Genomic DNA, 280,454 nt, shown 5'->3' on the forward strand with positions numbered 1-280,454 from the left:
AAAACTGAAATATTAATCATATTTCACCTACCATTAGCCGTCTTTCACACGGCTTCTAAATGTATTTGATTTTTTTGTTACTCTAATGTAGAAATGCTAAGCTTAAAGCATTCCTTTAGTTTCATTTCCAGCCCATGCTCACTGGGAAAACAACTGCTGCCGCTTGCTGCTTCCTTGCACTCTGCTCTCCAGGCCTTCCGACATCAGACACCACAGAGAGAGTAAAGCCCATACAGAGATCACACAGCTTCTCCTGCAGCTCATATAGGTCTTCTTTTCTTTCACATTAAACTGGTTTTAAGAATTTCAAAGGGTCAAAATCTGATTAAGTCTGAGAAAAAAGAGCTGAACTTAGCATGGAGCTGGGCTTCCTCATAACCATCAAAAAATCCTAAATTCACAGTTTGGATCCACAGTTCAGCATCTTTCTAACTTTGCACTACTCAGCCTCAGCTTTGTATTGAATGATGATTCAATATTCCTGTTTGCCCACTCCTCCAGTTGGCACTCTGTGTGGGGGAGAGATTTTATAAGTAATGTGCATGCATTATACTCTATCCTGTGTGGGAGAGAAGCCATGCTGGCATTATCATTATTTAACCTACAGAAAAGCATAGAAAGGTGCATGAGAGACTCACATATCCAGCCTCCTTCTGTAATGTGCTGCTTGTTTGCCACCGGTGTTATTTCAAGGCGTGCGTCCAGAGATTTGTCATCAGGTTGCTCTGTTTGCCTTTCCACTCCACCAAAGCAGTTTGCAGGAACCCCAAGCACCTGCTATTGAGCACTCAGGATGTTTGCCTGGTGCTTGTTTATCTGTGTTTGTGCAATGAGGTAGTAAAAAAAAAAAAAAAACGTTCAAAGGCAGAGGAACATTGAGAAGCTTGTTCAGTGGGGAAAGGAAGCTAAAAGTAAGAGTGAAGGAGGCACATGAGGCAAAGCTAAAAAAGATCATGTTTAAATAAGCCTTTCTGGGCACACTGGAGTGTTGTTGTGTGTTTCCTGTTGAGCGCGGCAGATAAAGTTATACAGTATATATTTAAAAGAGTCTGGAGGACGTTTGTTTGGGTGTTGTGGTCAGTGAGCAGGATGTTGTGGACCTCAGGAAGCCCACATGTGCATGAAGGCATAGGGGAATGGCCGCTTTGGGCTCACAGCACTGTCGGGTCTCCACCTTGTGGCTTGGACCCCATCTTGCAGTGTCCACACCCACTGACTGACTGACTGAGAGCCAAAAACAAAGATGTAGGCCAGAGGATTTCAACATCTGACTCCATGAGCCCCTCCTCTGATTAAACTGTCGCCTTTCAGCCCAGAAAATGACTTATGAGTGCTTATATAGCTGTTTTAGGTCCTTTTTTAATAAAATAAATGTTGATTCTCAGGGCTCTGAAGTCTCCTTTCTACACTACACTGCACCTATAAAACAGGCTATCCAAAGGTGATACAAGAGCTGTTAATAAAGCTCAGTGAGCCAGTGGTATGGGGAGGAGTACAGTCGTCCTGTGCGGGGAGTTATTAGCTCAGGGGTCACAGGTCAGTGGTGAAACCTGACATCACGGCTTGAGTATGCAGAGCAAAAACACATGTCCACAAAGCCCCGGCAATAGACGGGTAATTTATAGGTGTTACAGTGGACTTAACCTCTGTGTGTCTTCAATAAAAACTATCACTTTGAGATATGGAGGCTCTTGCTGCCTGTAGGCCCGGAAACCTCCCAGGAGAGAATGCAGCAGGAATGTAATCTGAAGTGGACACCTATAGGATCTTAGGGTTAAAAAAAAGATAATTTTGTCTGTCTATTTGCACACAGTTGTGAATACTCACACCACAGGTTTTGAGCAATTAGAACCAGAGCCACAGAGTGCTCCCACTCTCTGTACTGTAACAGCTTTGAAAAACCAGGTGAAGAATCATGAGGAATAATGGGTCAAGCCCATCATAATATAATTAAAAGGAGTGAGTTACAAACAAAAAACGCTTCATGCAGTTGTCATAAAAAGGGAATCTAAAACCATATTTTGTCGCAGGCTATACAAAAATACGTCTGCTTTAAGGGTGACCATTTGAACTGTGCCCCTAGAGGCTGTGGGGTGAACTGCAACACTCCAACACTTCTGCATGGGCCTCATTTCTCAGCCTGAGAGCTTGTTGCTTGGTCATGCTACACTTGATATTCCACCCTGGGTGCAAATAGCATTATTTATTTATTTATTTTACAGGAATGGCCCTTTAATCAATAAAAAGAGTCCACTCTTTAAGTGTGTCACAATAGGACAGCAGTGGCTTTTAGTGTCATTTAAAAGTTTCTTTTTCATCCTTGTAGTGTTTTGAAGAGAAGGGCCCCAGAGAAGCCCGGGCCCCCCCACAGTCTAGGCATGGCTCTGTTAAGAGAGCTGACATGCTCTAAATAAATAATCAACTGATTTACTACTATAAAGTAGTGTGTTTACATACTGGTGTAGCCTCTAGGTGAAGCTATTTTGGAACATGTCATTTCAAGCCCTCCTTCAGCCGCTTTAATAACATGGTTCAACACTGTGGGCCGCATGAGCCTGACTGAGAAGAAGAAGCAGAAGGAGAAGAAAAAAAGCCGTCCAACCCCTCTGAAGATTTCCTGTTTCAAGAAAAGCGCACATACTGTGAGTCATATAGCCAGTCCAGCCCGGTGGAGTGTTTACTGCTGCTGCTGCTTCTGCTGTGTGAAGGCATTTAGAGGAGCAACAGGCGGACCGAGGGAAAGTCCGCGGACTCTGGATATCAGCCCGGTGTCAAGGCTTCGGTAAATTCATGAGAAGAAGGGCAGCGGACAGTCCGGTTCTAAATGGAGTTACTTCGGTTTTCCGCTTTTTGGTGTGGAACGATACTCTTTGGTAACATTGTGATCGTGGACGCGGGTGAGTCAAACTTTGAGAAAACTTTTAATGTTACGTTACGCAGGTGTTTACGCAATAAATTACTTTGAATTTAAACTCGCGAGAGAGAAGTGCGCAGTTTATTGCACTTATATATGCGTCTGTTGCTGATTGAATTCATTAAAAATGACACTGTAGCTGATCAGCTGTAGGTCACAGCTCTCTTGGTGTGTTTACATGCGCATCGGAATCAGTTGTGTTTCACATTCATCCCAAAAAACCCACTGGATTTGGAGAAACCTGAATGCACCATGTGGACAGGCTGTTTCCTCCTGTTGAAGGGGAGTTTGCCTTCATGTGCTTGCTGGGGGGGTCAGGTGAATGAAATTGATTAATGTTTGAATGTAAACCACTTTATTTATCACTATACACACAGAGGTGTGGATAACCAGGTCCTGAATATGATCAAACCCAGAATAAAGACTTTAAATACTTGGTGTTTTACTTTCATCTGTGTCAGACTGAGTCCCAGTGGCACCAAGTGGCTTTGGCTGCTCTTAATCCTTCTTCCCGTCCCATCTCTGCAATTATATGTAGCCCTGGGTGACAATTACTGGCATTCATCCCTTCCATAGGCCGCCTCCTGGGTTTAAATGACATGCTCTTTCAGAGGAGTTGCTCTAATGATATAATTACTTGGGCTCAGCCACCTTTCTGCTCAGGCATGGCACTATACCCCCCCCCCCCCTCAGTGTTGATTTACAGACACCCACTGGGGAAGAGTTTTAAAATTGCCCTGTCATGTTTAGTTTTGGGTTCGGGTGTAATATTTGGGATGTTTTGGCGTCTGAAGGTTAAAACAAGACTCCAGAAAGTAATATCTGACTGCAATTTCCTGCTAGCCTCCCTCTGGCTGCAGACACAGGATGCCTTCGAATTGTAGTGCTCTAGATTTGGTGCTCTGTACGTTTTTCTGTTGCTGCGAGCCGCAGGTCTGCCTCCACCCTGCAGCCTGAGGTGAACTGACACAGTAGGATTCTTGTGTGCAGTTATAACACACACTCTTCTCTCGGGTTGGTGTGAAGTCAAACATTTTCTGACGTTTTCCTGTTTGAAACATGTCATGTGCCTTCGTTCACATGAGCATCCAGAAACACCACAGTGGGTTACACGTGTGTGTGTGTGTGGGATGTAAACACCAGTGTGTCGGTGGGAATATAACTGACACACTTTCTCTCTCATTTCTGTCACGTGCTGCACACACTGATGCAACACATGGGTTCAACTTCCGCATTACTTGGGCATACGTCTGAAGTGTGGTTATGTGGTTTTACTGTAGCTAACGTGCTATCTTTCACCCCCTCCTTTTTAACTGCTCATGTTGTCACATCTCACATTGTTTTGTTTCCCGATGATGCTTCACCCCACCGGTGCTCAGTTGATCCTGGAAAATTTGGAATATCCTCTTTTAGGATCCTTAAAGCCACAAGATCCACGTTCCACACGTGGATGGGAGCACTTCTTTGCCGTGTTTCTCCATCCACTCTCTCTCTCTCTCTCTCTGTGCCTATGGAGTTGTGTTCTGGCAATTATTGTAGAAATAATAATGCGCTCACATCACACATTTCTCCTCTCCCCAGTGATTCATAGACATTGATACGAAACGTCGTTCTCCCTTTTTTTAAAAATAATGTTGGCACAACACCTCTCTGACTCATTGTGATGACAAATTAGAGACTCCTCAGCTTCTTCTAAGATGCATCCATGTTTTCCTTTGTTTGTTGTTCATGCCTGTCTGGCAGTTGTCTCCTTAGATGATTATCAAACCCACAGGCACTCATCGCACAATCCTGTCTGTCTCACTGACATGGGTCTGCCTGCTGGCAAAGTCAAGTCCGAACAAGACCAAACGAGGAGGAGGTGGTGGTGGAGGAGGATGAGGAGGGAGAGGGAGGTGGTGGAAGCCACTGCTGTTGTTGTTAAGACTTCACAGAGAAGAAAAAAACTGTGCCCGCCTCTCTCTGGGACGAAATTCTTTAAATTTACATGCTGCTACGTTGGATATCTGCTTCTACTTACAGGCCCAGATTCCCAAAGATTCCCACCTCATATATCTTTCTGGTATTGACGATCCTGGTTGTGTTTCAGACATCTTGTGTTGGATGCCAGTAAGAGTAAAACCGTCTTCCCTTCTGTCTCAGTAGAGGTGATGAAGCTGAGAACGCTGTGTAAGTTCTGTGATGTGGAGGCAACCAGCTGCACAGGTAAAGGCAGCTGCACGGTGGAGTGTGACCGAACATCCATCTGCGCCAACGATGAGGAAGTGTGTGTCAGTATTTGGTGAGTGTCCACCTTAAACCTTCTCCATACAATGATATTTGTGCATAAGCAAAGAACTGCAGTGGTGACTGTTTTATTAATCAAACCAGGCATCATTTCCTTTATGAAAATCTACATTTCTCCTCTTTTGAACACTTCTTCAATCAGCATTCTGCTGAATTAGATTATGACAGTGCAGGTGTGTCCGACCGCCCTTCAGCATCAAATCTGACTCTGAACATGAGAAACAGCAGGAAGCGTTTGGTTTGGTGTTAAAAGCTTAAGGCTACGCTGCTGTTTCTCATTATATTAGCAGTGTACCGGGCCCGTTATGAGCTGAGGTTAGCAGAAAGCTAATGGCACGTGGACTGCAGCACCTCTTTAAAATGTCTCTCATAACCACCAGCCCGCTCTGCTCAGCAGGAAATCAGAATGTAAATATGTAGATTTGTGCAGGTTCAGGTTTTCCTCCTTTTTTCCTGCTTATAATGATGTTTCACAACCTTGTTGTTTGTAACTTTGACCTCAGTGTTGTAGCGATTTACATAATACTTACATTGCTGAAAGAGACAAATAAGCACTTTATTACTGTACTACTGAAATAATGCATTATTATTTGTACAGTGTGGCCCTGCCATCGTCTCTTTGTTATGTGCCAACACACAGATCTCCTATGAGCAGCATGTTCTCTCTGTTTTCTCTCTGCAAGGAGGAAGAAGGATGACAATGTCACCTTGGAAACAGTGTGTCACCACCCAGCTCAGAAGCTGTACGGCCTGGTCCTAGAGGATTACAACAACAGCAAGTGTGAAATGAAAGAGAAATGGGGCATGGGTTCACAGTTCTTCATCTGCTCCTGCACTGAGGAAGAGTGCAACGCCAACATCTTCTTCAACTCCAGTAAGTTTGGGCAGCATTTATAAATTAATCTGAGTTACAACAGCGAGTGACATGCGAAGAAAACCATGATCAACAAAGCATGAACAGCGAGGGGCAAACAGCAACTGACAGCTGTAGCTCTGGCTGTTTACATACATTTTTGAAACTTCCTTCCTGTCAGCTGTTTGAAGTTCAATCTATTGACTACTGAGCACAATCATGCACTAAGAAGAGTGAGAACACACTAGGAGATTTGGCACTTTGCTTGAGTTCAGCTCCTCAGAGCTGCAGCATCTGGTAACAGTCTCTTAAACATTACATTATCAGATCGATTACTTGATCGATTTTTTTTTCATGTCATAATATCAATTGTCAAAGTTTTTAGTTATTCAATGCAAATAGTGCAGTAAAATATAAGCAAGTGGAATCTTACAGGATGTCATGCTAACATTACAGCCTTAGGTGAGCCGATACATTATGCTGTATATTATTCCTCTCGGCTTGTCATGTAGAACGTTATGCATGAATGCTAGCACATGTGCACCGTGACACTCTCCAAATACATGATTACAAACAGGTTTCGGAGACATTGGCTTGTAGACTCCAGTTACAACACTATCCCTGGAATCAGATGTGTTTTGACTACAGGATTGTGGCAATAATAACACTGAGGTACATTTCCGAGACCTGGTTTTGCACTCAGAGCCAAATTGAAAGCATCTGCACAGCGAGAACCACGTCATGGAAATACATTCGCTCACTCTCCAGAATGTCTGTGCACTCTCTGTAACTTCTCCCTGACTCGAGTCAGACTCAGTGTTGTAATAAAGAGGGCTCCAGCTGAAGCAACACTTTAAATTAAATTGAATCTACCTCTTGCTATCAGCCAGTGTGCCAATGAACAAATTATTCTTAAAGATGTAGCTTCGGTTCATCGTAATATTTTTCATATAAAGACTACTTTTAGGGCACTGAAAAAAGAAAGTGGCCACATTTTAGTTTCAACGGCAGATTGAATTGAATACCACTCATAATATGAAGCTGGAGCCAATGTGCTTAGCACAAAGCTATTTGCAGTTTCTAGCCTGGGTAAACAGTCTTACAATCACCACTAAAGCTCTCTACTGCGTGATGCTTGTGAGCTTTTATTTGTCTGAAACACTTAGAGTGACAACAAAACTTTAAAGCTACAGTGTAGAACCTTTGTCTCCCCCTATTGACAGTGAGAGTTATTAACCAACACTCGACACATCTGTATAAAATCTGTATTTATGTTTACAATGTGATGATGTTAACCATCACCTAATAACTCATAACACAAATGTGTAATATAGAATTTCTGGCAACAATGCACTATATTTCACATTATTAACATTTGAACAGCATTCAGTTTGTACACAGCATCCCTTACATTCAATGTTTTTTTACAAGTGAGGCTTTTTGGGTGTAAAGTTTGTCTGAGGCAGTCCAGGAGGCACAGCGACAGGTTTGTTGTGAGAAATGGCTTCTCACTCTACAAAAATGAAAACAAACTGTCTGGCTGGGGCCCTGCAGAGGATTTCAGACATGTGGTTTCCTGTTTAGAAAAAAAAATATGGAGAAGCAGAGGGCTTTACTAGCCAGTGAGCAAGATGCCTTCTCCATTTGTCACCCTCCCTTATTTCAACCTGACACTGCTCACTGTATCTACACTCACAAATCATTTCTTCATCAGCTGGTAATTTGGAAAAAGTCAGCATATTTATGCATTCAAAGTAAAATTCAAATTACATGAATAAAGATTTAAAATGGTGATGGTTAAGAATAATTTGACAAGACACATAAATGGTTAAATTTAGACCTCATGAAACCCAGTTTGGGTTTCCTTGTTAAGTTTGTTGTGTCTAGAGATACACATTTTATTGCTCGTCCTTTATGACTGCAGCTTCAAAAAAGGCACCATAAACACACAGCATAAACACAAACTTTCACTGTTTGCCGAAACCGGAGCAGCTCCCAGACACACACAGCACCTCCTAAATTATAAGAATCAGATGTACACTATAAAGAGACACAATATGTGGTCGGCTGGCTCACTGTTTGGAGCAGTTTGTGGCCCAGACGCTAACTTTAGCTCTCTGATGCTTATAGACATTCCCCAGGGAAGGGCCAGGTTCCTCTGTTGTTGTGAGAATATTGCTTTTATTGTTTTTTATATATTGTGACAGACACAGTGTGTGTTTATGGTTATATGAAATACCATTTCATCCACCATATTCTGTCTGAATTCAATGTTGTAGCTGTTGAGAAGCTTCTGATTGTATCAAGCTGTTTTTATTAGCACACCGGGTTTGCAGAGAGGTCACGAAATACTACAGTTTCTAATGTTTTGTGCTTTTAAATAAAGTGCATCATGGAACCTTCACTTCTAAACTATTTCTTTTCTCAATTCAATTCAAAATACAGATTTTTTCTTTCATTTCTCAGATTGTTAATTTTATTTTTCGCAGAAGTGAAAGCTTTTTTTCACTATTTAAAAATAAATTCCGACTAGAACTGTGTAAAATCATTAAAAAAACAAATTTAGGAAAATAATAGAAGAATTTTTTATTTTCTATATTAAAATCAGCTGCAGATTTAGACATCTGTGTTCTGTTTCTTCCTCAGATATGGACTCCCAGGTGGTGGCTGTTATCTTAGTCAGTCTGGTGCCTCTTCTGGTCATGGCTGTCATTGTCATCACTGCCTTTTACTTCTACCGGGTCTACCGCCAGCGCCAAGCCCACTCCAAGGGCAAGAAAGGTCCCTCGCTGGACTTCAGTGATGGTTGTGCCATGATTATAGATGATGAAGGTTCAGACAGCAGCTCCACACACGCCAATAACCTCAACCACAACACTGAGCTGTTGCCTATTGAGCTGGATGTCCAGGTGGGAAAAGGACGCTTCGCAGAAGTGTACAAAGCCAAGCTGAAGCAGGGCTCCTCTGTCAGCAAGGAGCAGGGCTTCGAGACAGTAGCAATTAAGATTTTTCCATATGAGGAATATGCCTCCTGGAAGAATGAGAAGGAGGTTTTCTCAGATGCGGATCTGAGACACGAAAATGTGCTTCACTTCCTGACAGCAGAGGAAAGGAAAGTGCAGAGACAATACTGGCTGATCACAGCCTACCACCCGCTGGGGAATCTGCAAGAGTACCTGACTCATCACATCGTCAGCTGGCTCGACCTGTGGCAGCTGGGGAGTTCACTTGCTAGAGGAGTGGCACACCTTCACAGTGACCACACCTCCTGCGGCCGCTACAAGGTGCCCATCACACACAGAGACATCAAGAGCCCCAATATACTTGTGAAAAGCGACTTGACCTGCTGCCTGTGTGACTTCGGCCTGGCGATGCGGCTGGACAACTCTCTGTCTGTGGATGAGCTGGCCAACAGCGGGCAGGTGAGGCTTCCTAATACCTACATTTTGAGTCATTTTACAGCTTCACTTACAGGCTGCTAATCCTTTCAGAGATTAAAGATAATCCCATTTTGTTATGAACTGTGGCACTCACCATTCTAAGCCACATATTTCTGTGAAGATTTTTATCACAAATCCAAAAAAAAGAGCCACTTTTGATCCTCATCACTCGGCGACCGCACCTCTGAATGTCTGACCCCAGATAGTAAAAGCTGCTAGAGATGGCGCTCTGAGTGTTCTTGGGTTGTTGTTTTATGACAGTCACAAGACAAACAGGCTTGATTGATTCTTAATGGACTCATTACACTGATGTAATAGGCCAGAGCCACATTACACTCTGTTATGAAAATGACTCATTATGAAAAAGGCCTCAGCCTTTGCTGTGCAGCACACCTAATGCATTGTAATGCCCTTAATGCATTTGCAGGAGGCTCCAGTGAACACATTTTCCAGGGCGGCAATTATATGGAGACAAGCAACGTGTTGATGAGCTCAGATCTACCTTTGTTTTTCCAATTATTTTGTACATGTTTTGATTCAGATAAAAGTGATGTGACATCTCACTACACAAAATTACCACCTGCCTTAATGCAGGCGAATTACTACCTCTGCTTAACCAGGGTTTACCAGAGTGTAAAAAAAGTGTAGCTGTTTATTTAGGCCAGGGAAACCGTGTTACCTACCGTTTACATAACCAGCTGCATCAGTAACATCCATCTTTGTTTTTTCTCAGGTGGGCACAGCCAGGTACATGGCCCCAGAGGTGCTGGAGTCCAGAATCAACCTTGAAAACATTGAGTCTTTCAAACAAGCTGATGTTTATTCCATGGCTCTCGTGCTGTGGGAGATCATCTCCAGGTGCAGTGCGATTGGAGGTAAGATGATGAAGTGCTGCTAAGTATAAAAATGAGCAGTAGCTGCTGTAAAAATATGAATATTTAGGTTTGAAGGCTACCGCGGCGGCTGATAGTTATTCATTTTATGCCAAATACATTCATGCAAAAGAGCAATCCAGCCATGAGTTATTAAAACCTCCACTGACTTTATCAAAATATTTGCCCTTTCAGGTTGAGCAACTTTAACTGAGCTGTTAATTTAAGCTGCAAATGAATTATTAATTAAAATAGAACCTCTGTGAGTGATTATATAAGTAAATGTTCGGCTGTAAAGTGTGCCAAAGTGAGTTTAGCCTATCACAGAGGAAATTATTTATGCTGCATATCTATTTAAAGATGTAAAAAAAAAATTATTCCCTGAAGTCAGTCTCATTCACTCATTTACTCTGATAGTAAAATATTTGTTTTCTTAAAGGATTTTTAAACAGTTTACTCCCAGTGCGTGCTATAAATACGATGGTAAATTCTGTCCAACCACTCTAAATCTCACTAATAATCAGACAGAGAGACTCTAATAAAAGAGAAGCACCTGCTTTTGGATTTTACCATGATGCTATAAACATGGTATTCTTTCTGCCTTACTGGTAACTTTGCACACACATTCCCTTTGACCTTTGTAAATAATAAAGATAACAACAATTTCCTTGGTAAATTAGAGATTAGCTCAGGTCCCTGATTGTATAGGAAATCAATAGAAGCACTGATTGATGGAACTCCCTGTGGAGCTGGTGTAAATATCCTCATAAATACTGTAAAACAATTGGCTTGACCTCTATGGAACACGTGCGCATTGACTTCTACCAATTAGGAGCACATTGACAGCCTCCACCTTGGCGCGATGTGTGACAGGACTTATGTGTGAGTTGCCAACAACCCATTAGTCATAGAGGGAACACAATCTAAAAGTGTCCAACACTCAATCCATCTTGTAGACGTCTCAAGTTTCAGCCTTCACTTTACTAATGTACCATTACTTGTGTTTGTCATTCTGTAAAAAACAAGGTCAGGATATGTGCAAATAATAGAAATGGGTGATTATCTCAAGACAAGCCACAGTGCAGTATTTCATGTCAACAGTCAGTCATTTGTTTTCACTTCCCCTAAGTGTCTCTGTGGTCCCGTTTGCTCCTCTGACTGCTCCTGTCTCCATTGTGTCAGGCCGGTGATTGAACGCCAGCTTTGGGCATGAACACTCCTACTTTGGTATTTTCCTGTTTTGCCCCCATGATCCGCCCTCAGGGGAGCTTCCTTGATCGTACGGTTACACCGGTCAGGAGTCGCCTGAGAAACATGCCCAAGTGACCCACAATGCTGTTTTGCTTTTCCTTCCCCACTGTAAGAATATGTGTGCCCTCTGGGTAGAGAGAAAATAGACCATTTCCTGTTTTTAGTGTGAAGTGAACTGTGTCAGTTTTGGGATGTCTATTTAAATGGCCAAGGATACATGTTAGTATAAATGCACTAAACAAATCCAGGTTTACGCTTCATGGACAGCAGCCTCATTCATCCTCCCACATCTGCCATTTTATTTATCATGGCTTTCCTTAGTTAGATTTCACCAACCTCACACACTCTTTATGTAAGATTTGCAGGATGCCTGTCACCATAGCAACCAAGAAAAGGGTGGAGAAGTTTGTTTGCCTTTTAATATGTGTTTTAATTAACCATATCCTCTTTGAGCCTAACCTTGATCCACAGTCTTTACATAGTGTCATTCTTTCTCTCTAATGTATACTGAGTCACTGTGAGTGGATACTGAGAAGTATTGATGTAATGTACTAAACCCTGCCGTACACCATTCTTGATTTTAATCCTGATACTTTAAACTTTACAGTTTATTGCCTGTCTTTTATTTTCTACCCCTGAGGCAGGTGAGACTGCACTTAACTATTGTCCCACTGCTGTGCATCACTGTGAACAGCCGTTCAGCTGTACTCATGCTAGACAGACAGACAGGCAGACAGGACCAGCTGAGTGTTGATTTACAAGAGAAGGGAAGTAAAGATGTCTGGACTGAACGTAGAAGCCACTGGGGCAGTTCATGTATTTTTCCTGCGTGTCCCCATTTTTTAGACTTGGCATCTCCTTGAGACAAGCAGCAGGGTGAAATCTGTACTTCATTAAAGCCCAAACTTAAGGAGACGTTCTCATACTGAAAGGTTAAATCTTTCAACAAACACAGCCAGGCCCACATCTCAATGGACCCAGAAATCAGATGCAATGATTTTGGTTTCACTGACAGCTAAAATATCTATATCTCCACACACATACTATGCTGGCAGAGGTCTGGTATTGATTCTGAAATCAGAGCAGCATGAGTAAAGCTGATGTGTTTACAGACTGCACTTAAAAGAGTGGCATGCTTTCACGCTGCTGTTCCAAGCTGTCCCCGGAGGTCGGTGAGTCACTCATGACTCCCTGAGAACTCACTTCACTTGAGACAAAATATGAGCATAAAGTCAACACAGATCCAGGGTGACACATCCCAGGGCATCATTATAATGACTGGGGGTGAAGAAGGTTTCCTCTTAAATCTCTTGTCTCTGATTCCACCTGCCTGTTCTGTATTTGTGTGTCTGAGAAGACATGTCTGATCAGGCAGCTGCTCTGCCACAGTTCCATGAGACCATGGTTTGATCTGATCTGCCAGGCAAGAGGAACACAGCAGATTATAGTCAGCCAGCTATGAGATATGACTTTGCTTCTTTATCTCTGAAAACTACAGAAGAAGAGTTCTGGATTCAAGGCATTTTTATCTATGCCTCTGTTCCTTAAAATGTCTCTCCTGTATAATTTAGCTCGTCCTGATTTAGGGCTTGGAAAGTCTACGAGGGCGTTCCCTGGGTGGGTGGGGCGAAGTAAGAGGATAATAGTGGAGTGGTGTTGAATGTGGAACTGCAGAAGAAATGCTTTCATTCCCTAGAGGGAGAGGTTGGGCTAGACCGGGTTAGGGCAGCTGCTCTCCAGATGTCAGACCATCAAGCCCTTCAAGGACTGGTGGGCCTAATGGTGTGGTGTGTGTGTGTGGGAAAAGTGAGTTTGCCAAGTACTCATTTGGGGACAAATTCTTGACTTCAAACCACTTGATTGGGGATAATATGGGGACAAAATGTGCCCACCCAGTTTGGTTTTTCTGCATTCAGAGGGAGCAAAATATAGTTCTTTTGGTCACCTTTAATGGGGTTAGATGATGGTTAGGGCATGTATAAATAGTAGGGTAAGCTTCCAGGGTAAGTCAGCACCATATGTCCAAAAGTAAGCTCTGCTAATGTGTCATGTACATGCATACATCTGTAATGCATGACTTTAACAACACAAAACAAGTGTCAAAGCCACCGCAGCCTAATGAAATCCAGCAGGGGCAGCTGGGAGTGGATTAGTCAAGCCGTTGTTCCAGACTCAGACAGACTTTTGGGAAACAGACACTGTTATTGTGAAGACATTACTAATTTATTTCCAAGTCCATGTTAGAGCTCAATTCGGGTCTGTTTTCCTGCATTATTTATGTGTTTGAGTGGCAGTATTTCTGTGGTTATGCTCCGGCATACATCATAAACAGAAACGTTAACATGAAGTTAATACAGTGACTGAACGGCAGCACCTGAAAGACAAAACTGAGGCCAGACAATACAAAAAACAAATGAACTGTTATAGATTTGTATCACAAAGCTGGTAAGGTTGCCATTTATTGAGAAGTTTCACCATTTTCCAGTAGATAAATTTAACAAAATTTCTCCTGGCTGCACATTCCCAGACGCTTTCTACAGGCGTGCCTGCCAAGAGGCATGGAAAATAGACATTAAGGCTGAAATATGTGCCAGCATTGCAAAATTCACATCACTATGTGTCAGCTGTCGCAAGTTTCTCATTGTTACTGTGCTGAACTTGTTATATGGCTTTGCAGAAATCTTGTCAATATGCAGTGTGTGACTTCTGCAAACCCCAGCATTCCTCACTGGCCCTCTGTTGTATTTTTCAATAGCTTTTTTTGCTAGATCAGAGTTTAATTTAAGAATTTAAGGTTTGATTAAAAAAACATGTTTTCCTTTTAGCAGGAGTGGGCAGTCTTTTGCTCTGGCATACACACTTTTGTTTACACTGCTTGTTTGTATGATTTTTGCTTAGGGATGAACACATAAGCATGTTTGCCGACAGTTTACAAAGAAAATTTGCAGTCTGGGACGCAGATGTAGACTTTCTGGACCTGTCAAAACAAACCACAAAACATCCTGGCTGTTGGTTGGGTGTGGCTAAGTTTTAGCTTTAATACTTAATCAGAAAAACTTTGCTTACAAAAAAAATAAGAAGTTTCAGACTCTGAAAATAGTCCTCTGTTGCCTTAGTCTGTGTCCCAGAAAGCTTTGATTCCTGTCTGAGGATTTCCCAACTTCCTGTGAGCTTCTTTCAAACATGTTTTAAAAGAAATGAAACCGTCATGTGGTTCATCCACCACAAACTGCATACTAAGGAGTAAATGTTTTTCAGCAGTTTATCCCCCAATCAGCTGTAAAGAGACCAACTCTGCTTTCTGTACCAGGCAGTAAACATGACTGTTTCTAGCACTGACTTACTTTTACTCCTCAAGTGGCCAATAGAGAACCTGCACATTTCTGCATCTGTCATTTCTGACATGTCTGTGTGCATCATTGAGGACGTGTTGGTTTACTTGCAGAGACAACATGTTGGCCTTATGACTGGACAGGCTTCCTTCACTGGGTTTGCTCTGCACTGTTATGTAAACTTAATGAGACAGATGTACACAGATGAAAAAGCAGGACAAATCTGCTCTGTGTGTGTGTGTATGTAGGCGGTGGCCGTGAATTATATGACAATGACGGTCCTGTAGGTGTATTGTTTGAGAGCATTAGGTTTGTTTAATAAATTGTTACAATACAACAATGGAGTTAAAATAACTCTGCTGGAAGCTCAGCTGCAGTAAAAGCTTCATGACTTTGAATAGCATCATTGACAGAACTGTCGCACTGCATTTGCTAACAGATTATGACAGACTCACTGTATGTGATGCAATGCACTCAGGTTACAGCATGTAGATGAAGTTGCAATATGTTTTATGTGCTTTACAAGTATGTGAAGAAATGAGAACTGTGTCCTGCATAATGAGTGTGCAACACTGTAAAGAGTCCTTGGTTCAGAGTGGGCTTTCTTCTGTCCATCTTTATTTTGTGAAGTGCTTTGGGATAAAAAAGGATTATTGATGTCAACATTTACTCAGTCTTGCACCCCATCAGTTTTTTCTTATCTCACTGGCTGTTTCTGCACACAAGACCTCCCTGATTCAAAGCCAAGTGGAATTTGTTGTTCTTATTCCAAGAATACATTAATTTCACACAAACATAAATCTTCTTTGGAAACTTGTTGACCCACAGTTTCCAGATTCCAAATGCTTTGAAATCTGGCCTGAGTAAACTTGTAAATTTCCTTTGATGAGGACTTGTTGTGTTAGAAAGTTGAGACAAAGCGAGAGCTGTGTTTGGTGAGATACTTTAAACACACTGACGCTAAAGGGAAGAAAATGTGATAATAACGTTTCTCTTCAGCAGATCTCCCCCTCGGCCCCTCTATCAGCAGCTCAGGATCCTTTTAGTTGTTTGGGCTGTTTTGGTGCTATTTAAAGTTTGCAACCTGCAGTTTTAATTTAGAGCACACAGTGAATCCTTTGGGAGGTGTTGTTGGGGTGTGCGCTAAGGGGCACTGCCATCTGATCTCACCACCATCTGACATTAGAGTTTCAAAGTTTATAAAAGAGCCAAAACACATCGGAACACTGGCTAATTATGCGTACCTGTCTGTTGTTTGTGCAGAGGTAAAGGAGTATGAGCCGCCGTTCGGGAACCTGAGGGAACACCCGTGTGTGGAGAGCATGAAGGACAGCGTTGTCCGAGACAGAGGACGACCTGAGATCCCCAACAGCTGGATCAACCACACAGTAAGTGCACCGCACTAAAATAACTCATTTCAGGTACTTTTCTGCCTTTGCTTTATCAAGTGGAGCTGATAAATATGGAAGAAATAGTTACCCTCACATTTTCACCTCCATTGGTGACTTCTGTAGCTGTGTTTCGGTTAGAGTGCACTCACTTGGACAAAGTATGCACTAACACCAGATATTCCAAGCACGATTGTGGCATTGTTCTCTGAAATGAACTTGTAATATTGTGATTTTTGTCCAAAATATGTACCTTTTTCCATATTTAAATGAAGCTACACACAAAGAAGCAGCTGCTACATCAACCTTCACCCAATCAGTGACAATCTGTGTTGCAGACCTTTTAGGGGCTTCATCCATTTATCTCTATTTTATCCCTAAATATAACTGTTGAAGCAAAAGTAACATGTGCCTCAGAAACCACCCTGATACAGATGCATAGACATAGATGGAAATATTTCATGTGGATTGATTGTTTCAGCTTGAGGCAATGATACAGACTTACCAAAGTCAATGTTATTGACTGACTAACTGTGGTCCACTGCTCCAGGGCATCCAGATTGTGTGCGCTTCCATTGAGGAGTGCTGGGACTCCGACCCAGAGGCCCGTCTCACAGCCCAGTGTGTTGCCGAGCGCTTCGATGACATGGAGTACCTGGACAAGCTGTCAGACCGCTCTGACTCAGAGGAGAAGATCCCTGAAGAAATCTTTGTGGTGGATGAGAAGTAGTTGCTCCACAGAAAACACTGCCCCCAGCAGGGTGGCTGGAGCACTTACAACCAAGCCACTAGCAGAGAGAAAATGGATTGTTGGTTCGGCAGAGAAGTGTTACCATGGAGCCGCAGCTTACATAAACTGTCAGAGTCAACTCAAGAACAAACAGGGAGATGGTATTATAAAGCTATTTAATCAAATACTTTTTGCACTTTATAAACATCTATGCACAGCAAATTATGTATATTCAGTGTCTTTTAAAACACAGTTCAGGTAAAGGAAAATAAAGGGACTGCTCGTACTTTAAAAAAAAGGAGGCCAAAGGGACCAGTGTAAAATATTAAGATACTTAATGACACTAATATCTCCCTGTATTCTATTCAGCCACATATTTTGTTTTCCAAATGTGGCCTTGGATGAATGTCAAAGGAACTGGATGATAGAAGATTCAAGATGCAAGTAAAGTCAGGAAATGGAAAGGAAAACCCATTGGAGATGGTAATCTGCAGGGAAAGCTGATTTCATTCATATCTCAAGGACTATGAACTGTAATAAAGTCAGCAAAGTCAGCCTGAAAAGGATATATAATTGTGTGTGTCTGTGTGTGCGTGTGTGTGTGTGTGTGTGTTGTACTCAGAGGATCTGTAAAGGAAGTCTGTTGAATCAGGCCAAGAGAATGGAGATCCACAGTCTGAATGAAATATTTTTTTTGTATAAAAGTATAAAGACTTAATTAAAAGCATTACTATACTTTCAAGTTGCTGTTTTCATGCTCACATATTGCTTCATACTGCTGATGTGTGGCGCCAACTTTGAATACAAGGCACGTTACATTAAATGATCAGCAAGTGAGAATTTACTAATTTACAAAAATAATGCTTCACAGCGGTTTGCAGTTGTAGCTAGTTATACTGGAGTTTAGAAATGTCCACCTGCTCTTTGTGTACTAAAAATGTGTTTTACTGTGAAAAGATATATCATCTAATTTATCACCAGAGAACTCTGCTGCTGCCGGATGACAAGCTCACTAAAATCATCATCACTTTAGCCCATCAGCTGCTCTCAGGCTTGGAACGGGGAGTTTATGTCCTGGCACGCTGCTACACAAACTTAAATCATGTCAGTTCTAGCCATGCATGCATACCCACATGCATAATTCTGGCATGCAAACCTGCTTATTCTATCATGTGCACTCACTCGGCGCTGAAAAATGACAAATCTTTGCTTTGTTTCACAGCTTAATAGTCTGACTTTTTGCAGGATAAGATGAAGGTAAGAGGTTCAGCCGGTGCACACAGTGCTTGGCAGAGTGTGTGTTAGCGGTGTTTGACAGACCTTTCATCCTGAGCCCATTGCTGACTCGGACTGGAACATGTGTCTACCCCTGTCTGTGCCACTGTGTGCTTCTTCTTCTGCCCATCTGTCTGTCTGCAGGCAGCTGCTTGTGATTCATACACAGGATCCCTGAATTTATTCTGCTATGCTACTATGTAACAAAAACTGAGCACTGTAAATCACTGCAAACAGTGCCAGCAAAGCCAGGCCATGTGTTGTTGTATGTACCATTGAAAGCTATTCTAATATGCCAAAATTGCCTTTGTTCCATTCACAATGCATTAACCACGGCTGCAGATGTGCAGCCACAGAGTTTTTTGTTGTCCTTCCTACAGTTTACATGCTCTATTTACACGAACTATGCCCACAGGCACTCTTGGTGTGGTTTGCACTGCACAGCTTTATTGGACACTGCTGATGGGGGACGATATTATATATATGGTGATGATAAATTATTTATAATTTTCATCACAAATAGATTACCACACAGGTATTAACAACAATTACTGTTTTATTGTTATTTTACTGGCACAACATTTGTTAGCATCAGTAAAAGATTAATGTCTTCATTTGAGGAGCAAATTTAAATGAGCTTTTACTCAAAACGCTGAAATCTTTTTTGAGGGAAAACTTAAGAAACCAACAAATGTAGTCCTGTCACAGTCTATATTACTGTACATTACAAATTATGTAACAATTTTGGCCTTAGCAGCAGTATAATATTTGTTTTTCTTTTTTTATGCAGTTTTCTCTGGCTGTTTAGCATTAATAGCAAATATAACTTCAATTAGTACACATCCTCTAGTCTGTGATATCCTCCCAGTGTTTGTTTTAATTATGGCAACATGGGAGCTTGTGTACACTTATTTACTTCAATGCCAGCCACATAACAGATTAATGTGTGCCAAACACGTGCATTTCTCCTTTTCACCAGTAGAGGGAGTGGTAGCTCTACAGGAAACTGCACACAAAGACAGCATTTGTGCTTTCTGCAGCAGACTGCTGGAGTGAGGCAACATTTGTGCTTTGAGGGTTAAAAAATGGAAGCCCCGCAATTCAAGATGTAACAGGTCTTTCCATTACCAGTGGAACTTAGCAGTCACCAGACACTGGAGTCATTTTGTATCCAAACAGAGTTTGAACTGTTGCTGTTGGAAAACACTGCTTAACAAATTTTTCTCTGTCTGATTCACTCTCTCCACAGCATTTTCCCTGTCGCCCATCCAAATGCCTCAGAAAGTATCAACTACTGGCTACAGTTTACACCCCTTCATACCTGCTGCACTGAACGGAGCCTTGTCAGTTGCTCTATCATGATAACCTGATTAACCCTTCAAGTGGGCGGCGGAGTGGTTGGCCAAGAACAGTTCATCCCTGCTCACACATTAAGTGTCACGTGTATGTACACAAAGAGGCAACTGCTCACACAACCCTTAGGTGATCCTAATAATCCAGAAGGAGATATTCTCCTGCCAAAGTCACTTATCATTCCCACATGCTGGTTGCCATGGTGACACCTCATACATCAATCAAAGCTGCTGGGGAGTGCGTTGGTTGGTGAGAGCTATAAACAATATTTTAAGCTCCAGTAAAGAGATGACAAGGAAGACAAATTACCCCATACTCCCATGTCACCTCCTCTTACATCTCTGAGGGTCCAGTATCAGGGGCCATTTTCCATACCAGCCCAGTCGTTTACTGATCCCTTCTGTTTTTTGTTACCCATATGATTTAGATGCTCACTTGACATATTACAAAGCAGTTCTGGGGGCGTGCGGCTTTAGAATTGGCAGCAATCGTGGCGGCAGCGGGAGTCACATTCTTGAAAAAACTTTTCAGGCCCTGAGCTACAATTGTATGCAGCAATTGTCCAGGGGGATGATGTGCCCACTAAGATAAGAGCAGCAGGCAGCCCAGGCACAGAGATGAGGAGATGAGACTGCTGGTGTATTAGGAGCCATTACCCCTGCTGTCCTCTTGGATATTTCTGTCTCATGGCAGCGGACTTCTGATATTACTTTAATTTCCTTATGCCTGAATGAACTATTGTGTCATTATATACTCAGCTACAACCCCCTATCAGAGTGCTGCAGCATATCAAGGACAAACACAGCTGTGTCACAAATGGCAGTATGTTTGATATGGAGGTGTTGCTCTCGGGAGGATGCATTAAGAGTGCTGTTTGCTTACATATGACTATAGCAGTGCTTGGCAGCTCTCATCTAGTGGGTCCTTCCCCATCAAAAATGAGGCTTCAAGGACAATCCCAGTTCATCTAATTTCCGTCATTTATCACCTTCGCATTGATAGGATGATGATTTGGGAGTGATTTAGTTCAGTATATCTGTGTGCAGTATATATTTATATATTTATACATGGTTTTCTCAAGGCTGTCTTATTCCAGTTATCTTTCACATCTTAGTTATTAAAAAAAATCCTGCCGTCATGCTGACCTAAGCATCTTCTGGCTTCGTTGTCATTACATGGAGATGAGCTTTAATAACCCATCTGTCTTATTTCTATCTCTCTTATCTGTCCACCTCCTATTTCCTCCATATTACTCTCCTTATCCCATCTCTCCCATATTCATTGAAAAGGCCAGCTAGTTTTAACGTTATCTGAAAGGCATGAATTGCGTTCTGTCAGATGACCGATCGAGGGCAACCAGGAGGGGAATTGATTGGACACGGCTCAGCACAGAGATGGCTACTCCTAAACCAAGGGTCCACTTGATATTGAACTGCTGTTACAGGACTCTCTTTGGTCAGACAATACACCAGAGTATGACTTTAATCTAAACATGGGTGCAAATTAAACTAAAGGACTTTGCAGCAAAACACCTCAATGATAATTCTCTACTTTGCATGTTATTCAGTATTATTCAACATGCCAGGCAGCCTCTGTCATTACATGCATGCTGTTGGAACTTTAATGCTTTGTGACCATGGTGTAAAAATGTCAGTGAGGTGGCTCACACTGCTGCTGTAATTTTTCCACATGAGGTTTCAGGCCTGTCACTGAAGTAACATCACATGAATCGGTTGTCTTCTGAATTGAGACAGCACGTGTTGACCAGGAAAGAAAAAGGAAGGGTCAAGCAGAGGAAGTGGGAGGCAGGCAGTTTTCAACACCAGTCATATATTTTCTCTCTCTCTCTCTCTCTCTCTCTCCTGCAGGAATATTGTCAAATCAGCTTCTTTCTATGCATTATCTTCCTGGTGTCTGAATGGCGGGTCCCCTCAAAAGACATCACACAGAGGCTTGAACTGTACCAAAGTCAGGGAAATGTTGATAAGGTGCCTGTTACTCTGAGGCCAAATACTTCAGAGTCTGACATTCTGTCTGCAGGCTGTTGATGTGTCTCTTGAGCTCGGGCTAGTACCTCACTCCTGATTATTTCCCACCTATCTGTCTCTCTCTCTCTCTCATTCTTTTTCATGTAGTTTTATGCAGCATGCCAATAACCTTTGAAGCATCACCGGAGGCACTTCCAGCTGTGTTGACAGGTCAGAATCAATCTTGATGAATGTGGTGAACTGTGAATTTTTTCATGCAATTTCCTGTTAAGATGTCTTATCAGAGAAAAATTGACTTTCTGTGCTTTTATTTGCACATTTGTATGTAAGTTACATCGAAGGCTTGTTTTATAATTTTAGGAGTTAATTGGTGTTATTTAAAAAAAAACTGTTTAAAATTATGACTGTAAAATCACATGAATTGCTCATGTTTCCTGTATTGGTGGATTTCCACCTGTGATCACATGCCAACATGGATAATTCATGTGTTTTCTCTATGAGGTGCATTACAATAATTGATCCTTTGGTTATATCCTATTTTAAAATTATGATTTGATAACCTAAAATGTATACAGACATTTATGTTCTATATGAACTGTCAAAACTAAAGTTTTTATTGTATTGTTTATTGCATTGATTGCTTTATTCCCTTTGTGGATAGCTGGTAGAGGAATGTGTTGCTGTTGTTGTTACCAAATAGAAAAAAAAATTCAATCATTGTCTCTGCAGCTCACAGCCTCTTAGGGAGAAATAACTTTTCATATGCTTGGGAAAATGACAGATGAATGCAATAGCATCTTGAGGCAGATGCAGCTTTATAAATTGAGCAAAAGCTCTCTGATCTCTGGGATGATAGATCGGACCATTTTCTGTTGTGAAATATAGAAGCTTATCACACTATTACATATTTTATCACAACAAGCAATTTTCTTTAAAGAAGTCGTCTAGGCTTGACTGTGCATGCAGCATGCATAGCTAATGCAGTGCTATAGATAATCACAGTGGATCAAGATTAACAGTCCTATCACACAAGGTGAACCGCGTGTCTGATCCTGTGCCAGCACACCTTCCATCAAAGTCAAGATTAAGATGTTGAGAGGTTGTGGAGTACCATCTAAATGCATTGCTGAGGACCGAGTGTCCACATCTAGTAGTTTTAACTACCCTCTCTGTGCCCCATTGAGTGTTGGAGAAATGAGGCATGATTCGGGTGAAATGATGTGTCACTGATGAGGCCACACAGGTAACCCTCTGCACTTAGTGACATACCCCACGTCATCATGATGAAGTTAACTCGGGTCATGGCTATTATTTCATCCCCTTATTCATCACTGAGACATGCACTCAAGACGTTGTGTTGTCATAGAATCCTCTCCAACCCTGTATACAGACATTTCAAATATTAACCAGGCATCATTTCAGCCACACAGAAAAACTTGACCTGGACCCAATTATTGTGGTGTTTTTAGAGAAAACAAACCGCCTTACTCACTGTGGGTTACAGGTAAATAAATAGTTCATAACAACTGGATGCTGCACCTTGTTGGGGTGCTAAGTGGTTTTCTTTAAGTGCTCTCATTTCTGTTAATGATTGTGGCGCAGTCATGATAGCAGAGTCCCCACACGCCAGTTAATCCAGTACCACAGTATGAATGGAATTTTTAAAGCTTGGTTGGAATTTTTGAAGCTTACTATAGTCCCAGTGCATGTTCAACCCTGTTTTCTGATAGAATATACATTTGAGGATAACGACAAACCAAACACAGCAGTATGGTCCCAGTCTTTTGCTTCCAATCTGTGTAACCAGGAAGCTTGTGAATTGAGGACTCCACATAGGTGTATGAATGTGTTTGAACCTGTGTGTTATCACCGTGATGGATTGGTAATCAATGAAGTTGTTTTTTTTTGCTTTTCAACTATTGCATGCTGGGAATAGATCCAGCCCCCAGTGGTGACCTTCTATAGAAAAAAGGTGTCTATAGATAGACCCTCAATCTATAGCTTGTGAATTTTTCCAGCTTCTGTTGCAGAGTGGATGCATGTTGCAAGGATGTCAAGAATAATGGAACAGGGTGTTCCTATTTTTCAGGCATCTTTCACCCAGCAGTCTGTGGATAAAAAACAAACCAGGTCTGTCTGTGAGTGTAATTCATGCATGCATTAAAGCAAGGCTGTCTTTAAAAGTGTGCAGCAAGTTAGCTCTCATTAGATCAGCCTGATACAAGGAGGATTCTTCACTTTGCCCCAAATGGTTACATAATACCACTGAGAGATTTGGAGATTATTATGCATTTTTAGACAAATTGCTGAAGGTAGTCAATATTGCACCTACATGATACTGTAGATATTACCAGGATTTTCTGTTTTAAATCGCATCCGTTGATCAGTTATGACACCACTGTCTCTCACTTGCTTTGTAACTCAAAGCACAGAGAATGACAGAGAGAAAAGTGCTTCATGCCAGGCATCTTAAGCTTTTTTTTTGCAAAGTTGGCCTTTGGCAAAATAAAAAGTGCAGACACCTATGAATGCCAAGCACAAACTCTGTAAGCTGTAATGTTCTTGGGAGAAAAGACAAAGAAAACACAAACATTCAGGACTGCCTCTAAAGATGGAGGAAAGCAAAGCTGCCCTGCCTGGCAACAGCCCTCATTTTGGTTGGCTTTCATCTGGACTTGGCCTTTTGACAATAGATGCGATTGAAGCAATCTTCATAGCCTGCATTTCTATTTGCTTCAAAGGTCATCTGTACAGAATCTGGAGGTAGAATGAAAATGGTGAAGGGGTCTGTCCTGGCATTAGGCCTTGATGACTGATTGAGAAAGCAGATACAGGTTTATCAGTGTGGATGTGCTTATATATGTGTGGGATTGTGTGTATGTACATGCATGTGTCACATTCTGCCACCTATTCTTTCCATCTGAAGCACATGCCTGTAACACTGCCTGGCTTTACTATCTACCCTCTATGATGACCCCCCTCAATTTTCATAATCATCATTCTACTCTCCTTTATTATCAGCTTTTCCATCTCCCTGTCTTGCCAGAGCTGTGTTTTCATCTCCTGCTTATCTCCTCCTTGTCTCTCCAGAAGACAGCCTCAATCCATGGCCATGTTAATCTGGCTAAACCTCTGTCCAATTGTTTTACATAAATATTTTGTTTGCTTTTTTTTTAAATGTGAACTAATGTGTGACAGGGTAGATTGTGTTGGTGAAAAGTAAGGATGGGTAAAAGTAAAGTTCAGGATGTTCAACTGGGTTCAACTGGACCAGTGTCAATAATTGAAGATTATAAGTTAGCACTGTGTGAAAAATGGGCAACATCAGCCATCCTGCAGTCATCTGCTATCTTAAGGGCTTAGCAGTCTCATCTTGTGTCATAAGAAGGGTGCTACTTCTTATGACACAAGAAGAATGAGGCTGCTAAATTGTAACATGGAAGATAGAGCCGTGAAAATGGTCCTTGTCAGGAACGGCACCTTCACTTTACAGGAGACCTTAGTGGAAAGATCCATGACATGATAAAGACAAGCTGACAACTACCCAACAGCACCCTGCTATAGAGCTAGGTATGTTATCCACAACAAACTCCAAATGACTGAGCTGACTTTCCTGGCCATGATAAAAAGCACATTGACGTATTGGTATCAGAAGACGAGTGTTTATAAACATAGATGTGACTTAGGAACACCACTTCTGATTAACTGGCAAGAAAGCAAAGAGGAAACTCAGTGGTTGTCATGTTTACCATGGTTTCTATGTGAACCACCTTCTGAAGATCTAATATACAAATGTTGACTGCTGTTGAAATATGCAGTATTTGTTCAAAAAGTCCCCACAGCAGTGGGTTTTGAAAATCAACTGAACTGCATAAACACAACAAAATTGTTATTTTAAATTTTTTTTCATGTTTTGGAGGTTAGTGATTAAATTACATTTCCTCTTCTTAAGAAATAGCCTCTTTTGATTGCACAATGTTTCATATTTAACCTCAGAGCAAGATGAAGCACTGTGCAGCAGTTATATTTACATAAAGCTACATTAGATGCAACAAATGTTACAAAAGATGGCTTTAAATATATTGTCCACATTGACTTTAGAACAAAGTTATTTCTCTCTATCTCACTGAACAGGACTGTTGGACTATTGTTCATTTTCCTTTGAGACTGGATCACACCTCAGATAAATCGATAATGCTTTCTCCCTCTGTCTCTTGGTTATATGAACCAGTACAAGTACAAAATAAATGTCCACAATCAATCAAAAAACTTGAAAAGTTTTTTTAAAAGGTGTTTTTTTTTCAATGTAGAGTTTGAAAGCTTTGGGGCCAGTTGAGGTGAAAGTACATGATATTAAGAGAATGATGAATGCTGTGTTCTTGTCTTTGCTGGGGGACATGGTAATGATGAAGCACATCAATCTTTATTACCACTCGGTCTAGAACATCCAAGGGCAAAAGAAATATTGCACTCACAAAGAACATTTGTCTCCACACACCTGCCTACAGCTTCCAGCTACAGGAAAATGTGTTTCTTCAGACACATCTTACTCTCTTTAAATAACTTTCTTTCTGTAAAAATGTCGGATTTAACCGTTCAGATCCAACTTTAATTGGGTGATAAGGATTTTAGTTATAGCTGAAAACAGAATGGCTCAATTTTATGTATAACAAGGGCTTATCCTTATTTCAGTAAGTCGCTGCTATAAGTATTTTGATTTGTGGAGTTTTGTGTCAATCTTGTCCAAGGTACGCTCTGATTGGGTAAAATAAATCCGACTCCGCCCACTCGTACCTGTCGGCATGTGAGAGGCCACCAGAGCTTTCAGTCGCCCCGCCCCCCCGCATCCCTCCCGCCCCTTTCCACCGGCGTTCAATCGTGAAGCGGATTGACTGTTGCAGCCTCGGTATGTGGCGCATGAGTGTGCGGTGTAACGTCCGTCTCCCGGAGAAGTGATACTGAATTAAAACAATATATTTATACACACGCCAGGAGGAGTCAGAAGACAGGATAGCCAGGCAGCACGGACACTATCCGGGGGACTTTACGGCAGCACGGAGCGGAGGGAAACACGGGAGCGTGGCAGGAGGGACGCTCTAGAAAATCTTACCGACAACGCACGCAGAAATGGCGGAGCACCACGCAGCCAGCGACGGCAAGCACAAAGCGTCCACCAATGCCGGCGGCTCGGTGCACGGGAACAGCCGACCCGGCGCCTCGGGTGGAGGAGGGGGCAAAGGAGGCCTGTCTGGCGGACTGACACAGCCAGCTGGGTGGCAGTCTTTACTCTCGTTTAGCATTCTTTTCCTGGCCTGCCTGGCAGGATTCAGCTCCAGACTTTTCGCGGTGATCCGGTTCGAGAGCATCATCCACGAGTTTGATCCATGGTAAGCTAGCTGACTGTCAGGTCAGGTTCATTATGTATTTGTAACTGGACAAACACTATGGCTTTGTTTATTGATTTTAAAAAATGACGTACATGGGTTTATTTGTATTATTTGAGTGTTTAGAAGTCAGTAGCAGCCATGTTAAGTTTTGAACGCAGCTTTAACTTTCCTTAGATGATAAATATTAGCATCTCTTCCTCACAGTAAACAGTTGTTTTCCTCTGATGTCCTTGGGTCTAACACTTGAAGTATTGGGGGGTCAGTGGCCTGATGTGCAGTCTGTCCTTGACATTTAAATGTGACACGTCTGGCTACTCGTTTAATGGTGATTTAGCAGATAATGGGTGCAGCGAGGAGCCTTCAGCTGCAGTGACAACTTTCTTTACATCGAAGAAAAAAACTGTTGCGGATTTCAATTCATTGAAAAGACAGTGAGTGTTGAACTGCTTCATATTTGGATCCTTATGTGTGCGGTCGATATGATTGATTCAGTTTTGCTGCAGGAATAGACCCTTGTCTTTGAGTTGAACACAAACTTGCAGTTTAAATGTATATAAAAAAATGCATGATTACCTTATCAGGCTTTCATCACGACTGTTTATGCCCCGGAAGCCAGCTGATCCGGTCTGGTGTGTCTGTCATCACAATGCAGGATTATTCCGCTTTGTAACGATGTCACATGGACTCACAAGTGGCCGCTTGGTAGCACGGTCATTACCTCATACACACTGTGGCAGTACGACTGATGCATTCATGTATTAATTTTGAAGGAAAGGTGCTCCATTTTGCTCAGGGTGACACTTGTCTTTTCAATTATGTTGATAACTTTATTGCATTTTTTAGTCAAGGGCCCGAGCTTAGGGGCTTCCACATGGTTCGGATGATCCTGCTTTGAGACTGGAATTTGCAGTGACCTCAATGCTGTAATGAGTGCTCCCATATTTCACACACCCATTAGAATATGCAATCCTTCTTTTGCAGCCCTCAAAGAGTTGGTGCATAGATCACCTGTGGTATTTTGCTCCACTTCACAGTAGCAGTGGGAGCTCCTTCGCCTCATTGTTAAGGCTATAAAGTGGCAGCAGTTTCTACAGTAGAAAAGTGAGAACTGTGCAGCTCTTTGGCAACATGTCACAGAAAAGAAAACAAAGGCATTCTTTGATATTCAAAAGTTTAAAACCCCTTGCAGCGACGAGTAGTCTGCATCTGTTGTTGTCAATTTTTTTTTCTCTTGGACCCCAAAAACAAAGCAGGCTTCAATGGAACCTTCTGTTTCAGGCTTAAATGTGAAAAATGGTAACTTCACAACAATGTAATGTGTGTTTGTTTTGAAGTGGTGCCTGAAGAAGTGGGTTTACTGTTAATTTATGTTCCTATTTTTTAAGTGGCACATTCAGGCATGAATAAACACCCCATGGAAGCAGTGCCATATATGTGCATGTTGTCACTTAACTCCTGCTGCTTCACTGCAGGGATGTTGATGAAATTAACTCAAATGAAGTGCCGATTTTTGATCAGTACTGTTCCATAGACCATAAAGTGAGACAACTGCATAATTATGCAGGCAGTATGTTCGTATAGAGCTTTGTGAGCATATCCTCATTACATGTCTAAATAGATTCATTAATACACATTAATTTACAGTCAAAATGTTTTGACTATTCATAAATCTACCTCCTTTTGAGTTGACTCTTGACCTCGTGTAATGATCCGCTTGCTGAGAAGCACTGCCCTACATCTAGAGAACAGTTAGCACTCTGAATAGTTCTCTGGTGTATATATCAGGCGTAGTGCGTAGTTTTTTGTATAGATTAAGAAGAGACCTGACCTCACTGAGCTCTGTTTTGTGCCAAGAATTTTGAAAAGAGAAATATTCAAGTATGTGTTTTTGTTGACTCTGAAATTTGATTTCCCTTTCAAAAAGAGCTTTTCAATATGATGTTCCACCATCTATCATTACCTCCTAACCTGTTTGACAGTGAAGAAAGAAGATTTGTATTTTACTACTGCATGTGCGTTGGATGCTGATTGGAATTTGCTGTCACTCAAAGACTGTTGTCTTCTTCCTGTTATTATTTTTTTTCTCTGTGCATAGCATCAAATTATTTGTAGCTAACCGTTACATTGAACAAAATGACAATTTAAAGAATTGAGATGGAATTTACAAACAGAAATGTCAAGCTTTTTTTGCAATATGCAAACAACTCCACCTATGCTGGGTCCCTTGTTTTCCTTTTATTTTTTAAATGTTAGTTATCTTATCAACCAGAGGGATTAGGACATGGTTTGGGTAAAACTCGTTGACCCTGCTGGTACAATGTTTGCCAATGTACCGTTCCCTTTTCTCACTTGACCATTAGTTGACTTTTTACATGGATGTCTGTTCAGCCTGAGTTGGTGAAAGGAAACCAGTCTGGGAGCTGTGTAGTGAGACATGTACATGTGTGGAAGTGGTGAGTTTTCTGTGGAACCGAGAGTGAGGCAAAAAGAAGCATCTCTGTCAGGCAAATAATGAGGTCGATACTCGAGTACAGCAGCACGGACACACACATGTGCTCACTCTCTGACCGGTTGGCACTGGAAGTGCTGCTGCTTCACATGGCTGAAGCTTTGGTTCGGGCCAAATGGATGCTGACCAAGTGTAAATACAGGATGGGAACTTTTTTTAGTTTATTCCACTAAAATGATTCAATGACACTAAAAAAATGAAATGGTGTAAACCATCTCAACTTGAGCACCCCCTCACTCCAAGCAGATTAAATGCCATGCTTTCTTTTTTGATGTTACAGAAAGTGGATTAAAGCTGTAGCTCTAATTTGAGCCATAAGGTGTAGATTTAGTAACTTATATCACAACTAGGAAGTCATTGATGCAAATGACTAAAATAGCTGCAGGCAAAGTTGAGTGTTGTGTGTAGTTGGCCTAACAAAAAGAAATGTTTAGTTGTATTAGTCTAAGTCTTGAAATTGTTTAGTCAAGTTGAAAAGGTTATGTTCAGGTTAACAGACAATTGGGATTGTAGTATTTGTGCCATCTGCTGCTGCGGTGTTTGTGTGCCATCTGCACACACGCACATCAGCAGTGTTACCAGGTTAAGAGAAGATTTTAAGCTGAGCCATTGGAAAACTGCCTAAGATGCTCTAAAGCTATCAAAGCGCATCGTCTTTCTGCTTCTTCTCGCAGCTTATCCTGTTTGTCTGCATGCTCCCTTTCACCTGCCTCTCGCATAAAATTCAGGTGCAATCGCACTGATTTTTTTTTTGTTGTAACAACTACTTTCGCTAATACCTGGGTTGAAAACCTGTAAACCTGGCAACCATAAAGCTGACAAGTTGAAAACCTTTGTGAATTTAGTGACATAAAACATCTAATTATTCACCTGTTTTTGAATGTTAATTTCCAAAAACCTGGGAAGTGTGGTTTATCACCATCTTCCACTGTCTTAAACAGCACTTTGATATCAGTTAACACCTCAGCAAGGATGTTTTAGTGTTTCTGACTGCTTTAACAATGCAGCCTTTGCTGCTGAAAGGTAAGTGCTGTGAAAATGAAATCTCCGCACAAGTGTTGTTGCCACCTCAGCTTTCTCTCAAAAGGCAGCAAAATTAGTTGGGGGAAGCAGCTTTTTGTGTGTGTTCTCTCTCTTACATCCTTTTCACTCTCAAAAAAAACATGACTTCTATCTCAAAGTAGATTAGGCCATTGGCTGCTGGCACAGCAACATGGGAGCTAGTGCTGTAGTGTGGGAAAATGGAGAATAACTCGTGATTGATCTTCCTAGCAGACACTTGGCTGGAGTTGCTTAAACCCCTGACTGAGTGTCTAACATCTTATGAAATATTCACCATGGATATGGTGTCCAGTTACCTGCAGTAGAAAAAAGTGCCCATCCTTAGTCATTATAGGTCACTTAATTAGACTTACATTAGTTCTTGATTAATAGATCGGAGTTAACACAGCAACTCACTAGTCATTTCACAGTGCCAAAGATAATGACAGTTTTGGCTCCAGCTCTTTTGTTTTTGTTCCAGCCCTGCCGGCTAGACCTCCTTGCCCTCAAGCACTTAGGACACCAGAAAAAACTAACATGTCCCCTCACAAAACTTCAGTCATCAGCTGCTTTCTCCTTAGTCAGGACAGTTGATGTCAAGCCCCTCATGATTAAGTGCTCCTTCCTTGGCAGGGCCTACCAACAGACTATCGTCAGGCATAGCAGAAAGGTCTGTGAATAGGAGGTGCGCTCATGTGAGACGAAGAGCGACAGATCTGTTCCAGGGCACCTGGGGCATGTGTAGATGAGCTGCCTCTGGCAGGAAGCAGTATCAGGCACGGGGAAGCCACCGGCTAGTGCAATGAAAGGCATACAAAGCAGCCCAGATTTAGCTTTAATTATATTCTACTTTGTGATTTATTTATTTTTAGAGGTTTACAGTGTCATTTATAATAAATGAGTGCTAACAATTGAAACACCAGTAAGAGGATTTTTAAGTGACATAACAGTTTAGATGTTTTTCCCGTTTGGAGGTTATCCTCCTGGTCAGTGTTTTAGCCTTAGGCTGCGGTTGAAGGCAGTGACAAAGAGCAGTGTACAATGTAAAGGTGGAAAGCAGTGGTCCATTAATTCACGCTGAACTAAGATGGCTGATGCCCTAGTTTTTAGCCCTGGATTTTTTTGTCAGCCAAAGTAGCTGGTGGGGCTGTTCTGAAAGCGTTTGCAAGATTGCCACCTAACAAGAGGTGCTTGTCAGCAGCCTGGAGGCCACGCAAGTTACAGATGCCACGATGAAGGATAACTGCACAGTGCGGTAGCCCAGTTAGTTAGCGTGATAAATTGCCTCATCTACAAATTCAGTGCAGCGTCTATGTGCTCGCATGCACATTATAAGCTTCACAGCATGTGTGGAGCCAGCTAAGTGTTTGTTTAACTTTACATTTAATTACATGATGGTGGGAGAAGTTTCAGCATAGTGTGCAGCTCGCAGGAGCCATGGCACAATTCAGCCTTGGCTATTATTCATTACGTATTACCTTGAGGCAGTCCTCGTCTCCACCTCTCTGATCTGCTGTTCTCTTGCAAATTTTGGCAGCCGTTTTGCTAATGAGATTTTAAGAGCATTGTCCTCTGTAAGGTTCTAACACTGTGTTCCACCTCATCACTTTATTTAAGCCTGAAAAGAGTGATTTTTGTAGTCCTCCAACTCTCCACATTCAAGATGTAGATGACAGTGTTTCTAGTGTTTATACTAGTAGTTAGTCTCCACTGTTATAATGTAGATAACCTTTTGAGCCTTAAGTTTTAGTTTTTGTTGTCTTACTCCCCTAAGGAAACAACACAGTCACAGTAACAACTACACAGAACTCGAACATGTGTTTTGTGCAGTATAACACCAATAACAAATGTGTAATTTCTTTGATTGTTAGCAAAGTTAAAAATAATGGTACAACATTTTTCCAAGTGCGCACAGGTGTTTGTATGTTATAATTCATATGTTTACACCATTCACAAAGATGTTTTCACTCTACTCTGCAAATCAGCTGTAGCCAGAAGAAACTGTTTTTTTATGTGTTGCTGATTGTCGGTGAGTAAGTCATGATGTGCTAGATGGGCTGGGACTTGCCAAAATATTACACCTAGATCTGGATACATTTTGCTACAGAATTGCATGCTTCTTTCAGGTTTTTACAAGTTCTTTATTTTTTACTTCTGACAGTTTCACTAATTACTAGTAATGTGTGTATTCTCCTCATTGCTGCTGATACTGCACCTGCAGTGAGTGGCTTTCTTTGAGAATTGTTACTTCAAAGGTTTCATTGATGTTGATGAAAGGTGAAAGAGTTTTTCTAATAATGGGATTTTCTCTCCTAAATTTTTATTGATATCTTTGTCATAAAGATGACTTTCAAAGTATGCTCCAGCAAGTTATCATCACAGACTGTGTTGCTTCTCTTCGTTCAGACCTGATATGTTGTGATATAAATGTCCAAACAGCATCGTGTCTAATACTGCATTCGTCACTGGAACAAATCTTGGAGAGAGCCCAGAAACAAACCTAGACAGCAGAACCAAATTCATCCCCTGTGTTCTCATCTAGAGAAAAATGCTACAGGAAACACTTCACATTGGGGTTTGTCATGCAGAGTGGAAGTGCGTGGTTGATGCAGCTTTTGTCAAGCTGTTCGGTCTGTGTTGTCATGGGCGCTTTGATGTGATTGTTGTTCCGTGACCACCCAGCCTGCAGAACCCATCCGCCTAGGGAAAAACAGAAGGAGCGACATGTCCGCATGACAAATGCAAGGATGTAATTGACGGGACTACTTTTGAATGTGTGTGCGAGCGTGCTCTAGTTCGTCTTTCCATGTAAGTGATCATTCTAAACATTAGTAGTGGAAGTGTATAGCTGGTCAGCAGCAAGCCGTCATGCTTTGAAATTCCTCTGCACCACTGAGACATCCCTTCACTCCATCTCAGTGAACTGAGACGTGTTGGACAAGCAACTGTACATGGTGTCAATTTCATACTTTCTGTTGGCAAGTCAAACTTTGCAAAATAACCTGTGAAAGACAAAACAATGTGAGGACAAAAGGTATGCCTAGGTTGAAAGAGTCAAACTAAGATCCACATCAGTTTCAGGACCTGAAAATTTTCTTAGCAGAACCAGAGACACACCCCATGGCCGTCCATAAGCCTGTTCAGATGTTGCAGTATAACGCCACCCATGTTACAAACAAAGGTGGCACAATCCCACCTTAGATCATGACTGCTTTGGTGTTCATGGGGCTGATGAGCTGCTTTAGTCAACATTGGCACTCTGCTATAGTAGCACAGTGCTACTGCAATCACACCCCTTAACACGTGGCATTGTGAGGTTTTCACTTTAATTAACATCTTGTTGTTGTCGTTGTAATAAGTGATGCAAAGCCAACCCTGAAAAGCTCTTTCCAAGAGAAAACAAGCTGTAAATTAGTCATATTTCATATCACAATGTTGTGACTTTGTGGTAACTGTCGATCAGTTTCGGTCAAACAGTTCTTGAATTTTGGCTCTCCTTTTCTCCTTCATGTTGGCTTTTAAATGATCCTTGATGCCCTCTGAATGGTGCAGGGCGGAAGCTGGGTGGAGGGAACAGAAAGGATCTGTGCTTATCATACAACCCGGTCCTCTTACTGACAGGAGTCAGCATGCAGCTCTGTGGGTGAGCGCACCTGCATACAGAAAAGAGAAGAAAGGAGGAGTGAGAGAAGCAGTGGTAGGACGATAGGAGGCGGAGAGGGAGAGAAGAAATTAATGCCTGCCAGGCATTCTAACTGAGGGAGGATTGGTGGTGAAGCCAAAGATTTCATTGTTCTAAAAACTGCTTCATCACTCTGTGCATGTACATGTGTAATATCTATGGTTTATGGAGGACTGATTCATGTTTTTTTTTTGTCGACCTCTGCCTCAGGTTAAATTGAATGTCTTGTGTAGCTGATAGACTACTTACAGCAGAGCCCATTTAATAAGATCAGCTGCTTAAAGCATCTCTGAAGCATTACTGAATAGTTCAAATAGCTCAACTCAGCTTATTCTTTAGTAATTTTTCTCCTTTCAATTTAATCCCTCCAACATTTTGCAGAAACTCCCTAGAAATGAATTCTTTAGCACAGCAGTGAAGCTAGGTAGTTGGCTAAGAGCTGGCTAAATCAAATAATTCCCAAAATAGAGGTTATTGTGAATGTCAAGTAGGTTTAGCTGTGATTGGTGTAAAAAATGTTTGGGTTCTCTACCCAATGCGTTATCTGTTATATTTAGTGGTGGCTGCATGGTATCCCTGCTTAATTCTGTGTGTGTTGTGATGCCCATTGGCTGAATCCCTGGTTAGATGATTGGCTTGCTGTCACTTTGGCACCTTTTAAAAGCCGTGTGTTGTGTGTCATTTTAAATCTGTTTTGTCTTTATTGAAGTCTTTTATTTCTTCTCCTTGTTTCTTAGTTTTGATTTCTGTAAGCCTCTTGCATGTTTTTGTATCTCATGTGTATGAATTAGTTATTTATTTTTCAAATTGTTTTCAGCACGGTCTGTTTCTGTCTTTTATCACTATGCAAATAAACTAAAGCCCTGACTGAAGCTAATCTCAGATGATGGTAATTTCCTAGAATGGGTTGCATGCTGCCTGCCTCTTCTTCCTCCACTGCGGTCTTGTAGATGCCACATCCTCTCTGTTTTGAATGTTAATCTACTCTGGTGGTCCAATTGTTTTTATCATTGCATGTTGCCCTAGGGTGTACAGGAGTTTGTTCCGGGTGCTTTGGTTTCCTTCTCATTGACAAGGAGGTTGTGGAATTAAAAACAATCCTGCTGTTGCCCTTAACTACAGCACTGGCCTTAGAATTTAAGTTGATCCCTGAGGGCTCATGTAGTGGCTTCCTGTAGTGCTTAAGAAATTAGGATGTTCTAATGAGAATCATGTAACTAAGGCTTGTACTTTTAGGGATTGCTGTGACTGTAACAAAGGATCCTTATGGCAGTGTTTCCCAACCTTTATTGAGCCACGGCCCATATTTTACTTAAAAAAATCCCATGGCTTCTGGACTTCAGGCAACAGGCAAGTTTTAGGTGTGGTGACAAGTCTATAGTGACAGCAGCAAGAAATAATCAGATTGATTGAAGTAAGCTTATGATAGACAGATGGTTCCTTTTTTGAAAGTGGCTGACCTTCAGCTGTTTTCCAAGGACAACTTCTTCAACACGTCCAATGCAGGCATGGCAGCTTAATCAAATGAAACCATTTTTGAGTGTTTTTTTATGTCATGAAGGTAACTAGTCCACAGTCAAATTTCCTCCACCCCATTGTATGTCTGCCAGTGGGCAACTTTCCATTTGGGCAGCATCCTGTCTTCTGATTTTCTGGTGCAGATGTGTCCATTGTTCAGCTGCTATGTTTGTGTTCTCATTGGCCCGTCAAGAGGAGATGTCTTTATTATCACAACCTAGCCATGGGCAAGCCCACCTGGTGTGACGTTATGGATCATTTCGGTCCAAGACCACAGCTTTGTTTCAGGCTGCAAAAATAGCTGACAGTCAGGGAAAGGACTCAATCGTTTTCTTTCTCGTGTGGTCGGGCACAGACGAATGGAGTTGAAGAGATGAGTGGGTGGAGGAGTGCTCAGGGCACAGGATGAGAAATGACAAGTGGACGAATGAAGGGGTGTTGAGCAGGGCAGAGTGACAGCTGGAATAGGTTGTCAATTGGTGACTGGCCACAGAAAACGAGCCAGTCAGGCAGCTGTCATATCATCATTGGGTTATCAAATCGAACAGTTGGTGACTGGTCGTCTGGTCGTCATGCGTTCCATTGTCTGTGCAAGAGGCAGTGCAGTGCATTCCAGGAAAGCCACAGTGCCTGCTCCTCATTCACATCCAATGGAGGTCATGGTTACTTCTGCTGACTTTTAAATTGATGACTGTTCTGGATCTCTGCATGGCAGGTAAAATTTCTGCTGAACAGGAAAAGGGAGGAAAGTTAAGATTGAAATTAACCACCTGAAACAAATTAATCAAGAAAGTTAAAAGCCCTTAAAAATCCATTAGAGACACTGAATACCTAACGTGAGACAGTTTGCATGGAGAGTAAAATGCTGACTCTTTAGGCTGTCATTGTAGATAGAAGTTTTCTCTTTTTTAAAAAAATTAATACATGTCAAGTGATTGTTTGGTCAGTTCAACAGTATATTTGCTTATGTACAACAAGAGACTCAACAAGTCCTCCAGATACCACGACTTCTTCTGAAAACTTTTTGGTCAGCGTCATTATTCAAGCACCTGCCTTCCGCCATCATTTCAGTGCCAGTCAGAGTGACAGTAGGCACAATGTAATGTGAGTGCTTGCTGAGAGCTGGTTTCCCTCATGGAAACTGTGGGCATTGCTGGCATGCAGCTAACCTGCTGCTATAAAAAGTCTAAGAAGGGCTTTGAGCATCGCATGACTCATTGTGGCTCCAGGCAAACCACAGCAGGCATCTGTGCACTTGCAGGCCGTTAAATAAACAGTTTGTTTCAGCCTTAAGACATCTTTGATTTAAAATCCCTTTTATCTATTGAAAGGTTATGGAATAATCTGTGGTTTTCTTTAATTGTATTTGACAGATTAATCAAACGTAAACTGCCACTTTTTGGACAAAAACATGTTATAACTATGGTCGTCCACTGGTCAGTGTTGGGCATGTGTGTCTCAAGACATTTAATACATCCATTACCGTTGACACTAGTTTTTTATGTCAGGTTGTTATGTGTGGGTTTTTAGAGAAAGGGCTAGCTGTGATCAGAAGGGGACAACAGCTCACAATCTTAAACGGTCTGAGCTATGGATTGCAGACAGTAGAGGTGGGTTTAAATCCTGCTCATTGTCTGCTCCACACACCTGGTCACTTGCTGACTTGGCTTTCCAACAGGATAATGTTCGAAAGCCACCCTAGTGAGGTGTGCTTTCTTGCTTATCTGGGCTCCTTTTTCACAAATCTGGTTGATACCGTTACATTATTCGGTATGTGGGAATGTCATAACAGAGATACTGTATGCCATTGCCATTGCTGTACAATTTAAAGCTGTATTTCTTCCACATTTATATATTAACCAAGATGTAGTCAGTTTATAATGTTTTCTCATTCCACTGACAGTCTCATCTTGCAGCATTTCAGTCTGCAGAGACACAACTCTGCCTACTCATTTTGCCTTTTTAGAATGCTTCCTCCTGATGTAGCCAAGTCTTCAGAACAGTTTTTCTGAAATTAATAAATAAAAAGACTTTCCCTCCAGTCAGCTCTATAACTTAATGTGTCCTTGAGACATGTAGCACCCCGGGAGTAGAGGAGCTTTTCCTTTCAAATTCTAGTCATCCAGTCCCCAGAAGCATACTCCCTCATGGCTGCCGCAGTCCTGTTACATTTCCCCATCCTGGGGGAATGGGAGGTTATTCTTTGCATCCTGCTGATATCACTAAAAATTAATGCCATCTTTTGAAGCTCTCCCTTCACTGCATTGGCTTGATATGAGAGGAAAGACAATGATTGATGGACTCATTGTTATTGAGTGACCACATGTATTTGAAAACACCTCTGTTCCTGTTGAAGTATAGCTGTTGTTAATTGACTGGATTGGTCTTGACCCCCAACTAAACTCAGGCTAGTTATAGTACTGCTTTGAGGGTAATAAATTCCCAGCTCAATGTAAATGTTTTAGGAACAGATCTTCAGTAGGTATATTATTCATGCCAGTTAGTTTACTTTTATCCTTTTGCTGCTTTTTTGTGTGACAGCCGCTGCCTTCCTGCTTTTCTTTTACTGATTCTTTGCTTTTGGCACTAAACTCAAAGACTGTGAAGTTAATGTAGGTCTCTGATGGTGTCTTTTTCATCTCAACCTGTGACCTTCAAACTTGTTTCCTTTTTAAGCAAATGCACTCTAGTTAGTGAGATCAAAGGGGATATTTTCAACACTTAAGGAATGACTTCAGTTTTGATGATTGCACCTCTCCATTAAAAATGCTCCCAAAGCTTCTTCAGAATATATGAAGAAGATCATTAGGCACTTGATATGATTTCACTCAGGAGAGATAAGTGACTCCAGACATAGACATTTCCCTTTCAATGTAGTTCCAGCCGTTTGGCAATTACCACAGTCATTAGAATATCATTTAGCACGGCTGCTTATTTTGACCTTGAAACATTCTTTTTTAGTCCAAGTTGCAAGATAACGGAAGTGCTCAATTTCTTGTCATTCTTAGTTTGCCAGTTTTGTTTTTTTGTTTAATCAGAATAAGAATAAGAATCAGAAATACTTTATTGATCCCAGGGAGAAATTTCTTAGATTCTATGTGCTGAGTGCTCCATGCCTGATCACAAATAACAGGTTAAAAATCTAAACTAAGGTAAGGTAAAATAACAGTGAAATGTGGAAATAAAATTCTAAAAAGAAAAGAATAATAAAAACATCACAGAATGGTAGTCATGTATAACTGGAATATCGCAAGCAAGTAAAACATAACAGCATTAAAAAACATCTAATCTGGATGTAATTAATACGACAATGTGTCGGCTCAGCTTATCTGATCTCAGAGGGAGGAGTTGTACAGTTTGATGGCCACAGGAAGGAATGACCTCCTGTGGCGCTCAGTGCTGCATATTAGAGGGATCAGTCTAGCACTAAAAGTACTCCTTCAGCAGCACGTTGTGGAGAGGATGGAAGCTGTACTCCTGTATCCCCTGCAGCTTAGACAGCATCCTTCTGTCTGACACTGCTGTCAAGGAGTCCAGCTCCACCCCCACAACATCACCGGCCCTTCTGATGAGTTTGAGTCTGTGTCCACTGCTCTCAGTCTGCTGCCCCAGCACACGACGGCAAACAAAATGGCACTGGCAACCACAGACTCATAAAACATCCTCAGCATGGCTGACAGATGTTAAAGTACCTAAGCCTCCCCAAAAAATAGAAGTGGCTCTAGCCTTCTCGTAGAGCGCTTCAGTGTTCTTAGTCCAGTCAAGTTTATTGTCCAAAAACACTCCCAGGTATTTATAATTCTCCACAATGTCCACACTCTGACCACAGATGGAGACAGGAGCCATGTGTGTCTTGGCCCTTCTTAGGTCCACAATCAGCTCCTTTGTATTTGCCACATTAAGCAGCAGATGTTTTGCTCACAACACGTGACAAAGCTTTCCACCACAGTCCTGTACTCAGACTCATCACCCTTGCTGATATATCCCACTATGGCAGTCATCAGAAAACGTCTGAAGGTGACAAAACTCTGTCTTGTAGCTAAGGATAGTGGTGTAAAGGGGTGAAGAGGAAAGAAGAGGACTGTCCCTCGGGGGCACCGGTGCTGCTCACCGCGGTGTGTGTCAGACACAGTGGTCCATAATCCACAACACAATGGGGGGATCTGCCTGCATCGCTGTCAGATTCTCACCTAGAAGAGCTGGCTTGTGTTGAAGGCACTGGAGAAGTCAAAAAACATGTCCCCTCACAGTGCTTGTCCAGACGTTATGTGCGTCTGTTCTCTTCCTGTGAGCATGTTTTTGTAACTTAGCAAGCAAGTCTGGTTCTCAGACTGTGATCTAACTCCCATCTGGCCCTTTCAGCTATCCGGAGTTTCATTTCAAAGCAAGATGAACTTGTTGAGGACCTGTGCAGGTCTGTTAATCCCCGTCACTTCAGAAGTCACAAATACGTAGATCTGTTTTGGTGTATTAAAGCTGTTATAACAAGTCCAGGCATGTCATGCTTTTAGATATTTTATGCTTGCTGTAATTGCGTATAACACATTCAGGTCAAAGTGTTGGGAAGAATATTAAGAATATTGTATTTTATTATGTTCTTCGTGTCCCCATCTAAAATATCCCAGTTAAGTTACCAGGCAAATGTGTCTGCTAAGATTAAACGATTATCATCTTCAGAAGTGTTGGGTCATAAAATGATATTCGCAGTGTTTTCGAATATGCGTTTTGAAAGAGAGTTCTTGTTGTATGCTAAAGGTTGAACTGCACCTAAATTACAATGTTGTAGTAGACATTACAACTGGTCTACATGGACGTGTTATTTTAATGTCATAGTTTGGACCGTTAGCCAGATGTTTAGCGGATTCCTCAGTGGGAATTGTTAGGGATGGTTGGTTCAACCTGCTTAGCATTTTGTTCCGGCTGAGACATGTCCGACTGCCAGTGTACAGCTGAGCTTTTAATGAGTTCATCCCATTTAAAAATAAAAGTAAATGAACCTTTAACCTAAGCTAATGCTGCTTGTTGCTATAGGCACAGTCTGCAATTGTGGTAGTACCTCTTTACTTTGGCATTTCTGCAAATGCAAGGAATTTTAATAAAAGATGGAAAAAAAGTACTCTGTAATCTCTAAACAAAGAGGTCTCTCTTTGACTTAAGGTGCATTCTGACACTGGCACATGACTTGCCTCATTGTAGAGGTGCTGGCGGTACAGCTTGTGACATTAGTCCTGCTGTCTGCATCAGCATCATTTACTGGCAGAGAGAAATCAGAGGGACGATTCCCCTTTTGCATTTCTGGGCTTCAGTTCAATCAGGAGTCTTAGGCTGAGAGAGTCATCTGTCTTTTTCTCCTTCATCACCCTCTCTTCATCCTACATGCACGCAGTCACATAAACACCTATGTAGACACACACACTGTCTGCAGTTGCTGCAGCCAGAGCTCCCTTAATGTCATTATAACACTCCCAGGGAAGGTTGCGTCCTGTTTGATGGGGCCTGCTAGACAAAAGCTTGAGGTTGGCTGCGAATGAACTTTACTCCCATCTCTCAGGCTCACTGTAATGGGGTGCTGGATCTGTTTCTGCCTCTGGCTGGGATTTGGAGATTTGCTACCCAGACAAGAGAGTGAACGAGTGAACGGAAGCCTTTGCTCTCATTCACCACTCCAAATCTATCGTGTATGGGGGAGAGACTGTGGAGTTTTCATCCAGGATGAGCTCATTGTTGCCTTTTATGTATTCTCTTTGCCCGGAGCCCAGTTTTCTACTAAGATGCTATCACTGTGCATTTCACACAGATACATTATCTGTGAGTGCTTCTGCTGCTTGATTTTTATCTTTGTAGAAGTTTCAAAGTCGGATTAGGGCAACAATGTGTTTTCAGTGCAGTTGAGTGATAACACTTTTGCTCACTGGGAATTTGTAGACACCATGTTTTTATCATAACAGTGCTGACTGCTTGCCTATCATAGATGTGACATGCTTTCTAAATAATCTTTCATTGTTGACCGTCGTTTTCATATGCGTTGTTGGTTCACAATAACCTGAGGCAGTAGGGCATCTGCTTAAGTTAAGATTAATGGACAGTAATGAAGCACTAATGGGAGCACATGTATCCACTTTACATCAACATTGCAAAATGCATATGCTTGATTTGTTGTTCATAGAAGCAGATATAAAACTGTTCTCACACTTCTTTTAATGCTGTCAGACTGAAATAGGTCACACTTCTGTATCAGCAGGCAACACATGTCAAGAGGTGTATAAAACTGTGGTAACTCTGATGACAGTGACTCAGTTTAGGCATTAAGAACTCTCCCTGCATGGCCTCAGACGCTGAACAAGCTCATCCCTGTGCAGAGATGCCTTTGGAATGCCTTGGCCTGAATTATGAGCAGCAATACATTCAGTGCTCTCTGTTTAGCCACAAACCATCCTTCATCCTTGGCACTGAAGCCCTGAAGTGTGAAAGCTTCACCATGTCTGGGGTGACATTTAATTGAAGGAACAACAAAGGCTCATTGTCTTTCTTCTACTGGAACTTATCACCGCCCCCCCCCCCCCCCCCCCCCCCCCCCGCCCCCGGAACCACACAAATCAGTGTCCTCTTCCACTAGTGCAATTATGCATGTAAAGTCACAGTTATGATGAAGTAGCCTTTTCTGTGTTTTACAAAGTCGTAAAGCCCCCCCATGGTTATATCTGTATTCACCATGGTAGCTCATTAGACTGTGTGGATCATTAGGGGCTGCTACATCAAACAAGCACTCTTTGGGTTGCAGGCATTGGACTTATGTTGTCTGTGTTCATCTCCTGTCTCTACAAGAGACCTCATCTGACAATAGATCTTTGGAAGCAACCTTTATTATAATGATTTTTTTTCACCAAATAGTACACCAGCAATTATAGGTGATGCTGACAGTAATGCTATCTGATTTATTTATTTTTTTGTTAAAATATCTGCAAGTGCCTCAGCCATTCAGGCAACAAACATTTTAATTGCTGAAGCGGTCTACACTCAATAAATTACTAGATTTTTGTTGATCATGAGCAATTTATTCTATCAAGCTATTCAGTTTGGGGTAAACAAAACTTAAACAGAACAGAATGGCCATTAAAGAAGTTTAGTATGCACAGTTAACTCTTATATCCACCGCAGCTCAGTCAGCTGCAGTCAGCTCAATCAGTGGCATTTGATGCACAAGTCAGACTGTACCCCCATTTGTTAGCATTAGCTCCTACAGCTTTAGGATAGTCTTTAATAAATTGTTTGGATGTCTCTCTCTCTCTTTTGGAGGGCACAGTACACCTCATTAGTTGAAACTGCAGCAGCTCGCTGGTTGAGTAGCTTCTAGGTATACTACCTGGGGAACAGAAAAACTTTGATAGATACAGTTGTGTGTCTATAAAGACTTCATTGTGTGCATAAAGAACTCACTTGTTGATTTTATAGTGAGGCACTGCAGAGCACTGGTTATTAGTTAGGCATGTTCAAGTCTCAGAGGCTGACATGTTTTTGCTATTCAAACGGCAGAGTGGCTTTCCCTGAAAAGTTAATTCTGAATTAACCTGCTACATTTAGTACCGAGACAGGATCTTTGCTTTCATGCATGCAGGGGGGAGAAGCTTGAACCTAAGGCTAGTTACTTGGTTAGACTTACAGACTTCATATGTGTGAATTCTCTATGCACCGAAGAGCCTCAAAAATTAGAGAATTTGTAACTTCCTCAAAGGAATGAAAGATTGCACTATCACCAGTGGAAAAAAATAGAGGATGAGTGGAGAAGGAAAGAGAGGCTCTACCCTCTGTTCTCTACCATTATCTCATAGCCATAGAATATGAAACAGCAGAGGCAGCCATGTGTTAGAAAATAATGATGAAGGGACTGCAGTGGTACAGAAGACGGTGTATAATTACTCAGCCCTGGCATTAAATTTTGACCCCTCAGGATTTCGGAAACACAGTGGCAAGCCCGTTCATGCAGATATGGCAGCTTTGGGGCAGCAGTAACTTGTGTTGTGATGTGGGCACACTGTCTTAATGATTGTCTAGTTTGTGGAGAGCCATTGTGTAGTATTCTATATCTTCTTTACTTGGGAGTGCGTTTTTTAGCACCTTGCGCTGATATTTAAGCCAATGAAGAGTAAATGTCTTACCGGCTTTTTCTACTGTCTCTTAGTGACTCTACAGCTTATAGCGATGCCATTATGCTCAAAGGCAGAGCAATAACCATGTTTTATCCAGGGGAATCAATTGTATGTAGACCAGGTAATTGCCCACAACTGTGTTTTTTTAACATCTAGGTTTATGGTTTCAGTTATTGCATTTGTGCAATAGTATCTTAATTGAGATTTTTCTCCCTGTGCCCTCCTTTCCAGCAGTAGGTGGATGTTCGGATGAAGCAAAGATGATTTTAAGCTGCATGGCTGTGGGCAGCTGCCCTCAGTTTACCCTCACTGCAGGATTTTCAGCCTTACAGCCTCACAGTGGGGGATATAGTAAATGTTTGTGTGAAGCTCTAAAATGTACTGGTCTTTCCCAGCTTTACAACCTTTACACATTTAAAATGAGGATATCTTGAGGGATAGTTGTACATTATCAGGGTTTGTTTTAGTATGTTAATTGCCTACCTCATTACACCTTGCAAATAGCTGGACTTGAAATTTTCGATCTGCTGTATATTCTAAAACATGATGCGTTCAGAAACGAGAATGCCTCTTTTGAGAATAGAGATCTCAGCCTGTGATGATTAGGCCTGTAATTATTGCTGCTGTTTGTCCTTGCTGTTTGTGTTTGTGATATCCAATTGATTAGCCACCCGTTATGACAGCAAACCTCTTTCTGCGCCAGTAAATACTCCCTATCTCTGGAATTCACTGCTGCCTGCTGTTCCTGCCTGGCTCTCCCGGTGCCTTCCCTATTTTTGGTCGATGGTAACACTGGGTTTTGATAAAAGAGAAGCCTTTGCCCCAGTGGACTGCTTGGCTAAATGTGGAATTGGCAAGCCTTTCATCCATTTCCTTTGCTTCGTACTGCTCAGTAGACATTTAGTGGCTTTGTGCTTTTGGGAACATCACATTACTTATCCCCCCTCATTACCTTTTAAAATGGACTCATCTGTAGTTGCCTTTGAATCACACTTCTTCCACACAGTCCCCTCCAAAGGTATTGGAACAGCAAGGCAAATTTCTTTGTTTTCGTTGCCCTGAAGACATTTCTGTTTATGATCAAAAGATGATTATGAGACAAGAGTTCTGAATGTCAGCTTTGATAAATATATAAATAAATCCAGTTCTATTTTGTATAGTTTGACTGACTTGCTTTGCAGCCTTAGATAATTTGAGACCTGAAAGGCTGGTTTGGTAAATGTGACCATTAATTCACATAAAGCTGTTGCCAAAGCTCTAATCTGAGGTATGAAACTGACCCAGATCAGTAAAGATGTGAGCAACCAGTGTGCTTATAATGAGTACAGTGCTTTGCAAAGGACTGCACTGCCATTGATACATTATTATAAATAGCCTTCAAAGAATGTTGGTGATTAACAAAAACTGCAAAAGGAAGCAGTTTTAATCAGTCTCTCCACCAGGCTTTATTGGCAAAAGTGTGATTATACACCTCAGAACACTGGAGTCACTAATTTACAAGTGCTTCAATAAGTTGGTTTGTTTTAGTTGCTATTCCTTCAATATAAAGACTTTCACCTTCAGTTCTTTTTTTAAAGACTTGCTAATTACATGTTTTATGCCACTGCTGTACAGTGTATAAAATTTCTGTGTGATAGAATCTATAATACGTTGATATTATAATTTGGTCGCCACCCAGTATGTCAACACTATAGTTAGTGACACACATTTGTGCACGCTTTTAATCTCCAGTGCTAAGAACCACGCTTCTAATTTCCCATCTGGCGTCTATGTGGTGTGCAATAGCTGTCACAGAAACATCTGTTGCAATTGAAGTCCACTCATCAGTTGTCAACCCAACATATTCATCGGACAGGATTTTTGAGAGCTTTCCTTTAGAGGAGTCATAAGCGATTATGGATGCTACATATTTCTCAAAACTGGTATTTTGGCCCAAGATCATGGACTAACCCCAGAAATGTTAGTGCCTGTGAAATTTTAATGGGTTTTTATTGATGAAATACATCAGTTAGTCAGTTTGTAAACAGCTGACTTTTTTTTCATAGCAGTATGAAAGTATTGCGATGTGTGCTCATTTACATACTAAAAGCTGGGTTATATTATTTGCTGTAGAATGAGCTCATTATCGGTATACACCAGCATCCTTCTGCTGAATCCTTCCTTTTAGGAGAATGCAAAAAATGACCCAAATCTGTTCACTTAAATAATTGCTTTTGATAAGTTTATTCTTGACCATTCATTGAGTGGATTAACAGTGGTTAATGCTTTTTACCTGATGATATGTTGAATTTTTTTATCCTTGCTATGTTCAGTCAATGCTATCAGTAGGTGAAGAGCTAAGCTGTGGGGAATTTGTGATGATCATACAGCTTACTTGGGAGAAGTTTAATCTTTTAAAATACAACCAGTTTGCTTTGAACTCTTGACAGATTGAGCTGCATTTCTTCAGTCAGAGATATTCAAACCTTTGATTTACATTTTGCACACTGTCCTCTTTGTAGAGGTATAGGTAAGGCTGCCTCATTTTGATATAACCCTATCTTACCTTCCTTCTGAACCAATACATGTTAGGATTCAGATTGTTCATATGTCTTCAGTTGGTTAATTGGGTGCTATATAGCCACTTCTGTATAATGTTATGAGCACACAAGGCATAGTTACCTTATGGTTTTGTCATTGATGGATTTCCTGCATATCAGCCTAGTGTTTTGCAAGTGCTGATAGTCTCAACCTTGCCTATTGCTACTGAGTCTCTTGTCCAAGTTTCTTTTTGTTAATCCAATCTCTTTCGAAATCCTTTCTTATAATTAAAACCCACTATATGCTCAGAAACGTTTCTCTCCATTTACCTCCACCCACTGAATGGACCAAAAGTAGAACGTCCTGTTCATTGAAACTTCAGTGCCTGTACTGTTGGGGTTTTATGCAGATAGAATTGCATATTTTCAGGTTGACAAGTGTTTTTATTTTATTGTATTCTCGGTGACCCATTCACATGTGTAGTGGATGAAAAATATAGGCATAAAAAGTTTTTATTTCCACAGCTGCCTACAACTGTGTGCCTATCCATCTACTGTATATTGAGATATGAAAAGAAAAATGAGATATAAGTGAACACTCCCTCAGGTCACCAACTGCATTCGATTACAATAAATTCTATTGCTTGGTTTTGCAGGGGTGATCATAAATGTGTCTAGTAGTTAAATCAAAGCAGAGGCAGTGTGATTGTGTTACCTCAGGCAAGTGTGCACAACAAACGACAAAACAGCCCATTTAAATGTCTTACATGGAACCAAAAATCTTCTGGGCTGTTTCTGTTGATCTGTTGGCCTCATTGGACCCAGCTGACCTGCCACATTCTTCTTTATAAAGCAGTTAGGTCACACTTTCTTTAGATGTGTCTTTGTTGTTGGTTTGTTCTGAATACAGGAAGCTGTGAAGTGTGAAGAAGATTCTATGGACCAACTGAGTGTTTACTCCTCCTGAAATTTCTTTTCTTATCTATTACGAGACCTCAGTGGTCCTTTGTCCTCCACAGGCAGCAGTCCTTCACTGGAAGGTTAAATACTCATCATTGTCTGTTTGTTCACATTTGTTCAGTTTTGAAATTTGCTGCTGAACAACCAAAAGTAGACCTGTTCCTAGTGAAGGTTGCCCAGTCAGAGTACGTAACGTTTTCATATCATTATAAAAATCAACTCTTTTGGCTGAAACATTTAATTTTCCATTAGTAGCTAACCCAGATCCATAATTTTATATACTGTAATTCAGGTGACTAAGATTAGGTTACTCACTAGTGTTTCAAGCGTTTTGCTTTCAGAACTCTTATCAATAACAAATGTTTTCTCCTTCATTAATTATGAACTTTCTAGTAATTGTTGTACCTTCTTTATCCTTTCAGCAATGTTAACTCAGCCTCAATCTAGACAGAAAACCAATGTGTTGTATTCTTGCTTCAGACTGTTTTAGAACCATTGATGCTACATCAACCATTGTGCATTTTTGACCCTGTTTGTATAATTTACTATTCAGTGCCTCTCATTGTCTGCTTATAGCTTGTGTAAGCATCTTGTCTAGCTTGGCAAAGAAAATGGCCTAATTTAAGATCGATTGTTCTATTAGACCCACAAGGCATTATAAGTCTGTGTCTCTGTGATAGGCGATGGCAAGCTGTTTTTGCCCAGGTGTGAATGTGAACCTGTGTGTGTGTGTGCAAAGATAATTAGGATGTCAATAGCAGGGACTCTGCGCTCCATAAATCAGGAAAATGTACAGCTCATTGGCTAGCTGCCTTCAAATAACTCAGACCTAGTATTTTACACAAAAAGTAGCATCTCGCAAGACTGAACAAATTTAAAACCACAAGCTTTCTCTGCCGCATTTGTGCCGTTAGAAGAGACACTATGTCAAAACATTCACAGAACACCATCTAAACAGTTCTCATTAAATTAATGTGTGTGGGAAGTTTTATCCTGATTGTCAAAATATAGAGGAAGATTAGCAAAGAAACACTAGTTTACATGTGTTTTAACATTATTTACCCAGGCATGTCAATATTAATGTTGCCTTTAAAATGCAAATTTTACAGTTTTGATTCATTAGACTGAACAGGCAGCAGTTTGCCATGCTGACACCATGGTCTTACATCCCACCTAGGCACAAAAACAGAAACCATCTGGTTTTGCTACAAATGCCAGCTGGTTCATCAAGAAAAATTTAGATGAGAGGGATTTTTGTATCTAATTACTAGCAAAATACATATTTAATTAGTCCATTTTCCTTTTGAAATTTCAATGTTGATGGCTTTTTGGCATTTTCTTGCAAGGTCCTTTGTATTTTCTACACTGTAGTTATTTTATGTGAAGGTTGCACCCAATTCTGTCTGATTAGGAGCACCAAATCATATACACAGTTGTTTTTGTAAGAATGCACTAGGATGAGTTATAATAATGATTTGGTGTTTATCTCCTAATGATACTGTTCACGTGTGTTTGCTGCTCCAGTTTGTGTAAACAACCCTACATCAACTGAGACAGTGGCTCAGTGAACCTACTGTATATGCTCACAGGCTGGTAGTTACAAACAGTATTTCATTTCCGATTGACTCGTCTTTACATGTGCACTATATTACCATCACATATCTATAGAATGCAGTTACCTTAGTGGGTCATTGAACAAACAGCACACACAAACAAATATTTGTCTCTCCATCTTGGAGTACACTCATTGATAAAATGTCCTCAGCACGACGTTTCGAAACTAAAATCTCTACACACAAACTTTGAATGACCTGCACACCAGCCTTCTGATGAAGTAGTACTGTCCTTAAGATTGGTTGCCCATCTTGTCAGGTGATGGCAGGCCTGCTGGACACTCCGTTAAAGCTTTGACAGCTTTTCACTTAATGTGACCCTCCCGAGCAGCATTGAAGTATTAGGTCTGTGACAGGAGGAGAAGATGTGCAATGTGACTGATAATTAATCTTACATTTCTCAGGTAATTCAACCATATAATGTATGAACAACTAGGGTTTTGGAAGCTTCAAAAGCCTTAAATTTATAGTATGAACGTCAGACATCTGTATAGTTATACCTTCTCAGTGAGCCTGCATTTTGGTTTAAGTGTGTATTCCATTAGCCAGACTTTGAATCTACTTCCCACAGGTTTTCTATTACCACAGTAATCATGTAATCTTTCAGTGGGAGAATTGCCATTGGTTTCTCAGTTGCTTCCAGCCCAGCCAGAAGCAAATAAGAATCACCTGGGTTGGCCCTTGTGGCTCCATCTAGCTGACCCCTACAGGAAGGCCCCCAGGGTATCCTTATAAAGTGCCCAAACTATCATCTGGCTTCTTTTGATTTGATTATGCTTTAAGCCTGATGACTGCCCATTGGGTGCTTCTGTAAGGTTTATGCTATATGTGCCCACTTCATGGTCCTAAAGCATTCATTCACAGAGTTTACTCAGAGGTGGCTAATTATTCAAGGTGGTGATTACACCCCTTGAACCAAAAGTCTATTCAGACATTCACAATAATGTGAACCAGTGGCGAAAAGGCAATGATGCATCTGATTATGTAGTCAATACTGAATGAGGCATTACTCGCTTGTAAACAGCAATGGAGACCACTTAGTCATGCTGATGATGGTGGCGCTCTCTCAACAGAAAACTGCTAATCAGTGAAACAGACCTTGATTTAAATGAATTATGATGCCTGCAGGGAGCCCCGAGTGATGTGAAGTGCACAATATGCCACTCTTGATTTTCCTTTTTTACTTTCAGATATTATCTGAGAAGTTGAGACATTTTTCCTTAATTTTCCGGTAGCAGTCCAGAAGTGTTTTTATGGTGGTTTATGGTGTGTTACTCAGTTTGAAGCTCACTTACATGATGTCAGAGGTGCTGCAGTGGTATCTGTAGTCATCATGTGCTCTGTGGCCTGAGACCATATTGGCAGCAATGCATTTACTTGCTAATGTGGCCATCACAGCTACATTATCCGCCCCATCAAAGTGACAAGGGCAAAGATAAAGCACTCTGTTCGGCTGTCCATGAGATCATTGGAAAGTGAGTTTTGTGGATGTGGGTTGGCAGCATGCAAAGTTTTCTTTTCGAATGTTTCTTTGAATACACTTTGTTTATGCCTCTACGATTTGACAGCTGCAGAACAATGAGACTGTAGTGGCTGCTGGCTGGCCAGTTCCACCTACACTTAGTATCCCTCGGTGGTAGAACTCTCACACTTGGCTGCCTCTGTAGCTTGGTAACATTGTGGTTCTTTGCATGCATCAGTACGTAAGAAAGCACTCACACACTGGAAAAAAACAAATGCATTGTCTGGACAACAAATGGCTTTGTTGGCCACTGTATGTTCTGTGCAGTAAAATAGGATTTCCCTGGTGGAAGTGCTGCAGAGAAACCAACAGGTACACTGGCTGTGTATTTGTTTCTGTGTGACATCTGTGTTCCAGCCAGATAGTTTGTCTGTCCTAGTCTGTTCTGTGCCCCGATTCAGACTATCAGTCCTCAGGTTGCTGAGTAATGCAATTGCCTGTGGAGCACCTCTTGTCAGCTCCTTTTTAAGCTTTTCAAGACCCCTATAAGAGGTGCAATGCCTGTTAGTATTCAGTCCCCACCATGAAAATGACCGACCTGAATGACTGAGAATCTTTGACATGTGTCCTGCTGTTCAAACTCCATACTGTACATAAAGACCATTAAGATGCAACAGTCATACACTGAACAGGCTGTATGAAAGGAAACTTAGTTTGTAGATTGGAGTAGGATATGGACCCTCGGGGATGTCACCCACTGGTTTCTCAAACGGCAGTTTTGAAGCTCAGTGTGAATCTCTGGCTGTCACCTGAATCTGTGTAACATGAGGTTAAAATTGGGGAAGAGAAGCTGTGTGAGGGGAACTCAGGTGTCTGAGAGAGACTGCTAGTAACTTATCACAGACGGCATCCTTTTGTCATTCATTACCATTACCTTAAGTTGGACATGTAAACATGACAGGAAAGAGGGGATTGATTTGCCTTCTGGGGCCAGTCATAAGTGGCCATAATAGAATAGCAACGTGTCACACAAATACTGTGCAACAGTTTTTTTTTGTTAGAAGGTTTTACAGATAACTGTGCCTTGGCAAGTAGCTGTGCTTTATACCTACATATAAGGTATAAGAGCTACTGTACATACCATAAATTAGCTGGTACGTGAAGAAGCTGCCTTTGAAAATTTAGCAGTTGCTTCCTTCTCTTTTGGCAACAGTCTTCTGTCAGTTTTTGTCTTTTTGCTGGTTGACAGTGTTCCAATCCTTTTGGCTAACCACAGCTGCAGTGTGATTCAAGGCCTGTTTGCAGTGATATTCCTCTTCTTCTGCTTCTTTTCTTCCTTTGGTCATTATTTCTCTCCTCCAACACCAGACTCCTTTTAATGTCTTTTTCACTTCAGCACATGCCAGTGTTGGAAGTGGAATTATCTGTACAATAAGCAAGCTTTGTTGTGAAAAATGCCACTGTGGGCAAAAGCCCTTCATTTCACAATTTTTGTAACTGAGGGCTGACCTGAGAGTTGTTGGCATCAGCACAAAGACTCACACAGTGAATGGTGGCTTTATCTTTCCTATTCTAATAAGACTCTCTGCAGCCTATCAATGCTTACCGCCCTCAGAGAAGTAAATAAAGTAATCTATTCTTTCCACAAGTGTTTTTTCCTCAACACATATTAAATTGGCCTACAAATGGAAATATATGCTGTGCGTGGTGTGTGTGTGGTTGTTCTGTTGCCTTGTATTCATTCCTCATCTCCTCCTTCCTCTTCTCTTTTTATTGTTTTGCTTCAGGTTTAACTACAGATCAACACACCATCTCACCACCAATGGCTTCTTCGAGTTCCTCAATTGGTTTGATGAAAGGGCATGGTACCCCCTGGGCAGGATCGTTGGTGGCACAGTAAGTTTCTCATCTTAACTGAAGCAGTGAAGCCTTTCTTCACTCTGCGTCACTTCCAGAGAGCTATAAAAATATGTTGTCTATAAATGTGTTTTGGCATCTGAATTTGCAATAAAATTATTACAAACTATTGTCTGACCTGAGTTTAAAGAAGTTATCACTGTTGTTTAAAGATAATGGTCTGTGCTTTTATAGTGGTTTCCTACCTTTGAGTTGCTCTTTATCCTTTACAATGTTTCCCATTGATTTACTGTTTCTTGAAGTCTAGTGTTATGGCTGAATTTCAAGGATGTCATCAAATTCTGTGGAAGGTGTTTTGTCATCCAGAGAACACTCTATTCTACTAGGGGGTCCGTCATTCAGAATTTTCAAAGATGCTTCTTTTGTGTTGTCAAAGCAGCCTCAGTCCTCTATGCACATAAATAATAGTGCAACAGGACAAAGGCATGGCTTACATTTGTACAGGTATAAGACTCATGCCTTACAATAGTATTAAAGATTTTTTGCCTGGCTGCTGAAAGGCCTAGGTTTGAACACAAATTATCCAAGTCAGTTTATTTTGCTATAAGGCTTAAAAGTGGGATGAGAGTCAGCAACTTAAGTCTAAGGCTGTGGTACTGTGGTAGTTGCTGGCTCATGTGAAAGAGTGGAAACAACCTGAAATCTTGCTGATACTGTCAAAGGAACTGGAGTTGTCTACACAGTCTCTGGGCTCATCTCAGGGATAGTGTGAGGATCTCAGACACCAAAAAGCATTTTTGAGTAGAATCACAGTTCTATGTAAGACTGAGGCAAAAAGAAACGAGGATCTTATGACAATAATAGATCCTAGGCATTCCACAATCCACCTAGCTTAAAAATTCTTAGAAATTATTTATGAATTGCTGATTCAGGGTTAAAATAAAGACTAGGATACATTGATATTGCTATATACTATTCTCTAGTCTATTATGTCAATCCATTGTATATGAGATTGAAATTAAAACCCTAAAGCCATAGATAAAACAAACTGTTGTGTATCCAAACAATCCCATGTCTACCATAAAGGAGTGTTTCAAGGGTTATCTGGGGTTAGCCAAGGCAGTTCAGGGATACCAGAGAGCCTTATAAGCCTCTGCCCGGCTGCATGGATTTAAGCCACAATCCAGTCGTAACAGTGAACTGTTAACTCGAGAGATTCCCCTTGGCTGTCATGGCCTCCCTCCTTACTGGCAACAACTACAGTGAAACGTTAAACCTTTTCTGTGAAAGATGCTATATGATGCATCGTTTTCCCCAACCTCATCTTCTTAGCCCTGCATCCTGTGAATTGTGAGGCCTGTGTAAGTTAAATAGTCTCCCTTGCCTTTTTAAGAACTCCACCTTGATTCGTTTCTCTTTACCAAGCTTCATGGACACAGCGTTGCACTCTGAGCTGTAATTGCACTCCATCTAATGATGCATCAGTAATAAATAATCCAGGTCCTTGGTGCCCTCTACAAGTGGAAATGTCTTTTACCATGTTTCCATTATTGACTCCAGCTAAGATGCTGAGATAGCCTTTGTGCTTGTAGTCTGACTCTACACTTTTCCTTTTTCCCCCCCGTCTCTGTGCTGTATAAACACATTCTTTCCGGCTGATTGGGGAGCTCTTCCACATAGTTGAAACACCAAGACATGTTAATGCTGTGCATCCCTATCAGTTGCTGTTATCATTACAGCACCAAGCAGATGGTTGGGGGCAGGAGCTTTAGCCATCTACATGCTGATGTTTGAATGTACTTTTCACTATGTAGCAAGAAGCTCAAGGAATTAAAATCCTAAACCCATCCATCAGCATTCATCCGTCATAAGCAATTACCATCAGCTAATGGTAATTGCATATGACAAGCCTAGCTTGTAATAATAGATGTGCTGGTTCTGTTACAGTACATGGACACTTAGTTTAGGCCTTTTACTCAGAGGGTGGAAGCTGAAACTCATGATTAAACTGGTAATCAGAATTGGAATGCATATAGTCTTAAGTTAATTTTCATGACATTTTCAAGGTTCCTGAGCTGCACAGAGCATTGTCTTCTGCATACAGAAAAGCATAGCCAGCCCAGATCCTCCCTTTCTACTCCTTTATTGTCATTTCTTAATGTAATAAGAAAAAAGTAGTAAATCCCACATGGCTCATCACACATGCAAAACTATTCTCTGCTCTAATGTAGTTTTACTGTTTAGCTGTTTCCTTCTACTAGTTGAACCTGACTTAAAATATTTTAATGTAGTCAGCAGACTTTCCTTAAGTCAAACAAGTTAACAAAAAAAGGTCATGGGTTAGGGGCCATTATAAGGGATGTTACCCTACCTAAATAATTCAAGGAAATACACATTTTTGCTCTGAACAATCCATTTTAGCCATTAAGGCCGAAGATTTTGCTGTTTTTTACACGGTGAAAACCAAACTTAAACTGAAGGAGAATAAGATAAATTAGTTCTCATGTCCTTCTGTTGTAAGTGTATAGATGAGTGGCTATAAAGTGTGACTCCAGCGATTTTAGTGTGTATAATTTATGAAGTGATTCTTCTGGCCCTGAGGTATGCCTTGTACTGTCTCAGCAATTACAGAGGTCACGCTGTCCTTGCAACATTATTATTTTCAAAACTGTCAACAGATGATTGTTTTCTGCCTCACTGCCTCTGAGTTAAGTTACTTGTATACCTTTTGTATGTGACATTATAAAAATGACTGATAATCAATACCAATAATTTATACTTATGCTGCTGAATTTACTGTACCTGTGTAGTGGAGCTAATGTGTTGTTTTCCTCACCTAACTGTAGTATCTGAAGAAACATGCCAGAAAGCAGAATGACAGTGGCATTAGAGAAACGGGATGTTGTGAGGGGATAAGTATTGTACTGGAGATGTTAGGTTTGTGGTTTGTTCGTTCAGATATCTCAGGAAAGCCTTGATGAAATTTCTTCAAATATGGCAGTAGCTTTTACTTGAGGGGTGTTGTATCTACAAAATCCCTGTAAAAGCCTGTTCATTGCCTTTTCCTGGGGAGAAAAAAGTACCTAACTCCAGAAACACAAGCACAGCAAAGCAAAAAAAGAGTAAAGAATAATGGTCTTTGTAGAGGACAGTTCCTGTAAATTATTATCACCACATTGTGCCAGTCCTAGTTTGTGGAAGCGAAACCCAGTCAGACTTGAGGAAGAATTAATTTGATTTTTGGCTGTATTGATTTTTCGGGAAATTCACAAAATCATTCATAAAGCATGAAGAGCAACACATCTGTCCTACTAATAGGCACTGTGTGAAACATAGCTTGATATTATTAATATTCTCTTAGTGCTTACACTTTGCCACCAAACTACATCATTATTAATGTCTCACTGATGCACTCGGTGCCTTACCATGATGCATTATTGTTGTGGTTTATTTGGAGTCTGTCTCTAGTCCTTTATTTTGATGTTGTAAATGCTCCCTTGCTTAACAATTGGGTATTTTGGTAGTAAGCTGAAAATAGTCCCCTACAAATGCACCGGTAACAAATGCTGTTACTCAAATGTTGTCCCAGACCTTACAGTGCTCAGATAATCTGAGGTATTTATGTGGCTTGTTTAAAAACAGGACTATACACTAGCCATTTTTTGTTTATTTAAAATCTACATTTTCAGTCTAAACCTTAAACAGTAATTCACTGTGGACTTGATATGTAAGTTTAATGCCAGATGGCAAATGACTTTTCGCCTTACAGGATTTCAATAGCAGCTGGAAGGGTCGTTCTAACGGCCATACCGAATGCAAATGTCTGCATATAACATGCAAATCTATGCAGGAAGGATCTAGGAGAGCTGACAGAGCAATGCTAAGAACTTACATTAACTTTCTATCAGTTAGAAAAATAAATGTAATTCTCTTCAAATGTCTTATTTTGTCTGACTGACAGTCCAAACCCATAGATAGAGAATTTGGACTCTAAAGACTCTGCCTTGGAGTCCAAGGAAAGAATTGGCTTAAATACCACTCAGTTGTCACATTATCTGCAACAATCTAGTGCCTTGCTCAAAGACACCATGACAACAGTCGCCAGAGTGGCAGAAATCCACTCACTCATTTAATTGTGAAGATTATACTTCTTTGCATGACTGAACGAGAATTTTCTGAACATAGACAGATTTCAGGGAAGAAGAACATTTCACTCCTACACTGCTTTCGAAATCATTAAATGAATGTGTGAGATCTCTTACTCACATCATGGCTGTGCTTTTAAAACATGTGGGGGTTTAGGCAAGTGCTGGGGAATAATGAAGTCATAGTCCATAGTCTATAGTCCGATATTCTACTGATTGACAATATATGAGGAAGTCGTAAAGCCATTTCTGTGTTACTGTGACTATAATGCTTCCCTTTGCATTCACCCTTTTACCTGCTAGCACTCTGTTTGACCAACCTTGTGTCACCTTTCAACATCTATGATATATGACAAACATGTATATATATATATATGTATATATATGATCTATCACCTTTCTCCTTCTTCCTCTCCAGCCTCTTTGCTTTTTTAGATTTCACTTTCTCCACTCTCATTGTCCCTTCACACATCCACTCTGCTTCTATTCTTTGCTCCAGCCTTTATCTTTACCCTGTCCCCCTCCTATGATCCCGACAGTCCTCATTAATTGTGTATGATAGCATTAAGTCTGTAAGCACTCAGATGGGTCACACCATTTGGAAGACAGATGAGCCGATATCAGTTAATGTGACAGTTGAGTGCTTTTTTTTTTTTCTGCTTAGACTGGTCCAGCTGCCCATTTCCCATTTTTTTATTTCCCTTTCACTCCCACCCACCCTCTACTCCCAGAGGACAACTGTCAGTTGGTCTTTCTCCTGAGCCAGAGACAAGGAGGGAAGGCTTCTCTAATGTGACAGTTCATAACAACACTGCGCTGTCAAGCCAATCAACCCCTCTTTGTTGTCATAAGGACAATGAGTCATGCAGATTTTTGGTAACAGCTTTTGTCAGTTTTTTCCATAATGGGCAGGTTATGTAATTGTTTTTTTTTAATGGAGCCAAACCACAGTTTCTGGCCATATGTGTAATATTTTAGGGTGCCTACTGTAAAGTCCAAAATTGGTAATAATTACAAGATTAGGATTGTAAATGGCAGAACTCTGCTCCATTAGACAGAGTCCAATCCTCAGAGCCAAGAGGGAAGACATGGTTGATTTTCATTGAAGTAGATTGGCTGGTAAAGCTTAGGTCTCCTAGGCACTAGCCAATTAGTGACGTGAAGACCTGAGTTTATTAACAGCAGTGTATGGACGGCAGCTGCAGCAAGCACACATTAGGGAACAGTCACACGTTGAACATAACCTTGCTTTTCTACTTGAGACAGCCACGGTGTACTGAACCAGGCCCTAATTGGATCTGCTCTCATGTATAGACGAGAGAGGGCCACTAGGCCTCAGCTTCAATTCAGGAGAGGGCGGAAGGGATATCTCTTGTGTTAAGCAACACCATACATGGCAACAGATGCATCCAAGCAAAAAATTGATTGACACTGGTGTGAAACAAGGGACAACTTCTAAGACCTGCTTCAAATTAATAAGCCAATGCTGGAAGTGCCAAAAACCTCTGCTTATTTTGTGTGAGTGTGTGTATGGATACTCAGGTCAACTGTTTTTTATTTATTGAAAATGTCTAAAATGTCCTCTTTGTGGTCCTTTTTTATATGGTTGCACACTTGTATGTCTGAAGCCACAAAGTTCTCAATGGATTTTTGATACATCTTGAATTATATGTTTATCCATTTTCCACTGGTTTCAGACTTTGCTGGAAGGTGAAATGTGGCAGGAGAACATAATACATCTGTGTATTGGCCGCACTACTTCTGTAGTTCTCCAGAGATGTAGCATGTTCTTACAAATGTATGTCACATTAGTCATTTGGCAACTAATTGTTGTTACTTAGCTACTCGACTCTACCTAAAGATGCCCAGTGCAAATACTGACCCCTGATGAAAAATTATCTCTAACTTCCTTTTGTTTCTAGTAAACTTGTGTGTATTTATGTTATTTGCTGTTTTGCATTTTTGTTTTCTGGTTATGAGGCTACTGCTTGATTTCATTCAAAAGATGATTTACTCACTTGATCACATTAGCTTACCCTGTGTTAGCATTTACCCTTCAAAATTGCAGTTCACACTTCACTCCTTCTCTCTGCCCCTTCTCTTAGGTATACCCTGGGCTAATGGTGACGGCAGGCCTTATCCACTACGTTCTCAACCTGCTCCACATCACAGTCCACATCCGAGATGTGTGTGTTTTTCTGGCTCCAGTTTTCAGTGGCCTGACTGCCATCTCCACCTTCCTGCTGACACGGGAGCTATGGAACCAGGGTGCAGGACTGCTGGCAGCCTGCTTCATTGCCATTGTCCCTGGATATATCTCCCGCTCAGTTGCTGGATCTTTTGACAATGAGGGCATCGCCATCTTTGCCCTGCAGTTCACCTACTACCTCTGGGTATGTACACTGAACAATGGATTTAGGGGAGTAGCACTATTTTTGCATTTTAGAAAACTCCGATGCTGAATTATTTATCCACTTCCTTGAAAGGCATCTTTGCCGATGTGGAGCCTAGGAAACAATGTGCTGCACTGTAGAACCTTGACAATAGGATGACCTTTAAGAGCAGATTGAAAAGACCTCCAGTTAAAGGTTAAACTCCCCCTCCTTCCCCTACCAAATTACTTCATGTATTTGAGAAAGGTGTAAGATTTTTGTTTTTTAACACAAAAATCAGCCGATCTTGTTACCTTATTGTATTTGCAGTGCTACTGTTTTCAATGCTTTTATATTTATTTTATGAATAACACTTTTTACCCGGTTTATTCTTGTGCTGCAAAGTAGACCTTGACCAAATGAAGTGATTCAGATGAGAAGGGAAAGGTTTCTTTTGAATACTGCTCAGATGTTTACAGGCTTTGCAGGAAGGTTTGTAGCTACTGTGCTGTTGCCATATATTTTTTGAAATGGTGAAAAAAGGCTTTTTCAAGCTGAAGATTTTACTTTAGTCTGTCCACCCTTCAGTTGCATCAGCATCTGTCTTAGGACCCTGCAGCCCTTACTATAAATTCATGGTGTGTGTGTGTGTTTGTGTGTGAGAGAAAGACATTGAGGAGCTCTGCTTTGCAAACAATCTTATCAGCATCCTCTTCTTCTGTGTTACTAGGGTTGACCTTGACAAGAATTTAGGACAGTTTTTCATCCTGTGAGCATTGAGTTGTGTCTATTCAGTTGTATATATTTTTTTAAACTCTGAATTAACTAAACATACAGTAGAATTTGTCCAGATAACCAGAATCAATCCTTTACATTCAACCAGACTTCTCTCAACATTAAAAAACTGGAATAATATTATAGTAATTCATGTGGATTATTGACAGATGCTACTGAGGAAAGTGACTTGAAAGTGATTTATTGGACATGCTTTCATTTAATACAGTATATCGCATCATTCCATTGAGTCTGTAAAATCATTTTCTATTAATTAAATTGCCTCATTTTCCCGTACTCTGGCACAGGTTGTCAGGTACTGAATGGATATGGAAGAATACTTAAATGACAGCAAGTTGTATCAATGTAAAAGAGATCAAGCCTAAGGCTAAACTGATAAGAGTTTGCATGGGTTTTATTTATTAAAATTGAACCTGCTAGTGCTTTATTTAGCTGTCTCGTTGTTTACATTTATAACAAAACATTATGACAACAAAAGACATCACATATAAAAACAAAATAACAGCAGCATTGATTCATTTTTCTGCCCCAGAACTGATGCTTGCTGTAAACAGAATCATGATGTCCTCCTGTTTCGGTGCAGTTGCGATGCTGTCATCAGCTCTGGCATCTTTTGCTTTCTGTGTGTTGAGCTTCTCTGTGTCTTGTGCTGTTCAATGCATTTTTGCAAAGGATATTATTTATTTTTTATCCCTGAAAGCTTGGGTATTATCTAAAAAAGATTACTACATGATGGAATGCCGCAATCCTATTGGCACCAGTGGAGGCTTGTACATATAAGCCATGTCTATTATTGACCCAACTGTAGCCGTGTGGTTGTAGGCAGATATTATTTGTAGCTGGTTCACAATCCAGTGAACTCGAGTCACAAAAATCTAGCAGACAAATGAAACCTACTTATTTTTAAAACTGTATTGTATTGTTACCAGCGGTGTAATGAGACCACCTGCTGCTGATAGAAGTACTTTCACTGTTCGGAACAGTGTAAAGTCTGCAGGAGTCGCACAATTATGCAGATGTGTATTTTGACATCAGCATTCAGGATAAATGTGTCTTAGCTCATTGTTGTGGGAGGCAGTTACTGCACAGCACTCCGTAACAAATTCTACTGCTAAGCCTGAACTATCCACGCAAGAAATGCAAGGACATGTTCTCCTGATCATCGCAGATGTTTAATTAGTAAACATTGAAAGTAAGCTTGTCATTATTTTTCACATCGCCTGTGTGTGCATAAAGATGTGTCTGTGACGCTTCAAATGAACGTTAAAGGTGTTTTATATACATATACATATGCTTTGACAGTTACTAAAGGGAAATTGGAGTTGGAAGAATGTTGGCGAGCACGAAAAGTGTTTTTTAGGCCTTTGTTTAAAATTGTGCTTTAGTTTCCATAATCAGTGTTATTACAGTGTCATTTAAATTCTAAAACTTCCTGTATATAATTTATAGTTTGAATGGCAGTGGGGCCTATTGTTAAAAGGGCTGATTAGTAGGCAGACATTTACTTTTTAATAAGCAGAATAATTCTTTTATTATGCATGTTACAGGCAGCCTTGTGTAATAATAGTAGCTCATGGGCTGTTTGTCCTTTTTTTTTAACCTTCAAGGTGCTACTTTCCTTTTATGCTTGAGTGTAAAGACACGCTGTGTAGTGGAAGCTTTCATCCAGGTCAAAGTAGTGATGCAGGTATGTCGTCATGCCATTGCCCCACTCCCGTTTGTCACAGTGTAAAAAGCCTGGCATTGCACTTGCTGCCGGCTTGGAATGGACCTTTTATTCATCCAAGGATTTAGCCATCCCCGGTGCTTTGTCAAATCATACATGGATGCGTCTTCTACATCTGGTTTCAAGGTAGTGTGAGTCACTGTGGTGGAGTATGCTCGCGGACAGCTCCATGGCCCTTTTTTGAACCCACTTGCTGTCACTGATCTGGCAGTGACCTCCACTTCAGCATCCAGGTGGCTGCCCGAGGATGCCTGTTGTGTCCACAGTTTAAGTCTTGGTACAACAGTACTGGCTGTTGAACCAGTACTGTCTGTGTACTGGTTCAACAGAGTGAAATCAAACTGCTGTTCCAGTCACTGGGAGAATTTACAAACATTAAACTTACACCATGCAAATCTGAAAGCTAAACATCTACACTGGGTTTTTGCATACAAGCTAAAATAGCACTTTAAGGAAATATTTCATCTGTGTAAGCTCCTACCACCGACACACTTTTTTAGTCCTGTAAGTCAGAAAGGATTACGGTAAATATATGTCTGAGTAAAAACAACGAATAGGTAGGCAGCTCATGACTCGTAGACATCTATTTCTAGTTCGCTAATTTATATTGGTAATTGTATTGGAAAGGGAGCAAAGAAAAGAAAATTGAATTGATATGAGTTGAGACTGCAAGCTCAGCAGAGCTGCAGTCAACTGAGGAGGTGAACTTGAGGTGAGCTGTGGCTTTGCACTCAGTCAGGATGATCTTCGTTATGGCATAATGCTCTGGAAAAAACCTTCTTTTTTGCTTTTGCTGTTCTTAGAGATGATACTTACACATGAGGCTTCTTTCCTGAATTAATCTATCAGAAAATGTGTTGACTAATATGATTTAAAGATGATGATGATAATGGCGTCAGGTCATAACCAAGCTTTTTGAGCCTGAAAACAACAACATCAACTGTCAAAAATTGCAGTTCCATGAAAGGGACTTGCTTACAAGATGCACACAAGAACTCTGCAAGAGTAAAGGTCCCCTGACTCTTTGCTACCAAAATGGCAACACCTTTAAAGGGTTATTTCATCTTTATATGCGTCACCATTTAACTTTTTGGTACTAATTCAGGCGTTGTCATAACCATTTGTCTCACTTAAGTGTGTGTATCAGGGTGTGTTAGAGGCAGCTGTTTTTTTTTCTACATCACTAATAATGGCCTCTTGTCATCTTCCGTATATGGACAATATGTCTCCAAGTGAGGCAGGTGTTCCTCGCGACAGCCATCACTGCCTCTTAAGATGACATGTCATCAACAGAACAATGCTATTGAAAAAAAAAATCCCCATCCACTCACATCCTCTATTCTATTTGGCAAGGACCCTGAAAAACAATCATCCTGGCCATGCACCACTGCTTCCCATTATCAGTCTCATTTACCCACATTTGTCTTTGCGTTTTCCTTTCCTCCTCTCCTTCCTTCTTCCATCTCGTCTCTCTTTAATTGTCTTTGTCTTTCTTTGTCCCTTCCATTGTTTAGCTCTTGCTGTGTTCTGCTTTCTGCCTCCTCTTTCTTGTTCTTCCCACCTTACTTTCTCTTCCTGCATCTCATTATTGCTCATTCCTTTCTTTCACTCTCTTCTCTCGTTACTCGTCCTTTCGTCTGCACAGCAAAAAATGGCACAGAGCTATTCTCTCAAGTCTCAACCCAATCTTCATTATCCAACTCCTTCATTTTATCCGCTAATAACCCATTCAACTCCACTCGCATAATCTCTGTGTTTACCCCTCACCCCCACCTCACCCCACCCCTTGCCAACACACACATACTCACATGCTCCCATAATCTATAATTGAATCCTCTCACACACAGGAGAGCTGCTTTTTTTTTTTTTTTTTTAAACACTTCGGCTCTTCGTAAGACAACCATGTACACACATGCACTTGCACAGCCCTCTTCCTTTGCTCTAACCCTGTGCACTATGCTTACATTGTTGTATTCCACTCTTTCACTCAGCTCACATTTAATTAGCTAGACTGGTATCACACTGTGACTTGTGTGTCTTCACAAAGAGATCAGCGGGTGAGGCACCAGTTGAACATGGCTTGTGTGGACAACACAAGCCTGCATCCCAGATTTTGACTGGCTTGAGTAGAAATATTGTCTGAGGACAACACATCAGTTTGTGCTGAATCCATTGTTAACTATTCTGTCATAATGCTTGTTTTCAGTTTTAAACAAAAGACAATTATGAAGTGTTTAGTGGCTTCGGCATTTTACACAAAGTACCCCTTCACCGTTTTTGTGTTTTCGTAATTGATCAATGATTTAAGTCACTGTTTGAAATCGCTCTGTTGATTAAATAAACAAATGTTTGTTAAATTTATTTTAATTTTAAAGTTTTTTTGTGTCGACTGCATATGAGTTGTATGGAATACTACTTCTCTGCAGCTGTTTTTGGTGCAGCAGTTTTCCCTGGTTCTGTAGCATCAATTGTCAAAATTCTATTTTTTGACAGTGTCAGAGTATCACTTTTATTTTGATTATAATTATCGACTCTGATGAACTTGCTGTAAAACTGTCAGAAATTGGGGCTGTAATTATTACTAAGACACATTTTTCGGGACAGGATTAAGATCACTGATTAGGGTATGTAATATTAAATGCACCCTGTCTTGCCTACAGAAAAATATCTTATCTGAATGGGGCTTAATTGTCTCGTCAGCCAGACCAAGCAGAACCACAAGGCACTAAACTCTGTCATTTCCCTTTTCTACAAACCAAAAATATCTTGGTTGGTAGAAAGTCTTCTAATTGGGGGAGAATCCAATAACTACAGATCACCAAACACTGTTATGGCACCTACAGTTCACAGGACCATCAAACAGTTTTTGATAGAGCTGTTTGTCTGTGGCTGGATATTTGAATGGGCTAACATTGGTCCATGTCGGGGTGTAATAAAGCTTGTCTCTACCCTCATTCTCTTTGGTACCATGATCATTTAAAAGGTCACAGCTGAGTGTGACTTCCATTATTTGGTTGTTTGATGTTTGATTCTGTTGTTGTTGTATGTTTCTAAATGTTATTGTGTACTCTTGCTTGCTTTATCAGCTCCTTCCATTCTGAAGGAGAGCTTGTTTACAAGATGTTCTTGTCTGAACCAAAATTCTCCTTCACTGCAGCTGGCTCTTCCATACCTGCTGTGATCATTATACTATACTTATTAAAGTATCATAAGTCTGTTTTATACAGTTTCGAAATATTACTGTGCGTAAGTAAGGAGTGGATGCAGTAACCAGGGTGAATCTTAAAGAGAGATTGCAGCCTTTCTTAGAAGAGACTGCAGATTTTTTTCAGTGTAATTGAAGGAGAGTAGATTCAACTGTCCCTGAAACAACTCTTGGACTACTTGGCCTATTTTATGTTAAAGTGTTCATGACCACCAAACCACTGTGACTCTTATGTTTGCTCTCTGTTTATCTTCTTAGGTGAAATCAGTGAAGACGGGCTCTGTGTTCTGGACCATTGGCTGTTGTCTCTCGTATTTCTACATGGTAAGAACAGTCATATAAACATTATACATTAGAGATTGACTCAAGAACTTATTTTATACAGTCAACCTTTTGAGTTTTGTCTGAAGATTTTCCCTTTTTTCTAGGGCAGTTTTGTGGGGTTTATTTCAGGGTTAACAGCTCTTTTCGTGTTCCAAATCTGAAGCAGAAGACGATAATAAACCCTGTCCCTGAGTTGGTACTGTTAAGAGTGGCTGTCTTCTGTGAAGTCCAGCAGTGACATGGCAATGCATGGAAACTGAGATATGCAGTTGAGCTGCATTATTTATGAAGCCCATCAGGGGTTGATGAGAGATAAGATAAAAAAGACAGTCCAGGCACACTGCCTCAGCGACAGATTGTTTGCTTGTGTGCGAGGGAGTATAGGCGCCTATGAAAATCTCCAGCTTCCTCCTCATTCCAGGCTAAATCTCTGTGGCCGGCAGTGAGACAGATGTCAAATGAAACAGATTACAGAAATCCAGCTTCATCGATCACACTGCATTCAGAGGGAGGGGGAGGGAGAGGACAAGGGAGACAAGAAAAGGGGGGGAAAAGGGGGAAAGAGGGGAGCGGTGGAAAAATGAATAGGATAAGAACAGAATGGAGACAGAGGAATAGAGAGGTGTGAAAAGATAACGGGGTAAAGGATTGGGGGGATGAGATTGGAGAAAGAAAATATATGGTGATGTATAATTTCTACACTGTCCTAGTTGGGAACATTGAGTTTCCATGCTTCCTTCTTCTATTACTATTCCCTCTCCTTCACAGCTGCTCTCTCCCCTCCCTATGATGTTCTGCTAGTCTGTATCTGCAGCCCCCTTACCTCTGCAGATGAGTCCTATTGCAGAGACACAAACTTAGCTTCTACATCTCTATCAGCAACACCAGGTTGCTGACAGCCCCCAGTTTCTTTTAGCCTTGCACACAAAGAACTGCGTGCACTGGTGGGCCCTCCCTAATTTCTTTTGTCACCCCATCACCTTAAGCTGTCATTTTAATCAGGATATAGCCAAGACTATGTTTTCACTTGGGACTTAATTGAATGTGACTCTTGTAAGGCCGATATGGAGACAGAGAGAGGAAAGATATTGGCCTGGACATTGGTAAGATCAGAGGAGAGAGAGAGAGGACAGGGAAGGACAAGATTAAAAAGAGATGGACAGGAGCCACACAAACCCTTCTGGTAGCTGCACAGCATCCTTCTTCTAACCCCCACCCCCTACCCCCCAGGGTGGAGAATGGTGTAAAGGCAGGACACTGCCTGCTTGTTTCAGTCTAAAAGCACTGGCTTATTTTTCCCTCTAAAGTGTCTACGGCCCCTTGAGCAGAGGAAACTGTAACTTCAGGGCATGTCCAAAGCTCATTTGCTTAATCAACTATTGATTGTGTGTTGTGGATGGCTCCTTAGGTGATTGTTTAAATTATGCAACTTATCTTGACTTTTTACACCATGTTTATGGCACGGCCTCAGGGATGATAATGAGTCAATGTTTTGTTTGTGGAAGGGGGAAATTATCTGCAGAGACTAAAGCCATTTTTTGTACAGTGTTGGTGACTCAAATAGTACTTATATAATATAATATGTGGAGGTTTAAATGTTATGGCTGATTGGTGTGGGTAACAAGGTAATCTAGATCTGCACAGCTGACTTTTTATTTTCCTCTTAAAGTCTGTATGTGCCAGAGAGTCTTGGCTGGTATCGGAGATGGCACAGATAACAACTGGTTGCACACATAAACAGTACATTATTTTTCATTTGTATTGTTATTCAGAGTGACTCCTTAACAGACCCCACTTATACCCACAAATACATATTTGGACTCACAAACACAGCAAAACCATTGCACGCTGTGTTCTCTATATCCTCTTTAGAGTGGCCCCATGGTCATCAGATAAGCCCGGTATGAAATGCAGGGAACGATAACAGCTGAAAGACTTTGCTCCAAACAGTTTCTGATTCCTGCCCTGTGCTGTTTCCCTGTGGCTTGGGCAGAGGGCTGTCTGCCATAACTTCAGATGTGTGTTTCAGTGCGTTTGTGCATTTACACACACACACACACAGTAGATTTTGGTGTGGTAATTTATATTTACCTGGTTCTCTAATGTGGGCAAAGGACCACTGTCCCCCACTGTCTACCGCAATGAAATTACACTTTGTAAACAATGTTACAGTGCTATTCAGGACAACAAGATATTCAACATTCAAGGAGATGGGTATATTAGCCATGGCCACAAGAGGTTCAGAATAGATCTGGTGCTTGAGAATGAGTCAGTTGAGGTTGCCTGGGAACCCATGGGCTTCCCTCTAGTCTAGAGGTCTAGCAGACAAGGTCAGCTGGGTAGAACCTCTGGGGTTATCTCAGGACTTGCTAGAGGGATTTTATCTTCCAGCTGGCTTGAGAGCAGCTAAGGATCCCCCAGGAGAAGCTGGAGGAAATTGCTGTAGAGAGGGAAACCTGAGTCTCTCTGTTCCTCCCTATTGCTTCTGCAATTTAGAGAATTGCCCGAACAATATTTAAACGCTAATCAAGAGTTTTTGTCTCAACTAGACGAAAAGTGAACTTTGTAAATTATTCCTGCAAATCATGAAAAATCTTTAATTCCGTATTTCTCATCCCTCTGACCTGGCATTGAGCTTTACAACTGATTTTTTCTCCATCCAAAGGGAAAAACAACTTTAGAAAAAGTGTTGTGTCTGAGTCAATAATGCAACTCACTCAGTAGTCTTACTCAGAGTGATCAATATTTTAAAGAGCCTGTTGCATTAGGGGAAAATTAACATTGATGGGTCCTTCTTCTGACCATGATATGACTTGGATACTCTCCTTTCACATTGAGAAGAGAATGTAGACCACGGCCAGCTGTAGATATAGTGTGCCGGACCTGCTTTTTTTGAATTACAGTTAGTTTTGGCTGAATGTCACAGAGGGACTTTGGTTTATCTTCTGAGACACTCCTCCACACTTCCTCTTCTTCCTGCTGTGTTTTCCTCACTGCATCATGCATGCTTACAAAAATTAACGTAACAGACATGGTGTCTTTAGTCTAGTTTCCAGTGTTATGTTTTCAATTAGTTCCCAGCCAGTCAGCAACAGACACGTGATCAGCCATCCGTATGTCAACACTGAAAATGAGTCCAAATTGAAGTCATATCTGGTATCCATTCAAGTTACGGTTCACATGCTACTAATTGGCTGTCACCATCTGAGAGAACAGATTCAAATGACTGCCAAAAGATAATTACACCAGCAAGAACTTATTTAGAGTTTTTTGCTCTCTGCCTTAATATGCAGCATTAGGGCTTTTATCAATTAGACATGATGTGCTAGTTTTTCCTGTGAAATGAATGCTCTTTTCGTCATTCTAAGCAGGTGCAATGGGGCTCTTGCTGACAAGCTGCTGTGAATAAAGGATCAAACAATTTGCGTATATATGTAATCCCTTTTCCTGTTTCATTCACTCTCTGCTGTCTCTACCTCCTCTTAGGTCTTATATTCTAGTACAAATCTCCTGTTTCTAAACACCACACTTTCTCTGCATTTTTTCACTTTTTTTCCATCCTCTTCTGTCTTTCTGTCTAGTGCTCTCACCATCTCCATTTGCCCTTTGCCTTAGACAAGTGCAGGCAATTGAAAACTTGTCAGTGATGTTTTTGTGGAGTTGTTTTTTATGGCCCCTACATTCACCACGGTGATACTTAGCGGACCTCAAAAAGCGGTTGAGGTATAATTTTAGTGGTGCTTTTAAAGTTATGGATGTAGCTCACATTTTACACCTAACATGTAAAATATGATGGCTCAGTTTTTATAGGATCTGTATATGTCATTTTTAATAGCTCTGTAGTTGTGGCTAGTAATGAATAGGCAGTAAGATGTCTTCACATCTGGCGTGAGACAGGATTTCTGAAAATAGGATTGCGGGCTCATATAAATTCCAATGACATGACAGTTTTTCACTATTGGTTGTGGGATATCACTTTCTATGTTCACTATGTGGCATTGTCTTATTGCCTTCATTACTACAGCAGTGCTTACATATTGTAATAGTCCCTTTTAAGTAGTAGGCAATTTATACACTATGGGTGTCATGCTGAGGCTGTAGACTACATATTCTTTTAGCATACTACATGGCATGTTGATAAATAAATTACCTGCAGATGTGGATTGAGTTTTCACTTGAAGTTAAGGTCTCCATGGGGAATTTTGCTTTATCAGTGTTGGCTCCAGGTTGCAAGCCGAAAAATCATTGCACTCTTCGGCTTCTAGAAATGATTTGTGTTTCACTGAATGTTTCTTCAGGTTAGATATATTATATATTGTAAAGTATACTCAACTATCACCCATATGCACTCTCAGGGACTGATATTGAGCACTGGTTTAATGCATGTGAATCTGTGCTCTGTATTAATGCTGTAATTTGGTTGATATCCTTGCAGGCTCTTCTTAAGGTTCCTAATCCTAGTTATCATGCATTTCTTACACTATGCAATTATTTGAGGTGATTGGCAGTAAAAAGATGGCTCGTTGAATTAAAAACACCTATTGGCTTGAGTCCAGTACACATGGGTACTCAGTGTTGCCAGGGGTTAAAACTGATTGTAGAAGTCGATTCCCTACCGGAGTGCCGAGCCACAGTAATCACAGGCTTCAACATCTTGCAGATGAAAGTGCACATGTGGCTGACATTATAATCTGCACTTTCGCACAGACCTTTATATGAAAAATTAACATTTTAATGCAGGCCTGATTGGGTTTGACGCCTAATTAACACCATGCATAATTCAACTTTTTTGTGTCTACTGGACTTATGGAGGTGGAGGCAAATCTGACCTGAACTTTGAATCTTTGAATCTGAATAATTAAAAATGCAGAATCGAAGGAGAATTATGTATTGTGTCAGTTTAACTCTCCACCTAAACAGTGTAAAGAAGTGTTGGAATTCAATTAACATTGATTGGGTTACCGGTAGTATGTATAGGAAAGAAACTAAAAAGAATGGCTCTGTTTCTAGGAAAAAAGACCAACAACACACACAAGAAAGGAGTAGCCTATATTTCTGGTTGTTCCGCATATTTTTAAGAGCAACGACAGGTAGATGTGCATCTGCAAAATTCTTACTGACAAGTTGTTTTGTATGTGTTTGTTAGGTGTCAGCATGGGGAGGTTACGTGTTTATTATCAACTTGATTCCTCTACATGTGTTTGTGCTGCTTCTGATGCAACGCTACAGCAGAAGAGTGTATATTGGTAAGTTGCACACAACACACAAGCAATTACATCTGATAATAACTATGACAGCGTGACTCAATATTTGAAACTCCTCCACATACAGCAGCTGAAATGGATTGCTTTCAAATGTTCTCTCTCATGCTGGAATAAAATGCATGCAATAAACAGACAGACCACCCCTCTTTCCTATGCCTCTTCCAACATCATTGCTTAACTATTTGACCCTGAAACGAGCTCAAATGCTCAGTTTATACCTGCGCTCGCCTCACATCCGCTGCCATTCCATCATTAGTTGTGCAGACATCCACACACCCACACACCACTTAACAGTAGATGCAGCCACCTGCTACCTGATCATCTGTTTTTTTTTTTTTTTGCGAATACCACGGGCAGTGCTGGTGAAGAGTGTAGCTTTGTTATCCCAGAGAACATTCCAGTTTCACAGAGCTTAAGGCATCTCCAGCACATTATCTATTGGCTCAGAGAACCTGTGTCACCGTCACGTACACAATTGTTGCCATGTCGGTTTGTAGCAGGTACTCCTGTCGTGGTCAAGATAAATGATACCATGTCAGGTATCATGATTATATATTCTACTCTACTGTAATTATAAAGTGTAGTCTTGGAGTGCTATGAAAATAAACTATGGCCCCTCCACAAGTGTGAGGGCTTTGACCTTCCTCTGCTGTATTTCCAAACCGTTCCTAAACAATGGATTAGATTGCCCGAGATGGAAAAAAAGTGTAGTTTTTTTTTGTAGATGAGCTGCAAAACGTCTTCAAGAAAACACTACCAAGTCCAACTGCCTCGCTTCAACTCTTTCAATCAAAATGACCTGGATGACTGAGAATCTTCATCAACATGTAGCTCCTTATTTAATAGCCCGGTGCCTTCTTACAAAAAAAAGAAAAAATTTAATAAGAATGCCTTGCAGTCTATGTTCTCTCACAATTCATCTCTTTCTGTCTTGAGTCAATAGCAGATGTGTGAGAGAGAGATTGCTGAGGGCGGTCACAACTACTTAAAAACGAGGCGCACTCTTCAGGAAGAGTATGAAATCTTAATTAAGCTGCTGTGTCTGCGAATCGGTTCCCCTAAGCTACAAAGGTGGGAGTCGCACTGTTCTGAGCACTGTCGCCTCACTCCGAGCCAGCTCCCATTTTCTCAGTAAATGACATTAGATTAGGTATTTTGTATTTACTACCTCTGAGGTACGACAGTAAAAATCAATAGACTCTAAATACCTCTATTGTGGTTGATTTCCCTTAGTGGAACCCAAACTGAAGTGAAGGTGTAGAAAAAACTTTTTTCTTTGTGCTGTAGCTTATTTTGATTTCTTGTTTTTCTCACTTTGTTTTCCTGCATCTTCTTCACAGCTTACAGCACCTTCTACATTGTGGGCCTCATTCTGTCAATGCAGATCCCATTCGTCGGCTTCCAGCCAATCAGAACCAGTGAGCACATGGCTGCTGCCGGTAAGTCTCACTTTTGTCTACCTGCAAAGAGTGAATCCTGTAGGCTTCCTGAAAGAACAGGGTCCCTTCTTAGACATGAACGTCAGCCAGTGATTCTCAGAAAATTTCACAGCTTGATCTTTCAAGTCAGTCACAACCCAGTCTCATAAATACATGCACACAGGTGTAATGAGAATTTTTCCACCACCTAATGAACTCATGACGCTGGTTTCACCGATTCCAGTGGACATTTAACAAAAAAAGCTACTTTGATCTCAAACATTGGATCTTTACATGATTCCTTGTTTCAGGCTGTCACTGCAGGGCTTGTTTTGTCAACTTTTCTCCTGTGGTGTGGTTAAAGGTGTGTGTGTGTGTGTAGCCTCCAGCTACCTTATCAGATAAAGTTTAGAGGCTGTTTTTTTTTTCCCACCAGCATTTTATAATTGTAGCCTCTATTGTCTGAGTATCTCCTATAAAGGCACCAGTTAGGAGTAAAATAAAAACTAAAAGGTTTTTTGTAGTAAAAAAGGAAAAAGAAAGAGAGCCAGAGAAACACTTAAGCATCCTGCACCTTTGCACATGTTATGCCTACTGGAAGACAGGTTAGATTGGTTAGTCACGGATATATTGATATTGATCTATTCATTTATTTAGCCATCTCATGAGCCTAGTGTTTCCTGTACATGAATGCAAACACAAACAGGCAAATTAGGGCAACTGCTACACACCAGAAATTATATTTTAGAGCTCTAATGTCAGCCTGCCATCATAACACATTTCTGCTACGGGGCTGCAAACATTAATCTATCAAAGGTGTAACACTGTGTACTTGCTTGGTATCCAAAGCACCTAGTAGTGGATACACACACTTTAAGATTGCTTGGCTGTAGCAGGAATCAAATCCCCTTGTGCTGACGGTGTTAGTCACGCTCCGTCTGTAGGAGAACACTGATTTAGAATACAACTACAGAATAGAAATACGCATGCAGCTTCACATGCCACCCATATGGGTTTAGTACTTTAAGTACTATTCATTTTGGCTTGTGGGTAGTTTATTAAAGCTTGTTGAGTTTTCTCTCTTGAGTGGGCCCATCTGCTGCCTGACAGCATGTATGGGTGTGTATGTATGTGTATGATTCCTGTGTTTATATACGGTTAGTGGCAGCTTATGGAAGGCGAGAGCAGCCTTCTTGAAGAATTCACCCAATGCGGGTGTACGTTGAAGTGTCCCTGTTTTCCCAGGTTGTCTGCAACACAAACAGCATTATGAGAGGCTTTGAAGAATGCACCACCAAAAATTATCTTTGGCTCTCTCTGATTTTTTTGGCTCCCCACTCTCTCAAGAGAATGCAAGGGTGTTTTTTTATGTCGTTGAGGTAGCAGCTGCTCTGAACATCTGGTGGATGCATTCATGGAGCACAGTGGGAGACAGGAAAAGAGTGACAGAGCCACAGACCTGTCGGTACCGTCGAGATGTCAGCCCCTGAGGCAGGAAAACGGAGTGGCGTAGAGTGACAAGCATGTTAGCACCATGCGGCTCTCCAGGAGACAGGCAGGGGCTTAACCTTGGAAATGGGTGAAACCTGCTGTGGGTGGCAGTGGGCCAGCAAAGGAGTGGGGTGATTTCACACAAGGTTTGTCAATGCAAGGGTGATGAAAACGAGAGAAACCAGGCCTGTCTATTTTCAATGTTTATATAGCAAATTCACCACACAAACAAGAGACACAGCTCTGAGAAAAGTGACAGAGGAAAAGGAAAGAAGTGTGACCAAAGAAAGATAAGGGGAAGTCTGCCTTATTTACAGAAATCTGTCTCATGCATTTGAAATATGCTGTCCTGCAGTATTTGTCTTTCACATCTGTGTGAACAGCCAGAGGGGATTCTCCGAACTGCTTTGTCGAGATTTCTGCCAAAAAATGACAACAGTGCTTCTTAAACACGTAAACCCACTTTGTACCCTGCAGGAGGCAGCATCAATCAATGAGGTCCTCCTCAAATATTCAGAGAGGACTGCCTTTCCTTGTTTGCTCATCCTTTTTATTTTCCCCCTGTTCCTTCTTCTCAGGTGTGTTTGCACTTCTCCAGGCCTATGCTTTCCTGCAGTATCTCAAGGACAGGCTGACCAGACAGGAGTTCCAGACACTTTTCTTCCTCGGAGTCTCTCTCGCTGCTTGTGTGGTCTTCCTCACAGTGATCTATCTCACATACACAGGTATGTTTACCCAAAGTGGAAAAACTGGCATGCAGAGGTTTTAAAAATAGCAGCAAATGGCTACCCTTTTTTCCTCCAATATTTGTAACACTGTTATAAAATTTAACTTTCTTTTTATGATTTATGTCTTTATAACTGTGACACTGTTCCCAGTGCAGGACTTTATATTACAGTGAAAAATTAGCCTGCAGTGACTAGAAATGTGACGGGAACGAAACGATTGCTCAGATACTGCGTTGGTGCAGTTCAGAGAGCATAGTGAGATTTTTACATTTTAGCTTCCCTTCAGTCAGACAAAATGAAGAAATTGAGATATCAACTTTTACTCCAGGAAACTGTGTCAGATATTTTTCTCACAGTGTGCAAGCTAAATCGATTGAAAAGATTAATTCAGAATAAGAATAATCAGTTGTAGCCCTTCTTGTAAGCCGTTATCTCCAAGTCAATATTGTGACTTGGCAAATGAGGACACGTCTCGTAAATCAATAAATAAACTACTGACCATAAACAAACAGCTAATTGAAATTGAAGAAAAAATCCTGTATCAATTAACGCACTGCTGTGTCTGCTAACATAAAGCAAACACAGCAGAAGTGTGAAATGTAGTTGCTGTTATGTTGCAAAGTTTGCTAAAATGCAGTTGACATTCTGTTTAATATAAAAATTATAGTGAGATAAAAATAGAAGCGGGTAATATCTTTACTGTTGTCTGTTCTTATCATGGAAAAAAAATGGATTTGGCTTGGATTTGGTGCACAGCTAGCTTTTGTACACGGATCAGTTGACTACATTTTGATAGCGATCCAGATCTGGGATTTCAGCCATTTTAGATTTTGTTGTGTTTTTTTATAGCCAAAAGTTACAGTGTGCTCGTAATGCTATCCCCTGATGGAGTGGCCTCTAGAACACCCAAATGGGTTTCTAATCGCTGCTCCGTTTGTCAGAACATTTAAAAATAAACAAATATAAAACAGCTTTATATGTTGGAGGACTGTTGAGTGAGGAGGAGGATTGCATGAAGTGAACTTGTCCATGTATTGTGTAAGAATGGCCTGGTTGACTGCAATGCGTGCGGCCAGCTGGGTGAACTTTGTCCTTGGTTATGTTTTTCTCCACTTCTTTTCACCTTGTGGCCGCAGCGCAGGGCTCGGGGTTTCAGAACATTTGCCTCTTTGCTGTTTATTGATTTTATTTGTCTCCTTCTCAAGTGTTAAGATTCCGTTACTCATTCAACAGATGCACAAAGCTTACTGTTTTATTATGAAAGCACCAGTGTGAAGAATTTATTCAAGTGTAATATTGACTTTGCTTCTTATTTTCATGTTCCCTCAAATTGGTCCCAAGAAAGTGGATGGTGTCATGAGGTTGAAGGTGTTAATTAAGAGATCTATTTTGCACAGGACTATGTAACAAGAGCTGTGGTGGTACATAGCATCTACTGTGCAGTAATGCTGGCATCTTGGTCGCGTGCCTACTTTAGAACCGATTGGTTACTCTTGTACACACAGCCATCCAGTCTGTTGAGGCTTCATCTGGTAAATGCTGTGATCTGCAGTTGGAGTTGGTGACTGGTGATGTGCCAGTTTTGCAGTGAGACTGTGCATGCTCAGTTTTTTTCCTCAGGGCCGGTTAAATCAATAAATCACACTTTTGCTGCTATTTGACATGTTTTAATAAATATACATATATTGATCCTGTCATGCATACACTTCACAAAATATGTGGATAAGGCTTTGTCTGTGTTGCCTGCGAACATGTGAGTGTGTGCACGAGTGAGGGAGAGAGAGAGAGAGGGACCCCCAGGCAACGGTTCAGCGCTGAAATGTATTCCAGATCAAAGCCGAACCAAAATAAGACATTTGTATGCGCGCACAAAATGCCCTGTGCAGTTTAATTTGCAGCTTAAATGGTTTCAGTTACATTTATAAACAAGTCAATTCAAGTAATTAAGTTGCATCAATAGAATGCATTTTCTGCATTGACATGTTCTCCACGGAGGGCGTTCTCGGTGTTGGAGCTACATTTGACAGAAAGTTTGGCTTTTGGCCACATATGATTTTTTTTCCCCAAAAAATAACAGCTTTATGCTTTTTAAGCAAGATTTTCCAAGCTGTTTCTGTGAACTTTAAAACAAATGCAATCCAAAAACATCACACCATAATGCCCTCTTTACTCCTCTCTAAAAGGGCAATATGCTTAGTCTTTAAAACTGATTGAGAGCAGCTTAATGTACTATATATCTTATGCTTCCACAGAGTCAACAGCTGTTGCCAGAAGGCACTGTGTTTTCAAGTTGTCTGTACTTTCTTCTCTCTGTCTATCCTAGTGTGGGGTGAACTCAGTATGCAAGGAGCTTTTAAAGATTTTTAAGATTTCCATGAATTTATGTAGTCATTTCATTTCCATTTATGGTTTTGACCATGATTTAAGAATTCACAATAATCTTAACAGAGTTCCTCAGTGTTAATCTCTTATCCTTCAGGTCCCTCAGAGAGAAATAGGACCTCCTGTTTCTTAGGGCGACCCACAAGCACCTTTAATTTCAGTTATACAGGGGCAAACATTTCTACAGCTGACATTTCTAAGACTCTGCAATTTACACCAAAAGAATGGCCACAATGAATGAATTTGAATGTTTGACATTGTTGTGGACTCTTTGGTCTGATATGGATGTAAACTATTATCTCTAGTCCACATTTCTCTTGCACTATAGGCCAGATTATATTCTCTGTTCTTGTTTATTAAAGCTGCTCTGTCCCTTTGAGTAAATAATTACATTATTTATGTTGCAAATTAAAGTATTTAAATAATCTGCTGTGGTATATTTTTGGTGAAACTGGCACCATTCATCTTGGTCTTGTTTATATATAAATATTCAGTTCAGTAAACTTGCCTTGTCTTCTAAGGCTTAAACTAAGAGCATTAACTATTTCTCTATTGATTGCCGTTTCTGTCTCCAGGATACATTGCTCCGTGGAGTGGTCGTTTCTACTCTCTCTGGGACACCGGGTAAGCTCTGCTGACCTTCACACTCTCTCCGTCGATGGAACACTTGTTCAGATTGTGTGTGTGTGTGTGTGTGTGTCTGCTGTAAACTCTCTTGCAACATCTCAGAGGGGAAAACAGCGCAGCGCAGGCCGTGTCGAGCTGTTGTCTTTACTTCCACACAGCATCAGACACCCTGTGTTCTCCAAACGCACTGCAATGTGTTTGATATTTCAGCACACCCAATCAATCCTCCACTTACTCCTCCCCACCACCACCACCACCCCAGTTTGCTGACTGAAGCAGTATGGGATAATTTTTTTTCTGTTTCCTTTTGAGGCTGATACTAATTCCTTAATGTGCTTGTGTTTTTTCTCTTCCCCAGCTGTAATCACACTTGAGAGAGAAATATTTAAGACTACATGGAAAGTGCTGCATAAGCTCAAAATGAATAAAAGGAAACACAGTTTAGAAACCAGCAGCCTAAAAATAAAACATTACTCATCAATTGTGCTAAATTTGTTCATATTTTACTATAAGCATGTGGAGGAGCTAAATTACCTTTTTTTTCTTCATAATTGTGGAGTTCATCAGGAAGATGTATTGTATAATTTGTCTTAACACTCCGCGCACAACTCGACATGAATCACATCCCGTCTGTCTCCCCCTCTCTCTGCAGCTATGCTAAGATCCACATCCCCATCATAGCATCGGTGTCGGAGCACCAGCCGACGACATGGGTGTCCTTCTTCTTTGACCTCCACATTCTGGTCTGCACGTTCCCAGCAGGCCTGTGGTTCTGCATCAAGAACATTAATGATGAGCGTGTATTTGGTAGGACATTTTTCTGATTTGCTGTTTATAAAAACTACTCCACACTCTGCTGATAGCTGAAGTCTTTTCTTGCTTGTAATATTGTGAATGCCTGTCCATTGCAAACATTACTGGATCTGAGAAACATGAACAGGGTGCCCATGAAACCAACAGATGCTGTCAGATTAACAAAGAAGGTTCATTTAAGCTGCATATTATATTCTGAACATCGTTTCTGATTTTTGCTGCTGTCAGTAGTTAGTGTCACATAACAAATTTTTAGCTCTGTGATTGGATGTTATTCACTGAAATTCAGGAAGCCGTGTGCGTTGTCGAAGACAGAAGCGTCTACCTTTGACTTTTCTATCAAGGAACCAGATTTTTTCTAATGCAACTAGAAACTTTTAAGATAATTCAACTCCCTCCACGTGCTCCAGCTGTCAGTCACCTAATATTGCCTGTGGAGAAAATAAATGGGATTTTTACCGTGAGCACCCGAGCTTTCTGAAATGGTTCAGAACTCATTCATTATTTGTCAGTTTAGCTGGCGTAATCCTTTCATCTCTAACTGGGCTTTTGTTACTGTCATTTATAATAATGAGCTATGGTTAATATGCACAAGTTGAAAATAATACCCAGGTATGTAGACCAAGGTCAGAGTTTTTTTTCTGTGGATATACTGTGCATGAGTGCCTCCTGGACAGAGCCACATCACTACAGTTTCTCATCTGTCTCCAGCAGTGTGTGAAGTGCTTTTAGCTTTCCAACTTCTTCACAAAGCAACTTAAACAAAACTTTTAAATTTAAAAAATAAGGCAGCCAGGATCAAGGGCAGCTCACCTCTGAGTGTGAGAAGCAGTGCAGTCTCTCTCAGTCCTAATTAGCCAATTACAGCTATCGATTAGCCATGCACCTGTTGAGCCGAGTCGTCACTTTTCAAGGACGGCGAGCAGCCAGTGCTCTCTATTTAGGGTGCTGCCGAGGCAACTTAGACTGATTATGCTGTGTTACTCGTAACAACTCAATTTCTCTGGTGGCTTTATCTGCTTCCAGCACTCTGACTCATTTCCTGTCTCTCCCTTACATTCCACCATCTCTCTCCTTGTCTGACCTTTGTCTTTGTTTTCTCTCACCCCTATTCTCCACCTCAATACCTAACACCCACCGCCTCCTTTTTCTTTGTCTGCTTTCCAGTGGCCCTGTACGCCATCAGTGCAGTGTATTTCGCTGGTGTGATGGTGCGCCTGATGCTGACGCTGACTCCAGTGGTGTGCATGTTGTCAGCCGTCGCTTTCTCCAGCGTGTTCGAGCATTACATGGGAGACGACACAAAGAGGGAAAAACCTCCTGCAGAAGACAGCAGTGACGAGGACGACAGGAGGAATTCTGGGAATCTCTATGACAAGGTCAATTATTCAGGGTGGAATAACTGAAATCGCTCTCCACTAATCTGTAGAAGGGAGATATTAGTATTAGTGTATTTGAGTGCTACAAAACATCTTCACAAGGTGCTCATACTCTACTTCTGTCTGAAGGCTGCAGGTACTTAGTGGTAGCACTACTAACTCAATGATTTGGTCAGTTATAATTGACCACTTAAACTGCTGCCTAGCATGTAACAACATAGAAAATGAAGAAAATACGAGCTGCAGAGATGTTTCTCTAAGTTACTGTGCCACATTTTTATAGCACCTTTTGGGATTTGGATTAATCATTTGCATATTTGTCAGCTTCTCTCTTCACTCCCCACCAGTTTGAATAAACTGTGATTCAACTGCAACTGTTGGATGCGGTTGCCATCATTTTACCATAAGTGCTGTACACAGTGCAGAGTAAAACTGTTGCCGTCACTTTCAGCCCACCTCCTACATATCTTTCTCTGTCCTTTGAAATGGGCAAACACAAATAGGAAAGTCAATTGAAGTGTTTAAAAATGGTGATGTTTACATTCAGTTTTAATTCAGTTTCAACCTTTTATTCAGGAAGTGTCACTTTACTGAAGAAAAATGTAGTTGTCACTTGCACACGGACCAGAGATGCACTTATGTATGTCATGAGTCCAACTTAGCAAGCAATTAAAAATATCCTCTGGTGCAAATTTATAGCTTCATCTGCTGTTTGGTTGGTAGTGAGACAAGGGAACGAGAAGTTCTGTTAAACATCTCATTATCAGCAGAGCTCATGCCATCTGCATTTGTCGGTGCTGACTTCACTCAGCAGTTTAGGTGTCAGAGGAAGTAAACTGGAGGTGGTAATGTGCACAGTTCCTCCTCAGCAGAGCTGTGTCTATAATCTGCTGATGCAAAATAACATGCCACATTCCCCAGTGAAGCGTTCACACAGCGCACAAAATGTGAGGATGCCTCGAAATATTTCCTTCAATTAGCTCATTCAATAATTTACTCAACTAAATAATTCATATCTTTGTAATGAGACTGCTGTTTGTCTCCCCCTGCAGGCTGGAAAGGTACGCAAACATGTGTCAGAGCAGGAGAAGGCAGAGGAGGGTTTGGGGCCAAACATTAAGTCCATAGTGACCATGCTCATGTTGATGCTGCTGATGATGTTCGCTGTGCACTGCACGTGGGTCACCAGCAACGCTTACTCCAGTCCCAGCGTGGTGCTGGCATCATACAACCATGACGGGTAGGAGCCTCCACTCTTTCTTTTTTTTTCTTTTTTTTTGATTGAAGCAGAGCATTGTCCTCAGTAATAGCTCATAACACAGAAGGTTGTTTTTTTTCATCTTGCATTCCAAATTAGCACATGGCGGTGTGTGTGCGGGAGCAGCAGGATGCAGCGAGCACATGTATATTTTATAAGAGGTTTATGGAAATATTGATATGTGAACCTGTGCGCTTTAATATGATTGTTGAACCTAGTTTTTCTAGGTCACAGAAAACATTTCTGAATGTGCAAAAAGCTGATAAAATATTCTCTGTGAGATCCTTTACAGGCTTAATTATTCTTTTAAAGCTTTGGGGAGGAAATATTGAAGGCCACGACTAAATGGTAGAAGTTTTCATACATATATTAATAACACTACGGTAGTTCTTTGACAGTGGTTTAGCCAAGCTACACAGCTGTCACTCTGCTCTTTTCTTTTTGCACGTATACACCCACACGCACACACAGTAATATGATTACCATACCGACACTTAATTGGTTGTCTGACTTCGTGTCAGCTCCCTCAGCTCGAGGTAAATTTAGGACAGGAACGTGTAAAGTGTGAGGTGTGTTTTAACCCTCAGTTTATTATTCACAGATGCTGTTTTTTTTCATCCATTGTTGCCCTTCTGATTGAAAGTCTTAGCTGAAATATAAATATTCTCTGCAGCCATACCCCTGTCAGTGTGGTTATCTGTCAACCTCTTTTTCCTTGTTAGGACTCGCAACATCCTGGATGACTTCAGGGAGGCCTACTACTGGCTGAGGCAGAACACGGACGAGCATGCACGCGTCATGTCGTGGTGGGACTATGGTTACCAAATAGCCGGCATGGCCAACAGGACCACGCTGGTAGATAATAACACATGGAACAACAGTCACATAGCACTGGTAAGACTCCTCTGTTTTCCTCATGGGCGCCTGCATATACACAGAGAAGCAAATGCTTTCTGGATGATTAGCGACCTCCTCAGTGAATTTCCTATGTAATTGCCACGTTGTATAAACCCGCTCCTTCCCAACAAGCCAGATAATCGTGTTTGCTTAAACTTTTCCTATTGAATTTACACTGTAGGGGGATTTCAGTTAATTGCTGTCAGATTCTGTGGGTTTGATTTATTTTTTTCTGTCTCCACTGCTGAATGCGGATGAGTATTTTTGTCTTTTAGTTAAGTCTGTTTAAACCCTCTAGCTTCCCTCTCTCCTGCTTCTTTTCTACCTGCCGCCTGTTGTCTCTTCTTCATCTGTCCACGGGAAATGTAATTACAGAGAGTGCATGACGGATCTCTGTTTGAGAATTCTCCTTTTCTTGCTGCTTGTATTGTATCTTACGACTTGTCATCCTTCTTTTTTGAGGTGGGGAAAGCCATGTCTTCCAATGAGAGTGCGGCCTATAAAATCATGCAGTCACTGGATGTGGACTATGTGCTGATTATCTTTGGAGGTGTGATTGGCTACTCAGGCGACGATATAAACAAGTTCCTGTGGATGGTGCGGATTGCGGAGGGAGAGCACCCCAAGGACATCAGGGTGAGTGTGTGCAGCAGCTGCAGCCACCTGTGAGTGTTCTCCAGGAAATACCGCAGCAGACACTTACACAGCTGTGGAATCAGTGTTTCCTCATAGAACACACATTCGTGCACATTATAATGATGCTCAAGAAAAAGAGGCTTTCAGACAATAAACTGTGAGATGCACTGACAAGCTCTGCTGTTCAGAAGATAGTCTGAAGAGCAGATTCTTTTGTGGCAATAAGTCCAATATGGCAGCTTTATTGTCTGTTGTCTGTTGCAAACAGTTAAAGAAAAGATGTTTCAACAAACGTAAAAAGTTTTCAGCATAGATTTCCTCAGGCGGTTGCAATGGACATTACTGAGTTGTATAAAGTAGCCAGGACCTGAACTTGGTTAGATAAAAAAAAGCAGCTAGCTGCACTTTTTTATAGCTCCTACAGCTGTTTGTGGAAGTAAACTATCTGTTCTGCAAGGCAAAGAGCGATCAACAGTACTTAAAGCAAAACAAGTGGTGAAGTGTCGGCTCGTAAAAACAGAAAATGGACAGTGGAGTCCAGGCTTAACTGCGTACCAGCTGTGACATACAGCATGCGTACATTGTGCGACATTGCCATACTGGCTCCTGGTCAGCTTGACTTATTTCAGTGTTCCTGCGAGCAATGCAGGAAGTGGGTTTTTTAACAGTGTGCTGTAACATCAGGATCAGAGCAATGCCCTGTGCAGGTTATTTTTGTAATGACAAACTGCAAAAGTGCATAAAATAGGAAACACACTACACACTTGTGTTTTTGAGCTCGTCTGGGGAGCATCCCTACACTCGAGCTCATGTGTTACCATAGTTACCCACTGACATATTGGCAGAAATACATGGTTAGCTTTAACCAAAACCAAACAGGTCAGCTTTAAAAGGAGCACTGACGGCTACAAAAACACCCTGATGTCTTAATTACAGTAATTTACTTTAGTTGCATGAGACACGTTTAGAGCTTTTCCTTAAACACTTAGTGCGCTAAGATTAGTCACAGTTAAACCTGTGTGGTTCAGTTGTCTGGAAAAGGTTGTTCTGATATTTATATGCATTTATTTTCAGGTCTAACCTTTACCTTTCTGAAGTTGTTTTGCTCTTGTTGCTAAATGTTTTTCTTCTTTCCCTTTTCTCCTCAGGAAAGCGACTACTTCACTCCTCAAGGAGAGTTCAGAGTGGACAAAGCTGGTTCTCCAACTCTGCTCAACTGCCTCATGTACAAGATGTCCTATTATCGATTTGGTGAAATGCAGGTGAGGTGAAGGAAAACTAAACACTGATAGCACTTCTGTGGTCAAAGTAACATCCCCAGAAGTCTCTTTTTCTCTCCATTTTTTGGGGGGTGGGTGGGGGGCTTATTTGTAAGCTCCTGCTCTGAGTCAGGATCAGAAAGCTGCCATCACCAAAGAAGCGCTCCTACTGTATTCTATGCAGCGTGCAGCTTCACCAGGAAATAACGAGCAGCTGCCACCAGCAAAGGTGTAAAACTTCTTGCTACTGTATCTTAAAAGCAGAGCTGCCTGACTGACAGGGATTTTCAGAAGGTGCCTTGAGGAGCTCCTAAAGTTTGGAGTGGGTGCAGGAGGAAATGGGAAGGATTGGTGGAAGCTTTGAAATGTACCGCAGATACTTCTGGCAGGTAGCAGAGTAGAGATGAGAGGGATCCTTCTTGCCAGGTGCTTACATCCCGCCTGTAGATGTGGCCCGGCCAACAGCTCAGCAGAGATGGAAGAGCGAGCGCAGCCGCTGTCCCGCGTGTAGCTTGCAGCGTTGTTTCTGGGTAACGAGATGGAGACAATATAGCGCAGGATGGAGTGAGCCCAACGAGGGGAGAAACAAAAAAGGAGAGCAGATTAGGTTTATGGAAACACAATGTGACAAGGAGAAACTGAAGCTAGAGGACATCAGGAGAAAGACAAGAAGTGGAGAGGGGTGAACTGTAGTACAGCTCAGCGGAGAATACAGTTTGTAGTGATGAGTCAAGATTAAACTTTAATATTCGCAATGCATAATACAGGACAGAATGGTGATTATGATGAATAGAATCATACCATTTTAGACTTTAGTCTGCCTAAAACCACCTCGTGCATTTAAAGGGACAGTTCACCTCTTAATGAAATGCCTATTTTACTATTATTAAGTGTTGGCCAAGGTTTGACAGCCAAAGTAATCTTGACACAACCAAGCAGGGAGGACATAGAGGGAAAGTGGACTTAGGCTTCAGCGGTGTCAAATGTGAGAAGAACGCAGAAACTGAGAGAGTCAGAAGGATGAGAAATGGAGGAGTTTTATAGTGGAACAGCAGAGACAAAAGGTTGTAAGCAGCTGATTTAATTTAACATTTAATGGAACTGTTGCAAAAAGGCAGAGTGATTAAAGTACAAGCAGCTTAACCTTTATTACTGTGGTTTTGTTTGAATATTTTATATGTTTTCTTATTCATACATTTAAGCCATAGTCACAGGCAGCTACTATAAAACCACTTCTCCTATCTTCCAGCTGGACTTCAGGACACCACCTGGCTTCGACCGGACACGCAACGCCGAGATCGGCAACAAGGACATCAAGTTCAAACACCTGGAAGAGGCGTTCACCTCGGAGCACTGGCTGGTCAGGATCTACAAGGTGAAGAACCTGGACAACCGAGAGCCGCTGGATCACAAGCTGCGCAGTGTGGTGCCTAAGCAGAAGTACACCTCCAAGAAGGTATTTAGATATTATATTTATTATTCAAATATTTTATTCAAAGGCAGATTTATTTTCTAGAGAACTGTAAAAAAATTGGATTCTTTATGCATATGTTTATAATTATTTATGTAATGTGCAGCTGTTTGATGTACATAGTACCCTTAAAATAGTCTTTCAGTGAATAGATGTTATATTGAATAAGTCCTGAAATGTTGAAAATGTTTGTTCTTTTTTGTCTCTTTTCCTCTAACCAGACCGCCAAGAGGAAGCGAGGACACATCAAGAACAAACTTGTCCTCAAGAAGGGCAGGAAATTCCAAAAAAAATAATGTTGACGATGAACTCTAGGAAAACAAATAACGAACGCAAGAAAACCTCTGAACTAATGAAGAAGAACACAGGCCGTTTACTCGGCACTCAGTCTCAAGCGCTTCTTGTGTAGAGCGCCCTCATGTGTGGAGGAAGTGTAATTTCTGGCTAGCTCCAGAACTGTTGTCCGTTTTATTCTGGGAACGTTTGTCTCACTTCTGTTCTTCTATTTTTGTTTTTTTCAGTTGTTATTGTTTTTGTACTTGAATGTGTGGCAAGGCATAGGGCTGCTCTACTTCAGCGTCAGTTTCATTTTTGTAGTTTGTCGATTAACAGCTTCTCAGCGCAGGGATTGGGTGAGAAGGGGGGAGAGAGAGGGAGAGATAAGAACATTTTTGCACCAAAGACCCATCGACCTTGCTCCACAGCACATGTTGAACTCATTACTGAGAGTGAGGACTGTGTTCCTGACGCGTGTACAGAGGACAGTATGCGGTATGGGGGAACATCACTGTTGAGGAACAGCCAATCTGTAATATTAACCTTTTTATCATTGTCATCTCCTTTTACGTCTGCCTGACTCTTATTTTTCAACAGATTCTTTAGTGAAGAAATTGGCCTCATGTGTAAATATGTTGTGTAAAGCAAATGTCTAAAAGGGTGATAATATATTGGATTATTGTGGTGATTTTTAATGCAGTTTTGATTTCCTCTTAATTTCTGTGATTTTTTTTGTATGACAGCAAATAGAAAAGTGAATGCAATAATTCTTGTACAGAGGGGTCTGAGATTTTGTCGGAAGAATTTGAATGTGAATTTTTACACCCTCTTCCCCCCCTTTTTTCATAAATTGCTTAGATTGTACATTTTTCTGCTGCTAGAGTTTTAAAGACAGAAGCTGTGTGTAAAAAGTAGTGATAATAAATTAGGCCTCCCTTTCTTCCTGCAGGGGGAGCTCTCTCTCTCATTCAAGTGAGCAAAAGCCTAGTGCCTCATCACTGGTCACCTGACTTTAGTTTGTCCACGTTGTGTTTAAGCTCATCAGTATGTGAGCGGGCTGCTTCCACTAGACTGGAAATTGGATTTTTTTTTTTTCTTATATTGTGTGGTGAACTGTGAAGAAAAGGTATACTGGCACTGAAACTGGAGAAGACATGCTAACTGAGGTCAGGAGAGTGGAGGGGTTTTAATGGACATCCAGCTCTGCCTGTAACTTGAGACAGATCTGTCAGAGTGACGGGCAGAATGCTGAATATCTGTAAGGTCCTCCGGAGCTGCCTCCCACTTTGGTACTATACTGCAGCATTATACGTAACTACAGTTTTTATCTTGTAAACTAACGCCACAATTTAGTCGATTTATGTGGATGTGACCAGCGAAGAGATGAAAATTGACTTGAACTGATATAAAGAAGCAACGTATGGGTGTCAGTCAAAGTCTGCATTCCCTGATTTGTTGTTCTGCTTCTAAATCAGTTGGATTATTTCTGACTTTAATCTGGTCCATTCAGACTTTTGATTGATTGATTGATTGATTGATTGATTAGGCATAGTGTACAGTCCTCAGTTGGGATGCGGCTCAGATGACCTTTGTCTTTGTGTCTTTGTCTCTGTGGGTGCTGCACTGTTCTGTGTGTTTGGGTTCTTCATGTCTGGAAACTAAAGGAATTTCTGTGTGTGCACGCTTTAGTAGCTTTTTTTTTTGTTTGTTATCAGATAAGCGACACATCAAAAGACCTACACATCACACAGCTGCACCTGTTTTGTCACATCTCCCAGAAAGTGACTTTTTTAGTATCAGATCTTGAACATGTTTGAACCCTTTGTTCTTCTTCTTTTGATCTTCTTATATGTCACCATTTGAGGCTTCAGACCTTCGACACGATGCCACATTGTTATTCCGTTACGCCTAAAACCTTGTTTGTCAGGAGTGGACGGACGTTCAGACTAAGCCTTAATGTGATGGACAGTTTGTTGCCCTCTTTATATTTGTCATTCTGTGCCCATTCCTGTCCCCAGCACTGTTTCTGTTTGATGCAAGTTTACATTTTTACATTGTTCTGTTCAGCCATCTTTAAATATACACTTTAATGAAATCAGCAGTTGTTGTTTTTATCCAACATTTTAACCAAAGCTTCATATTCACATTTTCCCTCTGCAGAGTTTTTGATTTTTGAACCACTTGATGGCAGCATTAGCCTTTGCTTCTGAGCCTGTAACAGCATGGATGAAGATGGTGAGACACCTTCTCGTCTGTGTATGTAGCATGTTTGAACAGTAGTGATGAATTGTTTTTATGTTTCATTTTAAACAGCATACAGTATGCTAAACTTCTCACATCACCTGTCAGGTTATTAACAGCAGAAAGGTGAGTTATAAGATTTGATTACATTTCAAAGACAGCAGACTGTGTGGCAGCACAGCGGTGCAGTAAGAAGGTGGCTGGTTGGAACTATGCATGTTTTCCTCTGTGTTTTCTCTCTGGCTTCCTCCTACGTTCCAAAGACATGCATGTATGGTTAATGGGAGATTCTAAAGTGGTAGCAGATTAGAAAGTGGATGGACTTAAGCATGGAGACATGAACATCACCTGAACTGTTTGTGGTGACAACACTGCATGACATTACTGCACTTCATGTGGTGGAGACTTATTGTCCATTTTTACATATAGTCTGTGTAAATAAGGATTATTGATAAGGACACCAAAAAAACACGTTTAATGTAAAAAGGTAGAAGGTCTTTATTAATATACAGTTTATCCACAGTCACTATCTACTGCAGTGAGTCCAGATCCTCTGTGTGTGTGTGTGTTGCTGCATGTTAGCTTCATGTAAGGCCAGTATTAAACAGTTAAAAATGGATGTCCTGTCGTGGTGGAAGCTACAAACTGGCATCTGGTAAATCCACCTGACTAAAAATACCATATACAACAACATATTTAAAATTTAAATTAAGGAAGCAGGGAGGAGTGTCTGTGACTTTTCATGACAAAAGCTGTAAAAAGCACTTTTTAAGTGTGTCTGAGAGTTGGCCACATTGTTTGTAATGATGTGAGTCTACAGCGTTTCCTCCTCTTTTGAACAATAATTGTTATTCTGTTAGATTATCCTTCATCTTCACAGAGGCGACCTTCCAGCAACCCCCTAGATGTGAGAACATGGTTGTGTGTTTCTGCAAGTCGCCTCATCCATATTTATCACCATGGAGCTGGGTGAGCAGGGCTGTATCATTACACGAGTGTCATCTTTGGGGTGCTGATACAAAACAGATTAGAAAACCCAGGAGCATTCTGCCACAAACAAACCAGTGTTCTCTTTAGGAAGAAAACAAGCATAATGACTGAGAGATAAATGAGAGAGGTAGTAATGGAAGTCTGTAAAAAAAAAAAAAAAAAAATCAAACTGAGCATGTGCAGGGGGGAAAAGTAGCATACTGTACAATTAAAATGTGCCTAAATACATTCATAGTGCAGACAAACAATCAGGACCTTTGACTTTCTAGGAGCTTGCTGTAATATACTGGATAATAATATATAATAACACATCATCTAATGTAGTACAAGTTTGTTTTATATCCTTTAAAATCTGTTTTAGGTGACCTTGTTTCCTGTAAAGCTCTGAGAGACCACCCTGATTGGTAAAAGCCATAGATATAAAACTGCATATCTATGGTGAAAGTGCGTCATAAACAAACAGCTACAGTATGTTGTGTTACAGGAGACTCTTCCCATTCAAATGCTGCGCCGGACTGAAACTGAAAAAAAGCTCAAAACACAAACATGGACCATGTCTGAGAGAACCGTTAAGAAGAAAATACAAACACCAGTGGCAGACGTCGTTACTGTGTGTGTGCAAAAAAAGGCCTTGGCAAGGTGAAAAATAGAAATACTCTACTTTAAATAGTAATACTAGTAACTGTATATAAAAATGTATTTCTGTCTGGTTGTTGGTTCTAACAGTGTAGATCCCTTTGGCACCTTGCTTGTTTCCTGTGAGTGTCTCTTAGGAGGACACTGCTCCCTTCGTCCTCCTCCGTGTTGGGAGTGGGATCTTGGTTGTTGTCCATTAGAGGAACTTGTTTTGATGTCAGGTCGACTTCCACAGAGGGTCGTTATAGAGCCAGCCGTCACCCTGCGCGGTGTGAGGAAGAAAGATTGTAGTTATTACAGAAGCAGACCTAAAGAACATTATGTAACCAGACAGATCAAGTCAAAGTCAGCTGCCATATGTACAAGACATACAGGGGACTGAAACTGTGTTATTAGTGTAAACAGTCCAGTGTATGGACGAGCTGAGCTTATGGTATAAAGTGACTGAGGTGGAGAGAGGATGCAGTGAGATATAAGTTCTTTGTATGATCGATGTGCGCTCGCACCAGCATTACTGGGTCACATCATACAGAGCTGTCCGAAAATATCAACATTTTCACACAAAGGTCCGCTCTGATGTGTACATTGTGTGTAGGAATAAAAAGAGCAGCATGTTCTATACTATTGGCGAGTTCCTGCAGTGCAAAAAGGCCTTTGTTGTGTGTAATCCACCTCTCTACCTGTAAAAGTTCCTGACTCTCTACAGTGATATATCACTGTACCTCTTTAGTAAAGTATTTCGGTGTCCAGGGTTTGTTCTCTGCTGCTCTCTTCCTCTCCTCCCCTCTCTGACACTCCTCCAGTCTGTGTTTGTGCTCTGTGGCCTCGTCAATGTTTCCTTCTTTCAGTGACTTGGTGACATGTTGCCATAATCGCCTGGAAGCGGAGGCAAAAACAGACATTTAAAAACAGTTCCATGTTTCTGTTCAGACAGCGATGTTTCTGTTTGTCCACCTGGACTCTGTCCTCCCCTGCTTCTCCACAGGACGCAGCTTCTTCCTGGTGATGGGAAGTTTGGCCGTGTCGATCACTTTGGTTTCTCCGCTGCTGTAGGTGAACTCCAGCGTGCCGTTCCACTCGCCCTGCGCTTTGCACACGATGGTGTTGGTCGGGTTGTGTTTGACCTCTGCAGTCACTCTGTGTGTAAAACGGAGACAAGATTTCCACGACGGACGGCTTTCACATGCTGTGAGCTAAGGATTTTGAATTGGTGTCAGGGTATGAACCCCGCCTGCTCCATGTCAGGGACAGGGACCCAACTAAAAACTATACTTATCATTCTAAGTATTCTATTCTCATTTTTTGATACATATTTAAATAGTTTAAATAGTTGGCTAAACAAGAAGGAAGTAAAGTCATGGAGCAGTCGAGTTGCTAGCTGATGTGAAGTGGATAAGTATTTGGGCAAAACAACACCTATCAACTTCCACTGTGCAGACACTGATGGCGTCTTTTTCCCAATATGGCAGCGCTGTGACATCTATCTGATATACAGTCATTGGTGTAAATATTTCCTGCCCTTTATATACAACTGTCTAAATTATCGAAGGTTGATCATCTGACCTGTGCACCTTCCCTCCATAGAAGGGCTTTGTGTGAAAGGTAACTGTGGCCGAGTAGCCGCTCTTGGCACAGTTGATGGACACTTTGCCCCCCAGCTCCACCCAGGGCACGGTGAGGATAGAGCGGGCGTAGGCGCAGGGCAACGTGAAGACGTACTCCTCGTCGTGCTCCAGCAGACACAGCAGTCCTGAGAGGAAAGACGGAGCACAGATGAGGGCGATGTTTTCCTGAGAGCGTCATATGAAAATCTTGGTGTAAACACACAGTCAGGTGTTGGAGTAATAAATTGAATTAATTAGCTGGAATGTGAATGTTTGTAACAACAGCACCTTTCAGTCTCAATCATCGCTGTGTGTACAGGGAATTATTTACATAATTACTTCATATTACGTACAGTTTAAGGCCAAATACTCAGCGCATCAGATACGGCTGTTATTCATGCTGCTCGTGATCAACTCTCAAACATGTGCACTTATTTTGTTGTGAATGGTTGTTTTTAATAATGGTCACATGCTTACAAGAGAGCACTTGTGCAGCAAACATGCCTGCAGGAGAAGCTGCATGTGACAGCAGAGAAAAATACCTATTCAGAGTTAACAATGATCAGCAGCTACTCAATTTGTGAAGCAGGCTGAACTGTGCGATCATTAGTGAAAGAGCTGCCTGTATGACACGTATAGAGGAATCTGTAAACCTAAGTTAGTCAGAGGAAGCTAAAGTAGAAGGATGCTAATATTTTGTTGGGTATCAATTAAGGCTCTGTTAGCTTGTGATAGGGCGTGGTGTTAAACCAAAGCTCTGAATCCCAAAACACAGGATTTGTGACGGCCTTAATCCAACCAAAGTCCTGCATCAAAAATGTAGCAGACATTATCACAAACTACACTTGTCCTATGCATGACCCCTGAGGGACTCCACATAATATTATCAGGCTGCTGTTCCTCCTCTGCTGCTGACTCACTGCCAATCAGTATCTAAGCCTTTCATAATCATACAGTATCAGCTGCTTGCAGGAAAGCAGCCTTTGCAAAAAAAAAAGGAAAAAAATATCCCAAAATCAATACATCATGTCGAGAAGGACGGCGTGTCCCCCGGCAGCAGCAACCACAGTGACGAACTGCTAAATCACAGCCTGATCACAGGTGGTCAGAGGTCCAACTGAATAAGTTCATGTATCCACATTCAGTCGATCGGCCTCAAGGACTTCCTGTGTCTGACTCAGTGCAGACAGAGAACACAGGTGTCATGGAGCTGACAGAGCCTTCTGACTTATTGATTTCCACAGGAGAGTTCTGATGGTCTGCAGACAGTGTGGGCGACACCACGTTTAAAGCTGAACTCTTGTGTATTTTTTGATGTTCAAACTAAAATGCATAAATGATGGATAGTGTGATAAAGGTTTGGGCTGACTCACCTTCTCCCACCATGGACACTCCTATTGACATGCCCATGAACTTGCTCTTTGTCCACACATGGGCGTTGACACACATCCTCTTCTCCCGGCATTCGCAATAAAACCCTGACACTGGAGGATGATGGGACACCTGCTCTGCTACGAATCGGACTCTGTAGCAGCCTCCCGGCGGGTCCTCGGCCTGCTGCACATTGTTGGGGCCCCTGCCCGGCTCCCGAGCCGAGCTCGGGTTTGGTCGGACCAGAGGTTTGACTTTGTCTCGAGGCACTTCCCAGGAACAGTGGAAGGTCTCCCCCAGAATGGGGTTGTAGGGCTTTTTGGCCACAGCACCTTTGCGCCCCTCATGGAAGGCAGTCAGGTAGTACTCCACAAAGCGGACTATTCTGTCCTCAGCCGTCGCCCCCCCTGTGATTGACAGGAACATGTCCGGGTGGGCCATGAAGTTGGCGTACATCTCCAGCAACGATCGCTTCTCCAAAATGAAAGTAGGTAGCACCACCTGGAAAAAAACAAGACATGAAACTATATTTTTGTATTTTTTGACTGTGTCTTCTTTCTTGTAGAGTCAAAGGACTTCTCACCCGTGTGAGGTCCATGCCCAGTTTGAGCTGGGAGAGCAGGTGTAGGATGATGCTCCGTTGGTCGTCCAGGACACCCAAGTCTTCCTCCTCATTGTCCTCTGTGTCTGTCACCTCCTCAGTGGGGCTGATGTCTTCCAGCCCATGGTGGTGCTATGAAAAATCAAAACAAAAAAAAACAAAAACACACCTCTGTAATTCAATAATGTTCAAAATCTGTACTCTGTTTGTGGACACACACACAGTGTAGTTTATAGTAAATTGTGTATCCTTTCATCTTGAGAGCTGCAGCCAATTAACCTGACACGCCAGATGGTTTGTTCCACAGAACCATCTGGAAAGTCACCCAAGGAAACAGTTTGAAAAGAGCTTTCAAAAGAATACCAGGCACCTAACACAGCCTAACAGAAGCTCACTTCAAATAATCATACCAACAAATCGCTGAAAAGGAAACTCGGCAGAGACACCGAGGACCTTTTGAAAGGTTGAATTAGCATGTTGGTCGATCATTACAATGCTTTGAATAATACCAAAAATTCAATTAGCAAATAACAAACGTTTACAAATGTTAGTGCTGCTCAATATTGTTACCGTCCTCTGACCTGAACCACATATGGTTCAGATTGTGTGACTTTCTTAGCTACCATGATGACTTAGATGCACTTACTAACACTAGCACAGGATTGTACAGTGCTATGTAAACACTAGCTATATTAATCACACTCATTACCCCTTCAGCCATAGTGGGATTAATCCAGTGTTTTGTTTTTGTTCTCCTCACAGGATTTATTAGAAAAGTACATTTTCTGACCAGGATTATTAATCAGCCACATGTGAATGTTATGTTAAATTTTTCCTTTACTTTTCACCATTTCTGCAGCCTGAAGCTTTGACCTTCACAGCGCCTGTGCTGGACAAAGCGAAACAGAAGTTGTGTCCTTCGTTTGTGTTCTATCACTCAACTGGAAACGGATCCAGTCGAGGTTAAAGAAGCGCCTTTGATATCTCCTGCAGCGACTTGTGCAGGAAGGAAGAAGAAAACACAAGAAAGGGGGGCTGATGTATAATGCAGAAAGTGCTCGGGAGCCTGTGGGCAACAACAACTCTCTGCACCGCCTCTCCTGCTCTATTTATATATGTGTATGTGCACAACCATACATACAGTACATACACGCTCTGTTTCCAACTTCTAGATACCTAAATGAGGCTGCAGCTGCAGGAAATCTGAACTCAGCAGAAGTGCAGAGGAAAAAAAAAAAACGGGAGAGATGGTCCAGGACCAGAGTGCCTGCCTGTCACCTGAATATTTCATTCCACGCACGCATGCCAGCAGCTCCACACATCCACTCACACCCTCGCTGAGTACGCTCTCAAAAGTGCACACAGGGGGGAGCATGCATGAACACACACGTACAGGAGTCCCCGGAGCTGGTTGGTTCTCCAAGCAGAGTGATATATATAGAAGTGTAAGAGGGGGAGGAGGGAGAGAGGTCTGTTATGATTTCACTGGTTCTAACTAATTAAAGAGGCTCCTGACAGAAAGGAAGCTGAGGAGGTCAGAGCATCTCTGCAGAAAACCCTCACGTGGATACACTGGTGGACTTAACTAAGACTCCTTAATGCTCTCTAAAAGTGGATAATGAAGAAATATGAGTGATGCACACAATCCTCACTGGTTCTACTTATTATATCAAAGTTATTTTTGTATTCTGGAGTTTTATTTTTATTTTCATACAATGAAAAATGTATTTAGCATCGCAAAAATGAGTTAACTGGGGAATTGCTGAATCTCCCAAGTGTGTGCTTAAAATTTAAAAATAAATTTTGTTGTCAGAACGTTCATGTAGATTGTTGGCTTGTACAGACATTTACTTTTGGTAAATCTGGGGGAACAAATTAAAAGAAGCTACAATACAATGTAAGTTATACGTTTACATCTTTCACTTAAAGTACTAGATATTAAAACTCATTTTACAGCTTCATTGTAAAATATGTCTCCACAAATCCTCCATGTAGCAGAAAATAGACATACTCAAGTATTACTTAATCCTCCTGACGCACAGTGAATCTTAATCAATCATTAATAAGAGGATCATCACATAGAAGCTGCCCCCTCACACACTCCTTCCTTCACTACATTATCTCAGAGAGAAAAGTTATGTCACCTTTTTCATTCCAACATTTGAACAACTTTCACAGATGTTAAACACATTCCAGACCAGACCCAGCCCTCCAGTTTGTTCCATAATTCACAAAGTCAACAACAGCACCGGATGTGAAATGTTTCCCGTCTCAGATCAGTAACATTTGCTGCTAAAATGCCCTCTGACTCACTCCTCAGGCTGCATCCTCCCTGCTCACCCCACATCCCACACAAACACCTTGTTAACACTCACACTGCACTGTTGTGTCGCTACAGGCTTGACCTGCATGAAACTGGACCTCATCTCCCAAGAAAAAGGAACAAAGCAGCAAAGTGGCCTCAGGTGAACACCAGCCAGCGGAGAGAATCTGAAGCTTTTTGGTCCACAAACAGGACAGCGGCTGCACGAGGCTTCAGTCAGCGTGAAATCCAATTACAGAGGTGTTCTCTCAGCGGAAAAGCTCTCCATATCTGGGTCTCCTGAAGAGCTCTGACAAAAACAAACTGTCTTCCTCCTCATCTGAATTTGCTGACTGAGTGAGCAGCTTTCTTAAAGGAGTCTTGGCTGTTTTCACAGAGAGTGAAGGTGGTGCGCCGCTCTGCGTGACTCTCAGTCTCACTCCTCTCCTCTCCCACCACCCACTCTGAAAAACAGGGAGGAGGAGGAGGAGGGAAAGAATCTAAGGGAAAGTCCCAGTGACGTTTCCCTCTACATCCTCCCGTCATCCCTCTCTTCTTCGTTCCATTTTTGTCTCCTCCTCCTCCTTTTCCTCATCACTTTCCTCTGCTCTCCTCCCTCCTGACATCCCTCCTCCTACACCTCCACCTCTCCTTCTTTAATTACCACCATCTCTTTTTCAGGATCACGAGGGTGTCTGTTAGCCTTTCTCTTTATTATCTAACTTTTTCTTCCATCATGCCTTCTAAATCCATTTCTCTCATCCTCCGTCGTCTCTTCCTGCCATGCACTATATTCCATTTCATCATCTTTCTCCTTAACCGTCTCCTCTTCTTCTCCAGCATTAGGGGGAGAGTGTGGGTGTCAACAAGACTTCACTTCCACACACCATGAGGATGGTGCAGGTGTATGAGTGTTGTCTTTCTAGCTCGACCTGAGTAAAGTGGGTCTCTCTCCTCCTTCTCCTCCTCTGGGAATGGTCCACAGAAAAAACAAAGGAAATTCAGCTGAAATGTTTTGCCTCCACCCAGCTCCAGCAATTTAGAAATGTGCTTCCTGCTGTGTTTTCACTCTGGACTTAAAGTCTGTCACACAAGTGAGGATGATTGTTGGGCTTGAAATTTGGTTTGTTGAACGAGATTGAAATGTAAACTTTGAACTGGTCAGACTCTAATCTGTGTTGTGTTCTTTGTTACAGAAGTTGAAGGAAGGACGCAGACCGTAAGGCTACTGGTTGGTTCTAAAAAGGCTCAACCTTTATCAGCAAAATGAACCTCTGATCGTGCCAAGTGTGGCGCTGATGCTAGTAAGCAAACCAACAAGGGTTCCTCAATGTTTATCAGGATTTGGCAAAGTTTTAACATACACAATAATATTTTTATTTCAACCTGGTGACATGGCAGCTTAGTTTAGTGACCACTAGAGGGCAATAAACTCTGTTTGCAGGTCCTTTTAATATCTTGTTCTGTCTAGCCAAAAGCTCCTGCATACATTTTATTTTCTTTGCTTGTTTAAAAAAACTGAGACAGTATCATACTCACATATTTACTTCAGCTTATGCATGCTAAGCTAAAATGTGTTTGTGTACAGTGTCTGCCTCTCTTAGGTGACACTACAGGATCCTGCTCCTCCCTGCTAATCACTGTTTTTGACCTCTCACCTCTGTGATATCAACCTGACATTTTCACCCGCAAGCTTGTGTGTTTCCTCACTAAAACCTCAGGCAGCCATGTTGATATAACTAAACACCACCTCCTGCCCATGCTGTTTGACATTTAGCCAAACAACGGTGGAACTTCTAAGCTGTGAGCTTCACACTTTATTTGAGTATAAACCGCTGCCTGAGACGGCAGGATACTCGAATAAATGGATGGGTTTATTTGCTAAAATAACACGTGTATGTGAGTATGTGTGTGTGTTTCCTCTGTTAAATGTCAAGGATGGTTTGAATGTCAGGGAGTTACTGAAAAGCTCGAAGCTTCTATGGATGTCCGGCTTGAGTCTCCAGTTGGCATTTATCTCAGAGTGGCAGCTTATAAAAGTGGGTGTTTATACTGTTTACTAATAAGCTATATTATTGTAGTAGTGGGTTGATTAGCAGCTTTAAAAGCACTTAAAGCTGTTTACGATGGCTGTAATACATTTACTGCTCAAGTAAATGAGCTCAGTGTTTTCTGCTCAGAGTGTTAGAGAGAAGAATGAAAAGTGACACCAGCAGACAAGCTGCAGATGATTACAGTATGTGGGAGTCAGCTGACCCAGATGCATCAGAACAGCAGCAGCAAATAATTCACAGTCTCAAGAATGAATGATAGGAATCAGACCACCAGCGTCTTCAGAAAAATGGGGACTGATATGTCGAGTCTGAGCCCTGCATTTATAAATCATAATGAGCAGTTTCATCAGTGCAGCCTGTAATGACAGGATGTGAGACACAGTGGTTAGACACTCACTCAGCCACAGACGCACACATCTTACTAAAGATAATATAAAACTTTGTCTGGGTGTCTGACCTTCAAGCAGCAACCTCCTAGATTTAACGATGACAGAAAGAGCAGATCTGATTGAAAAAAAAAAAAAAAAAAAAAAAAAATTCAAACGTCCACTATCCAAGGACAACTGCAAAGACGGAACCGCCAGAAACTGCAATTCATCAAATAGTCAAAGTGACACAGTCCTTACAGAGATCCAACTTTACAGCAGATATAAACATGTTTACTGCCTGCTAGAAAACTGCAGCCACACTTCATTCGGATTAACAAAAAGCTGCCAAGATGGCGAGGCCCACAGCCACCGGAATGAGCTTTAACAGCTGTGGGTAACACATATTAATATGATATAAAAATATATCCTATATTATATTTCAGATGTCAGATCTATGTTTCACGTATAGGATAAGTAATAAAAGGTAAATGTTGTGGTGTGATTACAGTAAAGGTACAGACAGGTGTCACATTCAGATGCCCCTACTAAAGCTGGCAGTTCAATAAAGAATGGATTACAGAGCAGAGAGTGACTCATGGGCTGATATTTCCCCCTGCTGAACAGAGCACAGAGCTCACTGCTCATTATTTTGTTTTCCACACCAAGACTGACAGGAGCTGTTGTCTGTTAATACTGTAAAATTAGAGAGGAGCTGATGTAGCGCTCTAAACTAATATGTGAACTTCTTCTTCTTTTGACCCCGCCTACAGTCACAGAGCAGCCGGTGCCACGTCAGTGCTCAGTCCTTGCACAGATGAGGACTTTGCTGCCCTCTACTGGTGAAAACTGTAACTCATCATAGGAAAAGAAGTGTGTTTCAGCTAAAAAAAAAAAAGTAGGCCATCTATCCATGTTCTTAACCTGCTTTGTCCTGCATGGTCAGGGAGGCCTGGAGCCTACTCCAGCTGTCAGTGGGTGATAGGTGTGCACAAATGCAGGAAACAGAGAAAATATGTTCCTACTAAGCTTCTTTAGGAGTTTATTCCATATTAAAGGGTTGTTGTAATGATACATATAGAGTATAAAGTGTGTTGTGTATTATTATCTGTTTGTATCCAGAGTGTTTTACATTTTAATACAGGTGCTTTTAAGTAGCATCAGAAAGCACATAATTATTTGCATAAAATAGAAGCCGAACAGAACACGTATGTACTCCGATTCCCAAGGTCTGTCATTAACTTTGCAACAGCAGCATCTCATAATCATAGTAATGCACTACTCTAATATCAGGTGATGGAGTTGCTGGAGCTGTTGCAGGTGCACAAATCTACTAGAGGCACATTTCCTCTATTTTCCTCACTGTCACGCACAGGCAGCACACCAGGAGTGAATATTAAATGCTACAGCATGCTACATAATTCAAAGTGCAAACCTTTTTATATTATTCTAGGCTAATGTGTTGTCTTCCTTACTCGTGAGACCACAAGACAACCAACCAAGAAGGTGAAGATGTTGCCTCCAGATTTACTGCACAGACATTTTGAGAAGACTTTCTGTTACTTGGAGTCATGTTTAGAATCATCCTTATGCATTCTATCTGTAGTGTGTTTCCCTGCCACAAGATGGCACCCTCACAGCCTTCTGCCAACCTTTTAACCCATCTGATGAATAATCTTCTCAGTGTCTGTACATCATCTCAACATCACCATGACCGAAAAAAGCAAAAGTCCTCCCTTAACCTTTCCTTCTCCTTCACACCAAGACACAAAACTCTGTCGCTCAGCCCTGACAGCCAGGATTCAGATGAATGATGTGAAATTCATCTTAAAAAAGATGAATAAACATCGGTGTGAGTGTGTCTGAACAATCTGCTCTGCATCACTGTCTCTCTCTCTCTCTCTGCCCTTCGTCTTCAAACGGCAGCCAGAGCGTCTTTGAAGGTTTTAATGAAACCTGGTTCTGGCCGCAGGGCAGAGCCGAGGTATTACAGAGCAGTGACAGCGTGTTGGAAAAGTACAGAGAGACGGCGACACCTCTTCTTTGTGATGACAGTTTATATTTCTGCAGACGCAAAAACGTCAATCAACCGCTCACAGTGTTACAGTACGGGTTTTTTAAGGTTTACAGTCCATACTTAACAAGCTGGAAGTGTCAATCCAAAGGTCTCCTCTCACTCTAGTGTGATCTGCACCATCCACAGTCTCAACACCAAAACAATAAGCTAAACAAATATTCTGTATGTTTTTATTAAAGCTACAGTGCCGATCTGTTGTCTCCCCCTTCAGGCAGTGAGCGTAGTTACATTACAGATGAACTCTCATCTAATGGGTCAAGTCTGTGGAATGAGAGATACGCTAGTATGGAGCATAATCTGTGGAGTGTGCCTTCGGTCCACCTTAATTCTGGTGCTGGGTTTTTTGAGTAATCTGAGAGAGTTTACTTGTAAACTACGATGACTGCCAGTTAGTTTACTAATACAGATTACTAATGGTGTAGCTTTGTTACTTCTGAACAGCGTAAACCCGTACATATCCAAATTAATTTCAATCGACCTCTTTGAGGTGGATCTAGCCGGATTGGCTCAGGTCTGAATGCAAATGTGGCTAGTGAATCCCACTAGTGACGTCATACTTCCGAGTTCACAGAGACAGTGTCCGGGTCACGTACAAAAGCGCTTTGAAACAAAACAAAAAACAAAAGAACGAACGACACAAATTTGAAAATAGGTCTGAACGTATCCAGCTTAAACTCTAGCTGGATTAACTTTCCCCAGTGTGAACGGTGGCTTTTCTGCATTGGAGAGTGCTAAATTCCACTCTTCCACTCTCTGTTAAGGGCATGGCACTAATAGCTGATTTGCATTTGAAGCTACAGGCAGTGAAACAGCTGATTGGAAACATGCATAAATAGACTTGTGGGAAGCATTGTATGCTTAAAGTTAAAAATAGCATTATGAGGGGTATAAACAGCATTTTCCCCTCAGAATGTCACGGCTTTATGTCAAAACGGTCTGCAGTATTAGTTGTTGCTGCTCTTCCTCCAGCATCTCCCTCCATGTTGCTCTTCAGACTTCACTTCACATGGCACACCAAGAGTAGAGTACAGTACTCCATATTTGTGTCATTAACCACCTGACAAAGCCATTGATGTCAGTGCAAATGATAGCTGCCCTAATACAGAGCCAAATCACCATTATGAGCTGTCCTCTGCTCTTAATTATGCTCCATGAAGTATGTTGAACAGCTTGACAATTAGCTGTAAATGGTTTGACACTGCACTGCTGCTCTACCCATTTTACACTCCTATGTCAATAAAAAATGATCGTTAATGTGACAGATTACATCTCCGCCTCGTGGCGTTAGGGCAGCAAAGATGATTCACCGCTCGCATCAAGGGTAAAGTGTCCATCACCGCACCCCATAAATTGTTGTGTGGTTGGACTGAAATCAGTGTCAGACTGTTACAAGATCTGACTCTTCTTGTAATGCTGAACACCACAGACTTTTGACAACATTTGACAGAGAGGCAGTTATGAGTGGCAGTAAATGCTGCTCAGATGATACCATTAATCTTAATCTGCTACTAACAGCATGGCATCCCTGTAGTCCTGAACAAACCAAATACACAATACTGAGAAAAGGCATCCTCCCTGGGATAAAGGCAGCCCCACCAGCTGGTTTAAACATGTACATGTTGTCGGCAGCCATATTGGTTCTTCTGCCTCGTTTTACAGCTACAAACACCGATACAGAGCTGTAAATGATCCGTCATTCATCCTGGGATAAAACATAAACATCATGAAATGTGTTAATGAGCAGTATAATCTGGCACCTTTAAGTTCGCCAAAGTGCTGAAGTCATCTAATAATATGACAATACAACATTTAAAGCTGATGCTCCCAACAGCTGGAAATATGTTTCAGCTATTAGAACACTAAACCCACTCTGGCTCTAACTGGTAGAACTCCCATCATCCTGTTTCCATGGTATCCATGGAAACAAAATCAACAAGCCAAGTGATCTTTTATGGAAATACTGTTATGTTTGATTAATGAGCATTTTAACTTAATTACAGCGAGCCTCACGTTTTCGCCCCCAGCCGCTGCTTCCCTCCACCACCCTGACGCTCGCTTCACGTCACCTGGCCTCCGTTTCCTGTTACTAACACAGGATGGACCAGACAGACAGACAGCCCCCTTTTTCCATGACGGCCCCCCTCCTGGGATCGACTCACTTCCACCACTACACTGTGTGACCCACTTATCCGACAGCAGCTCCGTTAAAACTTACAACAGATGAGTGCCTGCTTCGCTGGGCAACAGCAGCAAAGGAAGCAGGGCAGAAGTCCTCTCTGCCTCACCGTCGTCAAATTTGTTACACTGGCATCATTTCCCACTCGGATTGGATTTCTGATTTATTTTACTACAGCAGGAAAGTCAATTTACAGACTCTTGTAAACATTTAATCTGCTTCATAGCTTCATCTAAAAAACACAAGGCACACACTATTCAGTTAAAGCCTTTTTAGGCTCCTCAGGATTTTTTGCTGTGACATCCAGCATTTAAGACGTGACTGCTGATCAAAAACGTGCACATTTTTTCAAATCCATGCTTTATATTTATGTGATTTCAAGGAAACAAAGTTCATTATTTCAATGCTTCACGGTTGTATTGAATCATGGAAAGTGGACTGTCAGGCCTAGACAATCTGTGCACATATGGGCAAAAGATATGATCACATTTCTTTAAATTGTGTATTTTCCTGCTTTAATAACAGGTAGAATCTCACACTCACTGTGCTTCCAGTCACAATCCAATCAATACACACACACAAATGACTGTCCTGCTCCACCCAATTATCCAACAATCCCAGTCTGCAGTGCCAGAAACATTTCTCCTGCACTGAACAGTGGATGTGCGTCCTCAGTCCCACATCTGAGACCAGACCAAGTCACAGCAGGTAAGACAGGTGACAGAGAGAGAACACAGAGGTGATAATTGACAATATGATGTAATGTTTCTCACCTCAGCACCATGGGACAGACTTCTTTTCCTGAGGGCCGGGGAGGGCTCGGCTGATTGTAGAGGAGTCAGACCTCCGTTCTTCAACAGCTCCCCTGAGGGCGACTTTGGTACAGTCCACACAGGAACACCATCTGAAAGACGACAAGGCAGCGTCAGAGCCGGCGGCAGGCTTTCACTTAACAAGAGTGAAGAAGAGTGTGTTTGGGATTTAGAGTTTGGTCCTGGGTTAACAAAAACTCATCTCTCCTACTTACATCTGACATTCAATACGAAGGTGAGTGCATGACTGCCAGAAAGAAAGTTGTGTTTGTGCCTGTGTGTCTGTTTGAATAGAACATTTGTTCAGAGTTATATCTTTGTTGTGCTGGCTCGACTCGATCAAACAGTCAGAACTGACAAGCAGGATGATTTTTTTCTTTCTTTTTTTTTTACTTTGGGCCACAAGCGATAAAACGTTCTGCAGAAATATGAGAAATGAACATCCTGTGCAGTCTGTGTCATACTCTCATCTCTCTGCAGGTATAGAGACACCTAGAAGTACTCCTGCCTGTGCTGCCTTCACCCACAGAGGAGGGACTGTCACCTTTATCAGGGTCAACATTTGAATCGACCAATGTGAAAACTACACTACGGGATAAATGTGGTATTTCGAGAGCTATAATCAGCAAACACATCTAGGGTGTTTGCAGTCCATTAAAAGTGCTTGTTTTTTTCCTTTTGTTTAATAACATAATTAATAGAAGCTCTTTTTCTTTTAAGGAGAAAAAAGCTTCTAAGATCAGTTTCATGCTGCAGACAGAGAGGAAGAAGGAAGACAGTTATTTAGCTGTAAACACAAACAGCATCATCAGATAACAGCAAAAACAGGCACTTTCAGTGGACAGTGGAAAAACGCATCCCGTGATTATGATTGCTGATTCAAGCGTTTCTGTGAAGCCCTTTTCAGACTAATATCCTGTGAATGTAAACATGTTAACTCTATAAAACTTCCTGAATTAAAGGCGTCAGACACACATCGGTGTTGGAGTAGATCTTATTTCAAAGTGCTGCTAATGGAGCAGTTGCAGACAGCATTCTCACCTCCACTCCCAACACTCACATTGGTTTAAAAGTCTAACGCACTGAGAGGCTGTTCTTTGATGCCCATTAGCTGTGCTGACACAGGTCGACAGGCTGCTGGGCCCCGAGGCCGCTCTGCCTCCACAAAATGTGCTGAAAGCGCCCTCAGGCCAGAACTCCACTTTGGTCAACTGACAGTTTGACTGACAGTAACCTGAAGAGTGTGAGTGATCCTGCAGAGAGCAGCTGTTTCTACCTGCAGGTGAGCGAGCTGTGGTCTGGTAAATGAGGTAAATGAATTTCCTGAGAATCAGTGGGAATAAAATATGTCATGTGTTTTTATGCTCTACAGATTCTGAGATGTCACAGTAAAGCACCAGAAGCAGAGACTCTCGTTGAGCTAGGAGGGGGGGGGGGTGTTTGGACCATTGGATCGAGGCATGCAGGTGAATCAAAAGGCCGTCACAGATCAAACAGTGGACACACAAACACTCATGCAGAACATGTTTCCAATGGCTTTTTCTTCCATTTCTGGGCGGTGACATCATTTCAGACCCCACATGTGGTGCCTTTCAAAATAAGACATGCCACTTCTCCTTGTGGTTAATCAGGGTTCTCATATTATAAGCTGCAAAGGGAGTAAGATTTCCTTTATGGATTTTTACTTCCTTAAAGGAAAAAGTGTGACAGAAGGGAAGGGTCAGGCTTAAAGCTCTTTATGGCAGTGGCAGAGAGGGGAGGGGGATCCGAGAAGAGCTAGCGTGAGCAGAAACGATCCTGTGTGACATAAGCTGATAATATTCTGTCTGGTTTGTGACTGGCAGGTTTTAGTTTACTCTCTTAGAGCTGACTCAAACAAGCTGGTCTAGTTTTGTAATGACAACAGGAGCCCGGAGGGACCAACGTGCGAGCCAAGCTCAGTCCAACCTCATGCTAGGCTCTACCAAAGAGTCATCTTGCCCATGCAATGCCAGTGCTTTCTTTTTGTGGGCGTAAAAATTCCATTCAACCAGCCAGCCTTTATCAGCTGCATATTAAAATATACAATACATCAAATATGCTGGGGAGCCGCAAGACCCAGCACTCGGCTGACCCGAGGACCCTGACAACACAACTCCTCACTGAGGTGTGGGGGATACATGCCGGAAGCGGGGAGCAACTGGATCCCCACAGGATTTATCAGCCAGGCAGCGGAAGGAAAGAGGTTTGTACTTGCGGCCCGGCGGTCCCACTCCACACCACCCCCTGTCTGACGAACAGGTACAGGGCAGGGTGACTGCTGTCGCAAAAAGAAGACCAACAAACTGTGAGGACGGGCGGACTCAGGAGGGGGAAAAAAAAAAAAAACTCAAAACGACCTCTGCAAAGGCACAGATGCAGGTGAACCACAACCTCTTGGCAGTGGTGGATGACTTTAAAGGGACAATTCACTCCACAAAAAAATGAATTTTCCTTTGGCCTGCAGGGCAGCAAACGCCACGCAGTGATGACAACGGGCTGAAGAGCTAAGCTTGGCAAGGAAAAGTCTCTTTACTGTGGTGTATAGAGACCAACAGCTAGAAAAGTTAGCTTACAGTTATGCTGATGAAGCCGTTTTTAACCTGTTTAAACATCAAAATGCATGATTGACAATGCTGTCTTTGCTGCCATCACTAATGTTGTTGTTGTGGATTTTCTGGAGGTAATAGGTCATGTTTTCTGAAAAGTTTTTCAAGCTAATGATATCTTAAAGGCTAAACCATCTATCGCAGATGCTGCTAACACTGCAGGCCACAGGAAAAATATCTCTTTACATCAGCTTCACACCTCTGTCTTAGAAAACATTTATTGTGCTGTTTAACCTGGACACCATGAATGGATTACAGATATCCTTCTTCACTTATTTCAACGTTTAATGGATTTCACCTTTTCTTAATCTACCTTCAGCCTTCCTAATCCTTATCGTTGGTGTTATGCCAATAGAACCACCCTCAGGCTGCAAATGGTTGAAATTGAAAGAACTTTATTGGATCCATAGTGATCTGGCACAGAGAGGGTTAAACATGGCAGAGGTCTGACATTTGAGGCACCAGTGTGGATTCCTTTGGCAAAGACTCGATCCTTTGAGGAGATTTAGAAGTGCATAGTCATTATTTATATTTACTCTTTCACACATAAACCCTGATTATTATTTTTAAATCCGACATGCATGTACGAAGAAATTGTGAAAATGCTTTTAGGGGTTTTGTAAACAATACTGACGATAAAACTCATTTTCATACACACTTCACATTCATGCTTGTACTTTTTTAAGGGACTGTTGACATTGGACAGACACAAAAATGAATGGAAAACATCACAGAACAATGCTCATAGCCATGACAAAAAAGAAACAGAAATGAAACACATTTAACACACAAATGCAACAGTCAACAACATTTACTACAAACATTTAAGTTCATGGTACCCATGAGGCAAGGACAAGAGCCACAGTCGAGCTGCCCCAGCTGCGCCTTGCCGCTGGAGCTGGGCTCAGGAGGAGGAGACTGAAAAGACACAGGGGAAAGGGGAGATGGAGGGGTTGGGGGCTCCAGTAGCAGCACTGGAATGGGGCCCGCGGCCGACTCACCGGAGGGGGCAGCGTGGTTGCGCTGGGAGGCCTGGGATTGAGGCGGCGCCTGGCTGTGGCTCTGAGTCTGTTGGAGGATGTTCAGGCACTCTCCCAGGCAGCTGAGCGTGGCGGCTGATGTTGCTTTGAGCAGCAGCAGGTCCTGGTCCAGGCAGGAGACCGGACCTTTGGTGGGCAGAGAGTCGATGGAGTGGACGAGGGTCTTCTGTTGGCCCTCTGCCTGTGACATCACCTGACAAACACAGTAAAACAAAGACGCCCTGTGAGCTCTAATCACAACAGTATTTAAAAACCCACTTCCTCTAGTCGGCTTTATGATAATTCTCATAAAAAAAAATCAGACCCTTTAAACCAGACAGCTTGAATTTACATTGGTTTGTTAGCAGCAGGATGAACCCAGAGACTGTGGATGAATTAGATGCTCAGATTACAATGACTCAGACAAAGACTCAGTCTTGACTACAGGCAGCAACTGATCTACATCTGCTCCAAGACAGAAAGAATGAAGACATAACCCCTTTCACCCAGGAAGTTTCCCTCAGACACACGCAGCTCGTCTCTGTATGACTCATATCTCCACAGTCTAAATGTATCACAAAAGAAAAGAAGACGAAGTCTCGCTGGCGGTAATAAGCTTCTCTCGGGGCTAATGAAACTGGGTTGTTTATCAGCCTGAAAATGTTGTATTCATTAATATTGTATGGCTTCACAAACACTCGTCCTCCGCACACACTTCAGTGCCACATCTGTCGCCACACGAGTCATTGAAAAGCTGTTGCTTACTTCTATGAGAGTATGAGAGGGAACTTATTTTTACATTCTAGATATGAATGTTATTACCATGAAACGCCCCCGCAGGTGCCTCGAAGCCGCTCGAACTTCTGCGTCGTTCCACTGTTGAGCTCATCTTATTGTTGGAATCTCCTTATCATCTATAACTGCTTCCGTATAGTCAACAAGAAGTTTGCAAAATTACCGGCGCAGGTGCGCCTAATCAACCAATCACAGTGGACCAGGTGAGACTCCGGAAGATGCATATATATATATGGGTCTGGCTTACTGGCTGGCTACTAAAAAATCTGGCTACTAAAAAATGTCCCAGTTCCCAAATACTTCCAGCGGTAAATAAGCTCAACATGTTGCTGGGATCAAATTCAGAATGTCGCCTTTTCTGTTTTAATTAAGGGTTTGATTTATTTCTATTCTGAGCTCATGTGCCTGTGGTTGAGATGAGATGATAATGATGATGTCCTCCTACATCTGATCAGTTTCTGTCATATATAGTTACATTTATATAATATACTTGTAGCTTCAGCACAGAACACAAAGAGGGAATGTAAATATTAATAACTAGTACTAATAATGCCAGAATCCAGAGCCTGTCTAAGGGTCTGTATTTTTCGCTAAAGCAGTCTGTAGCAAGTAGCAACGAAAGTTGGGAGAGCAAATGTGTTGCTATGCAACCTTAAGTAACTCAAAAACCACTGAAATAACACAGCTTACTGAGGTTTATGGTGCTCAGTAAAAAGCAGAAAAAAAAAATATGTGATATTTATACACGGACATGGAAAAAGGCCATGTTATTATTACACGTGTCAAGAAGAGGTCAATATAAGGTCAGGAAGAATAATGCAACCACTCAGAATACAGTTAAAAACATAGATGAGAGCTCATTTGCTTTATAAGCTAATCCGATCTCAGAGTCAGGCTTACTGGTAGTTCCTAGAATTCATCAAAGTAGAATGGGAGGACGAGCCTTTAGCTATCAGGCACTGATTCTATGGAACCACGTCCACCTTTAAGACCAGACCTGCAACCTTTCTAGTCTAAACTGCAGTGTGTAGAGAAGTTAGGTATAGATACAGTCACTTGTTGACATGGCCTCAGCCACAGGTATAGGGGCTGATAATTTCCTAACATTTAGCATAGCTATGCTGCCACAGGCCTACACTGTTGGAGGACACAAACATGATGCACTGAGCAGTTCTCTGTCTCCCTCATCCCCTCTGACCCTCTTACCTCTCCTCTTTTCTCATCAGCCTGATTCTTTCTCTCTCTCTCTCTCTCGCTCGCTCTCTCTCTAGGTCTCTCTCTGCCTCCAGACATGCATGCTGGCCTGCTGTGGTTGTTCCAATTATATTATTTATTAACTAATGATGTATACATCCACTATAATATAAACACAGTATTTTCAGCTTGCATCAACAACCTGCCATGTTTGTTCTGTTATGTATGTTGCTTGTAAAAGGGAGTTCAGGCTCTGTAAAGCAGCTTGAGACAATTCTAATTGTAAAAATACGCAATATAAATATAACTGAATTGAATAAGCAGGTGAGACATAAACATAAAGGAACATTAAATAACTGTAGCAGACAAGTCAGCGAGGCTGCAGCCTTACAGTAATGGCAGTTCCACACACAGACACACAAACAGGACCAGTGATGTTTCCAGAAATAGCCTAACCCCAATGATCCAGCTCTGCCGCGGCAGTGTGAGTGCCCAGTGGTGCTGCTGCACTGAGAGCTGAGGTGTTTGATGAGTCCACATCAGCCGGCTGTGACAAGCTGGCTATGGAGAGACGGATATGTGGTCTGACTCTTACCGTCACACACCCACTAAGGAGACAGACGCATGCACGGACAGACAGACAGATGGGAAGTGACAGCATCAAAATGGCCTCAACATTCGAAACAAGACTTCACCAATATACTGGTGCTGCCTCTCAGTGAAGACAGAACTAAGGGGGTCAGATCTTCAGTCTACATTGCATGCCAATACAGAATGCATTCAGGAAACTGAAAACAATTGAGAATAAAAATCATTTAGATTTAAACAGATGGAAGGAGGAAAATAAAGCCTGGGTTTAAATAATCTCCCTGTGCTGCTGGGTTCATGCTGCATCTCTGCACTTCCTGCCTGCTGTTAGGATGGTTCAGTGAGTGTTGGTGGGGCATCGACTGGGCCGAGCTGAGGAGGGAGATCATGTGAAGATTCACTGAGGTGTAAAAGAGCGCTTTCAGCTGAGGCAGAGCGGTGCAACCATCTCACAAAAAGCAACACAATGATGTTTATGAATGTTATCAGCCACAGAGAGCAGAAAAAAGTACAACAAAACATCCCCGATGCTGCTGTTTGATCATAAATCCATGATGTAATCAGCACGCAGCAGCTTTCTGCTCTCCGCTGAGTACAGTCGAGTATAAATCAAAGCGTAAGCAGGCTCCTTTACTGTCGACTTCCTCCGGCATCCTCCGGCCTCTATCTCTGCCAGACCGGTCAGACAATTTTATTGGCCTGTTGTGAATAAAGGAAGGAATAAATGAATAAAGGAAAACCACAAATGACGAGAAGATGGGAGGAAAGAGAGATGGAGCTAGATGATGGCAAATATGAATCAGGTCACAAGAAACAGCAACACCTCCCAAAAAATATGCAGATGAATCACACCTCACAGGGGGCCTTGTTTTCTCCGTCTGTGGAGAAAACGCAGACAGAGAAGTGTTTGTTTTGCCTAACGATCACACCATCTGCTAGGTATTTAGTCAAACTGTCCCAGGTTCACCTGAGAAGACACACTCTCCTGAGAGGTTAGAAAATGCTTCTCCACTCACACTGCTCACTGGTTGCTCCTTTCTGTCGTAGAGTGAAATCATTTTGAAGAAGATATTCTCAGCACACACACACACAGCATGGTGCATCTGAATGGGGAATTTAACAACTTGAAGCCAGCCAGGTCCCCAACCAGCAAGAAATGGCTTGAAAGAAAAGAGCTGAGCATAGAATACTGATTCATCATCAGTCTCACATGAAGAGGAAGTTTTCAGTAAACAGTTTAGCTAATGTTTCTACTCCCCAGTGAGGCGGCACCGCAGAGCAAGGTGCTCAGATCCCGCTGTGAGGTTTCAATCACACGACAGCTTATTAGGCAGGTACGTTTCTTATGTTTGGAAGGCTCCACACAAATCTGCTTTGTCCCAATCTGCTTTGCTTTGTTGTTCTGCAGCGAGGATCACATATCTACAGGTGAGAGACCGTCCTCCAATCACTGTAACCTTCAGCTGAACAACAAGGTCGGACTCTAACAGCTAAAAGTGCCCAAACAACGACATCTAAAGAAGAAGAAGAACAGCTTGCAGCCAAAACAATGGAAAAAAGCTGCATATTAACAGGATCCAGCTTGTTCTTTTTACACTATTGTTCATTGGCTCATCTGTTGTGGACTGATTATCAGATAAAACTAATGACTAGAACCCAATCCAATCATCTAGGGCCAGGCAGACAATAGACTGCGCTGTATATTTGACGGGGCTGATGAAAAGTCAATACTTGTGATTTATATCATTTTTCATGTACAAAGTCTAACCATCCACTTTTTCCTGTGATACAGGGTCACAGAGGGGCTGGAGACTATCCCAGCTGTCAGCGGGTGAGAGGTAGTGTACGCCCTGGACAGCTCACCAGGTCACACTCACACCTACAGCCAAGTCTGAGTCCCCAATTAATTCTGTCTGTAACGCCGGAGTACCTAGAGAAAACCCACAGAGGCATTGGGGGGGACGTGTAATGACCAAGCTGACCAAGGCTGCTCTGATTGGTCAGCACTAAAAGCAGCACCACCTTTGTTTTGTTGAGTTCTTGTTAATAAAGCAGACATTTAAAAATTAATCAAGAAAGTGTGTCATGCTTTAGGATTGCAATGGTGATGTAGCTATGTATCCTTGTGTAAATAAGCTCTTCAGCATTTTCCATGATGGCTGACATAACTCCTTCCCCCATCAGCTTCTATTTTTCTCCTCTGAACCAACACTTTACATGGACAGGAGTGTTTTACATTTAGACAGCCTCTTGTCTCTCCTTGTCCACAATGATCCCTCCTCCTTCACCGCTAAGTCATCTTATCTCCATAATTCAGCGGCCAGATGCACAGCTGCCTGGCAACCATTTAAAAGACAACATTTAGGTTTTAAACAAAAGCTAATGGCTCCATAGTTTGCCAGCCAGGAGTACAATCATGTCTTCATCATGTCTTAATCATCTTCGCTTCACAAACCCAACTTCAGGCCTAATCTCTGGCAATTAATCACTATAAAATAACCACCGACAGCCTATTAAGAAGGGAGGAGGGAAAAAACATTCTCTTAGAAGATAAGAGTGAAAGACTCTCTTGCTGTATGGAGATGTGGCAGATGAGGAAGAAGAGGTAACCAGAAGTGACATGTCTGGTGACTGAGGCAGAGGAAATTAATGAGGTTCAAACTAAGGCAAAACTGATAGGAAATTTCAAGTGGAGAGATTTTAAATGAGCTGACAAGTGTTTGCAAACTCTTGTGGAAATAATAATAAAACTGTTTAATGTACTTTACACACTTATACTGCACATTCAGACGTTAGCCGCCCAGTATTGTGTGCTCTGTATTGATGAGGGGGCTGTTTCTTTTCTCCACTTTGACCCTGATTCCTCAACAGCTCTCCCCTCTGTCACCCGCCATGTAAATCAGTATTGATATATACAATAAAAATGCCAACAAAGCTGAACTTACAGTGAGGAGCGAGCATTCTGCAGGCAGTGTCAGAGCTGCCAGAAATATCTGCTGAACTCACTGCACCAGTGTCCCACCTGAGAGCAGTGCAAAGGCTCTGAAGACAGCTCTGTGTGGATCAAACCTTTGTTTGTCTCTGAAAACATGTTCATTCAGTTTATGGTGTCCCAGTTCTCTATGGGATAGAGGGACAAAGTGTTTGGCTACAACTATGATGAACTAAAGTAAGTTCAAACTTGTACATTAACTTGTACATTAACCTTTTTATCTCTTAACAGGCAAGAACATTCCAAAATGTTAATGGCACTGCTTTGACACCCTGCCTGCATCCTCACTCACCTCTTTAACCTCCAGCAGCCGTCCTGGATACTGAGTTTTGGCCCGTCGAGCTGCAGCTGGAGATTTGTGGTGTGTGATGGTGACGATGTTGCTGGGCGAGGCCGTGTGGCTCAGGTGCCTCTGGGAACCCGGGGATGAAGACGGGGTGAGGTGAGGCAGGAGGGAGAAGCTACGGGTCCGACCCGAGGACGAAGAGCCCTGAGGGGGGAGAGAGAGAGAGAGAATTTAAAACACATCAGGAAAACAGAATGAGAAAATATAAAGAATGCTTTTAGAAAATTATCTTGCTAACAAGGTCCTCTGAGGAATCATGGAGCTCTGTTCCTCAAATAGAAAAAGTTACATATTAGATTTGTGCAGATTAGAGGAGCTTTTATGTTTATGAGGCTCTTTGACTTTCTTTGACAGAGAGGAGAGTTACAGTCACATGCCGTCTGCAGCAGGTAACTATTTTTGGCAAAATCCACTTCTCCTTCTCTGTAATCCTGTTTTCATCCATCCATTTCTGAACCTGCTGTGAAAAAAAAACCCACACAGACATAGGGAGAACAGCGCAGACCCAGGAACCGGAACCAGGAACCATCTTGCTGTGAGGTAGCAGTGCTAATCACTCTCACATGACCCACACAAACCTGAAGGTTTATGTTAGGTATTAGGTCCTGTTCACACCTGGCAGCATCATGCACTGATGATCCAAACCAACAAGGGCACTCGGGCTATATGTGGGTCATCAGGACGGACCAGCACTTAGCTGACGTCCTCCGTACGTACACTTTTTTAGATGAATTGGTTTTATGTTATATCATTTTGGGCAAAACACCAACAAGTTGATGTTTAGGCTTCTGCTTGCAGCTCTTTATAGAGCCTTAACACAGCAGCAGTATCCCAAAGCAGCCTTTATTTAACCATTTCCTTTAAAAACAGACCTTTATTCTGTGCTAATTTGCTAATATCCACAAAGAGACCACAGAGCAAAGCAGTACATCCTCCTCAGGGAACCAAAATGCTTGTATCTGTGTGTTTGAGAGTTATGCAGGGCTAACACTAGGTTAATAGTAAAAGAGAATGTTCTACCTTAAAAAGAACACCTAAAGTGTCTTCAAGTCGCTGTTAAATAACTTTAAAAATTAACTCAAAGTTAACCTGTTGCTTCTCATCCTGACACAATCAAATTAAAAGGTGCCACGAATGAGTCATGTAACGACAGAATCATCCTTTTGTTGTTTTGTTTCTCTCCAAGCCGAAGCTAAGGTCGCATCACATCTGTCATGGTGATGCCTCCTTCCCTTCCCCTCTGTGACTCTTGTCTCTTCAGCTCGCTGACCTCTTCTCACACTGGCAACTATGTCAGACCATCCTCTCTCTCTCTCTCTCTGTTCTGTCTTTTAGTTTACTGCACCACAGAGAAAGAGAGACAGGGCACCGGATATTTATCCCTGAGTAGAGCACAGAGGTCTGTGGCCACTGCAGCGGTGGAAATAAAATAGATCAAATAAACAGCTCGCTGGGAGAGGGGGAAAAAATGGCCTTCGTTTTGAAGCTATGCTGCTCACTCTGCAGGGAAGCAAGAGGTCAAACCCATGACTAACCTGTCACAGTAACATATAATAACCTAAGAGGATAAATGCTTCGCTTACATAACAAACACAAAAGCAACAAAACTGAAAAGAAATAACATTAATATGTCTGTGAGAATATTTTCCTTGTGATTAGATGCATCCAAAACACTAAATAGAGGGAGTAATAGTAGGTCGCTCATTGTGTAATCATTTTAACAGAAAATAATCAGCTTACAGGAGAGAACACTGTTGTATTGTGCAGGCCTAAGCCACGAGCCGTGAGTAAGCAGAACAGAGACAGCATTTCTGGAGTGTGAACAGATAGACACGTCCTCCAAAACTGGCACAGGGCCCCAAGCGTTTCAATAAGGTGGAACCGAAAGAAGCGAGAAAATTCAAAAACGCACAGCAGGTGGACAAATACACAGGCGAAGTATTAAAAGCTGGATGAGCAAACGTCTCTCTCTCACTTTTAAATTTAGCCCAATTTGTGAAAAAGTCTGTACGTGAGTGCACCTGTGGTAATTTAACAGGCATTGCAGTACACTTCCTGTTCAGGGGTTTAAAAAATCCTGACGCCTGCTGCTTCTCACAGGTGCTCTGCTGGTCTCTGGACGTGGGCGGACTTGATCCAGCGTGAGGCAAGCGTGGGTAGACTGTACAACGGTCAGCGGCTGATCTGTCACTTTCTGCACCTCAGGGAGCAACGCTAATTATATTCCATAGTAATCTTTGACAGAAGGGTTTAAAATAGTTCAATACCTGCACACAGGTACTCTCACAGTTATCAACAGAAGGTAATATGTAGCAAACAGGCTTAACTGTGACATTCTCTCCTTATTTTTTATTATCATCTGCGCATGGCTCCTTCACTCAGGCAGAAACAACTTTACCACTGTGATTCAAAGTCCTCAGTTTGATCCTTTCTGTCAGAAGCTGCTGCTGCTGCTGTGTGCACATGTTGTTAAAAACAAAACAGCGACTGGCCAGTTTATCAGCCTGCTAATCAGCTTGACAAAGCTTGCTGTGCTCTGGCTCTGCAGCAGTGAGCTCAGAAAACACACAGCACATCGGCCATACAGATTATTTTCTATCAGAGATGTTCAGGTGTAAAGTTACATTCAGCTGTCCTTGGACAGAGAGCAACTACAGGTCAGACCGCTGCATGATGAATGGACGCTGTGCATGTAATGGGAGAAGGTTCAAGTGAATGTAAAACGGGTCTGAGGGACCTAAACTGGCTATTAGAACACAGTCTAATTCAGCTCCGGCAATTCCATTATTTTGAAAATTTCCCAATCTTTCTGTGCAGTCTACTCTAATAGAAAAGCAATATTCATCCAGCCTAAAGTCTAATACACGGTGATACCTTTTCACTTTCGCTCTTATTTTTATAAATGGCTTCGCTGGTTTTATCTGTGACACAGTCTGAAAGCAGGACACACCACAGCAACCACAGCGGCGGCTCAGCTGTGGCTGGAAAGAGGAAACCGGGCTTGCTGACTCCACCAGCTGTGACCTCTGATAAATCGGTGGCACCGCAAGGAACAAGGTCAAACTCCCCAACAGAGATAAGAGTGTCTGCTCATTTATTTAAGAGTTATTGCTTTGTTTCCAGCAAGCATGAGTGTTACAGTGCAAACGGTTTGTTTACAGTCTTTCTTTTTACAATATGACAATATGCGTGTGACATTTTTTGCATAAAGTAGATGAAACATTTTACCACAGTTTTAAATGAAGTAATAGTTTATCCTGAGACCATTTCATTTAGACTTTTAGCGTTTTTTAAAGTGGACAAAAATTGCACTAAAACCCACTAACATCTAACTTTAGCCTGCTAAAGGAAAGCATTAAAATGACACAGTGGTCACATGGGTATACCAGCTGCAGGTCTGACTCATTTTTGTTTATAGTACACCTCCATCTCCTTCCCATCTCAGCCACAGAGCTCCGTTTCCATTCATTGCTATTTAATGGAAATCAAATATGTTGTGAAAAGTAGCTTTTATATCTGCTTCGATTTATTTAAGTGCATAAACGCTGATTACAGTGTAAGAGTGAGTGTCAGGACTTCACACTTTAGGAGGACTGAAAGGAAACCTGCCACCAAAAGCTCATCTTTTTTACCCTCTGAGACATCAGTGTGATATTTTGTCAAAATTACTTGATGCATTATTGAGTCATGGGTCACAACATTTGCCCTCTGACCACATAAATGGATCAGAGGTCATCTTCAAGCCCCAAGGGCTTCCTGACATATTGAATTTTCATACATTTTGATAGCTCATAGTGACCTCTAACTAAAACCTACTCATTTTCTCCTTATAAATATACTAAAAAAGAGGATACACATGTACCTGACTGCTCTTGTTTATTTTCTTTCTTTATTATCTCATAAAGAAAATGAATTGCTGTACATAATAAATCCTGCTGCACCTTTCCTGTCACAAAGGTCCGTTATCAGAGATGTAGCTGAGCCTCCGGCCTCGTCACCAGAGTAGCTGCGATAACGATCTGAGAAGCATACAGTGCGGCTCAGGGAAGGATTAGACCACAGCAGTGGGAACAGTAATAACAGCTGCCGTGAAATGCTCCACAGTCACCGAGCAGGAACAAAACGGCCACTCAGCTCCACGGGGCAGAAGTAGAGAGAGGGACGAACCGCTTGCTCCTCACACTTTTTCTCTCTTATCCAATTTTCTCTCATCTTTTGATTGCTTTTCTCATCATGGCTGAGCAGAGTAATTGTACTCCCCGCCCCAAACTCCAGCTGTGCAGCAGCTACGTGTTAACTAAACGTGGCGGCAATGAGGCAGCATAATGAGGCTGCAGGATTTAATTGTTCTAAAAGACACATGATGAAGTACAAGACAGACATAACTGTGTGTCGCTGACTCACCAGCACATCCTGGCCTCCGCCTGCTCTGTCCACACTCAGGTGTTCATCTGAGCCCTTCAGCTTCCTCACCTGGGACAAAACACACACATGGGAAAATATCAGGTCACTTGAATGCATCTGTTTCTAATTAGAACTTACAGTTTGAGACATTTTGATTGTACCACTGCTGTGATGTTTACCCCGCTCTATGTGCTGCAAACAGTGCTGAGAGTTTCCTGCTTTACATTCAATGTGTGTGTGTGTGTGAAGCCAATAATATCTTCCAACATATATATATATATTCAGTCAGGATCAAATTCACAGCAGACCTGCTATATTAAATTGCATTAGATTATGCATTCGATGTTCCAGTCCCAACTTCATGTACTAACCTAACTTTAATACCAAAAGTTTGCAGAAGAAATAATAAAGTTTGGATTATTCCTCTCGTTCATGCGCTGCTGATTTCCACACTGTCACCGCCGGCAGTGGAGCTCCAGAAGGAGCACTATAACAAGCCTCATTCTCCACTGGATCAGGCGAGTGGGGGGATTCTCCCCACAGAGATACAGCAAGAGACACACACACACATATACACCAAGTAATCCTTTAAGGCAGACACTAAACGCCAAAAATGCACAAGCCCAAATATTAAGCCATGAAATCCATATTTTAAAAGAAAGACTGGTTGTGGTTAAAGGTAGTTATACCACACCCCATGCAGTAATCTGTCAGGAATAAGCCCACACAGATACGAAGGGGACATGCATCCTCAAATGAAGCAGCAGGACTGTGATACTCGTCAAGCCTTATGTCAATGGAAGTGCCAGAAATATTCTCGAATTAGACGAGCAAGAGGAGTTTGACAAGAAAATCTCCTATTACTGGATGTTTTCACTGAGCACAGGGGCGAGCTGCACCAACAGCGTGCTACTGCAAGACTTCAGAAGTTTTAGCAGGTCAAGAAGATGAAAATGACAGAAGACTCTAGGCGGTTTGTTAAATGAGACCCAGGGGAGTTTATGTCATTTAAAATAAAAAAAGAGAAGCAAGAAGTCTGTCAGCAGCAGATTAAAAGCAGAACAGAACGACAGAGAGCAGGACTTCCTTAAGGCACAGAGGGGTTTTCACCTGCTTTGACGAAGAGGCAAATGGCTCTGGAACCTGACCTCAGCTAACAGAAATGGAAAACTTGCACTAAGAAACAGATGCACAAGGGGACAGGAATCTCCAGGAAAATGTCACGGGTTTCCGCTCACTTATCTTCCAGAGGAACAGATGCCAAGAGCTTGGACCGGGGTCATGTTTACAACTCTGTTACTGTGTGTGTGCGAGTGCGTGTGTGTGTGTGCGTGTGTGTGTGTGAGTGTGTTACCTTGGCACTGCTGTCAGAGTGACGTCTGGCGCATGCTTGGAGCTGACTGATCCAAAACTGCTGCTCCGAGGCATCAGAGGCTACAAACACACAAAGAATAAAAATGTGTTAATGGCCTATAGTTGCCCATTAAACACTAATATCAGGTCACACTGTGGTCAATGAGCAGTTATAGAAAGTCATCTGAGTTTCCTCCACAAACACTACTGGTTTCCAGTCAGTTTATTTTCTCGTACTGGGACCTCCATTGCCGGTCTTGTCTAGACTAGACTAACTGGGTTAAAGCTATCAGTCAACTTCTAACTAATGTTCCAAACTGTGAGAGGAATGTTCAGGTTTCCAGGTCAAGTTTAAAGGTGCTGTGTTTTGGATTAATATAACGGAAATGACCGAGATGTGGACATCTTCAGTCGGGGTGACCTGCAGGATGAAAGTGATCTCATTTGCTGCCAAATGATTAGTCAATTTGTCGACAGCCGCCATGAATATTTGATTCTGTTACTCTCTGAATGATGTCCTGAGGGCTGATTTCACATCTGAACCTCTTCATTTTCTCCTCTACGCTAAATGAAACATTCAGTATTCAGGAAACACCAGCGAGTCATTCGGCCAATTTGTGAGTGGACCAGGAAGCAGCTTGATTCTCTCTGCATGCTCGTGGTTTTTCCCTCTGGCATGGACACCATACGCTCTCATCTTAACACAAACAGCCAACTGAAACACAGACTTGCTGACTAACACTAACACAGTGAGTTGTTGGAGAAGATGCTGACTGTCTGCTTGTGCTGACCTCCTCCTGGTCAGACACTAAAAACAATATCCTTCTGCTCTGATTTCTCTGAGTACAGGCTCTACAGTCTGTGTTGCAGAGATATTCACTTAAGTTAGCATGCTAACCCTTTAGCTGTGGTCTGTACTCTTGCCTAGGGGAGTGAAGCAAATGAAATGATTGACAAGAACTACTTGCAGAGCTACATTTTGCTAAATTACTAACCCCATGTGCATGTAAAAAGGACTGACTCATAAAAACAACTGCTCTGTAGCACATCTAGAGGACAAGAACCCCATAGTGTGCCTTTGAAAATGCTTTTTAAATTATATTTCATACTTTCATTATCCTCATTCACATTCACATCCACTGCAGGTAGTTAAAACTAAAGTCTGTGCAGACGCAGACTTCACCAAAGCTTCCATCGGGGGCTCTTCGCTACACCTGGGGGCACCTTTCCGGAACAGGAAAAAGAGAAGAGGGACCGCCCAAAAGCCTTAAAAAGACCCTCGCATGAACGAGCACATGAGGCCCACAAGACTTATTTACAGATCAGGGCTTAAACACTGCTTCAGGTCTGCGTGAGAAACATCAAGCTTATTTCACATCTAGCATCCGACTCTCCTGATGATTTGTGTTCAGTGAGCCGAGAAGAGTTCCCAAGACTTTTCAATCAGAAACAACTCTGACAATACTGGAATAGGAGCTCTGTGGAGACTGAGCAAAATAAACCAACAATCACAGCAGGTGTGTTGTGTGCAGCAATTAAATGTAAAAAGAATCGCTGTCTAACCTACGATAACGAGGATCTAAATAAGGAGTCACATCCCCCCCTAAACAAAACTTTGAACCTTCAGGATGACGTGCCGAGTCTCTGACATGCTGATGGAGGTTATTTCGGTGCAGAGAGGAATCAATTTGCACTTGTCAATCACTTGATGTTTGCCACAGCCATGAGAACATCTACAAAGGGCCTCCTTAAGTGAAGAGGCGATGCTGAGAAAATGAGACGTTCACATGAACGCAGCACTGGAGACGTGCTCTCCCACCGGGAGTGGCAGCTCGCTTCTGCTGGGAGAACGCAGCATTCATACAGAAACACCTGTACACCGAGCTGTCTTTCTGCAGAACAAAATATCCAGTAACAAGCTTCCCACTTCATTTTTATTGTCACCATCTACAGAAATCACTCACTCCAAAGGGACCACTTACCCAGAAAGTGAGCAAGCGCCTGAATCTGATACTTTATTGGTGATGTGCACAAGCCCAGCTGTGATTAAGGATAATTAGTTGTCTGTATGGAGCAGCACAGCCTCCGCATGATGCTATGCTAATGTGCACCTGTTCATATGGAGATATATATATATATATATATATATATATATATATATATATATATATATATATATATATATATATATATTTAAATGTCAATATCCAGTGCAGATAGATGGCTGAACACTGCTGACAGAGCGAGGCAGAAACCCGCTTCCCAGTCAATCACACCACCACCACCACCGACTAATTACAGCCATTTTAATTACAGCATTGTGAAAGATGTTATTGGTCGTGATAAGGCAGAGGATTAATGTTTGCACCAGCAGTTAGATATGATTAAAGTGCTGGGAGGTATTATGAGCAGAGCACTTTTAACATATATTTTCAAGAAAATGGACAAGCTGACAGGGAAGAGCTGCCCAGCAGCACTGTGTCATTTTGACCCTTGCTAAAGCACTGCTACTTATTCTATGTTTAATTACTGCTTAACAGCTTATTCATGTTCTTATGTTTGTAGTGCTGCTTCATTTGAATCATTTATACGGGGCAGAGGGGACTGACATGTCACATAGTAAGCATTGTGTTATGTGTTTGTTGCGATAGTTGAGTTATTGGGGATGACCTTGACATTTGATCATTAATATCTAATCACTTGAGTCAGACAAATTTTACATTAACATGTTCAAAACAATAGGACAGATGACCAGAAAAATCTAATCAGTTTATTCCGGAGCCAACATGAGGGTCATGGTGTCATGACTGTCACCACTATGGAGGCTAAAATTCTACATCACTCCCCCAGTTTGTTGTGTATCATCCCCCAAAAAGACCAAAAAATCCCACAGAATGGTCCTTGCAGAAAAAAAGTATGCAAATGTTTGAATCTTTGTGAATGCTAACTTTTCAACAATTCAATAAATTAAACAATTACTTAAGTCTCTCTGCCCACAGACACACAACTCAATACATCCCAAACGACTACTAAAAGTTACTCCGAATAATCACCACAGGAAGCCATACAAGTGTAGGACAGAGAATCAATCTGGAATTAAATACTGTTTTAATTATTCGGATGCATAGTTAAGACCCCGTGCGGCATGCTAATGAGCCAGTTTGCTCCCCGCTGAAAAACAATTTGACCCTTTCCTCGGCTCGCTGTCTCACCCAGGCTTCCAGTGATAAATAGTGTAATTTAACATCAGAGCATTCAGACATGATTAAAATCAAGTTGCTCTTCACCTTTGCCTGGCAACGAAACACAAGGCCCTGCAGTGTCCCTAAATCTGACAATAAGAGCACTGTGCTCGTTTGGTTCAGAGCCATAAAACCTTCAGGCTCCTTTATAGCAGCATAAGAAGTCACATGTGAGCCTTCTGTGTGTCCAGCAGCCCGAGAATAAAGGCGGCATTTAAAGCTTTGGATTCAGACCAGCGATAAGATTAAATGCAGCTTGCATGCCACGCCGGAAAACCTGAAAAATGACTCCTGACTCAACATTAAAGTAACTTTTCCTTCACCCTCATGGGGTATGCTTTCAGGGGGTTTCCATAGTAATACCAGATCTGAGCGAACCGGCCAATCGTCATCACCGGCTTTTGAGAAAACCACTTTGTCCCCCGCTGCTTGTGCAGATTGGTCTTTGGGCATAAATGTAATATTACAAATTAAATATGAAACAGGTTAGTTAATATTATCAGGACACCATGACTTCCCTGATGATGAGCCTACCTCACATCTCACTCAGACATTGAAACTTAAACACCACTTCCTGTGAGCACCCAAAACTCCTCCTCCTCCTCCTTCTTCTTCTTCTTCACTGTGGGATCATTGTTTCCTCTCAGCTCAATTCATCGGATCACCGAGTTATTCAGGGAATATAGGCCAAGTTATTCCGATATCCTCCCTCTCCAGAGTGTGAGGGGGCATTCCAGCAGCTCAAGTGTAGCAACAGCTACAATAGATACTGGAAGCAAAGGCCTTCGGCACAGGGACCTGCTACAGCGTAGTGTTCAACAGAAACTCCACTTTGGTGCATATTTGCTGATGGAAACATGATAACTTAGCTGTTTTGGTTTCTTAATTTCCCAGGAAGGAAGGATTTAACAGTACAGGTGCAATTCTAAGAGAAGGAGAAGTGGTTACTCACTCACTGGAAAGCTCTTTTTAGTGTGGATAGTATTGTTGAAGTTATTTTCATACTAAACAGAGTGCCCTCTATGTACATTCATTGCTCTTAGTTATTTATTGACAGTATAGGTCAATGAATAACTTTAAACCACTTTTGTATCAGTCAAATCAGTCAAGTTGATCAGTCAAAGATAAACACTGTTCACGTATCTCTTGTCAGCTGCTTTAAACAGTTTTTAAGAATAAACGTGGTCACAATAATGTTTTTAAAACGAAGATATTATCACAATATATAGAGAGAAAAAAATCAACTTTAACTGATTATTCTGTGTTTTGTCTCTAACTACTTACAATTAACTTGAGTAACTGCTCAAAATATAAATATATGGAGCCATAACTGACAAAAAGACAACAATTATACTTCATGGATGTGTTTTTAAGCAATCAGAGACACATTTAGACTGGATTATTTACTTTTTTTATGCCACAGTAACAGCTTGATTATAAAGGCCATTCCTGTTCATGGCATTATGTTTTTGTGTAGTCCATCCAACAGTCAGTTGGACTCAAAGGTCACTGTGGCTTAAACTGAAGACTATATGTGCTAACAATGCCAAAATTTAACTCTTAATTTAATCTCTAACAGGGTAAAAAAGATGACATTTTATGTCCAAAAGGTCACAGTGACAATATTACACAGAAACACTGACTACATACACAGCACTCCCAAATACTAACATGATACCGGCTGTATGCAGCTGAGCAGGCTCACTGCAGTTTGGATTTCCTTTGTCTGTGCTTCCCAAGTGAAACCAGCCTACACGCACACACACACTCGGTGTTTGTTGTGTGAGGTCATACCTCTAAGTTTGTACAGCTCCCCATTGACAGAGTTAACAATGAACATGTGTGGAGCCTCGTCGCTCGTCGTTACCGAGGCACCGATCAGGGGCAGCGACCCGCGGGGCTTCTGGCTCTTCCCCTGCTCATTGACAAAATACTGCAGCTGTCCTAGCTCTGGATCCAACACAAAGTACCTGCGAGGGAGGAAAAAACACACAGAGGGAGAAGGAAAGTTAAGAAAGTAATGAACCAGAGAAAAAAGGCGAGGGAGAGGAGAAATACCATTATCATCATCATCATTTTGCTTTATGCTCTCATTATCTTGTTTACTGTTAGAAACTTTTTTATGTTCCTGTTGCACAAACTTTTCAGTAGGTGGGAAGGCAAGAGAGGAGGAGGGATATGAATGAGATGAGGCAAAATAGAGCCATAAAAGCACACAACACCCTCAAATATCTCACCTCCCATGCAATGATGCCTGCAGGATATTATTTGCCACGGCCCTCTGCATACAGAAACACCCCTACACGCACATTAACGGCTGCTTTCACCAGCAAGAAGCCAGCAAGAAAATTACTCAAGGTAGCGATTAGCGTGGTCATCTTCAGCGGAGCCCGCAGCTCGAGGCGATGAAATTAAACCCCACATTTTCCCCTTTGTGATTAATGAATCACATTCAATCAGCACGCAATTGAATTTCAGCCTCGTTCTTCGCCTGGCTGGAAGATCCAGCACCAGTCAGACACATACTCTAAGACACGCAGCGAGGCAGGCGCTTTTCATTTCCTGTGGCCCCTGAGGAGCGGTGTATGACATTCAAGAAACCGGCCTGTCTGCTCTGCTTAACACTTTGTTGTGGTTCTGCAGTTCAGCACAGAGCAGAGCAGCACTGGCTGACCTTTCCATGTTTGTGTGGAGAAGCCTGAGGTAACAGCAGCCCTGTCTTCTGGTTCAGAGCTGGATCGCCCTCTTTTCACTGAGATTCGGCCTGACAACAATCCATCCATCCGGGATTAACACTTTCCTCTCACTTCATGGCTGTATATAATTAATAACGAGATGTCAAAGGGTCAGCTGCCAACCTCCATCTCCAAAAATGGACCTAAAAAAACAACACTACGGACACATAAGCTGCTCCTGCTTGCACTGCAGTCAGTCTTCTTCGTAGTACAGATGACAGACTTTTATATTTACTGACAAACAATATCACATTAGGCGACTTATTCAAATACCATACCTGCATGAAACACTAGTCCCATCACAGTGTTCTGCTAGATGATTTCCCCTAAGATGAAGATCACATGATGAAGGACATCAGCTGTATTCAACCTTTAGACGAGGCATTTTTCCCATGAACCCGCTCTAGACGTCCCTGGAGAGGATGCTGTGAATACTGCTGTCTGAAAATTGATCCCTGCTCACAGTCATGCTCCCTTCCATCAGGAGAGCTGGAGATTTATGTCGACCGCAGCCGACCAGGGAACAATCTGCCTGCGTCAGTTTACATCCAGCCCTCTCTTTTTTCCTCCCTCACACGCTGTACGTACAGTGAATGGAGTCTTATCCCCTGTTCAGTCAGCAGAATAGAGGCTTTTACACTTGACCCCTCCAGGCAAGGCTTTTGCCTCTGCAGCTAAACCCCAATGCAGACCTTTAGCATGATGGATGTTGCCAGATAACAGGCCCTGAGCTTGATATTCAGCCTTGTGCTGCTGATATTTTCTAACCTGTAAGGCCAACACACTCTGCTTACAGTGAACTTTTCACCTCAGGAGGCGGCGATAAGAGCAACTTAACACTGTACACTGCACAGAGATAACACTGTACAGCCAAACAACCACCATATTTATTAAATGGTTAAAAATGGCCAAAGCTCAATAGTTAAATCATGTCTCACACACACATAAACACATTCCTAGTGGATTACTTTGTAACATAAGCACATGACTGAAGGTGTGATCATCACAAGCTGCTGTAAAGTGTTTTGGTATCTGATAAACTCATTGTGGCTTTGTTATTCAAACAGGACATTATGCTGTTTCACCTCTGTGTCACGGCACAATGTCAAGCCTGAGATCTCAAGGAGTTTACACATGATTTTTTTCCATCAAAATTTTCCTGGCTTACAGTTCTGAAAAGCCATTTTTCTGCTGTCATCATGCGTATGAATCATTAGTGTAACAATAATTACACTGTAAAAACCGCTTAGTGAACACCAAACCAACAGTAACACTGCCATTCCCTAATGGCATTAACATTAACGGTGGTGGAAATGGCTTGTCAGCAGAATTTGCATCTCGTCGCTGCCCTTTTGGCAGTTAATCCTCAAAAATGCTCAGAGGCACGTCAGAGCAGGAGCAGGTAGTAAATCACAGCAGGTATTGGCAGGCGATGTGGTCGATATGTGTACAGTAATACACTGAGCTGTCACAGCTTACAAACAGCCTGTCATGGGAACATGTGATATTCAAGGACAGAAACACACACGATAGAACTTTTCTCTGCCTCTTCTAGCAGTGTAACAAATGACATTAGGTTTTATTGATCCTGGCGTATTTTCCTGGGGGTGTGTGTGTGTGTGATAACAGTTAAGCTAAACCTGGTGTGGCCTAAGAAAATAGCTTAATTTGCATAAATAGATGGGGAAGCGTCCTTCAACAGGTCTCTGTAAGTGTGCAGTTTGTGAGGCTGCAGTTGTCGCCTACTGGGCAACACCCGAGTCACCTGAGTTAAATATGCTTTGAGCTTTAATATAATGAAAAAATGAGTTATGAGTTTATGAAATATCTGTTATACAACTGAACAGTTTTTGGCTGTTTTTCTGCTGCAAAGTTGGACATTGAAGAAGATTGACTCATCTTCAGAGTGAGCCTCCAGAGGTCACACTAGGAACTGCAGTTTTCTTTGTAGCATTAGCTTTGTGAGTAAAATGAGAGACGTCACATTCACCTGTTTTCTAAATATGATGCTAACTACACTCAACAAAAATATAAACGCAACACTTTTGTTTTTGCTCCCATGTTTCATGAGATGGACTTGAAGATCTAAACTTCATTCCAGATACACAATATTACCATTCCTCTCAAACATTGTTCACAAATCTGTCTAAATGTGTGATAGTGAGCACTTCTGCTTTGCTGAGATAATCCATCCCACCTCACAGGTGTGCCACATCAAGATGCTGATCTGACATCATGATTAGTGCACAGGTGTACCTCAAACTGCCCACAATAAAAGGCCACCCTGAAATGTGCATTTTGTTTCTGCTTTATTGGCGGTCTGGGGACTCAGAACCAGTCAGTATCTGGTGTGACCACCATTTGCCTCATGCAGTGCAACACATCTTCTTCGCATAGAGTTTATCACATTGTCTATTGTGGCCTGTGGAATGTTGGTCCACTCCTCTTCAATGGCTGTGCGAAGTTGCTGGATATTAGTGGGAACTGGTGCACGCTGTCGTATACGCCGGTCAAGCACATCCCAAACATGTTCAATGGGTGACATGTCCGGTGAGTATGCTGGCCATGCAAGAACTGGGACATTTTCAGCTTCCAAGAATTGTGTACAGATCCTTGCAACATGGGGCCGTGCATTATCTTGCTGAAACATGAGGTGATGTTCATGGATGTATGGCACAACAATGGGCCTCAGGATCTCATCACGGTATCTCTGTGCATTCAAAATGCCATCAATAAAATGCACCTGTGTTCTTCGTCCATAACAGATGCCTGCCCATACCATGACCCCACCACCACCATGGGCCACTCGATCCACAACATTGACATCAGCAAAGCGCTCACCCACATGACGCCACACACGCTGTCTGCCATCTGCCCTGAACAATGTAAACCGAGATTCATCCGTGAAGAGAACACCTCTCCAACGTGCTAGACGCCATCGAATGTGAGCATTTGCCCACTCAAGTCTGTTACGGCGACGATCTGGAGTCAGGTTAAGACCCCGATGAGGACGACGAGCATGCAGTTGAGCTTCCCTGAGACGGTTTCTGACAGTTTGTGCAGAAATTGTTTGGTTATGCAAACCAATTGTTTCAGCAGCTGTCTGAGTGGCTGGTCTCAGACGATCTCGGAGGTGAACCTGCTGGATGTGGAGGTCCTGGGCTGGTGTGGTTACTCGTGGTCTGCGGTTGTGAGGCCGGTTGGATGTACTGCCATATTCTCTGAAACGCCTTTGGAGACGGCTTATGGTGGAGAAATGAACATTCAATGCACGAGCAACAGATCTGGTTGACATTCCTGCTGTCAGCATGCCAATTGCACGCTCCCTCAATGCTTGTGGCATCTGTGGCATTTTGCTGTGAGACAAAACTGCACATTTCAGGGTGGCCTTTTATTGTGGGCAGTTTGAGGTACACCTGTGCACTAATCATGATGTCAGATCAGCATCTTGATGTGGCACACCTGTGAGGTGGGATGGATTATCTCAGCAAAGCAGAAGTGCTCACTATCACACATTTAGACAGATTTGTGAACAATGTTTGAGAGGAATGGTAATATTGTGTATCTGGAATGAAGTTTAGATCTTCAAGTCCATCTCATGAAACATGGGAGCAAAAACAAAAGTGTTGCGTTTATATTTTTGTTGAGTGTAGCTGAGAGGCAAACGTTGGTGCAGCTTTTCTACATTGCAAAGAGCTGAGAGGAGAAGTAGCTCAGGAAGTTACAGAACACTTCCCCACCTGCCACAGAATATCTGTGAAAACTGTATGAAACCAACGATTTAGTCTACTGCAAATAACAACATGAAGCCGAGCCCGGAGTTTTCTTCCTCTTCTCTGGCACAAAACACCCACCAGAGCTGCACTACCCCGTCTTACAGCTTTGATCAAAGAGGCACAGCGGTGCTGCTTTCCACTGTGAGCGCATCTGCAAAGAAAAGACTCATCCCCCACAATGAGCTCCCCGCCCTGCTGACCACTCAGGAGGACACAGATTTACTGTAGATGCACACACGTTAACAGCCTCATTTCATGCAACAAGCCTGAGAGGGGCTGTGAGTGCATTCTGTCATCTGCATATAAATGTAGGAATACCTACACAGAGGATAACCACAGAGCTGCACTCACCACTGCAGTTTTAAACCTAAAGTCTGTCTCCACAATCATCACTGTGGAAACCAGCTGTGAGCCACCAGCCACATACAAAAGGCTGTGCTTTGGTTCAACAACAAGGAACAACATCAGCTCATTATTATTACACATCGAATGTGGTGATTTAAGTCGCTCCTTTACATTACAGCCATATTTATCTCTATAATAAAAGAGCCGCGGCCTGGCAGGAGCAGTTCCCTCTCTCTGCTGACATGTTTTGAGTGTTTACATTATACTGTGGCGAGCTGATTGTTCAGTCTGGGAGCTCAGAGTCTGTATAATGCCGGCCTATTAATCATGAAATGGACTCTCAAGTCTTCTAGTGCAGCATTAAGTAGATGAGTCCTTCTGCAGAGCAACAGTGTGTGTTCTTGTGCGTGTGTTTAAGTACATTAGACCCTTCAAACTTTAGTGGCTCCTCAACTAAATTTCAGATAAATGTAAGTACTGAAAAACAAATACGCTGCATAGCTGAGACAATTATTCCTGGAGTAAGACAATTAAAATAATAAGATTAAACATCCAGAATAGGTAAAAGAGATGCCACACTAACATGTATAGCTGTTCAAAAGCGTGTCTGATTGTCTAACAGTGTTCCTTTTGTAATAAATAAACAAATCAATTAATACAATAAAAATTATTTAACACAAATAACTAGACAATGCTTCACCTGGATGGTCCTCATAAGTACAGAAATCCCTATATGAAACACAAAAACGACAACCTGGCACTTTTTCTCCACACACACACACACACAGCACCTACACACTATAACAGCCCTTCATGCTGACACATGGTCGCCCACACAATGGCAGATTTAGCTCCACTCAGGTCTGCTGCCCACCACAACACAGCCTGCCACACACACACACACACACACACACACACACACACACACACACACACACACACACACACACACGTGATGAAGACCCGAGCACTGAGCGTCTCCGACAACCATAATTATTCCAGCAACACACGCGTCTTCCATCAGCGCCTTGACTCCCTTAAATTGTTTCTCTATTTAAAGGCACTTACAGTTATGTACTGTGAACAGTAGTTGACTGACTCTTTACTGTCAAAATGTTCCACATTTGTGAGTCCAAGCTAAACACAAATCACCAGATTCTAGTGTGTAAAGTCACCATTTACTATCTGTGTGCACACATTTAGTCAGCTCGAGGCCACGGCGCCGGCTCAGGTCAATGAACTGAAAGGAATCTCTAAGTGAAAATGAGACCTCATCCTTTAGGCGCTTTGAAATTGAAACAGCACAGGGTGTATCATCACTCCAAAGAACAAACCGATCTGCTAATCCTCGTCCTGATAGCAGCCAGAACACTGCACAGGATACATACATGTTCACATGTGTGTGACAGATCCCACAAGAACATGACACACATGTTTAATCAGGGCCCACATCCACAGACACTTTTATGTCTGTGGATGTGTGTTTGTTACCCAGGTATTCCTGTGGGTGTGTATACAGATGCAGCTCCGTGCATCATCTGCCTGTCAGTTTAATGGGAGAGCAGGGAGCAGCCGTTCTTACCCTCCACCTCCACCTCCCTACCCCACCTCTCTAACACACACACTGGCTTCCAGCCCAGATCATCATACACATACTGCCATACAGCCCGTAGAGCTTCCTCCTTCTCCTTCTTCTCTGCAGCACTGCTACAGCTACACACTGCACAACAGTTCATTTAGTGTGTGTGGGGGTGAAAGAAAGAACTGATTTTTTTGTGCCAAATCAGACTAAAGCTGCAGAAAAAAAACTGCGTAATTCATGAGGGGCAGAAAATTCACATGGAAACACTTCAGTTCCTAAAAAAGAAACAACCAGATGTTTCAAATGAGGCTCAAAACGGTATAAAAAAATAAAAACACTCAAAGCTTTTGTTGAAAACTCGCTCTGTTCTGATTGAGACTCACAATAATTCACTGCTGTGATCTCAGCTGCTCAGACATTCAGAAGCCTTCTGCACAATATCACATATTCACAGGATAAGCTAATAATAACAATATATTTAAAGCACAAAACAACACAAGTGAATGGTGCTGTGCATCCACCACAAATGAAAGCTGCTCTGTGAGGCGGTTAAATTAAGCTATAAACTGCAGTTCCTCAAATGGCCACATGAGGCTGGCTTCAAAAGTGAGTCAGTCTCCATGTTAAAAAGTCAAAACACCACAAAAAAAAAACACTTTTACTGAATATATATTATTTTTGATCATTTGTATAAGTGTGGATATTTATAGAACGCAACCATTTAAAATGAATTACAGCTTTACGTTATGCATAAGTGGCAAATGAGAATGCATCACTCTCCTTAGCAACACCTCTTTGCCTACAGATGCAATGAGAGTCAGAGCCCCCTTCATGTGCTTCAGAAATCACCCTTCAAGAAACTCAAAGATGATGTTAAGTTTGTTCACAGAACAAAACAACATATTAATCACTAATAATAACATGTTCATAGATAAAGATCTGGACAAGTATAATACAGCTGCCAATATGTACCTGTAAACACACACCTTTTAAAACCATCATTTGAATGTTGTGAAAGAAATGTATTAAGTTTAATCATTTTTTATTGAAGACCACATAAAAATCTGATTTATTATGTGTGATTAATAGCTCAATGTCCAGTATCAATGCCATTTAGTGACCCAACAAACAACATATATGGACTATTTTGTCACTTCTACTGAAAGAAACAGCTGTTTTATTAGCAAGTCGAGCATTAGGTCTGACTGCAGCCACAGAGCTGACTGCAGAGTTTTAAACTTGTCTTTGATTCAGCCAACACGATCAGACTGAATGCAGACTGTCACTGAATGAAGGAGTTCATTATCAGGCCTGCAAGCTCGTGTGATCTAACCCCCCTCACCTCCAGCCCTCCCCCTTCCTCCTCCTCCTCCTCCCCCTCGCTGTGACGTGGTGGTAAAAGTGCAACGTGGACGGAGCGAATAACAACACGAAACCTGAACTGACACTGAAAGTGAATCACGTCCTTCCTCCCGTCCATCCATGCCCTTACCTGTTCTGCCAGCCCTGGATCAGGTTGGTGTATTTGCTCAGCACTCCTTCCAGCTGTCTCTTGCGTGTCTGCTGCTGCAAATTCATGCTGTTCCCCAGCTGCACCGTCCCCCGGCTGCCTCCCGCTCCGGCCGCGCCGCTCAGGGAGCCGGAGCCGGGGCTGTGCGACCCGCTCCGCCCGGCCGGCTTCCTCGTCGACGGGGTTCCGTGGTGGTCCGAGGAGGGAGAGTTGGTTTTGTTGGTCCCAGGATGCGGACTGCAGAGCGTCTTTTCCATCCTAGCGACGGGACGGCGGAGCGCAGGAGGAGGAGGAGGAGAAGCAGGAAGAGAGGGGAGGAGGGGATGGACCAGCAGCGGCAGGAGCAGGAGATATTTCAGCAGAGCATAAGTGGTGAACAGAGCGATGGGTGCCCGCTGAACTAAAGCAGAGGCAGTGGGTACGCACTGAGCGCGCTGCCCCGGTGTTTCAAGCGTCCCTCGGTGCGTGAGAAAGCTGACATACTCCTCGGTGGTGTCTGAGTCGTGCTCGCTCCTCTGCAATGCGCGGCTGTGTGGCAATGTGGGTCTCCTCCAGCGTTCTCCTCTTAGAAAGGGAGAGAGCAGAGTGCAGACACTCCCACTCCACTCTGGACCTGCCCCCGGATGTTACAATGCAATCCTATTAAAATACATCATCATACCAAAAAAGATAAAGAGAGAGAGTAACACTAAAACAAAAGCAGCAAAAAACAAAGAAAAAGAAAAAGCACAACATGTGACCATGATGACTCATCATGACAACAAAAAAGGTCTGTGGGTCACAAATAATCACAGACACACACATACTACTACATCAGATCACCTGTGTGCACTTCCTCTCACTGCCAGAAGGGGGAGACGCAAGTTGCACGATGTAGCTTTAACCAGCTGTCAACCACAGACATACAGTATATACCACAACTTGGAGAGATGTGGCTTTCAGGAGACCAGGCTTCTCATTTGGTGTCTTTACGATTTGTTTCTCTTGCTCTTTCCTGTCTTGCTACCATTCTTTCCACAATTTGATTTAGACTTGTTGTCATGGCATCTATTCCTGCTGCCGAAAGACTTCTACTGTAGCCTGTTGGTCTATGATTGAATCTGAAGATGCTTTTCTTCTACTCCATCACTAAGTGCACTGAACGACCATCAAACTGCTTCCGTGCAGATGTTTTTCATCCATTCAGCGTGTTTATGTCTTCTCTGATGTTTAAAAGTCAGATGTAGTTGAGATGCTGCCTGGCATATTTTTAATCAAAGTCTTATGTAACCTATTCAAGCATACACTCACACAATCACGAGCAAGACAACCAGGATGAAAAGGACATGTTAATGAAGGCCAGACTGAGGAGCAGCATTTCGGGGCTGCTATCAGGAACAGGCAGAGATTGCGCTGAGAAATCGAAGTCATGCTCAGATGAATCTCCACAGGACACTTAACAGAGCGCAGATAGATTCCTGCTGCTTGTCAGCCACAAAGCAAAAGATCAATACAAAGAGAACAAAAAAAATCCCTGGGCATCAGAGAGTCAATGGTTTGTTAAAAGCTTGTACTGGGAGTCAAGCTCGGGTCAGCTGCATTTCATTATGAGAGGTCACGGAAGCTCGGCTCTGACACTGTTGTTATTAACTTTCAATTTATACATCACAGAAATAATTAATCATGCACACAGAGCTGTAGGTGATGATGTAAATCATTGATTATATAATAATGATGGTCACCCCTGATTTCTACTATTGTGTATGAGGAAATAACACATATTATTAATACACCTGCTTTCCTCTTGGAGAAAATGCCTGTCCTCTTTCATCTGACCATCATCCAAGCTGTTTAAAACAGCAATCTCCACCTCACCATCACTGTGCTGAAACAGAACAAGCTGCTGCTGCCATCAGCAGAGACATGTTTCCTCACCTCAGCACCACTGTAAAACATGAAAGACCTCATTCCCCCTGAGCCGTGATTCACTGTGTGTCCCTGGCTGCACGCTGACATCGTGCCAATATCCTCCATTGCAGCCCTGCCTCAGCCCCGGTCAGATTTATGGCAGCTGCGGCTGCCTGAGGCAGGCCCTCATCATCTGCAGGCACCAGTCGCCACTCTCAGCACCACCGCTTTTACAGCCCAGAAAGACATACTTTATAAGCCTGACAGCTCCTAAATGGCAGGTTTTATAGAAGCAAAGAACGGCGTCCTTGTTTGTTGAATGGCGCAGAACGGTTTCTGTTTAGAACATTTCAGAAGAGATTTATTTATCATCTTACAGCTGATTTTCTGACATGTGCTTCAATAAACTTCTGCTATATGTAAATTATCTTTAGGCTTAAGAGCATCACTTTGAATGAGAGGGTCAGTCACAGGTTGCTTGCAGCCTGCTGGGCCAGTATTGGATTAAGCAGGATTTAGATCGTCTCAGTCATTCCCCAGATGGAGCCGACCTGAGCTTTAAACTCTGCTGGATATTTTAAACTTTTTTAAATGTGAATGCAATGTTTGCTTGTCCACATACTTTCAGCCATAACGTATTTAAAGACATGGTTTTGTTTAGAGTAGAGCCAGCAGAAAACTTTGAGCAACCAAAACCTCACTTGGTCAAAGTGTGCTGCTGACATTCAGATATCTGAGAAAAATTGATGGCATGGCTCAGCAGAGAGGAAGCCTGACACTCAGCTGGAAAGATAAAGTGAAGAAGTCCTCCCTCATCTTTGAGCATCGTGTTAGCCGCAACATATTTCATGGTTTCAAAGGCAGCATGAGTGAGTGACAGAACAGGGAGTCCTGTTGGGGTGCTTTTAAAGGTTATTTGTAGAAAAACTTCTCAGTAGCTGTGTTTGTTTTTAACCGAATTTGAATAGCGTCAGCAGTCTTATCAGTACTTTTACATGTGAGCTTGTTTTGTCCTTTTCTTTACAGATAGGAAATCACTGTGTGCACCGATACACACACATAAAGTCTGAGTACTCTTCTGTCCTGAGAGTCTGAATCAAAACCAGTTATCAGCCCGGAGAGTTTGTTTCCACCGTCTGCAGACATTGACAAATAACAGCTGGACTACATTAGTGTTTCACCTGCTTTAATTGCTTCTGGCAACTCACAACTTATCTGTTTGTTTAGGGAACATTTAATCTGCTCACTGCAAACTCAGCTCCCCGCCATCATGGCTCCGAAAAGTGTCTCTAAGTTAGCTGTAAATAGGTTTAAAGTTTTGGTTTTTTGGTTTTTTTTAAAGGAAGAGACAAAGGAGAGGAGAGGAGAGGAGAGGAGAGGAGAGGAGAGGAGAGGAGAGGAGAGGAGAGGGCGTGTGCTGATGAGTGTCTCCTCGCTGCCTCTTTGCATGCTGGGCTGAAAGATGAAGTCATGCATATTCATGGCGGGAGCTGAAGAATAGGGTTCTGTGGACTGGAGATGAATATGGAAGGTGTACTGTTCATTTTTTGCAGTCAACATCCACTCTGAAGGTCAGAACAGCTCTTTGGGGATATACTGTAGGTAGGATATTAATGCAAACTTATAATTATATTAACAAATATCCACAAAAACATGATCCTGACACCACTGGACATAATACAAACTGAAGGAAATTGAAGAATAACAATATTTAATTGAATTTTAAAATAGTGAATTAAAGTGGGTCTGTAAGATATGCAGCCACCTTGTCCTGTGTCTGTAATGTAAGTACAGAATCATAATACAGAACTATAGGAACAAGGTCGTAGTTTGTGAGTATGAGTTCTTCTTTTTAGTTATGTTATTGTTTCTTTTAGCTTCTGTGTGTTATGCAGCTGTCTACACACCTGGACTGCTCCCTGCTATAAAACTTTAAACTTCATTAACACATCCGTTTCTCTGTATTCTTTTCACATTTAATTATTTGAAATCTATTTTCCTTCAAATAACTGACAAAGTTAAAAGTCACAGTGATGGTCATTATAGTAATGAACCTTAAAGTTTGAGATGAGATGACCTTGGAGGACCTACAACGCAAAAGATACAAGAGGGCAGTGACAGACCTTACGCTAAAAGTGTCACCAAAACTCTCTGTGGGCTCAATTATCCCTCAGCAGAACAGGGGCAGAAGGACTCCAATTAGCGCTCCAACTTGACACTTGTGTTTGTCAGAGAAGCTCCAGGCTGGAAACTCACAGTGAGAAGGTAACAGCTAATGGCTCAGACTTTTCCTGCAAAGATAACAGCGTCGAGATGTGACCAGGCGAGGACGACTGTCCCCCCTGAAGTTTATTCCAGTGAGATCAGAGCTAAGGACACCTTTGTCTTTTTCAGGATCAGAAAACACACATTACACAGAGACAGCTCACATTTTATCACCGTTTTGTTTTTGTGCTTAAAGACTAAAGTTATAATAATAAGGTATTGAGTTCATGGAAGGAAAGCTGGGTTTGAATGTGCTGGTGGATCAGTCAGGTTGTTGTTGATGTGTATGTGTACCTCTAAAGCTCATTAGAGACATCTGCTGGACAGAGAAGGAATGGCATTAAATAAAATTCATCCTGTACTTTGGTAACTTTTTGGGATTTTAAATAAAACCTTTTAATAAATGAATGAAACTCAGCTGTATCGCCATGATTGTCCTTCCAACTTTAATGTTCAGCTGTCGGCTCAGACGGAGAGATGTCTGTCTCTGATGGCCCCCGTCTTTATTACAGTTCTCTGATTAATACCCTCATTACAGACTCACATGCTGACTCCACTTTCTGCCTCTAATTAGGGGAATAATTCAGTCTTGTTCAGGTTCCACCTCTCTGACAGGCCCATGTCTCTATAAAGGGCGCACAAGGATGATGATGTGACCAACACTCAGAAGCCTCCCATCCGTTTTTAATCATAGCCACAGTGGTTTAATGTAATGAGCCTCTATAGTGCAGCTCATCAGTATGCTGGATGGAAGCTGAAGTCCATCCCACACAGTCCGGATCAACTGGAGCTCACCCACACTCAAGGACATTACATTAGTATTGATTGTCCTCTACTCCACCCAATATTCTTAACACAAATAGGAACTTAATCAAAATATGATGTATATATTGTATGCAGCTTATAATGTTTAAATTATTTAATTAAATTATATATTTTGTTTGAATGATTTCTGCATGTTTGATGAAGTCTTCCTCACGCACAGGTTATAAACCCATTAAACTACATTTCCCAGAATGCCACGGAGGCTTGACCATGTGTTGTGTGACTGCCACCGGACGGCCGTGGGTAGAAAGTGCAGGGAAACGTGCTGAGTGACACCACTGATGCAGGCAGCTGCGCCCGGACCCTCAGCACCAGCAGCAGCAGCAGACATGTAAGGACCGCATGGATTAGACAATAATGTGCCTCGGATGTCATCACCGCCATCATGTTCCCGGGAGTTTTCTATGCACTGCTGGCGGGTTTCCTCGGCGCCGTGGCGTCATCGTCAGCCAAACTGTCCCTCGGAGCCGACTACCTGAAGGGAGTCTGTGAAACCGGACTCCGGACGTGGGGAGAGCAGCGGAAATTTAGACAAGCGGACGAAACTACCGCTTGTGACCGGGTGAGGCACCGCAAGCGGTGAAAGTGAATTATTAACGTGGCGGTGAATAATGCAGCGCAGTGCATGCGAGCGAGGCGAGCTCTCAAAGAGGAAGTTGCCAGGTGGGGGTTACCCCCGGCCGCCTCTCCTGTCTCCTCTCCTCCCTGACTCCCTCAGCATCAGCACCATTCGCAGCATCACACCAGGGGAGTGCGAGCGGCAGCTGCGCTCTCGTGCCATGTCCGCGTGCTGAAGGACATTGCAGATGGTTTGATATTGTGTTATCGCGTTATCTTGTATATAGGCGTGAGAACCGTCTCCTGTCGATGGTGGGGAGACAGGCTGAACGGGGTCAGGTCTCTGGAATGACCTTCACGCTGTCCGCATACGTCACACAGTGATGTCAGAAACATCTGCAGGCAGCTGAGTGTGGTCTTAAAGCGTGACCCCAAGATTACAGCAGATAATTAGCTTGTTAGTGGAAGTCAATGGAGGCAATCAGACTATAGACTGCATGTAAATCTATCTTTAGCATGTATATAGTCTGTGATTGATTAAAAAACTGATTTATGATGATGTCACGCTGAATTTTTTTATACTGTTGTTGTTCCACTTAGTGTATCTGCTACTTATTAACACAGGGAAATAACAGCATACAATGATCATAACATCTTGGTGTTGTTTTGCAGCTCCACATCCCTCTGAGGCTGCTGTGTGGAGGGCTGCTTTTCACCTGCAACGCTGTGATGTGGACTTTTCTTGCCAAAGCACTCAGGTACTCCTCGTCCTCCACCCGAACCACTGTGACCACCACTGCCTCCAACTTCATATCTTCTGTAAGTAGAGGTTCTCGCTCGTCTGGTGAGAGTGTAGCTGCGTGAAATTAATTTCCGAGTGACCTTAGATCCTTTCTTCCTTTATATAAGCCGCTTTATTTTAGAAAATAGGTTGGACTATATTCAGAAACGACTTGTCACTGTGATGTACGCTTCATCCTGGATGAACTCCTGGTTTGATTCTTGTTATTTTCCTCCACCCTGCAGGCTTTCCTGGGCCAGCTGATCTTTGGGGAGGCCCAGATAACATTGTGGTGGGTCGGGATCTCGCTGACCTTCTCTGGTCTGTTGGTACTGCAGAGGGTTTCACCGCAGGACGGACAACAGAACACAGCTGCCAAGAAGGACGAATAATATGTCTGGTCTCCACTAGCAGGCTGTGGTATGTCGCTAATGTCTCCTCCGACTTTACATTCAGACAAAGAATAGTATTTAAGTATTTCAGTTACTCCTTCACAGTTAAAGAAGACAAGGAACTTGTTACTGTCTTCCAGACATTACTCTTTCTGATTAAATGATGTATTTGGAGTCTACTGTCCTTCAGGGTTCATGAGCCCGGCAGTGGTGCAGCCCTCTTTTAGTCCTTCTGTTGGCTCACACTTAGACCACAGCTGGCTATTGGAGACAAACCAATGGATGGCTGGGTCCAGCTTCCCAGGAACTCTTGCAGTGTTGAAAGTATTGGGTAAAAAAACATTTGCTTCCTTGCTGAGTTGTAGACCACTAAACTCTGGTTGTGTTCGAAATCACTCCCTAATCACTATATAGGGCCCTATATAGTGCCTCCACCAGTAGTGCTGTCTGAAATCTTAGTGAGAAATTATAGACCCCATATAGGGCCCTCAATGTATCCCACAATGCATCTTGAAAAGTAGTGTCCATCCGATGGTCACTACTTTTAGCAATATGTACCGTCATGCATTGCGCAGACTGGCAAAGAGATCGGGAACATATGTTACATCACCTGTCTTATAAATATAATGCTACCGGAATGTAGCATGGTCGGTTGTGTTTGCTTTATTTATGTTTTGTCATAAAATGTTTATTGGGCTATAACGGCACAAATTATAACTGCTAACAATGTAGTTTGTTTAGCCGGCAGAGATCAGCTCGTTTAATTTGCGACAGCAATGACGTCATTAACAGGAAATCACGGAGGTAGTGTCCGAAATGTCCAAAAATGCTTTCACAATGAGTTCACTATATGGTGCCCTACATTGAACTCCCCATATGGGGAGTAGGGAGTAGGGAGTGAGTGAGTGATTTCGAACACAGCCTCTGATGTCTGTCAGTAAATCTGAGGCCACACCCAGCAGTCTGTTAGCTTAGCTTAACATAAAGACTGGATATACAACTCTTATGGTGACGTAACACATCGAGACACAAAGTGGTTGTGCACCAACACAAGGTTTTCTGTTTTCAGTCTTTATCTTAGCTAGAGCAGCTGTCTCTTGGATGTGGAATGTTCAAATTCAGCTTCAGCTCTTGTCACTTCACATTTACTGAAGACATAAGAGTGAAATCAATCTTTTTAATCTCACCATGAAGGAAGTAAGTGCATCTTTTTCCTTTTAAAGGAGTCTAATTTTGTGCATATTAACAGGCTGATCTTGGAGTATGGCACCACTGACCATGTGCATTCTGTATTTAATTCACACATTTCCTTAAGTTTCTATGACACTCACTGTAAACATCTTCTAAACAATGATGATGCATTTAACGCATGCTGAAGATGATGTTCTACCAGAAGCACTTAGCTATAATGAAGTGTACTCATATCTACACAAGTAATATGTAGCGCTGAAAGGCTCTCCCCTCTCTGGCTGTTTGCCTTTCTAAACAGCCTGAACCTCACGATGTGTGAGCATGATTCAGAGGCAGCTGATGATCTTACATCTCCTGATATGTGCGCATGTTCCTACCAAAGCCTCAGATTAAATCACACCAAAGCATCCTGGAGCGTCAGTCTACATCACAGTGAACTGCTTCATTAAACCTGCTGTGACTGAAGTGGCCCGGTTGTCTCGCCGGTGTCACAGACGTATGTATGGTGGCGTCGTGTTTGCCTGTTGAGCTTTATGTGCCCTGCATTTGCAATCTCATATTATTCTGTTGCACATTACATGAATAAGAATCAATCTGCTTTCCATTGACATCCCTGGAGTCAACTGCAATAACATTTTCTCATAACACTGTCATGTGTTTAACAGAGAGGGAGCTGTGAGCATTAATAATGGAGCATAGAAAATGTCAATATATGCTACTGGAAGGATGTTTGTGTTAGCATGAATCAGTATGCAGGGATTTGACATCAAAGTCTGCGTTATTGAAAAGTGTTTTTAAGATCACACCTTGCTGTAGTTTGGATACATATCATATTATTAATGCATAATGGTAGCTAAAATACCTGTGTAAAAAAAATCCACACACAGCAGCAACACACAGATATATCAGATGTCCTTCCAGCTGCTGCGGTGTAGGTTTTATATTGTGTGATTTACATGCATCCCTATTAATGTGACTGCAGTGACAATGTGATTATAAAATGAGGCTGTCTCTTTAAGAAAAGGCTGGCTGATGCTTTAAAGCAGCAACATCGGGCTACATTACTTCCTGGATAAGTGTTACATGTTTTTTGGAAATTTTGCTTCCTTGTTTTTTTTTTGCAGAGAAGATAAATACTACGCTGTGAATGCAGTGGAGCACCATGGCTCCTTATTTCAGAAAACATATCCATACTGGTGATTGAAAAAAAAATTGTTTAAAATATGCAGTTTCAAACAAAACTGTATTACAACTTAAATTATCTTTTAAATTATGAGATTTTGTTTTTATTTTTTTACTAGTATAAAACAATGTACTGGCATTGGCCCAGAAAGACTTTATCGGGAGAGACTTTATCTCTCTATTAACTGCTAGTGCTAGTTAGCAGGTAGCTTAGCTTGGCAAAAAAGGAGCTATGTAGAAATGTGTTAAACAAAACTAGCATAATGTTATTAGCCAAACAAACAACTGATTTGTTAAAAACCCTTATTCTATATCTCTTTATTGCAGTTACCTTAGCTTAGCATAAACACTGGAAATAGAAAAAGAGTTAGCTTAGCTCTGTATAAAGGCACCTGTAAATCTCACAGATGTGTATTAGTGAGATGCTGTTAGGCCCTTGTGCTAAGCTAAGCTAACTGGCCGATTAGCACAATAACATTCATCATATTGTTAAGTTTGTTTTACAAGTTAAAACTATTTCCAGTCCTAATGCTAAGCTAAGCTAAGATGTTAGCTAACATGCGTAGTGTTGATCTTCTCGTGTAAGTCTCAGCAAGAAGGTGATTGTTGAGATATGTAACCTACCTTTAATATCTGCAGTCTTAGCTCGTGGTTCTGGATATATTATTGGGGTGCCTGGCTTTTCTCCGGCATAATATAAGGGAGAACCATCGACCTGTGAACCCGCTGTCACTGTAACAGAGCTTCTGCAATAGCCACACTTTACGGCTCTGTCACAGCAGCATGGCATGGAGTGACGTACCTCTATCTGTGTGCACAAACACTGTAGATGTGGGTGTACAGAGAGATTAGAAAACCACTCAGCTGTACATGTTCAATCTGAAGGCTACTGCACTGACAAACTATCACATCGTGTTTCCACTTTTTAATGTGAACTGAGACAATTTGATTAGATAGCAAAATGATATTAAAAAAACACAATGTCTTACAGATTATGTGACATTTGTACAAGTGTAAATATATTCTGTTAATAGAAAAATGCTATGTAAGAGGAGGAAACACCATTAAATGATTAAATAAACATCTCATCTGACAGCATCCTTGTCTCCATCACTGAGAGATTGTTGTCTTGTTGTGGAAAAACGTTCAAACAGAATAGATCGAAAACCTTCAATTAGACCAATGGGACGTGAAGTTCTATGATTTCCTGACCTTTTTTTGCATTTAAACTCAGTTATTTCTAATGAAACCGGTCCTTACTGTAGTTAATGGAGCTTCACTAGCATTAGCCTTGAGCTAGTCTGTAAATACTACGAGCTTTATGCTTCATAAGAGCAGCTTCTATCAATAAAGCTGGTAAAAAAAAATAGAAAACACAGAAGATACTTTCTTTGTATCACTTTGTTTGTATTGAACATATTTCAAAGTTCAATTAAAGTGTTTTTTTGCAGGTAACTGTTTAAAATCAAGCAGCAGAAAATCATCAAAACATATTTTTGTGTGTTTTGTTATGAAAATCTGAATTAAGTTGTGACAACAACATTAGATTTTATCTTTCTTAGGTTGTGTTTAGTGCATTTCTGCAATGAGGCGCTCCTATTTTTTTTATTTTTTTACAGTGGTATCAAATACATTTTATTTGTATCCTTGGGTTTGATCACATAGGATGACTTCCTTTATTGCAATAATGATACACTGTAGATAAAATGTCCATAATTCTCAACTAAAAGTTGTGTCATGTTCATACAGTTTTATTACATTTCCCTTTAAACAAATACCACAGAAAAAAAACAGAAAGAAAACACGTGGCCAACAGAAAGCACAACAAATACCTGACCACTGTGTTAGAAAGAAGGAAGCTGGTGCTATGTGTAAACCTGCTGCATCGTCACTCGAAAGTTTAAAATCCATTTAAATGTCACTTTTGACAATAATCCTATTTTAATTTGGCAACACGTATGTTTAAATTATCCCTCTAACTTTATTTTCAAAAGCGCAATTAGAAGTGAAGTAAGGCTTCGATAGATCGGGGCGAAGGCGTGTTCAGTCTATCAGCATCAAACTCTCAGCTTTCTGTAATCGTCCACAGATCCGACAGCTAAAACATGCGTTTCTAGTCTTTCAAGCCTCAGTGAACATTCTCCACTGACCTAAATATGAATCAACGTTTTATCTTGTAAGGCTTTTATTTTTTTGTCTCCCTGTCCAGTTGAGCTAACAAAAACAAACTACATCATCCACAAGCAAATTCCATCAATAGAGAGCAAGTGAATTACACGCAGGGTCAGTGCATTCAGAGAGCGATGTGTGTTGATTTATTCCCTGACTTTCCAACTAAGCTGGTGATCAAACTGAGAGGTGGAACGCTGCTTTAACTGCCTGATGGTTCCTAAAACTGAAGAGAATCTGACTATTGTACAAACGAATCTTAGTTTACCTGCAGAGGAACAGACTATAAAGATGTATTCTGTCAGAAATTCAGTGATTTTGGGAGTATGGTAGAGTTGCATTTAGACTGAAATCTTAAGAATCATAAATTTAACTGGCCACTGTGAGAATGTTACCCCCCTCCGTTGTCAGACAGCCTGCTTTAGTGCGGCTAAACAATAACAAATTCACAAAACTGACCTGTTCTGCTGTTCTGATAAGTGTGGAGACCTGGAGTGGACATCAATAAATATATAAATATATACCACACAGAGCGCTCTGAGCCATTTTGTCCTATTTGGAGCCAGGTTTTGACTCATTTATTTCCACATATTGGTTCCTATGTTGTTACTAATATGGTCCTTAATTTATTTTTTTACCAGACATTTTGATCAATTTCATTTTGTCTATATGTTTTGATCATTGGTTCTCCCATTTCACTTCCTTGTTTAAACTACACAATAATCCCTGCTTTTGATGAAGTTGTTTCCATAATTTGACAAATTAGTTCCCGCATTTTGACCCTCTGTGCTCTGAGTCACTGCTTCCTGCTTTTGAAGTCTATGGCCGCTCTGGAGCTCTGTAGATATGCCAGATAAGGTGGTGTTTACTGTGATTAAAAAAGATTGATAAAATGCACTCACTGTGACCTGCTCAAACTCACCTAACTGGCATTGAAAACAATCTCACTTCAACATGCATTATTAACCAGCGTGACCCTGCAGTGTCACATTAAGGCAAAAAAAAAATGTTGAGCTGTTCACTAATGCACTGTTCTAAGGCAAAACAGCCACAGCAATAATACAGCGAATGAGGAGAAAGGATCAGGTCTACAGGAAGACAGAACCAGGTGTCCAGCTCGGCACCCTGATCGCACCGTTTTGAGAATAAACGTTCTGGATGTTCAGTTCACATTGGTTAGTATTGGAAGAAGGAAATGATCAGACATACTGCAGAAATATTAACTCCAGCCAAGGCAAAGCTCTCTCTGTGATTCGCACGTGTTTTTCTTCCTCGTAGAGCTTTGTTGTGCAGCTACACCTCGTTAATCTCAGTCAGCACCAAGAGGGAGACGGTAAAATTAAAAAGACGACATAATAACTTACAACAGAACACCCTGAAATATTCAGAATTCATGAAGGAAAGAAAACCTAGAGGTGGTTAAGAGGAGTACATACTCCAGGACTGATCAGTCTTTGTCTGCAGCAGCAGCAGCAGAGCTCAGCTTAGTTTCCAGCTTTCACACGATGTACTGATACACGTCTGCCTTGCCGTGGTCGGGTGTGGCAAAGGGGCTCAGCCAGGCTATCGAGAATGGGTGTCCAAACACCACCTTCATATTCATCCACTTAGACTTCTTGGCCCATCTTCTCTCCTCTTTTTTAAGCTGCTCGATACCCTGCAGGATCAAATATAAGACGCATGTGAGGTAATAGCTGTGTACATGCGAGTGTCTTTAAATTCTAACGTAATTACTGAAAGAAAAAGGCGTCATGCATTCTTTTGTTCTTCTCTCATGTCCTCAGAAGACAGACAGACACACATGAAGACGCACAAACATATGTCCATAACTGCAGGCCCCATTAGACTGAAATAAACCTTCTTTGTAGTGAATATTATGACACCATGAGTCATCCTCGTGGGTGGTTTGAGCAGTAAATGCTCTAATCTCAGCCCACCTGGGAGCTGTGAGTGAATTACCTGCTCCTACTTACAACTCTGCTCTGATTTACTGTGCGATTTCAGAGCCGCTCTCTTTTATTATTACAATTTTATTTAGGGAACTCACAGATATTATAGTATTTTCATTTGACAGTCTGGTGTTCCTCATCATATTTTTTTTATAAATAACTTTGAGTATTTTGGGTGTTAAATACTAAAATCTTTATATTTTAATTTATTGTATCATCTATGTCTTTATCAGGGTTTGATGGTGAAGTGCTCACTTACCGTTTCATCAGTACAGATGGAGTGGACCTGAGTCCCGAACATGACTGCAGTGAAGATTAGAAAGAGGAGACCCTCAAAGCAGAGGAGGATGAGGAGGATGACAGTCGCTGGCGGAGAGAAGTTGCTGCATTCTAGAAAGGGAGGAATAGTTTTCATGAAAAAGAGGAACAGTGCTTTGAAACAGAGAAAACTGCTTAATAGGTCTGAGTGTTTTCCTTTAATGGTCAGAAAGTACAGATAATGTGTCATGCAAAAAAAAGAGATAAGCACTCATTCCTCATTATACTAAACTAATATAATACAGTATGCTACTTACTTGTCCAGTCTTCTTCAAAGCAGAAAACAAAATGGAAGGCCACCATGATCAATGCATGGAAGGATATTAGTGCAATATACATCTGAAAACAAACCAGAATTAATTGCCCTTATTTTGAAAAGCCAAAATAACTTAATGGTTTTCTTTGCATTTGAAGACTCACCGTGAAGAGCACGAAGTACTTCTGGTTGTTCTCTCCGACACAGTTGTTCACCCATGGGCAGTGGTGGTCCATCTTTTTGATGCAGCGTTTGCACACACTGAGGGGACACACAAGCAGATCTATTATGTTTATATTGTATTATGTTTATATTCCTATAATATCAGTACCATGATCAATACAAACAGAAACATGGAAATGACAGGTAATATAATCACATAGCAGCGTGTGATACTGCATAGTCACATGTTTTATATTTTTAAAAAGCTGCCATTCTTTCTGTGTGTGTGTGTGTGTGTGTGTGTGTGTGTGTGTGTGTGTGTGTGTGTGTCATCTGAACCGCCCACACAAATGACTCGTAATATACAACACAATATCATCTGTTTCATTCAAACTGACAGCCATCTTTGTGTTAGAGTGTGAGTGATTCGCCATCTTTACAATTCAATTACTCTGAGGTGTTTTTGCACTTTTCATGCCTGGATCTCCCAGAGAAACCACCGAGCAGCCACAGAGGAAACTCCTTATTATCAAGACAGAGGCTCTGCAGGGAAATGCTGCACAGCTACTCTCAAACAAAAAAACACAGAACACACACAGAGGAGGCAGGAGTGCCAGCGCAGAAAAACACACAGAGGAGGAGTAGAGTTCCCAGTGGGGGGGGAATCACATCGAGACTTCAGCATCTTAAAATGTGCAGAGTCGGTTCTATTTCTCCTGCTGTACCTGCAGTGGTGGGCTCGGTCAGGCTTGATGCTGCAGCACTTGGGACACTTGTACACCACCTGTCCTGGTTTGAGCTGCAGACTTTCGATGAATTCTTTGGTTGCGTTCCCTTTTGGCACTGCTCCCTGATAGAGGGAGGAGATAAAAAAAGATCACGTGATGAAGCAGGTGAAGAAAGATCCTGTTATTTACAAGTGCCATTCACAGGAAACAGTTTTAAACCAGCTTTGTTACTTGGGCAGTAAAGACAGGTTTACATCTAAGAGGGGGAAGTTTAAACAATCACAGTCTTTACAAGATGATGTTGATGGTTTGACTGACCGGGTCCGTGCACATCGCCTTAGCATGTGAGGCGAGGGCGAGGAAGGCAAGGCCACTGAATAGGGCTCCGTTGAAGAGGCTGTAGGCGATGCTCTTGGCAGGCAGCAGCATGACGAACATAACAACGAATTCAGCATAGAAGACCAGGAACCAGGTGATGATGCCACACACGATGCCGCAGCCGTCACGGATGAACCACATGGTGTCGGAGGTGCTGCGGGGAGGGGGCGGGGCGCAGTGCTCAGGCTTCAGGTAGCCCGCTTGCCGCTCGATGTCCCTGGTGCGGTGCGCCGGGCTCTTCATCCTACAGCGCCTGTGGCTCCAACCGCATGCTGCGAGCAGAGACAGATGGAGAGGAAGGGGGGGCAGAGAGATGGGAAGAGAATGAAAGAGGAAAAGGAATTAGAGAATTAGGCGAGAGATCTGAAACCCAGAGTGTGTCAACTAAAGACGGTGTGTGCAGTCATTTTATATCATCTGCTGATTATTTTCTTCTCGTACTACTTCTACGACTAAGAGCAAGCTGATCCATAAGTAACATGGGTGCCTTTAGGAGAAAGCCTTAACTGGAGGAGGAACAAACACTGGCTGGTATTAAATTAAAATTAAAAATTAAGAAACCTTTATTAGTCCCACAATGGGGAAATTGCTTAAGACAGCCCAGCAAAGAGCGCCATACACCAGTGAGTACACTGGAGGCTATGCGGGTAAAGTGTCTTGCCCAAGGACACACAACAGTGACTAGGGAGGAGTTGGGATTGAACCACCAACCTTCCGGTTATTGGACAACCCTGCTATACCACTGGCCATAAGTCCAAATACATTAATTTGTCCTTAAAAATGAGACGAAGCAACGCTTTAACCAAACAGCGTACACCTTATTGTCCTGAACTGACCTGGGCTTCAGTGTGCAGAGCTGTCTGGAGACTCATGAATAAGCAATTGAGCAGGTCTGAGTGTCTGTGGATAAAAAGAGGACTTCAAAAGGTCCAAATGTCGGAAAAAAAAAACATTACATGAAGAAAATGTAGATGAACCTCTGCACCCTTTTTATTTAACTAAAACTGCAGATTAAAGTCAATCCTAAGGATTCAATCTATCCGTTAGGCTTAACTGAGCCTAATCTCACTTTTATGTCTGTATTAATTAGGGCCCCGTCATTGATCAGGCCAGTTAGGCACGCTTCCCCTGAGGACAGGAATTTAATCACAATGAAAACAGCACAGTGTTCCAAAATCATTCAAAGTCATCTCTGGATTAAACTAAAACATCTCACAGTCCATTACAGCAGCTTCATCTTAATCCATACAGCACATCAATCACCTGCATGCTCATGTTACAGCCCACAACTGTGATGTTATCTACGGTATTCTGATTATTGTATTATTTCTAATCATTTGATTACTTTACTGTGACATCAATGTTCTCCTAAACACTTTTACTAAATTCATATAAAGAACAATGTTATTTACTTTTCTGTCAATGATCCTGGCAATCACAGTATTCAAGATTATGTCAGCCTGTTAAACAGGTTTAGATTTATCAGTCAAGCCACTGGTGATAATTCTTGTGTTGACATGTTTACAGCAGATGGGAGACACCAAGTAAAACATGTTCCAGAGAGGAGGGGGATACAGGAAGATAAGTCCTGATAATGTTACTGTAAAACCAGAGATCATTAACAACTCAGTCAATGGTTTGTTTGTAGTAGACTGTATAAGTTTCACTCTCTCCTATACAATGACAGTCACCTCTGCGGCGAGCTGAGATACAGTCTGTGTAAATTCATACTGTAGCAGGCGGCACACTCAAAATGTATGCACCCCAGCCAGATACCCAATCAATGATTTATGGGTACGTTTGATACCCCGCTGCTACATTTCAAAGTGACAGCGCTGAGTGACAGTGGCGACTAATGCGGGCAGGCAGCATCAGAGGCAGAGACAGCTGACCTCCTGCTGGGATAAACTGCACATTGTTACACTCATCTGACAACACAAATATCTGTCAGTCATCCTGCAAAGGATTGTTTCACTCAAAACAATCCTTCAGAGATCTTTACCCAGAACACTGATTGATATCTTTGTGGCCTCACAGACTCAACCTCCGACTTCATTTTGAGGTTAGATGAGCACAAGTTCAGACAATCTATACTTATAAGTGTAGTATAAACCTAAGACCACCCCCTTGGCTGCAGACCTCACTGAGCTTTGTCTCCAAACCTCCTCCGTGGTTGCCACAATGCATTTTGGGTGATTCTGGTGCATCTACCTCTAAGTCCTTTCAGACTGGATGTGCACATCTGTACAGCTGATTTGCTCTAAATCCAATGTGCTTGGATTGAAAAAAACGTGAAATAAGGATGACCATAGAGGTAACCTTGTAATCTTAGCAAAGCCCAAAAAGTGAATATGGCTTCACGGAGATTTACAGCATCAACTTCCAGTAAGTGTTACAATAAACCCCGACCAGGAAGTTGACTCTAGCAGCTGGAGCAGAGCAGGATGTCTGGATCTGCTGTAGCTACAATGTGGGTAACAACATCCAACTTTGACAACCTACCTTACCCTCACCTGACTTCGTCGATAAGTTTCTCAAGTCCTCACGTAGTTTTCACGGCTTTGATCACACACCTAACACAGAGCTCCAGTCCGCCGCCGCCGCCGCCACCGCCCGCCGCTGCGTCCTTTAGCTCAATCCCAGCTAAGCTCACTGATCTCCGGACAGCCGCTCTGAACAGCTCCGCGGCTCTGCCCCCACTTTCACTGCCGCAGCCGGGGTTTCGATGAGGTGTTAATGTGCTTATTAGTATGCTAACTACAGTGAGCCGGAGGCCAAAACTTGAAACAGGCCGCTGCTCCGGTTCTTCCTCCTCTGTCAGATCCAGTAAACTCTGCGTGCAGCAGGACAACAAAACGAGGAGCCAACCAGGAAGTCCGATACACTCCCCCGCCCGCAAGGGCGTCCGTGCCCTGAGCGCGGACTGTCAGGAGCCAATTTTTTTATATACAGATCATATTATTAGACACAGCTAAAATTGTGGACCAAGATGCTCTCTGCAACACTATTAAAAACCGGTTAAATTAAAGTGCATAAATATCAGTCTCTAGCAGAAAAGACACTGTTTTTTTTACATGTATGCAGCTTTTATTTGTGGTTAGAGGTGTGCTTCTTTGAACTGGATTATATATCATCTATTTATGATATATATGTTTTAGGATAATATATGTTTTTTTAATGTAAAATATTTATCTTCAATGTAATAAGATTACAGTAATGTAATGTAAGGAAATGTAAGGAAAAATAAATGTGAAGCAGGAAGTTCCGAACAATCTAGTTTTAGAGACAAGCAATATGAGATTTACAAAGACAAACACATGCGCGATGCTGTTCGCTGGAAGTGTCAAGTATGCTGCGACTACTAGGCTATCTGAAAGACACTAAGGGCAAATACGTTCCAACAATTTATAGTATTAGATCTAGCATCAGTAAGTCCAGCCAGCCTTTTACATGAAAATGTGAGTAAAATGGCTCTTAAAACTGACTCAGAGTCTATGATGGAGCTGGAATGTTAACATTAAATACAGATCCCGTTTTACTTAAATCATAAGATACAGTGAAATACTGTTTTAAATAGAAATCTTGGTCTTTTACATGTCAAAATATATATTTTACTAAAGTACATATGTGATACGGTGTTAAATCACGCACAGGGAAGTGCATTGTGTTATTATCAGTGTTGTGTTATTATCTGTTTTTTTTATCAGTCATACATTTCAATCATTTGTGTATTTTTCGAGATTTAAATTGGAAAGTGATTGATTTGGTTTTATTGTCGCCTTTTGATGACGTAGAAGAAGCGCGTCGGATCTACGCATGCCAACAGAATGGCAACAGTGCAGGTTAGCGAGGCTGAAAAGGTGTACATTTTACACGGAATAAGGGTAAGCTTTTTTTTTAAAACAAATATTTTAACCACTTAGCCCTACATTGGTGTTGAATTACTATTAATGAACAACACGGGAGTTATTCAGTTTTGTGATGTAGCAGCGCAAAAGCTAGCCATGTTAGCGCTAGCTCTCTCCTTTGACATGTTTTTCCTGGTCATCAGGATGACTTACGGGTGGATGGAAGAGGCTGTGAGGACTACAGACACATGGAAATAGAGACTGATATGGTGTCCAACACTGACGGATCAGCCAAAGTCACGCTGGTAATGACAATCAGCAGTATTTGCATTAAAATTGGTGCTACATATTTCAAACTGTTGCTCTGAATAAAACGTTTCATGCTCCGCTCAGCCACTCTGCTACTTCCTAACCTGTGTAATGTCTGCTCGCTTTGTGTCTCTTTCAGGGCCACACAGCGGTTCTAGTTGGAGTTAAGGCAGAGATTGGAAAACCGAGGCCTATGCTGCCAAATGAGGGCTATTTAGAATTCTTTGTTGACTGGTAGGTAAAGTGAAGATATGTTTGATGGATACCCTGCCACTAGGCGGTAGTGTTGCATTGATTAATATCCATCTTGTTTTGCTTTCTCCTTCTGTCACCAGTTCTGCAAATGCAACCCCTGAGTTTGAGGGTAGAGGAGGCGAGGAGCTGGGGACAGAGCTGAGCAACACCCTCTACAAAGTCTTCAACAACAAGCACAGTCTAGATCTGAAGAGTCTCTGTATAAGTCGAGGAGAACACTGCTGGGTGCTGTATGTGGATGTCCTGGTGAGTAGCAGCAGCTAGAACCCATGCAGAGGGTGTTTTTTTTTATCCTGCATACATGTACTTATTGTTTTTATTGATCAAGTCTGATGTTTTGTCATAGCTTCTGCAGTGTGATGGGAACTTGTATGATGCCATCTCCATAGCTATTAAAGCAGCTCTCTTCAACACAAAGTGAGTATGTTTTTATGACTGCTCAATACATCATTTGTTGAATTTGTGGCCTAAGTTAAAGGGGTCTGTATTAAAACATTTTGAATCCTTTCTCTCTGAAGTTGTCATCTTGGACCACCAGAAACTCAGAAAGATGTTGTAGTCTAATAGTAACAAATCAGATGTATTGTGTTGATGTTGAACATAAATAAATCCACTTTCCAGGATACTGTTTGTATAATTCAGCCAAACTGCATTTAAAGAGAGCTGCATGACTGCTGCTTTTACCACAGGCCACACACTTATCAATCACACTAAACAGTTTGTTTGTTTTTTATGGTAAAGAAAGATTATTGATGACTTCTGATCACTTCACTGACAGGATTCCCAAAGTTCACATATCAGCTGACGAAGAGGGGAGAAAGGAGATTGAGCTGTCCGATGACCCCTATGACTGTATGAGAATTAACGTAGAGAACGTTCCCTGTGTAGTGACCTTGTGTAAGGTGAGCTTACATGCTGACACTCAGAAGTCTGCAATGACACAATGTGTGATACTTATAGACTGGCTTTCTGTGCAGGTGGGCCACAGGCATGTGGTGGATGCTACTCTGCAGGAGAAGGCCTGCTCTGTGGCGAGCCTCATTATCTCTGTCACGCACAAGGGCACAGTCACCTGCACGAGGAAGGTGGGCGGAGGCAGCCTGGACCCAGAGAGCATCTTTGAAATGACAGAGGTGAGCTTTGTCCTCCTCGGCCATCTGTCCTCTTCTCACCACAGCTGAGGAATTATTATAATGTCATTAAAAAAGTGGCAACAATTGACCTTGGGCTACTACACAGATGCTGCATTTGGATGATCATGTACTGTAAAGATACTGAAATACTCTTATTAGCTTTGTTGCTGAGTGTTGGAAGTTTAACATATCTGTACCTTATATGCAAATCCAGTTGCCTCTTAGCTTAGCAGCTGGGAACAGCTAGGCTGGCACTGTCCAAAATGACTATGCTGCAACAGCAGAAAGACGTCACAGTGTGTTTTTTGTTTTCAGGCTGGAAAACGAGTCGGGAAAGCTCTTCATGCTCCACTCATGGCACTGCTGCAGCAGGAAGAGGCGCAAGGAAAGAGGAGACAGAAAGTTGGCTTCCTCAGTTAGCTCCTGTTTGGACGATGTGTTTTCATGTATGTGGCATTTTCTAATAAACTTTATAATTTGAACACCCTACCTCTGTCATTTGATGCAAATTTCCACTCAGACTCAAGGGTTAAATTATTAGAATTTGGTAGCCATAACTGGAGTTTTTACACTACAGATACAAAATAAATTGACCAAAAGCAAAGATGAAAGAGCTTCTAAATATTCACGTTTGAAAACTTACTAATCACTAGACTTTGTTTATCAAAATATTTGTACGTGTGCAAAATCGGACAGACTATAATGTGGTTTTAACTTATTTCTATTATATGAAATTTGTGGATGATGATTGTATTTAACAATATCCTATTGTTGTCACTCGCCGTGCTGTGCTTCATTTATATTTTAGTAAAGAAACGTTTAAAGTCTTTCCAGAGCTGAAGTCAGAAGCAGGTCTGCACAGGAACAGTCCGGTCTCTTTTGTGTTTGCCACGTGTCAGCAGTCTTACAGAAAGACCAGATGTGACCCTGGATCATTTCCACTCTTTTTCCTCAGACTGTTGCAGGGTGTGTGCACAGAGTCACAGGTCCAAAACAAACTCATATGTATCATCAAGGCTGTATGTGCAGAAGTATAAAATGAAAAAATGTCATCATTTATCAATAATAACAACAAGAAATTTCTGCCAAAAACACCGGGACATATTTAAATTTTCCAAATCATTCCACAAATTTTAACTGACTTCCAGAAAATGCTTTGGCAAACTTTTTCGGAAAGAAAGAGGTTTAAAAATCTTTTCAGCCAAGAAATAACCTGTCATTTATCCTTTCATGCCACAGAGAAGTCAGTGTGTGTTTATGTCTTTTTCATGCACCTGGATGAAAGCAGGGGTTATGTCACAGCAGCTTCACACCGTCTCGCCCTGTCTGCCAGCCTCCACCTGCTTTCCAGGCCTGGTCCTGGTCAACACTCCACGTTAAGAGTCTGGAGCCAGATGACACACACACATACACACACTGTCCTTAAAGGCCTTGGAGGCTGGACTGTTATTCATACAAACAGCAGCTTTGAACTTCAGTATTTTTCCTTGTTCACAGAGATGAGAGGGAGGGTGAGAGAGGGATAAATTGCGAGCATCCACGGTGCAGCAGCCTGATTCACTACGTCAAACCATGGAGTTCAGAGGAGTGTGCGTGCTGCTGGGAGTGCTGCTGCTCACAAACTGCTCACTTCAGCAGACTACGACCAGGAGGAAGACAGTGAAAAAAGGTAACGGTAGAGACAGAGAAACCATCTGCAGGAAGAATGACAGGTTTATTCAATTCATGCTTTTATTGTGTAGTGCTGCAGAACACCTTTCCTTTTTCTAAGTTATTTACACATCCCCGTGAATGTTTACTGTGTTTCTGGAATCAGATACAACAAAGGATTCTGCCATTGAAGAGCTCCAGAAACAGATTAATGACATTGTCCATGAGCTTAACCTGCTTAAGGAACAACAGTCTCTGCAAACAGGTAAAGCCAGCATGTAAAGGTACAATTATGTACTCACAGGAAATTATATGTCAGACAACCAGAGCCTTTCCCTGGCATTTATATTTACACAATTACATTTTTAATTTTGTTTCTTCTGGTCTTACCAGCTGAGAATCCTTCTCTGCCTCTTTCTGTTTAACAGTCTGCTTAAAAGGCATAAAGATCCATGGCAAGTGTTTCTTGGCTGAACCTCTGAAGAAACGTTATCACACTGCCAGTGAAGACTGCAATGCCTTGGGCGGTGTCCTCTGTGCGCCCATGTCCGGCGATGAGAATGACCAGCTCAGAGACTACATCCGCCAGAGCATTGGCCCCGATGATCAGGTCTGGCTGGGCATCAACGACATGATGACCGAAGGCACTTGGGTGGACCAGACTGTCTCCAGCATCACTTACAAAAATTGGGACACATCCAACTACCGGAACCCCCAGCCAGACGGCGGCCAGTCCCAGAACTGTGCCGTCCTGTCTGTGGCCTCCAAGGGCAAGTGGTTTGATGAGAACTGTCGTGAAGAGAAGCCTTCCGTCTGTCAGTTTAACATCGTTTGATCGTAGACTCTCTCTGCTGCTCTCTGTGTGTACTCTTTCTGCAAAGCCACTCTGCCTGCTATTCTAAAAGGAGTTTAAGCCAGTGGTGCTCATCTGGTTTTGCATCAGGACCAAAGTCTGACTAAAGCGAAAGACAGTCGTCTGCACATGATGTTGTTATTTCTGACAAAAGTGGTGTGCTGGTATATCATTTGCAACATTCCTTGTGGTCACAATAAAACCAATGAGGACAGAGGAAAGTGAAAAAGCCAGAGACGGTGCAAGAATTTGACTGTGGTCATTTTAGGGTTTCAAAATTTCCTATGATATAAATCAGCAGTATTTTTATAATTGATGGTGTGTGTGTAGGTGCTGGCACCGTTCGCAAAGGTAAAAACCAATATGTTCACACTGCCATGAATCACCAGCTGGAAACCACTGGTTTAAACTTCACAACTACTGTATTTATCAGAACTGCAGTTTTTACATAATCTAATCTTCAGTTATTCCACTTGTAGTCCTGCAACATCCAGCCTGTTATAACCTGTAAAATTACATAATAAACTCATTTTGCTCAATCATTTCATAAAAAAAACATTTGGAGTTCTTTGCTGTTTTGTGGAGCAGGAGGTGTTGTGTGCAATGGAAATAGCGCTACATGTAAATCTAAAACCAGTTTTTATTGTTTGATAGCTGGCTTTCTTATTTGATCTTATTTATCTGATTTAATTTAATAAGGTAAAATCAGGAAGTAGTCAATCCACGCAGTGTTGCCAAATGACAAGCAGCTGGCTAAGCTCAGGCCAAGCAGCTGCAAGAGTGATATTCATTTGTGACTAGCAGACAACTGTAATCATTTCTTTGTCATCAAAAAAAAAACTTTATTTAAAAGCCGGCATCCTGTGTAGCTTCAGAACCATGATGCAGATGTGTAAACCTGGCCTCTGCATTGTTGTTCCTGCACTCTCCTCCATGATAAACACAGGCTGCCGCTCTGCAGTCGACCCTGTGCTGCTTTTCATGGCTGGAGTTGTTTTCACTGTCCAAAATGCAAAGGGCCAGTGTTTGTCACATCTACTGCTTCAGTGTGTGTGTGTGTGTGTGTGTGTGTGTGAGACGGTGTGTATCATCACTTTCCACCCAAACTATTTGATTGAATTTATTGTATTAAAAACAAAACAGTATTCACAAGTAAAGAAAAATAAATCTTAAAAAAGACTAGTAAACAACATAAAAATGCTTTAAAACAAGGACCATCGGTACTTGAATGTTTTCCACAGTTTCTGCTTGTGAAAACTAAACAAATCTCTAAAAAAAAAAAAAAAAGTCCGGTGTTATTGTTGCCTTCTTGCATGGAGTTAGATAAAACACATGATCACTACTGTCAGAATTAGCTTAGCTTAGCACAACATACACACTAGAAACAAGGTAGGAAGCTGTAAAATGCAACTCCAATGTCCAGAAGTCACTCCACAGATCAACATGTTAATTAGTATTATTTAGATGTGCTGGTGGTTTGTGTTTGCTGAAGACAACCTCATAGCTTCATGTGTTTCCTTCTTTCCTTTTGGTCTAAATCTCCACAAGAAAACGAGTACCCCGAACTATTCCTTTAAAAAAAAGGCTCGCTGCTTCTTTTCTTGAAGCTCTAGAAATGACGGAGCAGACAAAACCGATGGCACGATAAAAAGGTAAACAAACTCAGGTTCCCTGAGTGCAACGATGGTATATTGACATCAATACCGTCGACAGATACTCACTGCTGTAGTGACGATTTAGTAACAGCAGTCCATCATACAGTCACAGTCCAAAAAGGCTACAGGGACTCCTCTGGTATTGGCGGCTGTGGCTCCATATCATAACCAGAGAGCCGGATTGTGTTTATCTCCCCGGTGCTCTTGAACGTGTACAGTTCATTGTCAACCATCCTGCGGTCCTGGAAACCAAGGCTATCCTGCCGGTCAATGGGAGTGCGCGGGCGGGATGGGATGAAAGACTCAGAAGGGTTCAAAAAGGTCTTGAACTGGTCCACCTCGGGCTCTGGATCTGGTTCCTTAATCACAGGCAGCCCTCCATCAGTGGGGCCTGTAAATGTCTGATAGGAGTCCACCTGGATCCCTTTATAGGTGTCCTGAATTCTGTCGGCATAGCCGGAGTTACTTAGCAGGTGGCCATAGACCATCGCCTCATCTATGGAGTCATAGACGTGGGATTCGTTGTCAGACCGGGTTTTGGTAAAATGGCCATCACTGGGGCGGAAGATATTCCCTTTGCCGATGTAGATCGATGATTCTTTGTTTGTCCTTCCTTTTTTCTTTTTCCTGTTTTAAAAGATAAAGAAAAGTCAACAAACGAAACAGAGTGTTGACTTAAAAAGCATTTTTCTACAGGTGTACTCACTTTATGACCACACATACAACAGCCAGCACTATGAGCAAAAGTAAAAGAGCTCCCACAATCCCGAGGACGATGGCCAAGACATCTGTGGAGACAAAACACAAACAGTCTCATAATCTGAGGAATTTTGTTCACATGGATGACCTAAAGTGACTTACTGGTCTTCTGTTGCAGTATGATCTTGGTCACGGCACCAAAGTGGCGCTCCTCTGGCAAACAGTTGGACATGTTGAGATAAAAACTGTTTGGCACCACTAACGTGGTCTCTGCAGCCTCGTCCTCCCTGCGGCTCATGAGCTCTTCCTCATAGCCCAGCATCATTACCATGATGCTAGTGTGTCTGTCATCACACTTGGGCTGGCTGATGTTGACAAACTGGAGATGAGCTTCGTACTGGCTCGGCAGAGTGACGATCCAGGACACGGTGGAGAAGGGCTTCATACCCTGAGGCCAGTTGGGGGTGGCAAGGAAGGTCGGAGACGTCGGCTGAGGACTGACTCTGTAAATAATGTTCTCTGAAAAGTAGCAGAAATAAAAGTCTGATAAGTCTCCTGTGTGGTACAACAGCGCCCCTTTGTGGTATTCAAAGATAGAAATAAGAGCAAATAAAATATCACCAGATGAATCACATTTTTTGGTCTAAAACAGACATTTTAGATGCTGAAACTAGTAAATTATTTTATAGGTTTGCCTAAAAATGTAAATGTGTTTGAGAAATGTAAGCATTTTTAATATAGAAATTCTTACATTACACATAGTAGTAGTAGTAGTAGTATGTCCATGTTTTACCTGGGATCTTCTGACTGACGCTGATGTTTAAGAACGGGCCCAAAGTCTTAGTGAAGTCCTGGGCCTTAGCTGTGATGGAGACGTTGGCGTGCACTTGGACTTTCTGGATCATTCCATTAGAGCAGAAGTTTCCAACAGAAAACCCGTCAGCTTCAGCCACGTCTAATAATACAGGCTGCGTGCACTCCTGGCCCGGCAGAGCTTGTTGGAGACTCCCGGTGTGCGACACCAGATCCACGGTGCTGCTCTGAGGGATGTTGACATGCCAGGTGAAGCTGTAGAGGGGTATCGGCAGACAGGAATCCAGTGTGGGGACGGTGAGGACAGTCGAAGAGCAGGATGCTGTGTTTTGGCAGTCTTTTTTAAAAAAGCAAGAATATTTTACCTATTATAATACTAATGGTAAAACCAGGCAATCATCCAAAATAAAACGAACATCTTACCGATATCTTGGCTGGCAGTCAGGCGTACCTCTTCTATGGGACAGTCGAGGAAGGAGAGCTTGGCTGTGGTGCCTGCAGCTACATTTATCTTCTCTTTAACCACAGATTTCATACTTATCTCACAGTAGGGGTCAGAACCCACCTTCTCAATCTGCAGGGACACTCCTTGGTGTTTGGTTAGATCCACCGTACACAGAACTATACAGAAAAACATGACAAGAGTTTTTAAGCTCCACCTTGTCTCTGTCTGGTTTTAAATGCTCTGTAGGGTCAACACTGTACCTGGATGACCGCTCCTCACTACAGACACTCTGTAGTTCAAGGTGAGTCCTTCCAGTGTGCGGTTGGTTTCACAGTTCTTCAGCACCATGTTGAAGTTGCCCTGCTGGTGCTGGGGCTGAGGATCTGTCAGAGTCAGCTTGGTCACCTTATTTGGGTCCTCTTTCTGGTACTCCACACCCACTTCATCACTGAGGCATTCTGGAGCCGTGTAATCACGGATGTGCACGGTGTAGTTGTGCATGCCGGGCACTATGAAGCTCCACTGCATACGCTGCATATCAGGGAAGTCTTTTGGGTAGTTGGCTGTGATGAAGTCCGTGTCTGAAACCCCTCGAGGTAGGCTGACCGTCACTATGGCTATCACTGAAGAGACAGAAGCAGAGAATACTGTGCTTAGAAAACAGATCTGGACCAAATGTGTATTATGATACAGAAAAACGTACTGTCTGTCTTAGGTCCAGAGTTGAGTTTGAAGTCAAAAGGGTTCAATTTTGTGTTCCAAGGCACCTGCAGCGACACACGACCCTTATAGCGAGCCAGGACTGTGGTTACAAGTCCTCCTTTGCAAAAGGTTCCAATGGTTGCAGGTCCAGAGCGCAGATAAGTAACAAGAGAGTATGTATGTTCATCCAGACAGGTCTCCCCATTGGCAATCTGTCGCATTCCCATTTCAGGAAAGTCCACTTGGAAGGCATGATCGGACAGGACCTTCAGGTCCCAGGTGAAGGTCCGGTTAAAGTCTGGGAACAGTGAGGACTCAGCCTGAACGATGTTGCCCGAGCAGGAGATCTCTGAGCAGTCTATAGACAGAAGAACATCAGTGTTTTCTAGACTTCAACATAAGCTGTGAAGAGGTCAAATAGATTAAAATGTGATTAAAAATAAGTCATACCAATTTTTCTGTTGATCTCCACAGTAAAAACATCCTGAGGCCGAGGACACGTAAACTCTACTGACGTGTTTTGAGGAACTGTCAGTTTCAGAGTTTGTGGGTTGCATTTCTGTTTGGGTGCCTGGTCCACACACACACTGCAGTCTGGCTCTTTACTCACACGACTGATGATGAGGATGGTGTTGGGGTCAGGGGTCACAGACATGATTCTGCCAGCTGATGGGGAAAATTTACATGAAGACAGTGAGGAAGTCTGTTACTACATGTTAATGTGGGATGTTGAACGTGGCGCTCACCTCTTGGTGCTGCTTTGACATTAAACACTGTCTTCTCTAGTTCTCCTTCTTTGGGCACATCCACGGTCATAGTCGTCACTCCAAGCAGATCCAGATGAGACACAGTGCCGCCTTTACAGTAACTTGTAGTTTTGACTTCTCCGCTGCTTTTGGTTGAACTCACTGAGTATTGAAAGCCATCCTGACAATTTTCTGATGCAGACTTGTCTTTTAGTCCATCACTGGGAAAGTCCAGCGTTAATACAGTCCTCTCTGGAACACTTATGTCCCATGTTATGGATCTTTTAAAGTCCTTGAATAGGTTGGGATTAACTTCTGCTGCAGCAGGGGTGCAGGAGGTCTCAGTGCATTCTGAGTAAAGAAAGTAATAATGTTATTTAGCAAATAAAATGAATGCAAAAAAGATAAATAATGATAATGTAAATTGTTCTTTTCTATTTTTACATTTTTGTCCCCATGTATTTAATCTATTGCATATCTCAGATTATTGCTGTTACCTATTCTCTTCTTCATCTTCACACTGAACACATCTTGTGGTTTTGGACAGCTGAACTCCACAGAAAGGTTTTCACTGTTGGTCAGTGTCTTTTCTTTTGTGCTGCAAGCACGAGTAGAGCCCTCGGTGGTGCACACTTCACACTCTGGTTCCTCTACTTCTCGGCTGAGGACCACCGTCGTGCTGGAATCAACCGTTATATCCATCGTTCTGCCCTCTAAACAGGGAAAAAAAAAGAGTCGGTAAATCTACCACAATAAGTAAAGATAAGCTGAGCAACTCCACCTAAAATCTTACTCAGTGGTCCAGCGGATGCTTGAAACAGCACTGATTCCACCCGAGTCTTCGGTTGAACTAGCAGTGACACCACCGCCTGATTAAACAGTTCGAAACGGGTCACAGAACCACCTCGACAATACTGAGTCCGGCCCCCGCTGCTGGTTTTAGATGTGGCCACTGAATACTGCAAACCATTAGGACATGACTGTGACGTCTCCTTCAGTCCCTCCCCAAGGATGTTCAGAGTGACCACTGTCTTCTCAGGTGCAACCAGCTCCCAGGTGAAGGTCCTGGCAAACTCTGTCAGGATGTCCGGTTGAGTTTCCACTGTTGTGGGGCTGCAGGCGTCCTTAGTGCATTCTGGATTTGAAACAAAGACCATGCACATCTTTTAATTGTAATATGAGTTTATATTTATTTTGCCTTTTTTGCCAATGTATCATGCTTTAAAGTTACTATACCCACACTAACTATAGAAAAACACTTTATTTGTGCTGTTGTGTTTCAAATATTGACTCTTTCTCTAAGTTCTTTTTTTTAGTCCACTAAAAGCTACACTCTAAATGTTTGTTTTCAGTTTGTGGCTGAGCAGGTTGTGTTGTATATGATCAGGGTTTGTTTGCTGAAAACAGCTGCAGCCACAAAAGGTCATCAGTAAAGCTGGACAGCTAATCGATGGGCTGAAAGTCACAATAAAGCCGAAGGGAGCAGGAAACTCAGGTGATCATTCTATGCTGGTTCACCAGCGTGAGCGATGCAGAATTGCCATCTTAGAATAGATCAGGCCAGAAAAACAGTCTGTGTAAACCCACCAATGGAGCGAGTGACAGTCACAGTGAAAGCCGATTCAACAGGCTTGGAGCAGCGGAACAGCAGGCTGACATTTTCTTCGGGTACCAGAGACAAGGAGGTGTGACAGGAAGTCTGCGTGTCGTTCAAACTGATACACACAGTGCATTGATCCTCAGGGAGTTCGGTGGACACCGTCACGGACGAACCTTTATCTGGTCGAACCATCGTCCTCAGACACTCTGAGGAAACACATCAACAGATGTTGTAAACCTAGAAACCCGTGAATCTGCTGGCCCACAACATCTCAACAACCAAAGTATACACACATTCATGTTTATCAGAGGATGAACTATACTGATGTTGGTATAAATCATTAAATACCTGCACAGTCACACACAGGTGGTCAGACAGATGAATGCCGACAGTGAGCAAACACAGTCACATACCATGTGCCAAAGTGTCAGACAAAAAGCAAATCAATTAAACACCATGAGCATGAGTATCTGTTTTGTCTCCTGCAGTGAAGGAAACCTTTTACACAAAACAAGTGCTTACACACCAGCGGCTGTGAAGCTACACCACAGGTTTGGTGTCACATCGTTCCAGTTTCAGTCACAGGTATGAAAAATAAAACATGTTCTTCAAAGGTTTCTGTCACTCTCTCCTAGCTGCTTTCTGGTATTTGATCGGCAGATTGGAACTGCATGCAGTAAGTGTGCATTGAAATTGAGACAAAAACAAAAGTACAATACACTGGTCTGCTGGTATCATTGTTTCAAAAGGAAAACAAACAAGAATTTCTCAACTTGCAGGAACTTGACAGCCTCACTGGAGCACTCAAAATGATATACAAGCAGGAGCGCTTCTGGTGGCAGTGAGTGTTTGGAGGATGTCACAGGCTGCTGCAGAAAGTTTTAAAGAAATCAAAAATGTGGAAAACAAAGCAACGTTTGGAATAAAATATGACTTTTAAAAAACACCCGCCAACATTCATAGATTAGCAGCAGATTGATGGTCAATCATTAATGAAGTGGTGATGAATTCAGGCCTCCAGGAAGCTCCAATAATGCCTCATAAACCTTTTGAAAATGGAGGTCTAGATGTCAGAGATGGGAATTATTGTACTCAGAAATTATGCTTCTGTCAGCATCTGTCAGCTCAATCAATCATATGTGATATTGTCTTCATTATCTTCTCATTTATTGACACAGAGCTGCTTTTGGCTCTGGCTGGCCGCGCACCTTATCTGTACTTATCCGCCTCAGTACATTTTCCGGGTATTTCAGTGCATATTTTTTTTAAACTGTAGCCCACAAGAGAACCAGTGTGGAAACAAATAAACAAAGCTTCAACAAAGACAATCTGAGCTCACATTTCATGACATTTTCTCACCTGTTGAGTCCATTGCTGCCCAAAATAAAAGTCCCATCAGCGCGCAGGACGCGTGGAGCCGCATGTTCACAGATATAACAACTTCTGTTGTATAAAAATGTACAAATATGTGTAAAAACAAGCCGTTGTTCCACCTCAAACACACGGTTGCATTTTCCCTTCAACAAAAAGCGACAGCGCTGACAGCCACTCACTTCCTGCTCTGTACTAACCGTGCGCACAGGCGCAGGGAGGGCGTGGACCGCAGGTGTTCTACCTGTCCTGACTTGACGAGAGAGCGAGCAGCAGCAGCAAGGCCCTGCTGTGGTACATTTGAACTGAAGCGCTACACAGACACACGCTACACGGACGTTTTAATAAGATCCCCAGTCCTTATGTGACTCCCCTGGCTGTGTGTGGCACAATGGGTGCCCTATTTATACGCAGGCCAACATGCCAAAGATTGTTGGCACGGGCCTGTGTATCCCCCAAAATGAGGCGGAGGCAGGGTGTGGAAACAAAAACGGATTTCTTCTTGAAATTAAACATACAACAGCAAACTTTAAAGATATAAATGTTCTTTGATACGATTGAAGAAGGGTGAATTCAGAAATAAAGGGTTCAAAATCAGGTTGTGCCTGGAGGACTGTAAAATGATGATGAAAATATGAATAACTTATGGATGACACTAGGTGTATACACTGTTAACACTCCCAGTGTTGCAAAGTTTCCCTCCTGCCTCCACATGCCTCCTGACGCAGACATTCCAGCACAGAAACACACCTGAGGGCACGATCCCTGATACACACACACACACACACCGTGCACTGATTTACCTGTTTATCTCCAAACATATGTCTTCAATAGATCTAAAACATATGTCTCAATTTAGCCCAAATCAAAGACTAAATCTTCAGATTTTACTCATTTTCTATTCAAATATCAGCTCATATAAATGCAGGGATAGAGTGGAGGTTCAAAGACACCTAATTTGTGTAGAATCTCCAAAACACATACACACACACACACACCTTTACAATCAACACACTGACTTCTCTTTGTTGGACCAGTTTGACAGCATGCAGAGTGGGCGGTGTGCAGGGTGAATTCACACAGCTTCAGTTGTGACTTAACAAGAGACCTCAGTGAAGGAGCAGCAGCTGTCAGAGCTCCACTCCCTGACTGTGTAACTGTAGATCAGTGACAAACATGTGCAGCACAGAGCCTCTTTGAATCCTCAGTTAATAGAGAGAGAGAGGAGAGATTTTAACTGTTGTGGTCTGTTCATGTATGTCTCCTTTTTTTAATAAAAAAAAAAATCAAAACATCACAGTAAATCAGAGCCACTGAAAAGAGAAGCGAACAATATATAATTTAATATTTGTAAGTTACATTCAGCATGTTTCACACCTCTTGCTGTTATTTGGGTAGTTCTGATTTTGGTAAGATGCAGCGCCTGAACTGTCCACTTGGGGGCAGTAATAGGAGACAGATAATCAAAGGAAGGCCTCTTTGCTTAGATGCAAACAGACTGCTGCTTTTGGACTGTCACAGCATCACACTGATCTACACTGATGAAATCAAGGAACCCATCTCAGATGTTCTGAAGGTCCAACTTCTGCAAAAAGAGAGACTTGTATGATCCAGATCTGTCCTGCTCCTGACTTCATACCAGTTGCCACCCCCTCAGCAGCCACCTCAGAGGAGTCAGGGGGTCTGAGGACTTGCTGCACCCATGTAGACAGCAGCTCCCCTTACAGCTGTCTGCAATGCACATAAAATTAGACCCTCAGTCAGTCAGTCAGTCAGTCAGCTGTACTGTATGATCCAGACCACTGGAGGAAACATCGTCAGAGATGGAACCCCTTCAGACTTCCAGTCTGTTCTTTGGTGAGAATGAAAACACGGAATTAGTTAATCCCACATGTCTTTGTGCATCCTCCTCATGTTGTGTGTGGTTTTCAGGAAGTTGTACAAGGTGCAGAAAAGCAGTGTACGGTGCAGGAAGAGCTTGTCGGGCGATGGGAAGTTTATTCCACAACGCATGCTTCACCTGCAGCGTCTGCAGTGAGTCCTCCTCATGTTAAAGAGGATATCAGGGCTAAAACACCTTTAATGTTTACACAATTTCTTCATCATCATCAGGTAAAAAACTCAGCGACAAGCCATTTTACACAGTGTCAGGACAAATCTATTGTGAGGATGACTTTTTGGTGAGTGTGCCATCTTTGTTAACAGATGGTGGTGATGTGTTTTTATCCACTTAAACTGTACAGTGGACTCTTTTGTTATTCACTGCAGTTCTCTGGAGTCCATCCATCCCCAGAGGTGTGTGGCAGCTGTGGAAGTTCAATCACAGACCTGGTGAGTATTTCTCCTTTTACATGCATACAGTATGTGGCATGCGATGTCATTTTGTGTGATCTTTTCCATCAGGTCCTGCAGGCTTGTGGGAAGTCCTACCACCCATCCTGCTTTCGCTGTGTGGTCTGCAGACAGAGCCTGGAGGGCCAGCCGTTCACCGTGGACTCAGAGTGCAGGGTTTACTGTGTCAGCGACTACCACAGGTGAGTGAAGTCACAACCAGAATGGACCCAGCTCTTCAGTTCACAGTGAAAAGGGGGGGGGGGTGCTGTCAGACAGGACATACGTCACACCCACTCATGTTTCAATGAAACTAGTTTATGGTTTCAGGGTCCAGGCTCCACGCTGTGATGCCTGCAGGATGCCGATACTGCCAACTGAGGTGACCTTCAACTAAAAATTACATTTTCTGCAAATGATTTGTGAATGTTTGCAACATTTCCCTTCCTTTGTTAATTGTTTCAGGGGTCTACAGAGGCTATTCGAGTGGAATCATCTAGCAGAAATTTCCATGTAGAGTGCTATGATGGGGAGGTTACCCTCATTTGATTTATGTCCTTTTGTACATTTTGATACCGTAATAAAGTCACTCAAAAAGTCTTAAATGTTGTTTGGCTCTGACTCCCTATAATTAACTCTTTAAGATTTTGAGTTTACTTTACTTCCTGCTTGTGCTGTGACCGCAGAGCAGCGCCACCCTGTGTTGATTTCGGGTATTACCACAAACCTCCCTCCCGGAACTGTGAAGTCAAATGAAGATAAACGCTGATTGAAATGGCGTCAGTCGCGATACGTGGCTGGGCTCTGTGTAGCGTTTCTCTGTTAAACTTTGTGTTTGTATTCATCTCCGGGGCAGACTTTATTCGGTTCGTGTCGTTTCGAGCTATTTATCACAACATCACCGGGGACACGACACTCTGTCAAGGTAAGCTCTGGTGATCAGTGCTGGAGGGAGGCAGGCAGAGGCTAGCTAACAGTTGTGGAGTAGTTGTGAAACTCAACAATACTTGCAACACGTGTTTACTTTAAAATAGACACACAGCGGCAAATGTTAAAAGTTGCAAATACTGACGTCTTAATACTGAAGACTATAGTAGTTGTTCAAAGTACTAGAAAATGTTAGCATCGCCCGGCTAGCTCAGTCGGTAGAGCATGAGACTCTTAATCTCAGGGTCGTGGGTTCGAGCCCCACGTTGGGCGAATAGTTTTTCCTCCTCCTAGTGTTTAACTTCGTTGCAGAATGTATGACTACAGTTGAATTACCAAGCAGAAGAACTTTTTGATCGCTGTATAAAGGAAATGCGAAATTTGAGAGTATTTTGATCTGGTGTTGCAAACCCCGCTTTGTGAATTGCCTTTAAAGGGCCCGCAGACATTTCAAACCAATTCATGGCATTCAGTAAGGTCTCTGAGAACTGTAGTGTTCTCTGTGGCACGTTTGACGCATGAGTGCCTTTGAAAAGGATTTGTGTGTTCTCGGTGTCTGCGTAGATGCCATTGGTTTGTGTCTATCACTCACTTTAGTTATACACTGCTGCTTTTTGTGTTTGTTTTTTATTGTGTAGATGCATATTTATCTTTACCTACTTTTGAGTGACCTCTCGTCTCATTTTCCTCATTTCAGACTCCATCCCATGGTCTGTGGCTCTGCGGGACAGCTCTGTCCTCTGGTCTCTTGTTGTGGATCTGGGTCTGCTGGCTCTTTTTACCTTGCAGCACAGCCTGCTTGCCTGGCCGCCTGTTAAACAGGCCCTCCAGTCAGTGCTAGGGGTCCTGAATAGGACAGCATACTGCTTCAGTACGGCACTGGTCCTCCAGGTACATGTTGAACTAAGCTGTAGTAGTTCAGGAGTTAATCATATGTTGTGTACCACCACATATTGTTTCTCTGTTCTCCTGCTTTTATTAGATCCTGATGCGTTACTGGCAGCCGGTGACTGGTGCCCCCTGTCTGTGGTCAGTGCGTCATGCGCCATGGAGTATCTGGTTCCCTCTGCTGTGCTTCACGCTGCACTTCCTCTGCTGGGCCATCATCTGCAGCATCCTCATGGTCTTCGATTATACAGAACTACTGGGCATCAAGCAGGTAGGTTAATACAAAGTTTCAATTCAGAAGTGAGAAATGCAGAAATTCTTTAACTAATCAATGGTGCTGTAGTCATACCTAAGTCACACTTTGAGTTTGTTGTTGTTTCCATTAAAATTCAAAGAATGTGACATTTCCTTACTCTAAGGTGACTAAAAATGCAACAATAGCTAATGTTAGCTTTCTCAAAAACAAGATGCTACATTTAAACGTGCTATCCTTCAATAAATAAGTTCTTTGAATGAGGACAAAGTGGCTTTAATTTATAGGTAAACATTATAAACCACCTCCTTTCTCAGGTGTATTATGAGTGTCTTGGTTTAGGAGACCCTCTGTCTCACAAGTCACCCCGTGCCCAGCGCCTCCTGTCTCACCTCCGTCACCCGGTGTGCCTGGAGCTGGGTGTCGTGCTGTGGCTCTTGCCGGCCTTATCCCTGGACAGGCTCCTGCTGGCAGGGACTCTGTCCACTTACCTGGCCCTGGCACACTCTCTGGACAAACAGGATTTAGCCTACCTCTGTGTGCAGCTTAACAGCAAGATGCAGCTCTTTACAGAGCCACACGGGAGCAGCACTGATGCAATGACTGACAGGGACAAAGAGAAATGAAACATGAATCTGACATTAGCCCAAAATGTTCTCTTTAGCAGCCTGATCTCTCCGGATGTGGTTTGAGAAAGGGAGAGTTTTCGTGCTTATTAGAAAATGAAAGATTCACTGTCAATGCCTATTATTAAATGCAGGTTAATGTGGGAAGAAAATTGTGTCAAAATGCATCTTATGTAGAAGATATTGCAACAAAACCCTCTGATTATTTCTTTTTTAAATACACTGAATGGTTTTTGCATACTGTTACATTCAAAGTGCCAAGTACATTTTACACTGTATTTCTCTGTAAGAAAATTCTGATTTTATGCCATGTCTGTCACACTGAGATTTCACACTGGCTGACAAAGCTTTGATTGTATTTCTTCAGTTGCTTTTATTTGTTTGTGTAAAATCAGCAGTAATGGCAGCTGTTGATGTGACTTGAAGATGAGCTCACTGATTTTGATTTCATTGATTTTGCTCAATGACCACTATTTCACATAATGTACAATGTGATGTTTCCTGTGTCTGTATCGTGCCATCACTGTAACATTCAGTATTTTTAACACCATTTAAATACATTTAATAGAACATTCATCCTATCAGGTCTGTTGTGCTTAATGTTTCATGAATATGTTTTTGTCAAGGGCAGCAAAGGAGTAATGGAAGTCATGGTTCTCCCTCCTTTGGCTTAGAATAGATCAAGTGGAAGGTGCAATAGTCATGCAAGAATATGATCAGCGTAATTTAAAAGCAGATTTACAGGGCTGAGAATCTACCTTTGAAATTGCTTTGATTTTAAAGTCAGACTTCTCACTTTCTTTCTCAGAAGTAAGAGGAAGAGGAGTTCTGACTTTATTCAGGATAATTCCCTCAGACAGTTCTAAAATCCCCTTTTTCTTTCTAAATATTTCTGCACAAACTTTAGAGAAAAAATAATAAAAGTCAGAATTCTTGGAAGCTAAATGTAATCCCTGGATGCTGACCTCTGAGAAGAAAGTCAGAATCTGTCCCATACTGTTCATACTCCCATACTGTTGTCACTCATTAATGACCCGCACTGATCTGCTGTCATTGTTACCGCTTGTAAAGAAACATTTTTGTTTTACTTTTCCTGCATCCTTCTTCTGATGGGTGGCACCTATAATAAAAACCAGCGCTGTAATAGTCCAGTATAAAGAACCACATGAGGGAAGCTGATCGCGCCCCGTGCGCTCCGGTGCGCGTTGCCCTGCTGACACCACAGCCCGTTTCCACCACCCCTCCACCTCCACCTCTTTTCCAATTAGCCCTGTGGGACAGAGGGATGAGACAGGGAGGGAGGGGGGGTGTTGTGGTCGGACAGACGGCCGTGCTCTTTAAACGCCTTTTCTTAGGTCCGACAATATGGTGTGTGCCACTAAACTCTCCTGACGGAATTGAGCGTAATTATCGGATTACAGCGCTGCAGCTCTGAAGCTGGAAATATTTACTACCACACAGACGACGGAGGTGCTTGCGTGCGCCGGTGCGCTGCCAGGTCTGGGTTTGGTCTTTAGAGGTCTCTTTTTTTTAGTTTATACATTAAACCGTTAGTTGCTGGTACTGGAGAAGATTTTCTTTGGTGGAGTGGAGCGCTGTTAGGCGCTCGTGGATATGTAAAGTGGAGGTGAGACAGTGGAAAGTCTGCAAAATCTGGAGTTGTGGTGAGTTTAATTTGACTTTTTAATGATAAATATAAGAGATAACTTTACATAATGAGCAGCAAGTTAATCTGATGACACAGAAACAGCTAAACTAGACATGTTATGAAACACTGCAAACATAAGAACTGAATATTATACAATCAGGGTGTGTCTGTGTCTTTTATGTCCCATGGGTTTTATTTTTGGCACCTCATGAAACATTTTGTAATGAGAGAACATTGATGATTTGTAATTATTTTCTGTTTTTGCAGAGGATTATCAGAGGCTCTGAAGAGGAACCCCTTTGTTCCAAAAAGGAGCACCCTCTTCTGTTATGTCTGTCTCCTCTCTGCCAGAATGGAAGCAACTCCTTCTGGAGAAGAAGAGGAGAGAGGAGGAGGAGCGAGAGAGGAGAGAGAAAGAGGAGGAAGAAAAATTGGCCAGCATGCCTGCCTGGAAGCGAGGGATCATCCAGCGAAGGAAGGCAAAGCAGGAAGGCTTGGGTGACAGGGAGAAGGAGAAAGATGTCTGCCTGCTTCAGGTGGACGCTCAGTCTCCGTCTGACGGTCTGAGTGACACGGACAGCTCTATAACAGTCAATCTGGGAAGTGAGCCATCACTTAGTCCAGATCCGGGGTTGTGGTTGGATGCAGAGCCCAAACTTGTGAGTCAGGTGTCTGTAGAAACGATAGTTCCAGTCCATGAAAATCCATTTATTCGCACACAGAGTGCATGGAGGAAAGCAAGGGATGCAGAAGTGGGGAATGAGCCAGAAGTTAGGGACAGGGACAAAAACAGGAGTCAAGATGGGGAGCCGGGGAGAGGGCGAGATATAGAGCTGAAAATAGAGAGGTTTAGAGATCTAAGTGAAGGAAGAGAAAAAGAGAGGGGCAGGGACAGGAGTCTGGGAAGAGAGATTAGCAGAGAGGGATGCGAAAAAGACAAAAGCCAATGGAAAGAGCAAGTTAAGGATACAGTCAGAGAACAGGAGCTCCTTAAAGTAAGAAAAGACACAGCAGAAAAAGAAACACATTCACCAGCTGGCTCATTTTCTCCCCTTGTTCCTTGTCTTCGGACCATCCGAGCCGACAACATCATCATCATTGAACAGGACAGGAAAGGCAGTGATGAGAGAAGGGGTCGATGGAGAGAGGCGGAGAGGGAGAGGCCTGAGGAGGACCAGCAGGGTAAGAGAGCGATGAAGATGGACCTGAGAGAGATCCTGGCTGGAGGAGGGAGCGTAACTGAGATCCGAGCTTCCGAAGTTCTGATCATAAAACCCTCAGCTGACCCCGAAGAGAGGAAAGGCAAAGAGGAGGGAGAGATGCAGAGCAGTATGGATGTGAGGAGAGAGCTGAGAACAGACATGTCCTGGCTGAGAGAAAAAGACAAAGAGAGACCGTGGGGCCAGGCCACGGTCATTAATAAAGACAGCAGGAAGGACAGCCTGGATGATAACGTGTTTGTGGATAGAGGAGGAAGGGTCAGCCAGCTGGTGACTAAATTCGGACAGCACCCCAAACCTCCATCTCGATCTAAAAGCTCGGATAATTTCCTGCAGCCAGGAAGGAGAAAATACTCAGGAGATGAAGATGAGCAGCAATCTGAGGAGAGGAAGGCAGACGGAAAGAACATGCTGTTGAAAAGTGTCCCGAAACGCTCCTTCAGCTTCTCTGATCGGGTCATCTCCACTAAGGAGAATGGGATAGATGATGACGGATATTATGAGAGGAAAACACGCGAGAGGATACAATCAGACAGGAGTTTAGCACCATGGATAGACATAGGTGGTTCAGGGAAGGAAAACACAGCAAAGATCAAAATGGGATGTGCTCGACTTTTAGACAGAGAGCGCTTTGGAAAGAGTAGAGATGTAAAAACTGAGGATGAGATGCAGAGGAGTGAAGTTAAAAAAGTGGAAGCTGTTGATAAAAGGGCTGCGGAGAAGCTTGGTGATGTAGATGGTGACATGGGGTTCACAGTGGCATCAGTCAAAAACACAGAGGGAATATCATTTGCAAGAAGAGTACCAATCAGGCAGGATGGGAAAGCTAGAGAGGTGAAGCGACTGACAGGCGAGAGGAGTTTGGAAAGGGAGCCAAGCGTAGAGAAAGAATTACAGGCAGAAGGACAGACTGAGGAGCAAGTGTGTGACAAAACAGAGTTTTTCAGAGAGGACGAGAGCACAATCTCACCTGAAACTGCATCAGCAGAGCCGCTCAGTTCGTGTAACAGCACCCAGAGTCTCTACAGACATGATCCAGCTTTCACAGAGTGCTCTAGTCTGCTCTGCACAGTTACAGACAGGGCCGCTCACAGAGATTGGAGTGGTACAGGACCACAAGGACCCTACCTGCTGCACTCCGTTTTGTCCCAACACACAGAAGACCTTATAACTAAAATAGAAAAAATAGGAGAAACAACTGTTTATAGTAACGAGAGAGCGGAGGGGGCTTACAAAGCTACTCACAAAACAGCCAAAGAGGCACAAACATGCAGCAACAGTGGAGAAGAGATCCTCAGTCCGAAAAAGATGGCACCCACTGGGATCTCTCCGGGCCCCCTTGAAATTCAGATCCCCAGGTCTGTGTTTTATGTTGCTGAAGAAATGATGGAGAGAAAAAACCCAGTGGGTCAAAGCAGCGAGGGCCAGGACTGTGATGCAGGGCAGGGGGTCGAGAGGAGGCACAGCTGGCGGATCGGGAAACCACTGAGCCGCATTGAATCCCTTCGAGAGAAAATCAGACAGAAAGAGCTGGAGAGGCTGAGACAAAGAGAGGCAGAGGACGGAGGTGAGAGAGAGGTGACGGAGATCAGTGATACAGCTGAGGACAGGGGGACCGAAAAAGATGGGGAAGCTGCAGCTCAGATGCAGAAGAGGGCAGTCGAAGCAGACAGGAGACAGGAAGAGGCAGCGGCACAGGCAGCCATGACGGCCTTTGACGTCACAAAGGAAGTCGACATGTTGAAAACCTGCCCTCAGCTTCCTGTTTCTGTCCCACACACACAAGAGGAAGTGACAAGCGGGTATGCCTCGGCTGCCTCCGAAGTCATCTCTGATAGCTTCCAGATATCTGAGGATGAAGACAACCTCCTGAAACATGAAGGAAAGCTGAGACAGAGCAGTGAAGAAGAAAAGGAAGAGGAAGAAGAAGAGGAGTTCTCAAGGGAGGAGGAGGAGTACACATCGCCTTTCGATCCTGCACAGTCTCACTCCCCTTCACCGCCTCATCCTGACTCCCTCGCAGCCATGAGCCGCATATACAACTTGGAAACTGCAGGCTCGAGATCGGGCTTGTGTGTGCGGGAGAGGACAGTTGACATCTCTACATCACCAGTGCACCTTATTAAAGTGAAGCCGCTCCTTTCAAACTCGCAGCAGGGGGACAGCAAAACACTGACAGGTGACGACATCAGCGGGGTTCAGGCGATACAACGGCAGATCGAGCAGCTTCAGGTGAAAGAGCAAGAAGCACTTAAGTCTTCACCAAACACTTCTCTAAGGGACAGGGAGACGAAGGGGCAGCAGAGCCCCAGAGAAGTGTTAAAGCACCAGCTAAAGGATGATGACAAGACCCAGGAGAAGGGTCAAGGAACACCTGAACTGAACCCCACTCTGTCCCCTCAGCGTGTTTGTTCTCCAATATTTCAGTCCAAACAAAATATCACCGTCAGCCCCTCAAGTCTCAGGAGCCAATCCCCGGACACTTTTCTGAAACCCACAGAGTGTGCTCCAACACCTGCACCTTCTCCAAGCTCACCATCTCCGGCACACTCACCTAGCATCTCTCCATCACCTACTCCATCGCCCCCACTCTTCTCCATCAAGAGTGCCTCTGGGGGCCAAGTGAGGAGAGGCGCCACCATCACAGTCACCCCAAAAAAGTCTGCTACAGGAGGAGGAGGAGGTGGAGGAGGAGGAGGAGGAGGGGTGACGGTGTCTGCAGCTCGGCCAGTGGCAGCAGCAACAACAACATCTGCAAAGGCCCCATCTCAGCAGACGACCCCCACTGTGGCCGAGTCAGGGAAGAAGAAGTATCCCACTGCAGAGGAGATAGAGGTGATTGGTGGATATCAGAATCTGGAGAGGTCCTGTCTAGTGAAGAATAAAGGGACCCCAAAAAGGGTGAGTGACATGTAAATGTAAGATGCTTCTGTAGCTACATGTTTACTTTACATGTCCATCATCAGTAAATCAAAGCATCAATTCCAAGCTGAGTCTGTGTGGCTACTTGCTGCAGCGCACAAAAATGCATGTAGTGGAAAACCAAAACTGTATTAGCCTGCGTCACCTGCCTGAAGGGCCCTGGTTGTCAGGCAGAATCCCCTTTCACTGGGAGAACATCCCTTTTGATTGAGAAGTGCGATCGCAGTGACCGTCCTAAGCCGGTTAAAGCCTTATCAAGCACGACATCTTGATTCTTAACCATAAAATCCTGGAGTGATCTCCTTTGCCATTTGCTTCTGTGGCCTCATGCTGAGCAGACTTTTGACTTATACCCAGTGATAATGACCTGCCTTATGATTATGAGTTTGAGTTAAAGCTATAGACAGGTTTGTATTATTGGAATTTTAACACAAGGCTTGTACGAGCGACCCAGACAGTGAACAGCAAGGCTGCAGGCTTCAGTGGAAACATTAAGGTAGAAGTGGAAACCACAACGACAGGCTGTGCGGCTCCTTCCTCCTCCTGCCCACCTAACATCACATGCTTCTCTGTAAATACAGACCCGACTACACTGGTATTTCACTGGAGCTCATGCTGGACTTTCCTTATTTTCTGAATCCAGTTTGAGAAACAGATGAGCTCTTATGTAACAGAGGAAGACTCTAGGAAATAGACCTTTATTACAACATCCCGAGAAGATAATTCTGACTTCATTTAAGACTTTTCCTCCCCAGTTTTGTTGCTGAGCAGTATGTTGCCATTTGCCTGCATGTTCCCTTGTACAGTTTTCTGTCGAGTCAGCCCTCTCCGCCTCGCAGACAAATCTCTCTTTGTATCTTCCTGGCTGTTTCCTAGCGGGGGTTTTGGTTGTTAGTTTGGAGTCTTGGCAGACAGTTTTTGACCACGCTGACCTTCCACTGTTTGGCTGACAGCAGAGCAGGCAGCCAACTGGGTGAAGTGGACAGAAATGAAAGCTCACAGTGCATAAAAATGACAGTTTCACAGCCATATTGAGCAGACTACAAGCTTGTTATTTGGTCTGACAGAAACTCCCTGCCTGTCACGCTGCATGTTTTTGCTCACTTCCTCTTTCAAGCTTCTGCACTTCCTCTGAAGAAGAGACCAGAAATGAGTGCAGGAGGTGACGTGGTGTCCATTTTTGAATGCAACTCAGACTGCTGTCTAACAGGACCCTGTGTTTCACAAAGGGAAACCTGAATCAAGCAATCAGTTTCAGTTTCTGTGAAGACATTTCTTCATGATCGTGTTGCCTCCTCAGCCTGTCAGTCTGAAACTCTCGTCTTTAGCTGCAGTGACCACTGAGTGATTCTCTGACCACCTGTCACTCTCACGTTGATGCCCTTTAGACTGTTTGACGTCAGGCCTCCTTCCCTTCCCCCTCTCTGAACCATCATGTCACAGAGGGGGGTTAACTGCTTGCACCTCCTCATCCTCCTAATTTTCTCTTTATACACCTGCTTTTGATTTTCAGTCATGCATCAAACAGTCCTTGGCAGGGTTGATTTGAGTTATTGAGCTATTAGTTTATTAGTGCTTCACATTTTTGTTGAAAAGCATCCATTGTTTTGCTGATTTTTTTTCCACGAAGCATTCCCACACATATTTTGTGAAAGTGTAAAGCCTTGAAATGCCTCACAGTTCTGAAAATGCAAGGTCAAAGGTTTCTTCCCTCTTTTTCCCATCCCTGTGTCTCTGCTGGTTCCTCTGCCGTCATGCTGTGTTAGCCCGGGTTAATCAGGTTCAGGGAGGGAGGATTAGCCTCCTGTGCCTTAGCACGGTTTGGCCAGCCTCTCTAATGCAGAGTTATTATCTGCACTCCTCTGCAGACAGCTCCATGCACCTCCAGGACTGTTTACTACATGTAGGCCTCAGAGCTGAGCTGTTGTTATTATGTGACACACTGTTGATATGCTGCTGTGTCCTGTTGGACCTAGGCGGCCTGTTTATACCACATCGAGTAAATAAAGTTGTGTGAAGCACCACAGGGACTGATATTCCTTTTTTTTTTAAAGAAGAGAAGTTGAATGCGTGTTCGGTTCCTGCTTCTGCTGGTAAATAAGCATCACAATCAAAATGTGAGCCGTTCAGTCAGTAATACTTCTGCAGAGGGAGTATTTCTGCAATGTTAAGCCTCAGGCTGTCAGTTAACATTACCCTGATGGCATACAAACACCTCACAGAGCCTTTCATCCAGTGTTTACATGTTGATCATATAAGCACAAGACAGAGGAAATAGTCTGCTCCTACCATGGACTACAGAACTGAACTGAAAGATGTTAAGTTTTAGATAATTTTGTCAAATTTAATGAGCATTCATTTATTTTATTTATTCATTTAGACAGAGAACTACGTGTGTTTGCACATATGTTTAAAAAAATAAAAAAAAAAATACTAGAAGTTTTAACAATAAAACTAAACTGAAGTTTAGATACAGAATAAATCCTGGAGCTACAACACATGGTTACATTTACACTAATAAAACATAGGATTGTATTGCATAAATACATCCAATCATGGGGCCAATACAGCATCAAACATTTAAATAAGAAAGCAGGTTTAGGGGTCTAAGCAAACTGGAGTCTGAGGTTCAAGTCCCCCTGACACTAAGAGCTGTTTTGTTTTCACCCACAGTTAAATTCCCATGTTGTGTGTGGTTAAGTTTCATTTTCAATGACTACACCTAACAAATTTTGTGTCTTCACATTTGCAGGGGAAGGTGTGCTTCGACGAGGAGCAGCTGGAGCAGGTGTGCGAGTACCCGTCAGAGACTTTCATGCTGACGTTCACCTCCTTCCCTCATGATGCAGGGAAGACGGAGAGGCAGCAGGGAGAGGAGGCACAGGAGGAGGAAGGTGAAGCGGAGGGGGGAGCGGCCGTGATCAAGAGCACACGCAACATGGGGGTTGCAACAGGACCACGCCTGAGAGTGGGTCAGTGTCACCCCCTCCTCAAAAAACACAAGGTGTAGTGAGACTGTCTAGAGGGTTTGGATTATACTTCTGATGCAAATGTGCTAATGCAGATGATATTGTGTATTTTTTCTTAGATAAAAAAATATGAAAGTTTTTCTACATCACCACAAAATAGTTAATAACAAATGCAATATCTAATCCTGTTTAATTACTAAAAACTACAGTGCCCAGCTTTTTGGGAGTCTTTTTTTGTTATAAAATGTATAATATTATTGGCAATGTGTGGAAGTGATTTGCTTTAGCTAGTATAATATCAACATTTTAAAGAAAAAAAAGGCCAACAGTATATTTTCCACGTGCAAAAATCAGCTTCTGGGTCGATGGTTATGCAGGAAATCCAAAAAAAAGCTGCTTTTTTGTGCAAATATCTGACCAGTTTTGTGAATAGTAGCAGGTGAGCTGTGTGGGCAAGCTTCTCAAATAATGATTAGAAAATTAGAAAATAATAAAATAAAGAAATAATACAACAATTAAAAAAAAGAGAGCGAATGGAACGTATGGCCGGTGAATGGAAAGATCCCAAAATACTAAACAAGCAGAACAGAGATCCTATATTTACCTTCCGTTGTCCGTCTCTCTGTCTTCCAGATGAGTCTTGCCCTCGGTAGAAGCCAGGCACCTTCGCCAAAATTATCCATGTGATGAGGTCACCAACATTTTACTGAGCAGAATTTTGGTTTTTATCGTGCTTGTAATCCATGTGTTGTTTTGTTGTGTCTAGCATTGGGGTGAATGAGTGACAGTTCAGTGTGGTTCATGCGGTCCATTAAAGGGACACACCTGTGTTTACTAGGGGGGATATCACCTAGTTTATTTTCAGGGAAACTGATGGACAGTTTTGAATGTATAAGGATGGTACGCGTGTTACAAACCCTCAGGTGTGCACTGCTGGGTGATGAAGGATCACTTGTCTATGCAATATAAAGGATAAGATTTTATTTTTTAGTTAATATATTTGATAGTTTCTTCTCTGTTGATGTCTTTCTAATTTTGAGTCAGCACTGCCGTGATGTTTATATCATCTGGTTTCATGTGCCTGCTGGATTTGCCCATACAGATGATATGAAGATCTGTTACTGCAAATTTTTGCTTTGAAGCCTTTCAGGAAAAAAACTCCTCTCAGTGGGTTTTGGTGCAATGTTCAATGTGATGAGGGTTTTTTTTTTAAAAAATAATTATTATTAAGGTTTAAAGGAGCCTTACTGTTCACAAAAACAGCTCCAGTAACAGTTCAGCTAATGTGCATGGATTCAAATAAAGGTTTTATTTTGTTTTTTTTTTGTTTTGTTGTTTTTTTGTCACATGACAGAGTGGAGAGTGAGTGGAAGTCCCTAAGAGGAAGAAGATTTTATAACACAAAGACACAATTCAATAAACAGATTTCATTATGTGCTAACGTCTGACTTTTGGCTCTGCTTCATTTCTAATGTTATATATGAAGAGTATTTCCTCTTTGTAAAAATCAATATGATAAAAAAAACAAATAAATATTTCTGAAAACAGCGTTGGTCCTTTCTTATTTAACTAGTTTTACAGAAACATTTTTCTGTTTTTCTGATTAAACATTTATATATAGCTTCATATAAAAACTAGTTAAGTTACATTAGTAATAAATGTAAATAATAATAAATACATTTGTTTAATATTAGTTTCATTTGGATTCTGTTCTTCAGCTCGTTTCATGTTCTTTTGATCTTTTTTGTGTGTTCTTGTGAGCTTTTGTATAAAACATGATACGACACAATAATTAAATCAAAACACGGCCTGTGTTGGTTTCTTCTTTTTTTCTTTTAGCGCCATGTGCGTGTTTACAGCAGTAGGTCTGTTTATCATGCGGTGAAATAGCGGCCCCCGGCGGCCTTACGCGGCACTGCACGTACACTCGCGGTCACGTAACTGTTTATGGAACCATTTTTACGTCAGCACGTGTGCAGACTTCTCGCTTCAGCTTCAGCTACGTGAGTGTTTGCATGTGTGTAGCTGCAGAAAACAGAACTCCGCGGCGGAGCTTCGCTTTGTTTTGAAACTCTGATGATTTTAAAGTGGCGCCAGTCGCGATGAGGAGTCTCCTCCATGATGGAGGCGTAGCAGGAGGAGATCTGGGCTGTATGTCGGTGCTCTGACTGCGCAGACTGTTACAAAAAGTTGTCTGAAAGTGAAGTGGAAGGTGGTTTTTGTGTCACACATGTTACACGGAGTGGGTTTCTGAGCCGAGGAAACATGATTTTCAGGAGAATTCAGTCTGGGAGCTGCAGAGCGTGGCTGAGTCGGGTGAGTCCGCTTCATAAACAATCAGACCCAGTTGACATGTTGGCCTCCTTCAGGGGCACACGGAGTGATTGTACGTGGGCCGTGGGTTCAGTAAGAAGCAGCAGGTCTTGTTCCACGTTCATATTTTTCACACTTCCTATTTTGACACAGCACAAAGTCGCGCCCTGCTTTTCGTGGCATCTGTCCAAGTGTTTGCACTGCGCAGACTTGCAGAGTTTAACCCTTCTCTTTCCATGCAGGTTTCATGGAGGCAGGAACTGTGTTTCTTCTCCTCCGTGCCCCCACAGCCGGTGCCCCCTCTGACACAGACCCTGCAGGAATACCTGCGGGCCCTGGAGCCCCTGCTGCCCCAAGAGGAGCTCAACCACACCCGCAGGATGGTGCAGGAGTTCGGCAGGCCCGGTGGTCTGGGTGCCCAGCTGCAAGAGGGGCTGGAGAGGAGAGCCAGACACACCAAGAACTGGGTCAGTGTGGGAATCAGACAGGTGGTGTAAAGCCTCTGCTGAGCTGCGGTTGTGTGTTTAAGTCACCCAATCATAAGTGGATAATAGTAATGTTATAATTCACTGTTTTGAGCCCTAAATCAAAAACACTTCCTGCTTTTAACCTCTTGTAGTGATGATTTTCTGGGTCTCCCCTGCAGATCTCAGACACGTGGGTGCAGTGGGCATATTTAGAGAGCAGACAGCCTCTTCCGGTGCACTCCAACCCAGCCATTTCTCTGCCCAGAAGAGATTACAATGACTGGAGGAGCCAGCTGGTGTGAGTCTACCTTTACTCATACAGTGACACAGTATCTCCATTCCCTATTTTTACATGTTGCCTTTCAGGATCAGCTCATATTTATTCAATCTTTTAAAAACAAAAAAACCCCTCATAACTAAGGGTATGTGTGAAACATGTATAGATGTTGTTACCATGGCAACATCAGGTCCTTACTGTCACTCATAAGCCCACAAACTCTCCTTCTCAGTAAATCAGGACGACAAAAGCAACACAGTGTGTTTATTTTAGAGTCACCATGCACTCATGAACTGGATACTCAGCTGTTTATTTTGTCCTTTAAATCCTGTAACATTCAGAGCTGCTGCTCTGTGTGTACAACCTCTTTATTATCTGACTGATTTCACTGCAGGTTTTAATTGAAGATGAATGTTGAGGTTGTAAACATGATCATGTTTCTGTTCAGGTTTGCATCCAAACTGATCGCAGCCGTTCTGGACTTCAAGGCAAAAATCAAAACGTAAGTTTTAATTTATAATTTGAAATTGTGTCAAGACTTGCAACAGTTTGTTGCAACCTGAAACTTCACCAGAAGTATTTAGAAGTGTTACTTTACAAATAAATTAACAACTTTTTTGCAGTAATCCCTTTGACTTTGGAAGTGTTGCAGCTAGTTTCTATTTTTATTCAGTGACTTTTGACCCAGCTGGCGTCGCCATGTGTTTCTCGCTTTTATGAAGTTAATCTGCGTCTAAATTTATTTACCGGCAGCGCAGAGTGTAACAGTATCTGCAGCGCATTACTGGAGGCAGTGTAAACTCCAAACGTCCACACACTGAAACCTGCACCTCTTGCTTACTTATATTTGCAGTGTTTGCCTCACACATGACCTTTTACTTTATTTAAATTATTATTATTATTTTTAGTTTTTAAAAAGAAACATCACTTCCACTCAGTGTGTGTATGTATGTGTGTATATATATATATATATACACACATATATACATATATACATATACATATATATGTATATATGTGTGTGTGTGTGTATATATATATATATATATATATATATATATACATATATATGTATATATGTGTGTGTGTGTGTGTGTGTGTGTATATATATATATATATATATATATATATATATATATATATATACACACGCACGGTATATAATTATGATTCTTCCTCTGTGTTCCTGACAGCGGGCAGCTGCCGCTCGAGTACATGCGGGGGAAGCCTCTATGCATGGAGCTCTACCCGCTCCTCTTCTCCTCCTGCAGGATTCCCGGCACAAAACACGACCACATCGCCCACTATGGCCGCTCCCGGCGCTCACCAACACACATCACAGTGGTCAGGAACTACCAGGTGGGTAATCTTCTCTCTTTTCTCAGCATGAGTTTTGTACAGACACACCTGCATTTTATTTTACCCTGTTTGTTTGTTCCAGTGGATTACAGCTTTGCCAAAAGACGTCACATGATCGGTGCACAGGAGGCTTGTGTATTAGAGGTTTTAGCAGAAGGACCTTCTGTGAGATTAGAGATTTTGTCAGAGGAATGAAAATGAATATATTCGATTTAGATAATGTGTGTAATGCCTGAATGTAGACATCCAGTTGTTTTATTGACATTCTAGTTCAGGTTCCTTTTATGAACTTCAAGCACATTTTTCTGTCCTGATTTCCACTCTTGCTGCCAGTTCTTCCAGCTGGAGGTTTACAACAGTGACGGCTCGCGTATGACGGAGAGTCAGATCCACGCGCAGCTGATGAGGATTAGGTCTCAGTCCTGGAAGACGGACAAGGAGCCGATGGGCATCCTGACCAGTGAGCATCGCCACACCTGGGGACAGGCCTACAACCGCCTGCTGAGAGGTAGATCACATGACCAAACACACACCCATCAGATGGATCTATATTGAATGCAACAGTGGCCAAAATAGCAGAAATGTGGTTGAAAGTAAATGTATGTTTGTTATTTTGTATCAGAAAACTGTTAATTTATATAAAATGTGATTCTCTAAATTTGATCTTAATTATGTTTATGTCCTTTGTCTCCGTTTCTGTGTGACTCAGATAAACTAAATCAGGAATCAGTGCATCTGATAGAGTCTGGACTTTTCTCCTTGTGTCTGGACTCTCCAGTCATGAGGATATCAGATGAAAAGTACGTATACACACACACTCAGGTATTTCTGTGCTTGCTAAGTGTGATAAGTAATCTTCTCAATTCAGATACCATTCTGTCCTCCATTGACGTTTTGCAACACTGAACAATTGTCACTTCCTCCATTTGAACTGTTGCCACTTGTTGTATCTAAAGACTGTGACTTGCTGTCATTTCCATGTCTGAGATCTCGTATAATCATTTTTGTGGTTGACAGGTATGCCAGCCGCAAAGCAGCTCAGATTCTCCATGGGGGCGGGACTTTCTCCAACAGCGGAAACCGCTGGTTTGATAAAACACTGCAGGTGGGATTAATGTAAAGGGAAGGTGAGTTTAGAGCTGCTGGTGCAGCGTCTGCTACAGGCTGAGTCGTGTCTGTGTGTGTTTGAACAGTTTGTGGTGGGCGAGGACGGCTCGTGGGGTCTTCTGTATGAACAAGCCACAGCTGAGGGTCCACCCGTCGCAACGCTGCTGCATCACATCCTGGACTACTGGTGCGATAAATCGTTAATGACAAGCCTATTCCCAATCAGCCAGATACTTTGTAAAGTTCAGTCTGCACCAAGTCCCAAACTCAAGGCCTGAGGATTCCGGTTTACTTTGTGTCTTACCTGCAGTGAGAAGCCAGACCCAAAGAGGGCGCCCCTGATTCCTCTACCGATGCCGAAGAAGCTCTACTTTCACATAGACAAAGAAATCAAATGGGACATCGAGCAGGCCAAGCAGAACCTGGACATGTACGTCCTCTGACATGTGTTGTGATGAACACTGACCTCAGCGCACAGCCTCAGCTGCATGTTTGCTTTTCCTTCTAAATCTAACAAAGCTGCAAAGAGCTCTCTCTGCTGAGTGTAAACACATTTATCTTCCCTCTGTTTATGTAACCTTGATGAAAATAATGACAAGTTTCTGTGCGGAGTTCACGTGACGACAACCCAAACACAAAGCAGGGCCTGCTGTATAATAAATCAATCAGCTGCCAAAATCTAAATGAGGAATAAATAGAGGCTCATTTCATGACAAAAGTCTCCTGAGATGATGTCTATAGTGCCATAAAGTCAGACAACCTGGACGTTTTTTAATGCAAATGTATGTTCCCTTCAGACTGATCAACGACCTTGACGTCAACGTGTTCAACTTCAAGAACTTCGGCAAAGAGCTTCCCAAACAGCACAAAATGAGTCCAAACTCCTTCATCCAGGTCGCCCTGCAGCTCGCCTACTACAGGTCAGTGTCAGCAAAATCCCCACTGACTTCAGCAAAAATCACACAGTTACATAAATGTGGTTTCTGGATGTGACTTCACTTCTGTGAGTGTGCAGTCCTCTGTAAACCCCAGCATGAGCTTCCTTTTAAACTCAGTATGCTAAACCTGTGAAATCTATCCTGGAGGCACAAGAGCGACCTTGACTAACTAGTTTTTATGCAGGTGTTTCTTGATGCCTGTGCTTCCCACTTAGACGCTGGATGGAAAGAACCCCTTGGAGGATTTGTTGAGAAGGCAGCCAGAGACATTTTGTGCAACACTTTAAGAACAGCTGAGCCTGAATGTACCTGTATTCTCTCTATAACCCTGTTCTCCCCCTGGCAGAGTTCATAATGAGGTCTGTCCTGCCTGTGACATCGCCACTCAGCGGATGTTTCGAGGAGGAAGGACAGAGTACATTCGCTCGCCCACGAATCAGGCACTCAAATTCATTCTTGCGTTTGATGACCCGTCTGTATCGGTGAGAAACATTGCAGGGGAATAGTTCCACAGCCCAGCTCCTTCTTTATTTTAGGGTCAGAATCACAGTGTGCTTTTTGTTTTTGTTGCGTCACAGCGGGAAGCAAAGCTGCAGCTGCTCAGAGAAGCTGTCGATGCCTATGCAGTGCTGACTGACCAGGTAAAAATACTTAAACAAAACACTTGTTCAGTCATGTTTTTAGCTGATTATGTTTTTTATTTTTCTCTTCAGGCTCTCAAAGGGCACGGCATTGACCGCCACCTGCTTGGGCTCAAGCTGCAGGCCATCGCAGAGGGACTGAGTATTCCCAAAATCTTCATGGATACAGCTTATGGCTTGGCAACACATTGGAAGCTGCGCACAGGACAGGTGTGTGTGTTTGCAGTATTTAGCTGAACAGAAAGCTTGGGTTTAGGAATTATCTGTCAGTGTTTTTTGTTGCTTGATGCATGTGCAGATTCTTTTTGGAATTCCCCGTTGGTTCGTTTTTAATGGTGTCAGGCTTTATTTTGTTATCGAAGCATGACTTAGCTTCAAGCATGTGATTTTTATGACCAGCTATTCATGATTGACAGTGTTGTTACAAGCTGGGAGTCCATGCCATTACTTGATCTGGTGATTGAGTCCTGATCAAAGTCAGCATTCATTCAGGGGAGTTTCACATTAACATACAGTGTCAGGTATAATAACCTCAGCTGAGTTCTTTTGTTTTGGTAGATGAATGAGATCTGCATTCACACATTATAATGTTATTTAAAAGGATTAAAGCCAGTTGTGTTATAGAATGTGTGATGGAAGCCTGATTAAAAAGTACTCCTCTTTCATCCCTTCAGGTTCCTGCCAATACAGACAGCGTGATGTGTTTTGGGCCTCTCGTTCCTGATGGTTACGCTGTGTGTTACAACCCGCAGGCCGACCACGTCCACTTCTCCGTCACTGCCTTCAACTGCTGCGAGGAAACAAACGCAGAGACACTAGCTCGCACTCTGAAGGACACCTTGTGTAAGCTGCAGGAGCTGCTGCAGCCTACCCTGTAGAGTGATGGGACTACAGAAAAAACACTTTGTACCAGTCCATGGTGTTGATGAAAGCGCCTGTCATGATGTAAAGCTTCAGTAGAGCAGTTAAGAGACTGAACTCAGTGACGTTATTGGTGAAGCAATAAATCTTTCTTGCCCTGTGGATTCACATGGAAGCATCTGATGCTATAACCTGACACTCCAGCATTAATCAGAACAAGCCAACGCGTAATCTGACTGCACTCCTTTTACAAGTCATGACCAGGTCCGTCAATAGATAACTAATGTTTCATGTGTGTTTCATGTCATATTTTACAAATGTTTTGGATGAACAGGCATGTTTGAAATGGACCAAAGGACAAAAGGCTGGTTGCAGTGTAAGAAAACAGGAAGTGAGCTCCATTCACCTGATCTTCAGAATGTATGTTGAATGTGAAGGTGATTGGGGTGTGTCATGCTCTCAACCTGCACAACTGGTTAATAAAGCCTGTGAAGACGTGATTACTAGTTTATGAAAGACTGATAAAAAGCAGCAGTGTTTGTTTTCATTTGTCATCATTTGGTTTGCAAAAATCTGTGTTTTGCTGTGACACACAAACGACATGCATTTAATACCTTATTCACACCAGGGTGCCTAAAGTGTTTCACTGAGGCCACATTTTTTTTAAGTGTGATGAAACGTGTAATTCAAAAGCAGATAGCTTTATCTTTTTTCTCTAATTGTTCAAATAAAATATGAAATTTCAAAACATATATTAAATTATTTTCAGGAAATAAATAACATAAACGGAACTTAAATAATTCGTATATACAGCAAGTGTTATGATAATATATTATGGAAGCTGTCGTCCTGTTTCAGCTTTGTGTTTACTGTTTATTGTACGAAACCGGAAGCTGCACGTTGACTGGACGGGAGGACACACGGAAGTTGCGTAAGCTTCACCTCTAATTTAAAACCGGAACAAACAAAAGCAGAAAGCGGAGCAGCTGTTTTCAGTGTTTTATCAGGAGTGTTATTTCGCAGTAAACACACAGGCAGCGTAGTGAGTGTAAACCTGGTTTATTAAAGAGACGAACTGCTCTTCTGTGCCGCAACTGGAACAGAAACGGAGCTAAAAATGGAAACACGAGAATATTAGCCAAATACCAGTATTTTTTGTTTTTATTTTAATGTTTTCAGGTGTCTGTTTTTTTCTTTAAACGGTTTTAATAAGCTTTGTTTTTAAGTAGTTTGAGGTCTAATGAAGGGCTCCTGTTCTTTTAAGCGGAGGAGTAGCAGCGGGGCGGCCAGGCTGCTGTATCCGCTCCTCGGTGCTTGTCTCTGGGCTGCAGTGGTCGGATACAAACCGGTTATCATAGTGCACGGTTTGTTCGACAGCTCAGGAGATTTTAAAAACTTACAGCGGTTTATCAACGAGGTGAGTACCCAGAGCTAAGAGAATTTGGTTCAGTGTTATTAATGTAAAAGATATTTGGGGGTTTAAAAGTACACAAATGTATGTTTCACAGTATATCCTGCAGGCCTTATATATATTATATCATCCTATGTTATCAGAAAAACGTGGAGCCACGCCATTCAACATGTGCTGTGACATATTATCAGCATGTATCATAATGTTAAAGTCAGTGAATATACTTGTATGTGAAAGTCTGCTGTTGAAATCCCACTGTAATGAGTGACTGAGTTGTAAATGTGTTATTTTGAGTTAATATTACATATAATTTGTAATGTGAGTATCTTCATCCAAAGAGCGTTTACTCTGCATGTAGACACAGTGAAATGTGCCCCTTCCTGCTTGTCTACTTGAATTCTTTGACATCTTTAGGAACACACTGAGCTGCACATGTGGTGGTTTAGGGAGATCAGTGAGGTTTAATGAGTTCCTCTTTTTCACCTCTACTATAGTACAAAGTTTCAATCGAAACTGGAAAACAACAAAAAAAAGAAACTAAAGCGGAAGTCAATTTCCGCTTCACTTGGTCTGTGCTCCTTGCAAACTAATCAGTCATCAATTTAAAACCCATCATCCTTAACATCCTGAACAGCATCACTGTTGATCCTTGTAACTGTTTAAACACTCTCACCTTCGGTCTCCCACAGTCTCATCCTGGAACCAATGTGACGGTCATCGACCTGTTTGACAGGAGTGCCAGCCTGCAGCCCATGTGGAAACAGGTGGAGGGATTTAAGGCAGCTATTTACCCGATAATGCAGAACGCAGCAGATGGGGTTCATTTTATCTGCTACTCCCAGGGTGAGCCAATACACTCATGCAAGTAAAGTGATAAAGAAGTAACTGCGTGTGTGGTGCATGAGGTTATGACACAGACTTTACCTAAGTTTAAAGACTTTGTTGTTTGTTGTTTTTTATGTAGAATAACCTTCGGTCAGCATTGGGAAATTCCTAATATGTAACTGATGTTTTTTTTTGTACAAGCCTGGGGAAGAAATGTGAAATGGATTTACCCCAGGATTTTCTGACAACTTGTTTCTGTTTCAGATTTATCTCTTAGAAGTTTTGAGAGATAAAAGATCATACCAGGCTGACAAATGCAGAAAATAATGTCTCTGAAACAAGGAGTCTAATAATTAGTTAATACCTCTTGATAGTAAAGAGTTTCTACTTTCCTTCGTTGGGCAAAATGAGACATGTGCAGATGAATATTTGCTGTTTTAGTCCTGCGACTTTCCTGCTGAGGGGGTGGTGGCCTCCATGTAGGCAATTTTGCGTAAACATGTCGCTGTTTATGTTATTGCAGGTGGACTTGTTTGCAGAGGAATCCTCTCCACTCTGTCAGACCATAATGTTCACTCCTTTATCTCTCTGTCCTCACCTCAGGCTGGACAGTACGGAGGTTAGTAACTCACATTTAAGTAGGATAATAAAGATATTGTGTTGAATGAGGGTTTGGCTGATTACTGCAATCTGCAGCTCCTTATAATGAGAGTTTTAACTAGTTTAGTTCTTAAGAGGAATGCCTGCAATTTCCAGTATTTCTGCAGTTTGTGGCCATAGAGGACAACTCACGAGCTGTATAGCATTTAGCAGCTTTACCATGTGAAGTTTCTTCTCTTTGGCCTGGTCTTTATTCTGATCCCTTTTGTTTCAGACACAGATTATTTAAAGTACCTCTTCCCTCAGTTTGTGAAGTCGAACCTGTACCACCTCTGCTACACATCAATAGGTCAGAGAATATCCATCTGCAACTACTGGAATGGTGAGACTTCAAGAATAACCTATTGAAGGTGAATTTGTGATCAGATAAATGTTGGAATATGACCCAGTTGCTTGGTCTCTCTCCTCCTCCTCCTACTCCTTCATCTCCAGACCCTCACCACAGAGACCTGTACGTGAACAGCAGTGATTATTTGGCTTTGCTCAACAGTGAGAGACCGAACCCTAATTCAACAGGTGAGCAGTTTCTGATGAAAGCATATCTAAATGTTTGATTCTGAAAAACAATTATTTATAGTCATATGATTTGTGAATAACTACCATATATGGTTTGTATTGCAGCTCAGCATTCCATTACAAATTCAGTGCTTAAGATGTTAAATTGAGTTATTTGTAATTTGTAGAGTGGAAGAAGAACTTTTTGAAAATCAAAAAGCTGGTGTTAATTGGAGGACCAGATGACGGGGTTATCACTCCATGGCAGTCGAGGTGAGTTTATCCTCTGGTTTGATCAGTTTCTTTTGATCTGATTGAATCAACAGTGGCACAGAACACTTTTTTTTACAGAACTGTACTATTCAGGGTGTCATTTTCCTTGTTCAGACCTCTGTCTAGTGCTGCCAAACAAATCTATTTAATCATGTTGGTCAAAAATGAAACCCTTCTGTCGTTTAATTTTTAGTTTCGTAGTTTCCTTTCTGTGCGGTAATATGATATGTAGCAGTAGCAGCAGCACAGCTATATATAGGTGGTTCTTTTTTTGATGATCTGATGACTCTCATGTGATGCTCACACATTTTCTCCCTTTTCTGCATATTTCACAGTCAGTTCGGGTTTTATGACGACAACGAGACCGTTGTCGAGATGCAGCAGCAAGATGTGAGTAAAAATCAGACAACAGTACAGACAACCAAACTAAAGTACAGTACATTGACTAAGTCCTGCCCTGTTTTCCTGTTGCAGATCTATCTCAAAGATGTTTTCGGACTGAAGACACTAGCGGCTCGTGGAGATCTGGTCGTTTGCTCTGTTCCTGGCGTCGAGCATGTCTGGTGGCACTCGAATGAGACCGTGTTCCACACGTGTATGGAGAAGTGGCTGGAGTAGAAAAGCACACACAAATGCAGATACACACAGCGTTTATTTCCTAATAATGTTCATTTTTGTTTTTATCATATTTTTATATGTTCATTTTAGGATTTCTTACATACTTTTGAAGGAACACTGAAAGTATGTTTTGCTCCTGTCAAAACCACTCTCATGTCTGTGGAGAAAATATGAAGCTACAGCTAGCTTAGCACAAACATTGGAAACAAAGGGAAGCAGCTTGCCTGCCACATGAGGTCACCAGAATCCACCAGCACCTCACATCATGTCTCTGTTTGTTATTTAGTCTGTATGCAAACTGGATAAAGCGACAATCTATAGTGTTATTTAGAAAGCTTGAATTCAGTGGTAGGAAGGTGAAAAAGGAAGTCGGTGCCACAGTGCCAAAACAGGCAGTCAAGGGAAGGGTTTATGCTATGCTAAGCTAACTCCCTTTCAGCTATAGCTGATATTCACAGACACGAGAGTGGCATTAATTGTGTTCTAACTCCTTACCATTAATTTTAAGCCATGTTGTTTTTTGAGAACTCCCTTAACATTCACCACCTTCTTGTAGGCAGCATGTAGAGTTTTATAAAATATGTGGACAGCAGAAAAGGGAGTTTTATTTTTTGTCCATGGTTGTTACAAAGTACAGGACTTGTGACTTGTTGCTGCTGAAGTGTTTGTATAGTTTACACAGTTTCTAAGTGTGGTTTGACAAAGCAGACTTGCTGCCGTTATCCAGGCTGTGAATGTTAAGGGGAAAATACTTGTATTTGTTTAAAGTTAATAGAGAAAATTACAATTCAAAGGAGCACTCCACCAATTTAACATAGCATTTCCAGCAAAAACCTGTCGAAGTTCAATGTCAGAGGCTCAGTTATCATCATGTTTGTTTCAACCCTTGTAAAATTAATCTTTAACATTTGATTAGACCCAAAGTCTCACCCTCAGGATGTGGTAATAGGTAGGAAAGTACCTACCCTCTGGAAAGCATAGAAGGTGGAGTGCCCCTTTAATCTGTCTGAAAATGTCCACAACAACCTGTGTGCGTTTGTATCTCTTTGGTGGCACATACCTCGGAAACACCGCACACCACTACAGTGCCTGAGTGACGTCTAGTCATCTCGTCTACATGTAAAGACTCACTGCCCTGCTCATCTTCTGATGCAGTAATTCTTATCTTTTTATTCATCCATTTTTTACCCTGGGGGAGTCCTTTTTTTTTTTTTAAATCGCTATCATGCAGCTGTACTCCATTCAGCTTTAGTAGATTAAGCCTTAAATTTTCCCCGCATGCCTCAGTGTTTCATGTCCATTACCAAAGTGCTTTAAAACACTGCCTTTTGATGGTGCTAAAAATAAAGATGATGGAGTGAGGAGACAGAATGAGTAGGAAGGTGGCAGTGCAATGTTAGTGTTTACTGATCTACCAAACTACTGTACTTGGCGATCTTTACCTCCCATCGCATTTAGATATCTCAGGCGTTTAGGAACCTTAATGTCTCTGTTAGAAAAGGGATTCATTCTTCTTACCTGTGTTTTTACTGCTGCCTGTCGTACTTATAGATGTGAAGAAAAATGTCTATTGTGTTTAAAAAAAGAAAAAGAGAGCTACTTTTGAATGAGCATGCATTGCACAATGGAACGTGAAGGGAACTCATGGAGAGTGGAATGGCTTAACCGTGTTAATGCTGTAAAGTATTATTTTATTATTGTTGCATCCTTTTTTTTCATGTATGCTCGTACAGTTAACTGACCTAACCGCATAAATCTAAGGGATGTCCTACTCTGTTTAGTTTTCTTGTTATACAAACAGTAAATGTGGACACTTTTTTAAAATCTTTAAACAAAAAGTACTATTTTGACAGTGTCCTACAATTTCTACAGTGTTGTCCTGAAAACAAAAAGGTATAGAGCAGTGTCAATTTCTCAATTAAAGGATTACAGTTTTGAACATCGGTTTGTGTTTCTTTAATCAAAAATGATTTCATTATGTTGAGTCCATTCAGAGCATTTCTGTAACTTCAAATCAGTCAATATTAGTTAAGTACTATTTTTTAAATATAAATACACCATCTATAAAATTTTACTGAGCTATTATTTTGTCTAAATATTATTGTTTTGTTACTTGTGTTTGCCTGCAGTCTTATAATTAAGTCTATACGTTATGTGTATTAAGTGTTAATAATACAACGATTATAATATTTAATATTTATATAATGTTTGTTAATGTTTGTTAATTTAGCTCAACCCACAATACAATGCAAAATTTCGGCTACAGGAGTCAAAATATTGATCGAGCTCTTTCAGATTTGCTCAAGCACTAAACAAATCAATAAATTAAATAGACTTTATACTGTGAAATTTAAATTTGTCTGTGGAGAAATACATTCCCCATCATGCTTTGCGCAACGGAAGGAATCAACCAGCGGACCGGATATCTGGTCGCGGCGCCCCCGAAAGGCCCTTTTCCGTCTCAGAGAAGTGTGGTACAGAGCGGCAGACAGAAGTGAGTGGAAAATTCACATTTTACATGTTTTATACACCACAATAGATATCACAGCTTGGTAAAACGGAACGTTATCAAGGCATAATATCCGATAAAGTCATTTAGAACGCTTTAGTTCAGTCGGAATGTGTTGAAATTCCAGGTAAATGTTGCCGTGCGAGCACAACAGCGGTGAGCTTTAGCATGTGGCTAGCTTGCTAGCACGTGTGGATGCTGCACGTTGATTAGCCGCCTCGATAGACGTCACGTACACTACAACATTTCACAAAATGTTGCGGCTGTACATTTTTGATTGTCATTTATTTAATGTATAAAGCACAGTTGGTGATCAAAAGGTGTGTAATTGTCCGTTATCATACGCTTGTTAGCTCCCATGCCCCATGGTTGCTAATATTAACGCGAAATGCTTCAACTCCGGGCCTGCGGTCTTTAGCTCCGAGATATTTTTAATATATTTTTAATTAATTTATTTAATCATGTTTGCCGTTTTTAAATTGTAATGAATCAATTTGGTTTGCAATTAAACATCTATGATTTTCTCTGTAACCTGTCGTGACATCGCTCTAAACTGAGAGCTAGCAAATAGAGCTACAGAGTCATGCTAATCAAATGAACAACCATTATACCCACGTGTAATTGTTAAATAATTCAGATGTAATGTTTCATAAAGGCCATAGGCACCGTACAGAATTGCCTGCTTTTTGTCCCAATTGTTTAGGAATATATAATGTAATTATCACGTTTCCTTTAAGGAGACTATTTGCTTAAGCAATGTTGGTAAACTGACAAATGTGGGTGAATTGATGATTACCTGCTTGAAGTGCTCCTTCAGTTTAAAGATATCCTTTTTGTTGTATTTTTTTAGTGACCGAGTGGGAGACTGCCCCAGCCGTGGCTGAGACCCCAGAGATCAAGCTCTTTGGAAAATGGAGCACTGATGATGTCCAGATCAATGACATCTCCCTGCAGGTAGACAGCATGCTGCACAACAATTTTGGGCTTTTTGATGTAAAGCGAGGCTAGAGTCACGCCTGAACACTGACCTGTTGTTCTGGTGTGCTAGAGTGCTCGCAGAGAAACTGCTCTTTGCTTATTCATTGGCTGTAGTCTGATGTGGCCCAGTCAATCACCGGCTCAGATACACTATCCATGTCTGTTATTTTTATATAATGTATAAACTGCAATGTTTTAAAAAGGCACCAATTTTTCTCCCCAGGATTACATTGCTGTGAAAGAGAAGTACGCTAAGTACCTGCCACACTCTGGAGGACGTTATGCAGCCAAGCGCTTCCGCAAGGCCCAGTGCCCCATCGTGGAGCGTCTGACCAACTCCATGATGATGCATGGCCGCAACAACGGCAAGAAGCTGATGACCGTGCGCATCGTCAAGCACGCCTTTGAAATCATCCACCTGCTGACTGGAGAGGTACGGAGGCTCTGACTTTTTAAGTGACAATTGTGCAATATAAGTTCTCTGCTTAGTACTTATATATTCCTCCACTTTTGTTCTCAGAACCCCCTGCAGGTCTTAGTCAACGCCATCATTAACAGTGGACCCCGTGAGGACTCCACCCGTATTGGTCGTGCCGGTACTGTCAGGAGACAGGCTGTGGATGTGTCGCCCCTCCGCAGAGTCAACCAGGTAACTTCAACACACCTTTATGCATGTTTTTGTATATTGAAAGTATGTACGTATTAGACCAACAAGTGTAAGGATCAGATTAGCTTGTAAGAAATTCGGCAAAGCTGCAGCTGAAGAACTCGGTGTTAAATGTTGGTCTTTTGGTCCTCTCTTCGTCATTAAAGCGAGGCTAGAGTCACGCCTGGACATCATCCCATTGTCTTGGTGTGCTAGAGTGCTCGCAGAGAAAAGGTCTTTGCTTATTCATTGGCTGTAGTCTGTTGTGGCCCAGTCAATCACCAACTCAGACACATTACACCACTGTCCTCTTTGTTTTATCCTAAAGTTTATTATTCTCACCCAGCTAACATTCTGCTCTCTCATCTCAGGCCATCTGGCTGCTGTGCACAGGAGCAAGAGAAGCTGCTTTCAGGAACATCAAGACCATCGCCGAGTGCCTGGCTGACGAACTGATCAATGCAGCTAAGGTAACACTCTGTCCACTCTTACTACAGCCTTCCATATGTACATGGAGCTGTGATCTAAACTTGAATTCCTGGTTCTTTTAGGGTTCATCTAACTCTTACGCCATCAAGAAGAAGGACGAGTTGGAGAGAGTTGCCAAGTCCAACCGTTAAACATGTTCGCTTTCTAACAAAACAAATAAATCAAAAGAAATTTCACTTGAGTCATTGTTTTAATTTATTTTAACACAAATGTTCTGATCCTCTGATGGAAAGGTGAATTCTGCGAAATGCGTCCATTTGCCAGTTTATCAATGCTTTCCCTAATTCTAACAGCCCAGCAATAAATCACCTTATTGATTATAATACTTCATTCGATTGGGGTCTGCCCTGCTTTTCCGTGAATGTGGAGACAAAATAATGCATTTTAAGCACCACAAATTGCAGCTGATTTAATGTAACCTCCATGAAGGTGAAACTGACAGCAGGAGCACTGGTTCATGGTACCTAAAACTGACAACACAAATACACAGGAGCCATGTGCATATTAAAGATACAGACTGGATTTTACTACCTCTATAACTTGGTTTATAAACTAAAAGGCTAAAACAACTCTTTATACATTTAGCAGCTAGACATCCTGTAACTAAAGCTACTAATACTCAAATACTGATTTGATGGACAGTTTGTCCCAGGGTGTGTGCAGGTCTACATTCAGCCTCAAGGGGGTTACTGCATTTTATGTCACACTCCGGTTGCCTGTCATATCTGACAGTGATGATTTCAGATTTTTCTCTGTACAGTATAAAATGTGTATGAAAGTAGCAGAAACTTCCAGAAACCATTGTCATTGTAATTTGTTGTTAACGTGATCTGCTTAAACCGTAAATTGAAACAGTGTGAAACTACAGCTGAATTTAGTGGTTTTTTAAGTGAACCAGCTTAGCACTATTCATTCAGTAGGGGGTGGGGTCTCCTTTAACAATAAATACACAATTGAGTGGAAAGTGTCTGAGGTGTTGTCACCGCAGCGTGAACGTGTGCAGATAACTGCTGTGTGTCTTCAGAAATATGTGTGCTTCCTGTTGATGAGGAGGCAGAGTGAGGACAGAGACGCTCCCAGCTTGGAGGCCTCGCTGCAGGCTGTCGGCAGCAGGGTGTAGTCTTCCAACTTCTGGAAGGCCTGCAGAGGAGAAAGGGGAAAAACAGATTACTCATCCAGACACGCCCATCATCCCTAGACACAGCTGCATCCCTGGCTGGAAGTCAATGTCCCAAGCGAGGCTCATATTTAAAACTCAGATATTAACACTAGATGTGAACATTGTTATTAGAGACTTGTTTTTAAAATGTGTTTCTTTTAAACTTTAAGATCATGAAACAAAATAGAGTCTCTGAAATTACAAAGACATCTAAATCCTCAGTGTTACTCACAGGCATGCTGTCTGGACATTCCTCTGCAGGCCTGTGCAGCAGGAAGTCCCGTTTAGACGGACCTCTGACGTAGATGGAATTCGCTGCAGACTCCTCTGGGACAGTGAGCACTTCGTAGTGGTGATCGGTCAGCTGTTCCATCATCTGCACAAAACCCCACACACTAAATCATAAGCAACACTAATGCCATTAACCATATCAAGGGATGCTATGTTCGTGCACACAGAGAAATTCTTTATTACTGATGAGAATACAAGGCCAGTGTATTGGAGGGGAAACTTTTTTTTCATAAATAAACTAGGTAGGTACCAGGAACCAGGTAGAAATAAACAAAATGATCATTAAACATATTGAACAGTATTTTAGATTTACTTTACAAACACAAAGTCCTACCCGGAGTGTCTTCTTGGCTCCATCGCTGCTGCTAAAGATGATTGTGTCTGGGCCTCCCATGGAGCAGATGTTCTTCAGTCGGGTTCCACCACAGACAGGAACAGTGGACACAGCAAAGTCCTGAACAGATGGAGGTAAACGTGGTTTAATTTACACACAGATGCTAACAACATTTTTTTTAATCCAGCTGTGTCATAGACAATGACATGAATGTTGCTTTTTTCAGGTGTCCCAAGTAAGAAGACACATTTACAATACAAGGGTACCTGTGTGTTCTATGATGCAGTGGTGGAAAGTAACTAAGTATTTGTACTTCATTACTGTACTTAAGTACATTTTTATATATTTATACTTAAGTAAAAATAATAGTGCATACTTTATACTTTTACTCCATTACATTTTGCAGCTGTTATCTGTACTTTCTACTCCACTACAAATTTTTACAATGTCTGTAGTTACAAGTACATTTATGAATACAGTCGTGTTCATACAGCTGTGCTGGACTGATGTGAGGTCAGACTCTGCATGGAGGTGGTGTCACGCTGCCAGCTGTTTCTATAATGTGACTCAATCCTGATGCCGATGCTCTGGCTCAGTTAGCTAACTAGTTAGCTTCTGTCTGCTAACACAGGTCCATCCATTAATGTCTGATTAACATTAATCATAACATTAATCTAAAGCAGGAATACTTACACTGTAAAAATGGTGAATGCCTATTTTTTTTTTAAATCACCAGCCTCTCTCTTCACTTGATGCCCACAGCCTGCCTCATAACACACAGACTTGTCCATAGCTGGTTCTGGGTATTTCAAAGCTCTCTGTATTGAAAATGTAAATTAACTATACATTGTCAATTTTAATTTTAAGATGATTTCTTTGATTATTTTAACCTGTTCAGATATCCTTTGCAATGGAAATCAAATATATGTATTCAGTACATGAGTACTTTTACTTTTAATACTTTAAGTACATTTAAAAGTAAGTACTTAAGACTTTTACTTAAGTAGGATTGTTGATGTAGTACTTTTACTTTTACTTAAGTATACATTTTGCTGGTTATTTGTACTTTTACTTAAGTACCAAGCTTCAGTACTTCCTCCACCACTATAACTCACAATGACGTCAGTGAATATAGCAAATTGTTATTTATAACATACTTTAATGAACAAAACTGAGCCTGAAAAACGAGTGGATATCTGACAAAATGCTTTCACGTTCTGACCACCCACCTGCACTTATTCACATCAGCCACACACACAAAGGAACAGTAAGTGTGTAAATGCACTTAACAGGACTAAGGGAATCAATAATAATGGGTGGGTTACGTTGAGCCAGAGGGAGTGCTCTGTGCGGTCTCCATTATTTGGCTGAAGGAACGACTTCATCCATCAATGTTTACAGATGAGAATTCCCCAAATGCAATTCAGCAAATGGCCACCTGCTCCCTGTGGCAGCTGGGTTTGCTCTCTGACAAAAAAAAACTTGGCTTTAACAAGGGTTTGTGGCACCAACTAAAAATGTAAATGCTACAAATTTGTCTTTGGTTTACTGACAAGCTCTTTTTGTTTTTGAGGAGCCTGTTTTTTTTTTTACAATAATATGTGTCTCTTATTACAGTAGCGGCTTCTCCAAGCTTTATCATCTCTGTCGCTCTTACCCTGAAAGTGTCTGCAAGGACCTCCGCCCCTTTGTGGTTGGTGTGGGAGGAGATGCCAACAAAAAACTCCCTCCCTGTGAAGAGGACGTCACTGCCCTCCAGTGTGGCCCCTCCGGACACCCCTTCCTCATCCCCCATCTCCACCACAGTCAGGTTGAGCTCTGACATGACCCTCCTCACTGCCTCCACCTGAAAGGAAAAGAGGTAGATGCGACCCATCAGCCTTGGTGCACTCATCGGGTAATATCTCTATCAATAAGACTTCAAGTATCTTTCATGTCATACACATATGAGCTGAAACCAGGCTAAACACAAGATTAAGTGTACTATCGAAGGATTAGGGGTAAAGACGAATTATAAAACCCATGTTTTTCTCCATGTTGTTACCTCGCTGCGTCTCTGCTGCTTAAAGGGCCTGGTGATGAGTGCTGTGTCTCCCTGGATGACTGCCACATCCTCTATCCTCCAGCTTTCTGGCAGCTCGGGGTCAGGGGGAATCTCTATCAGCTGCAGGCCCACCTTCTGCCTCAACGCTCCTGTCAGGCAACCAAACTGACGCTGAGCTTTGGCCAGGTCCACCGAGGCCTCCCCATTTTCACAGCTGTCTCCAGCCTTCTTCCCAAAGGTGTCTGGGATGCCCCGCACCACAGCATGGGTAAAAAAGCCATAACGGCACACGTTTGCCATGATTTCTGTGATGTGGTAGAAAATAATACTGCTCTTCCAAAAAGTCTTGTCAGGAGGCACAAAAAGATGTGATGGCACAGGAAAAAAGTTCTAAGCAAAACTAATGAAGAAATCCAGAAGGACAAAGGAGAGCATCTTCATCCCTGTCTGTCTGTAGTTTCATTACAGTGCTCCACTATTTATTCCCCCTCTGCCGAGACGAGTGAGCGAAGACAATCCCAGCCTTAGACAGAGGAAGATGGACAAGCATCAAGACCAAGGCCAGAGCAAAAAAAAACTCAAATAAAACAAAATATCAATATGAAACCTTCAGCGCACACTTAAATTTAGGGTCATGTTGCACATTATTACTCTAAAGATTTTAGAATACTGATTATAGAACTGCATTTATGTGACTTTTTTGGTAAGAGAAACTAAATATCTATCCATCATTAAAACACCCATGGACAGTTAGAATACCACAGAGATAGCACAGCTGAAAGTAGACAAAGGAGCATTGTTCAAGGTTACATTATAAGGAAACATTATTCAGCAGCGCTGCAATATGCTGCAAAGCCTTTTCATATCTGGGCAGAGGGTTAGATTTGGGACAATTGCCCTTTTATCATCCTCCCTGTAGCTCACAGCAGTCGCCCACTGTGAGGCTGTGAGAAGGGGGACCTGGTTTCCCTCCACACAGGATGTCTCCTAAATCTGACTTCTAACTTATGCAACAAGTGCCTGCCTTTCATATTCTTACACTTTGTTTTGTTTTAAGGAGACTTATAAAGCATGTTAGGACTACTTTCGTCCGCGTTTAGACTATTAAAAGTGTTATTTAGGAAGAACGATGCCTCCGTAAACAATTGCATTGTGTTACTAGATATTTAAAGCTTTTTTGTTGGGGTTTTATCAGCTGCAGTATACAATGTGAATCTCAGCATACGCAGAACAAAACATACTGGTGGCAGGAGTGCACCGCCCAACAGTTCAACGCTCTTCCCAAATACTTCTGATGATGTTCAACATCTTTCTAACAGGGACACTTAACACCGAAACGCACACAAGTCACATGTATATCGAATTCACATTTCGGTCTGCTTACCTGCATTAACTCCTGTGCAAACACGTTTTCTTCTGTTTAATTTAATTTCCAGGTCAGCTCTGTTCCCGTTACTCTGCTTCTCCCGTTTTCTCTGCCGAATAACTATTGTGTTAAGATGGCGCTCACGTATATGTTCTTTTCCGGTTCTGAACTTCAAAATAAAACAAAATAAAGAATTTTATTTAAATTGTCCGCTTACACTATATCGCTATTTAACAAATCCAACTAATAATGTGCAAGACTATCTTAGAATCATACATAACAAAACATGTATCAGAGAAATTACACTTTATTTACGGGAATTCGGCTCTTAATTTTTCAACCAATCAACCCCACTTCCGCTGTTTTCTATATAGAGAGGTATCGCTTGACACGGCTCTGCCACCCTTTCATCCCAGCACCCCCCATCCCCCACACGTCCTGCCCGGATTCAATCAACGCTGATTGAAGTTATCGCAGCTTCTGTTGTGTTCGCCTCCAGGTCCAGGACTGTTTAAGGTTCAGTCATCAGCAAATACTAAGCAGTAAAACAACTTTTTAGGTGAGCCTAGTTAATCAGACCCCCTACTGTTATATTATATATAAAATAGAAAAAATATTAATATTGATATGTAGCCAAGTTTAGTTTATGGTTTAAATTGGTGGCCACTTTAAAAGTACATGTAATAATATTAAGGCTTAAAGATAAATCTGCTACCTAGCATGCTATGTTCTTCTTAGCGTAAATGCTAGCATTAGCCAGTTAGCATCGTAAACTAGTTTACATGCTAGATGTACATTGTTTTTTGTTTCTTTGTCTATGAGGTTATGAGATGAATTTAACATTATCTGGTGGACAATGTTAGCATATATTAAGCCCCCCACTCAGAAAATCCTTATGTTTGCAACACAGCACCACCTACTGTACAGACACACTGAATTAATGACACTTTTGGGGGTTTTCTAGGATTAAGGCCTCTTTTTTTTTCACATCCCCCCTGTAATCCTCATGAGTTGTTTATGAAGGGTCAGCAGCAGCCATGCTTTATTTATGCACATAAATGTGGACTTTTTGTAACAAATCATAGTCATCATAGATTAAGGGATATTTGTGTGACATGGCAAACAAAAAAAAAGAATAATCTGGTCTATCCTGAAAAGTGGGTCAAATGATGTTTGACTGTTAAGAAGGTTGCCTCAGCAGACATCAGTGTCTGTACTTTGTACACAGTTAATACTAAACAAGCCATTTCTCTACTGCAAAGTTTGTTATTTGGACACAGACATGTGATTTTTGACTCCTAAGGCTGCTCACTATTTCCTTCTAGTGACTGAATCGAGTTACTGCAGCAGCAAGGAGTCTGAGACACCAGAAAGAGAAAGAGAGGGTGACGAGGGAAAAACTAAAAAAAAAAATGTCTCACCTGTGAAGAAAAAGGCAGAAAATGTGAGGTGGATGTTGTAAGAGAAGAGGGACACTGTGTGTGGAGGGATGGAGGATGGGACACAGAGGGCACAGACAGGATTAAACAACACCATCTGTCCACTGAGATCCTCCAGCCAGCACACCAAACATCCCCGTCAAACACAGCAGCAACACTGTCTGCGAAAACAATATCCACCACGTAACAAAACACTGAGGCAGGAGAGTTAATTATCATTCCAGGTCTGTATGTTAACAGTGATTATTATCATTCTAAATACATTTTTTAAACATTAATTTAACAAATCACCACAAAGACTCTGAGAAGTCGTAAATTCTTAACCACTTCGTGACTTGTCCAAACACATTAACCATTTCTGCATAAAGCATTTAATCTGTGGAGCCTGTGAACGTTTCCAGGGAGTTCAGTCTGAGCCCACATTGGCTCACTCCATCACAAGACTGCTGTCAGCAGACCGTCCTGCGTGCTGTCCTCACGTCTCCTATTACACCCTGAAGGATAATTCAGTTAAACTGGCTCGCTCTCTAGCTCACCGATTCTCTGTCTCTGACATGCTGACTTCCTCTCGCCGTTCATCTGCTGACTCCTGCTGCACTGTGCTGACTATACGGCTGCACGTCTCTTCTGACATCGCTCGTTGCCGCCTCATTGTAAGCACACATAGTGTTGACTCAATAGCAGGCCAGCAGTTCCAGAAGTGGACTGAAAAATAGAAGGTGATGAGAACTATCTCACCCAGCAGCAACCAAACTCTACTAGGTTTTCTCAAGATCTGAGAAATGTTTCCATTAACTTTATGATGCCCCATTATGTATAAACTGTGCTTTTATTATGTACAGATTTAAGGTTAATTTAGTTTTTTTGCATCTTTGTCATGACAGCGTTCATGTCAACACTGTCAGAACAGGAAAATATGCAAATTATACAGGTATATTGCTGTTATCACAAAATATGTGTTCTATATATATTAAAGAACAGCTCAAATATATTTTACTGAGTCCAATGTCCTTGGGCCACGTCTAAAAATGAGTTTTACTGTACATCTCTCCCTGAGCTTCTTATAATATAAACCTTGATTTTTCTGCTGCCTTTACCCATGTCAGCTGTCCACAATTACTTCTGCAAATTGAATTACAAGTTTCAGGGAGGAGACGCTTTCTGAGCATCACGACAAAACAAAGACGGATGAGAAAGAGGGAAAAACTCAGGTGACCTGCGGGTGCTGACCATCTGAATCCCACCTTCTGTCAGATTAATGGAAATGCAGAAATGGGCAGAAATCTAATCTGGGAATGAGCTAGGAGACGTTTCAGATCAAGCAGTGAGAGAATCGTCAAGTCAAGGGAAGCTTGTTCTTTGGTACCACACTGGTTGAAGTTGACTGAGGGAGCGCTCAGGATTTTTAAGCCAGAATGAGACTTTTACTTGTACTCCTCTGCTGTCTTCCTTTGGCAGGTATGTAAAACAGGTACATTTTTGTAAAAACGATTTTTTCCCTTCCTCAGCATCGAAACTAGAGATTAACTCTTACTGTCTTTTAAGGGGACAATGGACAAAGCAGTGCAACAAGCAAGACAAGAGTTAATTGGCTCAAAGTGCAGATGGTCACTTCCCTTGTAATATTATTTATTAGATGTAATTATTTATTTGATGTAATTATTTCATAAGTGTTTGAAGCAATTTGAGTGTTTTTGTGCTTAAAGCAAGAAAATGGCAACAAATTTCAAGGCACCAAACGTTTGTTTATCATCTGTAATTTTTCTAAAAAGGTATCAAAATAACTGCATACATTTTTTAAGAGTCAACAATGTTTTGTTATTAAATAATGTGCCATTGTGTCTCTCAGCCTGTTTGCGATGTTACACCTGTGTATTTCCTGCCATCTCTCCTATGGATTGCTTAAAGTTTCCCCTGGAATGTCCAGCTGGGCAGCGATGCCTCTCAAGTAAAGCAACAGGAATTCGAGGTGAGAGCCAAATCTGTGTGTGTGTGTGTGAGTGGTCACACAAGAGCAAATATACCTGACTTGAATTGTTCAAAATGTTAAAATGTAGCTGCTAACTGTAGAATGTAAAAACTAACAATGACTCAACACATCACACCTCAGCACCATTTCTAATCAGGCTGGTTGTTGTGTCACTAATGTCATCAAATGATCTAAAAATATCTCAGTGGGTGGGGAAACATGTTCAGCAAATCTCATCTCACGTTGGCCTCACAAATAGTGTTCGTAGTGTGACGTTCACAGTCATATTTTGTCCATAACTACACCAGACTCCTTGCTCCCACAGGCGACCTACAACTGACGATGTACGAGAAGAGCTGCGCCATCTCCTCCCAGTGCGGTCGGAGTGGGCAGAAGATCGCAGCGGACATCTACTTCAACTACACCAACATCTGCTGTGATACAGACCTGTGTAACGGGGCCGTATCTGTTGCTGCCCTCAGCTGGGGAGGAGTGGCGCTCTCCCTGCTGCCAGCAATCAGCCTCCTGCTGCCATAAACAGAGCCAATGGTAGTGACACATTTATTTTCCTTATCCATTTTAGTGTCTTAATAAAAATACACTTCTGTGTGTTTGGTTAAACAAAGGTGTACAAACTGGAAAATAAACATAGATTAATTTACATGTATTTCCCTACATTCCTGTATTGGACATGGACATGTACTGCTTCTCCTAGAACAGAAATTCTGTTTATTTGTGACCTTACTACTCACAATAAAAGGTTTAATAAAACACATTGATCCCTGTTTGTTTTATTATCAAGATATTTTATTGGGACATTAATAAATGCAGCTTTATAATAGCTTTAAAGTACAAAATGCATATCTTCTGTGCTATTAGTTGGATTGTCTTCAATGGCAATTTAAACCTACAGGACTAATTTCCATGTAATTTAAGTGCGGCTGTTTTTGACTAAATAAAGCATGCAAACAGCATGAAACAAGACAACAAAGGGCTACAAAATTTGTATGGAAATTCAGGAAAACAGATTTAAAAAAACAAGAAAATTAAAACACTGTGTGAAAAACAAACAAAGCATGAACGTGTTAAAAAGTCCCTGAAACTAACAAGTAATACAGTTGACATGAAAAACATATCAGCATTGAAATGAGCCTGATCCCTTTAAACATTGGTCCGCTATAAATGTCTGTCAAGAAAAATATATCATCTCTTTCATCAACACTAACAAACCACAGTCTGTGTACAAGATTGTCCTTTTAAAATCCGCTTAAATTGCACTTGGGTTCTTTCTTCTTTTTTTTGTTTTAAATGAGCTTCAACCTGGTCTGAGTGATATAACGCAGCTCAGAACAAAGACGTTTACCCCACAGCAGTTCTTAAACTGTCTACAAATGTTGTGACTACAGTCAGGCAAGGTTATTATTTCCAGTGAGCTCATTTCAAGTCACTTTAACAGGAAATCCAGACAGTGAAGTGCCTCCAAGCAGGCAGCGCTTTAAAGACTGAGGCTGGTAGTATGTTTACTGTTAACAAGTCCTATGAAAAAAAAGGAAGGACACAAGTGTTTTAGCTGTTAATATAAACAGCTAAAACACTGCTTTGACACAATAAAAGCTACTGTTTTGCCAGCAGCATACAGTTATTTTTATTGCTGGTGTGTTAGCATGCTACTATTAGCATTAAACAAACAGAGTTATTGGAGGGCTTTGGTACTACAGATTAAGGTAAAGGACCATAATTTAAATGGATAGGGGCACTTAAACCATGACTTCACTTCACTCTGGCACTAGACAGGTTAGAGGAGTCTACTTAATTCATCATCTGTGAATCATCTGGATTTCTGCAGGGCGGCCCCTCCTTACCCTTACAAATACTGGCAGTGTAGTTTATTTCTGAGTCTAACCACTTTTTTTGCAGACTTTAATATCCACTACAACAATCAGTGACTGCGTAATATCCTAAAAATAATCTCCAATAAATGCCTTTGTTTCTATTCTGTTTGAATAGCAAACCAAAAGCACCACAGTGCTCCACATTTTTAGTGACACTATGAGCCTTTGAGGCTTTGTCAACCCGAGTGCTGGGACAGATTAGTGATACATGAATCATTTTCATAGGATTTACTGACGGCAACAAATGATAAAATACCAGCCTTACTCTTTAAATCACAACAATCTACAGGCTAAAATTCCATTGAGGTTAAGATTCCTGCTTCTTTTTTTTCCTTCATGTGTAACCTGTGACAGACCTGGCCTTGACTGGAGCTATAGGAGAAGCCTTATCTATACATCTACTGCCTCCTTTCATACACGATGGGCAGAACTGAAATTGTTGGCAAGAGGCCCTCACAGCGGATCACAAACAAGCTCGGTAATCTTGAATAATCCTTCACGCCTTCAGTGGGAGAATAGAAAGGGGAAGCCTGAGTCTATTGAAACAGTTTCCTGTCTAACTGTGCTTTCCCTCCCTGCAGTGAGACCCATTCTGCACCCCCCCCCCCCTTCCTCTCTGAAGTGCACTATAAACGCTTTAATTAAAAAAAAAAACTTCTTTACTGTGAAAGGCCTTGTTCCCTCAGCAAAAAATAGAAGTCAATGTGATTACAGACAAATCACAAAAAGACTCTTTGGCAGGTGAGCTGGTGCTGGTGAGAAAACTTCACTTCCGTGTGTGTGCAGCTTGCAAGTTAAAATTGAAAGTTTAGGTAGGCGGCTTTGTTTCTGTTAAAATCACCTCCGAAAAGGACAACGGAGTGAAACCAGAAGCATCAGTATGCATCTACTAAGGGTGGAAATGTACACAAGCAAGGCTGTAGTTAAAAGTGTGTTCATGCGAGACTGTTTCTGCAAGCAACATGATATGTGGACAGTGAGGAGGGCTGAACTTTTGTTTTTACAACATGTGTGAATCCTGAACTTTCCTGTTTCCCTTCTGATATAATCCAATCCAGTTTGAGGTGAAGAGCGATGATATCAACTTAAGATGCAAGAAACCATGAACATGTGAAAGAAAATGCATTGAAATGTTGATCAACCATGTTGCTTGCAGACAAATGTCCGAATGTGTGTTTTTGTATGCTCTCCTCCTACTTGAGAGCTTTCGCTACGGAGGAGTAGGCCATGTGGATCTCCTCGTCAATTGGGCAGGTGGAGGCGAACTCCTCCCTGGCGTAGGCGGCGTTCAGGTACCTCCACAGGTTTGTCAAAGAGTCAGGGATGCTGAAATTTCGGTATTTCAAACACACCACCTGCAAAGTGTGAGACATGATAAAAATGAAGAAAAAAAACAACAAAACAACAACAAAAAAAAACAGATAATCTTTTTATACACAGGTTTACCTTCACTATGTGGAGCTTAGGCAGCAAGTTGCAGTCTGCCAGAGTCAGACCTTGGCCATCCAGGAAGGGGCGGGCTGAGGAAATGACCTCATCAGCGCTATTCTCGTCAATCTCGTCAGGAAGTGGAGAGCTGAGGTAGTCGTCCAGCTTCTTCAGAGCCTTCAGCAAGCCTTTCTCTAGATCTGACCACATGTGAGCAAACAGAAAATACTCGAGTACAGACGTGATGTTTGCAATGAGATCAGGCTGGCTAAGCACAGAGACCAGCGGGTGACACTCAGGCAGAAAAGACATTAATGTTATTAAGAGACGCTCCCTGCTGGTTGTTAGCGTCAGACCGTCAGAACACACAGCACAAGGTCAGTGGCATGTGATACAGAAAATACCAAATATATAACGGCACAATGTGCTCTGACTTACTGTCATTGGCCTGAGGATTTGAGTTCTTGATGTAAGCAGAGAACTTTGAGAAAACATCCATGCCTGCAGTGTTGGACTCTGGATTACGAGCAGCCAGGCGAGGATATCTAATCAATAGAGAGATTGAAGACGAGCCACATTAAAACAAAACCTCGGAAATGGTAAAAAGCATCCAATAGCAACAATAAATTAATTTATTAAGCTTAACATAAAGACAGCTCCTTAATTTGCAAATATTGCAAACATGTTTTTGCTGCATGATAACATATAAGTACAGATTTTAAATGTATTTAGAATTTTGGGATTTCTGGCAGTTTAAGGTCACCATAGAATTCGTGGAGGATGATATAAAGTATATGAATAAAAAAAATAGAACTATAGTTACTTCTGTAATGTATTTATTATGCATCTTACCATGCTATTACAATCATCAGAAATAATTAAATTCATATAATATAATAATATACCGCATCAAATGTGTGTGTCACAGGATTTAATTCAAAGGAGTGAAAGTGCTTGCTTATTGTGCATAAAGATGTCTTCAAATATTTAGTTTCCTCCAGCAACGCCTCCAAAAAGAAATCATACCTGAAGCTATTGTTTTAACTGGTACAAGACAATGGAACTTTAAAACACATGAATGAAGAGGTTGCTTACTTTGGAGGGCAGAGTTTTTCCTCCAGGAACTCCTCAATCTTGTTGGTGTCCGTTTTCACCTCACTACCGTACAACAGGAAGGGAGGCTGAGCCCCCGGTGCCAGGTCCTTTAAGATTTCTGGCTTCCTGGAAGTGGATAGAAAAAAAGTCCAAAAGTCAACAATAGAAAAAATTGGAAGGGAGACATCTTTACATCTTTAAACACCACATATCTGAATAGAACTCCACTCTGGAAGCGTCTCCTCTGATGTACCAGCAACTCCACAAGAAGAAAACCAAACATAAACACACACGAGTAACACCAGTGCTTTCTCACCTCTTCATATCCACCGTGGTAACGTCAAAGGTGACTCCTTTCAGCCAAAGCACCATGAAGAGACGCTGAGAGAAAGGACAGTTACCGATGCTCTGCCCATCACTTCCTGCCTGTGGAGCGAAAACAGAAAATGTGAGAAATTCACCCATAACATAAAAAGTCAAAAGACATCGGCCAACCGAAAAGAAACAAAACGTGCAGGCGTCAAACCAAACAGCAACGTATGCATTCAGGAAATGATCACACAGCTTTACAACTAAACTGAAGGAAGTCACATATTATTTAGCACTGTGGATGTTTTTCTTCTTTTAAAGAAATACTTTACTGCTGTCCATACTGTGTATATTAATGTGAGAGGAGTTAAAACCAGGATTTAGAGAAGTTACAACAGCATCTTTCAATGCTGGAGGAGAAAAAAAAAGTGGAGGGTGGCGCACATGTTCATACAGAGGAATCATTATGTGTAACGGGGAGACATGCTGGTTACATATTACAGCATGTTTCTGGCTCAAAGAAAATGGGATTAGTCCGCCTGGCCAGCATACTAAATATAGATTAAAGTCGGCTGCCCATATTCTTAACGTGCATTTAATTAGATTAGTGTGGTTTATAAGCCCGGTGAGTCAGCAAAGGTGGTCCGACTGACTGACAGTAACAGTACAGCAACACAAATGTTATTAGCAAAACACTGCTGATAAGATAAGGAGTTAAAGAGCAGCCCTTAAATAAACTCCTGTCACTCCTCTATCTCTCTCTCTTTCTGGTGGTGATTGATGTTTTTTTTTTCTTCGTCTTACCTTCACGAAAAGTTCAACTCGGGGCTGATTAGCGTCGCTCATGTTCACCTGTTGCTGCACAAAACCTTCACAAAGACACACCAACAAGTTTTAGTCACAAAAGTTTCGCGGCTCAACTAAACTTCAAATGTTTGAAATCGCGACGCGGGCAGCAGCCAAGCCCATCTTCCGCTCCGAACTCCGGAGACTAAAAGCAGAAATGAGACGTTAAAGCAGCGACACAAGCCGCAAGAAGCGACTCAAAGAGTCAATAAGCGCCGGAGCGAAGCGGCTAAAGTTACATTTATGTGTTATTTAAATAGTTTAAAGCGACTCAAACCTCGCAGTGATGAAAGTTGGTGGTTGTCTGGTGCTGTGGCTGCTGCTGGTTTCTCCTCCCAGTCTGTGTTTCGGCTGCAGCTACACACTCATCATCATCATCATCATCATCATCATCGCAGTGCCTCCATTTCCTGGTACCGCGTGACGTCCTCAGCTCTCCACGGTATACAGAGAAAGAAGAACACGAAGAAGAAGAAGATTTAAAAAAGTAGAAGAAGAAGAAGAAGAAGAAGAAGAATAGGAGCGAGGGTGTGGTCGGTTACTTCTAAACTAAAGCCATTAAAAGTTTCGGGGGGAAAGCCATGTTGACTGAACGCAGACGGTTACGTAACGCACACAGCAACAGTTTTTGGGATTTTTGTGAGGCTTCTATGGGGTTAAAACAGAAAACAGTGAGTGAGTGAGTGAATGGGTGACTTGGGGACGGGGTAATATTCTGATGGGAAAAAAACCCAGTTTCACATTGACCAGAAAAAAAATTATTTGTCCTTTTTTTTAAAAAAACGTTTTTTTTTTTACTACAGTGCTAATTTTGACCCTTTTGGTGACCCTAAATAAATGACACAAGAAAAAAAAAACATTAAATAAAAACAGTCAGAAGTTTGAGTAATATTCAAATAAAAACAAAATTGTTGAAAATTAAGACACAGGCTAAATATCTAGTCGATGGGCCAGACGAGATGGTAAAGGTTGCTTATACTTTTTAAAAAGGACAGAAGTCTGTAGTCAACACTTATGGTATGATAACCCCACTGAAGTCACAGCTAAATAGTTGTTATCAGCTGTTAGTTACGATCAGAGCCATTGCTGGACACTATAGGGGCCCTAGGCAAGAAGGTACTACTGGGGCCCTACGGGCTACTAGATTCTTTGGAAATGCCACCCCAAACACAAAGACATGTACAGTTATGATCATATATATATATAAAACATTTTTATTTAAATAATGTGCGAACACACATATGAAAATATTATCTTAAGGAAATATAAAAACTTACAACACAATCAAAATAGATCATAGAAATATGTACTCTCTGTAGACTGTCCACACTGGTGGGAAGTAACTAAGTATTCGTACTTTGTTACTGTACTGTAACATGTATTTATTATGTATGAGTGAGTGGCGAAATGTGGTAAAAATAAAAATTTCTGTGACTTTAATGGGGTTATCATACCAAAATATGCTTTTCAAAAAATATGGAAGTAAGTAAGTGAAGCGAGGTTATGTGGTTTTCTTGATAAAAAATAAAAAAAAAACAATAGCGAAGACTGGGTGATGTTAAGCTTTACTTTTTTTAAGCAGGCCTAAGCCTGGACTCACCAGCCCTGTGTGGTGCTCCTTCCACAGATGAAGACAGTCAAAGCTTTAATCTGGATGCAGATTGTTCCACGTCATGAAGGGCCAAACTGGGATCCAGGCATCTCTATGACTCCCTGGAAATCATCCAGTGGACAGTTTGATTATGTAATCTCTTTACTCGGCAAGCGTTTTACTCCACACACACATTCAGTATTCCTGCGCTGCAACTCTGCTTAAAACGCACTAGAGGGCATCATTGGTTTTAACATGACTTTTTCTGCCAGAGAAGAGAAACAGGATTCGTAGATCTTCCAGAGAAAACAGTATTATGTTCTATAATAGCTGGCAACAAACCCTAGCATGTTCAGAGCAAACAAACCTGTTGTGTGAAGAATCATACCCAGAAAGCAGCCAGCACCCCAAACCTGGCATGATTATGTGTTCAAACAGATAAACAGTTTCCCTTTCACTTACAGTTAAATGTGATTAAATACTATTATTTGTCCCCCTTTCCCTCAGAGCAAATACTTTTAATGATACTCTGTGGTGCAGATATAGATATTGTTCAAGCTCTACAGTGAAGTGCATGTTGAGTCTACAGGCACAGAAATGGAAGCTAAAATAAACAGGAGCAGATGTGAAACTAAAGTCAAGCCATTTCTTTTTGTTCTCGTGTTTTTAAGTCATGTATTTATCAGAAAATGTTGTCCAGATTTCCATTTCACAGAGCTGGCACTGCAGTTTCTGAACCAGTTTTTTAGCCAGTTCACCAACTGGTACCCTGGTAAAAACTGATCTAATCTTTGTGGAGATCCCATTAAAACAAAACAACATTACTGATATATCAGTTATACTTTCGGTGCACCTGTTTGGAATCTAAATGTCTGACTGCATTTGTTGTGAAATCCACTTCGTATGAATGCAAACAGGAGACGACGGCTCATTCAAAGGACTGAAGTACTTTGACGTCATGTCAGAGAATCTGCTGCACACAAGCTCAGTCCCACTGATAGATGTCACACAGTTTCCATTTTAAGAAAGTGAAATGCATCACACATTACTTATGTGGCTCTTAGCGCAGGCTCAATCAGGAAGACTCTGTTTCACGCCATTCATCATTCATCTCTATCCTCTCCCTCTTCACCACCCTCTCACTCTCTCCCTCTTTCTATTTCTCGCTTCACTGCTCTCCCTCTCTCTTACCTCCGTCTTAGTCAGGTGTTTAATAGAGAGCACCTCCCTCACCAATCAGCTGTCGATCCGTCCCTCTCCTGCCCAATCACAGCTTAGCAGAAAACATTTAAAAGTCTTTTGTCTCTTCTCCAGCTGTCTTCTGATCGACTCCAGCAACCCTCCTCCACCCAAAGCACCACCAAATTCACATCAGTTCTCCAGCTTCTCCACCACCACCAGGTCTAGACTCAGGGGGGACGTCTGATCTAGCAGCCTCTCCTCCTGCTCTTTGGTTGCAACGGGGTCTAGAACACCAAATCACATTCTAAATATTTGTATTATAATAAATTTCCTTGGGTCTCTCCTGATTGAATGGTTATACCTTGGTATGAAGATATGTATTGATATGATATGATATACAAGAACAACAGTGTGCAATTTAAAAGTAAGAAAAACCTAAACCTTGTGCAGAACCTTGTGCAGAACAGGTCCCTTTACAGCAGTGAGTCCGTGTTATCTCTGGCACAGAGATGAGGTGTTGTACAGTCTTACAGCATGAGGCAGGAAAGATTTCCTGTAGCGTTCTGTGTGAAAACGAAGCTGTCTGAGCCTTTTGGAAAAGGCGCTTCGTTGTCTGTCTAGTACAGGGAGGAGAGGGTGGTCGGGGTTATCCATGATGGATAATAGTTTGTTCAGTGTCCTCCTCTCCACCACTGCTTCGAATGTCTCTTGTCTGCAGCCAATGACAGAGCCAGCCTTCCTGATCAGTTTGTTCAGTCTGTTTTTTTTAATGCTTATTCAAATAAAATTAAAAAAGAGAATCAATAGATTAGGAGAACTACACTTTATATTATAGTATTTGATACTTTCATTTTGTGTGGTAATGAACCCTGGACATGGTGCCGGTTAGTGCTCCACACACATAATAACTGACATGATGAACTTCACCTGCAGCGATGAAGGCGCTGTTGGTTTATTGTTCATGAAGCTAAACTTTGTTGTTTTATGTAAGCATAACTCTGATAGAAAAATATGATGAAACTTCAGGAAAGAGTCAACTTGGCAGCAACATGCAAGAATGATGTTCACCAGGTTCTGTGTTCCAATACTGGGAAATTCAGCTGAAAGGTCACATATTGCCATTTCCATGCAACAAAAGGAGACAGCACATTTCAGAAAAACAACACACACTTATTGTGATTCATAAGTTGTTGGACATCTGGCCACACCTCCGTTTGCTCCTTCAGGTTTTTCATGTTCAGCAGCAGTAAGTCATGTGGTTACATAATTTCAGAGAAGCTCTGTAGAAGTACAAATCATTGTTGTTTCAGAGAAACACACACACCCGCATGAGCTCTCACTCCACGCTCACCCAGGTTTCCCTGGCAGCAGTTGGCCTGGGTGTTGTTTTAGGGCTTGGTGAAGCCAAACAAACATTTACCGGCAATCCTCCCACTCTGCAGCAGCAGCAGCAGCAACATTCACGCTGATATGAAACAGCCTTTTTTTTTTTTTAAACGCAGAATTACATGCTGGGTGCTTCTCACCTGTGACAAACGTGGCTGCCGTCAGCTCTGCAGATATCAAGGGAAACTTTGGTTCCCTCAGTGCTGTTCAGGTTTGTGTCTGAAGAGAGTTTCAGATCATTAGCTCTGAAAAACTACTCATATATGAAAAATGCACAGGGCGGTCAGCGTAAACAAGTTTATTTGTCGACTGTCTGTGTTATGTGGGTACAGGACTGAGGTTTGTATGACAAGAATGAGGCCTTTTGTGCGGGCATAGAGAAAAGGGGATGACGTCTGCATGTGGAACACACTGATAAAAGCATTAAAGAACAGGGCTTTTGTTTGCACTGTATAAAGCCTGAACGACATACAAATACAGTTATTTAAGTTTGTTTTTAATGATAGAAACTTAAATAATGCATTTTAATATACACTTTTAAAGGACACCGATTTTCTTTGTGTCAAATCAATTTTAGATTAGCAAATGGGAAGCAGCTGACATGCTTTAATCTCACTATAAACACCTTTATAGCTCTAAAACCCAGAATGATCAAATATTTATTTTGTTTCTTGTCTAAGTTAAACTTTGGACATAGATTAAACTGTCTAATAGTTTGACAGACACAGTAAATAAAGATGGTTGGATCTAAATTCTACCTCTCCTTTAAATAACAACACACAGAGGCTTAGCTTCAGGATTTATTTTGACTAAGATCATCATGAAGTGAAGATGAAATGTTAATACAATGGTCTTTAAATGTAGATCGACCTGATGCTGTACAGTTGTAGTGTTCCTCCACTCTTTATCACTGGAACACTGTCTGAATCTAAAGCACAATCAAGAAATGAAAGGACCACAGAGTGATTTTTATTTTTTCATAAACCCTCTTCCCCTCATCTCTACGGGCTCCCCTGGCTCCAAACTGCCACCAGTGCAGCACATACAGCTGCAGTGAGGGGCAGCTGGATGGCGGTGGCTCTGTTGCACAGGTTCTTGCTGCAGCAGGTCCTGGTGATGGTGTAGTTAACAGAGAGGATGGAGCCTGTCTCGTTTTTACACAGGGAGGCTTCTGTGCAGCCTTTAGCGTGGATGTCCAACAGATCAGCACTAAATTCTGAAGGAGAGGAGGAGAACGTTCGAGGCGGCATTGGTTGACCATAGACCACCACAGTGTGTTTGATAATAACGATGTTAGCAAGAGCAAATTGTTCTGTTTCCGTAAAGCAAAAGTGCCTTTTGACACGCAGCCTGCTTGGTGTTATGTTGTGTGTGAGTGTCCTTCTTACTGGCAACAGCAGTGTAGCATCTGTCCTGAGTCTTTGTGCAGTTTACAGGAGCCTGTTTGAAGCAGTAGCTGAGCACCGACACGTCACAGGTATCACAGGTGAGGCACTCAGCTGCGGGAAAGGGGACGACAAACAAAACAAAATGGTGCAAAACTGTATCAGTCCCCAGCGATGAAACAAATCATATCAACATTAAATATCTGATTCCATTAAGCTGCACCTTTATCAAACAACGAGCAGCTGTTATCACAAAGTACACAGTATGCTTAGTAGGTCTGTCAAGGTGAATGAGCAGCCCAGGTCTTTGATGCAAAGAGGTGCTCCTATTAATGATTTTTATACATTTGATTTTTGATTTTGATTTTTGCTCAATAAAAAAATAAAGTACAGTGCTTCACAGTGCAGTAATTTAAATAATGACACCGTGTTGTGTTTTATCAAATCCTGTAAAACTAAATCCTCAAATATTTTAGTGAACTCTAAAGTAAAGGCTAAATACAGCATGTGAGGAATTAGATCATAGTAGTTAGTTCATATAGCTTCAGTGTCACATGTCATTTATTTAAATCACAGCACACTCTGGAGTTTTGTTAGTCTGAAATGATGTACAGTAATAATCTCCGTATAAAAAAACCTGCAGAAGAAGAAGGAGTCCTGAAATCATTTCTGAGGTAAAACAGTGAGATCCTACCTGTGACAAACAGAGTCAGCAGTGCTGCACAGCTCCAAAGTAACTTATCCATGGTGATGTTCTGAACAGACGAGCTTACAGGTGAAAACACCACCGAGCAGCGTTTCAGCCGTGTTGGGGGTCAGAAGAATGATGGTAAGAGTCGATATGTGGTTTTTATATCAGTAAAACACGTCAACTGCAGCGATAAGAAGGTCTGTAAGGGCTGACATTCACACAACACATCTGAGAAACACACACACACAGCTGCTTCTTCAGCTTCATACAGTGATGGACTGGTGACCTGTCTTTTTAACCAATAGCTTACAGCGTTTGGTTATTTAACCCTTTGTGTCTTTGTTATTTTTTCGATATGTTTTACTTTAAGCCTAACTTACCTTACCATTCAAAGACATAAATAAAAAGATGTAGCTTTACAATTAAAACAGGAATAAAGAAAACATGTAGAAATTATCACTACAGTTTGTTTTCAATCGCTAACAAGCGCTTAACCATTCTTCAGATACTTTTTCTAAACTCTTAACACAGACACACACCAAAAAAAGCACAATTGGCCAAATGGTTAATTTTGTCCTCAAAAACACATTTTGTTAAATATACACTACACATAAAACTCTTTGTTTCAAAATACAATAAATCTTTCTCTAACACACTAACTTTACCAAAACACTGGAAATCAGACTCAAAATGAAATTATTGTGTCACAGAAAAACACATGTTTTCAGTTCACAAGGTACATGCGGTCAATCAAAGTGCACCAGGCTAAAAAATACTGGCAACTGTTAGCATTACAAAAACTGCATAGACTTCATGTTTCAATTTTACAGATCTTTGCATGCAAAACATGCACAAGGGAGGAAAACACAAGAGGAGAGGCCGCTGGATCAGAAGATCCCCCCAGGGTCTAGACCTGGTGGTGGTGGAGAGCTGGAGGGCAGGAGATAGAAGGCCTTAACTGGCGTGGATCTGGTGGTGCTTGGGGTGGAGGAGGGTTGCTGGGTTCGATCAGAAGACAGCTGGAGAGGAGGTGGAGACTTTTAAATTTCGTGCTAAGCTGTGATTGGTCAGGAGAGGGATGGAAAGCGACAGCTGATTGTTGAGGGAGGTGCTTTCTATTAAGCACCTGACTAAGAGAGCGGAAGAGATAGGGAGCAGAGGAGTGAGGGATAGAAGGAGAAAGATTAGGAAGCGGATAGGGATAAATGGTGAATGATGGGAAACGGAGTCTTCCTGATTGAACATACGCTAAGAGCTACGTTTATGTTTTATGTTCATGCTTGTTACAGAAATAATCTTCTCAGAGGCAAAATGTTTATTTTCTGGAAATTTTCTTTATTTTTACATCAATGGTTCCTTCAGTAAGACACAATTAAAGGATAAATAAATTCTGATTTTTTAAAAAAAAAATGACAACATATCAAAACATCATGGATTTTTGTATGAACTCAATGTTTCCCTGAAACATTCCATTGATCAACCTCCATGATGTGCATACCTGAGTTTTGTTGTGTAGAGTTATAAAAGACAAAGGGTGAAACAGCATGAGCATAAGTACTCTATACTTATCGACTCATAAGATCCATAGAGAGTGCTTTGACCTCATAAAGACTGTTTGATAGATTATAGTATAGACGGGTTTCAGCAGCTGGATGTGTGTGTGTGTTTTCCTTCATTACTGCATGCTTCCCCACATGGAGGCCAGGATGGCTGCAGCGATGGCACCACTGAGGGTCATCTTGGTGGATGGGGCGCCGCTGAGCGTGACGGGGTTGCACTTGTCTGTATTGCAGCACTGGATGGTGGACACATAGTTGAATCCCAGCAGGGTGTTGTTGGTGGAGGCGTTGCAGAGGGTGTCGTTACTCCTGCAGCCCTGGGAGCTGAAGCCAGTGAAGGATGGAAGGGAGGAGAAGACTGAGGAGATAAGAGGTTAGATTAGTATAAATAAAATGTTGAAAATAACTTTCTTCATTTCTCTCTCTTTCATTAATTGTTTTACTCTTTAAACTATCTTCCTTACTCCCATTGTTCTGTCCTGCCATTCATTAGCAGAGCTGAAACCATGAAAGCCACTAAAACTTGAAATACAGGATTCACCTGCACGACTGACTGCTAAAGAAACTTCTACGACTTCTTTAGACCCACATACATACACTCCTAAAGGATTATCTCCTGTTCTGTTATGCACAAATGAATCCTGGTCTGGCTTGTGGATATTGCCTTTGTGACAATAGGAGAGATTTGAGTGAATCATGGCTGTGCTGTTATGGAATGTTTGGGGTGTGAGCGTGTAGACAGTTACACGTGCGACTTACCTGCTTTCCCGGTGAAGCAGACTGTGTCGTTTGAGCAGGTTACTGAAGAAGAGTTAAAGCAGAAACCGGCCAGACTGAAGCCGCATTGGTTGCAGGTCAGGGAGTCCACTGGAAAGCACACAGAAACAGAAAAAAGGGTTAAAATAATATGGAATAAGCAGCATTAGGTGACAATACTTTGTACACAAATACTTGTGTCCACAGATTTCTTTGTCGTATCACAAATTGACAACTAATTGAGCCATTTCAGCTTGACCACACCCTGGCCCGCGCCCCGTTCAAAGAACTGATGTGCTAAGAAACCAAGATTTCTCTTTTAATGATGAGACAATTGAAACATCAGAGATGAAACGATGCTCTTCGGGAAGATGAAGTAGGTTTTTACCTCAACGGTAAAAAAGAAAAAAGATTTTCTAAGAGTACAAAAAAATCACTGAAATATAAAGCTTTTCCTGGATATATCCTCTTAAAATCCTCCAACCTGATCAATTGATCCTTTAAAGTTTCATATTATTTGGTGACTAATTGTCCACAAATTCAAACCTAGTCCCAATTAAATCCATTGTAGGAATCTATCATTGTCAATAAATGATTGAAATCCATTCATTTAATTGTAAAGTTTCTAAAAAATTTACTACAAAACACTAAAATCTTAATGATCTTTAATTTTTTTTAAGAAAGGACTCAAGAAATCAGCATCAAACACTATTAAAAAAAGTAAAACCTATTCAGTCTGCCCCGTCATACCTTTCTAAGCGTGATGCTTGATGAATACAGAGAATTTAAAGGCTTACCCAGCATCAAGGATGCAACAGCTACAATGATTCCAAACAGAACTTTGCCCATCTTGGTGCGTTGGTATGGATCCTTGTCTTTATCTGACAGGTAAAAAAAAAATCCTTCCACTCAAAGGTTGAGGCTTCTTGTGTCCAAGTGATGAGAGGGCTGAGATTTATACTGTGGGACCGGGGAGGGGAGGGGACAGCAGGGGGTTTTTCAGGTCTGGTGTCATTGTCTTCGTCTCTACCGGGAAGAAGAGTCATGGAGAGATAAAAAAAAATGCCAAGAATGACTGAAGCACTGAGACAAAAGAACTCACTGAAAACCACACACTGTGCACTGACTCCTGCCACACCTGTCCTACAGGTTGTAGAAGTTGGTAAAAGAATTTAAATCTTTACATTTTTAAGAATCTTTTTGAATTATTTATAGTTTCAAATGGTCAAAATGTTTTTAAATTTTAATAAACATCTAAAATTAGAAACACCGGTGACAGAAAGGTGTCGAATCTTCCAAATTAATAACCAAAGAACTATTGTTTTTTAATCATAAAAAACAAAGTTATAATAGTTGCCGTTCTACAGTAGAATCAGTCATCAGTTGAAAAGTGAAGCAGTGACGCTTGAAAGGTTTGTATAAGCATAAAAAGTCGGCTCGGTTTATGACTTTGTGAAAGGCGAGGAAAAAACCAGGCTTATATAAATGTGTATTTACACTGCTACTTATAAAGCTGGCATAAAAGTGTTTTCCCTCGTCTCATGAAGTGACTGTGACTGTGGTTTATTCTTGACAGATCAGCATATCTTCCCAAAACTTTATTGATCAATCTCTTCCAAACATATCACAGTAAAAATTGAAGTAGGAATAAAAAAATAAAGTTATGGGCAATTGATTATTTCTGAAGCGAAACATATTTGTTTTTTTTTAAATCCACCGTGCACCGAAACTTTAAATCAAGACAAATGAAGACAAAAAGCTGTAGAACCAGTCGGCCCTGTTGGTCAGTGAAGGTAGAAACCAAATCACACCAGCTGACGAGCACACAGCAGGCCGTTTCCCACCACATTTATTTATTTATTTATTTATTTATTTTGAATGGTCACCAGATTCACAAAAAAACATTCAGATAGGTCGTTTCTTTTTCTTTTTTTTTCCAGACGTACTGCCACAAGTGCCACTTTAAAGAAGGAATGATCAGTTTATAACAAATGTAACAGTAAAACCTCATCTTAACCCCATATATATATATATATATATATATATATATATATATATATACTGTCTATATACATTCAAAACTAGCATGATAAACAAAGGTTTGTAGCCTCCACAGCTCATGTGGGATATTAAATGATATTAAGATCAGATACAGAAATGACTGAGCTGTGTTTAACATAACATTAGCTGAGTAATGGCATAATATGCATCAAAAAGGGTTAACAGAAATAAATAAAAGGCTACTTAAAAATATGGCAGATATAAGGGGAAATAGCAAGACATCCTCAGTCCCAAAGCTTTACTAAGACTAACTAAAGCGCAGAGTTTAGGTTTACAGGTTCCTGTGGTCAGGTTTTACTCTCCATGTTAACATGCTTCCTTGTTCCCACTCTTCTCACTAAGCTAAGCACCTCCAGCTCTGCACTTATGTACAGATATGAGGATGTTAAAGTTTCCAACTGTTTCCTTAAGTTACAGTCACACTCTCTGACCGATAACTGATATCGGAAAATACCAAACATGTTATTCCGCTAAAGACACACCTGTGTTACACACTAACTCTAACTCTGGTACAGCGAAGTGAGGGATCACAGATAAAAACACAAAATTACAAGAGTGGATGGATTTTAATGGATAAAACGTGTGTGTGAAACCAAGAATCACAGTAAAAACAAAACCCATGTGGCAAAAAAAAACCAAACAAAGCTTTGTGGTTACAAACAACAGCTCACGTTGGCACTTTGTGTCGCCTATCATCTGCTGTCACATCGCCTGTCAAATCAGGAAGTTGACCACAAACAGAGCGCAGAGGGTGCTGAGGACTAGGCTGAGCCCGGTCGCTCCAGGCAGCCCGGGGGCGGCGTTGCACAGATCGGTGTTACAGCACGTCCGGGTTATGGTGTAGACAGTGGCGTTGGTGCTGCCGATGCTTAAGGACGACTGGCTGGTCTTGTTGCATTCTGCCTCTTTTAGACAGCCCTTGTCCTTGATGTCCAAAAATCCCGCTGAGGAATGACACGACACACAAATCAGTGTCGTTCATTGTGGTTGTTAGTTTCTGAGTTTTATATGTAGATAAGACATTAGTACATTATAGAGGGACAATGGTCCTGGTGAGGACAGGCTGCAGTAGCTAAACCTTTTCAAAAGTTTATTTATTTATTTTATGAGCCTTGATCAGCCTGATTTCCAGGACCTGGGTTTTAACAATATCAACCACATCTTAGCTAACCCTTTGACCTCATCCTTCAATCATTTTCAGAGCATTTCTAATGTTTAGTCATGATGTTTTAACTGTTTATCCACTATGTAGCCACTTAAAATGTATATATGCATGTATAATATATATATATATATATATGACGTTCATGATTTCATTTGGCTTGATGTTATTGTTGAATGATCAGGTTGAAGGACAGCTGACTAAATAATCAGTTGTAGCACATTGAAAATAAACGGTCTCGTCATTGTCTTTTGATACAGATGCCACCCCCATTGTGTTCATACAGTAGTGAGTGTTTCAGAATGCAGATGGGGGGGTTTATGTCAGAGCTGGTGACAGACTCGTACCAGAATGTCGTCCGGTTGGATTTTTAGCTGCTGACTGTCTTACCTGCTTTCCCGACACCGCTAGAGCACTGTTCTCCTGTTCCACATGTCGTTTCAGTGGTTATGCACAAGTCCCCGAAGCCAAAGCCACATTTGTAGCACTTCAGAGCTTGACCTGATGTAAACCAAGAGAAGAAGGATGAAGGGTTGGAGATATATGGGGGAATTTTGGTAAATGAGAAAGAAGAGTGGAATCAGTGTAAACAGGTTTGCAGCAGGGTATCATTAGAACCTATAAAAACATCTTCTCACAGTGTGAAATACAGTCTCAGTGTTTGCCCTCCACTCAGCCAGTCTATTAAAACAGGGGCAAGTGGTTGACCTTTGACCTGCACCTACACCTTCATGTGTACTTGTGTATACTTTACAGCTCTTAATAGTGTCCAGACAGAGAAAAACAAATTAGCATAGCAGACTGCCGACAATGCTGCCCTGTGTTGAAAATCCAAACCACTAGTTTGCACAACAGCAAACACTAAAGTTTGTTTACAGGCGAGCTGTGCAGACAACGCCTTCACAGATGGCAGGACTTAAATGGTAGTCATCAAACAAGGATGTTTGTCAGCATGGAAATGTCCAAGTTACATAGGAGACTAAGGTCACATGAGCAAGACGGAAAGACCGGAACTTCGTGTGGATTAAAAAACAGCACGTAGTGACGCACCCAGGTGAAATTATGCTGGGAAGGAAACAGAACTCATTAACAGTAGATCAATCACACAGCTGCCGCTGTCACACCGAGAGAATTCCTGCCTTTTCTTTACATACCAGAAACATAAAACTTCACTCCTTCCAGATTCTTACATACAACCTGAAGTGTGCTGTAAGGATTTTGAGTAAAAATAAGTAATTTAAAATAAAATTATTAAAGGGACATTTAAGTAATTCCTAGAACTATTAGGTCATTAAAGAAACACTTATGTTTCATCAGAGAGGGCGGGACTTTGCTGTTTATTGTAAGTGCAACAAACAAAAGCCAAATTTTGTTCATTGTGTTATACAGCTCGAATCAAACCAGTTCATCACAGGGCAACACGACACACAATCAGTCACACTCACACCTACAAGCAATTCAGAGGGACCATTTGACCTAACAATTAGAATGTGTGTGAACCGGCTCCCATCAGTAAGATCACTTGCGTCTGTTGCCATGGTTACTTCAAAGTGAAGCAGCTGATGATGATGCTGCTGATTTCGGAGCGTGTGAATCTGAACTGTGGGACACTTAATTAAAAAAACAAAAACCTGTTGCTCCAGTTTCAGTGTCTCATGACTGCAGCTGAAAGTACACAGAGGAGCATATACAGTGAGAGAGAGTGGAAGGTTCCGCTCTCCTCTCTGTCTGTATCCTGCACGGCTGTAGTGCCATTGTGTTGTGATTTTTAGTTTCAAATTGATCAAAATGTCTGATTTTAATGATAATTTCATGGATGATTTCAATTCGTTATTTCAAAAGATACAAAGGAACACATACCTTTATATAAACAAAAGAGCACCACACCCTGTCCCACAGGTTTCGGTTACACCCTAGTTAGGATGCAATTTGGATCATAATATAAATCTCTCTAGTCTCTGATAAAGTCTCTCTAGTCCTGTTTACATATTGTGTCATAATTATTTAACTTAACACAGAATTTATTTTAAATCTAGATGTTTTTTGTCTGAATAACAAAAATGCTCTGATTACAGTGGGTTTGTTGCTTCATTTCTTTGTTGACACATTTGGCAGAGATGCAGGTTCATTAACATTAATATCACAATACAGGAACATACAGAACTCTTTTCTTGGTCGGGTCCGAGATCTATCGTGTGATTGGTCGGAATGCCGGAGTGGGCGTGGTCAATGTGGAGAAGCAGAAAAGCTTGTTCAGGTGTGCACAGGTCAAATAATACACTGTGTGCCTGACCTATTGTTCAGTGTTATAATGCTACGAGCACGTACGCGCCCACTTTACTGATCGTTACTGTTATCATCCTCATTCAGGTGTTTGTACAAACAAGCAAAGCAGTGAAATTCTGAATAATAACAACTAATTTTCCTCCTAGAGTATCCATTTTGGTGCGTTTAGTTATTCCTTTATCTTTGTTTTCAGGTGAGTGAGTTGAAGTCATTTGGAAACTTTGTTTTCAGGTTTAAATCACAGCACGTCATGTGATTCGCCACTCCCAACATCACTTCATCACTCTGCAATGCTGGCAGACGAGATGCACCCCCCCAACACACACACACACTCCTGCCGCCATCTGGAATCCAGTCTGACCAGTTCCTCAAACAAACGTACGCAAAAAAGGTGTTACTTGAACACAGCAGCAGCAGAAACACAGGTCACAATGACTCCGTGTTTTGCAGGTGGAGTCACAGTATAAAAACAGCACAGCTAATGTTACTGCACTGGGAAGTGTCTCAGTGTGTAATGGCTCCTCATGATCTTCTATAATCACACACAGTTCCTTATTGGGCTGCTTCCTTAAAGCGGAGCCTCTGGGCAGAACATGAGAAGACTGCATACTATACAAACATCAGGTGTCACCTCTGCCTATCTTTCTACGTGACTAACTCTGAGTTATGTATGACTGGGTCAAAGCTGACGTCACTCTCCTCACCCCTCATGTACACACAGAGCCGTTTGTCAGACTGCACGTCAAGTTCACATCACATTCTAATGATGTGCTCGAGAAACTTTTTGTTGTTTTCGTATATTTGTGGTCAGATAAAGCGCCTATAAAAATGATGGGTACTTAAATCTAAAAGAAAATGTCACATAAATGCAAAATATTTTGATGTATTTGGCTTCTACTGCTACATTGTACTTTTGTTGATTTAAATGAATTAATTTGGGGACATAAACACATTTTACCAATCATAAATAGACATAAATACTTAATTTCCCTGAGGGAGTCATCCCAAAGGGATCAATAGAGTTTAGTCTGAGTCTATTAATTTGACTAGCTATTAAGATACAGTATAATTTAGATGGATTTATGGCCTTGAACACACACAGTTATCTTGCTTTATATGCACAAAGTATTTATATCCACAGTGGGGATTATGTCAGAGCTCAGTGTGTCACTGATAAAAGAGTTTCCTCCACTTCTGTTAACAGCCAGTCTTATACTGCCCCCTGCTGCTCATTCTTAAAACTGCAGACTTGATAAACACTCTTAATAATCTGAGCAGAGGAGGAAAAAGTGATCTACTGTTAAGGAAGAGGAGGACGAAGCCGTTAAGATGTGTCACATGATCATGTCCTGCAGGCGTGGTGCCTTCTTCAATCAGCATAACATGAAGACAACTACGCAAATACGGCTTCTTTTAAGCTCAAAGATAAATACCTCCGGGCAGGTGTGGCTCTCAGTGTTTTTGTGCAGGCTACACTAGACCGCACACAGATAACAGTTAGATATGGATGTTTATATTAACATTCAGGTTCTTTTCCAGGGCCTAATTACATTATAATGAACTTCGTCTGCTTGTTAGACCAGTTTTTTTTCTCTTCATTATTTATGAACAATAATGAATCTCAATATGTGGTACTCTGTACTTTGGCCGCCTCCCTGAAGTATGCTAAATAAGTATTTTGGAAAAACTTAAGAGTCCTCCAACCTCTCCCAGAGTACACACAACCGCACACATTCATCCTTCCTGGTCACTTCCAAAGCCGCAGTGTGTGATTAAGCTGCATTTGTGAATCATTCTTCATCAGTCACAAACAATTTCTTGACTGAAGACCGTCTCCTCCCTGCTGCAGTATGTTTCAACATACAACCAACACACACTCAAAGTAAGCATGGACACACACACACACACACAGGGTGGGGAGAGGAGAGGACAGAGGAGTAATGCAAATGCAAAAAGTCTTATAATGATAAAGATGTAACAAGGGTATATTTATAAAGGTAGATACTGTGCCAGTGGTCCTCAATTAATATTATTATTTATGAAAAAACAAAACCGAGGCCCTTTAATTTTCTTATGTGGCCCCCGCAAAAAACAAAACAAAATGTCCGCCCCTGCAGTATATGGGAGGATTATCACCCCCTGCAGGAAAGGTGTGGGTTGAAACAGGAGACCAAAACAAAAGGGCAGTAGTGACCCAAATGACAATAGTAATGGAAAACAAAGACAGAAAAGAAAAAAAAAAGACAAGAGGAGTGGGAGTAAAACTGCCTCCGTCTGCAGGCCCTGTGCACAACAAGTGCAACCTGAGACCTGGGCAAAGCCTCAACTGTTTGAAGGTAAGGAATTTCTCATGTAGCCTATATGCTGGCAGGTTGAGACATGATTCACTCCTTATTAGTTCCTAGAAAAAAAAACACAAATAATCACCCTGCCAGCACAAACAGGCTGCCTCACCCTACCCTGTAATAACAGTATTAGGAGTAAGCCTTGGATAAGCGCACCCTGTTAGGGAGACCATGGATCCTGTGAATCATATTTGATATATCAGCTGCACAAAGGACACAAAGGCCTGAAATAAATTAATACAAATTAATCCACAAACTTCATTTTAAATGAAATATTTTAACTAACTAATTTGGCGACATTATTGCTTTGAAAGGTAAATTAACTTTGACTTTGAGCTACACTGACATTGACCATGAAAATGATTATATATAAACATCAGCAGATAAGCTGACACTGACCAGTCATTCATCCATGACGCGCTCATTCACCCCAAACTTTCAGTCAAACCCTGACAGCTTTGTATGTTTATTTCTCTTCTACACAGTGCATCTGTGTATAAAACGTCTGTATTTGTTTGCATGATATGTTTTTATGATGCTGCTGCCCCCATGATTATTATAGTACACCAATGTGAGAGGACTGAACACACCCAATATGAACACACACACATAATAAACACAAATCCTCCCTGACAAAGTCACATATAAAGATTAACTCAAACTAACAAACAACATAACAAATTAAATAAAATAAAAAACATGCAGAAAAATGTTGATTTTTTTAAATCAAATTTGCCACTTAAGTCTAAAACTTTTTTTAAATGACTATAATAAGTAAATCTATTCTTACCGACTGCAAAGCAGAGTGCGACAGCACAGAGCAGGATGATTCTCTTCATGGTGGAGTAATGGGAACACAGAGGGCGCTTTCAGAGGACGCTGTCTGCCTGCGAGGACTGACTCAGACCGTTATTCTGCGGATCAAACGACTTTTTTTTCCGCCATGGCTGCATTTATAAGCCTGCAACTCCCATCCAAACGTCACCGTTATCCAATCATTGAAGCCCATCCGCCCAGTTTGTTTTTCCCAGGCTGCCCCCCCCCTCCCTCCTCCACCCTGAGCAGGTGAGGTGGGGCGCAGGCAGGTAGGCCTATAATGCTTGGGAATGCCGGGGATCGTGTTCCTTATGGATTCATTAAGTTCCAACATGTCTCCGTGGATGTGTAGTGTTCCTGTGGAGCTCTGTAAGAGAAGAATCCAAACGTGGCTGTCAGAGCATCTGTAAAACTCAAACACCACCTTAAATTATTGGCCTTTACGGCATCAAATCTACATCTATTGTTTAACGAGGTTAAGGGTTGATTAACAACTCCTTACTTGTAATGTTTAAAATTTGTGTTGTAAAAACTACAAATTCATTTTTTTCTCTTACTGTGACGTCACCTAAAGGTTTTCCGAACAGCAGCTTTAAAGCTCTGTGTTGGAGAGTCTGGTCGACGCCATCTTGGCAGCGCCATCATCTGTCTATGCCTGCCAGGTGATCTTAAATATCTGTACCTGTAAAACCAGAAAAGAAGGGGAGACATTTTGTTTGATTTTTTTTTTATCCTCACTCAAAATATAGAAATACATCAGAGCATTCCACTCTCACTTCTCTTTTACTTTAGTCTTAGTTCCTCACAACATATTTATTCCTTTTCAGAGCTTCCCCAAACACTGTCTGATTTCACCTTTACTTCATATTGGATACAGTTTTTTATTCTCTCTACTGTAAATCAGTGAATTTATTCTGTAAATACACTGCTTAAAAAAAAAATAATTTGCAAAATTACCCAGCTTGGGATGAATAAAGTTTTTCTATTGTATTCTATAACACCTCCTAGAGCTCAATGAATAAAAAACATTCCAGTTGAAAGTCTTCATTCATTCCATAGTGGAACATGTTGGACACATCTCCTCCATGCTCTGGACACTGTGCTGACAGACACAGCAAACCTTCTTGCCACAGCTCTCATTGATGTGCCATCCTGGACGAGCTGCACTACCTGAGCAGCTTCTGTGTAGTGTGTTGTTAGGTTCAAACCCCAAACATTTGTATTACACAACCTGTACAAAAGAGACACAGAGAGTTAGATATCTTTTTACTTGCAAGGAGAGTGACCAGAGACTGCTCAGTTACAATCTCCCACGCCACTCTGAAACGGTCTCTGGCTCGCCTGCCTTTTATTGAATGTAGGAGTGCCCTATTTTTACAACATTGTTACTAAGGGGAAAAGGGAAACATCTTGTTCAGTATCGAAACCACTCTTTTCATATCTTCACTGACACCCTTCTCGAAACCGTGGTGTGCTTCCTTCTCGTTTCTTGGTAAAGTTGCTCCACTGCCCCCGCCGTGACCTGTCTACCAGCTATTTACATGCAAGCTGGCTACAGAAGATAATGCATGATACGACACGTATACAGAAAATAAGGAACACTTTTATAAGAATAAATGTATAATCATTAAAGAATAACTCCAACATTTCCCTCCTGTTTATACATTTATTCTATCAATTTATCTTTAGCATAACCACTTCTTTTGATTTTCAGTTATGTAGTCATTTAGACAGTTTAAATGGTACACTCAGAGGGATGGATCATCTCAGTCAGGTAGGAAGACAGCCATGTCTTCGTCATCGTCATCCTCATCCTCATCCTCCGGTGGATTTTCTACAACAAAAGGTAACAGAGCATACACTTCCCGCATCTCTGCTCTAACAGGTGCTATGGCGGTGGTTATCATTCTAGTGCACAATGCTCTAATGCAGGGAATGCAACAACATCCACATAAGGTGAGAATAGCGGCAAATACAGCGATAGACATGATGATGGACATCACCAATTGTTTATACTTGCCAAATACATCACCAAATCTGTCCCACACGGTGGTGTCGACTCCAGAATGGTCCTTCATCTTTTGGTTCAGGGTACGCAATCCCTCCACTGCTTTTGTGAGGCTGCCATCAGCTGCTGTGTTGTTAGGAATAAAAGTACAGCATTGTTCCCCGAAAATGGTGCAGACACCACCTTCTTTTGCAAGAAGCATGTCTACAGCAATTCTGTTCTGGAAGGCCATAAGGGAGGTAGCCGACAATTGCTCATGGACAGCGGTGAGTGCTGCTTCAGTTTGATTTCCTAATCTCTGCACATTATAGTGGATGTAGTTGATTCTGTCTACGTTTTTATTAATAGTACACCACCAACACAATAGAGACTCAAATCCTGTGGCAACCTGATCAGCTAGTTTGTATTCATCTGGAACTCCTCTGGGAACTCCTATAGCATCAATATAGGTCGGATCAGCACTGATGCTTGCACTTCTTTTCTTCCTGTACCAAGCATCATTCATCATTATGACAGTAAGTATAGTTGTGTGAACCAGCTAGAAGCTATAGTGGTAGTATTGCAAGGGTTATCCGTAGCTATATCATAAGCAGATGAGCTCTTTTTGACACTCTACTATTTAAGGAGTCTTCATACCATAATAGTAGAAAAACCAAAACCACACACGCTGCTGCTCCTAACATCCCACACACAATCTTATGACGTCGTCCAAACTCCATACTGCCTATAGGACTCTCCTACACACCCCACTAGACTTTCCGTACAATCTTCACCAGAGTTGAGACAGTTAAGATCTGTTATCAATAACTCCCTTTGTAACTGGCCTTTTTAGTCTATGGGTGCCTATTGAGGTCCTCTAGCCTACTCAGGGAAGCAACTATCCTATGACGTCACAGAGGGTTGATAATTTAGAACTTTCTTACAGTGTGAGAGATGAATCCAGGTTAATCTTTCCGCTATTTTGAGCGCGGTGCCTGTGGTTAGCAGTACTTGGAATGGACCTTCCCACTTAGGTGAATGCCAATGTTTGCATTTGATGCTTCTAACTAGGACCCAATCACCTAGCGTGACGAGGTGTTCCTGTGAAGGGACAGATGATGAGTTTTCAGTTTCTTTGTTTGCTTCCTTCTGCCTGTGTTCAAACAGCTTCCGCATGTGATCTGCGAGTGTGACTTCCTCTGCTGTCTCCCATGTGTTATCAAAAAGAGGAAGTCTGTAAGGTTTACCATATATGGTCTCATATGGAGTTAAACCTGTTGTGCTAGTAATGTTAATGTGTAACTTCACTAGGTCTAGACACTGTGTCCATTGTTGTCCTGTCTCATCCATAGTTTTCTTTAATCTGTTTTTAATAGTTCCATTCATTCTTTCCACTAACCCTGCGCTTTGGGGATGGTACGCACAGTGATTTCTGAGGTTAATCTGGAAAGCCTGACCTATTTTAGTGATTACCTTACGAAATGTGAACCGTTGTCACTATAAATGGTTTCTGGAATACCAAATCTAGGGATGATGTCTTTGCATAAAGCTTTAGCGACGGTTAGGGCGTCAGGTGTTTTAGTGGGAAACAACTCTATCCATTTGGAGAAAGCATCTATGATCACCAAACAGAATTTCTTCCCTTCACTCTGATTTAATTCAATGAAATCCATATGTATGCTTTGGAAAGGATATTGAGGTGTAGGGAATTTTCCTCGTCTTGGCCTGAGGTTTCCCTGTGGATTGTGTCGAGCACAAATTAAACATGCTCTACAAAAATTTTTTTTGAATAGGAAGTAAACCCATAGGTTGTATATGTCCTGTGTACCAGTCCTACCATCCCTCCTGTTGAGACATGAGTTGATCCATGGCTCAATATAGCCGCCCATTTATATAAGTTTTTTTGGTAGGATTGGTTTGTTTTCAGGTCATACATAGATATCATTTGTTTGTTTTGCTCCATTTTTTGTCCATATGGCTTTTTCAGCATCAGGCGATTGTTGCTGCATGTCTTTTAAAGTGTCGTGTGACATTTGGTCTTCTGAGACCACACAGAGTTTCATTTCTTTCAATGCAGCCGCTTTTGCTGTTTGGTCTGCAAAGTCATTTCCTTTAGAGACTGTATCAGTTCCCCGTGTGTGAGTGGGACATTTGCATATTGCAACTTGCTTTGGCAGTTGCACAGCTTGCAATAGTTCTGCTAGTAATTGTGCATGCGTGACCGGTTTTCCTGTTGACGTTACCATACCTCTGTTATGCCAATGTTGTGCAAACGAGTGTACCGTTCCAAATGCATACTGGCTGTCTGTGTATATGGTCACTGACTTGTTTTTCATTAGCTTACAGGCCTCTGTAAGTGCTACTAATTCTGCTGCTTGGGCAGAATAGTGCTGTGGTAAAGTTTCTGCTTCTAATACTGTAGTCAATGTCACTACTGTGTAGCCTGTTTTTGTTTTTCCCATGGCATCCTTTTTAGAGGATCCATCTACAAAGATTACTTTTCCTGTCGAAAGTGGTGTATCTTTCAAATCTTTTCTACATTTGGCAGTAGTTTCAGCTAAAGCCTGACAGTCATGTGCTTCTCCATCTTCTTCTGTCATTATCAGTGTGGCTGGAGTTACTTTATCCAACCTCTTTTTGTATTGCTCATTAATATGGTCAGTAAACCACATTGTCACGTGTAAATTTTCAAAAGACATCTTATCTTCAACGTGTGACACTGCTACAGAGGCTCTTTCTAACAGGTGTTGCCCCGTTTTCATGGGTGGCCTGTTTGGAATGTCCAATGAATAATAGTAATATGGTGTCCCTGCTCCTCTAAGCACGTATGTGTCATCAACAACTTTACACATTCTTTGAATTTGCATTCCGTTTGGAGTAGGAACGATAGCCAATTTAAGTTCAGTAAGTGCATCTCTGCCTAGAAAACAACAGTGGCATGTTGCATCTTACTCCCTCAAACGCCCATGAAGTGCATTCACCTGGTCTAGTATGTCTTGGCTGTCTGCACGAAATGGTTCCCCGTTTGGTTGTCCAAATTTCCTCTGACCAGATGCCATTCTGGTCCCATTTGAGTCATCCAGACCTGCTGGACTTCTCCTCCATTTAGACCATATGACACTCTGACTCCTCCCATTAATCTAATGCATTCTTCTACATCGGTTTTAGGAGATGGAATGCCAGCCACTGCCTTTTTAACATCATCTTGGTTCCATGTTCTGAACACACGGACAGTATTTGGTTGGCCCTCCTCTCCTGCTCTGGGGTTAGGTAATTCTATTAAGGGCATCGTGTCAATAGGTGGGCTTTCTGAATCAAATGGGGGAACCCATTTAGGGGCTGTTGGGGACACTAAGTCTCCTCCTAAATTTTTATCCCAGTCTCCCACTGGGCCTTGGGACCTCAAATTTTTCTTATTATCATTTTTTACATAAGGAGGGGGAGGCACAGGAAGGCCTGCAGCTCCTTCCTCATCCTCCACTTGTGCAACTACCTGTTGTAGTTGACGTCTGACATGTCTATATGGGCCATATTCATTATCTTCCTGTCTGTGATACATCATTCGACATGCCTGTTCCTCCTTCTCCTTTTCCTTCTCCTCCCGCTCCTTTTCCTGTTTCTCCTGTTTTGCTTTCCTCTCACCTTAGTCATCTCAAATCCGTGTTTATCCATTTTATCTTTTTTATCTTTACACTCTGTTTTTATTTTTACCTGCAAAGCTTTTAATTCTGTGGTTTGTAATTTGCCTGAAAATCCATATTTTTCTACTCATATTTGTAATGGTTTTAACGCTTCTGGTTTCGTAATTTCGAATATTTTCCAATCTTTACAAGTTAACTCATCAATTAACTTTTGTCGGGTTTTGCTTTGCCCCTTCCCCATTTTGATCTAGATGTTGGATCCAGTGGGTCTTAATACCTGCTGTATTCTATCACTGGATTTCTTTCAACAAGATGGCAATCAATAACCTTTTGTGGTAAAACTCACTTCAACCTTTTCAGGTGGAGTTTTCTTGCCTACATGCATCCACAAAGGCTCACCATTTGAGTCTTGTTGTTTTATATGAAATATAATTACCTAGTGGTAATTATGTTTCCATTCACACATTCACTTTCACACCTTTTTGTTCGAACGTGCACTTCACTTTTTACTTTTAATTTTAACACAGTTGCCAAACAGGTTCCGCTGACCTACGTAGAATTTAACTAGTCGTTTTAAACTAGGGGAGTCTACCCTCCTGCGGACTTTTTTACTTGACCTGATAGAGTCTAGAATTGTCAGGGTTTTATTCACTTTTTCAACACACAGAGGATCTCACTATCCTCTTGTCAACACACAGAGGATTTCACCATCCTCTTGTACTTCTTATCTTTTACTGCGCGCGTCTTTCACACATTCCCCCTTTTTAAGGAAATCTATACTCACACTCGTCTGTGTCTCCTGGACTTTCCGTCAACCATCGGACCCCAACTCGTAAGGGAGAGACCAGTCCCGGAAAGGGTCTTTATGCAGTGGCCACTGACTTTTCCTGGTGTCTCCCTCACGCGCCGGAATCGTCAGGTATCTTGGAATCCGGCTCGAAGGACCAATTAAATGTTAGGTTCAAACCCCAAACATTTGTATTACACAACCTGTACAAAAGAGACACAGAGAGTTAGATATCTTTTTACTTGCAAGGAGAGTGACCAGAGACTGCTCAGTTACAATCTCCCACGCCACTCTGAAACGGTCTCTGGCTCGCCTGCCTTTTATTGAATGTAGGAGTGCCCTATTTTTACAACATTGTTACTAAGGGGAAAAGGGAAACATCTTGTTCAGTATCGAAACCACTCTTTTCATATCTTCACTGACACCCTTCTCGAAACCGTGGTGTGCTTCCTTCTCGTTTCTTGGTAAAGTTGCTCCACTGCCCCCGCCGTGACCTGTCTACCAGCTATTTACATGCAAGCTGGCTACAGAAGATAATGCATGATACGACACGTATACAGAAAATAAGGAACACTTTTATAAGAATAAATGTATAATCATTAAAGAATAACTCCAACATTTGTATGATGAAAAGATTTGCAGACGGATAACACATGAAGATAAAGAAACACAAAACAGCTCCACATGTACCATCATCATCATCACTAACCTCCATCTTATCTTGATGAAGACATTATAATCTGCAGGTGAGCAGGGTGGGACCCTTTCTGTTTCCTCTGTAACTGAGCAACTATCAGCAGCCCTCTGTGATTTCTGCTGTTTAGGGGGGTGGACTCTCTTTGCCACATTCCTTACTTCATCACCATGCTATAGGAAGCAGAGTCCTCCATTAGTGTTGTCAGTGTGTCCGTGTGGACGTCTGTGTTTACTCAGACATGCCTGCGGTGACAATTCAATCAAATGTATTTTTGGCTGAAAATACGCGTTTGTCATTAAAGTCTTGAGTAATGTTCTAATTTAGTGTGCAAACACAACATGACTGATAACTGACACACAGCAATGAAACAGTTTTGACTGATTATTCTCTCGAGCAGGTCTTATCTTGCCCTGGTTTGTCCTCAAACATCATTTCCGTGTGTGTGTTTGTCTTCAAGTGTTTGCAAGCAAATGACAACAATGTTTGGTGATTGACAAGTAGAGTCAGGATCTGTTTGTCCAGGGCAGTCACAGTGACAGAGGAATTTCAGGTTGTGTCGGCTTGTTCCTATGTGGCTATGATTATCCCAGCATTTGGCTTCAGGAGGGGGTGAGCCGTTATGAAATGGCATCTTCAGGTTTTGAAATAGTTAGCTGAGGGGGAGGCTGTTTGTGCCCTGTGAAATGCCGCTATTGTTTTGCCCACAGATCATGAGCGTTTCTCAACTTGGAGACATGGAAAGAGGGCGTGTGGCAGAAACCAGGCAGACTGATCATCATTAGAATTATATTAAAGAATACAATGTGCAGAAGAAACATACCGTCGCACAACCATTCAGAGCCTCTAAAATGTACACAACAATGACACACAACTCCACACAAGGCGGGGCTACATACAGGAGCGTCTCCAAATCACCCAGAGTAACCTTAAGCTTCAAACCTGCTCCCCATGGTCCTCATGGACAAAGCCTTTTGAATGAGTAGAAGGAGCTTTCTGACCAATCAGTGCACCTTGTAGCGTAGCGTCAGTGGCGTGGAGCTTGGAGCTGCTGTGGGAAAGCTCAGAGGGGCGGAAAAAAGAAAGAAGAAGAAAGTCCAGCAGGAAAATGTGATGTTATCTGCAGCCCCCCCCCCTCATCAGGACAATGGAAACACATGTGAAGCCAGAGCCACACGATGAAAATGAATGTATTTGGTCTAAAAAGCCACATTAACTCTGCATTCTTCGTGTTATGAATCTTTCCACTCTGACTGCTCTTCAGCTTGTCAAACCTTTATTGAATCTTTAACAGAATTTGTGATTGGTGTGTGTTTTGCATGTGGGTTCTGGGGCAGGAATGTTTCCCTAATAGTTATGTCTGCTGGGAGAGAAGCGTCCCTTCCAAACCTCTGACATGGTGAAATGTTCTCTGTTGGGTGTGGCAAAGAAAAGTCTCAACATTTCACATGACTGCGGGACGAGCAGCTTAACTGGCCAGGAAATAAACCTGGAAACTTCTGGAAGTGCTTTCTTGGTAAACTAAGGTCTGGACTGTAGGATACACTCACAAGCTTTGAAAACAGGGAATTCCTCCTGACAGCTGAAAGGCCTCGCTGAGAGAGAAGGGCAGGACCCAAGATGTGGTTTGAGGGTATCCTGACTCATGGAGGAAGCACCTCCTCATCTCCTTCTGGAAAATCTGACGGGTGACGGCCGCAAGAAGACAGCACAGGACAGCTGCCATGCACAGAGAGAAAAACACATTCTATGAGTCATTCAGTGCCTCAAGGTGTCTTCTGTGACCTTGCATTTGTGAGTTTCCCATTAACCAAATGGACTAAATCAAATCATACATCAGTTTATTGCAGACGCATGACTGGGATCCTATGATTTTGTGCCACTGGTGTATAATTCTTTTGTGTGTTTTGCCTACTGCTGCTGTTACTCAGGGTCATGTGAGCCACACCCAGAAGCCAAGCACCCATCACACTACTGCTCTGTCAGTACAGGTAAGCAACCTACAAGCTTAAAAAGACGCACACGCACATCAAGAATGCAGCTACCGTTAAGTGGCTTGTGGTTTTTGAGTTCTCATCGAGCTGCTGAAAGAAAACATTCTGATATTCAGTGACAACTTCTCTACTGCCACTGTGTGGCAAGAAGGCAGAACATCAGTTTTAAATAAAAGACAGAAAAATATGAAAAGAAAATAGAAGTTTATTGAGAAGTCTGAATCCTGCTCACCCTCCCAGTCGCAGAAAGACGACAACACAGACAAACATCAGTTTGGACACATGAATCTGACATCTGAAAAAAAAAAAAAACAACTACTCTACTGTAGTCACGCCAAGGTAGAGCAGGGAGGGGAGAAACAAAGGGAGAGCCGCTGAGTTTCTACCCAGATGTAGTAGGAAACAAAAATAACAGCTGGTGGTCTGTCTGTGAACCTGAACATAAATAACATGGAGATACCAGTGGGATCAGTGCAGGGCTGGAGTGAGCAGAAGGATTCAGATTGTCTAAAGTCTCTGAGTCTTTACAGGAGTAGTTTGACTTTTTGGGGAAGAACAAATTAGATGAACCACACTAATGTCAGGAACAAACACACAGGCCTATCATTGGTCATGCTGCTTCTATTTTCATACAATGTGTGGAAAAAAACGCACTTTTAACAGGTTGTGTGCCAGAATATTTGCACACTTCTGAATCTGTCATTCAAAGAGCATCAGGTCCTACCAGCACCTCTATGCTGTGGTGTTGTGAAGCCCCTGTTAGATCTTATTCTGTAACCAGATGACGCACTGTTGCTTGGTTTCTAAAATGAAAAAACAAAGCCCCAAAATTGGCCTCTCATTCTGTAACACCTGTCTTGATCTTCTGTTTTGTATTAGAGGTTATTGAGTCTTTAAAGACAGTGAAAGCATTGTAGAAAGGGTTAAAATTACTTTAGCTTTACCAGTTAATTCAACAGAAACATCCAGCATCTAAACAACTTTTGTAGCAATAAGATATTTGTAGCTCCACAGAACAGCTCCCGCTGTGGCCACAGAATAAGGTCTTAGCACAGGTCCTAGCTGAATGGAACAAACAGTTGTCATTATCACTTTAAAAACAACCAGTACCTGTCAAGCTCACACATTAACATCAAATATATACAAAGAAGAAACACACAGCTTCTCAAGGTACTCCATAGACAACCAACATCGTACAACAACCACATATAATGGTTTTTACATCTCAGACTAACAAGATCCAACCTATTAGTGAGCTTTAGAGGTGCAGGTAGGACGATTATCAAACCACACATCTGAGCCAGCCTTGCCGTTTCCTTGTTCCACTGGTATTATTACACCCGTGTTGGCAGATCTTCAGTATCACAAGAACTCCATAGTCCCATACACATACAAGTGGTATCAATCTTTTTCAATTTACCCTAAATGTCAAACTACTTCTGTAGCGGCGCTATGAGGGAAGGTGGGTGACAGTACAAACCTGCTGCTGCAGGGGGAAAACGTAACACGGGTTTTATTCTGACTTATGTACCAAGCACAGACTGTAGTTTGACACAGGCATAGACAGCTTTGAGAACTGTCACAGGCTTATTACAATTGTCTGACAATTCAGATATTAATATTAGTTTCCGCTGTTTCTACTTTTCCAACAGATAAAAGAAAACTATTGAAGGGCAAAACAATCTGGGTGTTTAACTCTGTACCTTAAGGCAAATCTAACAAACCGCTTTGTGCAACGCCACAAAACATGCGACAAACCAAATCTTACAAACGAGCGATACAGGAAAAACACCCGCAACCAGTGCCCAAACTGTCTCTGCAAGTGTCAGCCTGAGTGTGCATGCATTGGGGGCTAACGGAGAGGAAAAGGTTTCCCACCACCTTTTACCAAACTGTGCCAAATACAGAACAAAGCAGGGTCTAAACTTCTTTAGGTATTTGTCTATCAGTTATAAAACCCTTTTTTGCAGGGGAGTTAAAACTGTAGTGTCACCCACCAATAACACTCAGTGTGTTTGTAATGCAAGTAAACAGCAGCAGCAGCAGGAGCTCCTGGGCTGTTCAGCTTCCTTCTTACTTCGCCTTCTGTTTTTGGCACAGATGAGTTTGGTAAGGTGTGTGCATGGAAAACCAAGTGTGTGTGTGCGTGTGTGTTTGTGTGTGCATGTGTGTTAATAAGATCATGGCTGTGCGTTTTTATGTCACGCTCACACTCAAATCTTTACACTTTTTCATTTGTCCTACTCTACATAAACCAAAATAATACAGTCTTGGGGGTGGGGAGGGGGCATCTGAAGAGGTTTGTAGAGATCAGGTGACCCCTCTCCTTCCCACAATAATTCTTTCATGTCTTCTCTCTGTCTATTTAGGATTCTTCCTCTTCCTCCTCCTCCTCCTCCTCCTCCTCCTCCTCATCATCAGTTGTAGACAATCTAGCGGATGGCCTTGACAGGGCTCTTGAAGCTTGAGGCAGCCTGCAGCTGCAGCTGGTAAGCCATTGGGTGGATCTTGAACCCATACAGTCTGTGGGAAGAAGAGGGTTAGTTAAAAAAATGCAAGATGCAACACAACCATGCACACTAAGGGGTGTATTTGCTGTTAGAGAGGGCAGAAGAAGGAACTTAAACTCTCCCAAGTTCCTATCACCCAACCCTGGCTGTCTGTCATAGGTCACTTTCCTAAAGCTGCTGATTGGCTATTGCAGATGGAAAAAAACTGACACTATGCTGACAAACAGTGTCACTGATCAGGATATTTCTAAAATTGTGCCAAGCAGGTGGATAACAGGACAGTTGGACCAGCCACACTAACCTAGGGACAAACTGATTGGCGGGCCTCTTGGGCCTGTACTCTGGATGGACCATGAAGAGCATGTGAGGGAAGCCAGTGCCAAAATAGGCTCCATCTGTGTGGTGGTGCCTGGAGGACTTGGGTGTGTAGACATCCATACATTTAGGGCAGTACAGCTTCACCATGGCCTCTCCTGGGATATCTGACAGGCCTGTGATGAAGAAGGAAGTTTGTGATGAGAAATGATACTGGCTTAGACATCAGGTGGTGAGTACACACAAAGAGGACATGGAAATAACCCCAGCAGATGTTATCCATATGCAAAACCAAGTGGCAATGGTCCTACGGGACTTTCTTTGTTTCTCTGTGATGTATGCCGTGCAGCCATTAAGAGAGACTTCATGCAAAGTATTACCCTCACAAAAACAGATATTCACTTCATAACAGGAAAAAAAAACCCACTAAATTTACTCACCGATGGGAAGCATAGGCTGGTTCTCACAATAGACACGGGGGCAGTAGCCAAAATCCCCCTGCTGATACTTTTCCAGCTGAAGAGGTAAACATTTGGAAAGTAAAGTGTTAATATGGAAAAACATAGCTGGCTATTAAATTTAATAAAATAAATGCAGCAGAGGAAACTTTAATGTTCATGAGGTGACACTTAAGTTTACAACAAGTCAATGTTATAACACTGACTTAGCAGAAGATGTTTTATTATGATTACTAATACAGGACTGCTTTAGTTAATTCCAGATCTTAGTGATTACTGCACTAAGGTACATCTCATAGTCAGTAATGACAGACAACACTGCAACTGAACAATAAACAGCTTCCCTTGTAGTAACCTGTGTGGCGGCACCTACCATCTGTGCAATGCCTCGGTTAGTGAGAATGTAGCGTGCGTGGATGAGGCCGTACAGCATCTCGGCTGCCTGCTCTATCAGGTCACTCTGGTTGGGATTGTCTTCCAGCTCTTCATCTGAAGACAGAAACCAAAAAGGAGGGAAAGAGACTTACTGTTTACAGATGCAAAAATATTTAAAGGAATTACCAGTAGTACAAAGGGTGTGTACTTTGCTTAGACAATATTGTGACACATCAAAAACAGAAGTTCAAAGTGAGTCTTAAAAACTGTACTAGAGGCGGTCACAGTGAAATCATCTGAAGAGGACAGAATCAACCTTCAAACCAGCTGAGAATGTCTTAAAACAAGACAGCCCAGATCAAATATTCCTTCTTGTTCTTATTTAGTAATATGTGCAACAGATGACAAAAAGATAAAAAGCCAAGCAGACGTTTAAAGCTGTGAAACACCTGCAGCTCCTCTAACACTCCCACACTGTTTCTACGACAAACATCTACTGAAAACTACAGACTTTTAAGTAGTACTTTGTGTTTTCAATGTAACAAGTGCTTCATTAAAGTAAAAACAAAGACGACAAGCATAGCATACAGACCTGGTTCAAGGTCCAGGATCATGTCTAGGGCCTGACGGTAGTGGGGAACCTGCTCATTGAGTCCTGTCAGGTTGAACTTGTCCTGAATATAATCTTCATCCACCTGTGGTTAGAGAAACTAGGTAAGATAACCATGGAAAATGACAGAATATACTGTATGTTGAAACTGCAAACTCATTACAACAAAATCTTAAATAACAGAAACAGAAATCTTAAAAATTTAAGTCTAGCACTTACCTACATATAGGTTTGCAATTTAAAGTGGAAAAACACTCATTTACATTGTTTAACAGTTCTTCTGCAATAGACTGAAACTAATTTTAGTGCGACCGGAAAGTGATAAAGGGAAATGGAGATGAAGGAGGGCAGTGACAAGTGTGCTCAACTATTCTACTGAAGTGTAATGTCACTACCAGACTAAGAAGTATTCATGTACACATCAAGGTGATACTGTTGCAACACACCTCACAAAAAAATTCATTCCCCCTCAGTCCACAGAACCAGGAGATCCATGACACTTCCTCTGAACTGCTCATCTCTGAAGATCTAAAGGAGAAAAAAAGAATTATAACTGTGCTACGTTTACTTCACATTGTTTGAAGGACAGTCGTGTGGAAAACACCAGTTTAGGCTGGCCACAGATAATCGATTGAACTAACAGCATCTGCTACAGACACGAAGCATAAAGAGAGATAAAGTTATATATTTCTTACATTACAGCAAGATTAGCACCGAGGCTAATCACCGAATGCGGAATAATGTATAACTAGTGGGATTTTTTTCTGCTCCTCATTCTGTCGACACTGCATAAATGCAGCACACTCGAAAGAGGCTCTAATTTTGAGCCAACTATGCTCTTTCTTCAATCATTTATTAACAATTTCCACTAAATGTGCAACTACTGAAATATAATACTCGATCATGGCACTTGTAACTTGGCAGTATAAAGAAATAACCACCGCTTACACCTCCTGGCGGCTAGGCTATTAGCAATCTAGCTTGCGATCCGGTCTTATAAACAGTGCCACAAAAATCTTTTTAAGTAATATGATCGTAATACACAGAGAATCTCAACGATCAAACAAAGCTAGTGTTTGATGTTTGGGGGTCTCATAACCGCCAGTTAATTAAATCAACATTAGCTAAACGAAGCTAAAAGCCGCTAGCAGCTACATTCAACATGGCGCACCTTCAGAAAACAGGCCTCAGTTCAAATATTAGCTCTTTCTAGATCTGCCTCAGCATTTAACTACGTATATACAGTTGCGTGAGTAACTGAAGCAACTTACCTGGCTTTTTACTTTTATGCCCACGAAAAAAACAGAAACCAACAATTTAGCAACCTCACGGGTGTAAATAAGATGGACACCACCTCCCAGTTGACCCCGTAGATTACGTTCTTCCTCTTCCTCCGGGATGTAGTAGGCACGCTGCTGCCGCTCACCGGTTACCTCCAGAAGTACAAGTACAAAAGTGTTGTGTAGCATGTAATTCAACATTCAAGTGCCATTGTTAGTAGTTGGCGTGTATTTTAATTAAGTGCTGGATTCACAAAACTATCTGGTACATCAGAAAAAAGGCCTCATTTATTTTTACAAAATATACAATGTTATACACTTTTTGTATACTTCACATCCATTATCTATTATGGGGGAGAAGTATTTCCAAGATTGTAAAAAATATTTTAAATGCATCCTAATTCTCTTATTTATCTCCCCACAGGGATGATTTTAATATCTTCAATATACTGTAAACCAAGTTATTAAAGAAATATCACTCAAAAGAAAATTACTACGCTTTCACATTCACAAGTTAAATTCTGGAAACTTTATCCTAGCAATATAGGCTAAAACGATACATCATGTGAAAAATATCAAATCGCAGAATCAATAAAAACACAATAAATTACCTATGTTCCATTAAATCAAAAGTAGTTTATTTAACTTTGCCTTCTCTGTATATCTTTATTATAATAAGACACTTCTCTGCTTGTACATTGCTCCCTTGAACTAAAAATGGCAACATTTGTTTGTGGGAATGTAAGTTGGGGTAGACAAAACTTAGATACATACCAATATACATACATGTGTGTATATTACGGTTCCATTAATAAAACCATAGATGCTAAAAACAGTTTTAATCACTCCAGGTACCTCGGCAATGCTGGAAACATAATACAATCTTTTGAATTTTTTTTTTCTGGAATATACTACCTTTTTGTTTTCTTTTAACATGGGTACATACAATAATGCACACATCAACATTAAAGAGTTAAGGAGGGATGAAGGACTCTTTGAGCCAGTGTTAAAGAGTACAGCTATCAATGTAGAAATCAGTAACAGGCAAGGCAAGCTGCACCCACGGGTGTGTTCATGCTTAGAGGAGTCATAGTGAGAAATAAAAGATGTCCAACTTCACTTGCCTGTTAAAAAATGAATGCTTAAATTACACAAAAAACTGGTGAAACTTTTTCCACTGTGGGTTCTTCATTTCAATGATAAACATATACACACAGCTGAATGTATATATGTAGATGTATTTAAGAAAGCAGAATTGTCTTAATAAATGTTGGTTAAATCACATGTGGGCAAACAAGGCAGAAAATGCTTGCCATTCATGTTAATCCTCTGGTCCCCACCCCTTCCCGAGTTATTATACAGACACCAGAAAACACACATACACACAAGCACACACACACTTACACAAGTCATTGAATGCCCTACTCACAACATCCCAGAAACGATCTTCAAACTGTTGTCAGAAAACAAACAAACCCCAACTTACAGCAGTGACAGAATTGATGCAGATGATAAAAATCAATTTAGTCCACCTTGGATGTTGTCTCCACTCATTTCAAGTCTCTTTATGTGTGATACAAACTATGTAATCCTACATCAGTCCAACATTTCCTTACTCTAGGTCAGCATTATTTGTTGCAGGTAAAATCTTGGAAACCGTGTGTGGTGAACTGTAGGTGACATTCGTTCAGAATAGTCCTGAATTCAATCCGTTTGGGCTCTTCGTTGCCACCATGTTTTGAAAAACAGCCATCCAGAGTACACATGCTTTGAAAAATAAATCCTCAGACAAGGAGTCCATCTTGGGTGTGACGAGTCTCTACCAGAGCACAGAGAACGCATTGTGTAGCAGAGGGTGTGACACTTGGCCTAGCTCTGTACCCTGGGCCCAGACAGGAGTACCTGTCCTGTAACTTGCCCAGAAACATTTAACACAGAGAAAGGAAAAAAAGACAGCACCCATGGATGTTTGTTAAACTAGGAGTGCTTATTAGAACATATTCAATTATCTACCGAAGCGTGAACAGGTTTGTTAATTCTATGACCTACATTTTTCATTAAACTCATTTTCCCCCAAACAACATTGTGAGCTTGAGAGAAAAATAAAAGCTTCTATAAAAATGGAAGTCACAGAGGAAATAATGGTTGTTAAAATAAAGCCAGAGTCATTACAGGGTAAACAAAACTCAAGAGAGCAACAGAAAATAAAACTATTGTCCATGGGGAACGTTTGATTTTTGCTGAAAAAAATGCTACAATGAGGCAAAAAGATTAATTCCTTAATTCCTGAAAAATAGAAGCAACGGATATCTAATAAAATGTGAGCGCAGGTCAACTTGGGGGGGTAAAAAAAAAAATATCATACGATTTATTTGAACAAGCAGCAGAAATGCTGATATCAAAAGACAAATCAATGTGAGTGTAGGTGAGCATTGAGCAGTAGTACTTCAATGAATCTTATCACAGTTAGCAGACATACTTTGTGGGAGACCGGAAGTCATCAAAAGGACTAACTGAGGAATTTAGTAAAAAGGTATTTTAATGACCTGCTTGGTAGAAGAAAAAAAATTTCCAGAGGCCAAAAAGAGACAAGTAAAACAAAACATATATGGTACATTGTTCAAAAAATGAAGCTGCACTTTTTTCCTTTGTGAGGGAAGTAATGCAGGACTGCACTACTGAATACTACCCAAGGCTAAGTGTGGTAGAAATATACACAGGTCAATAAATATAAAAGATTGCCCAATCCAAACATTTCTATGCCAATTTAATTTCAAGTTTTGGTTTTGCCTGTGTTCTATGTTTGTTTGTGCTTGTTTATGCGAGTACACGTGGAGCTCTGTGTGAATGTCTCCTGTCAAAACCAGGTGCACCTTCTGTTGTAAAACACATGCTTGTCATATCCAACAGGGTTGGGGGGGTGGGTGTTAGGAAGAAGGTAGTAAAAAAGGAGTAAAAGGGAAATGAACGGAGAGCAAGACAGAACGAACTGAGAAATTTACAATACGGACGGTAGATAGAATGTTGCAAAAGGGAAAGAGGCGAGTGGGGAGGGGGCTACAGTAAATGTGAATACCATCTCCATAGACTGTACAATGCATTAATGTGTTTAACACAGATAAGCCATGACATAACAATGAAAAGGGGATGTATAAGGGTGGGTTCATCTGAAATGTTTGATATTTCATCACTTCCGATTTTTCGGTGAGGGCAAGTTGCCACGCTTCTCCCCACGGTTACCACCTCCATTGCCAGGCCCACCAGAGCCTCCACCAGGCGGGCCACGAGGCCCTCTGCCTCCACCGCCACCTCCTCCAGCGTTGACCCTCCGGTTTTGTCGCTCCATTCCAGGACGCTGGCTCGAGAAGCTTCTTTTATTAGCCGAGGGTTCCTTTCCCGTCATCTCACGCTCAACCATACCTCCGCCTCCACCACCTCCTCCTCCCCTTCCCATGTGATGGTGATGGTGAGAACCATATGACTTCCCACCTCCTCCTCCATCCCTGTCTCTGAACTCTGTGAAGTCGCTACTCTCAGAGGCAGTTTCCCACTCTTCATTGGCCTGGTCTGAGTTCTGGTTGGTGAAGTCAGGAGACTTTGCTCCATGGCTGTGGGGGTGCTGGGGGTGGGTTGGGCCAGCATTGCCCTGGCTGTAGTGGTGATGGTGGTGGCTGTTTGCATTGTTAAGATGCCCACCACCACCACTGCTATTGTTGGTTGTTAGTGTGGCATTGTGGTTAGCATTTTGGGCATTTCCTGGCATGGGAGCAGATACTGGGGCCCCATTACTGTCCTGAACTGAATTCAGGGAGGGAGATGAGGGCCTCCCTCCCCCAATGACCCCTACACCTCCGTTGATACGTGCGGCATTCTCTCTCTCCTTCAGCCTTCGAAAGCGGGGTGGCTTGTCCTGCTGGTGCTGGGAACGTCCATGGCGCCGCCGTCTAGGGGGGCGCTCAACCCCACCGGGAGGGAAACCACGATTAGTGGGAGGAGGGACCATATTCGGCCCTCCAGAGTTTGAACAAGGGTTGTTTGCTTGCTGGGATGCAATCCCTCCATTTTCAGTGGAACCAAGAACAGCAGGTGTTGTAGCAGGCAAAGATGCTGGAGGAGGATTGGTCCCCTGATTTTGACTGTGACTTCCATCAGCTACCTTGTCCTTTTTCTCTCCAGTATTTCCTCCCCGTCCTAGGTCTTTGGGCCCAGGGATTTGTTGCGGACCTTTCCGAGCTGAAGCCGATGAAGATTTAGAGGACCCACCATGAGACATTGAGTTAGGTCCCGCTCGGTGACCACCAGGTCCTCCTCCAATATTGCCACCACTTCTGTAGATGTTGCCGCCTCCTCCTCCTCCTCCACCGCCACCCCTGCCCCTTCGAGAGGGTACACCCCTGGGGGTGAACACGCGTGCCTGGGAACCTCTGGGTGGTGCAGATAAAATGTTTCCACTGCCAGTGGTGTTAGCATTATCAGAACCATTCTTGGTGTTGAGTTTCGGGTTTTCTTCTTTGTCTGAGTGACCAACGTCACTTGCACCACTCTCACTGCCAGTCTCTGAGCCTCTCTCTCTCCTTCTCTTGGGGATTTCTTCATACTCTGAGCCCTCACTACGGGTTTCACTGCGGTTTCTGGCCCTGGCTGGGTTATGCTGAGACCGATCCTGTCCATGCCTGCTACTGGCTGCCTCGCCTTTGGATTCCTGGTGGTGGCCACCACCAACTGATGAGCGGTAGTCTCTACCACTCCTGCCACCCATTCTGCCCCGACTGCCACCAGTGGGTCCAGCACTGGCTGTGTAGGAACCCCTGAATCCACGTCCACGCCCGTAGAATTCTCCCCCTCGACCACGGCTGGCTCTGCCACTTTTTGCAGGGACTCCATGGTGGTGGGAGCTGTTGCCTCCTCTTTCAAAAGAGCGGTCTCTGTCTCTCCTGGAGGAGGAACCTGAAAATCCAGATGAAGTGTTGTCTACATCTTTGGGCCCTCTACCTGGTCCTCCTCCAGCTGATCGTTCTTTACCTCCATTTCTGGGTTTGGCTGTCTGGGCGGGCTCATCTTTAGATGGAGCTGTGTTCTGTGGGATGGAAACGCCTTCCTGCTTCATGGAGGATTGGCCACCGTCTTGCTCTTTGTCTTTCCCAAAGCCCTGGCTGTGCTTCTCTCCATCAGCCTCTCCCTCTCTTTTCATGTCCTTCAGCAGTGGCTTCTTGATTGGCCCAGCCCTCTTGTTAGGATTGCTGCCCCCTGTCTGGTTGGAGGGCTTGTGGTCCGTTGAAACATTTGAGGGGTCATCTCCTCCACGGGAGCTGATCCCACCTCCTGCATTGTTGGCCCTCCTGCCATGAGATCCTCCACTCATATTGCTGCTGCCAGGCCGTGGGCCCCATTGGGTTTCTGTCTTGTGCTCACGCCCTCCTCTTTGGTTTGGTTTAGGATGGGGATGCTGTTGCTGCTGAGGCTGACTATGAATGCCATGTTGAGAGGGGGGTGGGCTAGCCGTGATGGAGGAATGGATAGTATATCCAGGGACTGTCTTCTCCTGTTTGATATGGCTGCTGTTAGCATTACCACTGTTACCCCTTTCACCAACACTGTGCCCACTTTCACTCTCTCTCTGAGACTGGTGGTGATGCAAGCCCACTTTTAGAGTCCCATCGTCCCTAGCAGAGGAGGAAGAGGAGGAGGAAGAGCATGAAGATGAGAGAGAAGGTTGATGGAGAGGGGGAGAAGAGTCGGTCTTCTTTGCAGGGGCATCATTAACCCTATCACGGCTGTTTTCTTGCTTATGTGGGTGGAGAGGGAAATGAGGCTGCTGAGGGTGGTGGCTATGATGATGGTGGTGGTGGTGAGAGTTGCTTTCATTAGCGGGGAGATCTGACCGGCCATTACGATCATAGTGAGGATGCGGAGCTCCCCATATCTGGCCCTGCTGAGATCCTCTGGGAGGCCCCTCATCCTGGTGGGGGAAGTTTTGTGGTTGGCTTCCCCTGTCACCCGCCCTTTGCTGCTGATGTGGAGGTATCCTCCCGCCCTGGTCTGGGAAGCTGCTGTAGTTACCTCGCCCACTGTGGTAGTGATGAGGATGGTGGCTGCTACCCTGGGCACCAACTTGAGTGCCAATAGGTGGAGGGGTTTGATTGGAGGTCCCAGATGTGGTGCTGGGCTGCTGTATGGGTCCTAATCCACCCTCTCGCATGCGGTGTGGAGGAGTGTCACTCCTTAAAAAAGAGAAACAAAAATACTAACTTAATCTATTATTGACTAAAATTAATACACCTTAATCTCTAAAATGGACTTGGTTATCCATACCTGGGCCCTTTTGCCACATCTTCATCATCCAACACCTGCTTCTGCCTCAGAGGCGACGTTAGCCCATGATTCTCCCCTCCACCGGGGAAAACCTCTGGACCCCAGGCCAGTTTAGGATCAATAGGGGGCGTCCCACGGTGAGGATGCCCTGGATGTTGCTGCCTGTCAAAGGGGTCTGAACCAGAGCCCCCTGAATCAGAACGCTCACGCCCCATAAGACCTACAATAAGACATATTATGGGCTGTCATGTAATGTAGCAGACGAATATTTAATGTTATAATGTAATATCCACTCACCAGATGGGTGCATGCCTGCTGAATAGTAGTCCATGGGTGGAGGGCGTCCCTGCATCATGCGAGGGTCCATGTAGGGCATCATCATCCAGCGTGGGTCAAAATTCATTGGCAGCGGTGGAGGTCGAACCATACTGCTGGGTTGATACAAGGGGCCTCCCTGTTTAGGTCCAGGCCCTGGCTGCGGTGTTGTACCTGGCGAAGGACCCTGTGGAGCCTGTGGTTGGGGGGACAGCTGGCTCTGTGATGCCTGGCTGTGTTGCTGCTGTTGTTGCTGTTGCCACTGCTGTTGCTGCTTCAGGAGCTGTTCCTTAAGAAAAAAAAAGTAAAATAATATATAATAAATATATAATAAAATATGACCTAAGAACATCTAAGAGCCGGTCTGTCAGCATTAACAATCTATATGAAATATATAAAAATATGGTACTTTTTTACATCTTAGAATAAAACGTGAAGACTCAGAACTGAGTATAAATCCTAACCTGCTGCTGCCTCTGAAATCGAGGCGGAAGAGACTTTTGGTACTTTGAGTAACCCTGACTTGGAGGGCCACCAGCTGGACGGCCTGTTCCCATGCCAACAGTCTCAATCTTCACCGGGTCAACAACTCTTTCGCTTCCACTTCCTGCACGAATTTGAGAACTGCCCATAGTCTCTTCCTTATTCTCTTCTGTTAAAGATACATCCAGTGTGGGCTGCGGTGGTTGTGCCACAGCTGCCTGGGTACACTGTTGGGCATCTGAAGCAAGACAAAGTTAAAAGTTACAAATTAATAGCTTTAATCAAAAGATTAAGAGCATCATTAAGGTAGCTAAGTTAACAATCAGATAGGCAAGGACTTTCACTGAAATTCATGTTGTGGTTGAGACATTTAGACATTATTATGGGTATAATTGAGAAACTCACCTGCACTGGAGTCATAGCTGCTGTTGCTGCCGGCTCGCTGGCGGTCACTTACTGCAGGACTGGGCCCTGGTTGGACCACTAGCACAGGAGGCTCCTCATGGTCTACACAGGGAGAAGGTGGCTGGCTGATGTTAGGGGAAGTAGCTGAAGCTGAAATAGATGGGCTAGGGCTGCCAGCTGTAGCAGCTGTAGAATTTCCATCCAGACTGGGGGTTTTACTACCGCTACCACCACCTCCTACACTGCTACCCTGCTGCTGTTGCTGCTTCTCATCCAGTCTCTTCAGCTTCTCAGCACAGGCTGCACGCCTCTCCTCCTCCATCCGACGCTCTTCCTCCTCACGGCGGCGACGGGCTCGCTCCACAGCAGCAGAGATCTCAGTGGATGACTGCTTCCTTCGCTGACGCCAAGTCTCATCCTCATCATCCCCCTGTGTCCCATGAACCAGCAGGCCAGGCTGGGTAGGAGGGGTGGGGCCTCCTGCTGCTGGTTGATGCTGGGAAGGGGTAGGTTTCCCTGGGCCAAGAGAGTTCTGGGGCCGGTCCTAAAGGGTTCGAAAATATTCTATGCTCTTTTATACATTTTAACCTCTTTTTGACATCACTGTAATCTTGCAGAAAAACGTCCAATGAATGTTTACATCAACAACAAACCGAACTCAAAAAAACGAAAAAATAAATAAAAACACCGAATGGCTTGGCTATAAGACCTGTGGGCGGTGGATGGGTAATGATAGAAATGACTTGTCTATGAGGCCTTATACAGACGTCTACCTGTCGATAAAAGGAGTAGGGCACTTGTCCAAGGAGCGGCCCAGGTGGGGGGGAGGACTGCTCCCGGAGACCACCCAATCCAGGCCTGCGCCCCTGTATACAGGCAGACACAGTTAGCCATGGTCCACCACAATAATCTAACACACATCTGCCCACAATTAAGTCTGTGCTCAAAGGTAACCTCACGTTCTTTTTACAGCTAGAGATTGGCCGGACTGGGAAACACTATGTTAGAGATGCTAAGCACACTACCTGTTGGTTGGAAGGAGCTCCCTGGCCCCCCCAGCCACTGCCTCCCTCCTCGGCCCATCCTGGCTTGCTGGAGGGGGGCTGGAGGCCATTGTCGGCATTAGAAGGAGGGGTGCGACGGGTCTCTCCACTGCCATCAGAGGCTCGAGAGTGAGAGTTTGTTATGGGGGCATCCTGGGACCTTTGCTGCTCACTGAGGACAAGAGGAGAAAGGTTCAGCACAGATCCCAAGATGGTGTTTATGGTCTAGTCAAACACTATATTGTAATAATAAGATCACACACCGCGATTCATTACTGCTCTCGGTTCTCTCCTCTTCTCCCTCTTCCTCTCCTTCATCATCACTGAACTTTAGCTTAGCAGAATAATCAATCTCCTCATGAGCCCCTGTTTCAAGAAAAACAGAAAAAAAACTAAACATCAGAACCATCTTTGTACACATCGTGCAGTGAAACAGTTTTCATCACTATTATTCCCATTGCTCCTCCACAGAGCAAACCACTGCTGGGATCAGCAGGTAGTGTGATAAGCAGAAACAACTGTAATGTTGAGAGAAAAAAATCCATCTCAGTCATTACCACTGTATCATCACCTCCGCAATCATTCAACAGCATTAATCAACATGGCAAGCATTGAGATTAGCAATGTAAACATTTAATAGGGCTAAAAACTCCCATATGCAACTGAAGTGAAAACCTCTGGAGAGTCCTGTATCATCCCTTCATTATCCAGACCCTCCAGGGTTTCTTGATGTTGCGTTCGGACCTATTAACACAAATTCAACCATTCCCCGTAAATTCTTAATGGCCTTGCAATTTTATCAAATCCACCATTAACTCCCACACATCAGAAAATTAACTTCCTTACTTCCTTGTTTTGTTAAGAAGATACAGCAGACATGTCATGTGTGGTACAAATGTTTCACATTTCCCCACAAAAGTAACAGCAAAAGGCCGTCAGACGAAGTAGCCAAGCATTCTGCATGGAAGTGGATTAAAACTTTTTTGCACAGCAGGGAAGATGTCAGGCGAGACAGGTCACTGTGACACAGGCCATCGCATCCCAGATGCCCAAACTGCAAGTGGTGTAATGTGCATAGTTAGTGGTTAGTAGATGGCGTTAGTGATAGCTGTGTTTTATTGCTTGCATGCCAATTTGCCCTATTATGAATAATAAATAAGGTAAAATCACAACTATTTTTATTATGTATTAGTATTTCTATTGTTTAAGATCAGCCCTTCAATAGCAAACCCCATTTAGATGTTAGTTTAAAAGTAATGTAAATGAGATTTTTTTTACCTGCCCAGCCTTCATCTCCGTCATGGTCCAGTTCATCTAGCTCCTTCAGGTCATCCTGTTTTAGGATAGAGGGTCGCTTTACCACTTCTCCACCTGCATCACGTGGGCCACCCTGTGGCCTGCTGTCAGGACCACCCTGTCCACGCGAGAATCTGAAAGACATGAGTAACATGAGTCATTTTTTAAGGGACACAATACACAAAAAGATAATGTGCAAAACAATACTATCACAACAACTTACCTTGGCGCAGGCCCTTCTCCAGGTGGCGGGTACCTGTAGGGTCCCTGAGGGCCATAGGGGGCCGGAAAGGGCAGATAAGGAGGATACATCTAAAGAAGGTAAACAGATCCCAGTCAGCAGCTTTTTCATATTTGGGAGAAAGGTAGAAAGAAAACCAGGAGAAAAACTTACGAAGGGTGGCATGATCCCTCGATATGGGGGAAACCCAGGCCCCACAGGGGGCTGGGGCAGGGGCAAGGCGGGGCTGCCTGCAGGAGGGTTTCTAGGTGGCCCGTGGGTCTGGGAGTTTGGAAGTGGGACCCCAGCTGCCCCATCCATCACCAGAGCTCCACCAGTGCCACCTTCTGCCACCCCCTCCCCAGACAAGGTGGGTGCCAGGGCTCGGCCCCCACCGTCCCGCCAACTTGTAACGTCTGCAGACAGCAAACACAGGAGAGGATTCAGCGTTGAGTAAAACTGATGGATTGATTGTAACCTTAAGCAAGTCATAGTTACAAGAATCTTGTGAGACACTTTCTCACAAGCACTATATTTAGTATCTGGTCAATAAATTAAGTCAAGAGGCAACACTCACTCTGGGGGCGGAGGCTTGGTCCGGGCCCATACCACTGATCTGCAGTGCCCTGTTCTCTGCCAGCTTTGTCCTGGTCGCCAGCCGCCTGCAGGGTGGGAAATTCCTCGCGAGAGAATGGCGACGGTAGGTTTGATCCCTTTCCACCTGCACCAAAGGAGGATAACAGAGGCTTAATTGTAGAAAACAGTTCAAATCATAAAACTAGGCAAGAAATACAAAAAAAGAAAACTCACCATCCCCTTGTGTTCCATGTGTAACACTGGCCTGTGCCCAGGACCTTGCCCCTACGGCCTGGGTTGAAGCTGGCGCCAGAACCTGAAGAAGGGCACACAAGTACCACATTGATGTATGTCAATTATGGCTGCTTAATATCCTCCAGAACAGAATGGAAAAGAACATAAAATTATTCTCACTGCCTGTACCTCTGAAGCTGGCGGGGTTCTCGGGCGGGTCGGTGCAGGTGTCTGTGAAGCCACAGGTTGCTGCAATTCCGGCTGCGGTGCTGACAATGCATCGGTACTGAGAGAAAAAAGGCATCGCTAAAGACATTAGACCAGGGTAAAAGTAACCACACAATGCAAATATAAGGGATAAAAACACCATTAACCCCCATGGTGTACTAAATAAAAGGTTTTTACCTCTTTGGGTCTGCTGTTTCCTGTTTGCTTGCCCATCCTGTGCCGTCTTTAGGAACAAGCGAGACGTTGGGATCGTTGCCTTTGTTTTCTGCCTTCAGACTGGGCAGGTTGGCAGGGGGTGGCATACGCCGCGCGGAGGCAACTTTACCAAGAGACTGCAGGCCATGGCGTGGGGGAACTGATACGGGGAAGAGAGGAGGTCATTAGCACAGATGGACCACTGAAACTCGATACCAGAAATCCACTAAGCAAGGTGGAGCCTGGAAACATGGTTGCTGTTTCTTTGGTATGCATTCAGGATGATAACTTTCACCAAGGCTACAAACTCGGTAGTTAAGGTCTGTGTATTCAGATGAATTTAAACCACAGACACTATGAAAAGCCTACAGTAAACCCACTTAATTACAGTTTATAGACAAGTATTAGGACTGATGCGTATAGAACCATGGAAAGGTTTTCCATTTCTGAAAACTGAAGCCGTTCTGAATATCAATCCCTCATTTGTTTCCTTGAGCCTCAGAGAAACCACAGCAGTGCATGGCTTCACCATGTAACAGGGGGAAGTCTGTAGTTTGGGAACGAGGACAAGTGTTTAGATCTAGTGGGGAGCTTCTGAATAAAACATAAACTGGGGACACAGCACAGAAGTCGAACAGCATCTACAAGTAAGCCTCTGTCTCAGGTCAGGCTCTGTGGCTCTGTGGCTCAGCTGACATGTCGAGGCTCAACAGCCATTTACCCTCCAGGCTATACTTTTTCTTTCTAACCATTTAAATTTTATAAAACATACGAGGAGGCTTTGTTTATTTGTCCTACAAAAACAGATGAGAATTTCTATCAATACCGACAGGAACATCTCTGAATAATATCAACAGTATCAGCAAAAACAGCCCAGGAGAGATGTATGCATTTCCTGTATTGGAAATCAGCAACAGAGCCATTAGGGAGACAGACTAATGCATCCATGCTGCAGCACTTGATGCCAGGAGACAACACTTTGCAGCCTGGCAGTTATCATCACGACAACAAGGAATAAATACAACTGTGACCAAGCAAATGTGTTTCTTTAGCCTACATCTCATTAATCACAAAGTTGAAGATTCTTAGTGGTAAAATAACACCATCTGACAAGATTTACAAACAAATACACAAAGGTTAATCCCTAACAAAGGATGTATGGTATGTGGTGAAAGCATACATGTGTTACAGTTGTGGGTGACAAACCGCGCTACTCACCAACAGGCTTTTGTGTTTCAAGGCTCTTTCCTTTGTATGTATCAAACAGGTTGAGAGACGCATACTTGGTTTTGCCTTCCTTCCCCTTTGCAGTTTGCCCAGAGCGCTCTGACATTGCGCTGTCCGCTCATTGAGTATGGTGAGCCCTGAGACTAGAAGAAAAAGGGGAAAGCAAGAGATTTGACACCAGGTAAACAAAGAACATGAATGCAAAGGTGCAGCGCATGCAAGCATTTCAAACAACTACAGCAGAAACCATTCTATAACTTGATGTACAGTATACTCCTCAGCCCAAAATTTGACAAAAGCAATGAATGTGAGGCGTGTGTATGATGTGATTAACCACTTCTAAAGTAACCTGAAATAAAATGTGTCACCAACTGCAATAAATGCATCATAAAACAAGCAGCTATGTGACACATGCACTAAGTTATTTATTCAGCCCAGATTATTTGGGTTGCTGCATCATCCTAATCATGCAATTTTCAACAGTGAACCTACATATGTCCAGCTTTCCACATAAGGAAAGCAGGTGTACAGCTAACCCAACCTTTCTCAGACATGTTGATCTTTACACATTCAACATTATGCCAGCATAAATACAATTGAGCCCGTCTAGTATAGTGCTCATCACTGAAAAACATTGTACAAAAGGAAAAAGCAGACCCATGGTTTCTATGGCAACACATGATAAATTATATTCTTCCATGCTTTTGCCTTGAGACAGGGTTTCAGCTCCATGGCAACTGCCAGGCCTTTAGCTTGAACTCATTTTACTGCACATCAATAAAACACACAGTGCTGACATCTGTCCAATTCAACATGATTTTGCCACATCTATCAGGTTAAACTGCCACTCCAACTCCCCCCCAACTACCATTAGCCACAATTACTGAGAACTGAGACTCTATGTAACATTAGTTCTTTTATTCACGCACTTAGAATGATAGTGAATTGATATAAGCCAATCCAAATGCCCCATCATTTAAGAGATTAACAAATACATTGTATGTACAGTGTCAACAGCTCTTTGTTGTACTGCTCTGCTTTGTATTATAATAACCCAACTGAGAGCTAAAAAGGTAACAAATACAACAATCTTCACAAAACCTAGATTAACACAGATGACTGAACAGCAAAAATATAAAAATAGCAGCTCTTTTCCTCAGATCCGAGCAGGGGCAATGCAATTTAAATAATGCTATATGCCTTAGATGTAAAGCCATATACTGCAATTATAATTCTCACATTAATTTTAGGGTGTCTGCAGTTACACACATAACTGCAGAATATAAAAAACACTAACTTAAAGGTTTCACACAATGATTTCCGTGTAGCAGCAGAACAGCACGGTGCCTCAACAGCCAGATGAGATTAGAAAATTAGGTCGTCGGATGGCTGGTCAGCTACATGTTGTATGGGGATTAACGGGGGCCAGCAGCTACACAACTCCTGCCATAACTGCAGCAACGTATACTACAAAGGAGCCTTGAAGCTAACGCTAATAACAAGCACGGATCGTGATAATATCTGGCCAATAACAAAAACGAAAGCAACTACAATCTGGGAGTTACGTATATCGATCACACACTGTTAAAGCGTAGGTATTAAGAGATATTTACTGTGGTGCTAAGCAACGTTAGCTGGCTAACAGGGCCTCCGTGTTCTCGATGGGAGGGGGACTGCGTTGATGTTTCATAATGCATTTTCAACATTTTGCACCATCATTAGCTTATTGCTCCTCAACTCTGCGAGGTGCCACGGTTTAAATCAACACACTGACATCGCGACCCGGACATCTTTGTCAAATGTGTTAGTTATTAAAAGCATAGCGCAGGGGAGCACAGAAAAATAAAAGATTTTATTAGGAGAACAAAACAAAATGGCGGTGGCGACAGGCCCAGTACATACTAACGCTGGCCGGTTTTGTGGTATAGCCCGAACGAATATACAATATTCCTAGCTAATCTAAGTGTATTACCAACATAAACAAATCAAACCAATCGTATGGAATACACAACACGAAACATCCATCGATTTTAACTAACGGCGGTGTAAAATGACACTGTCTGAGCTAAAGCTACGCAACTAGCCTCACAATATTATTCCATATACATAACCTGCGCTAACATTTGTCCGTTATCATTAGCTAACAGTTAGGCAGCTTTAATATCCAAAATTAACCACATACGTCAATATATAACTAACTACGTATTCAGTTTACTGCGTGTTTATTCACTAACACACACAGTGTAATCGCCATGGCAGATACTGGCTAACCATTTAGCAAAGCTAGGCTATCAGGCTAACCACCTAATAGCTAGCAACAACAACCAACACACTTTCTAAAAAAATACGAACATGCCTTCACGTAAAATAATTTTGCGCACGCACATTCTAAGCTCAGATGTAAAAATGTCAATATCTGATAAGTATAATGTAGCTGCCAGGCGACAACATTAAACATGCTAAATTTTTCGGCCACTGACCTGGTCTTGTCCCGACTTGTCTCGAGGTTGTATCGCAGAATGAGGTTAGCTATGCTATCGCGTAGCTTTCTAGCAAGTGACCCAGCTAGCTAAGCAATATCCTCCTGCATAGTATAGTCAAACCACACACAACGTCTGTATCACGATACCTAGCTCTAATATGAATTGCACGGTGTAGATAAAGAAATATATTTGGCTTACTTGCAGTCTGTTCTTTTTTTCCTAAAATAAATGAAAACGGGAAAAGAAAACTGTTAACACTGGACTCAATCCGTCACCTAAAGAGCCGTCAACGGCTACTGAGTGATTTCGTGAGATGGGAGCCGTTTGGGACCTGTACAGCAAAAGAAAAATGCGACTCTCTTTTTTTAAAAAACAAACAAACAAAACAACAACAACAAGCCAACAAAAGCCATGTTTGAAATACAAAAATGTATTAATAACCACTTTCAAAAAAATAACGGATGACTTAAAAGCATAATTGTATAGCGTGAGTTTTTGTTTTAAGTTAAAAAAAAAAACAATCGCCTCCTGTCACACATTTGCTCAGATGATTTATTTGTTGATGGATTTTATCAAAATGTCCTGGTTTAATATATAAGTAATATACATATTTTATATGGCTTGCAAAATGGAATACATTATTATTTATTTTGAATAAAAACTAGAGAAGCATTTCTCTAGTTTGATTGCTGCAGCTGAAGCATTGCTTTGAATGCTGATGTGAAGGATTGCTCTGAATTGCTGGAGAATCTGCAATCTGAATTTAATTTGCTGAAACACGGTTAAGAATTTAAAAAGATGAAGCTCTTATTTTGAAAAGTAGAAAATGTTTGAATATCAGGAAGATATGAAACAGACACTGCTGAAGACAAACAGTATGAAGTCACTGACCTTAAAGACTAGCCTGTTCTGTGCTGCTTTGCATCAATCAAACTAATATAACATAAAAAGTTGGGCTAAATTTAAACAAATTTCTCCATCATTTGAGGCACACATGCATTTTTCTCTTCAAACACTTACCTTGCATTATGACTACATACAGGCAATTCCTTTTAATGAAAAATAAAGAACAACTGTTGTGCAGAGGGATTGAAAAATGTCTTTAACAAGAATTAAAGCAGTTTGCAGTGGTTAGGAATCGTTTATTTATCCTGCAGACAGCAGAGAGAGTGGACCCACTTAAAACATCCAAATCCGAGTGAAGTGTGGACTGATTAACACAATATATTCTGCACAAGTACAAAAGAAGCTACTTTGGCCACACACACACACACACACACACACACACACACACACACACACACACACACACACACACACACACACACACACACACACACACACAACACACACACACACACACACACACACACACACACACACACACACACACACACACACACACACACACACACACACACACACACACACACACACACACACACACACACACACACACACACACACACACACACACACACACACACACACACACACACACACACACACACACACACACACACACACACACACACACACTTTTTTTTCCTGAAACCACTTGGACCGAGGAGGAGATATTAGTGATCATTCAAGTGCAGCACAGCATGATGTCAAAAAGCAATTAACATTATTTCACATTATCACCTGTTTTTTCCAAAGGCAATGATCACTTATATCATGTCTTAATAAAGAACAAAAGAAAGATCCTCATAATTATAAGCACAGCATAAGCGGCCTGTCACTTAACTATGCAGACATGTTCTGTAGTAAAGGTGCTTAAAATCTCTGTTGTATAAAATTAAGCTTTCGTACAGATGATACGGTCTGTAAAACATTTCCTCATATCTCCTGCTGGGTGATATCGCTCTCTTTCCTTAGTAATATCAAAATAATGTGGATGTGAAATTTTAGTATCAAAACACTTGACAAATTAGACAACAAAATCAGTGGTTTGACTTGACACAGAAAGATATGATGAGAAAAATGTATTTGGCAAACCACTCAACTGCAGAGCATCCTTTTTGCTGATTTTAATGTTTCAAAAGTCTCTTGTTTTCTTCCTGAGAAACTGGAGTACAGAGTTTTAAGAAGTTTATTTTTCCCTTATTAGGAGACAAGCACAGGTTGAAATCAAAAGGAGTCTCTTCAAATTGTGCCATTAATCATATCTGACCTCCTTCCTGTGTGCTCTAGAAGCCACCGTAGAGGTGGATCTTGGCGAATGAGATGGTTTCGTCATAGTCCTTGTGGCCCTTTTCATAGATGACAAAAATGAACTTGCGGTCCTCTACAGAACCGCTGTCCAGTGACGTGATGCTGGAGTAGCCGCTCGGACCTGCCCATATCTGGAGTGCATTTTTCACCCAAGATGAGCCGTTTGTCAGAGACCATCGTAACGTTAGGTTCACTCCTGACGGGGATGAATGGAGAGAGTTAGTTTCACATTTCGTGGACTTTACGTATTATGCTACAGTTTCCTGAAAGTCAGTGTGTGGGGATGAATAGTCAAAGTGCTCAGGTCAGCAATTTCTGTGTCTACTTTTGATAAAAGACACACCTAATAGTGTTAATCCCTTCATGTTGTCTGTGTCTGGATCAAAAAGTTGCTTCTAAACCATGCTAACAGACTACTAATTCAGAATTTTTACTCCTTTAAATGTCTTTCTTTTTACTTTAGAGACTTTAAAGTTTAGAGAAATAAAAGGAGCTTGTAACTCTTAGAAGTTCTTACTGTGCTGCTCATTGGAAGGGTTGGTAAAGTAGAGCACGCCGTCTTTTTGCAGAGCTCCAGCTGCTACAGCAGGATCCACCAGCTCATAGTCAAAGAACAGATCATCAATGGGCAGGGACATCCCGCCATCATAACTGCGCACCACCACACGGCACCGACAGTGATAGTTGTTCTGGTTGCGCACGTTGATGACGATGCTGCCGTCCATCATCTCAACTGGCTGCGGATAGAAAAGATGAATAATTAAAAAAATAATTATTATTATTAATTATAATTTGGTCCTCTAGAGGGCAGAAGACCACACAACACCAAGGCAGCAGGTTTCTGTACATCTGACTAGACTGACCACTACTAACCCCATTGTTGTTTTACATTTTTGCCTTGTTTCTTCAGTTACACTGATTTTCCTTTTTTTCTGGCACTGCTACAAGACGCACCTGGCATTCATCCGGGTTGAAATCCTGCGGCTTCTTCTTCTGGTTGTAAGGGATGCTTTTTAGTGCTGCGCCGTTGTACCAGTTTTGCCCGTGGTCATCGCTCAGGATGCAGAAAACACCGTCTCCCTCCAATGTTCCATGACCACAAACCACCAACCTCCCCTTTGCTGGACTGTAACGCTTCTGCAGTGCAAAAGACATGTTAACAGTAGAGATGCTAAATTCAGATTGTTATTCTTATATTGTTTAAAACATATAATGCAAGCTGTGATAACTTTTTTTTTAATTCAACTGGAAGTTGTTATGAAGTACTGTTAGTTTCACCTTGTGACTGCTCTTCCTCTTTGTGGAAACAGTTTGTCTGAGGTTTTATCATGAGGACAAATAAGGAGTGCCACTTTTTTAACAAATGAACACAGGTGCACATTATTTGGGCAAGTCTGCTGATAAATACTCTGACGGTCGCACTTTCTAATGCACTAAAAAGCACTGGCTCAGCTTTCTTTGTAACACTGTCTGAGGTGCCATACTACAAGTTGTTATACTGACCGCTTGAGGCACTGCTGTAGCTTCAAACCACCCACCCACTCACCTGGATGCCAAAGCCCGGCCCTGGAGCAAAGTTCTTGATTCCAAGCTGCGCTGAGAGGTTTTTAGGTTTACTCCAGCTGAGGCCGTCATCGCTGCTTTCCACCATCATGGTAGAGGCTGGACTACACTGGTAGAGATGGAAGCAGATGCTGTAGATCAGAATCACTGAGCCCACTTTCTCATCCACCACCACAGAGCCCAGGTTCAGGCCGTCAGGTTTTGAGCCATCATTAACAATAAAAGAAGTCGGGGACCAAGTGGATCCTGGAGGTGCAGTAGAAGAGGAAGAGAAGAATCAGACCTCCAGCCTGAATGTAACACACACACACACACACACATATATATATATATATATATATATATATACTGTCATATATATATATATATATGACAGTAAATGTATTTATCTACTTTCAAGACTGTTATTATGTTCATATTGACCATTTTTTGGACAGAGTCTGTGCTGCTGTTTGTGTGTCTTGGGTTAGTCTACCTTTGTCTGTGGACCGGCGCATTGAAATGAACTTTGCTCCAATGTCACTTGATGATGCCTTCCTGGCTTCAGCAAAAGCCAGCAGGCTTCCTTCGGGGGTGAAGGTGAGCAGCGGGATCCTGTAGGTGTTCACCTGACCCTGAGTGCCGCTCACCCATAGAAGCTGCTCCTCATACACCAGAGGGTCAATCTGGACAGCAGAGGAAGACACACAGAAGGAGAAACGATAAAGACAAGGGCAGGACAGTGTGATTCAAAGAATCTATGTACACAAAACCAGTTAGGACAAGGAGCTTTATCACCAGGATGCGTCAGGTTACAGTCAGATCCTCTCACTATCGATTCAGTAGTCTATATCAAAGGCTCAGCCAAAGAACAAATATATAATACAAATGTATATAGCTTCACTATACAAAAGCTGAACAAAACAACAAGGGCACGTTTGTCGTGTTTGTTTATGACATGGTATTTAGCAGAAGGTGTTCTGTACCTGGCCAGGGCTGAGGACACAGACACAGGCAGGCCACAGGGCGAGCAGCAGTAAACACAGAGCAGCGTGCCGGCTTCCTGCCTCCATGTTAGTTTCCTTGCGCTGAAACTTTCTTATTATTTTCTCCGAATGACCGTTAACATACACGCAAAATGAGTCCACAAAAAATAAAATAAAAGAGAAGAGGAGAGAAAAATAAAGGCGGAAGTCGACTCCTCAGCTTGTGCACGTCTGAGAACAGAGCGAATCTCTCGAGGAGGTCATATGACCAACGTGTGCGGTCACATGACCCCCCCCCCCTACGTCACTGAAAAAAATGATTATTTTTTTAATACAAGTAATTTATTATTTAAAAGTATTACATTCTATAATATTTATGCTTTATTTGTGCTTTGAAACAACCCGTAAGTACCTTAATTTTTTTTATTAATTGTGTATGTTTGTTTTAAATAACTCCATCCAGCTGCCCATAAACGAGCTATGAGTATATCCGGTCTATGGCTAAACAACTCTAGTTAGTCTGGATCAATCCTAATGTATGTATTTTATATAACTTGTTTTTTTTATTTATTTTTTTTTGCACAGTTATGAACACACCATTGACAGTAAAAACTAGGAACACACACATTGAATGCATTAGAATGCACTTGCTACTTTTATCCATAAGGGGGCAGCACAAACACTAGTCACCCACAGTGTGGGCAGTGCAGTGTTGAGCACAGTAAAGAGAATTAAATAAGGAATTAAACATCAAATATCACTTGATTGTCTTTAAATCTATTTAAATATATAGGTTTATTTTTAAATATGAACATTATGCTCTGTTTTTCACTGCTAATGAACAGTATGCAGCGTGCTATGAATGTATATTTGACTGGGAATTCAATATTCATGAACAAAACAAACATGTATCCCCTGCACGAGCCCCATTCACTCCTTGGACTTTATGAGTTAATGTGTAACATTTCCACTAAAGCTCTGAAGAAGAACCAATGAAAACAAACTGGTTTCTGTTTGTACCTGCCCGTAAAATACCAACTTTTCAAACAACCATCATAAAAAAATTCTAACACTGACTTTATTATGCTTCTCATCAGTCACAAAAAAGACACCAAGAGTTAAAACACTGTCTCAATAAGATGTTTTTAGTAATGTTTAAATAAAAATGAACTGAAAATCTTCCTGGCTGTGTGAAGCTCAGAACCACAAACCACATTCCTGCAGTCATGAGGCTGGTCTGATCTGAGTCACACGCTGAGAGAGGAGCAGAGAGAGGCTGAAAGCTGCATACGCCACAGTCTGCCGGGACGACATCACCACTTTCAAGGAAATCACTAAATGTGTGTTCATGTGCTTAAGGCCTACAATGGGAATGACAGCGAGGCTGATGTGGCGGACTTTGATCTGAAGTGCAGGTAGGATGTGTTTAAGTCTGTAAAGAGAATCCAGTTTGGATCATTTGTGTTGGTTTTGGTTTCAGTGACATTCACATGTGTGGTCTTCACGGTTTTGTACACGCTTTATAAATTAAGTTTTGTACACAAGGAAATGGAAGTCCCCCTTTCCTCGTGTGAGGACATGTTATTATGAGTCTGACACAAGTAGTTATACATGATCATCAGCGTACAGCAACCTGATATGAAAATATGCTGTTCAAAATGACAGATTATGATCTGGGTTTCTACTAATAAACACATCTGTGTGTCAGTGCAGCTTATTGTGCAAACACAAACAACTGCTGCTGCTTTCACATGTCTGTACTGGTTTTGTTTCTCCTCTTCAGCAGATGCAGTATAAACACAGTGAAACAAATGACCTCCATTTTGTGTTTTTAACTGAGAAAAATGAAAATGAAAGAAGAGAAAACAAGAAAGAGAAGTTAGATTGTAATCAGACATGACTGCACGGAGGTCTGAGTTTTCACACTTGCCTGCAAAAATGTGCCTCCATCAGGCAGCCAGGGTGTAGAAGGAAAGAGCTGCTGCTACTCATCTATCTATCTATCTATCTATCTATCTATCTATCTATCTATCTATCTATCTATCTATCTATCTATCTATCTATCTATCTATCTATCTATCTATCTATCTATCTATCTATCTATCTATCTATCTATCTATCTATCTATCTATCTATCTATCTATCTATCTATCTATCTCTAACAGCTTTTGAAATGTCATTTTGTACATTTTGCACTGAGGGCATTGCAGATACAACTGTAAAGACTCATAAAAATGTAAATTCACAAAAGTCTATTTCTCTAAGTGTCACCTTTCCATTCACGGAGAGCCCCATTTGTTCTGCCTTTGTGAGCAGATATTGTAATATAGCGCCATGCTTTCACTGCAGTGAAGAAAAGCAGAAGTAACGCAGTTTCCTTCCAGGTTTTTACACTTCTTGCTCTCTGTTATTTTAAGTTGAACGTGCTTAGCAGAGATAACGGCTGTGGCCTCTCTGAAGGGCTTTTTAAAAAGAGAGATTACACTCATCTGGCATGAATGCTCTGCTGTTGAAGTCTGTAATGTAGTTCACCAGCCTGTCTTTGTGATGTTTACTCCACAGGCCTGTCAGAAGGGCTCCCCAGCACCAGCTGATGTAAGTTTACAGACTGCATGCTGTTTAATGCTGTTATGTATTAGCCTGTCAGCACACAGTTTCAGTGGTTTGTACATGACTTTTAACTTTGCATTATTAACTTTAACCTAACAGTTTACAAAGTCATGTAAACTGTACAAGATTAGGTTTTAGTCTCAGTTTTGATTCTGTTCTTTCTAATTGTGTCATAATCATGAATGTACTTTTACTGTAACTAGCAGGGTTTGTGGAAATTACCCTTTTTCCAGCATTAATGGAGGTATTTATTCCATAGGACATGGTCACCTCAGAGATAATGGAGGACAACAATGGAGTTTTCCATGGGATGGAGGAGAGCGAGGTGGATGCTCAGATGGGACAAACCAGAGCTCAGGCACGGGCCAACAGCAACAGATCCAGCTGGTCAAATGGTGATTGATTTTGTTTTACATGCACAAAAAACAAAATGCACTTTTTGTTTTTATTTTTAGATTTTACATTTGATAGGCTCTGAACAGCATTCACAAGCTGGAAGAACCTAATTTATCAGTTCCTGTTTCCAGCAGAGATCATTTTACTTTGGAGCTTCTTCAGACTTTGTCTTTATCACTTACGTAGTTAACAAATCAATTTTGCTTGCTTGTCACAGAGTCTCACCTGCTGTCATGCTGCATGATCGCCCTGTTCCCACACCCACATGCTTTAGATACCACAAATATTCAGCCTGACATTAAGCCTGGTTATCATGATTGAACCACCAGGTTTTCAGTGAGGATTCATTACTCTCTCACTCTCTCTCTCTCTCCCTCTCTCTCTCTCAGGTCAGTGTGTTGTGGCAGTACCGAGCTTTTCAACTTTAAACCCCAGTTTTGATCTATCTCTGTGCCGCGCCAAACTGGAGAGGGACGGATTTGAGGTGAATACACGCACTGAAATACAATTATGTTTACATGCACTACAGACTGGAAGTAATGTATTTGTTTTTTATCCTGTTAGATTCCATTCAGTGACATGGAGGCTCCGCTGAAAACAGCTCTGGACGTCCCCTCAGTCAAGAGATACATGGTTTTCAACTCTGCTCTTTTCCATTTTATAATGGCACCGGTAAGATCTCTTAGGATTAAGATTAGGATTGCTTCCTGATCATATCCATTTACTTCTTGTTTTTGTGTTTGTTTTTTAAAGGTGAAGTGACACATCATTACGGAATAAACACTAAAAGCAGTTTAGTAGCTCTGCAGAGAACCTCTCTTTAGATAGACCTAATGGCATTGTTCACTGTAATCTTAGGAGATATGGCGGTTTCACATGCTTCTAGCAAGCAGAGCATTTATCTTTATGTGTGAAATCAGAGGAATTCTCCTACTTCTATCTCATACACATAGAGTAAATAACTCAGATTCCAGCAGTGAAAGAAAGCGTGAGAGATTGTTTCTTCTCTCCTACCACCAGGTGCTGTATGTGGTGTTATGGTGTGCAGTGTTCTCCACCCTCCACCTTTACATCACCGTCACAGACTACTGGGTCCTCTGTCTTTCTGTCAGCCTAGTCTCCATCTTCCTCACCACGGCCGTCATCTTTGTCCTTCACAACAGCAACAAGGAGGTAACTGCCATAGTTTTAACATGAGCTGTGATGCATTTCAGCTTTTAAATAACTTGTTCTGCTTCTGTGTCAGATCAACATGAACCTTGATGTCCGGTTGGTCCAGGTGAATGAGAGGATGGTGAGACACAAACTGCTGGTGGGCGTGGCCGACTGGGTGCAGAATTGCACTGGAAACATGCAGGTCGGTTGACTAAAAGCTTTGGATTTGTCTACTTTGTTATATGGGCTGATGTTAGTGTGGTATCCCGTAACACAGACAGACCAGCATGTGATCAGGTACAAGGTTCTGTGGTGATGTTACACCTCCTAACACTGTTGTCTACCTGTCTCTCTGCAGTTGTACTTCGTGTACTGGGACATGTCTCGCTGTTTGAGGGCACTAACTGAAACTTTAGAGGGCCGCAGCTTTGTGTCGGCCGATACTCAGGTGAGAGAGTCGAGAACATCTGCCACTCTGTTTGCCCTCCCCCTGCTTCATTGATTTTTTTGTGGAGCTCTCATGTTTGCCTTCTTTCAAAATCAATAGAAACATAATTCCAGCAGCTGCTGAAAGGAAATTTATCCAGACTTTAAATAAACATTGTACTAGTCTTTGCAGGGTATTGTGACAGCTCTTGCTCAAATCAATGTCCTACTTCTACTAGAAAAAACTGAAGAGGAAACTGTCCCATCTCGTCCTGGTGACCGAGGTCCCGTCCGCTGACCTCACTGCTGAAGAGTCAGACGTGGAGCAGGGCTTAGATGAACAGAGTCCTCTACTGAGGAATGAGGACACAGATGGCAGTACCTCATCCAGCCAGCAGGGGAGTGCTAAAGTCACTGCCAACTACAGCCTCATTCCTGATGCATCTTTACCTGCTCAGGTGAGAGAGATGATGATGAGCCTCATAGTCTAAATCCCAGGACCGTGTTGTCAACCCTGGTTTATTATAATAACTGTGTAAACAAACTGAAACTTCAATGCAACATTTAAACACTGTATTTATGCAGCTGTGGTCAGCAGGCAGGACCTTTCATTTTGGGTGTGGACAGATGGTCATATCCTGCTTGTAATGCAAAATAATTCGGAAAATCTGGTGTCACTGTCTGACCAAAGGTCTTTCTGCTGATTTCACAAGCCTCTATTATAAATCCTGGTAAATGTCACAGAAACAAAGGTAATGACTAAAATTAAACCGTTTGTTTTTGCAGGGCAAAGCCCACCAACTTCTGCTGACCTACAGTGCAGCTTACGTGAAGCTGCTGGTATCCGAGTGTCTGTCGGGACCATCGCACTACCGCTTACGACCCCAAAGGAACCACTGCACCACCGCCCCCCTCTGCCTTTGCCAGTATATCAAAAAGAAAATCCTTCAATAACAGAGCTCAGCAGGGGGCTGGTTCACAGAAAGGGAGGACAACACACACAGACCTTTAAAGGTTCTTGTATAGACAAACTGACATGTGGGAGTAATCCTGTGTTCAAGGACTCGTTTAGAGCCTCACACTGGTGGTTTTTGTCACTCCGGAGTCACTGTCGTAGTTTTGGGCACTGTTTTCCCTCCAGCTCTGAGTTTGTACCACCTGGACACTTGCTGGTTTGCACACTGTGACACTGAAAACACAGCAGCTGTAAAATAATACGTGTACACTTGTATTCATGATAATCACACCGTACTGTACGATCATTTACAGAAATAAATATATTGCAGATTCATACAAACATATTAAGAATGATTAAAATGATCCCAAAATACAGTAGTAAATACCATCTAATCTTTTGGCACCTCTGGGTAAATTGCTTCAGTTTATAAGTCAGAGCATCTTTCTTCTGAGCGCACTACAAAGCTAAAACAATTTTCTGCAGAGAAAGTACTACATTCATGTGTGTGTGTGTGTGTGTGCAGGCATTTACTTCCCAGCAGCTCTGAATATTACCAACCATCACCCATCAGTCCTGATGCTCTGATGGAGATGACAGCCCAGCGAGGGAGCAGCAGGATGACATAAACACACACAGCGAGACAGCTAGCATGGTCGACCCAGGGGAAGCTGGGACCGGGTGATGGAGGAGAGAGGCGTGCAGCATGAGGCCAAGTTAAACGATCACAGAGACAGTGACTCTCTTCGGGAGGCTAAACGGCCATCTGTGATCCTGAACACACAGGCTGGCTCAACTCCCTCCTTCTCCCTCTAACCTCTCTCCTCTTTCCTGGATATCGTATTTAAAGAGGGAATATTCACATTTATATCTGGTAAATCTGCAGATTTATCCACAGCTCTCATCGGTTTTATGAAACTTCATAATGAGTGATTTATTTATTTATTTTTTTACAATTTAAAAAGTTAGTGACAAAGCACAGCAAACCTTGTGACAGCATAAGTGCCACAATATTCCCTAACATTTTCCAAGCTAAAAGAAAGTGAATGGAACAATGTTGCTTTAACGCATTAACATGGAGGTCATACTTGTTTTGCAGTCGGCCCTCAAGTGGCTATTTGAGGAACTGTAGTTTTAAGCACTTGGCCTAAATTAAAGATCACAGGCTCTACTGACGAGAGACACTTGGGAGACAAATGTGTTTGTCCTCATTACCATGTCAGACTGCACGTTTACTTCCAATCAACACTGCAAACTGAGCGGAACAGCCGTGCTAAAGATTGGGGCAATAAACTACATGAAATGATATGACATGTTCCTCTTTATGTGACATGATAACAGGGTGGAGGATTAGAGAATACAGCCTGTTTACAGTGGAACAATAACAGTTTTTCACCATGTGTGAGTACCGTTTTCATGGAAACCTCCAATAGGAGATGCACCAGACACCACTGTCATTATGCCACTACAGAAAAAATCAATGTGTCATCAAAGTTATTAGACTGCATCCTCTTGAATGTGATTTACTGTATGTGAATTATATGTATATAATTCATCCGGTATAGGGTGGAGTTAATCATTTTCATGTGGTGCAGAATGATGATGACAACATGATTACAAAATGATCGAATAGGAAGAAAGAGAGATGCTGTAGTTCATGCTCTGACGGGGAGAGGAAAAAGAGACAGAGAGGGAGAAAACCGGGGCAACTATAAATAGCATCTGACTGATGAGGGAAAGAGGAGATGCCACAGAGACACAGAGAGGATGGAGAGGTGAAAAACACACCCGAAAGAATGAGACGTCGTCTTCACCGACGCAGCGTTCACAACCCAAAATTACTCTTTTATTCATTATTCAACTGAAGTCAGAAAACAACCAAATGCATGTGCAACAACAGCCATGACCATAATCAGAATAATAAACCCCAAGAGAACCACATATACATATCCAGCTGTTAGAGCAAACAGCTGCAGCTCGTATCAGAACAGCATACAGGGAGACGCAGCCTATAGTGCCAGATAAACTAGATATGCTAGAAGAGACTCACTGCCGGAGCCTCCTGTACAATAAAATACTAAACAGCACTGTGCTTCATAACACTGAGTATAACAACAGGGCCTATTCATTAAACAGGGAGAGGTGGAAGGCTCCACATAATGAACCAAATCATTAATTTGACATTTTATGTTTGGCTTTCTTGCCCAGATTTAAATAAGAATATAAATACACTGCTCCCACATTGCAGACTGAAGACAATGTAATAAAACCCACCTTCTAACAAGTGTAAATTTTAACACATCAGTTTTTAAATATATACACCAAAAACAACAATTTAGAGGTGTTGTTAGGTGGAACTATTTTTAACCATTTCAATTTCAGCCATCTGCTGTTTCATCCCTGATTGGTTTCATGATTGGAAAGGGTTTAATAATAAAAATAAAATATCATCATCATAGGGATCAACAGAGAAGAAGGAGGGAAGAGAATAGAAGAGATATGTTATTAGGTCCAATAACTCATGTGGCCAAAAGAAAGACAAAAAGAGAGAAGAGGAGGTTCAACTCGTTGGGTAAAGACTTCATAGAATGCAAAGTGCTACAATAAGTTAGAGGCATTAATATTTTCTCTTTCTCTCTCTTACTGGAAACATTCATTTCATATAACTCCTGAAACCATATTGTTCAAACTGTAACGTTACATCTGGTCAGAGCTACATCATGGAAATCCTACTCGCAGCTTGATGTGAGTCAACACTAAGTAGCCTTGATATTCAAGACAAATGGAAACAAACTGAGGATGACATGCAGAGTTATGTTGCGCCATAAGTCTACTGTTGCACTAAAGTTTCATAAAGAGTGTCTGAAATATTAAATAGCAAAAGATGTGCAACACAAAAAAGGCTAAAACACTGCTGAAATACTTGCAAAAAAACAATATTTGCAATACTCAAATACTTATTATCATCTAGGTTTTCTCCTTTTGCTTGTTTGAAAAATACTGCAGCACACACATTTTCAAGAAATGTTCCCACAGCTGGGAGACAAACTATTTTAGCACTAAAAGCCCATTAGCTTAAATTTATATATTCATCATGCACTATAAGAACTATGAATATACGCAGCGGTGCCGTCTCTTCTGGTTACTACAAAGTGCAATATCATCGTCATAAGATATCAAATTTAAGCCAGATTTAAAGTGTCGGATAGCGGCGACGAACTACCGATAAACAAAGTTGATGCATGGGTAGATATAGATTCAATTAATAAATAACAGATTTTAAATAAATAAAGCATATAATACATTATCATCTCATCCGGCTAAAATGTCCATGAGACACACAAACGTCCGATCTAAAATAAATATACTGTTTGGTTGGTCAGTCCAGTCTCCATTTGGTGCGATCACTTCCTCCAACACCTTTAGTGTCTGCACTGTAAGTCAGCACTGTTTCAACATGGCACGGGTTATGTTTTTAAATCAGAACACATGGTTTATACAACTAAAATGTGCAGCTAACTAAACTTTTATTAATTCAAGCAACTGTGAGGTTCCATATTTGTTCAAATATCTACACACACATTGACCTTTCACCAAACTACATTAGCAAAGAACTGTCAATGCAGGGAGCTTTGTTTACCTCCTGCAGCTTGTTTCTGAGTGTAAATATTAAGCAGCTGCTCTGCTAACACAAATACCAACAGCCACTTGCGTTTGAGCATCACCTGTCATTGGTTATTTTTGGTCATGGGTGTGTGTTTGGTCGGAATTGACTGTCTGTGTGAGAAATAGAGGCTGTACACTGAGGGCCAACAAGCAGAAACAGTTTGAGTGTGTTTTCAGTGCTCCAAAAGACTGAGAGAGGAGTTAGCAAGCTAAAATATGCCATAAATTTCCCCATCAGGACACTACGGCTCCCACTCGTCGTCGTGGTGCTGCGAGGCTATGATGACTACCACGGTGAGGATGGTGCACAGCACAATGGAGGCGATGCCAACAGCCAGGCTGATGAAGGAGAAGTTGCGTGCTTCACGAGAGGCTATTTCCGCCGTCACCATGTCCCCTCTGGCAATCGCCGTACGCACCTAAGTGATGCAGGAGGAGGAGAGGGTGGGGGTGGGGAGGGGTGTGGGAGAGAAGATAAATCAGAATATATGTTATGTAACAGTAGATACACGAGTGGGAGCAGGAGAGACTCTGAAACACCATGAATGGATCGATTTCACTGCAGCACGGGGTGAATGTGCAGAAAGAGGCCACTCCGCACAACATTAACACACTACAGAGGCGTACACAGCTCGGACCAGTGGGCCCATGCCTTGTCAGCTCAGCTCAACTCACAGCCAGCTGAGCGGAGCCCAGAGGAAAAAATCCATTCTGTCCCGTTGCACTGACAATGGTGCAGTTACGTAATGTGGTCTGTTGAGTGCATGTTGGTCAGCACAGAGATAAACAACAGACTTCAGACACCAGGACGGGGTTTTACATGTCAAACACTGAGCTCAGGTTAACCTAAAAGATCTTCAAAAAAGTCAAACAGATGAACTCTGTTCCACAAATCCGTCTCAGCCCCAACTACTGAGAAAACATGTGTGTTTGAACAAGCATTTAATCCAGTTATTTACCTGTGTTTGCTCACATAAAGAAAAAAATGTCACTTCCTGTTTTGCCATGAGCCATCGGGAATGAAGGACAGAAGGACAACACCAGGCGGAGAAAGAACATCTCCATTCCATATGTGTCAGGAGTATCAGAGAAACTCCACAGGATCTTCAACAACCATGACATCCCGGTCCATTTCAAACCGATGACAACACTGAGACAGAGACTGGTTCACCCGAAGGATAAGATTCCCAGGGAGAAACACAGCAATGTGATATATGCAGTCCAGTGCAGTGAGGAATGCTCTGATCTGTACATTGGAGAAACTAAACAACCACTCCACAGAAGAATGGCTCAGCACAGGAGAGCCACCTCCTCAGGACAAGACTCAGCTGTTCACCTCCACCTCAAAGACAAAGGACACTCCTTTGAGGACAACAATGTTCACATTTTAGACAGAGAGGAAAGGTGGTATGAAAGAGGAGTCAAGGAAGCCATCTATGTTAAGCTGGAAAAACCTTCCCTTAACAGAGGTGGTGGCCTCAGACATCATCTTTCTACCACATACAATGCAGTGATTCCATCCATTCCCAGGAAGTTTGCACATACTCACAGTAAGAACAAAGGGCTGTCAATCAGTCCCCCTCCGGCAGTTTCATAGTCGTTAGCCAGTCGTTAGACACACCTGGCCCAGTCAGCCAGAACATCACAGGTAAGTATGGAAACATTTAGTGCTATCGTTTTTAAGTTTTTTAAGTTTTACCCAGACCCACCCACTGAAGTCTGTAACCACATATAAACCATGTTTCCCCACCAAACAGTTAGAACTGATGAAGCTGCTTGGATGAGCAGCGAAACGTCTTCTAGAAAACTCTACAAGTCCAGACGCCTTGCTTCAATCTTCTCTACCATCGGGAATGATCGATTCTTCTTGACTCACATGCCGTAGGTCAGGCAGAAATAGGTCTGTTCTCTCTATTTAACATTTTCAGCCCATTGAAATAAAGGCAATTGTAAATAGTATCAAGAAGTATAATAAAATATCGTTGTCGGCCATTTTTAAGGATTTACATCGTCAATAATGACTAAATGGGATTCAAGTCACAAAAGAAGAACCAGTCTTTTTATGTGGCAATAATAATCTTATAAAAAGATTAAGGTGGTATTATGATAAACCCAAAGATGAAGAAGAGGCAGCATTAACCTGCACTGCTTTGATGATGGCGATGATGCCTGTTGGCCAGAAGCAGCAGACGGTGGTGAGGACAGCGATGGGTAGGTAGTCATGTGGCGGTCTCCGGTCCATTAAGGTGATGCTCGGCGGCATTTGCATGGGATGAATTTGACCAGGCGGAATACCTGGGTGAGCTCCTCCGGCTGGCATATAGGGCTGACCCTGAGCGGAGAGACAGAGAAGAGGGAAGACAAGTGTTGTACAAGAGCAGCGTTCCATTCCAAAGACATGGGAATAAGGTGATGAGAGGGAAACAAATAACAGCAGGACACTGATCCTGTTAGGATTACAGGCTTCTAGGAGCAGGAGGGAGAAAAAAGACTTTATTTGTTTTTTTTTACTGCAGCCTCTGACTAATTTAGATGATTTTTTTAGGTAGTCGTGCTGGTGACAAGAGACATCAGAGGGAAACAGAGCAAAAAGCTCTGACGATTAACCCCCTGTGCTAACTGGACATCTACCAGGTTCTGCATTTTAGCCACCACCTTCCTCCATAAACTCAAGATTTAAAGCTACAGTGCGGAATGACTGTCTCCCCCTGCTGGCTGTGAAGGGAAACACTCATTCTTGATGGGCTACAGAGAGGAAAGAGCTCAACTTTGAACAGATCTAAGAGAGTATCTTAAAGAAATGCATCATCTGTCCACTTTGATTACAAACTAGGCAACATCTCAGGGTTTTGGATTTTTTGTGTAATCTGAGAAGTATAAAGATTATTTATTCTCTAAAAATAATGCTAGATAGCTAACTGATAAGAGTTACCACTGATGGTAACTGACTGTAAAATATTAATTAGTAAAACAGAGACTGCCTGAAGCCCTCAGACTCACCGATGCCATGGGGTAGACAGGTACGTAAGCTGTGCATGGCTGCAGCTGAAGCGGGTAGCCCGGGTGCAAGTACCCCACTGGTGGGTGAGGCATGTTGCCCCCCGGGCCTTGGGTCTGGACGGTGTAGCCCTGTGGGGCCCCAGGAGGCCCTAACGGGGGGCAGTGGAACTGAGTTTCTTGGAGGTATCCCTCTGAGCCTGGAGGAGGAGGTGGAGGAGGGTAGTTGGGCTGGGTGCCCGGTGCAGGAGGCATGTTGGGGTGCTGGGGCACGTTGGGGTCTTGTGGGCCCGGCAGGTAGGGAGGAGGCTGCATGGTCTGGCGGCCAGAGTCATCGAGCCCTGTGAGAAGATGAAGAAGAAGAAGAAGAAGGATGATAAGAGGACACAGCTAGGAGAGTAATCAGAAATAAATAATAAAAAGCAGAGGAAGAACAATAAAAGATGTAAGAGTGAGCGTTATCTAACTGCTGCACGTGTGTCTGGGTGTTGAATGTCTTATCTCTGCTGAGGAGGAGAGAACAATTACACAGACCACAGCTTCAAAAAGGATCCACACAGCCTGATATTTTCCAACCTGTGTGCTAATGATGACAGTGATTGACATTTTCAGTCCCAACAAAGAAGAAGAAAGGCGTTTTGCTCTGCTCCTCCCTTCATGTTGATGATTATTAGGAGTTTGAAATGTGACATTTCAGCTGAAGGAGGAGAACCTCCCTCCATCTGCTTTTAGGATGGTAGAACATTTTCACACCTCTGCTCGCTTTGTGTTTGTTTTAACATTGAAAATGACTGATAGGGTGTCGTGTTCTCACAGTAGGGAGGTGGCTGAGGTAATCTACTCTGACAAGGACATGAGGAAGGAGGAAGAAGAGGAGATGGATGGAGGAGGAAAAGTGGGGACTGAAGAAGGAGAGCAGGAGGCAGTCAGCGAAAGCAGCAGCTGAGTGATGAGGGATGACAACTTGTGCTCGGGGACCAGCTTTACGTAACAGTCCTCGACTCTGTCACAAGCAGGAAGTGGACCAGAAACAGACAGAGGGGAAAGGAGCGAGCGTGAGGAGGTAAGGGCCATTTAAAAGGTCATGACGTGGCGAGGAGATCCAGGAGAGCAAGCCTGTGGCATCTGTGTCATTTATATTTGAACATGATGGCGAATTTTCAGCTTATTTCTGATCTAAAACAGGAAGCAACAGACAAAAACCTGACACTGATAAAGCGGGCATCATATCATAAAAGGCCTGAAATGTCACAATAACCTGCACTTGGTTAAATGGAATAAAGAGAAATTATTGATTTTATTGATATGCAAACGTATTGACCGATGTTATGTTTCGGTAAATCTCGACACAACCTGAGTTCACACTGTGCTGTTTTATTTTTTTTTTTGGTGTAATTCACAACATACTGGAGCACTTGAGTCATGTACCTGTAGCAGAGCTATAGAGGAGAGCAGTGGTCGTCATGGAGACGCAGTAAGCTACAACATCAGGGAGGACACATTCACCATCTAAACTGTACCTTCAACTCATGCCTCATCAGTCACATAGAAATTATATGCTATTTGTACCCTGATACTGAAATACAGATGATTCACAAATGGGTATAGTTTGTGATTTTATTCTCTGTTTGGTGGAAAACAACAATTTCACTTGTCACAGTGTGTTGACAACTCATTTAGATGTATTGATTGCCAATAAATTAGCACCACAGCAGTCACATATTGACTCAGTCTAGCATCCAATACTGTATGTGAAAACAAAAACAAGACAATAAAACACATATAAGCATATATTATATAAAAGTTATTATTCAAATATACTCAGATAGGTTTGTAAATATTTGACGCTATAATTCCAGGGTGATTTTAAAATTATAGTGTGCTTTGTTATCATCAGTGGATGTTGTTGTTCATGTTGTGTAATAACAGTCACACATTTATAAGTAATTTATATGTAGAGAAAACTGCGCCTGCTCAGCTCTGATGATAAGATCAGGTGTCATCATTGGCTTTATTTTATTTCTTTAAATGTATTTATCTTCTAAAGCTGCAGCTTACCCAGGATGGACTGTAAAAAAATGAGAGGATTATTAGTCCAATAAATGTTATTAAACACGCTCAAGTAAAGGCGTGCACGCGCAAAGGACACCCACTTCACGTCTACATACTGGAGATAGATGTACGCGGGCCTGTGCGTAATGAGACAGAATGATGAACAAATATCCTTTTTAATTAAAGGCAACCTTCATATTTAGGCAGAACACTAATAAAATGTCCATTAAATTCACAGCTTGCTGTTAACATACAGTGTAACAGCGTGATTTTAAACTCTCCATGAACATATTTAAGGCCTGTGGTCATTTTTTTCCCCTCTCCTCATGCTGCACCCACACAGCGGCGCATCATCCTATAGAAGCAGCGCGGTGCTGATAAAAAGAAAAAAGCGAATGGAGATGTTGACAAAGGGGGGCAGCAGAAGAAACATGAATGTAGGACAAAGAGATAAATGGTTCAGGAGTGTTGCAGTCAGAACAATTAAAAAGCCTTACCGTGCTTCTCAGACGACATGCCTTCCGATCTTCTGTCCTCCTCCTCTGATCGGATGTATTTCTCCTCCAGCTGCTGGTGAAAACCGTTCCGTTCGTGCGCAATGGTGCAGACTTTTATTCCAAACGCGTGTAACCCATCCTCAGGATGCCTTCATCTCGTTAAAAATAAAACTTGTTTTCAAACTAAATCCTGCTCGGTCAGCGCGCACAGGTCTGCTCAGTATCCCTCCTCTCTCTCTCTGTGGCTGGTCGTCTGATAAGGTTTCTCCACTAACGCGTCGCCGTACATTGAATTAATGAGACATGGAGCTATCGTTGTCTTAAAGGGACAGTCAGGACTGGGTGAAAAAGCACAGGCAGCAGGCTGGAACATCCTATTACAGTGCAACCAAGAGGCAGCTTCTCAATGAGAGGGATTACACATGTGAGATCAGCAAGAAAGAATAACAGACGTCACATCAGGTTTTTATTTCTGTACAATAAATTACAAAGCAGCTTTCATTCCTCTACTTTGGTCTGTTGGTTAAAATCAGTCCCATTTATGTAAACATCGACATGTTTTGTAGGCACATTCAGCGCTACCTCCCCCATCTTTCTCACACCTTTTACACAAAAACACTTGGCTGCAGACACCCCGGCATGCTCTCACATTTCAGCAGCATCCTCAATGTCTCTCAGTGGGTGTAGAGGGAGGCGGTGAAGACGATGTCCCTGCGGATGGCCAGCGAAGCTTTCTCCATCTTGCTCCCCAGGACGGAGTCTCCCACGATGCGGGCGGCCTGTCGCACCTCTTTGAGCACCTCGTCCAGGCGCTGGATGCATCGGACCACCGTGCCCTCTTGGACATCTGTCAGCTGGGCAATCTCCGCAAAGGGCTGGGATGAAACAGGATGGTATGGGACCACAGAAGGACAAGCAGGACAGAGGATGACAGGACAAAAAATGGAAAGCATTTGGAAAAGAACAGAATGGGTGAAGAACAAGGGACAGGGGGTACATGATGATGAGGGACAGGACAGGGATGGACCGAATGAAAATGAGACCAGAGGAGGACAGGACAGAGAAAGACAGGACAGCAGAGATGAGGTATGGCTAACATCCATTAAAGCAGATTGGCTTTAAAATGAAATTGCCAATACTGCAGTTCCTCAAATGGCCTCTTGAGGGAGGCCAGACCCAAACTTCAGCTGCAACAAAGTTAATCCTCACCATGCCTCTGGCCCAGCAGTAAACCACCTCTGTCAGGCCAAACTTAAACTGGCCCACGAACTCCTCAGCCGTCTGTGGTATCCCACAATCCCGCTGCAGTTCTCCGATGCGCCGTGCCACCGATAGCACCCGATCAATGCCCTGGAAGACAGACAGGGAGAGGAGAAGATAGTTGGCTGGACAGGTTATGTAGGCAAACAAAGTGACTCGTTCGCTCGTCCGTTTGGTGTTAACAGGATGACTGTCTCATTTACATTCAGGAAACCTGTTTCACAAACTGTTTCTGCTCTTCTAGGTCACCAGGTCTCAGAAATCGCTACTTAGGTCATGACTAATTTAAGCGTTCATAAAGCACTTTCATGTCGGGGCGGTTCACAACACACACTCTGACGAAGTGAAGGCGACTTTGACAGAAACAGACCACGAGCGATATAATAAGAGAGAGAGTGAATGGGGTGAGTCAGGTGAAGTGCCCTTGCTGTCCTTTCTGCACAATGTAATGCAATGTGAGTGTGTGTCTGTACACACGCGTCATGTCCACTGTCACTCTGATATCTTCTCCAAGATAAAAGCACTCACTCACCTCCTGCAACGTGTTGGTGATGTGCGGCTCCACCTGGGTGTTCTGAGTGAAGACCAAACAAGACAGCAGGGCGGCGCTCTCCTCAGGCGCCAGCGGGCTCAGGACATTTTCAAACAGCAGCTCGGTCAGCAGCAGCTCGTGGCTGCTGATCTGACAGGCCACACGGCCTTTAAGCTGCACTGCCCCACTGTTGTCAATATACTGGAGGGACTGAAGGACCTGAAGGAGACCAGCAGGAGAATAAACCTCTAACAAACAAATCCCTGTCAACTAATCATCCTGACAGAAAAACATCAGAACAAGAGTCAAGCATATGATCCAAACCTTGATCCTCTGGTGGTATTCAGGCAGCAGAGTCAGAGACTGATCCGACACCAGGAACAGCAGCTTGTCTAGCTCCTCCTGCACACTCATCCTCTCCTTAACCCGGGAAAACTGACACACACACACATACACAGGTTACTTAACTTGAGTTTATAACAGCATGACTGCAGTGCTTGACCTGATTTCAGTGCAACAAAAAAAGCAACGCTGCATTATAGCAGAAAACTATTGTAGTCACATTGGCAGCACAGAGCAGCTTCTGTGTGTGCATAAAGCCCACTGAGGCCAATTACTGCATAAAGTCAGCTTGCACTGTAAAGCATACTGCAACAACCATTGATTTCTAATCCCCACATTGTTGAATAAAGACAGGAGGAAGTGTGAACGTACAGCAACAAGAGGAGACTGATACCGCAAGAAAGAGAGTGTTATCTTGTAAAGCAATGAGAGAGCTTGTGTGTGTGAAAGAGATGGCTCAAATGACACGCTGTGCCTGTGAGACAGCGATGAGCTGCAGCTATGAGCCTGTATGGGTAATTATAGAAACAGTCATCTCAGATTTGTGCATCTAATCTCCTGAATGAGGCTGCCAGGAAAACGGGACACGAGACACAAAGCAGAAATCATGTGGTGGAGTTTGATGTTGTTGTTGTGAAAGTGGAGGAGAAAAGCTGGAAGGATAGAAGTAGACTGGTGCTGGCATGAAGAAAGAGAAATAAAGAGATGGCATCAAAGGGGGCCAACTGCAAAATAAGCATCTTACGTAAGCATGTGATGATAATTAGCTGAATTAATTGAAGCAGAGGACAGGATTTTTTTTTTTTTAAAAACACTGCAATTCATCTTTGTAGCATCTCAAAAGTATGAACACACACACACACACACCTGCTCTGCAAAAGTGGGCGAGTGGATGCAGTTGAACTCTCTGAGGCTGTCTCGCAACACCGCAAGCCTCATGGAGCCTTCCACCACTTCAACGCTCTTCAGCTGGAGGTCGTTCACGGGGTCGAGGGTTGCAATGCCGCCAGGGTTGGCCTCAACCAATCGCAGGAGCTCCTGCGTTGCTGTGGAGATGGCTTGGCCAGGAGGGTCATGCCTACAAGACGAAAGAAGGCAGTGAAAAGATAAATTGATAGAGCAAGAAGGCTGACTCTGAGCCGAGTAGAGCAGCCCAACATAAAGGTTTAACCCTCATGCGTTGTTCGGGACATTTTTGTCCTCTGAGAGAAATTTTTCTGTTTATTTTGGCCATAACTTTGTCAATATGTGGACAAATTGAATCATTTTTCCTCAATAAGCTTAATTTTACATAAATTTTGTTAATATGATTTTAAAATTTTTCATAGGTCAACGGTACACTGTGGGCAAATTTTACCCCCTAATGTGTTGTTCGGGGACAAAAACGTCCCCTAACTTTAACGGTTTTAAAAATATATTAGATAAATATTTTTTTGAAATTTTTTTGCATAGACCTTTTAATTAACTTCAGTTCTAATCAACAGTAGTGAAAAACTCATTTTCCCCCAGGATTTTAACCCTTTAATCACCAATTTTATAAGGGGTGGTGCTGAAAATTGAAAAAAAAACACACAAAATGGCTCATTTTTAATAGAAAAGGTGAATGTGGACTGGATTCTTTTTAACCTTTATTATAGTCTTGGTCATGTCAAACATCAGTAAAAAAATTGACTTTATTGCATTATTAGTTTTTGCACAGCACTGGATTTTCTTTTTTTCTCCCATTTTGTCCCATAGACTTACATTATAAACACACTTTTTTTGACTGCACAGCCATGGCACTAAATAATCATGCATTCTTGATTGTTGGTGGTTTACCCTGTTGGTAGGAGGTAACATTTGTGATTTTTACAGTTAACAACTTAATTACCATATTAACCCTTTACCTGCAGGCCTGTGCTCATGTAGTGTAGTTTCTGGCTTGTATATGGAGTTATAGGGAGTATTTTAGCACATAATTGTGTGTCTACACACTGTGTGTGTATGTTAGAGAGGAAGAGAGCCATTTGCACACTGTCAGGGAAGGAAAGTCAGGAAAATAAAGTTACTAAGTAAGTGAAGTGTACCTAATTCAGACGTACAACGGCAATGCATAAGCATGTAAAATGAAAACATCCAGGAGTTCTGGCGTCTGAAGTTGTGGATGGGTAAAATAGCTGTTTTTTTTTTTTTTTTAGCTTTCGGAAAACACGTCCTCCAGTAGAGTGACTTTACTTTTAGGTTAGTGTCTCAGTTGAGATCACTGAATTAGTCTAAGTGAGGTCTAAGTGCCCCTTTTCCATGGTGTGTTGCGCTCCACACGACCATACGTACATGTGCATGTTACTAAATAGACACCATAGATAGATAACTTGATAACATAATAAATAATCATTGACTAACCAAATCTAATCTACAGTTTAGTCCCCTACTAAAATTAGTATTAAAAGTAGTTTAGTAAAGTAAAGTAAAGTAAATTTGTTGCAGCCCTAAAAGTAAGTGCCGGGCCCTTTGATGCTGAGAGGTTCAGACTAAACAAAACAAAAACACTAGTGGACTTGCATGCATCCTCCTGGTCATTTAATGGTGACAAGAGCAGCAAGCAGCATGAAGAGAGGATTCACTTGTGCATGAGTGAAGGATTCACTTGTGAACGAATGAAGGATTCGCTTGTGAACAAGTGACGGATCTACTTGTGCAGCCTTCACAGCTTCACAGCCTGGCCCTTCATAGAGCCAGGCTGCACAATCATTTCCAGAGATTGTGCACAAGTGAATCCTCTCTTCATGTTGCTTTCTGCTCTTCTCACCATCAAATGACCACAAGGTCACATGTAAGACCACTTGCCTTTTTGTTTTGTTTAGTCTGCACCTGTAGACATCAAAGGGCCACACGTGCATAGCAACACTTTCTTTGTTTTTGTTTACTATGAAGACTCTGTGGTTGTGTGTACTCACAGACAACAAGATCAGTGTGCAAATGGCTCTCTTCCTCTCTAACATACACACACAGTGTGTAGACACACAATTATGTGCTAAAATACTCCCTATAACTCCATATACAAGCCAGAAACTACACTACATGAGCACAGGCCTGCAGGTAAAGGGTTAATATGGTAATTAAGTTGTTAACTGTAAAAATCACAAATGTTACCTCCTACCAACAGGGTAAACCACCAACAATCAAGAATGCATGATTATGTAGTGCCATGGCTGTGCAGTCAAAAAAAGTGTGTTTATAATGTAAGTCTATGGGACAAAATGGGAGAAAAAAAGAAAATCCAGTGCTGTGCAAAAACTAATAATGCAATAAAGTCAATTTTTTTACTGATGTTTGACATGACCAAGACTGTAATAAAGGTTCAAAAGAATCCAGTCCACATTCACCTTTTCTATTAAAAATGAGCCATTTTGTGTGTTTTTTTTTCAATTTTCAGCACCACCCCTTATAAAATTGGTGATTAAAGGGTTAAAATCCTGGGGGAAAATGATTTTTTCACTACTGTTGATTAGAACTGAAGTTAATGAAAAGGTCTATGCAAAAAAAATTCAAAAATATATTTATCTAATATATTTTTAAAACCGTTAAAGTTAGGGGACGTTTTTGTCCCCGAACAACACATTAGGGAGAAAAAAAGAAAATCCAGTGCTGTGCAAAAACTAATAATGCAATCAAGTCAATTTTTTTACTGATGTTTGACATGACCAAGACTGTAATAAAGGTTCAAAAGAATCCAGTCCACATTCACCTTTTCTATTAAAAATGAGCCATTTTGTGTTTTTTTTTTTCAATTTTCAGCACCACCCCTCATAAAATTGGTGATTAAAGGGTTAAAATCCTGGGGGAAAATGATTTTTTCACTACTGTTGATTAGAACTGAAGTTAATTAAAAGGTCTATGCAAAAAAATTTCAAAAAAATATTTATCTAATATATTTTTAAAACCGTTAAAGTTAGGGGACGTTTTTGTCCCCGAACAACACATTAGGGTAGTGTTTGCGAACAATGCATGAGGGTTAAACAAACAGACATAAACCACAAATGTTGACAAACTTGAATCGTGGCTGTTGTCTCTTGTTGTAGTTATCAATGATCCTGTCTGGAATCACTTTGAGGGTTTTCACTGTGATGGCTGAGATGTCCTGAAGCTTTAACTTCTGCACTGTGTGGCTGCAAGGGCCTAAAGAAAATCAGGAAAAATCAGTTAGAGTAGCAAGGGGTTTAACATAAATAAAACAAATTGTTGGCGTAAAGAGACACTGCCCCACCTTCAGGTATGAAGAGTGCAGTGTTGTAGAGATGAGAGAAAGCGGTGTTGTCGTTGCCTTTTCCTTCCCCTTCCTCGTTGCCCTTCTCACAGATAATAAGAGCTGTGAAGGTGCGATTCACTGAGTCACTGGACACCTGACATAGACACAAGACAGAGGCTGTGGTAACACAGAAGTATACAATGACAACCCACAAAGGATGTCAGGCTCTGAACAGCACATCAATATGCAACACTGTTGTTTGTTTATTCTCACACGACAGACATCTGTCTGGGCGTGTTTTAATCTGTGACTGGTGACGTGTCCAGACGTACCTGCAGGATAACCCCTAACGCATTGAGATGCTGTTTGTTGTTAACCACCACAACCCGGCCCACAGACAGAGTTTTCAGTCCGTTCACAGACTCCAAGATGGCGCGCTGAAATCGAGACCGCGGAAAAGAAAACTTAGAATATAAATACAGCAGAGCAGACCATTGCTGTAATCTGGAGGTTCTTGTGATGTGTAACCTGGAGGATTTCTCTGGTGGTTTGCAGCTCTGTCACAGTGTGGTAGTATGGCAACAGGTCAGACAGCTGGCCCTCAGTGTCCAGAGAAGGCAGGGAGGACAGCGTCTGCTTTAGTTGGCTGATCCTCTTTTCATGGGCCTACAGCAGCAGGAAGAGGAGGAGATGTTTACGTCACTGGTTGTTTAGTAAACCTGAAAGAGTTATGTGGTGCTGTTGAATGTAACCTGAGTGTCTCTGTGGCTTTCAGAGAAGCTCCTCCTCATCATGTCGGTCACATGGAGGGCTTCGACGCGCAGCAGGTTGAGGATCATAGTGTACGTCAGTCTGAACTGGGACTGGAGAATGGTGGGTTTACCCTAAACCCAGAGGGATAGAGATTATAGATATGTGGTAATATAGTGTGTAGAGTTTAGATGGGACATACAGTAGCATAATGAACTGCCATGTTTCTATAGTAGCCCCATAAGGATAAGACCATTTCCAGCTCTCCTCCTCAGCTATGAAGCTCACACATATACAGAAAGGTTTCTGCATTTCTTCTTGAGACAGAACTTTTGACTGACTGGTTATTTTTAGCTACCGCATGTATCCAGTAAATCCCCCTGCATTCTACAAAATCAATACTCAAGCCTCATAAGTGCAGCGACACTGTAGAAA

General features: G+C 42.0%; 24 protein-coding genes and 3 non-coding genes across 32 annotated transcripts in view; 15 read left to right on the forward strand and 12 right to left on the reverse strand.

Moving 5' to 3' along the window:
* The first annotated feature begins 2,498 nt into the window (after positions 1 to 2,498).
* LOC114452850 (TGF-beta receptor type-2-like) lies at positions 2,499 to 17,808 on the forward strand. Of its 2 annotated transcripts, none has more exons than XM_028432362.1 (7): positions 2,499 to 2,897; positions 5,057 to 5,195; positions 5,884 to 6,074; positions 8,700 to 9,475; positions 10,227 to 10,368; positions 16,212 to 16,336; positions 16,887 to 17,808. In XM_028432362.1, exons 1-7 carry the CDS (start codon positions 2,825 to 2,827, stop codon positions 17,064 to 17,066), a joined length of 1,626 nt encoding a protein of 541 aa, XP_028288163.1. In that variant the 5' UTR covers positions 2,499 to 2,824; the 3' UTR covers positions 17,067 to 17,808. The 2 variants fall into 2 exon arrangements, with proteins under 2 accessions (XP_028288163.1, XP_028288171.1); XM_028432370.1 differs by having other exon boundaries at positions 5,060 to 5,195.
* Positions 17,809 to 26,551: 8,743 nt separating this feature from the next.
* On the forward strand, positions 26,552 to 86,941 carry LOC114431650 (dolichyl-diphosphooligosaccharide--protein glycosyltransferase subunit STT3B). The gene is made up of 16 exons (XM_028399224.1): positions 26,552 to 27,069; positions 52,308 to 52,416; positions 58,628 to 58,915; positions 64,879 to 64,944; positions 70,091 to 70,190; positions 71,549 to 71,647; positions 73,696 to 73,842; positions 76,803 to 76,851; positions 77,507 to 77,661; positions 78,835 to 79,046; positions 80,099 to 80,286; positions 81,027 to 81,198; positions 81,664 to 81,837; positions 82,986 to 83,099; positions 84,346 to 84,552; positions 84,789 to 86,941. The coding sequence occupies exons 1-16, from the start codon at positions 26,810 to 26,812 to the stop codon at positions 84,861 to 84,863; spliced, it is 2,415 nt and encodes an 804-aa protein (XP_028255025.1). The 5' UTR covers positions 26,552 to 26,809; the 3' UTR covers positions 84,864 to 86,941.
* A 616-nt stretch (positions 86,942 to 87,557) lies between these two features.
* On the reverse strand, positions 87,558 to 131,131 carry osbpl10a (oxysterol binding protein-like 10a). The gene is made up of 13 exons (XM_028400219.1): positions 130,563 to 131,131; positions 122,427 to 122,602; positions 117,392 to 117,471; positions 116,038 to 116,106; positions 111,580 to 111,777; positions 105,701 to 105,932; positions 102,034 to 102,164; positions 92,269 to 92,418; positions 91,688 to 92,186; positions 90,274 to 90,460; positions 89,665 to 89,847; positions 89,433 to 89,586; positions 87,558 to 88,972 (listed from the first exon to the last, which is right to left on the reverse strand). The coding sequence occupies exons 1-13, from the start codon at positions 130,835 to 130,837 to the stop codon at positions 88,928 to 88,930; spliced, it is 2,379 nt and encodes a 792-aa protein (XP_028256020.1). The 5' UTR covers positions 130,838 to 131,131; the 3' UTR covers positions 87,558 to 88,927.
* Positions 131,132 to 135,818: 4,687 nt separating this feature from the next.
* tmem42b (transmembrane protein 42b) lies at positions 135,819 to 137,529 on the forward strand. Its single transcript, XM_028400052.1, has 3 exons — positions 135,819 to 136,119; positions 136,788 to 136,934; positions 137,142 to 137,529. Exons 1-3 carry the CDS (start codon positions 135,943 to 135,945, stop codon positions 137,286 to 137,288), a joined length of 471 nt encoding a protein of 156 aa, XP_028255853.1. The 5' UTR covers positions 135,819 to 135,942; the 3' UTR covers positions 137,289 to 137,529.
* A 3,784-nt stretch (positions 137,530 to 141,313) lies between these two features.
* zdhhc3b (zDHHC palmitoyltransferase 3b) lies at positions 141,314 to 148,501 on the reverse strand. 3 transcript variants are annotated; one of them, XM_028399666.1, is made up of 7 exons: positions 148,195 to 148,501; positions 145,562 to 145,893; positions 145,241 to 145,365; positions 144,518 to 144,614; positions 144,355 to 144,436; positions 144,039 to 144,169; positions 141,314 to 143,487 (listed from the first exon to the last, which is right to left on the reverse strand). In XM_028399666.1, exons 2-7 carry the CDS (start codon positions 145,862 to 145,864, stop codon positions 143,329 to 143,331), a joined length of 897 nt encoding a protein of 298 aa, XP_028255467.1. In that variant the 5' UTR covers positions 145,865 to 145,893; positions 148,195 to 148,501; the 3' UTR covers positions 141,314 to 143,328. The 3 variants fall into 3 exon arrangements, with proteins under 3 accessions (XP_028255467.1, XP_028255466.1, XP_028255464.1); XM_028399665.1 differs by having other exon boundaries at positions 148,135 to 148,501; XM_028399663.1 differs by having other exon boundaries at positions 148,124 to 148,501.
* A 916-nt stretch (positions 148,502 to 149,417) lies between these two features.
* On the forward strand, positions 149,418 to 151,648 carry exosc7 (exosome component 7). The gene is made up of 8 exons (XM_028399383.1): positions 149,418 to 149,505; positions 149,673 to 149,774; positions 149,918 to 150,012; positions 150,114 to 150,279; positions 150,380 to 150,450; positions 150,812 to 150,935; positions 151,011 to 151,166; positions 151,482 to 151,648. The coding sequence occupies exons 1-8, from the start codon at positions 149,449 to 149,451 to the stop codon at positions 151,584 to 151,586; spliced, it is 876 nt and encodes a 291-aa protein (XP_028255184.1). The 5' UTR covers positions 149,418 to 149,448; the 3' UTR covers positions 151,587 to 151,648.
* Positions 151,649 to 152,735: 1,087 nt separating this feature from the next.
* On the forward strand, positions 152,736 to 154,158 carry clec3bb (C-type lectin domain family 3, member Bb). The gene is made up of 3 exons (XM_028399492.1): positions 152,736 to 152,835; positions 152,983 to 153,081; positions 153,245 to 154,158. The coding sequence occupies exons 1-3, from the start codon at positions 152,739 to 152,741 to the stop codon at positions 153,649 to 153,651; spliced, it is 603 nt and encodes a 200-aa protein (XP_028255293.1). The 5' UTR covers positions 152,736 to 152,738; the 3' UTR covers positions 153,652 to 154,158.
* Positions 154,159 to 154,910: 752 nt separating this feature from the next.
* cdcp1b (CUB domain containing protein 1b) lies at positions 154,911 to 161,898 on the reverse strand. The gene is made up of 13 exons (XM_028399423.1): positions 161,689 to 161,898; positions 160,317 to 160,535; positions 159,523 to 159,864; positions 159,227 to 159,442; positions 158,730 to 159,080; positions 158,434 to 158,649; positions 157,985 to 158,341; positions 157,542 to 157,904; positions 157,260 to 157,457; positions 156,817 to 157,173; positions 156,186 to 156,542; positions 156,031 to 156,112; positions 154,911 to 155,951 (listed from the first exon to the last, which is right to left on the reverse strand). The coding sequence occupies exons 1-13, from the start codon at positions 161,750 to 161,752 to the stop codon at positions 155,447 to 155,449; spliced, it is 3,627 nt and encodes a 1,208-aa protein (XP_028255224.1). The 5' UTR covers positions 161,753 to 161,898; the 3' UTR covers positions 154,911 to 155,446.
* A 1,507-nt stretch (positions 161,899 to 163,405) lies between these two features.
* limd1b (LIM domains containing 1b) lies at positions 163,406 to 164,610 on the forward strand. The gene is made up of 7 exons (XM_028399425.1): positions 163,406 to 163,557; positions 163,633 to 163,734; positions 163,813 to 163,880; positions 163,969 to 164,031; positions 164,104 to 164,234; positions 164,362 to 164,413; positions 164,497 to 164,610. Exons 1-7 carry the CDS (start codon positions 163,524 to 163,526, stop codon positions 164,578 to 164,580), a joined length of 534 nt encoding a protein of 177 aa, XP_028255226.1. The 5' UTR covers positions 163,406 to 163,523; the 3' UTR covers positions 164,581 to 164,610.
* A 162-nt stretch (positions 164,611 to 164,772) lies between these two features.
* Positions 164,773 to 167,301, forward strand: nrm (nurim). The gene is made up of 4 exons (XM_028399424.1): positions 164,773 to 164,956; positions 165,656 to 165,849; positions 165,941 to 166,117; positions 166,417 to 167,301. The coding sequence occupies exons 1-4, from the start codon at positions 164,806 to 164,808 to the stop codon at positions 166,723 to 166,725; spliced, it is 831 nt and encodes a 276-aa protein (XP_028255225.1). The 5' UTR covers positions 164,773 to 164,805; the 3' UTR covers positions 166,726 to 167,301.
* On the forward strand, positions 165,159 to 165,231 carry trnak-cuu (transfer RNA lysine (anticodon CUU)). Its single transcript has one exon. It is a non-coding gene; the product is annotated as a tRNA-Lys (tRNA).
* Positions 167,302 to 177,437: 10,136 nt separating the features above from the next.
* cratb (carnitine O-acetyltransferase b) lies at positions 177,438 to 183,978 on the forward strand. Its single transcript, XM_028392927.1, has 15 exons — positions 177,438 to 177,800; positions 178,040 to 178,264; positions 178,444 to 178,562; positions 178,990 to 179,043; positions 179,735 to 179,900; positions 180,234 to 180,408; positions 180,610 to 180,700; positions 180,918 to 181,005; positions 181,094 to 181,194; positions 181,318 to 181,437; positions 181,805 to 181,927; positions 182,292 to 182,427; positions 182,524 to 182,586; positions 182,659 to 182,796; positions 183,261 to 183,978. The coding sequence occupies exons 1-15, from the start codon at positions 177,750 to 177,752 to the stop codon at positions 183,462 to 183,464; spliced, it is 1,854 nt and encodes a 617-aa protein (XP_028248728.1). The 5' UTR covers positions 177,438 to 177,749; the 3' UTR covers positions 183,465 to 183,978.
* Positions 183,979 to 184,385: 407 nt separating this feature from the next.
* On the forward strand, positions 184,386 to 189,668 carry ppt2b (palmitoyl-protein thioesterase 2b). Its single transcript, XM_028392941.1, has 8 exons — positions 184,386 to 184,864; positions 185,548 to 185,701; positions 186,207 to 186,302; positions 186,558 to 186,665; positions 186,776 to 186,859; positions 187,027 to 187,111; positions 187,447 to 187,501; positions 187,586 to 189,668. Exons 1-8 carry the CDS (start codon positions 184,688 to 184,690, stop codon positions 187,727 to 187,729), a joined length of 903 nt encoding a protein of 300 aa, XP_028248742.1. The 5' UTR covers positions 184,386 to 184,687; the 3' UTR covers positions 187,730 to 189,668.
* A 461-nt stretch (positions 189,669 to 190,129) lies between these two features.
* rps5 (ribosomal protein S5) lies at positions 190,130 to 192,527 on the forward strand. The gene is made up of 6 exons (XM_028400093.1): positions 190,130 to 190,223; positions 191,089 to 191,192; positions 191,440 to 191,649; positions 191,737 to 191,865; positions 192,234 to 192,332; positions 192,414 to 192,527. Coding segments are annotated over exons 1-6 (612 nt in total). The 5' UTR covers positions 190,130 to 190,222; the 3' UTR covers positions 192,483 to 192,527.
* Positions 191,236 to 191,369, forward strand: LOC114432744 (small nucleolar RNA SNORA3/SNORA45 family). The gene has a single exon (XR_003670309.1). It is a non-coding gene; the product is annotated as a small nucleolar RNA SNORA3/SNORA45 family (small nucleolar RNA).
* On the forward strand, positions 192,028 to 192,160 carry LOC114432743 (small nucleolar RNA SNORA3/SNORA45 family). The gene has a single exon (XR_003670308.1). It is a non-coding gene; the product is annotated as a small nucleolar RNA SNORA3/SNORA45 family (small nucleolar RNA).
* Positions 192,528 to 192,573: 46 nt separating the features above from the next.
* Positions 192,574 to 197,678, reverse strand: ddah2 (DDAH family member 2, ADMA-independent). Its single transcript, XM_028400092.1, has 6 exons — positions 197,564 to 197,678; positions 196,180 to 196,702; positions 195,793 to 195,981; positions 194,136 to 194,255; positions 193,743 to 193,886; positions 192,574 to 193,491 (listed from the first exon to the last, which is right to left on the reverse strand). Exons 2-6 carry the CDS (start codon positions 196,477 to 196,479, stop codon positions 193,372 to 193,374), a joined length of 873 nt encoding a protein of 290 aa, XP_028255893.1. The 5' UTR covers positions 196,480 to 196,702; positions 197,564 to 197,678; the 3' UTR covers positions 192,574 to 193,371.
* Positions 197,679 to 200,178: 2,500 nt separating this feature from the next.
* On the forward strand, positions 200,179 to 201,490 carry LOC114432244 (prostate stem cell antigen-like). The gene is made up of 3 exons (XM_028400134.1): positions 200,179 to 200,442; positions 200,834 to 200,953; positions 201,279 to 201,490. Exons 1-3 carry the CDS (start codon positions 200,400 to 200,402, stop codon positions 201,488 to 201,490), a joined length of 375 nt encoding a protein of 124 aa, XP_028255935.1. The 5' UTR covers positions 200,179 to 200,399.
* Positions 201,491 to 201,738: 248 nt separating this feature from the next.
* On the reverse strand, positions 201,739 to 206,964 carry clic1 (chloride intracellular channel 1). The gene is made up of 7 exons (XM_028399395.1): positions 206,801 to 206,964; positions 206,482 to 206,546; positions 205,685 to 205,794; positions 205,369 to 205,494; positions 204,712 to 204,818; positions 204,292 to 204,473; positions 201,739 to 204,200 (listed from the first exon to the last, which is right to left on the reverse strand). The coding sequence occupies exons 2-7, from the start codon at positions 206,521 to 206,523 to the stop codon at positions 204,039 to 204,041; spliced, it is 729 nt and encodes a 242-aa protein (XP_028255196.1). The 5' UTR covers positions 206,524 to 206,546; positions 206,801 to 206,964; the 3' UTR covers positions 201,739 to 204,038.
* A 4,505-nt stretch (positions 206,965 to 211,469) lies between these two features.
* On the reverse strand, positions 211,470 to 213,023 carry LOC114431754 (protein Bouncer-like). Its single transcript, XM_028399367.1, has 3 exons — positions 212,762 to 213,023; positions 212,071 to 212,181; positions 211,470 to 211,898 (listed from the first exon to the last, which is right to left on the reverse strand). Exons 1-3 carry the CDS (start codon positions 212,811 to 212,813, stop codon positions 211,684 to 211,686), a joined length of 378 nt encoding a protein of 125 aa, XP_028255168.1. The 5' UTR covers positions 212,814 to 213,023; the 3' UTR covers positions 211,470 to 211,683.
* Positions 213,024 to 216,990: 3,967 nt separating this feature from the next.
* LOC114451269 (lymphocyte antigen 6 complex locus protein G6d-like) lies at positions 216,991 to 224,889 on the reverse strand. Of its 2 annotated transcripts, none has more exons than XM_028429852.1 (4): positions 224,312 to 224,889; positions 223,718 to 224,110; positions 218,687 to 218,797; positions 216,991 to 218,078 (listed from the first exon to the last, which is right to left on the reverse strand). In XM_028429852.1, the coding sequence occupies exons 2-4, from the start codon at positions 223,764 to 223,766 to the stop codon at positions 217,849 to 217,851; spliced, it is 390 nt and encodes a 129-aa protein (XP_028285653.1). In that variant the 5' UTR covers positions 223,767 to 224,110; positions 224,312 to 224,889; the 3' UTR covers positions 216,991 to 217,848. The 2 variants fall into 2 exon arrangements, with proteins under 2 accessions (XP_028285653.1, XP_028285654.1); XM_028429853.1 differs by having other exon boundaries at positions 224,301 to 224,889.
* Positions 224,890 to 233,035: 8,146 nt separating this feature from the next.
* Positions 233,036 to 238,542, reverse strand: csnk2b (casein kinase 2, beta polypeptide). The gene is made up of 7 exons (XM_028400732.1): positions 238,386 to 238,542; positions 237,561 to 237,642; positions 237,097 to 237,199; positions 236,503 to 236,618; positions 236,112 to 236,187; positions 235,658 to 235,847; positions 233,036 to 235,369 (listed from the first exon to the last, which is right to left on the reverse strand). The coding sequence occupies exons 2-7, from the start codon at positions 237,630 to 237,632 to the stop codon at positions 235,279 to 235,281; spliced, it is 648 nt and encodes a 215-aa protein (XP_028256533.1). The 5' UTR covers positions 237,633 to 237,642; positions 238,386 to 238,542; the 3' UTR covers positions 233,036 to 235,278.
* A 468-nt stretch (positions 238,543 to 239,010) lies between these two features.
* prrc2a (proline-rich coiled-coil 2A) lies at positions 239,011 to 253,707 on the reverse strand. Of its 2 annotated transcripts, none has more exons than XM_028400731.1 (16): positions 253,610 to 253,707; positions 250,920 to 251,071; positions 249,684 to 249,861; positions 249,468 to 249,564; positions 249,279 to 249,360; positions 249,046 to 249,189; positions 248,643 to 248,884; positions 248,472 to 248,560; positions 248,231 to 248,382; positions 247,216 to 247,318; positions 246,935 to 247,124; positions 245,910 to 246,453; positions 245,486 to 245,742; positions 245,004 to 245,310; positions 244,707 to 244,926; positions 239,011 to 244,615 (listed from the first exon to the last, which is right to left on the reverse strand). In XM_028400731.1, the coding sequence occupies exons 2-16, from the start codon at positions 251,032 to 251,034 to the stop codon at positions 241,582 to 241,584; spliced, it is 5,754 nt and encodes a 1,917-aa protein (XP_028256532.1). In that variant the 5' UTR covers positions 251,035 to 251,071; positions 253,610 to 253,707; the 3' UTR covers positions 239,011 to 241,581. The 2 variants fall into 2 exon arrangements, with proteins under 2 accessions (XP_028256532.1, XP_028256531.1); XM_028400730.1 differs by lacking the exon at positions 253,610 to 253,707 and adding an exon at positions 253,409 to 253,554.
* A 1,782-nt stretch (positions 253,708 to 255,489) lies between these two features.
* neu1 (neuraminidase 1) lies at positions 255,490 to 258,411 on the reverse strand. Its single transcript, XM_028400915.1, has 6 exons — positions 258,154 to 258,411; positions 257,664 to 257,853; positions 257,172 to 257,434; positions 256,580 to 256,762; positions 256,143 to 256,362; positions 255,490 to 255,821 (listed from the first exon to the last, which is right to left on the reverse strand). The coding sequence occupies exons 1-6, from the start codon at positions 258,238 to 258,240 to the stop codon at positions 255,601 to 255,603; spliced, it is 1,164 nt and encodes a 387-aa protein (XP_028256716.1). The 5' UTR covers positions 258,241 to 258,411; the 3' UTR covers positions 255,490 to 255,600.
* A 949-nt stretch (positions 258,412 to 259,360) lies between these two features.
* Positions 259,361 to 264,070, forward strand: tmem268 (transmembrane protein 268). The gene is made up of 10 exons (XM_028400923.1): positions 259,361 to 259,568; positions 260,716 to 260,748; positions 261,023 to 261,158; positions 261,549 to 261,643; positions 261,724 to 261,831; positions 262,180 to 262,332; positions 262,406 to 262,516; positions 262,673 to 262,762; positions 262,980 to 263,198; positions 263,527 to 264,070. The coding sequence occupies exons 3-10, from the start codon at positions 261,026 to 261,028 to the stop codon at positions 263,692 to 263,694; spliced, it is 1,077 nt and encodes a 358-aa protein (XP_028256724.1). The 5' UTR covers positions 259,361 to 259,568; positions 260,716 to 260,748; positions 261,023 to 261,025; the 3' UTR covers positions 263,695 to 264,070.
* A 1,557-nt stretch (positions 264,071 to 265,627) lies between these two features.
* On the reverse strand, positions 265,628 to 273,168 carry prrt1 (proline-rich transmembrane protein 1). Its single transcript, XM_028399453.1, has 4 exons — positions 272,908 to 273,168; positions 270,362 to 270,699; positions 269,502 to 269,693; positions 265,628 to 267,780 (listed from the first exon to the last, which is right to left on the reverse strand). Exons 1-4 carry the CDS (start codon positions 272,924 to 272,926, stop codon positions 267,604 to 267,606), a joined length of 726 nt encoding a protein of 241 aa, XP_028255254.1. The 5' UTR covers positions 272,927 to 273,168; the 3' UTR covers positions 265,628 to 267,603.
* Positions 273,169 to 273,360: 192 nt separating this feature from the next.
* Positions 273,361 to 280,454, reverse strand: part of skic2 (SKI2 subunit of superkiller complex) — a 12,786-nt gene continuing 5,692 nt past the window's right edge. The window contains exons 20-29 of the mRNA XM_028400229.1: positions 280,022 to 280,153; positions 279,798 to 279,935; positions 279,602 to 279,706; positions 279,288 to 279,423; positions 279,073 to 279,199; positions 275,909 to 276,119; positions 275,024 to 275,134; positions 274,700 to 274,918; positions 274,117 to 274,257; positions 273,361 to 273,782 (exon numbers count right to left, since the gene is read on the reverse strand). Of these exons, the coding sequence (XP_028256030.1) occupies positions 273,582 to 273,782; positions 274,117 to 274,257; positions 274,700 to 274,918; positions 275,024 to 275,134; positions 275,909 to 276,119; positions 279,073 to 279,199; positions 279,288 to 279,423; positions 279,602 to 279,706; positions 279,798 to 279,935; positions 280,022 to 280,153 (1,521 nt within the window). The 3' untranslated portion in view covers positions 273,361 to 273,581. The remainder of the gene's footprint in view (positions 273,783 to 274,116; positions 274,258 to 274,699; positions 274,919 to 275,023; positions 275,135 to 275,908; positions 276,120 to 279,072; positions 279,200 to 279,287; positions 279,424 to 279,601; positions 279,707 to 279,797; positions 279,936 to 280,021; positions 280,154 to 280,454) is intronic.

Source organism: Parambassis ranga, chromosome 2, assembly GCF_900634625.1.
Source record: "Parambassis ranga chromosome 2, fParRan2.1, whole genome shotgun sequence".
NCBI classification, from domain to species: Eukaryota; Metazoa; Chordata; class Actinopteri; family Ambassidae; genus Parambassis; species Parambassis ranga.

Coding starts and splice junctions, on each gene's coding strand:
- LOC114431650 (XM_028399224.1), top strand. CDS start 26,810: ATGGCGGAGCACCACGCAGCCAGCGACGGCAAGCACAAAGCGTCCACC. Junction 27,070..52,307: donor ATCCACGAGTTTGATCCATG/GTAAGCTAGCTG, acceptor GTTTTGCTTCAG/GTTTAACTACAGATCAACAC. Junction 80,287..81,026: donor GCATCATACAACCATGACGG/GTAGGAGCCTCC, acceptor TTTCCTTGTTAG/GACTCGCAACATCCTGGATG.
- LOC114452850 (XM_028432362.1), top strand. CDS start 2,825: ATGGAGTTACTTCGGTTTTCCGCTTTTTGGTGTGGAACGATACTCTTT. Junction 6,075..8,699: donor CAACATCTTCTTCAACTCCA/GTAAGTTTGGGC, acceptor TTTCTTCCTCAG/ATATGGACTCCCAGGTGGTG. Junction 9,476..10,226: donor AGCTGGCCAACAGCGGGCAG/GTGAGGCTTCCT, acceptor GTTTTTTCTCAG/GTGGGCACAGCCAGGTACAT.
- LOC114451269 (XM_028429852.1), bottom strand. CDS start 223,766: ATGAAGAGAATCATCCTGCTCTGTGCTGTCGCACTCTGCTTTGCAGTC. Junction 218,798..223,717: donor CGCACTCTGCTTTGCAGTCG/GTAAGAATAGAT, acceptor GGTTTACATCAG/GTCAAGCTCTGAAGTGCTAC. Junction 218,079..218,686: donor TAGCGGTGTCGGGAAAGCAG/GTAAGACAGTCA, acceptor GTCATTCCTCAG/CGGGATTTTTGGACATCAAG.
- clec3bb (XM_028399492.1), top strand. CDS start 152,739: ATGGAGTTCAGAGGAGTGTGCGTGCTGCTGGGAGTGCTGCTGCTCACA. Junction 152,836..152,982: donor GAGGAAGACAGTGAAAAAAG/GTAACGGTAGAG, acceptor TTCTGGAATCAG/ATACAACAAAGGATTCTGCC. Junction 153,082..153,244: donor ACAACAGTCTCTGCAAACAG/GTAAAGCCAGCA, acceptor TCTGTTTAACAG/TCTGCTTAAAAGGCATAAAG.
- neu1 (XM_028400915.1), bottom strand. CDS start 258,240: ATGGAGGCAGGAAGCCGGCACGCTGCTCTGTGTTTACTGCTGCTCGCC. Junction 257,854..258,153: donor GTGTCCTCAGCCCTGGCCAG/GTACAGAACACC, acceptor TCTGCTGTCCAG/ATTGACCCTCTGGTGTATGA. Junction 256,363..256,579: donor TCAACCCGGATGAATGCCAG/GTGCGTCTTGTA, acceptor TTCTATCCGCAG/CCAGTTGAGATGATGGACGG.
- osbpl10a (XM_028400219.1), bottom strand. CDS start 130,837: ATGGAAAAGACGCTCTGCAGTCCGCATCCTGGGACCAACAAAACCAAC. Junction 122,603..130,562: donor ATCCAGGGCTGGCAGAACAG/GTAAGGGCATGG, acceptor CCTCCCTCGCAG/GTACTTTGTGTTGGATCCAG. Junction 92,187..92,268: donor TGGGCATGGACCTCACACGG/GTGAGAAGTCCT, acceptor GTTTTTTTCCAG/GTGGTGCTACCTACTTTCAT.
- LOC114432244 (XM_028400134.1), top strand. CDS start 200,400: ATGAGACTTTTACTTGTACTCCTCTGCTGTCTTCCTTTGGCAG. Junction 200,443..200,833: donor CTGCTGTCTTCCTTTGGCAG/GTATGTAAAACA, acceptor TGTGTCTCTCAG/CCTGTTTGCGATGTTACACC. Junction 200,954..201,278: donor TAAAGCAACAGGAATTCGAG/GTGAGAGCCAAA, acceptor TTGCTCCCACAG/GCGACCTACAACTGACGATG.
- ddah2 (XM_028400092.1), bottom strand. CDS start 196,479: ATGGCAAACGTGTGCCGTTATGGCTTTTTTACCCATGCTGTGGTGCGG. Junction 195,982..196,179: donor AGCAGCAGAGACGCAGCGAG/GTAACAACATGG, acceptor TTTTCCTTTCAG/GTGGAGGCAGTGAGGAGGGT. Junction 193,887..194,135: donor GAGCCAAGAAGACACTCCGG/GTAGGACTTTGT, acceptor GGTTTTGTGCAG/ATGATGGAACAGCTGACCGA.
- clic1 (XM_028399395.1), bottom strand. CDS start 206,523: ATGAGCGACGCTAATCAGCCCCGAGTTGAACTTTTCGTGAAG. Junction 205,495..205,684: donor ACCACGGTGGATATGAAGAG/GTGAGAAAGCAC, acceptor ATCCACTTCCAG/GAAGCCAGAAATCTTAAAGG. Junction 204,474..204,711: donor AAATCCTCAGGCCAATGACA/GTAAGTCAGAGC, acceptor ACATGTGGTCAG/ATCTAGAGAAAGGCTTGCTG.
- csnk2b (XM_028400732.1), bottom strand. CDS start 237,632: ATGAGCAGTTCAGAGGAAGTGTCATGGATCTCCTGGTTCTGTGGACTG. Junction 236,619..237,096: donor GATCCTGGACCTTGAACCAG/GTCTGTATGCTA, acceptor TTCTGTCTTCAG/ATGAAGAGCTGGAAGACAAT. Junction 235,848..236,111: donor CCAGCCTATGCTTCCCATCG/GTGAGTAAATTT, acceptor TCTTCATCACAG/GCCTGTCAGATATCCCAGGA.
- prrc2a (XM_028400731.1), bottom strand. CDS start 251,034: ATGTCAGAGCGCTCTGGGCAAACTGCAAAGGGGAAGGAAGGCAAAACC. Junction 249,862..250,919: donor TGAAACACAAAAGCCTGTTG/GTGAGTAGCGCG, acceptor TCCCCGTATCAG/TTCCCCCACGCCATGGCCTG. Junction 248,561..248,642: donor GAGGGATCATGCCACCCTTC/GTAAGTTTTTCT, acceptor TACCTTCTTTAG/ATGTATCCTCCTTATCTGCC.
- cdcp1b (XM_028399423.1), bottom strand. CDS start 161,752: ATGCGGCTCCACGCGTCCTGCGCGCTGATGGGACTTTTATTTTGGGCA. Junction 159,443..159,522: donor AGCATCCGCTGGACCACTGA/GTAAGATTTTAG, acceptor TTCCCTGTTTAG/AGGGCAGAACGATGGATATA. Junction 155,952..156,030: donor GTTGTATGTGTGGTCATAAA/GTGAGTACACCT, acceptor CTTTTAAAACAG/GAAAAAGAAAAAAGGAAGGA.
- zdhhc3b (XM_028399666.1), bottom strand. CDS start 145,864: ATGAAGAGCCCGGCGCACCGCACCAGGGACATCGAGCGGCAAGCGGGC. Junction 144,615..145,240: donor GACCGAGCCCACCACTGCAG/GTACAGCAGGAG, acceptor GTGTCCCCTCAG/TGTGTGCAAACGCTGCATCA. Junction 144,437..144,517: donor AGTACTTCGTGCTCTTCACG/GTGAGTCTTCAA, acceptor GTTTGTTTTCAG/ATGTATATTGCACTAATATC.
- tmem268 (XM_028400923.1), top strand. CDS start 261,026: ATGGTCACCTCAGAGATAATGGAGGACAACAATGGAGTTTTCCATGGG. Junction 261,832..262,179: donor TCCATTTTATAATGGCACCG/GTAAGATCTCTT, acceptor TCCTACCACCAG/GTGCTGTATGTGGTGTTATG. Junction 262,763..262,979: donor TTGTGTCGGCCGATACTCAG/GTGAGAGAGTCG, acceptor TACTTCTACTAG/AAAAAACTGAAGAGGAAACT.
- nrm (XM_028399424.1), top strand. CDS start 164,806: ATGGCGTCAGTCGCGATACGTGGCTGGGCTCTGTGTAGCGTTTCTCTG. Junction 164,957..165,655: donor GGACACGACACTCTGTCAAG/GTAAGCTCTGGT, acceptor TCCTCATTTCAG/ACTCCATCCCATGGTCTGTG. Junction 166,118..166,416: donor AACTACTGGGCATCAAGCAG/GTAGGTTAATAC, acceptor CTCCTTTCTCAG/GTGTATTATGAGTGTCTTGG.
- rps5 (XM_028400093.1), top strand. Junction 191,650..191,736: donor TCCACCTGCTGACTGGAGAG/GTACGGAGGCTC, acceptor TTTTGTTCTCAG/AACCCCCTGCAGGTCTTAGT. Junction 192,333..192,413: donor AACTGATCAATGCAGCTAAG/GTAACACTCTGT, acceptor TGGTTCTTTTAG/GGTTCATCTAACTCTTACGC.
- cratb (XM_028392927.1), top strand. CDS start 177,750: ATGATTTTCAGGAGAATTCAGTCTGGGAGCTGCAGAGCGTGGCTGAGT. Junction 178,265..178,443: donor CCAGACACACCAAGAACTGG/GTCAGTGTGGGA, acceptor TCTCCCCTGCAG/ATCTCAGACACGTGGGTGCA. Junction 179,044..179,734: donor TTCAAGGCAAAAATCAAAAC/GTAAGTTTTAAT, acceptor TGTTCCTGACAG/CGGGCAGCTGCCGCTCGAGT.
- ppt2b (XM_028392941.1), top strand. CDS start 184,688: ATGAAGGGCTCCTGTTCTTTTAAGCGGAGGAGTAGCAGCGGGGCGGCC. Junction 186,666..186,775: donor CATCTGCAACTACTGGAATG/GTGAGACTTCAA, acceptor CTTCATCTCCAG/ACCCTCACCACAGAGACCTG. Junction 187,112..187,446: donor ATCACTCCATGGCAGTCGAG/GTGAGTTTATCC, acceptor CATATTTCACAG/TCAGTTCGGGTTTTATGACG.
- tmem42b (XM_028400052.1), top strand. CDS start 135,943: ATGTTCCCGGGAGTTTTCTATGCACTGCTGGCGGGTTTCCTCGGCGCC. Junction 136,120..136,787: donor AAACTACCGCTTGTGACCGG/GTGAGGCACCGC, acceptor GTTGTTTTGCAG/CTCCACATCCCTCTGAGGCT. Junction 136,935..137,141: donor CCTCCAACTTCATATCTTCT/GTAAGTAGAGGT, acceptor TCCACCCTGCAG/GCTTTCCTGGGCCAGCTGAT.
- exosc7 (XM_028399383.1), top strand. CDS start 149,449: ATGGCAACAGTGCAGGTTAGCGAGGCTGAAAAGGTGTACATTTTACAC. Junction 149,506..149,672: donor ACATTTTACACGGAATAAGG/GTAAGCTTTTTT, acceptor CCTGGTCATCAG/GATGACTTACGGGTGGATGG. Junction 150,280..150,379: donor TGCTGTATGTGGATGTCCTG/GTGAGTAGCAGC, acceptor GTTTTGTCATAG/CTTCTGCAGTGTGATGGGAA.
- LOC114431754 (XM_028399367.1), bottom strand. CDS start 212,813: ATGGATAAGTTACTTTGGAGCTGTGCAGCACTGCTGACTCTGTTTGTC. Junction 212,182..212,761: donor GCTGACTCTGTTTGTCACAG/GTAGGATCTCAC, acceptor CCTTTCCCGCAG/CTGAGTGCCTCACCTGTGAT. Junction 211,899..212,070: donor ATGCTACACTGCTGTTGCCA/GTAAGAAGGACA, acceptor CCTCTCCTTCAG/AATTTAGTGCTGATCTGTTG.
- limd1b (XM_028399425.1), top strand. CDS start 163,524: ATGGAACCCCTTCAGACTTCCAGTCTGTTCTTTG. Junction 163,881..163,968: donor ATTGTGAGGATGACTTTTTG/GTGAGTGTGCCA, acceptor TATTCACTGCAG/TTCTCTGGAGTCCATCCATC. Junction 164,235..164,361: donor TGTGTCAGCGACTACCACAG/GTGAGTGAAGTC, acceptor TTATGGTTTCAG/GGTCCAGGCTCCACGCTGTG.
- prrt1 (XM_028399453.1), bottom strand. Junction 269,694..270,361: donor CTGTCTACCCCATGGCATCG/GTGAGTCTGAGG, acceptor CTCTCCGCTCAG/GGTCAGCCCTATATGCCAGC. Junction 267,781..269,501: donor CCATCATCAAAGCAGTGCAG/GTTAATGCTGCC, acceptor TGCATCACTTAG/GTGCGTACGGCGATTGCCAG.